Source organism: Zalophus californianus, chromosome 12, assembly GCF_009762305.2.
Source record: "Zalophus californianus isolate mZalCal1 chromosome 12, mZalCal1.pri.v2, whole genome shotgun sequence".
NCBI classification, from domain to species: domain Eukaryota; kingdom Metazoa; phylum Chordata; class Mammalia; order Carnivora; family Otariidae; genus Zalophus; species Zalophus californianus.
Genome location: NC_045606.1, coordinates 83888291 through 84109522, shown reverse-complemented (window position 1 = coordinate 84109522; position 221232 = coordinate 83888291). Strand labels below are relative to the sequence as shown.

Here is a 221232-nt window from a genome sequence, read left to right as displayed (position 1 = left end):
AGAAGGAAGAAGGCTCACATTTACTGATCACCTTTTGTGAACTAGGCACTTTTATGTATATCATCTTTATTAATAGAAAGATTAACCTACCATAGTATTTTGAAACATTAAGTCATGAAATCAGTTCAATGGGACATGACCAGTATTTCCTGGAAGAAGAATAAAAGTATAAGAGTGCAAGAGAAAAAGGGGTGGGGGGACAAAGTTGGAAGGGCCTGCTCTGAAGGGTTATACAAACCTTAAGTCCTTTTCTCACAGTGTTTAGGCAGGCATTTGATCCACGTAAGGGTAGGTGACCAAGTGTTTACCAAAGTTTTAGGTTCTCAGAAGCCCAGTAACTTCAGCCTTGTCTAAGAAATTGATATGGAAATTCTGAAGGCAACTCTTTGCCCTACCCCACCCCCATTTAAACACACACACACCCCCCACTAATTTCAAAGCTTCCATGTTTCTTTGTGTAGCTCTAAATATAAAAGGTTGAGTCTCTCTCTCTCTCCCTCTACCCCTCCCCACCACTCTTCTCTCTCTCTCTCTCTCAAATGAGTGGATGAAATCTTAAAAAAAAAAACCCAAATAAATAAATAAATAAATAAAATATAAAAGGTTGAATTTGCCTTTGATATTTGGAAAAAAGACCTTGGGCTTTACAAATGTAAAACCAAGATTTCATTCTGGAATAGGGAAGGAGTGAAACAATTCTGCTTGAGATGACACTGGAAAGGCAAACCTCATTAAGGAGCTTAGACTGAATCCTAATGGAGTGAGGAGCCATTGAAGTCTTTAAGAGGTGACATGATCAGATTAATGTTTTCAAAGATCACTCCAGTGAATTGAGTTGAGGATTTCTTTTTTGTAAGATTTATTTACTTAGAGAGAGAGAGAGTGTGTGTGCACACGTGTGTGCGCACACGAGCACGCATACACACACACACACACACACACACACACACACACACACACACGAGCGGTAGGGAGGGGCAGAGGGAGAACCAGACTCCCCAATGAGCAGGAAGCCTGATGGATCATGACCTGAGCCAAAGGCAGATGCTTAACTGACTGAGCCACCGAGGCACCCCAGGTTGAGGATTTCTATGGGAGGCTATCCATTGCCATGGGTGAACCTGCCTATAGGCAGCAGCCTCAGGAAAAAGACCTCTGCTCCCAGGTTATCTTCTACCTGCCACACTAAAGAGCTATCATGTCACATTATGCATATTTGAGAGCAATATCACAAAAGATTGGAATTCTCATTTAGGCTATGATTTAAATGTAATATTGTTCTAGCACGAAACCATGTAGTCTTAGAATCATCAATTATAAAGACAATGCTCTTGGGGCATCTGGCTAGCTCAGTCAACTCTTGATCTTGGGGTCGTGAGTTCAAGCCCCATGTTGGGTGTAGCACTTACGTTAAAAAGTACAAATAAATAAATAAACCTTAAAAAAAAAAGACAATGATCTTGTAGCAGTGTTTTATAACTGAAAGACTGAAACAATTAAAATTTATTGTTATTTAATAAGTTTAATTTTACACTTGACATCAGGAAAATGTCATAATGAGATGCAGTGATATGTTAGTTTTTGTAGGCTAATGAGAAGAGGACAAGGGCTGACATGTGAATATGCATTTGTGTCAAATGAAGGCTGCGTGATGTCACAGCAGACAATGCAAAAGCAAGTTTCACAGTGGTCCTCATGTTCCAAGTCCAATAAAAAAATGGAAGTTTCTAAAGAAAACTGAATAATGGTCAATCATTTTTATTTTTATTTATTTTGGCAGGGGAAGGGGCAGAGGGAGAGGGAGAGAGAGAATCTTTTTTTTTTTTTTTTGAGAGAGAGAGAATCTTAAGCAGGCTTCAAAGGGGCTCGATCTCAGGACTCTGAGATCATGAGCTGAACTGAAATCAAGAGTCAGATGCTTAACCAACTGAGCCACCCTGACATTGCCCCCCACCTTTTTTATGGTCATTCATTTTTAAAGTTATGTGAATGAGTCATTTGAACGTTTACTTATTTCCTTTAATAATCTAATAGAAAGTTCTGGGCTAAAATTAGACATTTTTTCCCAACATCTGCGACATTGAACTTGAAGTCCAGATATGATTTCCTGCTACCAATTCTAGCAATAATTGTCATATATATACATTTGATTCAGGTTAAAGTGACACTAAGTTAACTATAAGGGAACAAGACAGTTTTATGAAAATATTAAGTAACATCTCATTAAATTGACTTTAGGAGAACACTCTCTGGCAAAGATTTGTAAAGTATTAAGTCTGATTATCACAAACAAGTAAACAAATATTGAAACTATTAATATCATTTTGTATTTTTGGTGTGGTAAGCTTATATGAACAGGCACTGTCTGCATGTGTTAATACTATTGAAAATAAATTACACTAGGAGATTAATTAAAGAACCTAAACTGGGCCATATTTTTCTACTTTTCTCCAACATTGGTGACTGTAGCTCAGCAAACATCATTCATTAATGTGAACTGTTTTGAGTTTACAGTTATTTAATTTATAAGTTTATTCTGATTTTGTCTTATAAGCACTACAAGCATAAGAAGGTTATAAATAATCTATGCATTGAAGTAATCTGATAAAAATAACATGTCAACATTGAGGAGGAGGCTCTTTTCTGTGTAAAACAGAATGAACAAAATCAAAAGGTGGAACGAACATTAATCATTTTAAGAAATACTGTTCTACCAAATGCTCCTTCTTGCTTAAAATAGATTAAATTGGGGTTGTCACCCAAATCCAGTAAAATCTTAATCAATATACTACCTCTAGAGTTGTAAGAAACAGATGCAAACCATACAGTTATGGTCTCAATACAAATGTGAGATATTGCCTACACAAAATAGAAGCTTAAGAAGAGCTTTCTAAATAGCTGTGAGACGTGAAATAAAATAATACATAACATTGTAATAGTCCCAAGATTGGCCCAATAGCCAGATGAGTAATGATTGAATCTTTAAATCAAATTCTAATTTTTAAAATGATGAATACATCCTTATTGTATAATCTTCTGTAAATAGAAGAATATATAGGGGCGCCTGGGTGGCTCAGTTGGTTAAGCAACTGCCTTCAGCTCAGGTCATGATCCTGGAGTCCCGGGATCGAGTCCCGTATCGGGCTCCTTGCTCAGAGGGGAGTCTGCTTCTCCCTCTGACCCTCTTCCCTCTTGTGCTCTCTGTCTCTCATTCTCTCTCTCTCAAATAAATAAATAAAATCTTTAAAAAAATAGAAGAATATATAGAAAAAGTGAAACTCTCCCCTTCCCTCGCCTCCCAATCCTACTCTCCAGCCCAAAAGACTGTTAATGGTTTGACGTCTATTCTTCCAGATCTTTTTCTATGTATTTAGATGCAGGGCCCTATCCCAGGGCCCTGGGATCATGACCTGAGCCAATGGCAGATGACCTGAGCCGATGACAGACGCTTAACCAACTGAGCCACCCAAGCACCCTACTGTTACTATTTTTTAACAGGATTTTGTTATTCTTTTTTTTTTTTTTCAACCTGCAGCCATTCTTCTGTCCTTTGGTGGAAACAGTAAGAGTGAAGATCTCTTAGTCCCAAAGCAGTACATTGTCTTTTAGGATGTAAGTTTACAAACAGCAAAAAAACAAACAAAAATATTGATGGAAATGCTAAATTTCAGTTAGGGGATTGTGAAAATAATGGTACTTTTTTCCCTATCTATATTAGTTTCCTTGGTGTATTAGTTTTCTAGGGTTGCCAAAATACCACATACTGGGTAGCTTAAACAAAAGAAATGTATTTTCTGGGGCACCTGGGTGGCTCAGTCGGTGAAGCGTCTATCTTCGGCTCGGGTCATGATCCCAGGGTCCTGGGATCTAGTCCTGCGTCAGGCTCCCTGCTCAGCGGGGAACCTGTTTCTCCCTCTCCCTCTGTTGCTCCCTCTGCTTGTGCTCTCTCTCTGTCAAATAAATAAAATCTTTAAAAAAAAAGAAATTAATTTTCTTACAGTTCTGGAGGCTAGAAGTCTGAGATCAAGATGTCAGCAGGACTGGTTCCTTCTGGAGGTTCTGGGTGAGAATCTGTTCCATGTCCCTTTCCTAGTTTCTGGTGGTTGCTCCCAATCCTTGGCTTCCAGCTGCATCACTCCAATCTTATCACGTGATGCTTTCCCTGTGCATCTCTGTGCCCAAATTTCCCTCTATGTATAAGGACACCAGTCATATTGGATTTAGGGCACACTCAAATCCAGTATGACCTCAACTGAATAACATCTGCAAAGACCTCATTTCCAAATTCATAGGTTCTAGGTAGACATGAATTTTGGTGGGGGGAGACACTATTCAACCCAATATACTATCTAAGTTCACAAACTCCTGGTTTAATGGAGTCTGTACTAAGTCTAAAAGAGAGAAATGATGAAAAATGCTAATGGTTTCTGTGTGAAATTATGGATTTTTTCTTATCTCTATTTTCAGAATGTTCTAGAATATGATTTTATTACTTTTAGAATAAAAATAAAGAAATGATGATATATTATTGATTTTAACCATTGGCAACTTTTTAGGTAACAAAATTGCCTTTGAATTTGGCCTTGGATAATTTTATCGGCGTAAAGGCACAGGGACCTGGGCAGGTAAAAGGGGTCAGCCTCCTGGTTTATATATCTGTGAAATTACAGATTAACCTGAAAAGTCTCTCTCAAGGAAAAACGTACAGTCACATTTAATTCTTTTAGTGTAAAAAGAATACATACAAAGTCTCATAGACTTAAGGGATTCTTGGATAAATACAAACTACAAATGCCATATAACAATGAAATTTTAAAACACTAGTAAAGAGGGCGCCTGGGTGGCTCAGTTGGTTAAGCAACTGCCTTCGGCTCAGGTCATGATCCTGGAGTCCCAGGATCAAGTCCCACATCGGGCTCCCTGCTCAGCAGGGAGTCTGCTTCTCCCTCTGACCCTCTTCCCTCTCGTGCTCCCTATCTCTCATTCTCTCTCTCAAATAAATAAATAAAATCTTTAAAAAAAAAAACACTAGTAAAGATACCTCATTAAAAAGAGGTATGGACCCCTTTATTTGTGGCCATTGAATTTTTGACAAGGGTGTCAAGTACATTCAATGCAGAAACAGTCTTAACAAATGGTGCTTGGACAACTGGATTTCCACAAGCATAAGTAACAAAAGATAAAACAGATAAACTGGAGGTCATCAAAATTTAAAACATATGCATCCAGGAATGTTATCAAGAAAGTAAAAAGAAGGGGCGCCTGGGTGGCTCAGTCGGTTAGGCAGCTGCCTTCGGCTCAGGTCATGATCCCAGAGTCCTGGGATCTAGCCCTGCATCAGGCTCCCTGCTCAGCAGGGAGTCTGCTTCTCCCTCTCCCTCTGCTCCTCTCCCGACTTGTGCTCTCTCTCTCTCTCTTGCTCAATCTCTCAAATAAATAAACTCTTAAAAAAAAAAAAAGAGTAGGGCGCCTGGGTGGCTCAGTTGGTTAAGCGACTGCCTTCAGCTCAGGTCATGATCCTGGAGTCCCGGGATCGAGTCCCGCATCGGGCTCCCTGCTCAGCAGGGAGTCTGCTTCTCCCTCTGACCCTCTTCCCTCTCGTGCTCTCTATCTCTCATTCTCTCTCTCTCAAATAAATAAATAAAATCTTTAAAAAAAAAAAAAAAAAAAAAAAAAGAGTAAAAAGACAACCTACAGAATAGGAGAAAATATTTGCAAAGCATGTATCTGAGGAGGGTTTATTATGATGAATATATAAAGAACTCCTAAACTCAAAGAAAAGACAACCCAATTGAAAAATGGGCAAAGGATCTAAATAGACACTTCTCCAAAGAAGAATAGCCAATAAGCACATGAAAAGATGCTTGACAACACTATGATTAGGGAAATGCAAATCAAAACCACGTAAGATACCACTTCACATTCCCTAGGATAGCTAAAATAAAAAAGATAGACAATAGGGGCACCTGGATGGCTCAGTTAAGCAACCAACTCTTGGTTTCGGCCCAGGTCATGATCTCAGGGTCATGAGATCCAGCCCCACATCAGCTCCATGCTCAGTGGAGAGCCTGCTTGAGATTCTCTCTCCCTCTCCCTCCGCCCCTCCACTCTGCCCTGCGCAGTCTCTCTCTCAAATAAATAATCTTTTTTTTTTTTTCTTTACACGTAGACAGGGGCGCCTGGATGGCTCAGTCAGTTAAGCATCTGCCTTCAGCTCAGGTCATGATCTCAGGGTCCTAGGATCAAGCCCCAAGTCTTGATAAATATGTACCCACTTAAAAACCTATTAAAAGTCTGCTTCTCCCTCTCCCTCTGCTCCTCCCTGCCCCCAGATCATGATCTCTCTCTCTCAAATAAATAAATAAAATCTTTTTTTAAAGGTAGACAATAAAAAAAAAGGTAGACAATAATAAGTGTTGACAAGAACGTGGAGAGATTAGAACCCTGGTACACTGCTAGTAGGATTGTAAAATGGTACAGCCACCTTGGAAAGGTTTGAGAGTTTCTCCAAGTGTTAAACATAGAGTTACCAGATGACTCAAATCTTACTCCTTGATATAAACCTAAGAGAACTGAAAACATGTCCACACAAAAAAACTGGTACACAAATATCCATAACAGCATTATTCATAATAGCCAAAAAAAGGAACAACACAAATGTCCATCAGGGGATGAATGGAAAACCAAAATAAGGTATATCCATCAGTACAATGGAATATTATTCAGCCATTAATAAATGAAGTACTAATACATACTACATCATGAACGAACCTTGAAAGCATTATGTGAAGTTGAAAGAAGCCAGACACAAAAAGCCACATATTAGAGGCACCTGGCTGGCTCAGTCTGTGCAGCATGTGACTCTTGATCTTGTGGTTGTAGGTTCAAGTCCCACGTTGGGTATAGAGATTACTTAAAAATAAAATCTTAAAAAAAAAAAGCCACATACTGTATGACTCCATTTATATGAAATGTCCAAAACAGGCAAATCCATAGTGACCAAAAATAGATTAGTGGTTACCAGAGACTGGGGGAAGAAAGGAATGGGGAATAACTGTTAATAAGTATGGGTTTTCTCAATGGAGTGATGAAATGTTCTGGAATTAGATAGTGGTGATGACTGCATAACCCTATGAGTATACTAAAATCCACTTTATTAAAGGGTGATTTTTATGTTGTGTAAGTTACATATCAATAAAGAGCCCATAAGAAATCAAAATGTTTGATAAATGTGTACGCACTTAAAAATGTCACGTTTTATGGTAATTAAATTTTCACTAAAAATGTAAATTTAGCTGTTTGATACATTTTTGTACTTCATGAAAGAATTATACTAGCAAACATAGTATGTTTGACTCATTCTTAAGAGGTCCTACATAGCATAAAAAGCTTACCTACATAAATTTTCGTATATTCTCACATTAAAAAAACACACACAGGGGCACCTGGCTGGCTCAGTCAGAAGAGCATGGAACTCTTGATCTCAGGGGTCGTGAGTTGGAGCGCTACCCTGGGTGTAGAGGTTACTAGAAAAAACAAATTTAAAAAACCCCACATAGACAATAAAGACAGTCTGATAGCTGGAGCTTTCAGCAGAGCTGTCAGCTTCCCTGGGATAAACAAAATGGAAAAACTGACCCTGAGAGTGAGATTAGCATGCCAGAGGATTTGGAAAAGGGCACTTGGGATCAACAACATGGAGAGGAGGGGAAGGAAGCAGGATAGAGCAGGGGGAGAAGGTGGACTGTGATGAAGTCTCAAGGTTGGTCCCGGGGGACCCCATAGGAAACTCTAAAGCTGGATGGCCCTTCAGCATTGTCCTGGGTTGGGCCCTTTATATCTCCATCTTGATTAGTCCCTGGATGCAGGATGCGCTGGGGAAGGCAAATAGCTCTTTTCATTCAAGTAACTCCTAAAGGAACTGACAGCTGAGGGCTTCTTGCTGGTGGTACTCCCAATGACTATAGGATTTAGTTCATTCCTAAAGGGGGCCCTGGATGGTGTATCACTGCCTCCACAACCTATGCTAAAATGCTTAGGAAGAAAACTAGCACTTACCAAGAACTATGTACCAACCACTTTCATAGACATTATCCCATTCAATCTCATAACCAGTGGTTACTCAATCTCAAGGCCACATACTTAATGATGTTAGTGAGAGGAGGAGCCATATCTGACTCCAAAGCTCTTTCCTCCATATCACATTTGCCAAGGGACTCTGAAAATTGGATATTTCAGAAATATTTATTGATCCATGTCTTAAAATTGACATCTTCAGGGCACCTGGGTGGCTCAGTGGGTTAAGCATCTGCCTTAGGCTCAGGTCATGATCCCAGAGTCCTGGGATGGAGCCCCGCATCGGGCTCCCTGCTCAGCGGGAAGCCTGCTTCTCCCTCTCTCTGCCTGCTGCTCCCCCTGCTCGTGCTCTCTCTCTCTCTGTGTCAAATAAATAAAATCTTTTTTAAAAATTGACATCTTCTTGGGGTAACTGGCTGGCTCAGTGGGTGGAGTAGGTGACTCTTGCTCTCAGGGTTGTGAATTCGAGCCCCACGTTGGGTATAGAGTTTACCTAAAAATAGAATCTTAAAAAAAACTGACATCTTCTCAACATCTATTATGTACCAGGCGCTGGGAAATTATAGAAAATAAGACAAAATGTCTGCCACAGAATTAACAGGCCACATGAGGTCAAGAATATAGAGACAAATCAGCATGTCCTGCATTTTTCTTTAACTATATTCAGCTGACTGGGTGCAGGAGCAGAGTGGTGGAGAGTTGAACTCAACTGGGATTGAAGTTTTGCCAGATGAGTACTATAAGGCAAGACAGGTTCAAGGAAATTGAGAGAATATTCATGAAAATGTATTATTTTTAGCTTATTTACTTTGCTGTCAACTATATTCAATAGCAGAAAGAGGGCGCCTGGGTGGCTCAGTTGTTAAGCGTCCACCTTCAGCTCAGGTCATGATCCCAGGGTCCTGGGATCGAGTCCCGCATTGGGCTTCCTGCTCAGCGGGAAGCCTGCTTCTCCCTCTCCCACTCCCCCTGCTTGTGTTCCCTCTCTCGCTGTCTCTTTCTCTCTCTGTTGAAAAATAAATAAAAATCTTTTAAAAAAATAGTAGAAAGAATAATATAATGAACCCCCACGAGGCCACCACCCAAATCCAACAATAAAAAACGTTTTGCAACCTTCTTTCATCTATTCCTCCACACACTCTCTCTTCAAGAATTTTTTTAAAAGATTTTATTTTTAAGTAATTTCTACACCCAACATGGGGCTCAAACTCACAACCCTGAGATCCAGAGTCATATGCTCCACGGACTGAGCCAGCCAGGCACCCTTCTCTTTAAGAATTTTAAAGCAAATCCCAGACATCATACCAGTTCACCCATAAATACTTTGCGATGTATCTCTCATAAGTCCTTTTTTTTAAAGTAAGGACTTTTAAAAACCATAATCACAATGCCTTTCTCACATATGACTAACAATAATGCTTCAATCTTAACTAATTCTCAGTCCATATTCAAATTTTGCAAAGAAATGATGATAATGATCGGCAATGAACTTAAGCTGGCTAGGGAAAGAAGGATAAGGGAGGCTCTGGAGTTAGGGACCATGGAAATGTGGCTAGATCAATAGATTGAAGGTCCTGGCGGGTGGGCACATTATTGGAGTTAGAAGGCCACAGCGAGTGAACTGGAGGAATTGGGGGTGGTCCCACTTTCATTGGGTCTATGGCTCAATCACAACAGTCTTCTTTTCCAGTTGATTAGATGAGACAAACGCCTTCCAATCTGATCTCTTTCCCACAATCTCATCTATTTTATCGCCAGCACCTGTGCAGACTAAATTAGGTCCTCCTTGTATACACTTGGTACTTCTTCGGAGCACTTCTAATCATAATCTCAAAACTACAGGAACACGTATTTGAGGTCTAACTCCATTAAGACCTGTCTCCTTTGTTCACTGCTGTCACTGCCAACGCCTAGGACAGCGTCAGTAGGGCACACTCCACAAATTATTGTTGGACAAAGGAGGGAGGGTGTTCAATAATGCCAAATGCCAGACTTCTAAACCCACCTGTAACACGGTTTCTAAAAAAGCTTCTCAATTATTTACTCTTAAGTGACGGTCGCCATTTCTTCACTTCTAAAAGGATATAACTTAGGAGGGCCATATCAGTTAATTACTTTAAGACTAAATTTGGCCCTCATCCCTGTCGAGTTTGGAGAAACTGCGCTCTAAAAATCCCTTATCAGCCCAAATACGATAGTATGTAAAGAAAACGATTAACCTAGGTTTAAACACCAGGGCCTCCCGTGGTGGTTCGCCTCGTTCTAAAATGAGGGTTTACCTCGTTCTAAGATGGCCACGAAGGGTGGGCCCCGCGGTCAGATTCTCTGAGTCGCGTGGGCAAACTCGCGGGACCGCGACTCAGAGGAGGATCTTAACGGCGCAGAACGGAAGTTCCTGAGCCTTCAAACCCGCGGGGAAGCAACTCCGCAACGGACCAAGATGGCGGCGCCCAGTGAGGGGCAAGCGTTCGCTGCGGGGGTTGAAAAGAATTGGGGTGCGGTTGTTCGCTCCCCAGAAGGGACTCCCCAAAAAGTCCGGCAGCTGATAGATGAGGGGATTGCCCCGGAGGAGGGAGGCGCGGAAGCGTGAGTTCGCGAGTCCACCCTGGGTCCGGCGCGGGCGGATTGGGGAGGGTTTGGGGAACGCAGGCCTGGGGGGGAGGGGGATCCCCTGGGTCTGCAACTCGGTTGGTGGGGTTGGCTACGTCAGGGGTTGTGAAAGAGAATGGGTTTACTACGTTTACTCGGCTTTAATCTTATCGGGATGTACTGCATTCCGTACCACGGGCGGATTTTTGCCACGAGACAGGTTTTGGAGGGAAGGAAAAAAAAGACCGCTAACTGAATATGCACCTGACATCTTAGTTTGATTTCTTAACCTTTTTTTGAGCCTTAGACACCTTTGGCAGCCGGGTAAAGCTTATGAACCCCTTCTCAGAATATTTTTAAGTGCATGAAGTAAATTACATAGGATTATTTTAAAAAATTACGTTGGAATGCAGTTATCAAGAGAGTAAAATTTAAAAAGTGATGCAATGGGGTGCCTGGGTGGCTTAGTCGGTTAAGCGTCTGCCTTCCGCTGGGGTGGTGGTCCCAGGGTCTTGGGATCAAGCCCCGTATGGGGCTCCTTGTTCGGAGGGGAACCTGCTTCTCCCTCTTCCTCTGCCCCTCTCCCTGGTTGTGCGCTCTCTCCCTCTCAAATAAATAAATAAAGTCTTTTTTTAAAAGTGATGCAGTAACATGTGGTTCATTATTAAAGAGTTAATTAACATCTAGTAATGTCTGCTATCTACCATAATTCTGAAGCAATCATAAACATAAGTGATATTTCAAAACGTGCAACAACCATAATGTGGTGACAAAATATCTGATTTCCATTGGTGACAAATTCACAGGTACTGCTGATGCTACTATATTTTGTGGGTTTTTTTTTTTATTACCTTCATTCATAATTGAAGGAAATGCTAAATTTCAGTTAGAGGTTAGTAAAATGTCACTTTTTTCTCAGACAGGTTTGTGGATCCTCTCAATTTCTTTCAAGAACCACACTTCCCTGAGGCTCTCTGACTCTCTGAGAAAGTCTTTGAGTTTATTTCTTTTGAGTTATAATAGTTGGTGTAACCCTGTTTTTGTTAAAATGACTTTTTTCCTCAGCAGTTCCTCCCTCTACCCCTCCCACATGCTGCTGAAATACCTTTTGCTGAAAATAAGATAATTGTTTTGTTGGTTTTTTTCTCCCTGAATTTTTTTCATAAAATTGCCTGAAGATCTTTACTTTTTTTTTTTTTTAAGATTTTATTTAGTTATGTGACAGAGAGAGCACAAGCAGGGGGTGTGGCAGGGAGAGGGAGAAGCAGGCTCCCCTCAGAGCAGAGAGCCTGATCCGGGGGGATCCCATGATGCTTAACCAACTGAGCCACCCAGGCACCCCTGGAGATCTTTACTTTGATTTGAATTTTCAAATTAGTTCTTTTTTTGGGGGGTGGATATCAAGAGTCAACCCAGGTAGAAATATCAAAATTTTTTTCCCTGTGTTAAAAAGAGTTAAATTTCTAAGGTGGTTCAAATTGTCTAATGCATAGAAGCCTTGAGTCTAATTTTATGTTTACATAAGTTGTGTGAAATACTATTGGAGAATAGTGCGTGAGCTAGAACAGTTTGCCGGTATAGGATTAGTAGGTATGGCCAAACTGTAAAGAGGTTTGAACGCCAGACTGAAGAATTTGGATTCTATTTAGTAAGTATTGTGAAACCATTGATAATTTTAAGCAGAGGAATGACATAACAAATGATTTTTAGAAAGGTTAAAATCCAGCGTGGCATGATTGATGCTATGATGTGCTGAGAAGTGAGATGAAAAATGTTTGGGCAAAGTGATGCTGTGGAAGGATTATCAAGAGTTCTGCCACTTTATTTTAGGAAGGACACATCTGCCACATTCCAGTCAGTTAATGGGTCGCCCCAAGCAGAACAGCCGCCATTGGAATCTACAAGCAAAGAAGCCTTCTTTAGCAGAGTGGAAACATTTTCTATATCCTTTTTTATTAGCTCATGTGAGCTGCACTTTCTCCCTGCTCCTGGAACTGTTACTCCTCCACTTACTCTGATGTTTTAAATTTAAGAATTAAACTTGGTAAGGGGCGACTGGCTGGCCCAGTTGGTAGAGCATGTGACTCTTAATCTCAGGGTCGTGAGTTCAAGTCCCATGTTGGGCATGGAGCCTAGTTAAAATTTTTTTAAAAAGTAGATTTGGTAAGAAATTTTATAGGAAAATTAGCATCAGAGAATGTTGTTCCTCAAAGGGATGTTTGAGATGACCCGACATCGCTTCTTGGCCTTTTGGCTAAGATCAAGTGTTGAGATGACCTGACCTTTTTTTTTCCCCTGACCTTTTCTTTTCACAGAAGAAAACAGTAAGAGCTCGAGAGGAGAAGAAATAATAATTAACACTTGTATGTAGCGTATTTTCACATATATTATCACATTTGATCTTCACCTTAAACCTATGAAAACAGGTATTATTATTATTATTATACTCATTTACAGAAGAGGAAACAGTTTCAGGTAGATTATGTGACTTGCCTCTGGTCAACCTGCTAGCAAATGGCAGAGTCAGGAATACAGCATAAGGCTATTGGTACCCCAACCTAACGTTTTTTGAGACTGCCTACTACCCTTCCTGTCTCTTTCTAGATTTTCCCCTGTATATTATCTATTATTACATAATGAACTACACTATGACTTAATGGCTTAAAACAACCAACCACTTAGGTCACAATTTCTGTGGGTCAGGAATGTGGGCCCAGCTTGGTTGGGTCCTCTAGCTTAGGGTCTCTCGCAGGCTACAATCGAGGTGGCAGCTGACCTGCAAGTCATCTCCAGGCTCTCCTAGGAGAAGATGCACTTCCAAGCTCACCCACATGGCTATTGGATTGAGGGCTTCAAGTCTGTAGTGGCTGTTGGCTAGAGCCCTCCCTACATTCCTTGCAACATGGGCCTCTCCACACGGACAGTTCATAGCATGGCAGCTGGCTTCCATCAGAGTGAGCAAGTGAAAGAGAGCAAGAAAGAAGCTAGACTCTTTTTGTGACCTAATCTCAGAGGTGACATCCCATCACTTCTGCCCTTTTCTATTCACTAGAGTGATTTTTTATTTTTTATTTTTTTTTTTTAAAGATTTCATTTATTTATTTGAGAGATAGAGAGCATGAGAGGCAAGAGGTTCAGAGGGAGAAGCAGACTCCCTGCTCAGCAGGGAGCCCGATGTGGGACTCCATCCCGGGACTCCAGGATCATGACCTGAGCCGAAGGCAGTCAATTAACCAACTGAGCCACCCAGGCGCCCCTAGAGTGATTTTTTAAAAAATATAAAACATAAAACAATTATAGACTTGCAGACTTTGTTGCGCAGGTTATAAAGAACTTCCTTTCTGAGCTACATATAAGTAAGTTGCCAAAGTGATGATACTCGCTACCCCCAAATATTTCCTACATAGAAGGACTTTTTCCTACATAACTGCAATACAGCCATCAAAATCAGGAAATTTCACCTAATAAATTACTACCATCTAACCCTCAGACCCTAATCATTTCAACAGTTGTCCTAATAATATTCTTTTTTTTTTTTTTAAGATTTTATTTATTTATTTGACACAGAGAGACACAGCGAGAGCGGGAACACAAGCAGGGGGAGCAGGAGAGGGAGAAGCAGGCTCCCCGCGAAGCAGGGAGCCCGATGCGGGGCTCGATCCCAGGACCCTGGGATCATGACCTGAGCCAAAGGCAGACGCCCAACGACTGAGCCACCCAGGCGCCCCCTAATAATACTCTTTATAACAAAAGGAGCCAGTTGAGATTCCTGTTTTTCCTGGAATTTCGTGATCGTGATACGTTCGAAGGTGACAGGCCAGTTGTTTTTCGGAGTGTACCTCAATTCGCATCTGTCTGCTGTTTCCTTTCAGTTCGATGCAGCTGGTGGAGGAGCCTCCCAGGACGGTGCTGTGTGCTCACTGCGTCCTGCCAGGTGGCAGATTTAGGTGTATCCCTTTCCTGGTGATTCCTTTCCTCCCTTGAGTCAGGGAGTGTCTGCCCATCTTTTCCATTGTAAAGTAACTCTCTTCTTTCTTTGTAGTTAAAGTGTTTTGGGCAGAGGTGCTTTGAAACTATGCAAATATAGGGCGCCTGGGTGGCTCAGTTGGTTAAGCGACTGCCTTCGGCTCAGGTCATGGTCCTGGAGTCCCGGGATCGAGTCCCGCATCGGGCTCCCTGCTCAGCAGGGAGTCTGCTTCTCCCTCTGACCCTCTTCCCTCTCGTGCTCTCTATCTCTCATTCTCTCTCTCTCAAATAAATAAATAAAATCTTTAAAAAAAAAAAAACTATGCAAATATCCCATTCCTCATCAAACTTCATTAAGTAGTAATTTACTCAGAGCAGCCTGGGCTGCCTTTTTTATTCAGTGGGTTATAATCCATTACTATCATGATATATTTTGATACTCCGGTTATCCCTGATTTGGTGATCGGGGACCCCATGGAGATTTCTTTACACCCTACTTGGCTTCAGCACCTCAAGGTGAGCAGCCCCTTTTTACCCACTTTGGCTTCTGACACCTGGCACTGAGCTGCCTCCCCTCACCTTCCTGGCTGTCCTCCTTGCTCACCATCTGATAGCTTTAGGAATAAATTGCTCAGGAAGAGGAAGGTATTTTAATCCTTCTGCTGCTCCTTGGACTAATTCCTGATTTTGCTGCAGTATTTAGAACCGTTTTCTTTGGGTCTTTTTTGTTTTCATGGATATGAATTGATCACCACTTAGGATATGACAATTGTTTATTTAACACAGCTAGTTAAGTAATTCTAGTACTTTTATTTACTTATTTACTTACTATTTTTTTAAATAGACTCCATGCCCAGCTTGGAGCCCTTTAACATTTATATCTAAATTCTGTTTTCTAGGGCGCCTGAGTGGCTCAGTTGGTGAAGCGACTGCCTTCGGCTCAGGTCATGATCCTGGAGTCCCAGGATCGAGTCCCGCATCGGGCTCCCTGCTCAGCGGGGAGTCTGCTTCTCCCTCTGACCCTACCCCCTCTTGTGCTCTCTCTCTCTCTCAAATAAATAAAAAAAGAACTGCTTTAAAAAAAATAAATAAATTTCTGTTTTCTAGCCTTTAGGCCCTCTTTTGCTGATTTAGAATATTTTCAAATTCCCATATTTTAAGCATAAAATACACAGGGCTCTGTAGAGAAAAAGTTAATAATTTTTGCCCCTCTGGTTATTATTCAAATGACTTTCATTATTCTGTGAAGTATGTGTGCTTTAAAAATAGTTTTTTCAAACTTTTCTTATGGCTTTTCCTCTCAATCTGTTTATTCCTGTATATATAAAAGAATGAGTTCAAGTTTTAATTTTTGACTTACTCATTTTAATATACTTGCAGTGTTGTTTTTCTTAATGTGAATACTCTCTGAAATGGGCAGGTAAGCCCTCCGAGCTGTCTCCACTTGTCTGTGCAAAATACGGCTGGGTCACAGTTGAATGTGATATGCTCAAGTGCTCCAGCTGCCAGGCTTTTCTCTGTGCCAGTTTACAACCAGCTTTTGATTTTGACCGATGTAAGTATAAAGTACAAATTACATTTTCCTCCATGTTCACAGATATATTAGACCAGTTTTTCTAAAAAGACCAGTCACCTGTGTTTGATCAAAGAATGTGTACTATTACATGGAGCAAAGTGAATTTGTGATCGTCTTCATCTTAATGATTAGCTTCAGTTACTACTTTTTTAAAAAACTGAGCTATTTTAAAGTGAACCTGACTTTATGCATTCTGGAAAACTAACAGCAGGGTATGTTTACTTTATGGTTCCAAAATGTATACTTAGACAAAGAGACAAGGCACTTTGATGAAGCCTGGTGCTTCAGAATGCCTGCCTTGTAAGACACATATTATCTCCTTTGTTATTGAGCTTAGGATCTTGATTTAGAACTTGTTTTGTGAAAAATATTAAGATGATATAGTTGCTAATATTTTCATGGCTTTTAAAATTATCTTAGTCATTTTTATTTTTAATTCTGTCTATACTCTTAAAGGTTCTTGGCCATTCGATTTTGAATCTATCTAGTGTTTTCTAAGGCATTACTCCCTATGTGGGTTTCAGATAAGGACCGATGTGCTGAGCTGAAGAAAGCCTTGTGCACTGCCCACGAGAAGTTCTGTTTCTGGCCAGACAGCCCCTCCCCAGGTACTCATTTCCAAGATCTCCCATTTACCATCTCTTCTAGTATTGTCTATTTCTTTGCGAAAATCTAGTCTTGGAGGTTTCTTTTCTTCCTTTCTACTTGTGCTTTTCAAGAAGAACTTACATTCATCCACTTGTTAGGTTCTTACTTAACTTTATTATGGCATTCAGCATGCCAACAGCTTAGCCATGTATACATTATCCCACTTAATTCTCACAGGGGCCCTGGGAGCTAGATTCTCAACCCATTTTTGGGGTGAGGAAACAGAGTCAGAGATCTTAAAACCAAGTGGTGAGGAGGCAAAACTATGGTTTTATCTGATTTCAAACTCTGCTTTTCCCACCATAGCAAACAGTCCCATGTTCTCCCCTGGCTTCCTTTGGTGCACTAACGGTGGCAGTTAAATGGGGTTCGGTTGCTAAAGCAGACTCACAGGAAGCCAGATGAGAGTGATTACAAATATAGAGTTTATCACAGTGAAATGACACAATATAACAGAGCATTGAAGCCAAAGACTGCCTGTATAAGGGCCTTGGCAGGGCGCACTCTCTTGCATCAGGTGACTTTGTGATTGTCTTCACTCTAATTATTAACTTCAGTCTTTAGTTTTTTTTTAGAACTAAGCTACTTTAGAGTGAACCTGACTATGTATTCTAGGAAACTAACATCAGGGTATGTTTTCTTTATGGTTCCGAAATTTATACTTAGGCTAAGAGACACAGGAGTTTTATGAAGCCTCACACTGCAGAATGCCCTGCCTTATAAGATACATGATAGCTCCTTTGTTATTGATCTTAGAATCTTGATTTAGAGCTTGTTCTGTGAAAAATATTAAGATGATGCAGTTGCTAATATTCTCCTATCTTTTAAAGTTGTTTTAGTTATTTTTAATCGTATCTGTACCCTTGAAGGCTCTTGGCCTTTAAGTGTTTCTATGCACAAAAAGCCCAAAATGTAGTAACAAGTGGGATTTTTTTTTAAAGATTTATTTACCCATTTTAGAGAGAGAGAGAGAGCATGCGTCCATGAGTGGGGAGGGGGACAGAGGGAGAGAATCTTCAATCAGACTCCCGCTGAGTATGGAGCGTGATGCAGGCCTCAATCCCATGACCCTAAGATCATGACCTGAGCTGAAATCAAGAGTCAGACACTTAACTGAGTCACCCAGCACCCCAGCAAGTGGGATTTTTAAATATTTTACTGGTTGGGGCACCTGAGTGGCATAGTCAGTTGGGTGTTGGACTCTTGGTTTTGGCTCAGATTGTGATCTCAGGGTTGTGAGATTGAGCCCTGCATCAGGCTTAGCACTCAGCACAGAGTATGCTTGAGATTCTCTCTCCCTCTGCCCATCCCCACCCCGCTCTCTCTCTCCCTCTCTCAAATAAATAAATCTTTTTATAAATAGATAGATAGATATTTTACTGGTCACATAGGCATATTCTTGCTGGGTAACCAGCCTCCACAGCAGAGCCTTCCAGAAGGCTCACCAAGACCAGTTGCAAAACTTCATGCCTGACCAGACATTCGTGCCATGCAGGTCTAACTTTTATTTCAGTAGGACAGCTCAAGCCAATTCCAGGGTCACTGATGCCTGGAAATACTCAGTCACTTGGGCATCTGCCTTTGGCTCAGGTCATGATCTCAGGGTCCTGGGATCGAACACCACCTGAGCAGGGAGTCTGCTTCTCCCTCTCCCTCTGCCCCTGCTCGTGCTCCCTCTCTTGCTCACTCTCAAATAAATAAATAAAATCTTTAAAAAAGAGAGAGAAAGATTGAAAGTGTCTATAGAGTGCCATTTACTGATAAGGGGAGATAGAAGGGACTATTAAGGAATAACATTTTTAAAGTGAAGATGATGTGTAACAAGGAGTTGCTGCTGTTGGCCTAGCTATTTCACTGTGTAGTACAACTGAACTCAGTCCCACGAGGATGTGACTCCTTCTCCCAGTGTACCCAGTCCAGGTTTTTAGGATCTGCCCAGGACCCTGTTGGTGGTTCCCAACTCTTATTATTATACACTCTGCTTTCTTGTTCCACCTACTTGCAGACCTCTAACTCCTATCCCAACTTTTCTTTTGAGCTTGACTCATTTTCAACTACCTTCTAAACATTTTTATGTAATGTCTTATAGGTACCTGGAATTCAATATGTGCAAAACTGAAGTCTTCATTTTGTACCTAAACTTTACTTCTCTTATATTTTCTCCATCTTAAATGGTACTGACCTCCCCCCTAGTTGTCCTAGCCAGAAACCTGGATGTCACTTTAGATGCCCTTCCCTATCTATCATCACCACCTGGTCCTGTCCATTCTACCTTCTAAACAGATCTCAAATGTGACCTTTCAATTATACCACCCTTGGTTTGGTTCTTTCACATTCCAGAGACTTTAGTGTGAAGAGAGGAAGACCTACAACTATTTATGCTTTAATGCTTACATTTATTAAGCATATCTGAGAAATATAATTTTGAAGGTAATTTTTTTCTAACGTTTACCAACTAAATTAAATCCCCTTAAATATTTTAATTTATAATTATAATTTATAATTACTAATTGACTAGACTGATTATTTTGAACATATCAAACACTGAAGTAGACAAAATACTCACATATGTTAATATAAAACATAAAGTTTAACTTATGTTAAAACATTTTCATGGTGGGTTTAATTTCTTCTGTTTGCTCTTTTGCCTTCATCAGTTTTTACTAGTATTTTCTTAGGATTGTAGGAATCAGACCAAACCCTAAATCAGACCAAAGTGACCAGTCTCCTAAGTTTTGTCAAACCTGAGCCACTGGTCATCAGAACATGTTTCCTTCTTAGTGTTAAACCTCACTTGATTTTTTGTTTTATTTTTAATTTTTTATTTCTTAAAGGATTTTACTTACTTATTTTTAGAGAGAGGGCAGAGAGCAGGGGGAGGAGCAAAGGGAGAGGGAGAAAAAGGGGGAAAGAATCTCAAGTGCACTCCCCGCCGAGCCCAACTGGGACTTGATCTCACGACCCTGAGATCATGACCTGAGCCGAAACCAAGATTTGGACACTCAACCCACTAAGCCACCCTGGCGCCCCTTCACTTGATTTTTTAAAATCCATACCTTTTTTGTTGATTGTAGTTTTTTTATAATTGGACTTTTCTAGTAAAATGATACATCTTTTTAAATTGATGGCATATGTCTTGACATATTTGGTTACTTGCAACAACTTTTAATAGTTTGAGAATATTTAATAACATTAGGGACCAAAATCTGGTTGCTGATGATACAATAAGTGGTGAACAAAGTGCTATTTTTACTTTTGTACCTCTTAATAACAAAACTAGAAAAGAGATTTTTTCTTTTTCTTTTTTTTTTTTTAAGCATCCTTATGATTGAGGGATAATTGACATAATAAACTGCACATGTTTAGGTGTACAGTCTGGTAGGCAGACACTTAACGACTGAGCCACCCAGGCACCCCCAAAAGCACATTTTAAAAGATTTTATTGGGGCGCCTGGATGGCTCAGATGGTTAAGTGTCTGCCTTCGGCTCAGGTCATGATCCCGGGGTCCTGGGATTGAGCCCCACATCAGGCTCCTGGCTCAGCGGGGAGTCTGCTTCTCCCTCTCCCTCTGCCTCTCCCACTGCTCATGCTCTCTCTCTCTCTGTATCTCTGTGTCTCAAATGAATAAATAAAAAAATCTTTAAAAAAAAAGATTTTATTTAGGGGTGCCTGGGTGGCTCATTCAGTTAAGCATCTGCCTTCGGCTCAGGTCATGATGCTGGAGTCCCAGGATCAAGCCCCACCTCGGCCTGCCTAGATATGCTAAGTGAACTCTTGCTCCTCCGCTCTCCAAGACTACCATTAAGAAAAGTGTGACTAGGGGCACCTGGGTGGCTCAGTCGTTAAGCGTCTGCCTTCGGCTCAGGTCACGATCCCAGGGTCCTGGGATCGAGCCCCACATCGGGCTCCCTGCTCCACGGGAAGCCTGCTTCTCCCTCTCCCACTCCTCCTGCTTGTGTTCCCTCTCTCGCTGTCTCTCTCTCTGTCAAATAAATAAGTAAATATTTTTTAAAAAAAAACATCTTTATTAACTAAAGTCCATAGTATATATTAGGGTTCACTGTGTTGTACATTCTATGGATTTTGACAAATATATAATGACCCGTATCCACCATGACATTATATAGAAGTGCCTCACAGCCCTGAAAATTCCCTGTGCTCTACCTTTTCATCATTCACTCCTTCCCTCCCCCAGAATCACTGGCAACCACTGATCATTTTTACTGTCTCCATAGTTTTACTGTTTCCGGAATGTCATATAGTTAGAATCCCACAGCATGCAGCTTTTCAGACTGGCTTCTCTCACATAGCACTATACATTTAAGGTTCCTCAGTGTCTTCTAGAGTTCATTTTTTTCATTGCCACAGTTTGATATATTATTGCATTCTATTTCATTAAAATAACTGGGTTGTAGGGCGCCTGGGTGGCTCAGTTGGTTAAGCGACTGCCTTCGGCTCAGGTCATGATCCTGGAGTCCCGGGATCGAGTCCTGCATCAGGCTCCCTGCTCAGCAGGGAGTCTGCTTCTCCCTCTGACCCTCCCCCACCATGTGCGCTCGCTCTCTCTCTCTCTCTCATTCTCTCTCTCAAATGAATAAATAAAATCTTTAAAAAAAAATAACTGGGTTGTAAATTAGGTAAATGATAAACTGATTTCAGAACCTAAGAAGGGGTAATAGCTGTAGTTTTAAAAACTATTGCCTAAAATACGATGTTAGGTTTTTGCTGGACACAAAGGGCCAGACAGCTTGATCCCTGTCTTAGGAGCTTAGGTATTGTTGGGAAAGAAAAGTCTACATACATGAGGTATTTAGTAACAAAAGGGTAACAACAAAACAAAGGTTAACAACAAAACAAAAGTAAAGGAGCTATAAGAAACTAGGAATTCCCTAGTACTGTTGAAGAATAGGAAGAAATTCCAAGTGCTGTAATAGAAACTCTATAAAAGCAGGAGCTTTTGTCACTCACTGATCATAAGACCTGGATATGTTACTTTTATATTCCTCAGATTCCTCATCTGTAAAATTTATACGATAATATCTATCGCACTGAGTACTTTTTTTTTACATTTAAATTCAGTTAATTAACATATAGTGTATTATTAGTTTCAGAGGTAGAGTTCAGTGATTCATTGGTTGCATGTAACACCCAGTGCTCATTACATCATGTGCCCTCCTTAATGCCCGTCACCCAGTTACCCCATCCCCCCACCCCCAGTCATTAAATGAATTTTATAACATTGATGTTCCTTCTCTCCATTCTTCTGCCACTGGTATTTTACAGGGATTATTACCTTAGATCACTTTAATGTCTGCTAAGCTTATTTTTTTGCATCCCAACTGACCCCTTACAATCTCTACTCTAAACTGTGCATGTTATCTATAATATCACTCTTTCAGTGTTCATGATCCCAGCATCCTGGGATCAAGTCCCACATCGGGCTTCTTGCTCAGTGGGGAGCCTACTTCTCCCTCAGCCTGCCGCTCCCCCCTGCTTGTGCACGCTCTCTCTCTCTGACAAATAAATAAAATCTTAAAAAAAAAATATGTGAAATTAAAAAAAAATCTTTAAGTAATTTCTCATCACATACATTAGTAAAGTCATGGTCTAGTTACTCTCTACACTTTAACCCCATCTCCTACTCCTTTCCCCATAGGCAGACTTTGTTCCAGTCCTGTGAAACTATTTAGAATTACCCATCTGTGCCATTCCTTTGGGCCTTTGCTTTTACACACTGTTGTTGGTCTTCTAATTCAGCTTAGACCGACTGCTTCTGAGAAACCCTTCTTGAGAATCTTCTTTTTTTGAATATTATCACAAAAATATCATTACAGCCCCATCAAAAAAAGTCAGTAATTCTTAATACCTTCAAATAGTTTATCAATTTTATCAGTACCTAATCCCCATTGTTTTACAGACATCTTTTATTTTTTAACAATTTGCACCACATGATCTTCCAGTGTACTTTGTCCACAGATCGATTTGGGATGTTGCCATTGGATGAACCTGCTGTTCTTGTTAGTGAATTCCTAGATCGTTTTCAAAGCCTTTGTCACTTGGACCTCCAGCTTCCTTCCCTGAGGCCAGAGGACTTGAAAACTATGGTGAGTTTTTCTTGGCTAGCCTACAGTGGCCTTCAGTTGTCACTACCATTTGTACATGAAGCATCTCTTTAAGTGACAGAGGATTCAGATTGCTATGAAGAGAACTAGTTGTCCCTCAACTGACCTTTTCTAATCTCCACCAGCTATTGAGAGTTTAAGTAAATGGGTCCCACTGAAACTTCTAGATAGGATTCTTTAAATGGCACACATTCAATTTTATCTTGATTTGTTACTTAAACTATTTAACAGAAGATACTGAAATGTGACTTCATATGGTTTATTGCATATCATTTCCCAAAGAAAATATTACAGAAGTTAGAAACTCCCTTCTCCCCTGTGAAGAGAAATTAGAAATGCTCTGAAACTGAATATCTGTACTTGGAAACTGAATATCTAGTGTCCCATTTCATCACCCTGTAGACACTCCAAAGACAAGCTTTACTGTAGGAAATAGAAGCTATTATTTTGTTTCTTCAAGTTGAGAGGCTCTTTGGATTTTAACCAAAGTTTAACTTCTGTGCCTATATTATTTTTTATTTATTTATTTAAGATTATTTATTTTAGAAAGAGCATGGGGGGAGGGGCAGAGGGAGAAGGAGAGAGAGATTCCCAAGCCTCATGACCCCAAGATCATGCCCCAAGCCAAAACCAAGAGTCGGACACTCAACCAACTGAGCCACCTAGGCACCCCAACTCTGTGCCTATTTTAAATGTCCCTTGTCCCTAGCCAAGGCAGCTTTTTTGTTCACCTTGTCAGCTCTTTATTATTCTTAGAACAAAAATAAAAACCTTGGCAAGCTCTCTTGGTCTGTCAAGAAGTAAATTCAGTGTCAGGTTAAGATATAAATAGGAATCTGTTTTCATTACTTGGGTTTTGAAGTTTGCAGGTTTCAGAGAAAATCTGCATTGGTAAATTGAAAACAAAGTAGAACTAAGAAAAGATCTGGTAGTTCTAGGAAAACTGCTACCTTTCTCAATCAACAGATGCAGGGCATTTCAGAAAGCTTCTGTCTGAAACCTTAGCCCTGTCCTAGAAGTGAGCCTTCCGTAATGAAGAGAATTGTCTTCATGTTTGGGATTTCTTTCATGATTTTTGCCTTGTACCCTCTAGATACATCCTCATATGTGATTTTTGTGGTTGGAAATTTCAGTCTGTGACCTTGGTTCCTTTGTAGTGCTTGACAGAAGACAAGATTAGTCTTCTTCTGCACCTGCTTGAAGATGAACTTGATCACCGAACTGATGAGAGAAAAACTGCAAGCAAATTAGGCTCAGACATCCAAGTCCATGTCACTGCCTGTGTTCTCTCTCTGTGCGGCTGGGCGTGTAGGTTAGTCAGTGAATTTGCAGGGGGACGTGAACTCTTACAACATCATACACTGGTATCCATCAGTCACTAATAGGATTGGAGATCCATGGTGTTTCCTGTCAGAAAAACAGACAAAACCTGAGGGAGTGGCAAGGGGATGGTAAGAATCACTAACAAAACCAGATTTGACCTCAGAAATTCTTGGACACACCTAAACTTTGTTTTTTGTTTTTTGTTTTTTTACTATCACTTCCCAGCTGAGAATCTGTGCTCTTGGAAACAGTGAAGTTCCTTTCTGTTTATAGAAAGGAAGAAAAATCAGTTGAATTCATAAAAACTACCAAAGGAAACGCCAGCTGGAGCCCTCAGGCCTCCATGTTGGTGTTTCCATTCTAGCTGCTCAATTTGGCATAGACTCCCTCTGAGATAGAAAACTGTTGGAACGGGGGCACATGGCTGGCTCAGTCGGTGGAGCACTGACTCTTATCTCAGGGTTGTGAGTTCAAGCCCCCGCTGGATGTAGAGATTACTTAAAAATAAAATCTTTTTTTTTTTTTTTAGAGTTTATTTATTTGACAGAGAGACACAGTGAGAGAGGGAACACAAGCAGGGGGAGTGGAAGAGGGAGAAGCAGGCCTCCCACCAAGCAGGGAGCCCGATGTGGGGCTCGATCCCAGGACCCTGGGACCATGATCCAAGCCAAAGGCAGACGCCCAATGACTGAGCCACCCAGGCGCCCCTAAAAATAAAATCTCAAAAAAAAAAAAGAAAACTGTTGGAACCAATCTAGATTTACTTTAAATACACTTTCTTTGATAGATTAAGGAATATTTTTCATTGAAAAGGAAAAAGTTTCAAAAAGAATAGGAGAATTTATAAAACATAACCTTTAAGATAGTCTTGCCTTAGAGGTTACACCAAGACCCTTAGATCTTTCTTTAGGAACTTTGTGAGAGACGATGGAGTTGGGGGCCTGAGATGACATGATTCCCAGTCCACTGGGCTGTTCCAAAGATTCGTTTGATGAGATAAAGCGTTCTCATGAATGATTACACTTAGTCCCTTGGAAATGTTACTCTTTGAGGAAACTTTCTTTTCTGTTCCTGCCTAGTTCTTCTTTGGAACCCATGCAGCTCTCCCTGATAACCTGTTCACAGTGTATGAGGAAAGTGGGGCTCTGGGGCTTCCAGCAGATTGAGTCATCCCTGACAGACCTGGATGCATCCTTTGGCCTGACCAGCTCCCCCATCCCAGGCGCTGAGGGGAAGCCAGAGCGCTTCCCTCTTGTGCCTGAGTCTCCTCGGAGGATGATGACCCGGAGCCAGGATGCTACATGTTCCCCTGGCTCAGAGCAGGTATGGACTTAATTGGCTTGCTTGGGGTGGCCTTTTTAAAAAGCAACATTCTTCCCAAAAGTGTTGTGATGGAAAAGTTGGAGATGACCTTAGGTGGGTAAGCTTCACTTCTGACCACATTGACCAGAATACCGCATTGTTTTTATTCACCAGTTGCAATGCAGAAGCTATATTCATGATTTTGTATAAAAATATATTATTTTTTTCAAGAGTTTAGTTTTGTCGATGGTTCAGAAAGTAAATTCTTAGAGTTTAAACTGTAAAGCATTAGCTTTCACCTGCTTCTAGAAAACTTTGTTCTGACCATTGTCCTTTATGTCATTGGTGTACTTCTGTTACCTCTTCTTTCCTTCAGGCTGAAAGGAGCCCAGGTCCCATTGTCTCCCGAACTCGGAGCTGGGACTCTTCCAGTCCCGTTGACCGTTCTGAGCCAGAGGCTGCTAGCCCCACGACCAGAACTCGGCCCGTGACCCGCAGTATGGGGACAGGAGACGGCACTGGCCTGGAGGTGCCATCTAGCCCTCTCCGGAAAGCCAAGCGAGCTCGCCTCTGCTCTTCCAGCAGCTCGGTGAGTCCACCTGTGTGTAGAAGTGCCTGAACACAACAGGCAGTGCAACACGCCAGGCCCTCACCGTGTAGCACAGGGAAGCAGGCATGAGCCCTTCCCGGGTCCTGTGACTCTAAGTAGATAATGTGAATAAGTTTCAAGATGGGACAGTTGGGTACCATATCTTTGCAGTGGATTCTGGAGAGATAGTAAATATTTCAGGCCCATGGGGATGGCAGTGAGATCAGGGGGACCGACCTGATCAGGTACTGTTGGTTTAACATGAAGGGAATGAAAGTATTTATAAAGAGAGTGGGCATGACGTAGACAGTGTTGAAAGGAGAACGTCAGACTGGAAACGTGGGCACTTGAGAGATTCTGGTTGGGACAGCTCCTAGCGGTGCCTCCCTGAATTGATGTGGCACCCGCCCTTCATCAGCACTATTTCTCTTCCCCCTCTCAGGACACATCTTCCCGAAGCTTCTTTGACCCTGCCTCTCAGCATAGAGACTGGTGCCCTTGGGTAAATGTCCCACTTGGCAAGGAAACCAGGGAGCATGGTGGAACGGAGGTAGACACCAGGGGCCCCGCAGAGCCAGGCTGGAAGGCCGTGCTGAACATCCTCTTGGCCCACAAGCAGTCCAGCCAGCCGGCCGAAACAGACCACACGGTGAGATAAGCCGCTGCCTGCGCGTGTGCGGCACTTGCTGTTCATGGGATGAGGAGCAGAGGCGGGTCCTATAATTAGCACCCTGCCTGCCCTCAGCGCTCGGAAGTCAAGTTAGACAGAGTCAGGTTTCGTCCCAGAGAATCGGCATGGAACTAATTCAGTCTTCCTGCAGTTGCTTAGCATTTGGCCTTCCCTCAAATTCTGGTAAATTGTTTGTCTTCTTAACTAAAATGACTCAAAGTAAAGAAGGAGTATCAAAACAGAAATAGAGGGGAGGCAGCTGCTCCAGCCCCATGTTGCGGAATGGCTGCTTTTTCTGTCAGTTGCTGTCACTTGCATTTGGAGCCTGGCCAGTTAACTTAGCTGTCTGGAGCCCTGTACTCTGACCCCCAGATGACAGTTTCATTCCGCACGGTGGGCATGTTACTTTGCTCTGTTCCACAGCCCCAGGCTTGGGCACTGAGCCTCAGCTGGCCGTTGGCAGTCATGATCTCTGCTGCTTGCAAAATGTGGGTAGATGCAAATCCACCTTGACAGCTGAGAAAACAAGTGTTTACTCTGTGTAAAGAGGGGAAGTGATAGGAGGGTGGGCAATAAGGAATCATGGAAACTGGGTTCTCTTTCCTTTGCTGGCTCCTTCCCAAATCTGCCTTACAGCATTTCATGAATAGAATAATGTCTGACCCCCATGCCCTCCAAGGACAAAGTAAAATAATACTTGCCAGTTGATGTTTACAAGAAGCACTCCCAGGTTTGTGGGATTCTGCTGGCGAGAACCATAGCATTGCGAAAAGCCCAAGAATGTACATTTGTACCCTTAGTAAACAATGCAAATGAAGGCTTCCCAAGTTTTTCCACAGGGAAAAAAAAAATCCTCATTTTTCCAGTTTAAAAACTTTTGAAAATATGTAAAGCTATCTGAGGACAACTGTCTCCACCTATATTCTCTGCCCAGATCTTCCTGAAATAGAGCCTTACTGACTGCCCTCTGTCACTGTCTTACTAACAAGAAATCCCACCAGGGTTCTTGTGGGGTTTTTTGTTTTGGTGGTTTTTTTGTTTTGTTTAGTTTTTGTTTTTGTAGTGGGAGAAGTTGACCTCCTAATTGGCCCTGGTTCCAGGACTTTTGAGACCCTTTTTGGTAGTTTGTCTTAACCTTCCCACAGCTGCTATGACTGGGAAGTTCAGAGCTTAATGAGGCTGGGTAAAGGATCTTGATGTTAGAAAAAAGTTTATGTTATTTTTTCAACCAGAGTTTCTTTTAACTTTGTCACTCTATTCACTAAATTCCCCTCCATCATTAGTAAGAGCTCAGAGTCTCCCCACCCCTGCCCCAGACTTTTATTTTATTGAGACACTCATCCACAAATAGGATAAGAAGACAGTGAAAATGTCTTCTGATGTCCGAAAGTGGAGGTAACTTTATGGATTATCTTGCTTGGTGATTATTTATATTCTCACTGCGACCCTGTGCTCTTCACTGTGACTCCCACAGAGAGAACCAAGTGTTCTGATTCCCTGAGAACTTTTATCTTTTAGTGAATTGCTTTGTCTCCCTGTCACACCATTTCTCAGAATCTCAGATCACTTCATAGGCACGACCAAGTGGCAGTGAGAGTCTTCCTATTATTAGCTCCGCTGGCTATAAATGAAGCTGAGAAGGCCAGGGTCATCATTTAGCTTCGTTTCACCCCTTCGTCGTGGGTTATACTGTTAACCCCAGCGAGGCATCACGTGAATGTGAATCCTTGTTCACAAGAAATAATGCACTGGGACCAATTCAGCATCACCAGTGGAAACCAGCGCAACACGTGTGCTGCGCTAATGGTGGGTCCCAAGTGTCCGCCTCACACACAAAGACTAAGATGGACGCAGGTGCTTGGGGGAGGACACAAGCCGTGTGTGACAGGCTCAGAGTGCATCAGCGGTCGTGTAACTGTAGAACGCGGGCAACGGTTGATTTTTAGTCCGGTATTTTTAGGTGTGTGTGATGTATACAATATAAAGTAATAATATAAAGTTAGCTTGTTTTTCTCAATCCTAGACCTATCTAGATCACCGTGGGAGAAATTCACAGACCAAGCCTTAAAGCTGTTACCCCACCCTTCGTCTTTATAAAAGAATTTAATCTCTAATAATGAGCTTTTCTACCTATAGAGTCTCTCTGAGAAATCAAGGAAGGTATTCCGAATATTCCGGCAGTGGGAATCTTTATGCTCATCCTGAAGATTTTCCAGCCCTTCCTGGAGAGAAGCAGAATGAAGGACTTTGAGAAATAAAGTCTGAAATCCTTTTTGGTCAGCAGATGCTAAGTTTTTCTCCGTTCTGGTTTAATCATAAGGAGCCCCTGTCCTTGCAAAAGGCAGTGAATGTCACTGTCTGTGTCTGACTGAGGGGGAGCCTGTTTCCATGCGGGGTGTGGGCAGGTGAGGTACAGCAAGCCTGCTTCTGTTAAAGGAGTGTGGGGTTTATTCAAACAGACGGAAGACCAAGGACTTGAGCACTTTTACTCTCTTTCAGTACGGGGCAGTGTTTTGAGGACTCTTACATCCCAGGAATATGAGAGTATGTATTAATAAAATATTTGTTAAATTTCTTACTGCTGGAGAACTACCTTCCTTCTTGCCTCCTGGGCTGATACAAACAAGGCAGACACTGAGAAAACTTGAGCGGAGCACTTAACAAAATCTAAATTTCAGTTTGCAGATTGGCTGCAAAGCCTGACATTTATTAATTTACTTGTGATTCTAGTCGAAGAGGTATTTCTTTTTTTGGAGGTGGGGGAAGGGCAGGGGGAAGGGGAGAGAGAGAATCTCAAGCAGACAACACGCTGACCATGGAGTCCTACGCAAGGCTCGATCTCACGACCCTGAGATCATGACCTGAGCCGAAATCAAGAGTCAGACGTTGGGCGCCTGGGTGGCTCAGTTGGTTAAGCAACTGCCTTCGGCTCAGGTCATGATCCTGGAGTCCTGGGATCGAGTCCCGCATCGGGCTCCCCGCTCAGCGAGGAACCTGCTTCTCCCTCTGACCCTCCCCCCTCTCATGTGCTCACTCTCTCTCTCTCTCTCTCAAAATAAAAAATAAATCTTTAAAAAAAAAAGTCAGACGTTTGACTGAGCCACCCAGGCGTCCCCCAAAGAGGTATTTGTGAACCAGAGGGTGTTCGTTATGTCACCAGGAGATGTGTGTTGTAGTGAATGGCAGGCTGATAATGTTCTCTTCACTTTGGCAATAACAGAATGAGAGGCTCTAATAAGGGAAGAAAGTCCTTGAGGAGAGACCCCTCTCCATGTGCCTTCTGTACACGGCTCCCCTGAGTGGGGCTCCCCAAAGCCCCTTGACTGCTGGTGGGGAGCATTAGTGTCTGTGGTAGAGAAGATGGACCCTGACCCGTCCCATCTAAATAAGACTGCCCACAGATAATAGGGCCAGAAAGGCTAGAAAGTACTGTCTGAAATGTCATATTTTCTTTTAGTAACTGTGTTTGGTTGGGTTTCTGATTCACTTTTATACTGAAATATTTTAAAGAAGATAATAGACATCATAATATTCTGCCCGTGCTAAACTTCAGTTTCCATCTCTTAACAAAATACATTTTTTCCTGTATTCTTCACCCAACAAAAATGAATGATCCCTTAACATCATCTAGTACCCGGTCCATAGACAAAATTCCTAAGTATTCCAAGATGTTCTCTACATTTGATTTGTCCAAACCAGGTCCAATTCAAGATCATGGGTTGCATAAATCCCTTTAGTCTGAAGGACGGTCCCTTTTTTTTATGCATATCAGATTTTTAAATTTGTCATTTTTCAGCCCTAACTTTTATTTTTTTTTTTTTTTTTTTTTTTTTTTTTTTTTATAAAGATTTTATTTATTTATTTGAGAGAGAGAATGAGATAGAGAGAGAGCATGAGATGGGGGAGGGTGAGAGGGAGAAGCAGACTCCCCGCTGAGCAGGGAGCCCGATGTGGGACTCGATCCCGGGACTCCAGGATCATGACCTGAGCCGAAGGCAGTCGCTTAACCGACTGAGCCACCCAGGCGCCCCTCAGCCCTAACTTTTAAAAGGGTAAATCATGGGCGCCTGGGTGGCTCAGTTGGTTAAGCGACTGCCTTCGGCTCAGGTCATGATCCTGGAGTACCAAGATCGAGTCCCGCATCGGGCTCCCTGCTCGGCAGGGAGTCTGCTTCTCCCTCTGACCCTATCCCCTCTGATGTGCTCTCTCTCTCTCATTCTCTCTCTCAAATAAATAAATAAAATCTTAAAAAAAAATAAATAAAATAAAAGGGTAAATCATGTTGATATCACTCCTAAATCAATCCTCTATCAGATGAGGCTGGTAGAGCTGTTCCCAGGTTATTTTTTTAGGGGTGCTCTTTTGCCTTTGGCATGAGTGTTCATTGTCAGTCTCCATGGTCCCCTTAGGGGTAGATTGGTGGGCAGCTCTCTGACATTCACAGAAATGAGACTTTGGGCCCAGGGTGGAAGCTTTTTGCTCACTGGTGACTAAGTGAGTTTGGAGTCTACCCTCTAGAAGCTCGTATCCTCTAGGTCACCACTTTAGGAATGGTGCAGAACCATTAACACAAGGTGCTCAAAAGGACTACCAGGTTATAATAATGTGGGTAGATTTTTTAAAGTCCACTGCAATTTTTAATTATATACCTCCCTCCAAGGAAAGTATTCACATTTCTTTAAAATAGGCTTGGGGTGCCTGGGTGGCTCAGTTGGTTAAGCGACTGCCTTCGGCTCAGGTCATGATCCCAGGGTCCTGGGATCGAGTCCCACATTGGGCTCCCTGCTCAGCAGGAAGCCTGCTTCTCCCTCTCCCACTCCCCCTGCTTGTGTTCCCTCTCTCGCTCTCTCTCTCTCTCTCTCTCTCTGTCAATTAAATAAATAAAATCTTTAAAAAAAAATTAAAAAATAAATAAAATAGGCAAAGCTCCACAAGCTTGTTTTGTGCATGTGTGTGTGTTTGTGCATGTGTTTGTGTTTAAAGTATAAATGGAAGCAGATTGCAATAGACTCGGGTGTAATTCAAGAAACAATCTCTTCCATGTGGGAGGCACTGTGTAAGCCCTTGTATAGTGCAAACATAATCACTTCCTGTTTCTGCCCTCCAGAAGTTTATCATCCAGGCTGGAAGACACATCTATACACAAATGTTGCACAAGAATGCTCAATACTCTGGGAGAAGCATAAAAGAATTGAGGGGCACCTGGCTGGCTCAGTTGGTAGAATGTGTGACTCTTGTTTTTTTTTTTAATATTTATTTGAGAGAGAGAGAGCATGAGTGGGAGGGGCAGAGAGAAGGGGAGAGAAAATCACAAGCACACTCCCTGCTGAGCGGGGGAGCCTGATGTGGGGCTGGATCTCACAACCCTGAGATCATGACCTGAGCTGAAACAAAGACGCTCAACCAACCAAGCCACCCAGGTGCCCCAAGTGTGCAACTCTTTTTTTTTTTAATATTTTATTTATTCATTCATGAGAGACGGAGAGAGAGAGAGAAGCAGAGGGAGAAGCAGGCTCCCAAGGAGCAGGGAGCCCAATGCGGGACTTGATCCCAGGACCCTGGGATCATGAGCTGAGCCGAAGGCAGACACTTAACCATCTGAGCCACCCAGGCACCCAAGCGTGCAACTCTTGATCTCAGGGTTGTGAGTGCAAGTCCCATATAGGGTGTAGAGCTTATTTAAAAAAATTTTAAAAAAAAGCAAATTATCATGTATGGAATTGGAGAGAACTTCCAGAAAGGTATAGATTTGAGCTGGACTTGGAGATGAGTAGGACATGTAGGCTCTGTGAAAACTGGGACCTTGTCCATCTTATCTTTTTTTTTAAGTAAACTCTACCCCCAACATGGGGCTCAAACTCATGACCCCAAAGTCAAGAGTCACATGTTCTACTTATTGAGCCAGCTAGGCGCCACATTATCTATCTTGTTTACAAGAGCAGTGCTCTAACCCCTGAGCTATGGAGCCAACCACCATTATCTATCTTGTTTAGACAGCACTTGAAACTGCCTGGCACACATCAGACAATGAAATAAGGATATTTGAGGCTGAAGGAATGTTGTGAGCAAATGAGCAGAATTTCCTATGTTCCTGAAAGAGCAGGTATTCTGCTGTGGCCTGTGCACTGTGGAATAGAATAGAAAGGGTAAGAGAACAGAAGTCAGGACAGATTGGAGTCTCTGTTCTGCTGAGGAGTGTGGTCTTGATTCTGTGGGAAAAGGGAAACTTGAATTTCAGCAGGGAAATGACATTTGTACTCAGGAAGATCATTGTGGTGTGTGTGGATAGCACATTAGGGGAGACAGGAAGGCTCTAAAGGAGGTGTGATGGCAGAGACAATGGATGACTTGACAGAAAAGTCATTGACAACTTCAACGTGAACAGTCTGGGCGTGAGGAAGGGGAAGGAATCAAGGGCGACTGTGAGGTCTGTGGCCAGCCATTCCAGATCAAGAGCCAGGAGAGGAGGGAACACAATAGTTGTATTTTTAACATTTTGAGTTCAGTATCTGTCTACAAATGATGTCCTAGAGGTCAGGAGAGGAGAATCCTTTAGGAGGACCCTAAAGTCGAGGGTCATTGTTTCAAATGCAATCTAGAGAACTGCATAAAATAAAGCCATCCACCTTATCGTCAGCCTATGTAACTATGTACCTATGTAACTATGTACCCAAGGCTTGAGGCTACCTGTCCCAAGTTTCTGGTGAATACACTACTAGGCTGGACTGAGTATACTTTCACATGATCTTAGCCAAAAGGCCGAGAAGTGATGGACTAAGTATACTTTCAAACAGCAGTGGGTGTTCTCAGACAGGGTGATGCTCAATTTTATATGTCAGCTTCACTGGGCTGAGGGATGTCCAGATAGCCGGTACAATGTTATTTCTAGATGTATCCATGAGGATGTTTCAGGAAGAGATGAGCTTTAAAATCGGTGAAGAAGTAAAGTAGATCACTCTCACCAATGCGAGTGGGGATCATCCAATCCATTGAGGGCCTGAATAAAACAAAAGGGGAAGGGTGAATGTGTTCTTTGCTTGAGCTTTGACATCTGTCTTCTATTCTTGGACCTCGGAGCTCCTGGTTCTTGGGCCTTCAAGCCTGGATTGGAACGGCACCACCAGCTTCCCTTGGCCTCCAGCTTGCATGAGACAGATTATGGGCCTCCTCAGCCTCTATGATTGTGTGGGCCAATTCCCACAGAAAATCTCTTTGTTTTTTTTTTAAAAAGATTTTATTTATTTATTTGAGAGAGCAAATGAGAGATACAGAGCACGAGAAGGAAGAGGGTCAGAGGGAGAAGCAGACTCCCCGCTGAGCGGGGAGCCCGATGCAGGACTCGATCCCGGGACTCCAGGACCATGACCTGAGCTGAAGGCAGTCGCTTAACCAACTAAGCCACCCAGGCGCCCCAGAAAATCTCTTTGTATGTATCTGTACATATCACACCGGTTCTGTTTCCCTGGAGAACTCCAACTGGTACAGATGGAATCGAGCTCATGAACTTCTTCCCAAAGCTGATGTTCGTGTCCACACGCTACGAGATCACTTCAACCCCAGGCTACTCGTTCTTCTTCTGAGTTGTTCCCATCAAAGCTCTTGGTGTGGCCTTTTCAGGAACCCACTTTTCCTGATTTGATTCTTTATTTGAAAATACAATTTTTCTTCTTTTGGCAGATCCTTCGGAAGAAAATAATTGGGACGCCTGGGTGGCTCAGTCGGTTAAGCAGCTGCCTTAGGCTCGGGGCATGATCCCAGGGTCCTGGGATCAAGTCCCGCATCGGGCTCCCTGCTCAGCAGGGAGCCTGCTTCTCCCTCTCCTTCTGCCCCTCCCCCTGCTTGTACCCTCTCTCTGGGACAAATAAAATCTTTAAAAAAAAAAAAGATAATTGCCTAAAATTTCATTTTTTGCTATTTTACCATCCTCAGAGTTGGCACTATAAATCATCATGGTCAGGAATTTTCCTGCTTTCCTGAGCCACAGTAGGTAGCTTACGAGGATGCGGTGTAATCTCTGTGTTAATCATCTGCTGGCAAATAGAACTTTCAACGCCTTCCTCTCTACTTCGCAGGTGAGAACCTTCTTTTGCAGTCTTGGTCCAGCATCAGGGTGAGCGGCGGTATCCTGGAGACTCCCTCGTTTGGCCAGTCCTCCCTGCCTTCCGACTCTCCTTTTCCTGTTTTTCTCCACTAAGGTCTCTAGGATCCTACGTATGGTTTTAACAAAGGTTGCACTTCCCATCCAAGGAGACTTTGTTTTTACACAAGGGAAAGACTGAAGTTCAATAGCCGTTAAAAACAAGCGCCCTCATACAGCTAGAACGTGGCAGAGCTGCCGCCAGACCCCTACTTCGCAGCCTTCTGATCTTTCCATTCTGATACAGCTGGGAATATCTTTCAGCGCAGTGATTCTGTGATCTTCCTTTTCCCAGCACAAAGCTGAGATCTGCATCTCACAGCTGAACAGACTCTCTTGAACTGCTCACGGGATTTGTAAATTGTAGCCAACTTTAACAGACTTAGCAGGTGCAACATGCTCTTTGGGGGCTTTCCTCTTTCACCCCTCAAACTCTCAGGCCCGTTGTGGCTGCCTCAGAGCCAGCTTGTAAACCCCTTCCACCCTGTTCCGACTTAGCAACAAAAAACGGCTGCATGTACAGCTTGACCAACAGCAAAAATACGAACACTTCCTCCTCAGTTTTCCTTGCTATTTATAGTTTTAGTCCTACTCTGGCTTTAAGTAGCTGTTATCTGGGTCAGCTGACCCGTGCCCTCTGACGTGAATCCCGCAGCTTTAATTAGAGACCGCTTGTTCCATCTTTGTCCCATGCTCTCTTTTCTCGCATTGCTTCTTGGCTGAAGTGTTGCCGGAGATTACTGTTCTCTTTCTAGAGTGCTGCTGTGCGCGAGTTGACAGAAGCCAACTAGGAAGAGGGGGATGGGGGGAACCAAGTCTGTATGAAGGTCTCTGGGGAGGAGGGGTAGGCCAGGGAGACTTGGTGGTTTATTCAGATTATCCAACGATTCAGGCCATTTTAATAATACACTTTTCAGCTTTCTGTCCTCACTATCACAGTAGGTAGATATGGGGGTGGGGGGAATGGGCTGTTTTCCACAGTAGGTCAGTAACAGCCCTCAAGAGAATGCAAGTAGGAACATGAAACATCCGACCAGGAAGGAATTCCAGGTTCACCTCCAGGACCCTCACAGTTCTCATGAGGAAACCAAGGTGCCCAGAGACAAAAAAAAAATCACTTTTAGCTTCCATGTCCATTTCCTAGCGAGTCTTATCCAGCCTAACTAGAACCAAGGGAGAAGAAGGAAATACACATGTGGGTGACTCCATGGCAGGGTGGGTTGCAAGCCATTTTGAGGTGATAGTGAAGCAAAGCCTGCAGCGGGGGCCTGCCCTTCTAGTGCGACCTGAACCAGGGGACAGGAACAGTCTTGAATAGGAGAAGCCCTGAAAATTGAATTTACTACGGCTACAAGTAGCTCTTGTTCCAAGTCAGCCCTATGTAAACACTACATATTTTAACCTCCCGCAAGCCTCAGAGCAAGGGAGGGAGACACTATCTCCATGTTACAAACGAGGAAATTAAAGCATAAGTTCATTGCTGTCCTAACATTCTGCCTCCTAACCAAGAATATAGTTCAAAAGAGGAAAAGTGATCTACAGGAAGACGTCCACGACATGATTACTTCTAAGAAGAAGAAGCTGAACATGACCTAAACATCTAACCGTTGAAGAGTGATTAGCTCCACAGAGTACAAATCAGTGGAATATGATTCGAACTATTAAAACGATCACTGTAATAAACCAGTGGCAGTGTGGAAAGTCGTTCGTGATATACGTGGGGAATGGTGCAAAGCTATGTACCTGTCTCTGCTGTGGTTTAGCCATTACTAGAAGAGAACGTGGGAGAATGGAAAGTTCATGTACTCAAATGGGACACGCGATGTCCTTTGGATTTTTTTTTTTGATCGTCACACTACTGCTTGTGCAATGAATGAAAACATTTTCTCCTTCATATTTATAATTCTATAACCAGTTGTCGGTGGCCTAGCAAAGATTTCTGATAACTTTATGTTCTCTCCACCCCCCAGGTACCTAAGATTTCCTACTTTATTGTTTCTCCTGTTTTGTAGGCCTTTGATATAAAGTAGGTGAGAAACAATAGAAGGAATAATAAGTGACCGTGTTCGGATAAAATAATAATAAAGCTTTATCTTGAAAGTTGCCAAGTAAGTTATTACCTAGTTCTGGTACATATTTGATATGCAAACAAATATACAGAAAACAAAATTTGTAGCTTACTAGCTCATACCACATACCCCTCTGCACAGCTGTGTTTTTAAGATTTTATTTATTTGTCAGAGCGAGAGAGTGCAAGCAGGGGGAGTGGCAGGCAGAGGGAGAAGCAGGCTCCCCACTGAGCAAGGAGTCTAATGCAGGACTCGATCCCAGGACCCTGGGATCACAACCTGAGCCTTAGGCAGACACTTAACCGACTGAGCCACCCAGGCGCCCCTTTTTTTCACAGTTTATAGACCGGACAGGAAGGTTACCTGTTCTAAATCATATGGGAAGGTGTGAATTCAAGATGGTGCAGCCACTCTGGAAAACAGTATGGAGGTTCCTCAAAAAGTTGCAAATAGAGCTACCCTACGACCCAGCAATTGCACTACCGGGTATTTACCCCAAAGATACAAAGATCGTGATCCAAAGGGGCACGTGCACCCCAATGTTTATAGCAGCAATGTCCACAATAGCTAAACTGTGGAAAGAGCCCAGATGTCCATCAGTAGATGAATGGATAAAGAAAATGTGGTGTATATACAATGGAATATTATGCAGCCATCAAAAAATGAAATCTTGCCATTTGCAGCAACGTGGATGGAACTGGAGGGTATTATGCTGAGGGAAATAAGTCAATCAGAGAAAGACAATAATCACATGATCTCACTGATATGTGGAATTTGAGAAACAAGGCAGAGGATCATAGGGGAAGGGAGGAAAAAATGAAACAAGACGAAACCAGAGAGGGAGACAAAATATAAGAGACTCTTATCTCAGGAAACAAACAGGGTTGCTGGAGTGGTGGGGGGTGGGAGGGATGGGGTGGCTGGGTGATGGACACTGGGGAGGGTATGTGCTATGGTGAGCGCTGTGAATTGTGCAAGACTGATGAGTCACAGACCTGTACCCCTGAAACAAATAATACATTATATGTTAATTAAAAAAATAAAATGAAAACTCAATCAATCAATCATACAGGAAGGGATATAGAGAGTGCTCTGCCCTCCTTCCCTTCCTTCCATTCACCTTCAACCTACCTTCACTCCTCTGTGGAATCTAGTTAATCCTTTTCTGAGCTGAGTTTCTTCTTAGCTGTTAGAAAAGGAATGGCTACACACCCATATTCACTGCAGCAGTTATTCACAATAGCCAGAGGTGGAAGCAAACTAAATGTCCATGGACAGATGAATGAATAAAGAAAACGTGGTATCTGCATACAATGGAATAGTATTCAGCCACTTAGAAAAAAAAAAAAAAAGGAAATCCTGTCAGACACTCAAACATGGGTGAACCTAGAGGGCATTTTGCCGAGCAAAATAAGCCAGTTACAAAAAGATAACTGTACGATTCCACTTCTCTCTAAAGGAGTCAGACTCATAAAAACAGAAAGTAGAATGTGGTTACCAGGTGGTGGGAGGAGGGGGAAATGGGGAGCTCAGTGGGTATAGGGTTTCAGTTGTGCAAGACAGAAAAGTTCTAGAGTTCTATGCACAACAATATGCATGTAGTTAATGGTACTTACTGTACTCTCAAATATGGTATGTTTTAGATGTGTTTTTATCACATTAAGAAGAAAAGAAATGGCCACTTCCGCAGAACCAAACCACCAATTGAATTCTATCCTTTTAATCCTTCCCATCGAGGTGTGGGCAGCATCGTCCATCATCCTTTTTCCTTCCATTGACATGTCTGGGTACATCTTTGCTCTGAGACCCTCCAGCTATGCCATGGTCTTGGTCTTCCATGAAGACTCCTTCTCTAATAGGGGAAGAAAATAGATGTGAAACCTTGCTTCTGTAGATCTAAGGAAATAATCTGTCAAGTGAAAGGCAACTTATCAGATATTAAGGAACTAGAAAATCTCCCTTCCTTAACCACCATGCCGCGGCCGGAAGAGCGGAAGTCCCTGTAGCCTACTTTGAGGGTCAAGATGAGGTGTGTGGCCTTAGTGCTGAGCGGTAATGCAGCAGTACCTTATATGGACACTAGATGGCGCCCCTGCTCCACACCTGACTTCCTTGCAGGCTTTCTGACTTCTAGCACGAATTGCGAAGACCAGACAAACCTGGCCTCACCACTTTGTATTAATTAATCACTAGCAGATCCACCGCGCGGCAGACATTACAGCTCTTCCTTTCTCACGTGGCTTATTCTCATTTTCAGCATCATTCTTATGTCGTTCTTTCTTTGCAACAGGTCTTGTCTCTTAACCAAACTGATGTTCCTTAAGGGCTGAAGCTGCCTTGCTTCTTCCACAGGCTTGTGCTGAGATGGGAAGAGAGATGGCCAGAGAGCACAAGATAGTCCGTAGGCAGAAGAGAAAAATGGAGACAATGGATGTTCACTGAGGCGCCAGAGAAGGAAAAAACTTAAGGTAGGTTTAGGACCCTGTGTGCAGGAATAGAGGCAAGAACAGCAAGGATGAGAAGCAGATTTGAGAGGGAATTCGGCTGCAAGAGGAAACCCAGGGCCCGAGAAGCTCTTGGCAGCTACAGCAGCACGCATGCGGTGGTCCTCCTGAGGTGTCTTCCTCGTGCCAGTCTCAGCACCAGCACTTGGAGCTGGGTCACCTCAGGGTCAACCCACAGAGCCACTAATGAAGCTCTGCGGACATGCTCATAGGGGCACGGGCCTGAATGGTGTGTCATCACGGCCACAGTCCAGCCTGGACCCAGCAGATGACCCTTTTCTTGTGAGGATTCCAAAGCCCGTGACTAATACTAATTAACCCTGACTCATTGTAACACTGAGCACAAAGAGGTCATTGTCTCCACTGAATCCAGCGTGGAAACTGACTTGTGGAGTGGGGAAGCAGCTTTGCTCCCTTAGTCAGTGGCACCAGGCCACGAGTTTATCACGGCCCTGCTCAAATGCCCTTGAAGCTGCCCTTGATAATCAGGAGCAAACACTTCCAATGGGCTGTCCAGACGAGGAGAGTGGGAACCTTTCCTCAGTGCTGTTTCCATGTGCACTAGAGCCACAGAACTAGAAACTCCCAGTTGCAAAGACTCCTTGGCCCAACACCCCTCCACCCCCTCTGCTTCTGTAGTGAGGAATCTGAAGGCCAGAGTGACAGCCAAGATCACACCGTGGGTGTTGTGAGCAGGCCAGGCCTAGAACCCTGAGGTTCTGCGTGCAGGCCTCCCTGTACAGCCCCAAAGACAGCAGAAGAGAGGCAGGATTGTGCGAGTTATAAGCATGGGCTTCAGCTCGGTGGCCTGGGTTCAAATTCTGAATTCACTGGTTACCAGTTGTGTGCTTCCAAGCCAGCTACTCCATGCCCCAGTTTCTCCATCTATAAAATGAGGCTAGTGTTGGTTGCTACGTCACAGGGATGTTTTGAGAAGCAAAGTAGATACGTAAAGTGCTCACTAAATAGTAGGGATTTTTTTTAAAGATTTTACTTATTTATTTGAGAGAGAGAAAGAGAGAGAGAGAGCACATGAGAGAGGGGAGGGTCAGAGGGAGAAGCAGACTCCCTGCCAAGCAGGGAACCCGATGCGGGACTCGATCCCGGGACTCCAGGACCATGACCTGAGCCGAAGGCAGTCGCTTAACCAACTGAGCCACCCAGGCGCCCATTAGTAGTAGGGATTTTTTAAAAAATATTATTTAAATAAGGCAGGTACCACAATCCTTAGCTGTACACCCAACCACTCAGCTACCCTACTGGCTTCAACCCAATTGTCCCTCTGGCCGTTTCTCCAGTCTGCCTGGTCTTCTGGGTCTCCTGAGGGAAGGGAGCACTGAAAGAACAGGTGTTGGGCTCAGGAGAAAGAGACACACCAGAATTTCTCCACATTATTCTTGCTCTGGGGAGGCTCTTTTCACCCAGCAGCCTCCGTGACATCATCTGATAATGCAGGTGCTGCTGGCTCAGCTCCAAGCCCAGTTCTAGAAGCAAAAAGAAGAATCTTGGGCAACAAGATACAGACCAAGATAACCACATTCCTGCCAATCTCCTCGGGCCCTGGCTCCAGGCCTGGCAAGCCCACCCTCAGAAGGTGGGGGTATAATGACGACAGGAAAGCTAATTACTGTCATCACCCTGCTGGGTTGAGAATACTGGCTTGTTTGTCCAGCACGGCTCACCTGAGTCATCCATCCTGTAGCCTAGAGCCACCTGGGCCTGGACCTGGACCAGCAGGCTGCCAGGAGTCTGGAACAGCTTCTCCCTGCCGAACCTGGCGAGTGCCCTCACTTCCTCCTTGTTCTCCCCTCGGAGAGCAAGTCGAGGTAGTTGGGCTCTGGAGACACAGCTCCAAACTGTGTGAGGGGCCTGGCCCAGGGCTCCTTCTGGGGTGAGTGGAACCAGAGTGGAGGCCTCACAGCCTTCGGAAAAGCACCTCCACGCGTCAGAGATGAAGCCAGGAGTTAGAGAACTGCCCCGGCACCAGCTTCCTCGCCGCCTCCGTGCCCCCCCCCGCCCCGTCAGCCTCACCGCTGAGGGGCCCTCTGTGCCCCACTCAGGGGGTCCCCCCAGCTCTCCCCAGGCCAGCCCTGCAGGCCAGCAAGCCATGGAGGCTCAACTCCCACTAGCTCAACCGGGGCTTTGTTCCAAAGTAAAACGAGGAAGAAGATAGGTGCTCTCTTTCACAAAAACACTTTAAAGTTAGAACTGGGAAATACTTTTTCAAAAAGTATCAAAAGTTAAGAACGTAAGTCCCCTACTCCCTGTCTGACTCACAGAGCCAGGGAAACAAGGATGGGGCAGAGAAGGGATGTGGGCCCTTCCCTGGGGCGGCAGGAAGAAGTTTACAGCCGTGAGGTGATTTCCACGGTAGGGACCAGCTGTGGCACCACTGGTAAGGGGAACCCGAGAAGGCCAGAGAGGGACACCCGTGGGTGGGGCAGGACACACAGGAAGCAGGCTTTTAAGGCAACAATCCCAGAGGCCTTGGCACGTGGCTCTCTCCTCCAAGAAAAAGAGCAAAAGAGCCCCATAAAACAAAGCACAGGCCCAGAGGCCAGCTTCCCCCACCCCGGGGAGCGGGGACCTGAGTGGTGGGGTTACCTCAGGCCCTGCCTCTCCACAGCTGTGGCTACTGCCCGGCTCCCTCTCTCCCTACAGCTCCCCAAGTAATTGGGGGCTTGGCAGGAGTACCTCCTGCGGTGCAGTCTGTTCCCCATTAAAACGTCAGCATTCCTGGTGCCACCCATCGCCGCTCATGCTTTCTAATTTGGCAGGACGGGAGGCTGATGACAGATTATCCCTGGAGGGAAGGGAGAGGCAAGTCAGGAGGGTGGAGGAAGACCTAGTTCTGTCCCTGCTCACTAGAACATGACCTCAGTGTCGTCACCGCGGGCTTTCTGGTGAACCTGCCCGCCGAGGCTGACTCCCAGCCCTGACCTCTCCGACGGCCTCATAAAGGGTATTGCGGCTCCTGGTTGTGGGCCTCACCTCACGGAGCTCAGCCAGGCACCGTCCCAGCTCCCAGCGCTCTGGACGCTGTGACTCCAGAAAACTCTTCCTCCTCACCGCATATTCTGAGGGAAAATTTGGGACGTGTGATCCAACAAGGAGGACCGAGTTCTTAAAAATACGGCAGTTTAGGGCGCCTGGGTAGCTCAGTTGGTTAAGCGACTGCCTTCGGCTCAGGTCATGATCCTGGAGTCCTGGGATCGAGTCCCACATCGGGCTCACTGCTCAGCAGGGGGTCTGCCTCTCCCTCTGACCCTCTTCCCTCTCATGCTCTCTGTCTCTCATTCTCTCTCTCACAAATAAATAAATAAAATCTTTAAAAAATAAAAATAAAAAAAAAAAATACGGCAGTTTAGAACTGCCCTAGGAGACATGAGACACATAATCTGTGTGTGCCCGGTGCTGTGCAGGCCCAAAGTACTGTGGTGCAGGAGGTGACGGGGCCGCAGTGGGGAGCTTGGCCCTCCCAGTGGCCCCAGCACTGCGTCACCCTGGAGACCTGGACCTAGTCAGTCTCCATTTCAGTCTGTCTGTCCAGCGGGGTAGTAATAAGTATCTGACTTGTTCAGAATTTCCTGATGATGCCAAGAAGCCTCTGGGAAAATTTGGAAGTGTCTCTCTGTCTCTGTCTCTGTCTCTCTCACAACCCTCCCCCCCCCCACCGCCAACAGGAGCTGCAAGGAGTTACAGAAGGACTTGATTTGGGGGTGAGAGGTGCTACCACAAGGATGGGGGTGGGGTGCAGGCAGCAGCTGGTGTCTAAGTCGAGAACAGGGAAAGAGCAGAAGTGAGAGATGACAGTGGAAAATCAAGGACCAAGGAAAAAACCCTGAGAAGTCAGGCCGAGAAGCTCTGGGGCTGTGGTTTGGAAGAAGGAGGGGTATCAGATGGTGCCCTGGGCAGAGGAACGTTCTTTCCCTCAGCAGCTGAGGATTCCCCTTCTGAGATGTGTGCAGACCTGACATTGGTGCCCAGCCTGCCCACTGAGGAACAGGATGTTCGGGTGCTGGGCTGTGCCCCGTCTCCGGGCACTGCCTGCTAAGCCAGAAACAAACAGCAGAAGCCTACAGACTGCTGGGCGCAATGTCAAAGCCGCTGCTAGCTCTGCAGGGTAGGTAAGTGGGCAAGTAAGACAATCCTTTGAGAATTCTGACTTTTCTTTTTTAAGATTTTATATATTTTTATTTTTAAAGATTTTATTTATTTGAGACAGAGAGAGAGCACAAGTCAGGGCAGGGGCAGAGGGAGAAGCAGACTCACCGTGGAGCAGAGAGCCCAATGCGGGGCTGGATCCCAGGACCCTGGGATCATGACCTGAGCCGAAGGCAGACGCTTAACTGACTGAGCCACCCAGGCGCCTCTTAAGATTTTGTTTTTAAGTAATCTCTACACCCAGTGTGGGGCCCGAGCCCACAGCCCTGAGATCAAGAGTCCATGCTCCACCGACTGAGCCCACCAGGTGCCCAGAGAATTTTGATTTCTGCCCCTTTGACTGCCCAGGTGGGAAACTAGTGCCATCCAGGGTCCCCAGATCTCTCAGGGAATCCCAAGAGGGTGCTTCCTGTGCATCCTCAAGCCAGTCCGTCAGGGGCAGCCAGCCTACATCAGGTTCTGTGTCTCTGGCTTCAGCTCCCACTGGCTGACCACACATACCCCTAAGCCACTTGAAAGAGCCCAAACCGCCATGCTTCTGGGTGCCCCGAGTAGTCGGGCTCTCTGTCTGTGTGGGGATAATGCCCCTCAGCCTGATTCAGTGCCACGCATTGTCAGTGTGCCCCAAAGCTGCAGGGCATGGTCCAAGTCTCCCAAAGCCATTTGTGAACAATTTGTTTAAGCTTCTGGCCCTTGTCCTCAAGCCACAGGGGCAGAAACCAAGACCAAGGATCTGCGGGGCAAGAGACATGACCTCTGCCCCTCAGAGGGCCCAGTCGTCCGCGCTTGTCCCTCAGGCCCCTAGGGCCAACTTAGCTTCTGGGAGTCAGGACACATCCAACATCTCCATTTCAGAAAAAAGCCCTTCCTTTCTATTTCCATGTCTACAAGACCCGATTTTAGGGCTCCCCCCCCCCCCGCCGAAACAAAGGAACTGGGTGCCCTGGAGGCATGCTGAAGTTTTGTACAGGAACAGCTTTCCAATGAGATGCTGATTTTGATTGTTCCCCAGGGCTTTGAGAATCTTAGGCTCGAGATTCTGCGGCACCCACAACATTACATAAGGCTGTGAGAAATGAAGAAGAGGAAGCATGCAACTGAGCCCTGAAAAATGTGAAATCACCGGTCAGCTGACTTTCAGCTCTTAGAACTTCTCAGCTACTTCATCTGCTCTGCGTTCCTGTATTCCCAGGGCTCAGCTCGGTGCCTGACCCAGAGAAAGTGCTTGGGAAGTATGTGCTTCATACATGAGCCACCAGACGTTGGTGGCTGCTACAGGAGTTTGGAGGCTGAGCTCACTTTGTCTTGCAGAATGGACAGCGGGCAGATGAGGGGTTTTGTTGTGGTCCCTTGAAGAACCTACTTTGACAGGGGTCTGGAAGGCATGCTTTGCCCTCCCCACCTTGATGAGAAGAGGGCAGACGAGGTGGGAGTTGGAGGGGGAAATTAGCGCAGGGCGAGAAAGGGGAAATGTGGGGCTATGTTTAGGCTGAGAAATGAAGAGCGGCCGAGTGCCCCTGCAGGTGCGTGGCCTGACTTGCAGAGCGTTAGGAAGCTTGTAACACGACACACACCTCTCTAGTTCCTCTCTAGCTCGATTGACGTTCTCAGCATGGGGTAGGTACAGGAGAGAGCTTCTGGGCAAGTACTTGGGTTTAGCTTTTGTTGTTGTTGTTATTGTTGTTTTAAGATTTTTTTTAAGTAATTCTCTACACCCAATGTGGGGCTCGAACTCACAACCCTGAGATCAAGAGTCACGTGCTCCACCCACTGAGCCAGCCAAGTGCCCCATTTAGTTTTTATTAAAATAAAGGTAACTAGCCTATCAAAGAGCTTTATCCTTCGCAAAACTCTCCGAAGTACATCATCTCACTGACCCTACAATAACTCCATAGAATTAGGTAAATGGACACTAGTATCCTTTCAGAGAAGAGAAAAGTGAGAATTGCAGAGTCAGTAAATTGAGTTTACTGACTCCATATCCAACGCCCACTTGGATACCTGGGTGTATCCAACTCAGGACCCTGGATTCTTTCTACTACAGTTTACTTTTTATTGATTGCATCACTACTGTTAAAACACTACAACAAGAAATTAAAGAAAAAAGTAGTTTCAAAAGCACCTTATAAAATGTAAAGCTTTATGTATACACAAAATACTTTTTTACATTGTGATACAGCATATGGTCAGGGTTACCGTGGGCCCACCCCATGAAGTCTTTCTAGCAGAGCATGGGCTGCTAGCATGGTGAACAGCCTGCCCAACTGTACATGGTGAATCTTTGAGGTATGGGGCAAGGTAACAACAGGTTTGAGGTCACGAAACCTGGGGTTTAGCTCCAGTTCTGCCCCTATTAGCTTTGCAGCATTAAGCACGTCATTTCACCTCTCTGAACTTTGATTTCTGCATCTGTGAAACTTAAATGTTAATTATGCTATTACCTTTATCACAGCATTATGAAATTTAAGTGAAGTAAGATGCTATATGTTATTTTACAGACGAAGATAGACGTGTGTGTGTGTGTGTGTGTGTGTGTGTGAACTATAAACTGTGACTGGTTTTTGCCTTTTGTTCTTATTTTCTTTTGGGGGGGGATGTTAGCAATGGGCACATTTCCCTTAGTTTTCTATTATAGGGGACCAGTCATCACCCACCTAGCACCCATTTCCCTTCTTCCTTTTCCTTCCCAGAGGGCCCTGCTTTTCTTGGGCCCAGGGGTAGGCTTGTGTACCTACCTCCCAGCACCAGAAGGTAAGGGTGCTACAGCCTCGTATCTACTGAGGTTGTATATAACCTGTGCGCAGACATGAATATGCAGCCCTTACCAGTTTCGGGACTGTGATTTTGCAGGGTAGATAACAGAGGATCTGCATAGTCTGGGCCTTGCTTGCCCTTCATTCAACAAAGAATGACAATCAGGGTCTGGGTGTGAGCTCATAGAAAGGAAAAGAGGGGCGCCTGGGTGGCTCAGTCGTTAAGCATCTTCCTTCGGCTCAGGTCATGATCCCAGGGTCACGGGATCGAGCCCCGCATCGGGCTCCCTGTTCCGCGGGAGGCCTGCTTCTCCCTCTCCCACTCCCCCTGCTTGTGTTCCCTCTCTCGCTGTGTCTCTCTCTGTCAAATAAATAAATAAAATCTTAAAAAAAAAAAAAGGAAAAGACCAAGAAAGGAGCGTATTTGAGGGGGTGTCAAGAATTTTAATCTGACCACAGTTAACTTTGAGATACTCATTTGAAATCCATGGAAAGACATCTCGAAAGCAGTTAAGACCATGGAGTTCATCCTTCTCTTCTCTTTATTTTCTATAGATTCGAATTTTTTCATAATAAAAGGAAAAAAGAAAGAAAAGAAAAGGAAAGGAAGAAAGAATTATGGTTATGAGCCTGGAACCCCAGGAAGAGGCTGGGTTAGAGGTGTAAACTTGGAGGCGGTCTGAGTACACTTGGGGTTAAAGTCATGGGCCTGGACGAAGTCCCCGGGGAGAATCAAGGAACCACGCTCTGGGAAACTTGATATTTAAAAGCCAAGAAGATGAGAGGTAGAGGGACAGAGGACATGAAAGGATGTGTCCTGAAGGACAGGTGATGAAGCATTTTTAAGGTGGGGATGATCAACGGCGTCCTTTGACGAAGATGAGGGCTGGGGATTGACGGTGACCTTGGTAAGCTGGAGGCTGTGGTTTCAGTGCAGTGGTGGGGGCAAAGTCTGGGTCGGATGCGGGTAAAGAGACCAATAGGGTGTGTGTGTGTGTGTGTGTGTGTGTGTGTGTGTGTGTGTGTGTGTGTGTGTGTGTGAAATGAAGAAGACAGATACAGTAACACCATTGATGGGCTTTTGCTCTGAAGAGAATGGGAGTGGTAGGTAGGAGAGCACTTTGCTTGTTTGTGTTCCAAGAGAAAAGATATTACTGAGTGTCTTTATGCTGATGGGAATGATGGGGGGGGCGGGGGGGCAAACATGATAAACAGTGCTGATAGGAGAAAGAGGGGTAACTGCAGGGGCAACGTAAGTAGAGAAGAGTATCCAGGCAGAAAAGAGCCAGAGGGGGAGACAGTCTCTCTCCCTTTGCACAGCTCATGTCTCTGTATGAGCCCGGGACCACCAGGGCCCTTTGCAGCCAGACTGAGCATGAAGTCTGTGCTAAACATGGTGAAATGAAGAGACAGAAAGAACCTAAATTCTCTGACACTGTGGGGTCGCTGGACCACTAACCTGCTGTAGCCTGTCCTGCCCCTGGACTTGTTCTTATGGTAGATAATAAACTCTCGCATTGTGTAAGCCTGTTCAAGTCAGGCAGTGGTGGTTGCTTTTAACTTCATTGTTAAATAATTTTACTTTCAGAAATTTTCAAGAATAGTGAAGAAGACACACGTAAGCTTTATCTAGAGTCCCCAGCTTCTAACACTTTGCCATGTTTGTTTTCTTTTAATCTTTTTAAAACAGATTTATTTATTTATTTATTTGAGAGCGACAGAGGAAGAGAGAGCAAAAGTGGGGTGAGTAGAGAGAGAAGGAGAGAGAATCTCAAGCAGACTCCCTGCTGAGTGTGGAGCCCAACACGGGGCTCAGTCTCATGACCCTGAGATCATGACCTGAGCTGAAACCGAGAGTGGGACGCTTAACCTACTGAGCCACTCAGGCGCCCCTGCTGCGCTTGTTTTCTAATCTTCCCTTTATACACACAAAATCTTTTTTTTGTCCTGATCCATTGAGAGTAGACTACACATCTCATGTCCCTTTTTTATCTATACTCCTTCAGTGCATTTCCTAAGAACAAGGATAGCCTCTTACACAATCACAGTCCAGTTATCAAATCCAGGAGAGTATACTGATACAATAATTTTATTTAATCCAGAGTCCATATTCTAATTTTGTCCACAATCTCAATGTTACTTGTTTTTCCCAGCACAGGATCTAATCCAGAATGACATATTACATTTCACTGTCATCACTATTCAGTCTCCTTTAATCTGTAACCACGTCTCATATTTTTGCTTTTTTTTTTTTAAGATTTTTATTTATTTATTTGACAGAGAGAGACACAGCGAGAGAGGGAACACAAGCAGGGGGAGTGGGAGAGGGAGAAGCAGGCTTCCCGCGGAGCAGAGAGCCCGATGTGGGACTCGATCCCAGGACCCTGGGATCATGACCTGAGCCGAAGGCAGACGCTTAATGACTGAGCCACCCAGGCGCCCCTTTTGGTGGGTTTTTTTGTTTTGTTTTGGTCTTTCATGATCTCATGACCCTTTTTAACAGGACATTTATTCAGTTATTTTACTTTAGAAAATGTTCCTCAACTTGGTTTGTTTGATGTTTCCTCATTATTAGTTTCAGGTTACACATTTTTTTTCTCAAACTAGATTTTTTTAGATTGATTGATTGATTGATTGATTGATTTATAAGTCATCTCTATACCCAGCATGGGCTTGAACTCACAACCCCGAGATCAAGAGTCACATGGTCTTCTGACCAAGCAGCCAGTTCACACATTTTTGACCTCAATATTACATAAATGACATGTTGTCCTTCTCAAGATACCACAATGGAAGATACATGGTATCTTTTCACCTCACAGTGAAATGTTAGTTTTGATCCCTTGGTGAGGGCGTTGTCTGGTTTCTCTACCATATGGTTATTAACCCTTCTGTAATTAATAAGTAATTTGTGAGGACATAGTTTGAGACTGCATAAATATCCTGTTCCCCTTATGAAGCCCCTCCCAGTTTAGCATCCACTGATCACTCTTGTCTGAACCAATTTTATTGTGATGGGGGGTGTTCTGGTTTCTTGTGGCCCAAAACCTTCTAGAGCTTAGAAAATGTTTGGTATGGGGGCGCCTGGGTGGCTCAGTCGTTAAGCGTCTGCCTTCAGCTCAGGTCATGATCCCGGGGTCCTGGGATCGAGCCCCGCATCGGGCTCCCTGCTCCGCGGGAAGCCTGCTTCTCCCTCTCCCACTCCCCCTGCTTGTGTTCCTTCTCTTGCTTTGTCTCTCCCTGTCCAATAAATAAATAAAATCTAAAAAAAAAAAAGAAAAGAAAAGAAAACGTTTGGTATGAAAAATACAACCTTGTCCTTTTGAAGTAAAGAGAAAGGACATGTTTGCACCATAAGTTGGGCTGGGGGTGGGGGGGCCAGCCCTCCACATAGGCAGCCGCAGGAAGGTGTCAGTTCCTCGGCAGGCCTGGGACCCTCTGGCGGATAGGACCCTTGCCAAGGTCTTTGTTTTCTTTATAAGATTTCTTGCAACTTTTCTTTCTCTAGCCCAGACTTTTTGCCCAGCTCTTTGTCTATGTTTCTAACACCCTCCTGGATGTTTCCATTTGGATGCCCTGTCGTCACCTCAAATTCAATGTGACCAAAAGTCACTTCTTGCCTTCCATCACTGTCATCATAATTATCCCAGTCGCCTGAGCTGGAGCCTCAGGGTGATCTTTGGTGTTTGATGTGTCCTTCTCCCTAGGCACTGTCCGTCCGTTGTCTCCTCCCTGTTGCCTGGTCCCTCCTGCATCTCTCGCAGCCTCGTGCACCCCCTTCCCACCTATACCGCCCTCCCTTGGCCCAGACCCTCTTGGTACCCCGTCTAAATTGCTGTCCAGATTGGCTCTGCCCCCAGATCTTGTAACCCATCCTGCACACACTTGTGCCAGATGAATCACTCCAAAATGCGCGTTCACACAGCCCCCGCCATTCTAAGAATCTTTCAACGATTCCCCATTACCTATGGAACTGGAGCTTTCCCAGTCTTATTTCAACCTTTGTAAATTTAAATTCCACAAGAAGAGTCTGCCTAGCCAGACTAGTCTACGTATAAATTTCCTGAACAAACCGCATTCAGGCCACCTCCATGCCCTTCCTCTCTCCCTATCCAGACTGTATCCGCCCTTTAAGATTCAGCTTTACTCCTTAGGCGTGCCTGGCTGGCTCAGTTGGGAGAGTATGTAACCTTTGATGGTGAGTTCAAGCCCCATGTTGGCTGTAGAGCCTACTTAAAATTGGAGAGGAAAAAAAGGATGCAGCATTAATCCCAACTTCACATCAGCTCACATGATTCTTTGCTCAGAACTCCTATACCGGGGTGCCTGGGTGGCTCAGTCGTTTAGCGTCTGCCTTCGGCTCGGGTCATGATCCCAGGGTCCTGGGATCGAGCCCCGCATCGGGCTCCCTGCTCAGCGGGAAGCCTGCTTCTCCCTCTCCCACTCCCCCTGCTTGTGTTCCCTCTCTCGCCGTGTCTCTCTCTGTCAAATAAATAAATAAAACCTTTAAAAAAATAAAAGAACTCCTATAGTGTCCGCTGCTTATAACACCCACATTTATTTATTGCTTACTTGTTAACTTGCAACATCTTTGCTCTACCATGGTGATTAAGAATGTGAGCTCTGGGGGCGCTTGGGTGGCTCAGTCAGTTAAGTGTCTGCCTTCAGCTCAGGTTGTGATCTCAGGGTCCTGGGATTGAGTCCCTCATCGAGCTCCCTGGTCAGCAGGGAGCCTGCTTCTCCCTCTCCCTCTGCTGCTGCCCCCCTGCTTGTGCTCTTTCTCTCTCTCTGTGTCAAATAAATAAAATCTTAAAAAAAAAAAAGGTTTGATGTGATGACTAAATGACTTATTACACAAAAATGCTTATAAACATAGAATTACCATATGATCCAGAAATTCTACTGCTAAGAATATGCCCCCAAAGAATTAAAAGCAGGGATTCAAACAGATACTTGCACATTGATGTCCATAGCAGCACTAGCCACAATGATCAAAAGTTGGGAACAACCCCAAATGTCCATCAACAGATGAACGGATAAACCAAATGTGGTGTTACATACACTGGAATACCTTTAAGAGGCCTGGAATTCTGACACCTGCTATAACATGGATGAACCTTGAGAATATTATGCTGAATGAACTAAGCCAGGCATAAAAGCACAAGGATCATATGATTCCTCTTATATGAGGTACCTAGAATAGGCCAGATCATAGAGACAGAGAATAGAATAGAGATTACAAGGGGCTGGGGGGAGGAGAAATGGGCAGTTACTGGGTTCAAGTCTCTGTTTGGGATGATAAAATAGACTTCGGGAAATGAATGGTGGTGATAGCTGCACAACATTGTGATTGTACTTCATGCCATTAATTGCACACTTAAAAATGGTTAAAATGGTACATTTTATGTTATGTGTATTTTACCACAATTTAGACCCTCCTTCCAGAAAAGTGCTTAGAACAATACTCGGCATACAGTAAGCGCTCAATAGTTGCTACTACTGTTATCCTCCCTCAAATTACCGTCTTCGCTAAAGCCTTACAGATGTTGAAGGCAGAATGTGGCAGTAATTTGGGGATCATTGTGGCTCTAGGCTGGACCACACAGATCCAGAAGCATGATTTGTCAGTGCATCTGGAGTTCACCAGGCTCAAGAGAATCCACTCACATTGACCTGTGCGAGTTAAATTCCCTGGAATTTGATCAACCAGGTCTCCAAACGCCCATTCTCAGAAAGCCTCCTGGAAAACAGACTGTTGTCAAGATTCCTTAGAGTGTGGAATCAGAGGCCAGGGGCCAGGGGATTTCAGCCACTGTTGGCGCTGGGGACTGGCCACTCAGGTTTCCCTCGCCTCTGTGGGGATGGCTTTTGCTGCCTGGCATACTGCTCAAGGCACCCTCTCCCTGGGATTTGTCACCAGAGGTCACACCAACTAGCGCTTGCTCTTCAACTTGCTCTTCAAAAGGTTTCCAAATTGCAGGTGGATTCCTCCATGCCCACACTCGAATAGGACATCCTGTCCTTAGCCAAGTTACAAACCCATTAACTCACTGATACGCCCTTTTAGTTCTAGATCTGACTGTACACCTTTGAATGGTTTGGAGGGTTTCCCCAATCTCCAATGGTGGCATATCCACAAACCTACTTCAAGGGGGAATACTTTGACCTCTAGCTGAATGGGTTGATTTTCATTTCTCTGGGAAGTTAACCATCTCTAAGTTCTGAGGGTACACCTCGGGCTGCCTACCACCTTCCTTTACTGGTCATAGCTCCTATTATTACCTGGTGTGTCATTTCATTCGTTCATTCATTCAACAAGCTTTATTGAGCAGCTACTGTGGGTCAGGCATTATGCTAGGCGTTGGGGATACAACAGTGGACAAAATGAAGAGCTGCCCTCCAGAGCGTACAACCTAGTGGACAGAAGACCATAAGGCAGTGAGATTATTTTTGTTTTGAGACTGGTATTTCTGACAATCATGCAGAACTGAGATTTCTAAAGGAGTCCTTTAAAAGGGTCATCACCACAGGAGATGACACCCCCTCCCACCCTTCTAACAAGGCTGCCACTGATTGGAACGTTTTGTTTGGAGGCTCCTGGGTGGCTCAGTCGGTTAAGTGGCTGACTCTTGGTTTTGGCTCAGGTCATGATTACAGGGTCCTGGGATTGAGCCCCATGTAGGACTCTGCGCTCAGCGGGGAGTCTGCCTGAGATTCTCTCTCTCTCTCTCCCTCTGCCCTACCCCTGTTCAAGCGCTCTCTCTCTCTCTCTCAAATAAATAAATAAGTGTTGTTTTTTTTTTCTAAAGAGGTTTTGTGTGGTTCGGCTTGGTTTTTCAGCTTTTCATAAGGAATAGCTTTTAGAGCCTTTGGAACATTCTTTGAATAACCTGAGTGGTGGCAAAGCCTTGAGTGATGTGCAGTGGATCTGACTTTCAGAAATAGTTAGAAGACATTCAGTGTGAAGTCTGGCAGATAATTGGTGTGATGAAGCTGGGTAATAACACTGTGGGTAGAAAAATAAAAAAATAAATGTGATTTTCTGGAGACTGCTTCTTGTCATGCTCAAAAACGGTCTCTGGAAGCCACTCCAAAACTGGAAAGCCGAGAACGTTTGGAACCACAGCAGCATCACTATAAGGTGAAAAGGGCGGGTGCCTGGGTGGCTCAGTTGGTTAAGCGACTGCCTTCGGCGCAGGTCATGATCCTGGAGTCCTGGGATAGAGTCCCGCCCTGCTCACCAGTGAGTGTGCTTCTCCCTCTGACCTCCTTCCCTCTCATGCTCTCACTCTACCATTATCTCTCTCTCAATAAATAAATAAAAATCTTTAAAAAAAAAGTTGAAAAGGGGCAACACTCACTTGGATGTGAAGTTGCAGAGAACGGCTGGGTTGTTGGACTCTACAACCTTTTTATTCCTTGTGAACTGGAGAGCCTCTGGTTTTTATTTTTGTATAAAATACAGTCTTATTTGTAGTTATGAACTCCCAAGAGGAGGAGGGGGCCTGAGGCAACATCTTGCCAACCCCCAGTCTGCAGGTCATGATCTCAGGGTCATGAGATCGAGCCCCATGTTGGGCTCCTAGCTCAGCATGGAGTCTGCTTGAGATTCTCTCTCTCCTTCTCCCTCTGCCCCTCCCCCCCCCACCAACCCCCAGTCTGTGCCAACCACCAAGGACAGTTTAGCCCCAGGATAATGGTCCAGCCAGATTCGAACCCCAGCTCTGTCCCTCACTAGCTGTGACCTAGGTCTCTCTCTGCCTCAGCGTCTTCATCTTTAGAATGGGAATAATAATTGTGACTACCTTGTAACTGCTGCAAAGGATAGCTGTGAAAATCAAATGAGTTAGGGCATTGGAAGGCCTTGAGAACAGGGCCCGGTACACGGTCAAGCTCAGTGAGTAACTTTCCCATGACATTGCCAGTTCTTCTGGAGCAGAGACCAGAGCTGCTCTTTTGTGCCTCACGGTTCCTAGCATGGATCTATCAACATCCTCAATTAGAATATTTGTTTTAGCGGTGCCTGGGTGGCTCCGTCGTTAAGCGTCTGCCTTTGGCTTGACTCATGATCCCAGGGTCCTGGGATTGAGCCCCGCATCGGGCTCCCTGCTCCGCAGGAAGCCTGCTTCTCCCTCTCCCACTCCGCCTGCTTGTGTTCCCTCTCTTGCTCTCTCTGTCAAATAAATAAATAAAATCTTTTAAAAATTTTTTGTTTTATTTAAAAAGCGTGTTAAAAATTTTTTCATCTGTATTGCTATATATCTAAGATTTTATTGATGTAAAAATCAAATTGTGTGTAATAAAAATCTCTCTGGATTTAAAAACCTTTTTTAAATTCTAGGATAAAGCACACCCACATATATGTCTAGGAGCTCCATGTCCCAACACACAGATCTGCTTCTACAGATACCAGCCCCTTGCCCACTCCATTCCTCCGAGTACTTTCATTGTGGTAAAATGTCTCCCCTTGGTGCCCTCTGGCATGAATGAATGGAGACTCAGAGGGCATTCTCTGCTCTCTGGGAAGCAGGGTGAGCCAAGGCTGGAGTGGGAGCAGGGAACAGAGGGCCCTCGATTTTAAGTACTTGCTTCGGCCCTTCCATGGGGACCATCCTGCCACAATTTAAAACAGAGCCCCTCCTTGGGGCACCTGGGTAGCTCAGTTGGTTGAGGGTCCGCCTCTTCAGCTCAGGTCTTGATCTCAGGGTCATGAGTTCAAGCCCCACATTGGGCTCCATGCTGGGTGTGGAGCCTGCTTATAAATAAGTAAATAAATAAAGATTAAATATTAAATAAAACAAAACAGAGTCCTCCTGGTGGCCAGGGCAGGCTCAAAAGGCCTACTGGGACCCATCTGACCCAACACGGCAGTGGAGCTGAGTCTGCAGCCTGCCTGCAAGGCTGACTGCTCCAGAGAAGAGTGGATTTGTTTCGGGGTCAAGTGGTAGCTGCCTGACATAGTGGAAGCTGCCAGGGGCTGTGCCGAAAAGGTCATGCCTTCCAGAGGGCTGCAATGCCTCAGAGGCCTCTCCATCACCCAAGAAGGTCTCAGGATCCCTAACCAGCTGGCTTCTTGGGGGCTTGGTTCTATTTTTAGACACCTGTGGCAGGTTGCATTATCTCCAGTCCTCGAAAACTCCCAGGCTTACCAGCAGCATTTTCAGCACCTCAGGCCAGCTCTGTTCCCTCCTTAGAACGGACCAGAAAGCAGAAAATGTGAAGGTCAACGTAAAGGGCAGAAGGTCAAAGGCCCAGCTGCCTGTTGGAGGGGCTAGGTCTGGGCCTGAGGTGATCACCTGCTCTCCAGGTTCCATGTGGTCTGAACACCTCCAGGCCCGACTGTACCTAAACAGATAGGTGGCCACAGTCTCGAAGCCGTCTGCCCCTCACAGCCCTGACTCGAGCTTCCCTCGTAGCCTGAGGCCTTAGAGCAGCTGAATCCCCTCCCTTTCCAGCCCTCCTCAGTTCAGACTCCTTCCTGGTCAGGCGGGTCTCAAAACAGGTGGCTTGTTAAAATCACCTGGATGGCTTGTTAAAAATACAGATGCCTGGGCCCCACTTTAAACTCATTAAATCAGAGTCCCTGTGGCGGAGCCAGGCGTCTGAATTATTTAAACAAGTGTCCAGATGATTCTGATTCACGCCAACCTCAGAGTCAATGCCCTTACCAGTCACATTCTCTTTGAAGCTCACTTCCTTGTTGGATTGAAACTGGAAATCCCCAAAGCGCAGATTGGAGCCAGACACCATTTCTGCCCCCTCTAAAAAGTAAAGTTTCTGTTGAAATTATGCAGACATCAGATCTCCAAAATAAAGAATTTCCTATTTGCCTAGGAAATCATGACCCGATCCAACATCAGACGCATAGCCAACTGAGCCAGCCAGGAGCCCCTGTAAGTCGGCTCTTGAAGTTCCAGTCATCCCACTCAGGACAAAATTCTCTAGAAGGAAAGAGGGACTGCTTCATGCCATGTTTCTCCTTTTCGGAAAATAAAAGAGGATTTCCCAGGAGCCCCCCCAAAGATTTCCCTCATATTTCATTGGTCAGGACGTCATACCATACCCAATCCCAAACTGGGCACTGGCAAACGGACTGGGAGCATCATAATTGGCTTAGACTGATTAGGATTCACTCCTGAGATGAGGCGGGGTGGGCACAGTCACCTGAACAAAATTGGAGTTCTGTCAGCAAGGCAGAAGGGGAATGGCCTTCAGGGAGGCAGGCAACAGTGTCTGCTATGAAGGCTCTGCAGAAAATAAAAGCACGTAGTAAAGAGTGATGGAGGTGGGGGTGAAGGCAACCGTGTTAGACCAGGAGGTTGGGAAGGCCTCTCTGAGAAGGTGACGTGTCAGCGGACCCCTGATCGATGGCAAGGAGACCAGGCAAAAAGCATTCCCTGCAGTGGTACTTCAAAGGCCCCCGAGGGCAGGAATAAGTTGGCCATATTCCAGCATCGGGAAGGTCTCGAACTGCACTACCTCTAGCCAAACCTGCCCTTAGCTCCTCTCTTTTCTCCTTTCTTCCTCTCCGCCCTCTCTGCCCTCAGTCTACCTACCTGGAAAATAAGGCTTAATGACAACTCAGTCACCTCCATGGGTGGACACCAGGCTGGCTGCTCGCAGAGCAGAAATCCCTAGAACAATCATATACCTGAGGCATATGCCTTCTTTGTAGCCTCCTCTTCTTCAGACTGTAAATTCTTCCCCAGTAGGAAAGTGCAAAGCTCCATGGTACTTGCTCACCAGGACACCTGGATGGGCTTCCATCTGGAGTTTTCCCATCCCTCTGGGTACTTTGAGAAATGGGTGCCTGGGCCTTCGGGGAAGGTAAGTTTCACCTGTCAGCTGTCCACACCTCTTGCTGTCTCATTCCCATCATTTCTGTCTGGGCAGGGTGGCAGGGGAAGTGTAGGGAGCAGACCCCGGTCTCTCAGGAGAACTCAGGAGTATGTGTCCAGCATCAAGGAAGAGGCATGGCCTCACCGAATGTCAGGCTGGAAAGTCGTCTGTCCCCCTGCTTCATCTATCATTTTTCTTTTTTCACTTAAAAATATTTCTTGAGGGGGTACCTGGGTGGCTCAGTCGTTAAGCGTCTGCCTTTGGCTCGGGTCATGATCCCAGGGTCCTGGGATCGAGCCCCACATCGGGCTCCCTGCTCAGCGGGAAGCCTGCTTCTCCCTCTCCCACTCCCCCTGCTTGTGTTCCCTCTCTCTGTCAAATAAATAAATAAGATCTTTAAAAATATATATTTCTTGATAGTCTCCTTATTAAAACATGAGCAGACAGCCGTCATGAATAGACCTGAAAAGGTGAAGTCCCATTGGTCACATTGGTACAGCCACTCTGGAAGGTAACCTTACCTCATCAAGGTGAACACGTCCATAGCCCATGGCCGGGCAATCCCACTCTGAGGTGTGTACCCAGAGAAAGCTTACACACTTGCACCAGAAGAGGCACGCAAGAATACTCATGGCAGCATTGTTCCAGGAGCATAAAACTGGCGACCATGAGAACACCATCAAAGATAGAGTACCTATGTGAATTGTCGTATATTTGCACAACGGATTCCTCTACAGCAATGAAGAAATGAATGATAGCCGCACTCACCAGCACTGGTGAACTTTACAATACACTACTGCGTGAGGAAGCCTGGCCAGAGAATACAGCACGATCCCAATGATATAAGGTTTAAAAAATAATCACATTATCAGTTTACGTGCATACATGCACAGGTGGGCAACTATAAAGACCGCGGAGGGAAGATGTTCCCACTGGGACCCACCTGAGAAGGGGCAGCCAGAGACACTGATGTGCTTTCTTAGGCTAAGCAGAAGGTAATTGGCGGTCATTTTGTAAAATTGCTCTTTGAAGGACCCCTGCTTCTCAGATGTAGACAAATTTTTCCCTGTTCTTCCCACTGCTATAACTAAAAGCCCCCGCCATTAAACATGAAATAAATATAAGAAGACTTTGAAAGGTGGGCAGAAGTCAAGCCAGGAAAGGATTTCAGGCCCCAAAGAACGACACTCTGGTGAGTTCCCTGGATCTTCTTTTTCCTCCTGTATCCCAGAGGCAGGGCTGAAGGAGCCAAAAACCAGAAAGGTGACTGGGCACAGATGAAAAATAAAGGTCCTCCCAAAAGCCTGCTCTCTCTGACCAAAAGACCAGAAAAGGGACCACCTCGTAAGACAGAAAACTTTCAGACCGTAAACACTAACTCCCGCACAACACTGAGGGGGAAAGCTGAAGGCCTCACACTCCAGGGGAGAGTAGTTCAGGCTCTTTTGGTTAAAGCGATAGATTCTTTCAAGAGAAAGGAAGGAGTGTTGCGGGAAGAGGAACCTAGGAGAAACCCAACAGAGGACAAAAGAAAGCCAGAAACTGGCTTTCCCATTTTGCCATCTCATTCCCATCATTTCTCATTTCAAATTCCCAACAAAGATATCTGATGGCCTTGGTTTATCTTCTTGAGGTGGCTGCAAGTCACAGGTTGATGGGCAGCCTAGAGATTGCCATACTTGGCTCAGGATCCAGCTCTGGCCCCATTAAAACTGTGGACATGGGCAGCAGAGTCTTGTCTGAAATATGGCTCCTTCAGTGCCACTAAGAGCACGTGTTGTTCTAAAAGGGGGCACAGAAGGGTGTGTCCTTAAAACACACCAACTTTAGAGGGAAACAAGCAAACACATAAATTTTGGTAGATATGGTTGGTGCCAAGGAGTCAAGGTCTAAGTGTGTCCAGCTCTGGGGGCTGGGGAAAGCTTCACAGAGGAAAAGGTCATTTGAAGGAGGAGCAGGTGTTTGCCCAGGAAATACAGAAAGGAAGGCATTCCAGGGGGAGGAACATATGGGCAAATGGAAGTTGTCATAGAAAGTCATGGGCTTGGGTGCCTGGGTGGTTCAGTTGGTTAAGAGACTGCCTTCGGCTCGGGTCATGATCCTGGAGTCTCGGGATCGAGTCCCACATCGGGCTCCCTGCTCAGCAGGGAGTCTGCTTCTCCCTCTGACCCTCCCCCCTCTCATGTGCTCTCTCTCTCTCTCTCTCTCTCATTCTCGCTCTCTCAGATAAATAAATAAAATCTTAAAAAAAAAAAAGTCATGGGCTGTTCCGAGCACAGAGAGAAGTTCAGGGAGGCTGGGATGAGACTGTTTGGGTGGCAGAGAGGAGGGGAAGCAGGGAAGAGAAAGTGAGATCAGATTGCAAATAACTTTGGTTTTTTTCTGTTTCTTTGTTTTAAGATTTTTTTTTAAATTTACTTATTTGAGAGAGAGAGATTGCAAATGACTTTTTTTTTTTAAGATTTTAAAAAATTTTCTTTATTTGGGAGAGAGCTAGAGAGCACAAGCAGGGTGAGAGGCAGAGGGAGAAGCAGACTCCCCGCCGAGCAGGGAGCCTGATGCTGGACTCGATCCTGGGACTCCGTGATCATGACCTGAGCTAAAGGCAGTCGCTTAACTGACTGAGCCACACAGGTGCCCCTGCAAATGACTTTGTATACTGAGCAAGGGAGTTGGGGTCTTACCCCATAGGCAGTGGAGGCCAGCCTATGTTTATTAAGCAAGGAGGTGATGTTTTCTAGAATCAGCCTCCACATTGCACTTCCTGCCACGGCTGGGCTCTGCTACCATATCACAGCTACCACACTGGGCTTTTTTTTTTTTTTTTTTAAAGATTTTATTTATTTATTTGAGAGAGAGAGAGAATGAGAGATAGAGAGCACGAGAGGGAAGAGGGTCAGAGGGAGAAGCAGACTCCCTGCTGAGCAGGAGGCCCGATGTGGGACTCGATCCTGGGACTCCAGGATCATGACCTGAGCCGAAGGCAGTCGCTTAACCAACTGAGCCACCCAGGCGCCCCACACTGGGCTTTTTATCCTATAAGGGAATGGTCTTTCTTTTGGGATGGGGGCCTCCCTCCTCCTCCCCCCAAGCCCATCAGAAATACCCATCTATGTCTTCAATTGTGGACAAGTTTCTGGTAGATACCCAGAAGGAGAGTTTCACAGGACTTTAGACCCGAGGGCTAGGCACCCATCTTCAGGAAGCCAGTGAGCTTGGCAGCATGCAAAGGGTGAATCAGAAGGGGGTGTGGCAGAAGAGGGGTCAGGCAGCTGCTATAATGGGTGAGCTCGGGGCAGGAGGTAAAGACTTGGCTCAGGCCAGCCGGAGAGAGAGCTAAGAAGACCTTCTCCAGGTGGAATCCATGGCACTTGATAACAGATGGGGTGAGGGTGAAGCAGGGGGAGGAGGCCTCTAAGCCAGTGAGTAGGAAGATAAGAGTGCTGTGCTGTGAATACACATCGGGGGCACTAGAGAAGGAGCAGGATGGGTGCACCTGGGGTCATTAAGCGTCTGCCTTCGGCTCAGGTCACGCTCCCGGGGTCCTGGGATCGAGCCCCGCATCGGGCTCCCTGCTCAGCGGGGAGCCTGCTTCTCCCTCTCCCCCTCCCCCTGCTTGTGTTCCCTCTCTCGCTGTGTCTCTCTGTCAAATAAATAAAATCTTCAAATAAATAAATAAATAAATAAGAAGGAGCCGGGTTGAGAGGAAAGACATTGGATAGGGTTTTGAGCGTGTTATTTGGAGATTTCCAACAGGCAGTTGGAAATGTGCAGCTGGGGCTCGTGAGAGAAGCCTCCTCTTTCACCTCCATTTCAATCTACTCTACATGGTCAGCAAAGATGTTATCATTCATGTGCTCTGTGTGGATAACCCTGGCTAGCCACCGCAAGGCCTTCCAGGCTTTGACATTGCTTTAGATCGTTCACTCAAGCTGATGTCTGGTCCTGGAACTGTGGTCTCTGCCCAGGCTGGTGGCAGTTCTGTATTTTTTTTTAAAGATTTTTAAATTTGGGGTGCATGGGTGGCTCAGATGGTAAAGCATCTGCCTTCCGCTCAGGTCATGATCTCTGGGTCCTGGGATCCATATATTGACTTGCTTTTGTTTTTTCATTACTAGATTGAAAAGTCTTTAAGCACAGGTAATATATCTAAATTAAATACATTTGAAGAGCCTGGCACATAGTCATCTCTCTATGGGAATCTCAACATCTAAGTGGATGGAGATCTGGGCCGTGACCTCGCTTGCCCTTGCAGCACCAAGTGTGGCCCAGAGAAGGTCAAGCCTCAGCCCTGAGCAGCATTGCTACCCACAGGATGTGGTGGGCAATCCAATGTCTCTCCTCATCTAAAAAATTTGGATAAATAACACCTGTACTGCCTTTTTCACAGGATTCCTGTGAAAATTAAATATGGAAACATTTGTAAAAACCCTTTGTAAAGTGTGTAAAATTATAACAATGTGAGACACTGTGATCATTATCTGGGGCACCAGCCTTGGAAAGTAAGGGTTCTACAGTCTCTTATCTATTTAAGACTGTATGCCTACTCTGTGTGACTTAGCTCCTGAATATGTCCAGAGTGTCCATTTTCTCAGCTTGCTAATGAGTCCAAAGCAGTACCAGCTGGAGCCTGAGAGAGTCGGAGAGAGACAGACAAGAGAGACAGGGAGAATAAGAGACAGAAATAAAAATAAAAGGACAGATTCCACCTAATTTCAGGGCTGAGATTTTGCAGGGTGGATATCAGCATGCTCTGGGACTTGCTTATTCTTTGTTCAACAAAGAACAACCGTCATGGTTTGGGTCTGAGCTCATAGAGAGAGCGCATAGTTAACTCTAAGATACTCATTAGAAGTCCATGGCAAGGTATCACAAAAGTACTTAGGACCATGGGGTTCATCATTCTATTCTCTTGATTTTCTATAGATTTGAAAGAAAGAAAGGAAGAAAGAATTATGGTTATGAGCCTGGAACCCCAGGAAGAGGCTGGGTTAGAGGTGTAAACTTGGAGGCGGTCTGAGTACACTTGGGGTTAAAGTCATGGGCCTGGACGAAGTCCCCGGGGAGAATCAAGGAACCACGCTCCGGGAACCCTGATATTTAAAAGCCAAGAAGATGAGAGGTAGAGGGACAGAGGACATGAAAGGATGTGTCCTGAAGGACAGGTGATGAAGCATTTTTAAGGTGGGGATGATCAACGGCGTCCTTTGACGAAGATGAAGGCTGGGGATTGACGGTGACCTTGGTAAGCTGGAGGCTGTGGTTTCAGTGCAGTGGTGGGGGCAAAGTCTGGGTCGGATGTGGGTAAAGAGACCAATAGGGTGTGTGTGTGTGTGTGTGTGTGTGTGTGTGTGTGTGTGTGTGTGTGTGTGAAATGAAGACAGATACAGTAACACCATTGATGGGCTTTTGTTCTGAAGAGAATGGGAGTGGTAGGTAGGAGAGCACTTTGCCTGTTTGTGTTCCAAGAGAAAAGATATTACTGAGTGTCTTTATGCTGATGGGAATGATGGGGGGGCGGGGGGGGGGCAAACAGATGAAGAGCACCGACAGGAGAAAGAGGGGTAACTGCAGGGACAACGTGTTTGAGTAGAAAGAGGGGGAATGATATCAAGGGCAAAGATGTTGGCGATGGTCCTAGGAACAAAGGTGATTCCTCCGTCGTTCAGGAGGGAAGACAAAATACATGTATCAGTCAGGGTTTAGTTTCAGGAAACAGAAGTCACTAAAGCAGTTTTCAGCAGAATATGATTTAGCATGGAGACCTGAAGGCTTATGAACTCATTGACATGTTTCTGAACGGCTTCCAGGTAGACATCAAAGAGATGATCTGCCAGGGTGGCTTCGGTCTCTGCTATGATCAGGAGAAGTAGGAGACATGTGAGTTCAACAATATGCCATGTAGTTAGGCAAAGATGTCTTACATATTAGATCAAAAGCACAATCCACAGAAGAAAAAAATGAATAATCCCATCAAGAAGCCATGTGTAGGCACTCTGGTGGCAGTCCTCATTTCTGAGTCATTGTCCTCCTAGCCCTTGCTCAGACATGCAAGGCAAAGGAAGGATTCCAGCTCCTACTAAGCTCTCAATTCACTCCTAACCTCTGGGTCTTTCTAGCTCTGTCTACAGACTTCATGGAGCAGAGACAACCATCCTCACCTGGCCTGAACTCCTGACCCATCGAATCCATCCAAACAAGAAAATGTTGGAAGGAAGGAAGGAAATTAGTTCAGTATATGAGTCTGTGCCTCCAGGAAGGAAGAGGTTGGGTCAGAGATATCAACCTGAAGTTTGTCTGAGTACACTGGATGGTTTTATTTTTTTTTTTAAGATTTTATTTATTTGTTTGAGAGAGAGAGAATGAGAGATAGAGAGCACGAGAGGGAAGAGGGTCAGAGGGAGAAGCAGACTCCCTGCCGAGCAGGGAGCCCAATGTGGGACTCGATCCTGGGACTCCAGGATCATGACCTGAGCCGAAGGCAGTTGCTTAACCAACTGAGCCACCCAGGCGCCCCTACACTGGATGGTTTTAAACCAGTAAATTTTAGATTAATTAGTTATGTAGCACTAGGGACCATGACAGAACATGATCAACGTTCTCAGACGGAGTGGGAGGGTAAACATACTGCCTGGGTAATACTGATGGCACACTGAAATTGTCAAAAATTTAAAACGAATCTTATCAGCATGATTTTGTGTTTTGCTTCAATGACACCAGACTGAGCATATGCAGAGTCACTGGACAGTCGGTGTGCTCATTTCCTAGAACTGCTATAACAAGTTATTGCAAACCAAGTGGCTTAAAATAACAGAAATGTATTCCCTCATAGTGCTAGAAGCTAGAGGTCTGAATAGGTATCGGCAGGGCTCTGCGGTCTCGAAAGCTCCAGGGAAAGATACTTCCTTGCTTCTCCCTAGCTTCTGGCGGTTGCTGGCCATCCTCGGCATTGCTTGGCTGGGAAGTACTCACTCCAGTCTCTGTCTCTGTGGTCACATGGCATTCTCCCCTCCTGTGTCTGCGTCCAAATTTCTCTGTTTTCATCAGGATATTGGTCATTGGATTAGGACCCATACTAATCTAGTATCACTTCTTAATTTGAATATACGTACAAAGACCCTATTTTCAAATAAGGTCACATCCGAGAATTCACTTCAATGTATCTTTTAGTGGGACAGAGTTCAGCCCATGACAATTGGATTCGAACCAGAGTTGGGTTTTGCCAAGTGAACACCATGGTGGAAAAGACAACAACAGCATCTGCTGTGTGGTGCACATTAGAGTCCCCATAGGGGCACTGGAGTGGCTCAGTCATTAGGCATTGGCTCAGGTCATGATCCCAGGGTCCTGGGATCGAGCCCCACATCGGGCTCCCTGCTCCACGGGAAGCCTGCTTCTCCCTCTCCCACTCCCCCTGCTTGTGTTCCCTCTCTCGCTGTGTCTCTGTCAAATAAATAAGTAAAATCTAAAAAAAGCGTCCCCATAGTGATTGCTATGGGCTGAATTATGTTCCCCAAATCCATTTAAAAAAAAAAAACTATTTATTTAAGTAATTTCTACACCCAATATGGGGCTGGGACTCAGAACCCCGGGATCAAGTCACATGCTTTTCTGACTGAGCTAGCCAGGCACCATCCCCCCAAAATCCATACTTTGAAGTACTAATCCCCAGTCCCTCAAAATGTAACTGTATTCGGGGCTAACATCTTTAAAGAGGTGATTAAGTTAACATGAGACCATTAGGATGGAGCCCTAATCCAATCCCACTGGTGTTTGTATAAGAGGAGGACACACAAAGGCCACAGAGAGATGACTGTGAGGAAGTAGCAAGAGGGTGACCCTCTACAAGCCAAGGAGAGAGGCCTCAGAAGAAGCCAACCATGCTGACACCTTGATCGTGGGCTTCTAGCCTCCAGAACCATGAGAAAATAAATGTCTGTTGTTTAAGCTACCCAGTCTGTGATATCTTGTTATGGTGGCCCTAGCAAGCAAATACAGCGATGGACCATGGGATCTAAGCGGCTAAGAAGACAGAAAGACCCGAAGAGGGTGTGAACGGTGACACTGTAGTGTTGTTCTGATGAGGGTGAACAATCAGTGGAGTGGAAGGTCCCTGGGCGAGTGAGGTAGCAGAGTAGGAAGTGATGGTCAGAGTGACGGAAACTTGGATCCTCAATGTGTCAAGCCACCTCTTCGCTGGCTTCTCAAAGGGCCCCGAAGATGGCTGACCCAGCTCCAGAGTCATATGCAGACCAGCCAACATTTCACAAAAGAGGAGGCACTATTTCTTCCACTGTGTTTTAGGAACCAAGAAATCTTTCCTAGAAGGCCTGTACTTGTCTCCCCTTTATGTCTCAGAGGCCAGAAATTGTATCACATTCCATTCTGAAATCTCTCGCATGGGAAGAATATGATTATTGTTGGTTTGGTGAAGCATATATCTGTGTGAAGGAAGATGGAGTTCCCAAACAAAATTGGAGTTACCCTAGCTAGAAGGAAAGAGAGACTGCATGCTCGGTACTTTCTGCTGCTGTCATTGGCGGTTGGCTTATGCTTTGAGGACATGGGGGTTCTGAGCAAGAAGAGAGGAGTGGTTTGGGAGCAATCCTGAGGTTACCTGGCCTACTTCTAGACCCTGTGGTAGAGAGAATATGGAACCTCTTTCTCTGTCTCCTCCCTTCCTGCTCTCCAGCCACCCTGAATCACAGGAGCCCAGGTCACACGTCTCTAAGTACACTATTGTGTCCCCTCGTGTCCTTTCATCATGCTTCTTCTTCTTCCCTAAATACCTCTTTTTCCCCCTACCCCAAATCCCTCCTTAGCCTAGCTCATTTAGATGTTCTGGCTGGCTCTCAGCTAAAGGATCACCTCCTCCAGGAAGCCCTCCCTGAATTCCTCACTTTGGGCTACATGTCCAGACTGAACATCCCACACATGTAGCAGGTATGAACTGTTCAGTAACAGTGAGGGTGTCAGTTATGTTGTTTTTCTTTTAAATGGTTTTGGCATTAGTTAGAACCACCCCCAGCCCATCCACTTGGATTGGAGAGAAGTCTGATATCAATTGTTCCAGAGATGGGTTCCACTCTTTTGGATCATCATTCAACCCTGGAGTGCTTAGGAGTCCCCCAGACTCCTGGTCCTCCAGCAGAAAGAGGCCCTGGTGTTTCTGCTGAAGTGCTCTGCTGTTTCTGTTATGTTTGTCATTGACCTTCCATGGGATCCTGCTGCATCCTGGTTCAGCTCCCTGCTCAGAGTTTGAGCATCTCCACCCCTCCTCCAGGCCCCACAGCCTTAATCAACCTAATTCTTCGTCCCAGTCCTTGAGACTCTCCTGGAATCTAGCTTCAGCCCCTTTCCAACTCCCTGAATATCCCACCCCTTTCTTAGACAATAAATTCTAATCTCACTGATAGGAGATTAGACCACCTCCCATTATCACTTCCTGAAGGTAAAGATTTCCCAGGAATCTCAAAAGAGGCCTGCTTTGCCATACTGGGAGGGGTAAATGCCTTTCATTCCCTCTAAGGCATCCAGAGCAGCAAAAGGAAACACAAGTTGACTTGTAGTAGATGACTGCTACATATATCATGCATTTACATCTCATCCTAACCAAAAAAGAGAAAAAAAAAGAAAAAAATTTACCCGTACTCTAATTATGTATGTTTCAGTCTCCCTAATAGCCTTAGAAATATCTTGAGGACAGATATCTCATATTACAAATCTTAGAACTCCCCAAATGAGTGCTTAATAAATGTTGGATGAATGAAGAATACATTGCCCGTGGAATTCAGGACTCTCAGGAAAATATTGTACTTACTGGCCGTGTTGCAAGGCATAAATAGCAAGGTTTCTGTTTGGCATTCTCTTTTACCAACAGAGAGCTCCTGATTTGCACAGCGTGAGAGCAGCTTATCTTCCTAGACTGGGGACAGGTTTGTATAAGGCTGCAAGTTTGTCCTGGAATTTTCTATCATATGTGGCCAAATCTTTGCCAGCTTATGAAGATCAGTTCCATGTCTAGTCAGTAGACTTGATGTTCCTGATTCCAGGCAGTTAACGGTCAATGTGTTAATAATTTAGCAAATACAGTCTCGTTTGAGGAAATTTTCACCCAAGGAAAACACTGGAAGACCATTTACGTGATTGGACAGGTTTTTGTTTGTTTGTTTCCTTGTGTATATGGAGAGTAATTGTCTTGTTTTTGTTTTGTTTGGGGCTTATTCCATCAAAACCTTGGCTTCGAGGTATTAATAAAACTGACCAAATAATAAACAGCTGAATCGGCACTGCCCCAGAAACCAAGGTACCAGGGGATGAAGTGTTTCCACCCGTGCTGAAAATGAACATTATTGGCACAACTGACCACTGCAAGTAGGGTTATTTCATTCCAGAAGGCAGCCAGCCAAAGGAAAGCTCCTTGGCATAATCTTCTGACTCAATATCTCCTTCCTTTCCCCTAGAAACAGAGGAGGGCTTGGAAATGCACTCAGTTATCTCAAGAGCAGACACATTGTTATCCCTCAGTGAGAGAAATTTAATTCCAGCGATCTGTGTGTGGGAGCTCAAGGGACACCGATCAAAACCCCGCAGGGTTTGAAAGAAAAGTATCTAATAACAAACAAACACTTATTTCTCCAAAACAAGTCGTACCAAGCACATTTACAGATTCTTTTCTTTTCTCTCCCTGACTGAATTGCTGATCTGGTAGATAGCTGGAATGCAGTGGGAAGCAAACTCGAGCAGAGCACTGGTATTCTCCTCCCCATGACAGCACGCTCACGCTCAGGTTAGACGTGAGGTCATCCTACTTGGGTGACGGGGGAGGGTGAGCTCCTGGCAGCGGAGGCCTCCTCATGGAAGGATGTGATGTGAGAAACTGGTGCCTGGTGGGGACGCTGTGTGTCTGGCACAGAGAGAAGGCAGCGGTGAGGGAAGGGAGCAGAAGAGGGAGAGGCGAGAGGCTGGCAACAATATTGTTGGATCGGATGCCTCTGTGCCACGGGAGTTCTCAGGGCCTTCTTCCTTAGATGGCAAGGAAGTCTGGCAGAGAAATTCTCCATAGAAATGGGCCATGGCCACCTGAGATAGAAATCTAGAAAGGGGCTTTAGTGGAATGAAAAGGGAGGTGAGGAACTCCATCTAAGTGTTTATGTAATAAGTCCTTATTGAGCACTTGACTATGTACACCAGTTGACTCTGCTGGGCACTGGGAATCTATCAGAGGAGAGACCGGTTTTCACCCTCGTGGAGCTTCTAGCATTGCGAGAGAAATGGAGATGATCAATCAGGTCCACAAAAACAATCATGACCATTGATATTCCACAAATATTCTAGTCTCCTGTACTGGCCACGGCCATGCCTCAGGCCACACGGAGTGTGGCCTCCAGTTGTGGCCAAAGACGAATTCAGCTCTGACACAACATTCTGAAGATCTCAGAGGACAGCTCCTTTTCCTTCCTCAGCATCCCAGAAAGGCTAACTTGTTAATGAACCAAGTAAAGTTCATTTTGAGGGGGAAAGGTGTGTCGTGATTTATTACTGATAGAGACTGTACAACCTTCTGAAAAATCCAGTTCACGCCTTTTGCCCAGGAGTTCCACTTTATTTGCAATCTATCCTACAAATTTTTTTTTAAAGATTTTATTTATTTATTTGAGAGGGAGAGCCGAGCAGGGGGGAGGGGCAGAGGCAGAGGGAGAAGGAGACTCCCCGGTGAGCTGGGAGCCTGGATCGTGACCTGAGCTAAAGGCAGATGCTTAACCGACTGAGCCACCCAGGCGCCCTATCCTATGAAATTTTTAAAAATTAGAATGTGATACACAAGCACATGGTATTAATTATAACAAGAAAAAAGGGGAGGCAGCAAGTATCCATAGATCGATCAACAGTTAAATACATGATGGTACATCCACGTGACGGAATAATTTGCAACAGCTAAACACAATGATAGGAGCAGGTGCACATGATTTAGTAAGTGAGAAAAATTGATACAAATTCAAATATACAGTATACGTCAATTATGTAAAATCATGTAAACATAAAAATGAAAATATGCCAAACATGGAGGCATTTTTCTCTGGGATGTGGAATCATGGATGACTGTTACTTTCTTTAAATGTTGTTAAGTTTTCCCTGCTGGGAAGATATTACATTTATCTATCTATCATCTATCTATCTATCTATCTACTTTTATTTTTTTTTAAGTTTTTTAAAGATTTTATTTATTTGTCAGAGAAAGAGAGAGAGAGAGCACAAGCAGGGGGAGCGGCAGGCAGAGGGAGAAGCAGGCTCCCCGCTGAGCAAGGAGCCCCACGTGAGACTCGATCCCGGGACTCTGGGATCATGACCTGAGCCGAAGGCAGACCCTTAACCAACTGAGCTGCCCAGGTGTCCCTCTATCTGTTTTTATTTTTATCTTATTTTAATTTTTAAAAAGATTTTATTTATTTATTTGACAGACACAGCGAGAGAGGGAACACAAGCTGGGGGAGTGGGAGAGGGAGAAGCAGGCTTCCCGCGGAGCAGGGAGCCCAATGTACGTCCAACATGGGGCTAGAACTCATGACCCCGAGATCAAGAGTCACATGCTCTCCCAACTGAGCCAGCCAGGCACCCCAGAAGATACTACTTTTAAAATCAGAAAAGGATAATTACAAATAAAAAATAATAATTTCAGGTGTCTGAGTAGCTATGGCTGAGTTTTGAATTCTAAATTTTTCTTCCATTTTCCTGCCTGGCTCCTTTTCTCTTTGTTCCCATTTGAGGAACTGTGGGCCTGCAAGGTAGGGGTGGGTATTTGGTTAACTAAGCTTTGCGGGGCCTCCTGGCACCTGGTGAAAATAACTGCTCCCCTCGCCCTTGGTCTCCCTCGCCCTCCCTCTGAGGGTTAGGGTAGGCGCCAGGTGAACACAACCACGCAGACCTAGCAGGAGACCTTGTTTCGGGGCCTCAGGAGGAAGCAAATAACTCTGAGATGAGCTGGGAAGTGGGGGAGGGAGGCTGCGCTGGGGGAATGAAGTGTCGGGCCAGAGCAAGCAGGAAGGCCTCTGGGGACTTTGGCAACTTCCCTGCGCTAAGATGGGCATTCCCAGCAGCTGCTGCACACCTTTCCTCCTTGTCAAGGTGAGGGAGGAAAATTTGAGATATATGGGATAATCTAGATGTCAGGAGTATAAAAAAGGAATGCGGATGATAGACTGGTCCTGGCTGGGTCTGGACTGGGTGACATGTTGTACCCAACTGGTAACCCGTCTTGTTTGTAGGAAGAGGCCAGGCCAGTGGGTCTGAGCCCCTTAGTGGGTTTCAGAAGCTCGGTGGTGGGGGTGGGGGTGGTGTAGAGGATGTTAGAGGTTTATCCCCTCTTTGTGCACTGGTCAAAAATCCTGGGCAAGGAGGTAGTTTGGACAATGTGACAATGCATCACATACTGGGATGCTTGCTCCTCTGCAAGAGTGTTTCCTGTCTTTATTCAGTGACAATGAATACCGAAAAGAGTTTCCTTTTCAGGAGTTCAAAATTCAGACAGCCCAGAGGTGAACACAGCCGCAAACAAAGGCATAGGCCCCTGTGTGCCCTGCGCAGCCACTATTTGAGGGGAGGAGGAGAGGGGCTCTGGGGGCCTCATGCGGAAGCCAGGGTAATCTATTTAGAGGTGGGAGGAGAAGGAAAATGGCCTCACGGGACCAGAAACTCTACCACGAACTTCAGAGGAGGCAAAGCCAGAGCTTACGTGTCACTTCTGGGGCAGGAGATACAAATGATGAAGGAAAGGAGGAAAGATCTTTCAGGGACTGGAGTGGCAAGGTCTGAGGGAAAAACGCGGGATATTCGCTTGTCCTTCCTCTGGCGTGGCCTCTCATTCTCCCTTGTCGCCCTGTTCCAAATGATCTCTCTACTCAGATAAATCAGATTTATTTCCCACCTATTTCTCCACTAAGAGAGCACAGGAAGACCCAGGTTGTGGGATGCCTGGGTGGCTTAGTCGGTTGAGTGACTGCCTTCAGCTCAGGTCATGATCCCAGGGTCCTGGGATCGAGCCCCGCGTAGGGCTGCCTGCTTGGCAGGAAGCCTGCTTCTCCCTCTCCCATTCCGCCTGCTTGTGTTCTCTCTCTCTCTCTCTCTCTGTCAAATAAATAAATAAAATCTTTAAAAAAAAAAAAGAAGACACAGGTTGTCTTCAGTTCATTTCACTGATTCACTAATTCATTCAACAAATATTCCTCTGACCTGCTTCTTACATCAGTAAGTCCCAAACATTTTTGATTAGTGGGCCACTTCAGGGGGAGCAAACTATTCCTTATTAAAAGCATGATTTCGGACACCTGGGTGGCTCAGTTTGTTACGTGACTGCCTTCAGCTCAGGTCATGATCCCAGCGTCCTGGGATCGAGTCCTGCATCGGGTTCCTTGCTCAGCAGGAAGCCTGCTTCTCCCTCTCTCACTCCCCCTGCTTGTGCTCTCTCTCCCTCTCTCTCTCTCCCTCTCTGACAAATAAATTAAATATACATATAATTTTTTAAGATTTTACTTATTTATTTGACAGAGAGAGACACAGTGAGAGAGGGATGCAGTCACCAGGAGCCTGCTTCTCCAGGGCTGTGGGGGGCCGGCTTTCCTCCACACACCTATAACCCACATCTTGGCACACCATTGGGGATCTCCAATCTGACACTCAGAGCCTAGCCACTAAAAAATTACAATAATAGGGCGCCTGGGTAGCTCAGTTGGTTGAGCGACTGCCTTCGGCTCAGGTCATGATCCTGGAGTCCCGGGATCGAGTCCCACATCAGGCTCCCTGCTCAGCAGGGAGTCTGCCTCTCCCTCTGACCCTCCCCCCTCTCGTGCTCTCTATTTCTCATTCTCTCTCTCTCAAATAAATAAATAAAAAATCTTTAAAAAAAAATTACAATAATAGGGGCGCCTGTGTGGCTCAGTCGTTAAGCATCTGCCTTCGGCTCAGGTCATAATCCCAGGGTCCTGGGATCAAGCCCCGCATCGGGCTCCCTGCTCCGCGGGAAGCCTGCTTCTCCCTCTCCCGCTCCCCCTGCTTGTATTCCCTCTCTCGTTGTGTGTGTGTGTCTCTCTCTCTGTCAAATAAATAAATAAATAAATAAATAAATAAATCTAAAAAATAAATAAATAAAAAATTACAATAATAATAATAAAAAAATCCCTAGAACTAATCAATGGAAGGCATGCCTGTCAGTGACACAATGATGACTTAAACTATGTATCTTAAATACTGGGAACACATTTTAAATTTATGCCCCAGGGCGCCTGGGTGGCTCAGATGGTTGAGCGTCTACCTTCGGCTCAGGTCATGATACCGGGGTCTTGGGATCGAGCCCCGCATCGGGCTCCCTGCTCCTTGGGACCCTGCTTCTCCCTCTGCCTCTCTCTCTCTCTCTATCTCATGAATAAATAAATAAAATCTTTAAAAAAAATAAGTTTATTCCCCAAACAAAATATGGACATTTTATTTAATTTTAAGGATTTTATTTATTTGAGAGAGAGAGTGTGCACATGGGTGGGTACAAGCAGGGGGAGGGGCAGAGGGCGAAGCCGACTCCCCGCTGAGCAGGGAGCCCGATGTGGGGCTCCATTCCAGGACCCTGGGATCGTGACCTGAGCCGCAGGCAGGCACTTAACCAACTGAGCCACCCAGGTGCCCCAAATACGGACATTTTAATATGACACTTTCGTCCCTATTACCAGTGTCATTCCTACGGAAGTCCCCACCTGCCTGCTAAAATAGGACTACACTGGGAGAGCCATTGGCGAGAGAGAGCCTGCTTGGGGCCCATAGAAGACTTGGTGTTCTTTAGATACTGATTCTTGCCAGTGAGGGGTATGAGGGCTCTTTGTCATTATAGTGATACTCCTAACAACAGCCTCCCCAGCTACCACAGGTTCTGAACCAAATGAGAACAGGGTGTGGGAATCAGATAAATTGAGATGAAAATATAGCTTTAGGGGCAGCTGGGTGGCTCCGTCTGTTGAGTGACCGACCCTTGATCTCAGCTCAGGTCTTGATCTCAGGGTCGTGAGTTCAAGCCCCGTGTTGGGCTCCATGATGACCATGGAGCCTACCTAAAAGAGAGAGAGAGAGAGAGAAAGAAGGAAGGAAATAAAGAAAGCTGGTATCTACATCCAAACAGGCTTCCTATTTTTATCTTATTTTTTTTAAAGATTTTTATTTATTCATGAGAGAGAGAGAGAGAGAGAGAGAGGCAGAGGGAGAAGCAGGCTCCCAAGGAGCAGGGAGCCTGATGTGGGACTCCATCCCAGGACGCTGGGATCATGACCTGAGCCGAAGGCAGACGCTTAACCATCTGAGCCACCCAGGCGGCCCAGGCTTCCTATTTTTAATTCCCTGAACTAAGCTGACATAGTCTTTAGCAAAGCAGCTGGATAACTATGGGGCACCCCCATCCTTCCTGCCAAGGACTGGTGGCTCACCCCATGGAGTGCCAGAGATCAAGAGAGGGATTAATGTTATTTTCCCAGTACCATTCCCTCCCAGAGAAGCAACCAGAAGTCTCCATGGGTGCAAGGTAGGATGCAAAGTGATGAAAATGGCTTTTATAAACCCTTCACTCTCAAGTAAATGCATAGTTTATCTGTCTTGGCTTTCCGGAAAACAAAGCTTGAGGCAAAGCTTAAGGGTTAATGTTTCACTAGGGAGATTGCAAGCCCAGGGCAGCAAGAGGGAGGAAGAGAGATGAAGTAAGGAAAGAAGGGAAGCAAATAATGAGGTCACGCATTATCAAGTGGCTAGGGCCTCCCAAGAAAATACACGTGGTTGTCGCTTACTTGGGATATCTCCAAAGACTGGAAGAGTCTGTTGGGGAGAAAGAAGCAAGCAACCGGGGCGGGGGGGGGTGTCTCCTGGTCTCCCCTCCCTTTTTGGTCAAAGTTTTCTCCATAGGGGTTAACTTCCTGTGTCTGGGTTGTGTGGGCCCTTCTGAGCAGCTGCTGGGAAACCAGAAGCTCCTTGAGTCCAGCTGGGTTAGCCTTGGGTGCTGGAGCTGCTGTGCCCTCGCTCTCGCGGGGGGGGGGGGGTACTGATACGATGCCTGAGCCAAATAGAGCAATGGCAGTGGCTGGGACCCTAGAGCCACAGAGAGAAGTCAGTGCTACAGCCTCTCCAGCTGGGAAGCAGGGCAAGATGTGGCAAGACGGCTTGGGAAGGGGTGGGGCTTGGCCGATCTAGGAAGATGTATAAACTGGGCCCAGAACACGAACTTACAAAAAAAACCCGTCTTGGTTCCGAATTTGCTTAGGACCGTGATGCACAGAGCGGTCAGATGTCTCGTGACTGCAACTTTGATAAGCACTGGTTAAGGCAAAAAAAAAAAAGGATGTGCATTGAGAGATTTCTTGTGCTCTCTCCTCATGATGAAATAATCCAACTGTCTGCAAGGGCCCGGAGGCCTTGCAGTCTGAGCAGGGCCGGCAAAGGTACAGAAGGCCTGGGTCACTGGACCTACCACTAGCCAGGTAACCCAAAAACATGGCAGTGGAAGGGCATCATTTTCATGCTTTTTTCAAGCTGCATATGATATTTTTATTTGTTGAGATCAATTTCACATATCCCGAGATTCACTCTTCTAAAATGTACAGTTCAGTGGTTTTAGAATACTCACAAGGTTGTGCAACGAGCAGCACAATAAATTTTATTTATTTACTTATTTATTTACTTTTAAGATTTTATCTATCCATTTGACACACAGAGAGGGAGAGAGTGCACAAGCAGGGGGAGTGGCAGAGAGAGAGGGAGAAGTAGGGAGCCAGACGCGGGACTCGATCCCAGGACCCTGGGATCATGACCTGAGCCGAAGGCAGACACTTAACCGACTGAGCCACCCAGGTGCCCCAGCACAATAAATTTTAGAACATCATTACCCCCAAAAGAAATCCCATTACCCATTAGCAATCACTTCCCATTTCCCCCTCCCCCAGCCCAGGAAACAATGAATCTACTTTCTGCCTCTGTAATATTCTGGACCTTTCAGATAAGTAGGATCAGACAATATGCGGCACAGTGTGGCTGGCTTCTTTCACTTAGCCTGTGTTCAGGGCTCATCCATGTTGTTGCATGTGTTAGAATTTCATTCCTTTTTTATGGCTGATTAATATTCCATTGTATGGATATAGCACATTAATTTTTCCATTCATCAGTTAATGGACATTTGGGTTGTTTCAACTTTTTGGCTATTAAGAATAATGCTCCTATGAACATGCATGTACAGGTTTTATGTTTTCATTCCTCCTGGATACATATGTAGGAATAGAACTGCTGTGTCATATATTAACTCTATGTTTAACATTTTGAGGAACTGCCAGACTGTTTTCCAAAGTGGCTGCACCATTTACTTCCCCACTAGCTATGAAGGAGGATTCTAATTTCTACATATCCTCACCAACCCTTATTGTCTGTCTTTTTGATTATAGCCAACTTAGTGGGTAAGAAGTGATAGGTGCCTCAGCATGACTTTGATGCGCATTTCCCTTATGACAAATGATGTTGAGCATCTTTTCATGGGCTTATTGGCCATGGTGAAATTTCTCTTCAAATCCTCTGCCCGTTTTTAAAATTGGGTTATTTCTGTCTTTATTATTGAATTGTAAGAATTCTTTACATATTCTGGGTAGTAGAACCATATCAGATATGTGTTTGCAAATACTTTCTGCATTCTGCACCTTGTCTTTTCAATTTCTTGCTGTGTCGTTTCAAGTACAAAGCTTTTCAGTCAAAAAAAATTTTTTTTAGGGTGCCTGGATGGCTCAATTGGTTGAGCGACTGCCTTTGGCTCAGGTCATGATCCTGGAGTCCCGGGATCGAGTCCGGCATCGGGCTCCCTGCTCAGCAGGGAGTCTGCTTCTCCCTCTGACCCTCCCCCCTCTCATGCTCTATTTCATTCTCTCTCTCAAATAAATAAATAAATAAAATATTTTTAAAAAATTTTTTTAACTTTTCAACTTTTTAAAAAGATTTATTTATTTCAGAGAGAGAGAGAGAGAGAGCGCACAAGTGGGAGGGGCAGGAAGGAGAGGGAGAGAGAGAATCTCAAGAAGACTCTGCGCTGAGTGCAGAGCCCACCTCAGGGCTCGCTCTCACCACCATGAGATCACGACCTGAGCCAAAACCAAGAGTTGGATGCTCAACCAACTGCGCCACCCAGGTGCCCCTAAACTTTTCAATTTTTTAAAAATATGTATCTGATGCAAATCTTTTTATCATTTTATGCATGCATGTATTGATGTGTACTTTTTTGAGATATAATTGATGTATATAACATTATATCAATTTCAGATGTACAACATAGTGATTTGATATATGTACAAACTGCAAAATGGTCATTTTTAACCAAGTAGAAGGTGACTGAATCACACCTATCATGGTATAGCTTTTCTTACAGATTTATTTATTTATTTTAGAGAGAGAGGGAGAGCATGCATGGAGGGGGAGAAGGAACAGCAGAGAATCTTGAGCAGACTCCCTGCTGAGCGTAGGCCCACCACAGGGCCGACAGGGGGCCAACAAGGGACTAGAGCCGACAACCCTGAGATCATGACCCAAAATCAAAAGTTGGATGCTTGACTGAGCCACCCAGGCACCTGAATCATGGTATAGTTTGGTAACAATCCTCTCTCCTTCCCCTGCCTGCCATCACAGGCCGGTCAGCTGAGGGCACATTTCCGGGACCCTTTGCCCTGTGACCACTGGAGGAAGGCCAGGGTAGCCAATATGCCCTGAGAGAAACCTAACTGCCTCATAAGACATTGGAAGTCAGAGAAGACAAATTCATAGAGGAAAAGGGACCAGGAGTCCCAGTTTCTCATGTTAGCTTTCTTTTTCTTTGGTCAACTGAGCCAATTCATACATCTCATTTTCCCCCAATGCTCCACTTCTCCTGCAGCAAAATTAGCAGAAGATACCTGGCCAGCATTGAGAGGACTAAGAATTAACCAAAAATTTCTTTTTTTTTTAAGATTTTATTTATTTATTTGAGAGAGAGAGAATGAGAGATAGAGAGCACGAGAGGGAAGAGGGTCAGAGGGAGAAGCAGACTCCCTGCTGAGCAGGGAGCCCGATGTGGGACTCGATCCCGGGACTCCAGGATCATGACCTGAGCCGAAGGCAGTCGCTTAACCAACTGAGCCACCCAGGCGCCCCAACCAAAAATTTTCTTTTAAGTCCCTGGTTCAATGTAAACTATCGTGAGTGTAACCTTCCTGGTATTAGCCAGTTCCCTCTGCCCGCCCCCTTCCCCCAGTCTCTCAGGGGTAAGCAGATGAATTCCCCAGGTGCCTGTGACAGCTGGGATTGGAATTCAGACCCCCAGATTTTGAGGCCATTTCCTTCAGGGCCAGTGCCTTCCCATTCCTTCCCAGAGAGCCAGATTGGAGCAGTGGGTGTGGAAACCCTGACTCCACACTTCTGCCTTTTAAATGCAAACGTCCGTTTTAGGCACAGAAAATACAAAGATGAACAAGACCGTTCCTGTGCACAGGGCAGTAGGGAACCTGGACTGGAAGTGAATAGCCACTCCAACCACATGACACCCACAAAACAGAAGTGCTATGTAACGTGGAACCTGGCAAGGGTGACCCGGACTCCAGTACATGGTCTCAGATGGGCAGCCATGTTTGCCCTGGACCTGCAATAGCCAAACAGGCTGGAGGAAGGGGCTAGTCCCACATCTGGTGGGACAAAACGGGACTCTCTCTCTCTCTCTCATAGCACCTTTAGTGTAAAGAAAAGTTGAAGTTCTTCTCAGTCAACAGACTAGAAGATAAAGGACCCTTCCACCAAAGCAGGTGAAGCTTCCATTTCTCCATTCCTCCACACCTCTGCCATGTTCAAAGGGAAGGAGAGTCCGGAGGAGGGCAAACGGGAGAGGAGGAAAGAGGATGTTTGGTCACCATCTGTTCCCGCGGTGATCCGGAGCAACATGGAAGAATAGGACTGATTTGTTTCGTTTTTGTTTTTTAAATAATACCTTTATTTTTAGATTTTATTTATTTATTTATTTTGAGAGAGAGGTGGGGAGCATGAGCAGGGGGTGGGGCAGAGGAAGAGGGAGAGAATCCCAAGCGGACTCCGCACCAAGGGCAGAGCCTGACGCGGGGCTCGATCCCACGACCCTGAGATCATGACCTGAGCTGAAATCAAGAGTCGGACGCTTAACTGACCGAGCCCCCCAGGCACCCCTAAATAATACCTTGACTGAGCTAAGTCACTTACCATACAATTCACTTGAAGTGTATAATTTAATGGTTTTTAGTATAGTCACGGGGTGGTGCAATCATCACCACAATCAATTTTAGAACATTTTCATCACCCCCAAAAGAAACGCTTGCACCCCTTAGCGGTCACCCTCATTCTTCTATTCTCCCCCAGCCCTAGGCAACCATCAGTGTATTTTCTTTCTCTACAGACAGGCCTATTGTAGACATTTGGTGTAAAAGGAATCATACAACATGGGGTCCTTTGTGACTGGCTGCTCTTTGCAAAATACCTTCCAGGCTCATCCACGGCAGAGCATGTAGCAGGTTTAATTTCGCTTTATGGCCGAATAATATTCCATATTCCATTGTGTAGACAGATCCCATTTTGTTTATCCGTTTATCAGCTGATGGACGTTTGGGTTATTTCCACTTCTTGGTATTATGAATAATGCTGCTTATAAACATGCACATACAAGTTTTTGTATGGAGGAGTAGGACTTTTCAGCTAATCATTATCAGTCATTTATTAACTGCCTGTTGTGTCTATAGCATGGAGATGGGAGTAGGAATGAGAGCGGGGATAGAGGAAGGGCTGAGGCCCGAAAGAGCTATAAATGTAAAACATAATTCCCCAACTGTCCTCTGGCTAAAGAGATATAAAATCAAAATATATTATATGAATCTTCAAGGATTCCAGCTCAAAAAGAAGACCTGGCATAGAGGGGGCAGTGAAGAACATCTGATTATCAGATGGTCATTACCTTTGTCATGGTAAGCATTTCATAATGTATGTAATTGTTGAATCACTATGTTGCATACTTTTTTAAAAAAAGATTTTATTTATTTATTTGACAGAGAGAGAGAGACAGCAAGACAGGGAACACAAGCAGGGGGAGTGGGAGAGGGAGAAGCAGGCTCCCCACTGAGCAGGGAGCCCGATGTGGGGCTCGATCCCAGGATCCTGGGATCATGACCTGAGCCGGAGGCAGACGCTTAACGACTGAGCCGCCCCAGTGCCCCCATGTTGCATACTTGACACTAATATAATACTGTATGTCAACTATACTTCAATTAAAAAAGAGATTTATTTTTTAAAGATCTGATTATGGACTGGAAACTAGATGATATTAGGGAATCACTGCTCATTTTCTTTTCTTTTTTTAATTTTTATTTATTTATTTGAGAGAGAGAGAGCACAGCAGGGGGAGCGGCAGGCAGAGAGAGAAGCAGGCTCCCCGCCGAGCAAGGAGCCCAATGTGGGGCTCGATCCCAGGACCCCGAGATCATGACCCGAGCCGAAGGCAGCCGCTTAACTGACTGAGCCACCCAGGCACCCCTCACTGCTCATTTTCTTAATGTGTGATAATGATATGGTTATCAGGGAAAATGTCATTATTTGTAGGGTATGCATGTTGAAGTATATAGGGCTGAAGTGTCATAGTGTCTGAAGGTTATTTTCAGAAGGTTTAGCAAGAAAAAAAAAAGTAGACACATTTCACACACACATGCCTGTAGGCAGATGAAGCAAATATAGCAAAATGTGAACAGTTGTTAAATCTGGATGGTGGGTATTTGGGTGATCATTGTATTATTCCCTCAAATTTTCAGCATCTTTGAACATTTTGCAAACTGCAAAAAAAAAAAGATTACCAAAAAGCTAAAGCAAGGTAGGGAGATAAAAGTAAGGGGTGTACCTTTTAACACAGGGTGGTCAGGGAAGGGCTTCTTTTGAAGACAGGACATCTGAATAAAGACCTCATGCAGAAAGGAGGGAGTTGGTCCTGAGGATGTAGGGGAAGAGCATTCCAGGAAATGGGAATAGCAGGTCAGAGGCCCTGAAGTGGAAATGAGCTTGGTGTGTCCATGATTTCAAGCAACTAGAATGGCTGAGGGGATATGGGGGAGGTAGGAAATGAGGTTGAGAATGTAGCCTAAACCTAGACTATACAGCATCACAGAGGCTACAGAATTAAGATTCTATTCTGTGTTTAAGGATGACCTACTGAAGAACTTCAGTGAGTGGGGAGCGATCTGGGCTGAATTATACATATATATTTTTTAAATAAAGATTTTATTGGGGCGCCTGGGTGGCTCAGTTGGTTAAGCGACTGCCTTCGGCTCAGGTCATGATCCTGGAGTCCCGGAATCGAGTCCCGCATCGGGCTCCCTGCTCGGCAGGGAGCCTGCTTCCCCCTCTGACCCTCTTCCCTCTCACACTCTCTATCTCTCATTCTCTCTCTCTCAAATAAATAAATAAAATCTTAAAAAAAATAAATAAAGATTTTATTTATTTATTTAATAGAGAGACACAGCGAGAGAGGGAACACAAGGAGGGTCAGAGGGAGAGGCGGGCCTCCCGCGGAGCAGGGAGCCGGATGCGGGACTCGATCTCAGGACCCCGGGATCATGACCTGAGCCGAAGGCAGACGCTTAACCACTGAGCCACCCAAGCGCCCCCTGAATTATATTTTAAAACCCCTGCCTGGGGTGCCTGGGTGGCTCAGTTGGTTGGGCGACTGCCTTCGGCTCAGGTCATGATCCTGGAGTCCCAGGATCGAGTCCCACATCGGGCTCCCTGCTCAGCGGGGAGTCTGCTTCTCCCTCTGACCCTCTTTCCTCTCGTGCTCTCTGTCTCTCATTCTCTCTCTCTCAAATAAATAAATAAAATCTTAAAAAAAAAATAAAAAAATAAAACCCCTGTCTGGCTCCTGGGTAGAGGATAGACTGTGATGTGAGGGTGGGGGTCCTGGGGGGTAAGAGTGGCCAATAAATGGATTTATTGCAGAGAAGGTGGTACCTTCAGTGAGGGGATGTACACAGAGAGAAGGGGTTGGGTTTGGCAGACATGTGGAAGTGAGCGCTCATGGAGTTTCCTCATGGACTGGGTGTAAGCATGAGGAATAGAACAGTCAAGGGACACTTCAAGGACAGTCAGCAACTGGCCGAATGGTAGTACCATCTGCAGAAATGGGGAATACTGGAGACTTTTTCTTTTCAGAGTAACATTAATTTGGTTTAGAATGGCCTGGAAGTCTTCACGGTCACAAAGGAGGTGGAATTTGGGTTGGACCTTCAAAGGAATGAGTTCATCAGTGTCAACAAATTACATTTTTCATTTGAATTAACTAACAGGGTGGCAGGGCCGATTGCAAATGTCATGGGCTTTGAAGTTGAGGACCTGGATTTGAATCCCAATACTGTCATTTACTGGCTAGGTGACTGTAGGCAAAGTACTTAACTTCCTTGAGCCTGAGGTTCTTCTTCCGTAAAATAGGCAGATAACGTCAGTCCTGCCAGGTTGTTAGGTTCTAAGTAACATACCTTGGTGCAGTGCCTGGCACAGAGTAGGTGCTCAATTTATAAGGTTTCCTGCACCTCTTCAGAGACCATAAGGAAGAACTAATTTTGTGGGGCACCTGGGTGGCTCAGTCCGTCAAGTGCCTGCCTTCGGCTTAGGTCATGATCTCCGGGTCGTGGGATGGAGCCCTGCGTTGGGCTCCCTGCTGAGAGGGGAGTCTGCTTCTCCCTTTCCCTCTGCACCCCCCACCTGTTCTTCTCTCTCTCTCACATAAATAAAAAAAAAATTTTTTTAAAGGAGAACTAACTTTGTGAGCTTCCAAGGGACTGCTTTAAGCTGTTTATGTTTTGTTGCCTTCTCAGCTAGAGCCTTCCTTTTTTCCTTTTATTCATTCCATACTGTGTACCACATGCTCTTGTAGGCATCGGCCATAGAGCAGTAAGTGCAACAGACAAAATCCTTGTCTTCACAGAGCTTACGTTCCGGTGGGGAGAGAAGATACACCACGAGCTAAGTAAAATACGGTAGGTCGTATGTGAGATATTGGTAAGTCCTAGGGAGAAAAGCTAAACAGAGAAGAAGAGGTGCTGGCATGGAGTTGGGACTGCAGTTTGAAATACGGTGCTCGGGGAAGGCTCTACAGAGAAGGTGACATTTCTGCAGAGACCTAAAGGGGATGAGGGAGTAAGCCCTGTGTTAGTATCTAAGTGGAGACTGTTTTAGATTAGAAGAGTGGCAAGGGCAAAGGCCCTGGGGCAGGAGCATGCTTGATGTATTTGAGGAACAGCAAGAAAGCCATCGTGGCTAGACAGAAGTGAAGGAAAAGGGTAGGGGCAGCTCCTGTCAGGCCTGGGAAGCCTGTGATGGCTTTGTCTTTGACACAGAGTGAAATGGGAGTCTCTGAACAGTGAGGAGACAAGATTTGATTCATGGTTTAAAAGGATCACTTGCTTCTGTATAAATGAATTTGGGGGTTGAAGAGAGGAGGTCAGCTGGGAAACGATTACAGTAATGATGATGACTTGGTAGAGATGGTGGGAAAGAGATTCTGGATATACTTCATAGTGGAGCCAACAGAATTTCCTGATAGTTTGGATGTAGGGTGTTAGAGAAAGAGAGGGGTCGAGAATGATAACCCCAACTCTGACCTGAGCCACTGGCAGGATGTATTAGGTCGAACCGAAGTGGCCAATATTTGACTGTTCTTAACTTTAGAAATGGCAGTTTCTTATATTTCAATTTAATAGCTGCCATTTACTGACTGGGGAAAACTATATGAGGAAGAGGTGGGGATGGTGTCAGAAGTTTATTTTGGGACTTCGGGAGATGTCGGAGAGGTAACTGTATGTATGTGTCTGGAGTTCAGGGGCAAGGCTCCAATCAGAAATGTACATTGGGGAGTCAGAGTGTGCATGGCAATTTAGTCTGAGACTGGATGAGGTCACCCAGGGATTAAAAGCAGATAAAGAAGAACAGAGACTGAGAGGGCTGAGTCTGGGGCCTCCAGCATTTCCAGATCAGGGAGATACGGAAGCAGCAAAGGAAGCACAGGAGGCTACAGGTGGCAGAACAAAGGCTCCCCACAGGGCGGCTGGCCCAGGTGAGCAGTTCCGTGGATGGAGCTGTCAATAGTTTGATTCTTGCTCCCTCGAGCCTTGGCATTGGGGTGTGCATGCGTGCGTGCGTGCATGTGTATGGGGGGGCGTGATAATATTTTATATATGACTCGCACTTTAGAGGATGGAACATCTCTTCCATTTGCTCTAGGCAAGGGGAGTGCCAGAATCTCGTCCCATTTTACAGATGAGTACACTGAAGCGCAGAGGTTAGGTTACTTGCCCAAATGATATCAATAATAGGCAGCAGGCCTGGGACTGGAAGGGGTTGTCTGTCCCTAAGTTCTATGCTCTCTCTGAATCATGCCACTTTTGGGGGATTGCTGTTTGTCCAAGGAGCCCGTTGCCACAGGTAGCAAGAAAAACAACCTGTGCAGGAGATGAAATCTTTCTGTCCTTGCTGCTGTCTGACCTGCGTGTGCCTGAGCTCCCCCTGACTGCTTCTGCGGGGACAAATTGTAACAGGGTTACACGGAGATGGCTTGAAATGATTACATTTCTTTCTTTCTTTCTTTTTAAGTTATCTCTACACCCAGTGTGGGGCTCGAACTCACAATCCTGAGATCAAGAGACTGAGCCAGCCAGGTGCCCCTTGAAGTGATTTTTAAGGTTTTATTTCCAAAGCAGCAAGGAAACGGCTGTTATTTTGCTGTCTAGAGGGGTCTGGACCTGTGATCTCAGATGCTGAGAGTACCCGCTCAAAATGAACCCATTTCCCAATAGAAATGGTCGAGTGGAATCAGGAGGCTTTATTTGAGGGATCTTCACATTTGCTGGGCACAGTGATAAATTCACTTTGGCTTTAGAGCTCTTGTGTTAACAGGTGCCTTCAGTGAGAGAAAGAGAGCCGTTTTTAGGCTGTATGGGCTGGGGTCCTCCACTCACTCCATCAAATGATGGCTTTCCTCTTGTTCCCTCTTAGTGTATTGCTCAAAGCATTATATTCTCTCCAAACTTGTTTGCTTGCCTTTGGGAAGCAGCTCCTGAGATCGGAGGCTCCATTGGTCAAGCTTGGCCCTGCCCTGGGGAGAGATAAACAGGCCCAAATACATTTCCCAGATTGCAACACTGGTGACTCAGGCAGGGTGGACAGCTGTTCCTTCACGGTACCCTGCTTGTACCTGATAAGGAAAAACATGGTTCATTCCAGCACATTGCCATGTGTGTGCATACATATAAACAGACACTCCCAGGTCCCAGTGTTGTCTTAGAGTAAATTATTGACATTCTGAATGGCTAAAACATTGCATAAAAAAGGTGAATGCAAAAAAAAAAAAAAAGAAAAAGAAAAAGAAAAAAAAGAAAAAAGTAAAGGAAAAGGTGAGCACATGCTTACATTGTTCAAGAGGAACTCCAGGTTTTGTAAGCCAAAAAACTGAGTCAAACAAACGCTGTCATTTGGCACCACTTTGGGGCCACCTTTTGAACCTACCTGGTCAAGGACAGATTCAGGAGTCTCCTGAGGCTCTAGAGAGTTGAGGGGAGGGGTTGCAATGGAGGAAAGGGGACAAAGTCAGAATAGAGGAAATGGATTTACGAAGGAGCAAATGGCAAAGCGCCCAGAGAGAAAAGGCGTGTCATAAAAGTGTGAACACACAAAGAGAAAGAATTGACACTATGACATCTTAAAAAAACAAACAAACATAAAAACCCTACCGGAAGGCCGTTCTCCTTCAATGATAGTGCATAAGGAGTGGGGCAAACGGGGTTTGAGATTAATAATATAATAATACCACAACCAATAATATATTTATTTCATCTTGTAATCAACACTTCATGTTACCTTTATGAAAAGCAATTTATAATTTACAAGGGGCTTTCACATTCATCCTTTCCATTTATTCCATCAACCCACTCAAGTGGGTAGGGCATTATGGGCCCCATTTTACAGATGAGAACACTGAGGCTCTGGGAGGATATCTGCAATTAGCTGAGGCATAATTAAGGGCTAGGGAAAGGCAGGTTTGTCCTGAGTAACCCAGAGCTAAGATACTTACTAGACAATAACTCTTCTCTAGGTGATTGCTTTTCAGTGACTTCTCAGAGGGCTAAATCTCCATTGCATTTCTAGGTAGAGCAGCCCCACCTTCTTGTTGTTTGGAACAAGTTTCTCTAGACACCTCTCTGAAATTTTTCCTTAGTGCTTAGATCACAGCAGCATGGCATCTGTAAAAATTAAAGCCCACCAGGGATAATTTCTAGATCCACCCCATGCCCTTTTTTTCTCAAGAGTCCCATCCTTGACTTGTTCTTTCTGTTCTGGAAAAAACATCTTTGGGTCCTCTGAGCCGGCCTCCTTGCTCTCAGGTTGGGAAGAAACATCCTTATTTGCATAGGATATTATGGAAGCACAGGACTCACCTGGAGGGGTCAGGCAGATGTTTGGAAAGTGCTGATGTCTATTGGAATCTTCAAACAATGGTTCTCAAACTATGGCCTGCATCAGAATCATCTGGGGAACTTGTTAAAAAACATGGATGTCCAAGCCTCACCCCAGACCTTCTGAATCAAAATCCCCAGCGGCAGGGCCTGGACATTTGTGAGCTTAACAAGCTCCCCAGATGATTCTGAAGTACACCAAAGGTTGAGAATCACTGTCTTAGCGCGTGAATGTGGGTTACTCAGGTGAAGGAGAGTGAGGAGCCGTGCTGGGAGAGGAAGTAGTAACAATAGGAGCCTGGAGAGCCTAGAGGAGACAGTCAGGAAGGATTTTCTGCTCCATCCTTATCTCTCTTTAACAAAGTAGTCACATAAAAGGGGTTAGAAATCTCCTCAAGTCCTCCTTCTGACAGAATTGCTATGTGCAATAGGAAAGACCAATGTACCCCTTTTAGAAGCAGTTAAAATAGTCTGTCCTTCTCAGAAAGTGGAGTAAAGGTTATCAGGGACTTGGGGGGCGGGAGTGGAGGATGAATGAGGAATTATTGTCTAACGGGTATGGAGTTTCTGCTTGGGATGATGAAAAAGTTCTGGAAATGGAGGGTAGTGATGGTTGTACAACATTGTGAATGTATTTAATACAGTGAATTGTGCACTTAAAGTGGTTGAAATGGCAAATTTTATTTTATGTATATTAATCACACACAATTAACTAGTCCTTTGGAGGGATGGAACGATAGGAGTAAAGAATGCTCAATTTTAGTTGATTGCTGCTGCCCCAGATGTGTGTGTGTGTGTGTGTGTGTGTGTGTGTGTGTGTGTGTGTGTGTGTCTACGGGAGGTTATATAAGGGGGCCCATCTCACAGCACACGGTCTGACAAAGTACAAGTGTATTCATGGGAAAGAGGGAATAGATAAAAATTTTGGCAGCAAAAATGTGATATAAACATCAGGAGATGCCTAGATCACTCTTTCCTGCCCCCTTTGCCTGGTTGACTCCTGGGTCCTATACCACTTCTTATGGGGTGCTTTGTAGAGCAGTGACCCTCAAACTTCACATAAGAACCACCTGGGGACCTTGTTAAACTGCAAATTCTGATGCAATAGGGCTGTGGTGAAGCTCTAACCTGCATTTCTAACAAGTTCTCAGGTGATGCTGACACTCTATACCCACAGACCACATTGGGAGGGCTGTGTAAATTTAAAGTCTTTCTTAGTTCACCATAGCCTCATGTCCAGCAGAGTGATTTGCACACAGTAGGCGCTCAATAATTATTTATGGAATTAATGATGGAGTATATAGCATTGGTACAGGAGTGTGGAGGGCAGAACAATCTTTGTCCTTTGAACGACAGCATATTTTGGGTGTTTCTGCTTCTATCAGTCATTCACTTTTTTAAATTACCTCATACTCTGTGGGATAAGGATGCTAGTACCAAATTATTTCTGGTCTTTCCAACTTGCTGCCTCAAGTCTAATCCTTGAAAGAGTGGCCCGCTCTACATCAAGGGTAATGAACCCTGGTTTGCAAGCTCTGGGGAAGCCTTGCTGTAGTCTACAATCGCTGGAAACAGATTCTCTCCATCCAAGGACGGGGCAGGATGCAGGGAACCTGCTGGTGTGGGAATTAGATTTGGTGCCTATCCTAGTAATTGCCACCTCAAATCAAATGAACAGCATTTTTAACAGTGTATATGAGAAGGAGGTTCATCACCCTAAAAGATACAAATGTCATAATATTGCCATTATTTACTATTATCGTTTATGATGATGATAACGACACTGGCAGTTAAGCGATTAAGTGTGTGGGGGAGTTGGGGGAGGGGGCACAGGGCTGGGAGGGCAAGAGAAAAAGGAACTACATCTCCCAGAACCACCCGGGAAAGTCCACGCCGCGGCGGCGGCGCCCCACCCCTTTCGCCAGCTGGGCCCGCCCCTCCGATGACGTCACAGAGGTGACGTCACGGCGCCCAGAGCGAGGCTGGGGTAGAGAGGCCGACTGAGCAGGAGTCGTCCGCTTGTCGTGGAGGCTGCTAGGGACCCGGCGAGAGGGTGAGCGGGCGAGCAGTCGAGCGAGCTAGAGCAGGCAGGAGGGAGCGACGCGCGGCGCAGAGTAGCGCCGGGGCCAGGCCGCGGAGGAACCCACAGCCGGAGAGGGGCAGCCCGAGCCGGGCGCCGCGGGGTCCCCACCCCCACTCGGCCGGACAGTGCCCGGTGTTCCCCCGTGCGGGGGGCGGCGGCGGCGGCGGCGGCTGACGGGACCGGACAGGACCGCGGGGGTGTTGCCACCTCCACCGAGAAGCCGGCGCGGCCGCGGGCTCCTCAGAGCCGGGGCCCGGGGCCCGTGATAGACGGGCCGAGGAAAGGAGAGAGGCGGCGGCGCAGGCGACGGGGAGGCAGCGGCGACACCATGTCATCCCCCAGTCCGGGCAAGAGGCGGATGGACACGGACGTGGTCAAGCTGTATCCTTCGTGGAGGGGGGATTCGGGCTGTCGAGTGGGGGCGGTGTGGGGATGCCCAGGGCGCCCCTGAAACCCAAGCAGGGGCCCTGGGGTACTCCAGGCCACTGTCCGAGGCTCCCTTCCTCTACTCCCTCCCCCCAGTGCCTACGGCGGCTCCTTGGCACCTCCCAGGAGCCAAGAGCCTTTTCAGCTCCCCCCTTTATCTGCAGCACCTCGAAATGTGCGTTGTTCCTCGCTCTTCTGCACCCCCATTGCCCGTGACTTTCCTCCACGACGTTTTGGATTCCCAAGACGGCCTTTTTTTTTTTTTTTTTTTTGCAGGACCATCCACCTCTCTTGACCGCCGTGCCCACCTCAGGGTCTCTCCTGTTTGCTCGCCCTGGATTTAGGGACTCGTGATAGAAATTCCCGAGAGTGAAGCCTTTCTTCCTTTCTTGAGATGCCTCCATTCCCTACATTCACTATGCTTCTTGAACTGGGGTAACTCAAGTGACCTCCTTTATCCCTAATTCCTTTCTATATTAGGAAGAGTAGTCTGCTCAGTGCCCCCTGTTGTAATAAAGAGCTCTGAGTGTTTTAAATCGGAGACCCTCGTTAAGCTTTCTGGTCCCTAGAAGAACCCCACCGTTTTTCTTTTCAGTGACAAAGCCTGTCCCACCCATAGTTGGATGTGGTGAGGACCCCCAGGCCCTCCAGCAAGCCACCCTCCATATTGTGGATATGACAGCTGGGGGAGGGAGAGACAGAGGATCTCTCCTTGACAAAATAGCCCCTATACTAGCCACTTAAGCAAACTCCCTCTATGAGGGTAAGGTTCTTGGGGGAATAACTGCCCTGATTTTACCAAGTGACACCCTTTATTTCCACCCCCCCAACTTTATGTACTCTGGAGGTAGCCTTGGGAAAGCTGTAACTGATAAGGGGCCTTCAGGCAGTGGTTTTGGTTGGAGTCCAGACTGATTATTTCATGACCAGCTAGAGAAATTCGCGAAGGTTCCTGTGACAAATCTAGAAAATTTTTGAGGGGTAATTTAGAGGGTTGAGGGGGAGAGGAAATGAGCCCAGTGTTCTGAACAACTAATCCCTGGGGAGAAGGGGAAATGGGGATGGGGAGTGGTGGTGTGTGAAACGCAGTTAAAAAGTCCTGTCTCCTGCTTCTCTTTCTCCCTCACCCCCATCCCCCCACCATTTCCCCCTGTTGCAGGGTTTTGTTTATATAACTCAAGTTGTTTGGCTAGATTCTTCAGGTGAATTCCTTCTTTCTTCCATTTATTTGTTACTCTTTTTGATTGGGCGGTTTTTCTCCTTTTTAGAGATTGATGATTATTATTAAATACTCAGTTATGGAATTCTCCGAAGTTTTAAAAAAAGTAGTGTTTGTATTTGGTTTGGAAGTGGGGGATGGGTCGGAAGTTGCCCGGGTAAGAGATTTTTTTTTTTTTTTTCATAATCTTTTCAGGAATAAGGTCCTTTTCTCCTCAGGAAAACTTAGCTAGAAATTAGGAACAGTAGATAGACTTCTAAGTTTTAGGGTTTGAAGTTTACAATTTTTGGGAGGTGGAAGGGGGGATTACAGAGAGGAGCAAATAATGAAATACATGTTCCAAATATATGTCTAGGCACAAGCGAAATTGACTATGAGCTGTTTGTGACTGTGATTGAGTTTTGTAAATGTGTGAGTGATACCAGTAATGTTGGATTTTCATAAGGTTGCAGGAAAACTTGTAGCTATGGCTGTGTACATTTTACACAAAGCAGTTTCGGGTTTTATTTTTGTTTAGAAACTAGGAAATGACATGGTGGCAGAATCTGAGTTATTTTTACCCTGAATTGAGAGTTACTGTCAACCTAATGCAATTTTCTGCCTAATGTTTAATTGGGATGGAGGTGGAGAGAGAATTCCAGCTGTTTTTGATCAATGTCAGAGTCTCGAATTATATGCATACATATTTTTTAGAAGATTGAGGATAAAGGGTGAGGCCTAACTTGACCTGATGCCTTTTCTATACAGTGCCTTTTGTTCATTTAGTAGTTGTGGCATCTAGAATGATTACCGCATTTAGGAGTCGGGGTGTGGGGGGTGGAGAGGGAGAGGAAAACAGACAAAGAACAGCAGGGTGTCTTTCTCTTTTTTCTTCCCCTAAGTGGCTTATTTCATAGCTTATTTTTAGTAGAAGATGAAGAAAGGCAAAGATGCATTGGCCTTCTGTTCTTTCCCCACCTTCCTCCTTTCTGACAAAAGAAAGCAGAGGCGCTTTAAAATCATAGATCTCTGAGATAGGAGGACAACAGTCTCAGGACTTAAAAGCCAGAGGTTATCTTTGTTTCATATTTGTTATTTTCTGGTCTCATGTACTTGGAAGTTAAAATTTTTGTATTTCCTTTTGTGTTTGCATGTGTGTTGTGGGGATGAGAGATTTTGTGGCCTCTTTTCTCTGTTGAATTCGTATTAGTAGGCCCAAATGGAGCCACTAATTTTTGAGCAAGGTATATTTAGCAAAAAATTGAAGGAAGAATTTTCCAACCCACTATTAAAATTAGTACAATTGTGTGAAAGGGCCGGGGGTTGAAAATGAAAGATGGTGGAGAGGAAGTAGAGAAGGTCTGAAGGAATGTACTTGCTTTTTGCCCCTCAGTGCCCCTTGATGATTTCTTTGGTTTGGAGGCCGATAGCTGGTTTCATTGCAATCTCCTGTTTCAGCCCATTTTTGGTTGTCTCCTGAGTGTAATTATGCCACCACGATTTACAGCTTGGCAGGGAACCTATATAGTAGGAAAGTAGCGGTGTGGGGGTAGGGAGAGAAGGGGATGTGTAACTAATTGGCCACTGCTTTCCACCAGCTCGCGAGATTCTTTCGGAGACACTGTCTCTGGTTGTTGTTTGGAGTCGGTGATATTTCTTTTGTGACGGGTTGGTAGGAGGAGAGCTGACTCTCAAGTTATGCAGGGAGTGAGTGTTTTGCACCGATGCACTTAATAATCTGCTGGGCGATTATGTTCTGAAACTCTGACTCATTCATTGTTTCTGTTCTGATCCTTTCCTGAGGGTTGTGCAAACCTCTCCAGGAGCCTAGAGACTGATGTACTGACTTTTGGGCCCTGTAGGAATGTGTCCCAGTCAAAAAACTTACAGTCAGCCCAAATCCTGTGCAATGGTCGTGAATAGTGTGGCCATTTGTTTGCAAAGTCAGGTAGATTGGTTATACTGTGCTGTTCCCAGCCTGGCAAGCATTGAGGTTTCCATCTCTTGATTATTTAGATTGTCTGAGAACTGGGACTCTGGTGACCTTAAAGCGTGATTTGCCCTAAAGGAATATCGGTTTAAATTCTCCCTGGTGGAGGAACAAACAGCTCAGATTACACGGGTTTCCTTGTTGGTGGGGGTTACTCGTCTCACCCTGTTGCACAGCCTGGTGATCCTTTTATCTGTGAACCAGTGGCCCCTGCTGAAGGCTGGAGCTGCTTGTTTTGGAAAAGCGTATGCAGGCAAAAGGCCTCAGGCACAGCTCCTCCCAGCTCATTGGCTGCTCTGTTACTACCCGGAAAAGGAGGAGGGGCGGAGCTAACAAACAGCTGATGGAGTGTGTGACCAGAGTGTGTTTATATACAAAAGAAGTAGGGGCTGGGGAGGCCTTGTGAGTAGTGTTACAGGATCAAGTGTATTTTCAAGGGATAAAAAGAGGAAAACCTGACCTTTTAGAGTACAAGAAATAAATGTTCAAGGTTAAATCAGAAACGTGAACCTGGTAATAATGGGAACTTGGCATACGCTGTATTTGTTATTGGTGAGATTTTGGAACTTCATAATAAGTTTTCAGAGGGAGTTGCAGTAACTTAAAATAGGATATGCCACCACTTTAAATGTACTTATATGACTCACGCAGGGATTCAAAAGGGTGGTAGAAATGTAAATTTTCCCTGCAAAAGCTTGAAGAGTGCTAGAAAGGGGCAGTGACTTTTACTAAATTCATTAACGGCATTAGTGAAGTCTTAGAGAATCCTGGGTGTCTGCTTTAGGGTTTCAGATGGTTTCAATAATAAGTTCATCCCCCTAAAACATTTGAGCACCGTCTTTATGCCAGGCTTGGTGCTAGGTGCTGGGGGTTTAGTAGTGAAAAATTTCAGTGTGGGTGGTCATGATGCTTATGTAACCAGTTAAAACAAAACAAGAAATCAAAGTAGAAGCTGTTTATAGTAGGTCAACACTCTATGTAGCAGCTTTTTGAATAACTTGTATTTACTTTCAGAGTTGACTTTTCAAGGAGTAGAAAGGTTAAAAAGTGAATTTTATGCCATGGGATATATGGGGATATGTATTCCTAGTATTTTAAAGATAGATGTTAAAAAGTGGAAACAAAAACTTTAAAACGCTTAGCTGTTTCTTTCATATCAACTTTGGTATTTTGTTGTTAATCAGTAGTTATTCTATCCCTAAATCAGTAGTCTTTGTTACTCTTTAATTTGTGCAAAGTGTAGATAATTCTGTAATCTTTTAACTAGCTCCAGTGTCAGAGAACCGGTGTTTTGCTTTTAAAAATGCCTGTGACCTCTGTTTTTGTGAGATGATGAGGTGGAAGGTGGATCTTCAAGCTAAAAGTTAAAGCTGGCAGCTCCCAGTGTTCTGAATTTGTCTTCTCTGCATAGATTTTGGTGACAAATATAACGCACTGGTACTTATTTTTGTTAAGCAGGAACCTACATGAGTAAGCATTCACAGCTTCAGAATATCAGTCCTGCAGTGCAGTTCTAGTAAATTACACACAAGCCTAAAAATTCATCTTTTAGGGGAAAAAATATTTTGCAAATGTGACCCTTAAAAGTCACTTAACACTGTGTGCATGTATTAGAAAAAACCTGGATTTGTTGGTTTCCTAGTGTTGTGCAATTTCCCTAGCACCTTGACCTGTTTTATATGTGTGTGTACACATGGATTTATGTGCGTGTATACACACACAACTATGTAATAGTATCTTGTTTACTTTTTTTTTTTAAGATTTTATTTATTTGAGAGAGAACCAGAGCACAAGCAGGGGGAGTGGGAGAAGCAGGCTCCCCGCTGAGCAGGGAGCCGGACAGGAGGCCGGACAGGAGGCCGGACAGGAGGCCGGACAGGAGGCCGGACAGGAGGCCGGATAGGAGGCCGGATAGGAGGCCATTCCCAGGGCCCTAGGATCATGACCTGAGCAGAAGGCAGATGCTTAACCGATTGAGCCACCCAGGTGCCCCTATCTTGTTCACTATTAATAGATTTGATGATTCCGAGAATCGTTGCATTTTTAGGCATGCAGTTCAGACTGGTAAAAGTGCTTATGGTATAATAGCTTCTTGACTATAGACCCATAGTTTATGTTTTAGTAAAATACTTTAATGAAAAAACTTAATTGGATTATGCAAATAGTAAGATAATTGAGGAAAGTATAGGTTACAAAAAGGAAAGAAAAGAGTCACCCATAATCCTATCCTTTAAACAGTGGTTCTCAAACTTTAGTGTGATCTTAATTACCTGGAGGGTTTGTTAAAACAGGTTGCTGGGGTACCAGCTCCGGAATTGTCTGATTCAGTGGGTCTAGAGAGCTTTAAAAAAAAAAAAAATTTTTTTTTTTTTTAACAGGTTCCTGGATGATACTGAAAGGTTTGTCCAGGGACTACAGTTTAAGAACCACTGTCCTCAAATATTAACATTATAGTGTTTTTTCTTATCAGTCTCCTACACCCCATATATTATTTTCATACTATATGTTGATCATACTGTATGTGCCCTGTTTTTGCTGACTACTTACAGCTTATTTTCCTGATGAAAAGTATGAAACATAATGAAGAGGTCATGTAATATGTCATTCTATGCCCATGCCATTGATTTAATTCTTGGCCATTTTTCTGTGATAAGATTGAAATTAACATCTTGCACATAAGGCTTTTCTTGTCTTTTTGGATTATTTCTGTTTTTTACTAGATCAAAGAAGGTAATGATTTGAATTAAAATATTTCTTTTTTCTGTTCTAGATCAAAGAAAGTAACCATTTGAATTAAAATATTTAAAAATCGTGGGTCCCCATACTCTGTGCTCTCATTTTGTTCTGTTGTGTTTTAGTTGGTGTGATTTCAGCAGTGAAGCAATCAACCTGTCATAGTGATGACAAATGAGTTCTGAGCTCTCTGTTTTAAACTGCGTGTGTGTGTGTGTGTGTGTGTGTGTGTGTGTGTGTGTGTGTGAGATAATGGTGATCCTTAAATTAAGGACACTTTTGTACTTCTCAAAGTGCCTACTGTGAGTTGGTAGGTTAAATATATTACATTCGTGATTAGATCTGACTGGCAAGAGCTATAGAATTAGTTTTGGTATCTGGAATTTTTTTTTCCTTTTGTTTTTTACTGAGGTATAATTGACATAACTATATTTAAAGTGATAAATTAGGTAAGTTTTGCATAAATATCACCCATGAAGTCTGTCAACATAATCAACCATTGATCTGATTTCTGTCACTATAGATTATTTTGCATTTTCTTTGTTCTTTTTTTTAAAGATTTTATTTATTTGAGAGAGAGAGAATGAGAGCACCAGAGGGAAGAGGGTCAGAGGGAGAAGCAGACTCCCTGCTGAGCAGGGAGCCCGATGTGGGACTCGATTCCGGGACTCCAGGATCATGACCTGAGCTGAAGGCAGTCGCTTAACCAACTGAGCCACCCAGGCGCCCTAGATTATTTTGCATTTTCTAGAATTTTATATAAATGTTATTATACAGTATGTACTTTTTATGTGAATTCTTTCATCATATTTTGAGATTCACCCTGTTCTTTTTACTGCTGAGTAATATGTCATTGTGTAGCTATACCACAGTTTGTTTATGCATTTACTTCTTTATGGGCGTTTGGGTTATTTCTCATTTGGAGCTATTACAAATGAAGCTGCTTGGATGGATATTTTCTTTTCTCTTAGGTAAATATATAGGGATGGAATAGCTGAATCATGGGGTAGGTATAAGCTTAACCTTTTAACAGGTGGCCTGAATTTAATTTTGACTGATGATTGTATTTCACACACAATTAAATTGTGACATTGACCTTTTGTTTGTTTTGTATTTTAAGGGAATCCCATTAAATAACATTCTAAAGCACTAATTTTTTTTTTTAAGATTATTTGCGAGAGAGAGAATGAGAGACGGAGAGCTGGAGAGGGAGGAGGGTCAGAGGGAGAAGCAGACTCCCTGCTGAGCAGGGAGCCCGATGTGGGACTCGATCCCAGGACTCCAGGATCATGACCTGGAGTTGCTTAACCAGCTGAGCCACCCAGGCACCCTAAAGCACTGATTTCTAGTCTCAGTCAAAGCTAGTTTTGTAACTGTTTTTCTCTCTCCTCCATTCAAAATTAGTGAACGAGATTTTCATTGTAAAATATTTTTTGTTTTATGGCCCTTTGACATGATACTTTCAGGAGTTATGGTCACAAAAAACTTATTTTTGCATTTGTTAGTAAGACTATTACCGTTTTCTGAGAAGATAAACACACCATTTGTTGATGGTTCCCTTTCTTTTTGATATTGATAAGAATTTTTTTTGTTAGTTTTACTTAGCACCTCCAATTACATTTATAGCAGTTTATAAATATTGATGTAGAACTCGAGGTCTGAATAGTATCTTAATTTTCATATGGACTAAATTCAGGAACCAATGGCAACTCAGGCAGAACCGGAAACAGATCATATGTTTCCTTAATATGTTTCTTTAATAGTTTCCTTAATATGTTTCCCTGGAATTTTTTTAAAGTTAATTTTTAACAAAATAGGATTTTTTTTTCTTTTCTACTTTTTGGCGTTACATGATGTAATTTATTTGATAGATTGATAGACATTGCCATAAGAAAAAAAAGACATTGCTTTGTAGTAGTTGCTATTGTCACATTCTTATAAATGACAAGCATTTGAATTTATATGTAGGTGTTTGCCTGCCTGTTGCTTTAACAATTAACATACTACTGGCAGCTGGAACTTTTAACTTGGCTAACAAGAAAAAAGACAACTTCCTCGTTTATGCCTGTTTCAGATTGCAGTCACCGACTATTTGGTGGGGAGACTTTGGGTTCAGTCATCAGACACAAGGATGGCGCTCTGAGCATGTTTATTAAGAGTGTGTTATTTTCAGATTGCCAAAATGTAATTAAAGTGCAATATAGGAACCTTTTGAAAACACAGAAAAGTCAGTGTGTACTTTTGAGAGACTGTTGTTACATTAGTAATTCTCGGGTGGGGGTATCGTGATTTTTTTTTTTAATTTTTTTAAAGATTTTATTTATTTATTTGACAGAGAGAGACACAGCGAGAGAGGGAACACAAGCAGGGGGAGAGGGAGAGGGAGAAGCAGGCTCCCCGCCGAGCAGGGACCCCGATGTGGGGCTCGATCCCAGGACCCTGGGATCATGACCTGAGCCGAAGGCAGATGCTTAACGACTGAGCCACCCAGGTGCCCCGGGGGTATCGTGATTTAGAAGAACTATTTTTATGTGTAGGTACTATTGTAGTTTCTTCTCTGTACCTCACCAGATGCTTGCAGAGGGTGTCTGGTTGTTTGCAGGCTGGTGCTTGTGCTGGCTGCTATGCCTGGCAGAAGCCAACCTCAAGAGCCAGGTGGTGGAAAGCCCCACAGGGAAGCTGTATGCGGGTGAAGGATCCTTCTGCCTTCCCCCACTTTTTAGGCATCCAGGGCATAAGATTGGAGGTGTATATAGGTGCTGCTGATCTTTTGACCTGGCCCTGCAGAGAAGTCAGAGAGGAGTAGGAAACCCATGTGAAGGGGAGAGGCTTGGCTGAACTTAGTCATCCTCTGGAAGACAGTCATGGCTGGTGGGTCTGCTTCTGGGCCCACAACAGGTACCACTTGGAGGGACCATATTTAGGGATATAGAATGTTGCTTAATTGGGAATGGAATCTTATCTCTTCAACTTCTTGGTCTCTAACTTTTAGACATTTTTAGGGAGGTATTATGTATAAAGATATTCCCTATGTGTGAAATTGTTATTAATATTGTAAGTTATGAGTTTTCTGTTTAACATTAAGCAAAATGTTTCTTTTTCCATGTATCATGTTTTTATCATGTACACTTTTCAAGGTTTCTTGGAGTCTAAAATCTTAGTTGAGGTAACATAAATAGAAAAGTAGATACAGAGTGTGCCTGGTTCGTGTTACCTCAGAAGCAGTTGGGTTACTACTCAGCTTAGTGAAAATAAATGTAGTTGTTTTGTCCAAATGGTGCCATTATAACTCTGTTACCTGGATATTGCTTTTCAATCAGTTGACTTTATGATGCTTAGTTTCAGAAATGTTGATTAATTTAAAAATTAAAAAAATGGGGTAAACCTTTCCATTGTGGTTACCTATAGGAAGTTGATTCAGTTAGAATTGTGTTCGTAAGAGATCATTGGGTGTAATATAGTTGATTATATTGTTTTATGATCTTACAGACTACTGAATGTTTAGTACCCTTTTGCTAATCTATGTAAATCTGTGTATAAATTAGTTAAGTCTCCTTGGGAACACAGCCTGAAACTATATAACCCTTTTTGTTTCACTCCAAAGGAAAGAAACAATTTACTTTTTTTTCATTAACAGTCACTTTTGTATGGCCTTTATATGTGGTACCATAGCTGTGAATTAGTACTTGGTCAGACCGCTAATTTAAACTAAGGCTTTTATAATGAAATCATCCCATGATGTAGATCTTGGAGATTTGGGGTTTTTATTGCACATTACATTCATGTTCACATATTCAAAGTACATTAAAATGTAGAACATGATACATGTTTGATAACAGAAATCACTGATCTTGGCAACAGCATTTGACATACTAACATCTGTTAATTTTACCAACTAATTCATTCAATTAGCTACAGCCACCATCTTCATAATGAATAAAGGGGGGAAAAAACTGTTTCTTGCTCCTTTATTCATTTGTATCCTTAGAGATTAGAAACAAAAACAAAAACAAAATACTTTTAAGTCAGATTTGTTTTATGGGTGGAGGAAAGAGAGGAAGTAGACCTTTGAGTGTGTTCTTTAGTCTGATTGTCTGGATTGCTGCCCATTTCTCCTGGCAGTTAAGAAAGGCAGGTCTTGAATGCTGTCATTGATGATCAAATGACATATATTTTGAGTATACCTGTATTGAATCATTTATATACTTGAGAACACCTTACTTTGCTTCTGTCTTGTCATTCTGTAGGCTCTTGGGTCAGAATAGTTAGGTACCAGATTCTATCTTTGAGTAATTAGTGTGGCATTTCCTTTGAGATTTAGCTGAGTTTTATAACCTATAAACCATGATATATCAAGAAGACTATTGGTGGCTCATCAAGACTATCATTTCATTTCATATATTTCCATTTGTATGTCTCTTTTCTTTTTCTGTTGGTGTTCCTAACTTAAACTTTGACTAATTTCTCAAAATCGAGCAAAAGTTAAATACACTGGCAGGAAAGTACACAAATAAACCTTTGAAGATAAGGTATTTCCAGATCCTTCACGTTATCTTACATTCAAGCTTAACCAGAAGTAGTAGTAAAGCCAGATCCTTTTTTCTAGGAGTTTGGAAATCAGTATACTTGGCCTAGTTCACTTTGTGCGGTCTGGCAATTATTTATCAAACTAGAACTTATGCTAAAAATACACAGTAGTATACAACTTTGCTGTGTGTCCTCTGAATGTAAAAATAGGCTATGCCTTAGATTTGCCTTAACTCTGTTCAGTGAAGTCAGACACAATGGAATGTGACACCTGAATTTTGTGTTCCTATACTTTAAAGGTCCTGGTCTCTCCTTGTCTCTGAACAATTTGGTGTTTCTAAGCTAGTTTTATATTATCTGGTCAGTGTTTCTGAGATTCAGAAACTGCTGACTCTGCTTTCTTTGAATAAGTCTCAAGGTAGGAAGTCTAGAGGTCTTTATCATCCAGCATCCATCTGCCTGTGTTCTTAAGGCAGGGTAAATGGGAACAGTCCCCTACTCGTGTGGGAGCTTATTCCCAGGATTAAGTTCTAGGCCCTTTGCATCTTGTAATTCAAAGAATGACAAATGAAATTCCATGTTTACTTGTGCTTATTTTCCGTTTTGGGGGGTGATCTGGTATGTATGCACAAGCCTTGGAACTGGATTATCTTAATTGACACAGATACAGGTCTTATCTTTCCATTGCTTAATGGGTAATAGAATTAGAAATTCTGTTTTTTATAGAATCAGAAATTAGTGTATGATTTGTATGCTTTTAAATTGGGGCTTACTGAATTGGATAAAACATAAGGATTTTAGTCTGTCAGTTCTGGTTGTTTTATTTCTTAAATGTCATTCCTACAGTGTTTTGTCAGCTCTGATGAAGTTCTGATGACAATTTCGTAGATATTACACTTAATAGATTTTAGCATGGTTTTCTACTTGGCGAAAACCTGGAATGCAAATAATAGTATTACAAAGCAGTGGTTGCTTTCTGAATATAACGGCTCTTTGAGTTGAGATTAATAATTGTATTATTTCTGGGCAATATCCTTTGTGGCTTTAAAAAAAACAGATTGTATTTATTTCAGAGAGAGAAAGAGTGCATGAGCGGGGGGAGGGGGGAGGGGGAGGGAGAAGCAGACTCCCTGCTGAGCAGGGAGCCCAATGGGGGACTCAATCCCAGGACCCTGGGATCAGGACCTGAGCCGAAGGCAGATGAAGGCAGATGTTTACCCGACTGAGCCACCCAGGCATGCTGCCCCCTCTTCGTGGCTTTAAGTAATAGTTTGAGAAATACTAATTCTTGGTTGTACTGACTGCTTCAGATTAGGAGAGTAAACTCTGGTAACTTTAATTATTGATACCAAAAATAGAAGCCAAAGTTGAAATAAGGAGTCTATTTTTCATTTCTGACTTATAAAATCAGTTTTGCTATTTAGTAGTCACATTTGTTATATTAAAAATAGAATTAAAAATAGTATAGCCTAATGCCTTTGTTAATCTTATTTATGAATGTAAGAGTCAGAGAATGAAAAATGACACTAAGTAGGTCTTAATATAAATGTTCTGGTGTCTCTTTGTAGATTAGCTGGCATTGTGTTTGTATTTTTGAGGTGTCTGAGTTTTATGTGACCTGTCAATAATTAAAAAAAATATATATAAGCCCTGTAATAGTGCCTGACTTACGGAAGTTTTTATCCGCATAGAATGACATCATGCTATTCCTTTCAAAACTTTGTATTTATCTAAATCATATTTTGGTTTTTAAAAGGTAAATTTAGGGAATGGGAATACAGGTGAGTAAAAGGTATGTCCAGAGCCCAAATAGGATCCCGTCAAAGTTTAAAACAGTTCAGTAGTTAATATTTTACATATCTTTTAATACTCTCTAGGTATTTTGAAGATATCTTCTGTAGAAAATTTAATTGCTAACTTTTTTTTTTTTTTAAGTAATCTCTACATCCAACATGGGGCTCAAACTCATGACCCTGAGGTTCATGCTGTATGGACGGAGCCAGCCAGGCGCCCCAGTTGCCAACATTTTCATTGATATTTAAACTCTGGGTGTCTTTAATAGATCAGTTTTGCTCCATGTTACAGTAATTTCAGTTATTAGTCTTAACACAGCTAAGCGTGTATAAAGACTTGGGATGCATTTTTATTTTATTTTATTTTTTAATTTTTTATTTTTTAAGTAGGCTTCACACCCAGTGTGGGGCCTGAAGTCATGACCCTGAGATCGAGTCGCATGCTCTACTATCTGAGCCAGCCAGGCGCCCCGGGATGCTTAATTTTTTATAAAAGTTGAGATGAAGGCTTGGGAAGTAAGCAGCCTTTCTCATTTTCTACTGTTTTTGCCTTAATGTTTGATAGCTTTTTACTTTTTTTAGATAAGCTTTTAATTTTGGTTTTATAGAAAAGCTGCAAAGATCGTACAGAGAGTTTCTGTACCTCACTCAGTTCTGGTTACCCCTATGTTAGGTTACAGAGACACATTGGTCAAAACTAAGAACAACCAACAATGGTTGTTTGGTATGTTACCGTAAACTAAACTTCAGGCTTTATTCATATTTTACCAGTTTTTCCATGAATGTTCTTTTCGGTTCCAGGGTTAAATCCAGGATACCACATTACAGGTAGTGGTCATGTCTCAGTATTCTCTAGTCTGTGACAGTTGCTCTCTTTCTTGTTTGACAGAACATTGACAGTTTTGAAGTACTGGTCGGGTGTTTTTTGGAGTATTCCTCAATTTTGGTTTATTTGATTTTTATTATTTTTTTTTTTTACTACTCATGATTAGACCTTATAATAGTAAAGGTATTAAAATTGGCCAAACTCATTGTGGGATTTTGGAAAGAATACCACAGAGGTGAAGTGCCCTTCTCATCACAAATGGGCGGTATGAGGGGCATACCTGCGTCCTTAGGACATCACAGGTGATGTTAACCTTGGTCCACTGGGCCTTAGTGGTGCTTGCCAGGTTTTTCCTGTAACATTACTATTTTTCCTTCAGTATTCAATTCTTTGGAAGATAGTCACTAAGTGTAGCTGACACTCAGGAAGCCCAGGGGAATTAGGTTCTAGTCCTGGAAGGAGTTACTGTTTTTGACTTTTGTGTGTGTGTCCGTTTGTTTTGTTGTTTCTGTTTTTGACTTTAAAAATTTTTTTAAATTTAAATTCCTTCTTTGATGTGGCCTCTTCTCTCCCTTTAGTTGTAGAGTTTGTTCGTCAGTCTTCAGGTTGATTTCTGGGGATATTTAGGATGATTTGATAAGTAATCTAATTGTGTTCGTGGGCTGAGGTGAACTTGTGGTCTTACTATGCTGCCATCTTCCTGCTCCTTGCTTTTGACTCTTAACTTGTAATGTATTAGTGCATTAATCTAAGTTGTTAGCTTTTGTTCAGAAGTTGCACTTGAATGAAGTATAGATTGGTACGGCCTTATGGAAACAAAATGGGATGTAAATATATGAGGATGTGGTCTGGGAGCACACAGATTTGTTGGACATGTTTATTTAGCAATCTGCAAATGGCAAATTTAACTTTCTACATTTGGCTGTTTTTAGTGTAATAACGTGAAAATGAAGATAAACTTAGGATGAGCTGCAAAGGTATTAGTTAAAGCTTCATAAGTCAAGGAATTCTATAATCTTAGAGTTTTAGGGTGGGGTACCGATAAAATACTATTCTGCATGGCTTCTTGTTATTAACCAGTTACATAATTAGCTCATAAGAGAGAAGAATATATTCTTATCCACTGCTAATTTGAGCAGAGGATCATTATTTTGGCCCATAGAAACATTTTATTCCAAAAGGAATGCATTTTTCACCATTTTGCTATGTTTTTTTTAAGATTTTATTTTTTTTATTTGACAGAGACAACACGAGAGAGGGAATACAAGCAGGGGGAGAGGGAGAGGGAAAAGCAGACTCCCTACTGAGCAGGGAGCCCGGTGCGGGGCTTGATCCCAGGACACTGAGATCATGACCTGAGCCGAAGTCAGACGCTTAACGACTGAGCCACCCAGGTGCCCCACCATTTGGATATCTTTTTCCTTTTTAGCAGTTCTGTTTATAGTTTCACTGAAAATCTTGACATAATTGTAGTTGTCAGTTTTAACCAGAAATTTTTTTTTAAAGATTTTAATTTAGTTGACAGAGTGCAAGCAAGCCCAAGCAGGGGGAGTGGCAGGCAGAGGGAGGGGGAGAAGCACCCAGGACCCTGGGATCATGACCTGAGCCAGTCAGATGCTTAACCCACTGAGCCACCCAGACGCCCCCAGAAATTCAATTATTACGGGAACAATAGTTGTGTACAACTTCACTTTTTCTTTACTTCAGAATCTCCTAAGCAACTGAAGCCTTTTTTTTTTTTTAAAGATTTTTATTTATTTATTCGACAGAGAGATAGCAAGAGCAGGAACACAAGCAGGGGGAGTGGGAGAGGGAGAAGCAGGCTTCCTGCCCAGCAGGGAGCCCGATGCCGGGCTCAATCCCAGGACCCTGGGATCATGACCTGAGCTGAAGGCAGACGCTTAATGACTGAGCCACTCAGGCGCCCGGAAGCTTACTTCTTTAAATGAGAAAATTCATTTTACTTTGACAGTTTTTGGTGTATTTTTATTTTGGCTGATGTTTTTGCCATTTTCTCCTTTCTTCCTTGGAATAACAATAACTGATGATGAAAGTCATAAAAGTATATACAATACATTGTTTTCTTTTTAAGATTTTATTTGTTTTTAATTTTTTTTTAAGATTTATTTGTTGGAGAGAGGGAGAGAGAGAGCACAAGCAGGGGGAGCGGCAGGCAGAGGGAGAGGCAGGCTCCCTGCTGGGCAAGGAGCCCTGTGCAGGACTCCATCCCAGGACGCTGTGATCATGACCTGAGCCAAAGACAGATGCTTAACTGACTGAGCCACCCAGGTGTCCCAGATTTTATTTTATTTTATTTTATTTTATTTTATTTTATTTTTTTCAAAGATTTTATTTATTTATTTGACAGAGAGAGACACAGCGAGAGAGGGAACACAAGCAGGGAGAGTGGGAGAGGGAGAAGCAGGCTTCCCGCGGAGCAGAGAGCCTGATGCTGGGCTCGATTCCAGGACCCTGGGATCATGACCCGAGCTGAAGGCAGGCGCTTAACGACTGAGCCACCCAGGCGCCCGATTTTATTTCTTTTAGAGAAGAAAGGGAGTGTAAGTGACGGGGTGGCAGTGAAAGGGGTGGAGGGAGAGGGAGAGAAAATCTGAAGCAGACTCTGCACTGAGTGCAGAGCTGGACACAGGGCCATGAGATCAAGCTCTGAGCTGAAACCAAGTCGGAGGCTTAACTGACTGAGCCACCCAGGTGCCCCAGTACATTGTTTGCTTGAACAGAGTATATTTATAGTTGAGGCTATTAGATAAGTGACCTTTGGAAAAATAATATTGAAATTTGGCCAAACCCATTTGGTTTCTAGGCTAAAATGTTAAGCTAAAGTATCTCTCCTAGGAGCTTCCTTGAAAATAGGAAGAAAGGTAGAAATTGAATATTAATGGTAATTTATCTTGCTGGTTATAAACATAGTAATAAATAGTAATACATTCTTTGAGGTTGTAGAGGATAGTTCAGAAATTGTGTATCAACTCATGGGGACACCTGGGCTTTTGCGTGATATAGGTCAGAAGTGTTTATAACCAGCTGTTTATTGGTTTAGTAACCGGAGTGGTGCACTTTTAGACCTTTGGCCTTAAATAATACTAACACCTGGATGTCATGTAGATGCTGAGAGTCAGGAGTGTGGCACTTAGAGCCATCTTACTGGCTTGATGACTCCGTGTCAGATGTTGAACTGGTTCTTTTGTGTTTGTTTCTTTTGCTCATTTTAAGTCCTTCAAAAGAAAAGAAACAAGGCTTTTTTTTTTTTTTAAAAGATTTTATTTATTTATTTGACAGAGAGACAGCGAGAGAGGGAACACAAGCAGGGGGAGTGGGAGAGGAAGAAGCAGGCTTCCCGCCGAGCAGGGAGCCCGATGCGGGGCTTTATCCCTGGACCCTGGGATCATGACCTGAGCTGAAGGGAGATGCTTAACCGACTGAGCCACCCAGGTGCCGCAAGACTTAAATTTTAAAAGAGCAGATTTAGGCTTATAGCAAAATTGAGAAGGTACAGAGAATTTCCCATATCCTACTGGCCCCACTCATGCACAGCCTCCCCCATTATCAGCATCCCTTACCAGAGTGGTGCATTTGTTACAACTGATGAATCTGCATTGACACATCATTATCACCCAAAGGCTGTAGTTTGCATTAGAGTTCATTCTTAGTGTTGTAGATCAGTGTGTCCAGACAAATATATAATGACATATGTCCATCATTATGGTATCCTACATAGTATTTTCACTGCCCTAAAAATTCTCTGTACTCCGCCTATTCATTCCCCTCTCCCCCAACCCCTGGCAAATAGTTATCTTTTTATGCCTTTATAATTTTGCCTTTTCCAGGATGTCCTATAGTTGGAATTTTATAGGATGTAGCCATTTCAGATTGGCTTCTTTCATTTAGTAATAATGGACTTAAGTTTCCATTATGACATTTCATGGCTCGATAGCTCATTTCTTTTTAGTGCCAAATAATACTGCATTGCCTGGATGTACCACAGTTACTTTGTCCATTCAGCTTGGTGAGCTGTTTTTAGTGAATAGAGCTAATATTTTTCTAATGGTTCCTCATTTTTCCAGATTCACTTTTATACTTAAAAAAAAATATCTCTTAGTAGCAAGTAATTACATTTTATACTGCTGGCTCATTCTGCCCTCAGTTCTACCTTTCTTGACCCTTAATACTTGGCCTATAATGTGCTGCTTCTTATTCTGGTATATTTCAGTTTATTCTTATGGCATCTTTGAGGTGTTATGGCCCACTTTTCATGGCTTAAAAACCTGGGTTGCACAGGTTGGCTGAATGTTCTGAGATTGTAGAGGAAGTCTTTCTGGAGAGGAGTCTGAAGCCAATGAGAGTTTGTCATGCTTTTGTCCCTTTGGCACACATTTAACTTTGCATATGAAGTAGGTGCTCAGAAAATATCTGTTAAGTGAATTTTGATCCTAATATCCTATAGGTTTTTGCGAAGTCCTTGGGTCAGTTTTATTTTTATTTATTTATTTATTTATTGAGATTTTATTTATTGATTTGACAGAGAGAGCACAAGTAGGCAGAGCAGCAGGCAGAGGGAGAGGGAGAAGCAGGCTCCCCACTGAGCCAGGAGCCTGACGTGGGGCTCGATCCCAGGACCCTGGGATCATGACCTGAGCTGAAGGCAGTCGCTTAACCATCTGAGCCACCCAGGCACCCCATTTGGGTCAGTTTTAGATTGAACTTTGGCGCCTGTATGGAAAATTAGAAACCTATATACAGAAATCATGCTGGGAGAGGCAAATCTTCCTCAAATGATGACTTCAGTTCCTTCTGTACAGATGCCATTTGCCATTTCACATACACTGCTCATTTTTCCACGTGTGATGTGAGCTATTTGTGTTCTGAAATTGTCCTAAATGCTAAAACTTTATTTTATCTTTTAATATTTTATTTATTTGACAGAACACAAGCAGGGGGAGCGGCAGGCAGAGGGAGAGGGAGAAGCAGACCCCCCCACTGAGCAAGGAGCCTGATGTGGGGCTTAATCCCAGGACTCCGAGATCATGACCTGAGCCAAAGGCAGATGCTTAACCGATTGAGCCACCCAGGTGCCCCACTTTAGTTTATTAATAGTCATTTTCAGATGAGTTCCCTTTTAAGATTCTTTGCTGGTTTTATTTAAGATCAAAACTACTAGGATTGTGGGGGCGCCTGGGTGGCTCAGTTGGTTAAGCGACTGCCTTCGGCTCAGGTCATGATCCTGGAGTACCGGGATCGAGTCCCACATCGGGCTCCCTGCTCGGCAGGGAGTCTGCCTCTCCCTCTGACCCTCCTCCCTCTCGTGCTCTCTATCGCTCTCATTCTCTCTCTCTCAAATAAATAAATAAATCTTAAAAAAAAAAAAAAAAAAAAAAAAAAACTACTAGGATTGTGGATTGGGGAAAGAAACAGTTGGAACTTCTGTTACTTTGTAAAATAGAACACCTTAAACTCATCAAATCATATAGCTTATTAATATCTGTACTTTGTGAAGTGTCTCAAGTTGCCCTTTTATAAAAATTATATGTGGCCTGTTTTTAGTTATTCAAAATAATGGGGAAAATAGCAAGATGTTTAAAATCTCAGGTGCAAAACTTGAGATTCAGTGATACATTTAATGTACATATAAATACAACTTTCTTCTTTGTGCATGGGCTGTTAGGAAAAGATTTTTACTCAAATTATTGGTAAGTTCTTTAATCACTTGAGTTCTCAAAACAGATTCCAAAGTGTTGCCTGCAGACTCCTTGGGATCCTGGAGACACTTTCAGGGGCACTGTAAGGTCAAAACTTGTTTCATAGCGGGGCACCTGGGTGGCTCAGTTGGTTAAGCAACTGCCTTCGGCTCAGGTCATGATCCTGGAGTCCTGGGATCGAGTCCCACATCGGGCTCCCTGCTCAGCAGGGAGTCTGCTTCTCCCTCTGGCCCTCTTCCCTCTCATGCTCTCTATCTCTCATTCTCTCTCTCTCTCAAATAAATAAAATCTTTAAAAAAAAAAAAAACTTGTTTCATAGCTACGTTATTTCTTTTCCTGCTCCTCCTCCCTTTTTTTTTTTTTTTTTTTTTTTGCCTTTTTTGCTATATTGACATTTACTCTGATGGTGCAGACCCAATGGTGGATAAAACTGTTGATGCCTTACCACGCCAGAACTGTGGTCATATTCAACATACTCTTCACCAGCATATACCTACAGTTAAAAAAGGGCAGTTTCATTTGAACATGTCCTTGATGAGGAGTAAAGATAATTAGTAAACTTTGGCCTTCAATTATGTGTCTTTATTTATTTTTTATTTTTTAATTTTTATTAATTTTTAAGATTTTATTTATTTGAGAGCGAGAATGAGAGAGAGAGAGAGAGCATGAGTGGGGGGAGGGTCAAAGGGAGAAGCAGACTCTCTGCCGAGCAGGGAGCCCGATACAGGACTCGATCCCGGGACTCCGGGATCATGACCTGAGCCGAAGGCAGTCGCTTAACCAACTGAGCCACCCAGGCGCCCTTTATTTATTTTTTAAAGATTTTATTTATTTATTTATTTGAGAGGGAGAGAACAGAATGAGAAGGGAGAGGGTCAGAGGGAGAAATAGGCTCCCCGCTGAGCTGGGAGCCCGATGTGGGACTTGATCCCAGGACCCTGGGATCATGACCCGAGCTGAAGGCAGTCACCCAACCAACTGAGCCACCCAGGCGCCCTTATGTGTCTTTTAATATTCTGTGTGATGAAATGGGAAAACCTCTCCTGCACGTCGAAAGTATGGTAATGTTTTCTAGAAGAAACAACTTAGCCGATTTTGAATTGCCAACTGAACTGTTTTTCTAGGGAATGCCATTTGAACTTGAAAGTATGTACTTGAAACAATTGTATGTTGGAAGAGAAGTTGTCATGTTGTACAAAGGCTAGGACATGCTTTATTTGTACCTAATGCATAGTGTTGGCAAAATAGTAGATGCTTTTTTTTCTTTTTTTCCAAATTTTTATTTGAATTCTAGTTAGTTGACATATAGTGTAATACTGGTTTCAGGAGTAGAATTCAGTGATTCATCACTTACATATAACACCCAGTGCTCATCATAATAAGTGCCCTCCTTAATACTCATCCCCCATCTAGCCCGTCCCCCACCCCCTCCCTCCATCAACCCTCAGTGCTCTATGGTTAGGAGTAGTTTTTTTTTTTTTTTTTAAAGATTTAAAGTTCTTTTAAAAAGATTTATTTATTTTAGAAAGTGTGCATGAGTGGGGGAAGGGGCAGAGGGAGAGGGGGAGAGAGAATCTCAAGCAGACTCCTTGCTGAGCCTGGATCATGACCTGAGCTGAAATCAAGATTTGGATGCTTAAGTGACTAAGCCACCCAGATGCCCCAAGAGTAGTTTTTTTTTTTTTAATTTTTTTTTTTTAAAGATTTTATTTATTTATTTGAGACAGAATGAGAGAGAGAGAGCACATGAGAGGGGGGAGGGTCAGAGGGAGAAGCAGACTCCCCGCCGAGCAGGGAGCCCGATGCGGGACTCGATCCCGGGACTCCAGGATCATGACCTGAGCCAAAGGCAGTCGCTTAACCAACTGAGCCACCCAGGCGCCCTTTTTTTAAATTTTTTATTATGTTAATCACCATACATTACATCATTAGTTTTTGATGTAGTGTTCCATGATTCATTGTTTGTGCATAACACCCAGTGCTCCACGCAGAACGTGCCCTCTTTAATACCCATCACCAGGCTAATCCATCCCCCCACCCCCCTCCCCTCTAGAACCCTCAGTTTGTTTTCCAGAGTCCATCATCTCTCATGGTTCGTCTCCCCCTCCGATTTCCCCCCCAGATTTTTTTTTTTAGGATTTTTTATTAAGAGAGTGAGATAGAGAGCATGAGCAGGGGGAAGGGTAGAGAGAGAAGTGGACTCCCCACTGAGCAGGGAGCCCAATGTGGGACTCAATCCTAAGACCCTGGTATCATGACCTGAGCTGAAGGCAGATGCTTAACTGACTGAGCCACCCAGGCACCCAAGAGTAGATTCTTTAATAAAATATTCAAACCAGGTTGAATTGTATAATTCACATTTAGCCGTGAAGGGAAATTGGTGTAATGTGAAGATGGGAAGTGTTTTCATGTCAGTAAAGAGTGTTAGAGTTTATACTGTGTTTTATAGATTCTAACACCTTTTTTTCCATATCTCAACATCTTTGAAATTGAGATGTCTTACAGTTGGTGGTGAATCAGTTTGTCAGCTTCTTTGTTTCTTGATGTCATAAAATAATGTAGATACGCTGAAATAAGGTGGCTTTTTTTTCCCCATGTTTTTGTTTGAAGCTGAGGAGGAAACATTGAATAGCAGTTTACTTCTTGGGCTATAGGATATGTTACCTTAAATTTTATTCTGTCAGACCCTGAGTTGACTGGGCAGTTGACAACAGGTCCATTGTTAGAATATTCCATTCATAAAGCTTGTATCTTCATTCCAAGGGAGAAGACTAGATTCTGCTGCCAGAATTCAGGCTTTTAAAATAAAATGTAAAATGTGATGTAAACTTTTTATATGCAAAACTTTTTTGTTTTTCTATTTAATCATTATTGTTGCTGGGAACATAATGGTGAGTATTGAGTTATTTCCATTTCTGTTGTAAAGCAGGCCATGGGAGATTTTACTGTGTAGCTCTTACAAAATGAAGAACAGTGGGGTGCCTGGGTGGCTCAGTTGGTTAAACATCTGCCTTTGGCTCAGGTCATGATCTCAGGATTCTGGGATCGAGTCCCTTGTCCAGCTTCCTGCTCAGTGGGGAGTCTGCTTCTCCCTCTCCCTCTCCCTCTCCCCCTCCCCCTGCTCGTGCACGTGCTTTCTCTTTCTCTCTCAAAGAAACACAATCTTTAAAAAAAAATAAGTAGCAGAATTGGAAGACTTTAAAAATTCTCTTTTAAAGATTTATTTTCAGGGGTGCCTGGGTGGCTCAGTCGTTATCTGCCTTTGGCTCAGGTCATGATCCCGGGGTCCTGGGATCGAGCCCCACATCGGGCTCCCTGCTGGGTGGGAAGCCTGCTTCTCCCTCTCCCACTCCCCCTGCTTGTGTTCCTTCTCTAGCTGTGTCTATTTCTGTCAAATAAATAAATAAAACCTTTTTGGAAAAAAAGATGTATTTTCAACAGTGTGCGCACGAGCTGGGGGAGGGGCAGAGGGAGAGGAAGAGAATTCTCAGATTCCCCGCTTGAGCATGGAACCCAATGCAGGGCTCCATCCCATGTCTCTGAGATAATGACCTGAGCCACTCAGGTACCCCTAAAAATTTCTTTTAATTAAAAAAATTCAATATTTACTAATACTGCATTGGAGCTTGAAGAAGTTGTACGTGTACTTTTGGCTTCTGTTATTCTGAACCTGAGTACTGTTAATACTTACTCTGTGTGGTCTTAAGAGGACCTGGGAGATACAGATGCTCATTTGTGTATCTTTAGAGCAATTTCTGTTCTCTTGAAAAGGTCTATTAAAAGATGAGTTATTGGATTCTATTATTAACCTTGTGCCTCTGCTTAATTCTGTATAAAAACAAAAAGGACCAGAACATGGAGATATAAAGATACTATACAAGTAAATACCATAAGCATCCTTAATAATAAATTTAGAAAGAGGGTAGGACCTTGGAAAAAGTACTGAGTCAAGTCTATGAGAGAATGCTTCCTGGAGGAAGATTGACTGTCCTAGAGATAAGAGGTAAATAAACAAGAGGGCACATGTGGGGATGTGAGGTGGTTGGTGGCTTAACTCGATTAGAAGATCAGAGGTTGTAAACTAGTCACTGTAAGTATGTATGTGCGAGAGCTCATTACGTGTGACCAAGATGTGCGTTGCTGTACAAGGAATAAGCTGAGCTTTTTGCCTTTTATGATCTAATAGACACTGGAACCAGTAGAACCACACCTGATACTTTGCTGGAGGTATGATTTCTCATCTTTCAGCTAAAAGAGGATTCTTTGTAAAGAATTTATCCATAGAAATTGAAATCTGATATGGGTTGGCAGGGTTCTACTGGTGTTAATAGAATGCATGGGTTTGTGGCACATTATATGAGAACGATTAAGGTAATATTTGGAAAGGTATATACCTTTTCAGGTGTATACTGCATTAGAATAATAAGATATAGTGGAATGACATAGGTTTTGGATTTGCAGCTGCATTTGGTTTCTTCAACCAAAAAATGAAGAAAATACTACATTATAGGATTGTTGGAAGGATATGAAATAATGTGACTGCATTTAGTACATAGTTGCCTAGTGAATAACTGAGGAATTGTAGTTGGCTGTTAGTACTAAGATCTGAAATAATGTAGCTGATATGTGGAGTTAGCAGGTAAGCAGATAAGGGCAAGATTGAGGTTGTCAAGGACCCAGATTCCTTCTGCTTTCTTCTACCCCGCCATCTTTACTGTCCTAAAAGGGTTGCTCCTACCATCACATTAATGTTATATGCAGGAGGAGGAAGAAAGGGGTGATTAAGACAAACTTAAAATAAGTAGCTAAGACTGCCTCCCCCCACCCCCAGCTTTTAAGGAGCTTTTTGAGTGTCCCTCCCTACAGATGGCACTTATATTCTGGGCCAGAAATGTCAGCTGACCAACCCTAACTGCAAGAGAGGCTGGGAAATGTCACTTTTTTGACTGCCCTTAATAAAATTAGTTTTATTAGTAAGGGGAGGTGTGCCTGACTGACTCAGTTGGAAGAGCATGCGACTCTTCATCTCAGGGTCATGAATTTGAGCCCCATGTTGGGTGTAGAAATTACTAAAAAAAAATGAAAAGGGAAGAATAGATACTGGGTTGGGTAACCAGCAGTATTTGCCACAATGAATGTTTTTTTTTCTTTCATTTACATATTTGGGGGTATTATCATTCAGGCTTGGCTTCCCATGCCTTGAATTTTGGTTTATAAATCTTATTTATTTTTTATTTTTAACAATTTTATTTATTTGACAGAGAGAGACACAGTGAGAGAGGGAACACAAGCAGGGGGACTGGGAGAGGGAGAAGCAGGCTTCCCGCTGAGCAGGGAGCCCAATGTGGGGCTCGATCCCAGGACCCTGGGATCATGACCTGAGTTGAAGGCAGACACTTAGACTGAGCCACCCAGGCAACCCTATAAATTTTATTTCTTGCCTTTATCCCATGTCTTCTAGATTCTGCTTTGCTGGAGGACTGGGTTTTACCTGATAAAATTATTTATTCGGGGGCATTAAGGGAGAAGACAAACCATTACCTTGTCTCTTTTCACTTTAGTTTATCTTCAAACTTTTAACTCAGGACCTAATTTGGAAGGTTGGGAGAGGAGGGGCAGCATGTCAGTATGAAAGAAGACTGCCTGGCAGACCATCCAGTGTTCTTGCCCTTAACTCTGCCGCTCAGTGCTGTGAGACCTTGTGCCTTTCACTTCCTTCTTGGTTATCCCTTTCCTTACATATCGAATAAGGAGGTGGCTTAAATGATCCTAAGTCTTTGCAACTTGAATACTATGATTTTTATCTGCGGACAATTTGCATATAACTCTTAACTGTGTATGTATATGTATGTAAAATGTGAAAGATCTTCAAAGCCATGTGTGTACCTGGCATTGTCTTCTAGGGAATAGAGAATTGAAAATAGCTTTATGACAAATTTTTTTTTTAATTTTATTATGTTAGTCACCGTATATTACATCATTAGTTTTTGATGTAGTGTTCCATGATTCATTGTTTGCGTCTAACACCCAGTGCTCCATTCAATATGTGCCCTCCTTAATACCCATCACCAGGCTAGCCCATCCCCCCCTCCCCCTCCCCTCTTAAACCCTCAGTTTGTTTCTCAAAGTCTACAGTCTCTTCATGGTTCGTCTCCCCCTCCGATTCCCCCCTTCATTTTTCCCTTCCTACTATCTTTTTTTTTTTTAACATATATAATGTATTATTTTTGTTTCAGAGGTACAGGTCTTTTTTTTTTTTTAAAGATTTTATTTATTTGACAGAGAGAGACACAGCGAGAGAGGGAACACAAGCAGGGGGAGCGGGAGAGGGAGAAGCAGGCTTCCCGCGGAGCGGGGAGCCCGATGCGGGGCTTGATCCCAGGACCCTGGGATCATGACCTGAGCCAAAGGCAGACGCTTAACGACTGAGCCACCCAGGTGCCCCTGTGATTCATCAGTCTTAACACAATTCACAGCGCTCACCATAGCACATACCCTCCCCAATCACCCAGCCACCCCGTCCTTCCCACCGCCCCCACCACTCCAGCAACCCTCAGTTTGTTTCCTGAGATTAAGTATTCCTCATATCAGTGAGATCATATGATACTTGTCTTTCTCTGATTGACTTATTTCGTTTAGCTTAATACCCTCTAGTTCCATCCGTGTTGTTGCAAATGTCAAGATTTATTTATTTATTTGACAGAGAGAGAGGTAGTGAGAGCAGGAACACAAGCAGTGGGAGCGGGAGAGGGAGAAGCAGGCTTCCTGCTGAGCAGGGAGCCCGATGTGGGGCTCAGTCCCAGGACTCTGGGATCATGACCTGAGCCGAAGGCAGATGCTTAACGACTGAGCCACCCAGGCAACCTGGCAAGATTTTTTTTTTTTTTTTGATGGCTGCATAATATTCCATTGTATATATACATTGTATATCTTTATCAATTCATCTGTTGATGGACTTCTTGGCTCTTTTCATAGTTCGGCTATTGTGGACATTGCTGCTATAAACATTTGGGTGCATGTACCCCTTCAGATCACTACATTTGTATCTTTGGGGTAAATACCCAGTAGTTCAATTGCTGGGTTGTAGGGTAGCTCTATTTTCTTCCGTACTGTTCTCCAGAGTGGCTGCACCAGCTTGCATTCCCACCAACAGTGTAGGAGGGTTCCCCTTTCTCTGCATCCTTGCCAACATCTGTTGTTTCCTGACTTGTTAATTTTAGCCATTCTGTCTGGTGTGAGGTGGTATCTCATTGAGGTTTTGATTTGGATTTCCCTGATGCCAAGTGATGTTGAGTACTTTTTCATGTGTCTGTTGGCCATTTGGATGTCTTCTTTGAAAAGATGTCTGTTCATGTCTTCTGCCCATTTCTTGATTGGATTATTTGTTCTTTGGGGGGTGAGTTTGAAAAGTTCTTTATAGATTTTGGATACTAGCCCTTTATCTGATATGTCATTTGCAGATACCATCTCCCATTCTGTGGGCTGTCTTTTGGTTTTGTTGACTGTTTCCTTTGCTGTGCAAAAGCTTTTTATCTTGATGAAGTCCCAATAGTTCATTTTTGCCTTTGTTTCCCTTGCCTTTGGTGATGTTTCTAGGAAGAAGTTGTTGCCTGTGTTCTCCTCTAGGATTTTGATGGATTCCTGTCTCAAATTTAGGTCTTTCATCCATTTTGAGGCTTTATGACAAATTTTAAATCTTACTTTGAATCTTACTATCTTTGCAGATATGTTTTGTAAAAATAAGTTCTGCAACTTAAGATTTTCTTGGTTTGAATTTTTCCTGAGGCTTTTAGAAGCCCCTGACATCTTTATTTCTGACTTCCTGAGATAAAATTTTGCTTCATGTTTAGAAACCTGTGTTAATGTTAAGTTTGAGAAGGAAAAGCCTCTGTCTTAGGCCAGTAACAGTTGTTGCACTTTCATTTCTAGAAATGGATCCCTGGAGGTCATCTGGGTGCTTCAGTAGGCTAGGTGTCAGACTCTTGGTTTTGGTTCAGGTCATGATGTCAGGCTCCACGCTCAGCCCTTTCCTCTGCCCCTCCCTCTGCTCTGTCTGTCTCTGTCTCTCTCTCAAATAAATCTTTTTTAAAAAATGAAGGGATGGCTGGGTGGCTCAGTTGGTTGGCAGCTGCCTTCGGCTCAGGTCATGATCCCAGGGTCCTGGGATCAAGTCCTGCATTGGGCTCCCTGCTCAGCGGGAAGCCTGCTTCTCCCTCTGCCTGCCACTCCTCCTGCTTGTGCTCTCTCTCTCTGACAAATAAAAAAAATTTTTTTAAGATTTTATTTGAGAGAGAGAATGAGAGAGAGACAGAGCATGACGGGGGGAGGGTCAGAGGGAGAAGCAGACTCCCTGCTGATCAGGGAGCTCAATGTGGGACTCGATCCTGGGACTCCAGGATCATGACCTGAGCCAAAGGCAGTCGCCCAACCAACTGAGCCACCCAGGCACCCATAAATAAAATCTATAAATGAATAAATAAATAAATAAATAAATAAGAAGTATAATTTAAAAAAAAAATGGATCCCTGGAATTATTTGAAGTATTATGAAAGTACAGTTATTAAAACACTATTCAGTGTTTTGTTTTGTTTTAAAAGATTTTATTTATTTGACAGAGACAGTGAGAGAGGGAACACAAGCAGGGGGAGTGGGAGAGGGAGAAGCAGGCCTCCCGCAGAGCAGGGATCCCGATGGCGGGGCTTGATCCCAGGACCCTGGGATCACAACCTGAGCCGAAGGCAGATGCCTAATGACTGAGCCACTCAGGGGCCCCAAAACACTATTCAGTGTTAACTGATCACCTGCTCATCTGAGAATTCAGATGCTTTGTTTATCATGTTTAAGTCAAACTTTGGCTAACTATGAATAAATCGGTTGTTAACCATTATTACAGATGGTGGAATTAAAGCAAGATGTTAACATTCCTTGTCTGGTAATGGGGAGCTGCCAAGTTAAGAATGCCTTCTGATTTTGTCCGGTGGGGCGAGTGTATCTGTTCCTTGTATGTTTTAGTATGTTTTAGGAGAGGGGGACTTGTGGTTCACCCATGTCATGTTTCAGTTTTGTTTTTCATGTAGAGTATGTAATGAGAGGCAGTATGGTTTAGTAAGTTGGACAAGGCCCGTGTTAGAATTCTCTGAAACGGCCCCCCGGGTGGCTCAGTTGGTTGAGCATCCTACATTTAATTTCAACTCAGGTCACGGTCTCAGGGTCCTGAGATGGAGCCCTCCATGGGGCTCCCCACTAAGTGGGGAGTCTGCTTCTTTCCTTCTCCCTCTCCCCCTCCGCCTGCTCTCCCTCTCTCTCAAAATATAAATAAATCCTTAAAAAAAGAAAAAGGAATTCTCTGAAACAATGTAATTTCAAGCTAGTATATTTCTCTTTCATCTTTGTTCCCTGACCTCTGGTATTATGAATAGATTTCAGATTGCTTTCATGTTTTATTTAATTAATTTTTAAGATTTTTAAAAATTTATTTGAGAGTAGAGTGAGCAAGGGAGAACAGGACGGCAGGGAGGGCCAGAGGGAGAGGGAGAAGCACACTCCCCACTGAGCAGGGAGCCTGATGTGGGATGCGATCCCAGGACCTCTGTATGTATGTATGTATTTATATTTATATTTATTTAATTTTAAAGATTTTGAGAGCACGAGTCAGAAAGAGAGAACACGGTGGGGGAGGGGCAGACGGAGAAGCAGACTCCCCGCTGAGCAGGGAGTCCAACGGAGGGCTGGATCCCAGGACCCCAGGATCCCAGGATCATGACCTGCACCAAAGGCACATGGTTAACCAACTGAGCCACCCAGGTGCCCCAGTTACAGATCCTTTTACTGCAGTTTGGTTTATTAGTTAGAAATGCTATGATTCAGGAAATTGGTATCAGTTTTATGATTTTTCTGAATTACTACATAACTTCTAATCACATAAAAAGAGTCTAGTCTAAGCTTGTCCAAGCTACTTTAAATTATGATAATAATGCAGAACCGATTTTAGGTTGGCAGTAATATTTACTGGTTAAAAAGTAGTGGTAGGCCTTTAACTTGGCCATATTATAGATCTTTTTCTTTTTAGCTGCCACATTTTTATGAGTAAAACTACAAAAGCAGAGAAAAGTTCATTTTCTGGAAATTGGTTGATGAGGGTAATTTAGATAGAATTGCATAATGTTGGCATTAAGTTTTTTGTTCAACAGATACTGACTGGAAAATTTTCTTCATAGTTTATGAAAAATTTCAGATACATAAAAGTGGAAAGAATAAAATAAATGAATACTTACCTATCTTCCCACCGTGTAGACTCAATAAATATTTTGCTATATTTGCTTTATCATACATATTTTTAGTTGAGCCTTTTCCAAGTAAGTTGCAAATATCATATTTCTGCGTAAATACTTCAACATACATCTTCAAAGAGTCAGGACTTTTCCTATGTAAGCCCAGTACACTATCACACTAGAGGATATTAATAGTAATTCCACTGGTATCATGTAATTTTTCCATAGAGGAAATATTCAACTGATGAGATTAATTTATCCATTTTCAGTATAAGTAAAGCATATACTTTTACTCTAAACTTTTTTTTTTTAAAGATTTTATTTATTTATTTGAGAGAGAATGAGAGATAGCATGAGAGGGAAGAGGGTCAGAGGGAGAAGCAGACTCCCCACCGAGCAGGGAGCCCGATGTGGGACTCGATCCCGGGACTCCAGGATCATGACCCGAGCCGAAGGCAGTCGCTCAACCAACTGAGCCACCCAGGCGCCCTTACTCTAAACTCTTATCTAAACAGTATTAGAAAGGCAAGGTTATGCTGAAAAGATTGCTTTAAAACTCATGTTATCCTAGTAGGGAAAATATTTTTCATACATTCTGGTAATTTATATAGTACATGTGCATTCTGGTCATTTATAAACTAAGCTTTTAGAGTTTAACTGTTAATAGCTGCCCATTTTATTTAAAGATTTTATTTATTAGATCATGTGCACCTGCTCGGGCAGGCATGCCTGGGGGTGGGGTGGGGAGAGGGGGAGAGAATTTCAAGCAGACTCCCTGCTGAGCGTTGAGCCTGAGAGCCCTCTGGGGCTTGATCTCACAACCCTGAGATCATGACCTGAGCTGAAATCAAAGAGTTGGATGCTTAACCGACTGAGCCACCCCAGTGCCCCAATAGCTTCCCCTTAAAAATAAAAAGGGCAATTTATGTAGATTGTATTTGAAGTGGACCCATATTCATTGAGTTGGTTTTTTTTTTTTTTTTTTAAAGCAAAGTGGAGGCTAGAGTAGCTTTTGTTGTATATGTATAAATTTTGCACAAACTGAAGGGTAGGGTGCATTTAGTAAAATTTCATTTGTGTGAAACTTTGGAATAGATTCTTCAGATTCACAGAGGTGAGCAGAAGAAACTCTCTTGATTTGAATCCACATTAAAATCTTTTGGAAATAGATTAACCCATTTTTCTGCCCTCAGAAAATGTGGAATGGTGAGTATAATTGGACCCTTAGGATTAAAGACCAGAGACAGTGATGCAGTAAGCCTAACCGAAAAATAGTAGTACACAGAGGGCATGGTGCCCGTGAAGTGAGATTGTGTACTGAGGGCTTAGCACAAGGTCTACACATAAGCACTCAAATGCTAACTCAAGAAAAAAGAAAATAATGTGGAATACATATGGATTTAGAACTATAGACACCAGGACATTTTCATGGTTGAGTTTTATTTATTTATTTTGGATGTGTTCTAGTTATTTGCTCATTTAAAAATATTTTTTAAATGATGAAATAATATTGAGCACACACAACCAATATGATGTGGAAATAAGATGAGGATGATAGAAGAGGATGCATCATTCACTTTTGTCAGATCATAACATTTTGCCATATCTGAAGAGATAAGACCTGTAGTTACATTGATGCCCCCTGTGTAGTCCTCTCTGATTCCACTCCCTCCCTCTCTTCATGAAATAATAGTAGCCACTTTCTGGGATTCTCTTTCTGGTCTTTTTTTTTTTTTTTAACTTTATATGTGTGTATCCATAAGTAACATGTATCATTGTTTTGCATGTTTAAATACATGGTATCCTACACTTTAGGTCAGTATTACTTCTGAGATTTATCGATACTGACAGAAGTAGCTCTACTTCATTTATACAAGTTACATGCTGTACCATATTTTACTTACTCATCTTGTTAATGTACATTTAGGTTACTTCCAGTTTTTCACCATTATATATAGTACCATAAAGAACATTTATGTCATTTTGAGCACATGTGTGTTTCTGTAGGGCAGTGTTTTTCAGGCTTCTTTGTTCATTAGACACCATAAGAAATGTATTTTACATTGAGACCCAGCGCACACACACGTGTGTGTGTGTGTGTGCGTGCATAATGGAAACTATAGTTTCATAAAAATAAAATAATTAGCTGAAAAAATTAGCCATAAAATGTGAGCATAAAATACCTCATCCTTGAGGTATATATGTATCCTCTCATTTTTTTTTTTTTTTTTTTTTTTTTTTTTTAAAGATTTTATTTATTTATTTGAGAGAGAATGAGAGATGAGAGCACGAGAGGGAAGAGGGTCAGAGGGAGAAGCAGACTCCCCGCTAAGCAGGGAGCCCGATGCGGGACTCGATCCCGGGACTCCAGGATCATGACCTGAGCCGAAGGCAGTCGCTTAACCAACTGAGCCACCCAGGCGCCCATGTATCCTCTCATTTTAAAAAAAGTGCTAATTGGGGCCCACATTTGACAAATAATGACCTCATGTGGATACCCTAGAGCAGAATTGCTAGTCTTAATGGTGCACATCTTCAGCTTTGCTAGAGATAAAAAAATTACTCTTTAAAGTGGTTATACCAAACAACTTGGGTTTTGTTGAGACCTCCTGTTTGTTCATATCTACACCAACACTTACTTGTCTAGCTTTCTAATAATTTGCTAATCTGATGGATGTGAAATGGTACCCCAACGTTTTTTCATTCTATTTTGAGTGCCTTTTCTCTGTCAGACCCTGGCAAATGAGGGAAGTTGCTACCAAGAAAAGTAAGACATGGCTCATGTATTCTAGGACAGAGAGGTGAACTTCGTCAGCCTATGAGTGGCAGAGGGACACAGAAGAGGGAGTAATGTGCAGCCCACTTGGAAACGTGGCTCTTGTGAGAGATCAAAGTTGACCTTGGTCCTGAAAGATGAGTCGGCATTTTCAGACAGCACACAAAGTTGAAGGACATTCCAGGTGGAGAGGAGGGAACTAGGCAAAGGCATAGAGCTGTAAAACCACATCATTCAAAGAACTTACTGAGTATTACTGAATGTATCGGAGTCCCTGGATTGGGAAGGCTGGGGGAGAAGCAGACGAGAGTCTGCAGATGTGTGGGCAGGCTGAGGGAAGTTTGTTCTGCATGCACTGAGAGTCATTGGTGAAGGTTTTAAGCAGGGTATTAACAGGAATTTTTTTTTTTTTTTTAGTCTAGAAATGGATTTTGGTATTTTAAAGATTATGTTCAGTCAAGTTTTTGTTTTAATTTCAGTTTCAAATTCATTAGTTTGTCTCTTATTTATTATTGCCCTTTTGAAACAAGTAGATAATAGAAATTGCTGTTTTTCTTTTGAACTGGAGTTGGTCATTTGTTTTCCAAAGCAGAAATAATTGTAGCCTAGCATGTGATGCATTTGCTCTCATCTGTAATCCTTGATTTGAGGTGGGACAGCAGATGGTCTTCTTGGTATTTTCTATCATCAAATTGAGATAGGTGTGTGTAGGTTTGGTAATTTTTTTTTTTTAAAGATTTTATTTAATTTATTTGACACACAGAGAGAGCGAGAGAGAGAGAGGGAGAGAGCACAAGCAGGGGGAGCGGCAGGCAGAGGGAGAAGCAGCCTTCCTGCATGAGCAGGGAGCCCGATGTGGGGCTTGATCCCAGGACCCTGGGATCATGACCTGAGCTGAAGGCAGTGGTCTAACCAACTGAGCCACCCAGGCGCCCCGGTTTGGTAATTTTTAAAAGAAATTTATTCATATGAGACACAGATAGAGAGCGTGAGTAGGCATCGAGGCAGAGGGAGAGGGAGAAGCAGGCTTCCCGCTGAGCCAGGAGCCCGATGTGGGGCTCCATCCCAGGACCCTGGGATCACGACCTGAGCTGAAGGCAGACGCTTAACCATCTGAGCCACCCAGGTGCTCTAGGTTTGGTAATTTTAAGAATTTCGTTTTTTGGACATCTTTCATGAGGGTATTTTTGATCTTTGCATCTCTTGGTACATCATAGCAAATAAATATAGTTGTAAGAAATTCCTGTAGAAAGCTCGAGTGCCTGTTGTTTATCAACTGTGTGTGTGTGTATAGGTGATATGAGTCGTCTCTTTGGAGTCCTTGCCGCTTTTGGCATGCCTGAGCTGCCAGTCCTTTCTTTCTTTCTTAAAGTAATCTCTGTGCCCAATGTGGGGCTTGAACTCACCACCCTGAGATCAAGGGTTGCATGGTCTACCAACTGAGCCAGCCAGGCGTCCTTCTGCCAGTCCTTTTTTTTTTTCTTTTAAGAGAATACTTTGTTTCTGTTACCAGACCCATGTAGATAAGACCTTACATATTTAATACAGTGCATTACCCCTGTACACACGGAAAAAATTATGTTTAACATTTTTAGACCAATAAGGCTGTTAATTTCTGTACAATGCCAACCCAACACAGTACAACTGGGATACTTTGTCCAAAGTTGACAGCACAGCTAAAGTTTCCAAAAATTCAAATTATTCTCATATATATATGTGTGTGTATATATATATAAATTTATTTATTTATATGAAAAGACCAATAGCAGTATGTTATGCATCAGTAGCAGCAACAGCTTTTCCAGGTTCTGCAGTCATCTGAACAAAATATTATAGAGTGCCAGTCCTTTTTAATAGGAGCATTTGTCTTGCTTTAAGGCATGAAAGTTGAGGCCTGCCAGCACCTAACGTAAGAGAAGCTTTTTTTTTTTTTTTTAAGATTTTATTTATTAGAGAGAGACAGCCAGCGAGGGAACACAAGCAGGGGGAGCGGGAGAGGGAGAAGCAGGCTTCCTGTGGAACAGGGAGCCCGGTGGCGGGGCTTGATCCCAGGACCCCGGGATCATGACCTGAGCCAAAACCAGATGCTTAACTGACTGAGCCACCCAGGCGCCCAATGTTATTTTTAATTTAGGAGAATCACATGCAGGTAGATTTTAAGAACTCTAGATTCTAAACCTTACCATTCAAAGTTGTAGTTGTCTTTCCTAGTTACTTGATGCTTTTAAAAATACCCACATCCCGGGGCGGCTGGGTGGCTCAGTGACAGAGCGTGCGCACGAGCAGGGGGAGCAGCAGGCAGAGGGAGAAGTAGACCTCCTGCTGAGCAGGGACCACCCCCCCACCCCCACCCCCTGTCAACTGGGGGCTCGATCCCAGGACTCTGGGATCATGACCTGAGCCAAAGGCAGATGCTTAACCAACTGAGCCACCCAGGTGTCCCCTAAATAAAGAAATCTTAAAAAAAAAAAATACCCACGTCCCTCCATGATAATCTCTAAAAGGCTTTTCATTAGTTTAGGACTTAATCCAGGGAGAACACTTTCTGAGAACACCATGCCTGGGATTAAGAGAATTGGACAAATTTGTATTTCCCAATATTTCTGCCTGTGGCCTTTCCTCTCAGAATTCTTCCTCCTCCCCAGTGTTGGTTCTCTCAGCCTTGTCTTCTGTCAGCCACCCAGCCTCCAACACACATACAGTTCAGCAGTAGGGGAAGGAATTAGGGCTATGAAGGGTCTGTCCTCAGGGTAGGGGCTGGAACTGTTGTATTTACTTCCTGCTTTTAACAAATGTAATACATGTTAACAACTTGGCAGCAGAAGTGGGCTGGATCAGGTAGATACAAGGTGACCATTCTAAAATAAACAAAGTGAAACAGCATAATCTTGAATTTGTGGGCAATGTGTGGGACTGAGCAAATGAGACTTGTGCTGGTGGTTTGGCCATTAGCTGTGAGCGTGCTAGCAGTGTACTAGACAAGTGGACAGGATGTTCTCTCTGTGCACTGTATAACCTTGAAGCCTTGCGTGTACTTCATTTCCCCAGGAATGAAAGCTGAAACAGAAAAGCTCCATTCCTTCCCCTTAGCTTGCAAAACCAAAGTAAGGCTTGCAAATCTGAACCTGGACTGTTGCATGGTGCTGGAGAGGAGAGGATGGTTCTTGTCCTGAATTTGATTTTCGGTGGGGCTTGCTTTCTTTTTTTAGAAAAAAAAAAAATTCTGGGGGTGCCTGGGTGGCTCAGTTGTTGAGCGTCTGTCTGCCTTCGGCTCAGGTGGTGATCTCAGGGTCCTGGGATCGAGCCCCACATCGGGCTTCCTGCTCGGCGGGAAGCCTGCTTCTCCCTCTCCCACTCCCCTGCTTATGTTCCTTTCTTGATGTGTCTCTCTGTCAAATAAATAAATCTTAAAAAAATTGTTAGAACTTCAGAGCATAGATGGTTTTTAAAAAGCGAGAAGCACAGGGCGCCTGGGTGGCTCAGTTGGTTAAGCGACTGCCTTCGGCTCAGGTCATGATCCTGGAGTCCCGGGATCGAGTCCCACATCGGGCTCCCTGCTCAGCAGGGAGTCTGCTTCTCCCTCTGACCCTCTTCCCTCTCGTGCTCTTTATCTCATTCTCTCTCTCTCAAATAAATAAATAAAATCTTTAAAAAAAAAAAATAAAAAAAATAAAAAGCAAGAAGCACAGAACATTAATCACTTGTGATTCTGTAGCAAATGACTGAGAAATTCAAAGCAAATCTGTTACACAGGTCTATATAAGCTAAGCATGTTGGTTTCTGTGGTAGGTAAAGCTAGTTTTTCTTATATCCCCCTTGAACTGGGTATGTTTAATGGCAGAGAACTTCCATGTTAAGCCAGTTATAGTGCCCGTTAAAGTTTGTTTAGAGTCCTGGACTAAATAAATGTGATTATCTGCCTGTAACAAAGAAAAAAAGATGAAGTCATTTGAAGAAAAATTAACAGGTGCAGGAATACAAACTGAAAACATGCATCAGGAAACCTTCTGGGAGTCAGAGGGTTTTAGGAATTTCTTCTGTCATGACATTAATAGTTGAACTTGGTGTGAAAGGCATATTTTACCTGGATGAACTTAGGAGGCTGGCAAAAGACAAGAATTTTTTTTATTATAGATTGTCTTTGCATTGCCTTTGATCTATTTCTAAATCCAGAACTAATGATTGAAAGAAAACTCTGGAACTCAATATTTTTTTTTTTTTAAAGATTTTATTTATTTATTTGAGAGAGAGAATGAGATAGAGAGCATGAGAGGGGAAAGGGTCAGAGGGAGAAGCAGACTCCCTGCTGAGCAGGGAGCCCGATGTGGGACTCGATCCCAGGACTCCAGGATCATGACCTGAGCTGAAGGCAGTCGCTTAACCAACTGAGCCACCCAGGTGCCCCTGGAACTCAATATTTTTATGGCTTTGGAGGTGGTAGGTGAATTTGTGGGCATCATGTGGGACTGAGCAAATGAGGCTCAAAGGTGACTGTATGTTGGGGGTTGGGGAGTTCTTTTGAAAGACAAGCAGACTGGGGTTTGGGTCACTTAGCCTGTTGGCTTGGGCTTTGGCCACAGGTGCAGGCAGGCTGCTTTACAAAGAGTTAAAGTTCTGCTTCTCAGCAGATGCCTTTTCTGTGTTTCTCCCGGTGCTCTGAAAACCATATGTGGGGCCGAATAGTCTTGTTCTGTTTGGAGGTTAAGGGCATTGCCTGCCTGAAAACACCAGTAGTAGTATTTAATATTTATTTTAAAGTTAGATGAAGAAAATTTCCCACCATTTAACAAAATAGAGCCAAGCCACCTTTGTTTTGTCTTGTTTTGTTTTTGGAAATGTGTTTCTACCGCTCCTTTAAAGCTATAAAAGTTAAACTCTTTCATAGCCTCAGGGAAAGATGCTGCTTCCCCTAAAAATTAGTTCTAGGAGGGTTGGAAGTTGAGTTGTCAGTGGTCTATAACTTAAACTGATAATAAGCCTCTTCCAGTGCTTACTGTGTGTGCCAAGCACTGTGCTTTTAGCACTTAAGATACCTTCTCAATCCTCAAAATAACCCCCAGAGGTAGACCCCGTTGTCATTTTTCCTGTTTTATAGATGAGAAACCTGAGGCTTAGGCCCCGGTCTCATGCCAAGTAAGTTGCAGGGCTGGGTGATAAACTTGGGCTTTTTGACTCTGAACCCACTAAAGTACACAATAGTACTGATACTTTGCCAGACCATGTGGAAAGGAGGGTGGTCTCATTTCCCCAAGGGAGAGGTCTCCCAGAAGATAAGTTACTGCCTTAGGCTGGTGTTAAAAGCAGAATTCAAACCTGGGTCAGGTTTGAAGTGAAAGCCTGTGTTCTTTCTACTGAGTGAGTGTATTGTATTACCTCTTAGAGTACATTACTCTAATATCTGATTTACTAAGATCTTTTTATTTCTGGTGCTGGCTGCTCTCAGTTTATAGATAGGGTTGTTTAAAAAGTTCATTTGTGAGGTAGTGGCTTGGAAACCAGAATACACTGTCCGCTGGCAACGGGTGCTTGTACCTGGTGGTGCTTCTGGGGCCAGAGCCCACTGGTACATGATGCTTCCCCTTCTTGTGCCTGTGATAGCAAAGCCAGTTCTAAGGACCTACTCTTGAGTTCTGAGGAGCAAGAGAAGCAGGTATGTGTTCCTAGTTGTTTCCAGATTCCATGTGTCTTTGCGGATGTTCTTTCCCTTGGTGCAAGTAACAACCAATAAAGTATGGGGTTGAGGGTGAGCACAGAGCCTCTGAGGTCAGATTTGGTTCTGACTGTGGCTGGACGAGCTATCGGTTCTCCCATTTACTCTCTACCAGATGATGTGAGATAAAGCTCTTAACTTCTCGAAGGCTGTTTCCTCATCTGTACAATGTGTGGGTGCCCTTTTTGTAGGGCTTAAATAAGACAAATGGGTATTAGGTGCTCAGCATAGTTATCTGGATGTGGTAGGTGTTCAAGAAATGATGGCAGTGATTTAAAGTGCTTTATGGTCCATCTCTTCTCCAAGTCTTTGTAGAGGTGAATGCTTATTGGAGTAGACTGTGGTGTAACATTCTGAATTGGATTTAAGGTTAAGATTGGGATTCCCTTTATTTTGTAGTCACATGTGAATCAGTAAATTGCCTTGTAATTTCAATAGTGTGTCTTCAAAGTATATGTTGTAAAATTTTATATACCTGAAAACCTTGACTTAAATTGGAAATACAGTTGGTTGTATTGCACAACACTTTTAAAGAGTTGAACCTAAATTTCGATGAATGACTTTGATATGAATAGTCTTCATGAGCCTTCTAAGTTCTCGCTGCATTTATTTATTGTTTGTTTTTAAAATATTTATTTGAGAGAGCGTGCGCACATGAGTGGAGGGAAGAGGCGGAAAGAGAGAGAGAGAGAGAGGGAGAAGCAGGCTCCCCTGCTGAGCAGGGAGCCCAATGCAGGGCTCCATCCCAGGACCCTGGGATCATGACCTGAGCTGAAGGCAGACGCTTAACGACTGAGCCACCCAGGTGCCCCTTGCTGCATTTAAATATCATGTACTTTTTGTTTCTCAAATGAAGAAACTGAGGTAGGAAGTGGGGATGGGCTTTGCCCAAGGGTTATTGATTAAAGGAGGGGTGGGCCAAAAATACTGTATAAAGGGCCAAATAGTAAATATTTTAGGCTTTGTGGCCATTACGGTCTTTTTTGCGACTACTCAACTCGGCTGTTGCAGCATAGAGGCAGCTATCAATAATCTGTAAATGGATGGGCTTGGCATGGTACAGTAAAACTTGATTTACAAAAACCCACAATGCCATAATTGGTGGACCCATGGACTAAAGAAACATTTCGCTGGAAAGCTTTACCTTGGTCCCACATCTCTCTCTGTTCCTCATGAGGATCACTCAAGACTGACCTCTGGGATCCTTTCCTGAGACACTCAATCCCTCCTGTGCATCCCTGTCACAGTCTTGAATCAGTGAGCAAAACGTCTGAATGCAATGTCCCATCTGTATGTTGATGTAGATTTATTAAAGGTTGGTTTTCCCACAGGCTTCATCCTCAGTCTTCTTTTCAGGTAACATGATTTACCGTAAAATGATTCAGATGTTTACATCTTCAGTTGAGTTGTTTCCCAAACTCTAGATTGGTGTAGCTTCCTGTCTTTCAAACTTCACTCCAGAAATATCCCAACTGATCCCTAAAACTTTAACATGTCTGATGTTGATTTCTATATTATATCCTCCAAAGTCCGACTGTGGTGGGTGGGTGTGTGTGGCGCACGTGCACTCACCCGTTACCCAGGTGGGAAACCTGAATGATCCCTTAACTCCTCCTTCATCCTTTTTATTCTCCCTCCTTGAGATCTTTACTCTCCCCCCTTCTCCACCCCTAGCACTACTGCTTTATTCAGGCCCTTGTGATCTACTGGACTGTTGCAAATCATCTCACAGCTTCAGGGCTCCCTGTGGCTAGTCTCTGTCTCCTTCCAGCCTACCTTTCATTTTGCTGCTAGACTGATCCTGTTTTTAGAATACATCTGATCATGCCACCTCCTGCTTAAAACCCCTTAGTTGCTCTTCAGTGCCTGTAGTTTAAAGCCCAACCTGGGTATAGACGGTGGTCCTTTTCATAGAGAGGGGAGGGGTAGTGCCTCCGATGGTGAAGGTCCAAGATAAGGAGCTGCACCCACCCTGCAGGTGACCAGCCTTCTCAGAGGACAGTGGCTGACTGTTTTGCATGGCCCCCTTTCTTCTTCTGGCTAACTTGCCTTTATTCTTTAGTAGTCACCTCAAGCTTTGCATTTTCCTTAAGAGTCTTCCTGGAACTCCCACGCTTATCTCCATATCTGCCACAGGTGCTTTTCCTCTCTTGTGTGTGCTCCAGTAGCATTCTTAGTTTCCCCCATGAGCAGTTACACTTTATAATCAGCTGTGTCATTGTGGCTTCAGCTCCTTCCCACCCCCCCTTGTCAGGCTGCTCCTTGGAGGGTAGATCCTGTGTCTTTTATACCTTTGTCCTCAGCTCTTAGAACTGTACGTTGTACATGAGCTTGGACATTTTGAAGATTTTATTAATTTATTTGACAGAGACACAGAGAGGGAACACAAAGCAGGGGGAGTGGGAGAGGGAGAAGCAGACTTCCTGATGAGCAGGGAGCCCAATGTGGGGCTCGATCCCAGGACCCTGAGGTCAAAACCTGAGCTGAAGACAGACGCTTAACAACTGAGCCACCCAGGTGCCCCTGAGCTTGGACATTTTGAAGATGGTAAATTAGTAAAGAGATAGGGCCACAGGTATATTTTTCTTTTCCTTTTTGGGGGGTTCTACTTTCTACTCTTCCAGGGGAATTAAAAGCCTAAGGAAAGTGGCAAAAGGAAAAGATCCTTGGGCCAGGGTCTGTGGTGCAAAACGTGCTCAGTGGACAGGCCTGGGGCTTGGAACTGATCCATGTATGCTCTTCATGGCCTGGCAGCTGACTCCCTAAAGCTGCAGCTCTTCATTTGGAATGTTGGTCGGAACTCATGGGGTGCTTCGTCAAAGTGTACATGTCTGATGAATACCTACCGCTCTCCCCACACCCCCAGTTCTCTGTGGGGCAGGGGATGTTAATACCCTGGTGATTCTTACATATTTTTTCTCACATTAACAGTCACTTCTTTCCTGCCCCATCCCCAACATTTTCTTCCTGCTCCTTATATTTCAGAATTCTTCATGATAATTCTTACGTCACCTTATTTCCCTTCTTCAGAGATAGGGGCTTTAGGTGCCGTGAAGTTCACATGATGAAGATGTTGGCATCTCAGTTTAGAACTCTGAATGCAGGGACGCCTGGGTGGCTCAGCCAGTTGGGCCTCTGCCTTCTGCTCAGGTCATGATCTCAGGGTCCTTGGATTGAGCCCTACATCAGGCTCCCTGCTGAGTAGGGAGCCTGCTTCTCCCTCTTCCTCTGCTGCTCCCCTTGCTTGTGCTCCCTCGCTCGCTCTCAAATAAGTAAAATCTTAAAAAAAAGAACCCTGAATGCATTTGCATTTTCTAGTAGAAACTTGGTATAGGTGGGGATTAGCGTCCAAAGTAAAATAGTATACTTCAGATACAGGTGAGTTAAATTGGCTTTTATGCATGAGGAATTAAACTACTTTTGAAACAAAACTTAAGTCTGATAACTGAGTAAGGACTCACGGAATCAGACATGCTGCAGTGATCAGCACACTGTACCTCTTGCTGTACCCGCCTCCTATTCCCTGATTTCATACCTCTGCAGATAGATGCCAAAGAGCTCTAAAAGGCAGCCTTTCTTGGGAGGAACCCCAGGTTGGCTCCTGGAAGGCAGGGTGGAAAATAGGAAGGAGGTGCATGTTTGTATTTCTCTGTAGTTAAGTCACAAAGGTTCCAACAGTTATTTGCTGTCCTATTTAGAAGTATACTTGGCTGGTTTTGAGATTGAGCCTGTGCCGGCAGATAGCTGGAGCCTCTCTCTAAAGAAGAAACCTCTTTATTCTTAACTGATTGCTTAGTAATCTACATAACAAATGAGCTATTTTGCTTCAGAGATGTGAAATAGGCATCTATAAGTGAATAGTTTTTGAAGTTGTTAAGACAAAAGTTCATCTTTTCACAGTAGGGTTTCTCTAGAACATGCTCTTCACTCTATTGAAATGCAACTAGTTTAAATGAGGAAAGCATATTCCAATAATAGGCCCATGCAATTAGTCTTTCGTATAATGGAGTGAATGCTGGAATTTTTTGTGCATTATCATCATCAATTGGTGTTAGTCGCAGGGGAACCACATAATAGCTAGGAAACCTTGATTGAGAGACGCAAACAAAGGTTTCTGTCTTAATTCATAGGCATGCTTTGGTTCTTCAAACTAATAAAATGTTAGGCTCTTAAGCTAATACTTTTTTGGTAAACATCTGCTGAGGATAAAATTAAGAAATGGTGCTTTAGAACTATGTCATTATTTCGAATTAGAAGAAAATGTTGAGGTACTCTGCATTTAGTGCCGTATTCATTCTAGACCTTGTATAGATATGACACGGTGTGCTGGTGAATGTTGAACTGCCCTGGGGGAATTAAGCCTTGATTTGTAGCATTTGCTGATTTCTGAAGTGTAAATACTCCACCACGGCTGGTTTCAGAGTACGGATGTGATGTCACTGAACTTGAAGTTGGGAAGAATGTACAGAGTCAGCTGGCTTCAGCACACTGCCGAATTAACCTCAACTATCAAATACTCAGAATTTTATAGCCTATATATTTTTTACAGCCTGTATTTTTTAATACTTAATCTTATCCCTGTCTTTACCTTCGTTCGTTCGTTCTTTCTTTCTTTAAGATTTTATTTATTTATTTGAGAGAGAGAGAATGAGAGATAGCACGAGAGGGAAGAGGGTCAGAGGGAGAAGCAGACTCCCTGCTGGGCAGGGAGCCTGACGCGGGCCTTGATCCCGGGCCTCAATCCTGGGACTCCAGGATCATGACCTGAGCCGAAGGCAGTCGCCCAACCAACTGAGCCACCCAGGCGCCCTGTTCTTTGTTTTTTTAAATTGGCCTTACTGAGGGGCACCTGGGTGGCTCAGTTGTTTGGCGTCTGCCTTCGGCTCAGGTCATGATCCCAGGGTCCTGGGATCGAGCCCCGCATCGGGCTCCCTGCTTAGCGGGAAGCCTGCTTCCCCCTCTGCTTCTCCCTCTCTACCTGCTTGTGTTCCCTCTCTCGCTGTGTCTCTCTCTGTCGAATAAATAAATAAAATCTTTTATAAAAAAATAAATAAAATAAATCGGCCTTACTGATGTATGATTTATGTGCAGTAAAATTCAGCAATTTCAAGTGTACAGTTTGATGAGTTTTGACATGTGTACCCCCACAATCATTACCTCTTCTGCACACTGTTGCAAGATTAATCTTTCCAAAATCTTGCTTTTCCAGAATCTTCCACCACCCATCTGTGTATAAAACCATCATTGGCTGTCTACTGTCCATAAGATAAAGTACAAAACTTTGTGGCCTGGCTCTCTGTGGTCTAATACAGCCTGCTTCTCTGGCCTTAATTGACTATTGCCTGGCTACATGAATCTCTTATTCCAAAAACATTGATCAGCTGGGTCCTGCATCTGTGCCTCTGCTCATATCTCTGTCCTGCTTGCAGTAGTCCTGTTCCCTCACATTGCTGCTTATCTTGACTGTCTTGCCTTTCTTTAAAAGTCTGGTTCCCACCCCATTTTCTTATGCAATCCAGTCTTTAGTAATGACTCACTCATTTGACTTATCTTACTGCTATTTTTATTTGCTTATTTATTTAAGACAGAGCAAGCATGCACATGAGCAGGGGGAAGGGGCAGAAGCAGGCTCCCCGCTGAGCAGGGAGCATGTCTGGATCCCAGGACCCTGAGATCATGACCTGAGCCAAAGGCAGCTTCTTAACCCACTGAGCCACCTAGGCACCTCCATATCCTACCACTGTTTGGCACCTCACTTTGCAACTTGTATTGAAATCTCAGGTGTTTTGTGGAGTAGTTTGGTCTTTTCCAGCAAAACTGTCAGCTGTATGGTAGGTTAGGAAATGTGTCACAGTTCAGTTTTCAGCCCTTGGCATTGCTATAAATAAATAAATAGTTATTTTTTTTTAAACTTTTTATTTATTTATTCATGAGAGACAGAGAGAAAGAGAGAGAGGCAGAGGGAGAAGCAGGCTCCCAAGGAGCAGGGAGCCCGATGCGGGACTCGATCCCAGGACCCTGGGATCATGACCTGAGCCGAAGGCAGATGCTTAACCATCTGAGCCACCCAGGCGCCCGATAAATAAATAGTTCTTGATGACAAAGTTTTCAACTCAGTAAGTCCAAACCCAGTGACACTGTTGGGGAGATACTACTGTGCCATATCCTAGACCTCTTAGAGGATGAAGGTTTGGCTTGTTCTAGAATATAAGCGTGTAGTTATGTCTCTCAAAACCCATGTTAGTCCTTAAAATACACATTGGAACTTTTATCTCTGCCTTGGAAATTCATCCAGAGGTGGTTGGTTAGCATCATGGACTTTGAACTCTTGGCAAGATTTAAACATTTTAAAAGTAGGTCCCAAAAAAACATTCTTTGTTCCTTTCAACAAACTTTATTTAACTTTTTGAACTACTGGTAAGAAGTCAGGAGGGTGTATCTCATTGATTTCCTTCCTGTCCCAGGAAGCCATATTACAGTTTTCTGAAAGAACTTCTGTGTCTTTTTCAGTAACTTTAAGGAAATTGTTTTTGTTTTAAAACTTGTACTTTCTCTGTTAAAAAAAAATGCAGATGTAGATGTATTGTTGAAATCTGACATTGAATCACCACGTAACAAGTGTTTAGAACAATTCTAGATGCCTGTCTCTGTTTCACAGACTACCCTGCAGGTTCCTCTTCTCTGTCCTTTAAATACTGGGTTTGCTCAGGTTCCACAGTTGGTCTTCATCTCTTGTTAGGTGATACACTTTTCTTGGGTGATTTCATCTATTGCCCTAATAGAAGTGTCTCCAAAATTTAAAAATTCCTTATCTTTTGAGTTCCAGTCTTGGATGGCCAAATGGTTACTGGACATATCCACTAAGCTGTATTAGACTGCAGATTTAACATGTCCTAAATAGCACATCTCTTTTAAGTCTTTGTGTCCCTCTGATTGTTCTTGCTCTCTTTCTGAATGGTATTGCCATCCCCAGATAACTCATTTCTAAAATATTAGAATTATCCTTGGCTCAGCCCTCTTCCTTTACCTTCTGTATCTGTCAGATCCACCTCAAGTGTTTTTCTTAAATCCTAAATATTTTTCTTTGAAATCAGGCTAACCTCTTCCTTTGTTGGGAGAGAGACTCCCCACCTCCAAGTATATAATTGGTGAAATAAGGTCAGACCCCCCTCCCTGGCCTCATATTAACCAAGCTCCTGAGTCTGAAAGGTAAAATTGGAAAGCCTGTATTTTATGTACAGCATGTACCATTGTGCTGTCTCCTTATAGGCGGACATCTCAGGCAGCCCATACCATAACTAGAAGGTTATCTGAGAAGGAATCAGAACAAAAAGAGATGAATTAAATGTTTAATGGCTTGTCATAATCTGATGATGCCATCATCTCGTAATGGAGAGATCCCTCGTGACCAGAAAGCTGTTTTATGAGCAAAGGCTCCTTGTCCCCCGTTCAGTTTCTTCAGTGGCCCCTGCCAACCTTTTTCTCTAACTTTTCCTTCAGTGCTTGCAGGGCTGACCCTTTCTGTTGCTACCTTTTTCTTTACATATATAAATACATTCAGTTTGGCTTCTTCAGATGGCTTGCACACTTTTCTTCTTGGTTATTATGTGCTGATACTGAGTTGAGCTTTGGGGGGGTCATCTTCATGTATTTTATTAGAGATAGGTAGAGCACGAGCAGGGGGGAGGGGGGAGGGAGAAGCGCCACAGGATGCAGGGCTCAATCCCAGGATCCCCCATCATGACCTGAGCCAAAGGCAGCCACACAACCCAACTGAGCCCCGCCAGGTGCCCCCCTCTGGGTAACTCTTATAACACTCACTGATAATTGCTTGTCATTTTCCCACTAGAACTTGAGCTGAGGGTGGGTACTCTCTTATTTCCAGATCCCACTGTCTAATGGAGTGCCTGGCACCCATTCACATTATTAATTTTATTTTTTCACATTATTCATGTAGCAGTATTTGTTGAGCACTCATTGTAATCCAGGCAAAGAACAAGTCAGATAAGGTTCCTGTGCTCTTGGAACTTGAATTTTGTTGGAGGTGAGGGAGGATGTAAAGACAAAATAGTACTTCTGGTAAGACCTACGTAGAAAGAAACGGATGTAGGTAGAGAATAACTGGAGGTCAGTTGGGGTGTGTGCTTCAGGTGATCAGAAAGGTATCTGAGGAAGTGACATTTGAGACACACCGTAAAGGATAAGAGGAATCAAGCTCTCTGTAGAACAGGGAAGTCAGAGCTAGCCAGAAGAAGTAGCCCATTGCAAAGTCCCTGAGGAGGCTGAGAGCTGCTTGTGTTTCAGGAAATGAAAGACCAGCGTGGCTGGAAAGGCAGAGAGGAAGAACATGGTATGAATCTGTCTTTGTAATAGTAACTTGTCTCCCTGGCTGATGTGAGGGTTAAGAGTTAGTCAAAAGGCTTAGAACAGTACTCATCCCATTGAGTGCTAACAGGGGGGGTAGCTGTTAATATTTGTGACTAAAAAGGGTAAGTAGCAATTTAAAAAATTGGAAAGGGACTTCACCAGCATAGAAGTTGGGCAGAATGCCATTTTGGGAACAAGTCATAGGTTAATAATCCCCTCGTTAGTAATTGCTAACATCAATATAATAAGGATCTAAGCAGGGGTGCCTGGGTGGCTCAGTCGGTTAAGCATCCAACTCTTGATTTTGGTTTGGTTCATGATCTCAGGGTTGTGGAATTGAGCTGCGCGTCGGGCTCCACGCTGGGGGTGGAGCTTGCTTGGGATTCTCTCTGTCCCTCTTCCTCTGCACCCCCCTTTAAAAAAAAAAAATCTAAGCATATTAAAGGTAAAAAGTCACTCGTATACATAACTCTTAACAATTTAAGAGATGTAATTTCAGTTTTGTATGTTAGTAACCAAGGCAGATTAGAATGATAGATGTAACCTGTTAAAGCTGCAGATGCGGTTTTTGGAGTATTAATAATAGCGAATACTCAGCCTTTCCTTAATCTTGTATTTACTGTACTGCTCCTTTATATTGAGAAAAACAAAGGCACACAGAGGTTCCAGTGACCTGCCCAAGACCATATGGCAAGTAAATGATCAAGCTGAGATTCACATTAATGAGTCCGTCCACTCCTCTAACCACTAGAATTCTGAACTCATTTTCTTGTAAACTCTGTGTTCTTGGAAAACTCCCTTCTTTTGAGGTAGGGAAACTTTGAAACCAGGTGATTTTGTGAAACCGAGTGGCAGAGAGGTGGCTGGGCACTACCGTTGGTGTCCTGTCAGTCTCCAACATGTGACTGCGGTCTGAGATTTCATCATCTCGAGAGTGGAGATGTTGAATATTTTCTATTTGTTTTAAAGTGACGTTAGTGGATCCTTTTTAACAAAAAAAATTCTTAATTACTCTCGGGCACATTGCAGCCAGGGATCAATCTCTTTCTGGCTTCCTTCTGCTAGCATATTCGTGAGTCCCCTTCTTTGCCATCCAGCCAGCATATACTTAAGGAGTGGATTGCATGCTACCTGATCAAGCCAAAGAATGAGAAAGGTAAATTTTTGAGGGAAAACATTCAAATACAAATACTCGTCTTGATGTGTTTAAGCATGTTGAGACAGTTCTATCCGAGTTGAGGGACAGATTAATGATAGATACATTGGTTTCTTGTTTGCTTAGTTTAAGGCAGTGATTATTTCTTTGGGGGAAAAATACTGAAAAGAAAAAACTAGGTCATATAGTATATGTCTGTATGTCTCAGCAGTGAGTAATATTTACATGGTCATTAGGAATATAATCTCTGAATATCAATTTGATCAACACTGGTGCAAAACCTATGTTCCATGGATAGGGAGAGGGAATGTGGGGGTAAAGTGAAAATCCTGATATTCCATAATGAGAAAGTCAGTTGATAATATTTGTATCTAGAAAACCAAATAGTATATAAATAGATAATGGAAAGTAAGTACCTTTTTCTGTGTTTGAATTATTTCCTACAAGATCTCTTGTTTTAAGTACTCAAGAGTAAACTATGGCTTTTAGTAAATTGGAGACTAACATTTCTTAAAATGTTAAATATCTGTTATTGAGATATTTTGTGTAAATCTGTGTAAATCTTTTGTGAGTATTCATTATTTTGTATGCTTTAATAGCAAAAGTAGTTTGGTATAAGGAGCTATTTAAAATATCAGGTCTACCCAAGAAATAAGAAATTAACCTCACATCCTCTTCGGGGCAGAGATACAGAAGTTTACGTATTTAGAGAGGTAGGTAAAATACAAGTCCTGTCATTTAATTAAATGATGCCATGTCAGACTAAACTCTTGCTTTTTTTCACCGTTTTCTGCCCAGGTCCTGGAGTTAACCTGTCTTATAGGTTACGTGAGATTTAATTGGCTAGTCTTGTCTTTAAATAGCTAACGAAAGGTGCTTCATATCTTCGGGATTTTTTTGTTAATGAATCCCGAAGGGTCACCTTCACATGCAGGTGCTGTGTTAGAGAGGCAAGAGGAAGGTCAGTAGAGTGGATTCTTTTCCCTTGGGGGACCCAGCCAGGGCTGCAGTTGAATTGGTGAACAGCAATTTGAGATGCAGATGGCAATTGCAGTGGTGTTTAAAGATGAACTTTGTTTCACTGTAAAAGCTTTAATACCAGTATTGGTGAGGGTGTGAGGAAAACACGTTGGCTCATGTAATGGTGGTTAGAAAGTAACTGGATGCAATCTTTTTGAAGGACATTTATCAGAATATATCCCTTTGACCCAGAAGTTCCACTTCTAGAAATTGAAAACATAAACTTGAAAAGGTATAGCGATAGGGATGTGCTGGAGTGTTCATTGTGACATTGCAATTAGCCAAAAAAAACTGACAATGAACTACCAGTTCACTAATGGCTGCTTAAGTTATGGTTCTTTGATATTGTGCAAGCATTAAGTGGCGGGGGGGAGGGGCGCGCTTAGCTCTGTATGTACTGATAAAGATGTTCTCCATGTGTTACTTGAAGAAAGGTGTTTACAGAACACTTTACACTTGTGTGTATGTGACGATGTGAATGTGTGTATGTATAAACATTTCTATATAAAATAAACTGGTGGTATCTGGGCAGTGAGACTAGAGGGTTAGGGGATGGGAAGGCCGCTTTAGGCCCCACTCACATTTTAAAAGACAATTTAGGAAAAAAGCCTAAAACTCCGTACTTCACCAGTGGAGGTTATTTAGTTGTATCGAAAGGTGTTCTCAGAACAGCACTCTGCCCTTTGGTGGTGGCACCAGCCAACTGTTTGTCTCACTTAGTGGCATCTGAACCTATCAGTCCTACTTGACCCCGTGGTACAAACATGAGAGAAGGAAACCTAATAGTTTTGTCACCTTTTCAATGCCAAATTTTCTTACTATATATATACACCCACTGTTGTGTGTGTCTAGGTTTGTTTTCTCTTGTTTTGCTAAAAAAAAAAAAAACAAAAAAACTTTTTTTTCCCCTCCACATTGTTTAATTATTCAGGAAGCACTCCTTGTGAGAAACTTGATTTTTAATTTCCTTCCTGTACCTCATAACAATATTGCCTTTATTTCTTACTGTTTGTGTACTTAAACCTCAGACTTTTTACTTTAAACTATTAGCCTAGCTAGCTTCCCTATCACTATTTATCACTTGCCATACTTCTTTTGTTTTTTAAGATTGTATTTATTTAATTGATGGAGAGAGACAGCAAGAGAGGGAACACAAGCAGGGGGAGTGGGAGAGGGAGAAGCAGGCTTCCCGCTGAGCAGGGAGCCCAATGCGGGGCTCCATCCCAGGCATGACCTGAGCTGAAGGCAGTCGCTTAACGACTGAGCCACCCAGGCGCCCCTCATTTGCATACTTCTTAATTGTACCTGACAACCCGTTTCTTACTGCATGTTAATCATTTCTGTGGGTCTTGACCGATCAGTCTTGCTAGCATGGCAAGAAAGCGTCCTCTCTCAGTGCTGTCACCTGTTAGTTTGATGCTTAAAACAGCTCTGGCCACGCTTGCTATATCACATTGCACGCCTAGTGTGCCGTCCCTTTTTCACCTCCCAGCTCTTGGCTTTCAAGGGTTTTCTGCTTATCTAATCATTCTGGGGTTATTTTCTTATTATGGTAGGGTGTTTTCTTTAAAAGCACTTTTTCCATTTTAATATTTCATTTCTTTTGCTTATTTTCACTATGGACTCTTGAAAAAGGCAACATTCCAGTTTCTCTTGAAAGTTGTCATCCAAGTTCTTTCATCCTAATTACTCATGAAGATGATAAAGATAGCTTATAATAGCTACTTGAACGTATCAAGGGTATTTGCCTACTAACTACCCTTTTATAAAGTTTTTAGCAGAATTTCAATCAAAAACATGCTGTTTTCCGTATTACATTATATTTACATTTTAATCCCCCCTCTTTTTTTTTTTTTTTTTTTAACATTGTTAAGGCCTTTATTAAACTTCCAACATGGGGAGCCTGGGTGGCTTAGTCGGTTAAGCATGTGTCTTCAGCTCAGGTCATGATCCCAGGATCCTGGGCTCCATCCTGGGGTCGATCCCCGCATCGGGCTCCCTGCTCAGCAGAGAGCCTGCTTCTCCCTCTCACTCTGCTGCTCCCCCTGCTTGTGCTCGTTCTCTCTGTCAAATAAGTAAGATCTTTAAAAAATAAACTTCCAACACATAACTGCTGCTACCTCTGATAAGTCTTACAAATGGGTAATAGAAACTAGGCTCAGTTGAATACATATTCATTTGTTTTGGAATGCAGCATTTTCTGCATTGGTGGACCTTGCTTTAACTTAGCATTCTATACCATATATGCATCTGTAGTTCTGCTTTATTCAGTATAAAATCATGACAATGATCTTGAACCTGTTACTTAGTCTTTTGCATGTTTTGTTTTAAGAAGCCCGAGTCTGTGCTGCGCTCTTCCCTTAATTTTTATGAAATCGAGGTTAAGGTGTTACTAATATTTGGCATCTGCTATGCCTAATGAACATGGAGTGGTAAAGGGAACAGCAGGTTTTGGTCCTTCATGTTCTGGAAAAAACTAGGGCATGAGGAGGTACTTGTGACCAGAGCTTTAGTGCAGTGATTTGTAAGGGCAAACTAATGGTTTGTAATGCATGTGTGTTCTCTTTTCCCTTTCCTCTGGGTTTACAGGCATTTATATTTGAATTTTAACGAACTTGCTTGCTTTACGAAATTATTGAGATTATTGGAGTTAATAAAATTACTGTGGGGAATTCTTAGTGTCTAGAGACACAAACTCATAATTAGTATGGAGAAGGAAAGGAGAAAGAGTCATGCCCTGGGTTATGGACCTGAATCTCTCCATAGTAGCTCCATGACTTTGAGATTTGTCGACTATTTTATAAATAAAAAGAAACAGATAACCACATACCTAAGATCTCCTCTTGCTCATTTTCTGTGATCCGTTGTTTTTCACTTTACTGTAATCTTCATCTGTAGAGTGGGTACTACTGCTTGTATTTATTAATTTTTACACAACACTTCACAGTTGTAATAATATATGTTACTTGGAGAGTGGCAAAGAAAATATTTCCTTTAAAAATGTTACTGCTGGGGTTCCTGGCTGGCTCAGTCAGCAGAGCATGGGACTCCTGATCTCAGGGTCATGTTGGCCATAGAGCTTACTTAGAAAGAAAAAATAAGAAAAAAAGTCACTGCTTACTGTAAATGATTCACATATGCCTTGATTTGAATGTGGGTAGGGATTATTAAACGCTTCACTTAACTGTTTTCATTGAGTGACATTGCAATCTACATGTCAAAGTGTTAGGATGAAAATTGGTCTACTGTATTTTAAAACAAAGGAAGTAAAGTTTTCAAAGATTATTAGAGAAGAGAAGAACATTGGAAGCATGGATACCAAATATCCTGCATAGGTATTCCATAAAGCTGTATTAAATTTAGTTTACTGAGGAGCTGCTTCATGATGCACTTTGTCCTGGAACTGTGAATAGCACAGAGAAGAAGCATACAGCCCAGAAGGGGAGATAGGGTCTATTTTATTTTATATTTATATATATATATTTTTAAGATTTTATTTATTTGAGAGAGAATGAGAGATAGCACGAGAGGGAAGAGGGTCAGAGGGAGAAGCAGACTCCCTGCTGAGCAGGGAGCCCGATGTGGGACTCGATCCCGGGACTCCAGGATCATGACCTGAGCCGAAGGCAGTCGCTTAACCAACTGAGCCACCCAGGCGCCCGATAGGGTCTATTTTAAATAGATGTTTCCATTAGGATTTTGCAGAGGGCCAGTGGACTTACTTGCGTGTTTCTGTATCATTTATGGGGAAATTATATGTTGCCTTTGACTTCAAAGTTCTCAAGTTCAGGTGCAGTTGTCATCCTTAAGGTTGTGATTCATTTGTTTTTCTTCTCCAACCTACTGTGATTAGGTAGTCTGCCTCTGGAATGACAGGGTTCTTTTTATTTCTCTGACATGTGGACGGTGGTTTCATCTACCTCCATACTGAGAACAGGAAAACTGGAAGTTGTAATTAGGTACCAGTATCTTTTAATGTGTCCTACTTCTTAAAATTACCCTCCCCCCAATTTTTTTTTTTTTAGAGAGTGGGGAGGGGCAGAGGGAGAGGAATAGAATCTTAAGCGGGCTCCACTCCCAGCACAGAGCCCGATGCGGGGCTCAATCTCATGACCCTGAGATCGTGACCTGAGCTGAAATCGAGTCAGACACTTAACCTACTGAGCCACCCACATGGGCCCCACCCCCAAAATTTAAAAAAAAAATTTTTTTTCTAGATCATTTGTTTAGAATTTCGTTGTGAACTTGATGTCTCTGGGGTGTCTTGTGTCTTGAGAATCTTTTAAGTCTTTATTTTTTCTTTGCAGTTCAAAGCTGTATTCTCATCTGTAGATTTTAAACTGGATGCTTGACTAGTTCCTTGACAATGAGTGTCACCTTCCATAGAAGCAGAGTGTAGTTGTATATATACAACCTTCTGATTTAAAAAAAAAAAAAAAAAGACATGATAGGTATTGGAAATTAAATAATTTATTTTTATTATGAAATTTTCCAACTGTACAGTTAATCTCTGTCACTTAAAACTTTGCAATTATCAGGACTTTCCCACACATCTCTTTGTTTCTTCTCTGGAATATTTTAGGGCGAATCCCAGACGTCATTTAACAACTACATAAATCAGTTGGCCCCTCTTAAAAATAAGGACATTTACATAAATAGCTATAATGTCATTATCATGCTTAAGATTATAAGCAATTCTTTGGGGGTGCCTGGGTGGCTCAGTCATTAAGTGTATGCCTTTGACTCAGGTCATGATCCCAGGGTCCTGGGATCAAGCCCTACGTTGGGCTCCCTGCTCGGCGGGAAGCCTGCTTCTCCCTCTCCCACTCCCCCTGCTTGTGTTCCCTCTCTCACTGTCTCACAGGCTCTCTCTGTCAAAAAGTAAATAAAATCTTAAAAAAAAAAGCAGTTCTTCGGATAGATGATTTTTTTTGTTTGTTTTTGTTTTTTTAAAGATTTCATTTATTCATTTGACACACAGAGACACGGCAAGAGAGGGAACACAAGCAGGGGGAGTGGGAGAGGGAGAAGCAGGCTTCCCGCGGAGGAGGGAGCCCAATGCGGGGCTCGATCCCAGAACCCTGGGATTATGACCTGAGCCGAAGGCAGATGCTCAACGACTGAGCCACCCGGGCACCCCTAGATGATTTGTTTTCTTACATTCTATTTAATTATTTGAGAGAGAGAGAGAGAGAGCATGAGAGAGGGGAGGTCAGAGGGAGAAGCAGACTCCCTGCTGAGCAGGGAGCCCAATGTGGGACTCGATCCCAGGACTCGAAGGCAGTCACTTAACCAACTGAGCCACCCAGGTGCCCAGATGATTGTTTTTTTAACGTAGTGTTTTTTTACCTCTGAATCAAGCTATAACATCGTGAAAGGCTTTTTTGTTTGGTTTTTATTTATTTTTATTTTTATTTTATTTTTTTAAAGATTTTATTTGAGAGAGAGAATGAGAGAGAGCATGAGGAGGAGGAGGGTCAGAGGGAGAAGCATACTCCCTGCAGGGAGCCCGATGTGGGACTCGATCCCAGGATTCCAGGATCATGACCTGAGCCAAAGGCAGTCGCTTAATCCAACTGAGCCACCCAGGCTCCCCCCCCCCTTTTTTTTTAAGATTTTTAAAGATTTTATTTATTTACTTGACAAGAGAGAGCACACGCAGGGGAAGTGGCAGATAGAGGGAGAAGCGGGCTCCCCACTGAGTAGGGAGCCCGATGTGGAGCTCTATCCCAGGACCCTGGGACCGTGACCTGAGCTGAAGGCCAATGCTTAACTGACTGAGCCACCCAGGCACCCCTTAAGATTATTTTTAAGTAATTTCTACACCTAATTTGGGGCTCGAACTTAACCCTAAGATCGAGTCACATGCTCTGACTGAGCCAGCAGCCACCCCTAAAATTAAGCTTTTGATTAACCTTTCATGAGTTATTGAAGACTAATTAAATGTAACATACTGTTAATTTATATACATGGATTTGTACATTTTTAGTTAAAAGTAAATGCACAGTTGCCATAAAATAGCAAAGCAGTGAAGCTTATTAAAGAGCTATTTATGTTTAATTGATAGTCTAAATATTTTGAAGTATTTAACTGTAATATGAACTTAAATTTTCTGTTTGACTTTTTTTTGGTCTCAAAATGGCATCATTTTCCCATATTTCCCTTTGCTTTATTTTTTTCTGCAACTGGGTCATCTCTGACTATTGGACTTTCTAAGTCTGCTTTATAAAACATTTTGTTGGGGGTGGAGTGGGGCTTAGATTTTCTGTATCTTTCTGATACACTTTTTCTAAAATCTATTTGAAAAAATTATTTTCCGTGACTTTTATGACTCTTAATTTTTCTTTTGAATTTTTTACTTTATTATTTGGGAATCTGGTAGCAGAATAATGCATCTGAGAAGAGCAAAGTTTATGATGATTTTCCCATTTAAAAAAAATTTACTTAGATCTTGCCAGTGTTTACTTTTATTTCTAACATGGAAGCTTTAAATGAAAACATAACACTTCAGGGGAAAAAGATCTCTTCTGGGCTAGTGTGATTTATAGCCTGTTAGGTGGTAATGAACATGCTTGCTGTTTAACCTTATTCTTCCCTGTTTAAATTTTTTGACTTTGTAAAACTTTACATGCTATCTAAGAAAATAATAACACATGCTACCTTTTATCCCTTAGGTAATGAGTCTTTAAGTGTTCAGTATATTGGACAATACACAATTATTTTGAAAAGACCATTCTTATTTTTTTATTTTTATTTATTTTTTTAAAGATTTTATTTATTCAGTGAGAGAGAGAGAGAACGCAAGCAGGGGGAGTGGGAGAGGGAGAAGCAGGCTTCCCGCGGTGCAGGGAGCCCGAAGTGGGGCTCGATCCCAGGACCCTGGGATCATGACCTGAGCCGAAGGCAGATGCCTAATGACTGAGCCACCCAGGCGCCCCTGAAAAGACCATTTTTAAATAAGTGATACCTCCATCACTCAGGTTATGGGCAGCTACAGCCAACTAATTTGGTTGTAAACCTGCAAACAGCTAAAAAAAAAAAAAAAAAAAAGTTTTATTTATTGGAGAATGTATTTTTTTTAATTAATGAACTTTGGTTACCTGATTTTTATAACCCACTGTGGATAACATTTTATTTTATTTTTATTTATTTTTTAAAGATTTTATTTATTTGAGAGAGAATAAGAGAGAGAGCACATGAGAAGGGGGAGGATCAGAGGGAGAAGCAGACTCCCTGCTGAGCAGGGAGCCCGATGTGGGACTCGATCCAGGGACTCCAGGATCATGACCTGAGCCAAAGGCAGTCGCTTAACCAACTGAGCTACCCAGGCGCCCTAACATTTTTTTAAAGATTTTATTTATTTATTAGAGAGCAGGGGGAGGGGCAGAGGGAGAGAATCCCCAAGCAGACTCCCCACTGAGTGGAGTCCCACATAGGGCTCGACCCCACAACCCATGAGATCATGACCTGAACCGAAACCAAGAGTTGGACACTTAACCAACTGAGCCCTCCCCGCCCCCCCGATAACATTTTAAAGGATGGTAGTCCAGTGACAGCTCTCAAATCTAGCTTAAAAAAACAACTAGGGGCGCCTGGGTGGCTCAGTTGGTTGGGCGACTGCCTCCGGCTAAGGTCATGATCTCCAGGGTCCTGGGATCGAGCCCTGCATCGGGCTCCCTGCTTGGCGGGAAGCCTGCTTCTCCCTTGCCCACTCCCCCCTGCTTGTGTTCCCTCTCTCGCTGTCTCTGTCAAATAAATAAATAAATAAAATCTTTAAAAACAAAAAACCCCAAACAACTAGGGGGGTGCCTGGCTGGCTCAGTCAACGGAGCATGGGGCTCTTGATCTTGGGGTCATGAATTCAAGCCACATGTTAGGTGTAGAGATTATTTTAAAACTAATAATAAAAACAACAACTAGGAAAGAACCTACCAGTGCCTTCACCATACAGTATGGGAAGTTTTATTTCAGAAAACAAGTGTAGGTCTTGTTAGTTCCTCATGGCATCATTGTATTTTGTGGTTCTGTACAGCTACCATTATTCATAATAATAACACTAAGAAAGCTTGTTATTTTGGGGGGGGGAGTCTCTAGAATGTAGAAGAAAACAATTTTTTAGATATTAAAAAAAATGTTGCTTAAGTCAATTTTAGTCCTGTGAAAACTAGTCAGTTTTGTATATTTTTTACATTAAAAATATTGAATTCCTGTTGTGTCCAGTGCTGGGCCAGGTGCCTTTCTTTGTTGGTGTTTTCATCTTCAGCATCTGTGGGAATGAGGTGGTAATCCTTCCTCAATCCCCTCCCCCCTCCTTTTTAGAGATTGGGAAACAAGCTGAGAGTTAAGTGATTTACAAGATGACTCCTTTTAAATCACCAGTTTTCCAGCTGCTTGTAGTATATCGCCACTTGGTTTATCCATTTATACTTTACATGTTTTTGTGTTCAAAGCCAAACTTAGCATCTTCCATAAAAAACTTGTTCCTTCTGTCCTGTGTTCCTCTTTGCTGTTAATAGTATCACCTTCCCTGTCTGACAGGGCTAAAACTATACTTAGATCTCAGACTGGGTTTCAGGCCGTGCCTGTCTTGCATCTTTCATTCATGTGTTCATTTAATTTAGTAGTAATTGAGTGCCTACTATGTGTCACGTACTCTTCTAGACTCCAGGAACGCAGCAGTGAACAAACCCGACAATCCTTGCCCTTAGGAAGCTTGCATTGTAGTAGTAGGAGACAAGTGATAAAATACATAGTATATTAGTTGGTGACAGTGTAGCAGTATGTGGTTGTAAGTGTAAGTAGGATGGTCCCAGAAGGCTTCACTGAGAGACATTGGAGCACGTGTGCTCTGTTTGCGTTTAGAAATTAGGATATTGGCTTAGAAATCTAGTTTTTTGATCTCTCATGAAAATGAGGTATTCTAGCAACACTGGAGCTGGAGTTTTCTATAGCTGTGCTGTGTCTGGTCAGTTGCAAAGCCTATGAAGTTTCGTTTTTTTTTTTTTTTTTTTTTTTAAGATTTCAGCGTGAGTGCGAGAGAGAGAGAGAGAGAGAGAGCGCGAGCAAAAGCAGGGGGAGTGGCAGGTAGAGGGAGAAGCAGGCTCCCAACTGAGCAGGTAGCCGAATGCGGGGCTCTGTCCCAGGAATCTGAGATCATGACCTGAGCCAAAGGCAGACACTTAACTGACTGAGCCACCCAGGCGCCCCTCCCCTGCTGTTCTTAAGGCCTGTGTAAATCCATCTCTTTACCCACAAACTGAAAGAAATCTATTCCTACTCTAAACCCTAGTAGCAAACTGTTTTTGCATTTACTCTTTAATGTACAGATGTCATGTTCCCTTGCTCAACTTTAAGCTTCTTAGAGGCAGGCATTTAAGAGTAGTTTTTGTTTGCCTTATTGGCTCTTGTGTGGGGGAGGTTTGTAGAATATTTAGTAAACCAACTATTAATAAAGACTGATCTTTCGTGGATTTAATAGATGCTAACACTATATTCTCTGTAGCTCAGCTTAATATTAATAGATTTCTGTCACTTCATGTGGAAAGCTTAAAATATTTTGTGGGGGGATATAGGTAATAAAATTGCTTGAGTTTAGGAGTTATGACACCTGTATATTGTTTTGTTGATTGCTCTTGACATTGTATTATTGCCACCCAGATTGAGATAAATGATAAAAATATGCTCTTACTTATTTCATCACTAGTAGAAGGCTTTTTCCTTCCCTCTTACTGCTTTGCATCCTTTTCCCTATGCTTATTTTCTCGGTAGCTTTTATTTCTGCTGTTTTCATTATTTTTTGTCTTTTGTGTAACAGTCTTCCCCTCTCCTAATACAAAGAATACAAACCTTTCAAAACCTTATTTATTTATTTATTTTTAAAAGATTTTATTTATTTGACAGAGACACAGCGAGAGAGGGAACACAAGCAGGGGGAGTGGGAGAGGGAGAAGCAGGCTTCCCACCGAGCAGGGAGCCCTTTATGGGGCTCGATCCCGGAACCCTGGGATCATGACCTGAGCCAAAGGCAGACGCTTAACGACTGAGCCACCTAGGTGCCCCAAAACCTTTTTTTTTTTTTCAATTTAAACTTTCATCTCACTCAGGAGCCTCTGTTATTGTACATGACCATTTTTCTTTACAGATGTACTTACGTTTAAATTACAATTATTGGGGCGCCTGGCTGGCTCAGTCGGTAGAGTGTGCAACTCTTGATCTTGGGGTGGTGAGTTAGAGTCCCACGTTGGGTGTATTATTTTGCCCAGAGGTTATTTGTTATAGATATCCAAAAGCCATGCTCATCTTCCTTCAGGGTGGTTGGATTTTTCTTAGATATCCTTTTGAATCCAATTTGACTCATTTAGAATGTCACTTGTTGATTTGCTGTCTTGGCAGAGTATTCTTCTCTTTTAATAAGAAGTCTTTGTTCTCTTACATACTGAATCACTTGCTATTTTTTTTCTTCCTCAGTCTTTTAAGTATTGGACCTCAGGAAAAAAGTGGATCATTTTATAAGTTTTTATTTATTTTAAATATTTTATTCATTTATTAGAGAGAGTGCACAAGTCGGGGGAAAGTACAGAGGCAGAGGGAGAAGCAGAGGGGCACCTGGGTGGCTCAGTTAAGTGTCTGTCTTTGGCTCAGGTCATGATCCCAGGGACCTGGGATCGAGCCCAGCATTGGGCTCCCTGCTCAGTGGGGAGTCTGCTCTCTGCTCCTCTTCCCCTCTCCCTGCTCGTGCTCTCTCTCAAATAAATAAATCTTAAAAAAAAAACAAAACAAAAAAACAGCTGTGGGGTGCCTGGGTCACTTGGTCAATTGGGTGTCTGACTCTTGGTTTCATCTCAGGTCATGATCTGATGGGTTGTGCAGTGGAGCCTTGTGTGGGCCTCCACACTCAGTGGGGGGTCTGCTTGAGTTTCTCTCCCTTTGCCCCTCTCCACATGCATGTGCACTCTCTCTCTCTAAATAAACCTATAAAAAAGAGTTATGGTAGTTTAGTTCTGCACTGTTAATGCTTGTTGAATGCTAAAGTTCCAATAACTGACTACATTCTTAATTTTTTTTTTTTTTTAGAACTTTTCCTATGGAAAATTTCAAACGTAAAAGAACAATGTGATGTGATGACCTCCCCCCCCCCCCCAGGCACCCATCATTCAGATTCAGTAATTCCCATCTCAAAGCTTATACCATTTCTTCTATACCTCTCTTTTAACCCCTCCCACACTGGTTTATTTTGAGGCAAATTCTAGACATCATATAGTTTAATTAGTAAATATTTCAGTGTATGTCTCTAAAGGAGAAGGATTCCTTACATATGTAACCCCAAAAGTATTATTTTTGTGATATTTTGCACATTAATGGTTTATAGACATGCCATGTTTTTATCAAGAATACTAGGTTGTAAATAAAGGTTGGCAAGTTTCTTCAACGTTTGTGGTATGATTCATCTCAAGGAGAGTTGGAAACAGACTGGTCTGAACGTATATAGAGAAAGCCACGCAAATTGCTTTTACCTTCTGCACAGAAGTGCATTCTTCACGACCAGTCCCTTACTTCCATGGACACAGCTCAGGGAGGCCACCCTTCATTTATTTTATAAGCTCATTATCAGTAAACTTAGGAAACAATGTTGTCTGATTCCTAGGTCTTTGACCTGTTAACGTCACAGACTTTTAGGCCTTGGCTCCCTTTCTGGAAAATTCCAGAAGTATGTAAAAATCATTTCTAAAAATCCCGATAGACACGTTTTGCCAAGAATGTCAGTTATCTCTTGACAGTTTGGCATTAACCTTTAAATATTAGATTGTGTAATCATAATGCCATTCAGGAAAAATAAGGTGGTGGGTGGCTGGCATTTTAAAAAATGAAATGAACTTGGGCTCCTGGGAATGTTAATCATTATTCTACTGAAAATGCTGATAGTCCTTAATAGTGAAATGCTAAAAAGGTAAAAAGCAGTATTGTGGGAGTAACTTAGATCACAGGTGAGTAAAATGTGGTTTTATGGGTTTATTTAACATATATTTATCAGGACAGTATCTGAATATATTTTCTGTGTTCAAGCTTTGAAACTGAGAAAGTAATCAAGACACCTTCTAGTGACTTCCCGCCAGTCTACTAGCCTGACCAGCACGTCTCAGAAATAGATCATTATTTTTGTCATTGTAACCTGCCTTCTCATTTGCCTTCCTTCCTCATTTGCCCTTGACTTTGCAGCAGAGAGGAGAAAGAAACTCGTGGCCTCTACCATAAATACACGTGGTGACAGTAGTCAAGTAATTTTATATTTTTTGTGGGCAAGTCATTCATTCGTGGTGATGAAATGGCTTATTTTTAATGCAGTGTTTTTCTTTCAACTAAACTTAAATTCTTTTTTTCCATCTGATTTAGTTGTCTGTACCATTCTAAGGCAACAAATTTAGCACAGCTTCTTCATTTTACCAACTTGGTAGGAGTTTTAAAGGTTTCATTCAGTTTACTTTTAGTTTTTCATATGAAATGGGCTATAAGAACTCTTTAATTTATAGTATAATGTGTAATTAAAGACAGACCCAGTATATCTGACAGGAAGATTGTACCAGGGATCGTGGGAAAGGGGAGGTTTGGAGCATTGACTTCTAATCTCATTTGAACATGACTGTTGGGAAAGGAGAATTTTCTTTGGAAAGTAGATAAAAGCATGGACTAACTCTCAGATCACAAAATGGAGGAAACCCAGATTTATTGCATCCATGTAAAGGATAGAAATATCTTCAGTTTTCTGGAAAAGATAGCCATGTGGATAACTCGTAATTTTAAATGCGTAATTGCTATCCATCAATGCTGTTCATAGCGAATTAGTTCTGACTAATGGGGAATGCCGCTTCTCCAGATTTTTAGATTATAAAATTAGTTTATGACTTCTTTTTGTTAAACTCTTTGAATCTTCTACCTTACTCTCTTCTTTCATTATCCTTGTGAATTTATTTGGTTTTGTCTAATGAATGGGGTGTCTTTACCTGTATTACTTTATTCGGTTGCCTACTTCTGGATACCTCAAGTTGAGCAGAAACGTACATTGGAGGAGCTCTGGGTGTGGAGAGGGCACCAGTAAACACTAGTGGACTTAGTGGCAGCCTGTTGTATAAAATGGTTTATAACCCATTTAATCAGTTCCTTTTGATACTTAATTTTCATTTTTAAATTTCACATATTCCAGTAAACATATTTGCACGTTTCAGATACACTTTTTGCTGAACAAGAGCATGTATGTGAAAAGTCCACAAATCTGTGTAGCTCAGTGATAAATGGAACAAATAAATGTTTAATCGACACCCTAGAAGTCCCCCTCCAACCACTTCACAGTGATCACAGTCCCCACTAGGGTAACTCATCCTAATTTCTAACACCATTGATTCATTTAGCCTGTGTGAAATGTGTATAGATGGAATCATATCATGTGTGCTCTTTGGTACCTGGTTTCTTTCACTGTAATAGCTGGGGGACTCATACACTTAAGTGTTGCAATTCATTTTTTATTGCTGTGCAGTATTCTGTTGGGTGACAACCATAGTTTATCCTTTTTATTGGTGATGAGCCTTGGGTAGTAACCTCAGTTCTGGATACTGTAAGTAGTGCTGTGAGCACTCTTAAACCTGTGCTTGGTGGTCATAGTTATGCCTACCTAGTGGGAGTAGTGCTCTTGGGCAGAGGGTGTGCATGTGTGTAGCGTTCTACACCAGCAGTTTTCCAGAGTGGTGGAAACTGTATCACACTCCCACCAGCAGCGTCTGGTTATTTTCTTAAAAAATAACTACTTCATACGGGTGCTTGGGTGGCTCAGTTGGTTAAGCGACTGCCTTCGGCTCAGGTCATGATCCTGGAGTCCCGGGATCGAGTCCCACATCAGGCTCCCTGCTAAGCAGGGAGTCTGCCTCTCCCTCTGACCTTCCTCCTTCTCATGCTCTCTCTCTACCATTCTCTCTCTCAATAAATAAATAAAAATCTTAAAAAAAAATAACTTCATAAAAGTGAAATTTGAATAAAAATAAATTTATTTTGAGTTTTGGAACACAGTGCTAAATTTATCCTCAGGAATAGGAATTTATACTCCACTGAACACTAGGTTTTCATCAGCTCTTTCATCTTTATCAATTTATGGTGAACAATGTCTTTTTAAACTAATGAGTTAAACTTCAGCTTAATTGTGTTCATTTTGTTTTCTTGGCCGTTCTGGTCTTTTCTTTGTCAAGGTGTTTCTAATTTTTCTTTTTTCTTTCTTTTTTTCAAAGGAAGGGAGGAGCAGAGCAGGGAGAGAAAAGAGATGGGCGGGGAGAGAGAGATTCTTAAGCAGGCTCCCTGCCCAGTGCAGAGCCCAACTCGGGGCTCCATCTCACAACCCTGAGATCATGACCTCAGCTGAAATCAAGAGTCAGACACTTAACTGACTGAGCCACCCAGGGGCCCCTTTAATTTTTCTTACTGCTTTGTAATAACCTTTTATGTTTTAATTCACATTCTTTGGAATGTCATATGCTATAATTTTATTCTTCTTAGTTTGTTTTAATTTTGTCTTTTACAATATAAAAGTTTTAAGTGTGTGTGTGCTTGTATCTGCTCATCTTTTCCTTTCTGGCTTCTGGCTTCTATAAACCATTTTATACAAGCCTATCACTCTTAGGAAAGGCTTTTCACCCCAAGATTATTTTTTAAAGTCTGTTTTCTTCAAGGGCTTTATTATTTGTATTTAATTTTGTTCATTGTAACTAGATTTAACTTCTAACTCAAGGTGCTTTTTTTGTTTCTTGTTTTAAAACAAATTTTAACCTGTTATACTTTTATTTATTACATTAGCATTAGCTTTGGAATATTTTGCTGGGTGTCAGAGGGTGACCGGTCAAGAAGAATTTAAATTGTACAACATGCATGTATGTGTCATTTGACCAAGTGAGAAATGAAGCCTGTTTTCCAGCATGGATACTATTTGAGTCCTTTCAGTGTGTGTACTATTAAAACAGCTTTCATTTAGAAAAGAATGAGATCAGATTAGCATAAGACTAAATTGTCTTAATTAAATATCTCTAGTGGAGATTGTTCAAGGCTTTTTTTTTTTTTAAGATTTTATTTATTCATTGAGACACAGAGATAGAGACAGCATGAGCAGGGGGAGAGGCAGAGGGAGAAGCAGGCTCCCTGCTGAGCCAGGAGCCTGATGTGGGGCTCAATCCCAGGACCCTGGGATCATGACCTGAGCCGAAGGCAGACGCTTAACGACTGAGCCACCTAGGTGTCCCTGTTCAAGGCTTTTGAGTAAGGACTTTGCCAAAAGTACACCCAGCCCCTCTGTTCTGTGGCCTGTAGGACAGAAGATAGGGAGAGCCAAATATGTAATTTCATATCTTTAAAAATATTTCTCTATGTAAGAGAACATTTAAAAATTTCTTTGGCTTCTTTGTCTTTGGTATAATAGTACTTGTAGTTAAAATGTGATTTGTACTGCTGATGGAGAAAGGTGAGACCAGTTTATCATACCTGGTTGTTTGGGGTTTTCTTGTTTAATTTCATTGTGAGATTTGAGGGCCCCCCAAAGCCCCGCACCTAAAATTCCCAAGTTGTTATTTGTTTAGACCACAAAGAAGAAATCTAAAACAGGTACATATTAGACCAGTAGCCCTCTTCTCTACTGATAAGCGTTGGTTTGGCTTTTAGAGTTGAATCTTAGTAGTTAAACATGTAAGAGTCTCAGGGACGGATAAGTTTCTGAGGAAGAGAATACACGAGTGTTACTCCTGTGATTAGAGCCCCAGAACATGCCAGAAACTAGAGGCCAGTCTAAGTAGGAGAGAGGTTTGGAAAGGAGGGAAAGAGAGGTGAAAATAAAGACTACAGACAAGGTTGATTGATTGGTTTTGTTGCTCTTCTGCAATTAACAGTACCTGTAGCAAGGTGGTATCATTAATTATTTGATTATTCTCTAAGCCAGGGGGAAAACATGTGGGGACTTCGCTTAAGTAAATCCATAATCTTAGGAGCATAATATTTCTAATTTAGGAGAATCAGTATTTTGCTAAGTTTTTGAATTTGACTAAAGGGAATAATGGAGTTTATGTTAAAAGGTTCACTAGCGGTAGATGGGGAGGAGAGACTACAGAGGGGAGAAAAAACTAAGTGCCTATTTTTGACTTACATTATCTATAAAATGCAGTTTACATGTTTTACATACTTAACCCATTTAATCCTCACAGAAATCGTATGAAGTGGTGTTTCCTGATGGACAAAGATAACAAAGGCTTGGGGAGTGAGCTTACATTATTATGTTGTGTAGGCTCACAAACCCAGTACATCTTGCTGCTTGCTAAGTCCTGGGATTTGAACACCAGTCTCTGATTCTAAAGTTCATTCACATTCTTTTCATAAGAGTGTATATTCCCTTCTAAATGACCAGAATGACTATGTATATTTCATATTTTATCAGTTTCATATCAAATGTTGGTAACACTTTACATAGCATATCTTGGGGATATCATCTTTAGTTCTTCCAGGTAATATAGAGCCTGTGTACTTTCCTTTACCTTCCACCTTAGCATTGAGAGTAAGCATGAGGTTACGATCCTGGGAGGACTCAATGAATTTGTAGTGAAGTTTTATGGACCACAAGGAAGTAAGTACACGTGTTCATATGCGTTCTTCTTTTTCAGTTTCTTTTTTTCTCTACTCATTAATAGGTAATGAGAATATCAGTGGAGGTATGTGTAGTAGTTGAACAATAAATTTAATGGAACTCTAGAACCAGTAAGGAAATCTTGCTCTTACCATAATTACTTCATATGCTTTTCTCTTTTATCTCTGTGTGACAGTATTAAACACAAATTGTGAGTACTGTTTTCTTTTTTGTTTTATTAATGAGTGGCAACATGGTTGGTTTTGGGGAAATTGTTTTTGGTGGGGGGGGTGGGTCAACGGGGCAGATTGAAATAGGAGGCTGTTAATTACCAACTAATTGAGTAGTGTTTAATACTTAAAAAAATCAGGTAAACATAGGGGAGAAATGAATCTTTGCTTATTTTCGAACTCTACATCTTTTAAAGTAAAGTACTTTAATCTGAACATAGAATACCTACTGATTATGAGGTCCCTGACTCTGAAGGAATTAATTTGCAAGGTTTTCAAAAGATACTAGGATTTAATGTTTCACTTATGCTCGGGTTTATGTTTTAATGTGGAGGCACAGTTCTAATGTTTAACATTTTTACTTTTATTTCAGCACCATACGAAGGCGGAGTATGGAAAGTTAGAGTGGATCTTCCTGATAAATACCCTTTCAAATCTCCATCTATAGGTATGTAATACCCAGGTTCTCCCATTAGAGAGTCTTGAAAGCAAAGAGAAAAGGAAAAAAAAATCCTGCATTTTGTGGGAGATAACTTCAGAAATGGTTTCCTAACCAAAGCCTAAAAAGGAAAAACTCAGTTAATCAGTGACTTTTTGTGGGACTTCACGGTGTGACAGATGATGAAATATACCCTTTGCATGATTGTAATGATTATAACTAGATTTTCCTGTCAGGGTCAGATTAAACGATTTTAAGGCCCACTGTCTATTCAGGCTAAGCAGTAAAATAATAAACATATCATAAATCTCATTTTAATTTCTAGATTGTTAGAATGAACACTATGTAACATTAATTCCAATTCTGTCATTTAAAAATCCTCTCTAGATCCTCCTTTGCTTTTGTTCGCTTCAACGGTGGGTACCTAGCAGTGAAATCACCCTTTCCCGCTCTCTCTACTCTTCATCCTTTTAACCCCCTGAACAGCTGAAGAAAGTAGAGTAGGAGCCTCAGTGGGATTGTATAAAGAGGTACTTTTTTTTTCTCCTTCATCTTCTCTCTGCGCTAATTGGCGATATTATTAACCCACCACCCCCATTAGGGCACTTAGTGACAGTTCAGGCGTTTCAGCAGCAGATGCTATCTAGGTACATCCGATCGAAGGTTGACACGTTTTTAAAGGTTTTGAGGTGGTGGAATGGTAGTAACTCAGCTAACTTAAGCCAGGTTTTAAAATTTTCATTCTAAAGATGAGTCTGAACTATAATAAAATATTGACTAGTTTTAAGAAAGAAGAAAAAAATGAAATTGGAATATATTATGCCTTCTCAGACAGTCACACTGGACCTTGTGGTCAGAATTGCCAGGGTCCATACGTCTTGCTGCTGCTACGGGCTTGTCTTTGGAACTAATGCCAGGTTCTCTTGGTGTTTAGACACCACCCACCCCACCCACCCTCCAACAAAAAGGTTTTTTGTTTTATTGTTTTGTTTTTTAAGGAGATGGTCCTCCGCTTTATATTTTGATTCTAGGCCTCCACATTTCTAAGATAAGTAATGTGGAAAAGGTAGGATCATCCTCAAATGAAGCAGGTTCTCTTCCACTATCTGGCTACCCTGCTGCTCTCAAGCTTTGCGCTATACAGAGATTCCTTCTTAACGCCAAGAACTCTTGGTGTACATTTTAAGAATAACTTGATTTCCTTTTAAGGTCCCTTGGATGATTTTTCTAAGCTCAGGAATGGAGAAGATTTCTTTCTGAATGATTGAATTGGAAATTTCCCCCTTGCTGCAAGGGTCTCTGAGGTGTAGGGTTATCAGCTGGTGAAATAGGAAGGGAGCTGTGAGATAATCCCCAAGTATATCTGACTTAATACCTGTAGGGTTGGAGCAGCAGTCCTTCCCAGTTCATTCCAGAGTGATGGAATGTGGTGTTACTCAGCTGGGGGCGGGGGGGGGGGGGTACTTTTCTGTTACATTGTGGTCGCCTGTCCCCCATTGTTCCATTCTTTCTATACAGGCATTTGAACTTTTGTGTAGTTGAGTGGTCTGATCTTTAAATCTTTACAGATGGGATGTATAAACCATATAAATTCATTCAGATATATTTCTTATTATGTCTGTTTGATTAGAGACTAAAAATTGGCATGCTGAATCTAGTTTTGAGCCCTAAATTCCTAGTCAGAAAGAAAACAATATAGCTGTTTAACAGTGATCTATGTAGAAAAGCAATTACATATCCTATAGAAACGGATTTATTTCTCAAGCCTTATTAACAGATTTTTTTTTCCAGACAATGTAATTATTTCATCATAACTTTCAAAGTAAACATGTCTAAACTTTAGGCATTGTTTATTTATTCACTAATGACACAACAGATGCCTTTGTACTTTCTTAAATTAATGATGTAATATGAAATTGCTTCGGACAAATGACTAGGCTGATTTAACTTCTTCCTGATTTTGCTCTTGCCTTTCTGTGTGCTTTCAGAACTTGGTTATACGTACAGATGTGTGCCATCTTCTCATAGGGAAGTAGGTCTGGTTTGTACAAGCTCTGCTTGTTTCCTCCAAAGGAACATTGCATAAGACGGTTATAATCAGTTGTGGGGGGTGACCCATTTTCAGGTCATCAACAATGTAATACTGTTGAATTTGCTTTAAACATTTTGAGAGAGGTAGTGGCTCATTTAGAATAGGCAAGGTTTCCTTTCTGAGTTGTATGGGTAGTGGTAGAATTATATAGAAGGGCAAGGAGATGAGATAAACCCAGCCTTAAGATTCTTTTTAAATTCTGCCTCTCTAGTATCTAGGCATACCCTTCTTCCTGAGCCAAATTTTGAGCTCTTAAATATTAAGATGTGCAAATTTAGATTAAGCTTCCTTACTGCTTAGACCTTGGAATGTTAATGTGTGTGTGTGTATATGTTTGATCTTTATTTATTGTATAAATGCTCCATATTCTTAGTAGGAATGTAAGAAGGTCCAGGTGACCAAAAATAAAGAAAAATTAAAGTTGTCTCATAATCCTGTCCCTCAATGGATATCATCATTTACATTCTGGTATATGTACTTTAAAGCAATTTTCTATGCATATTTCAGTGTATATTCAATGCTATTTGACATGCTCATCTTTTGGGGTATCCTCTAAATAAGTTTTAGAGTTTTCAGTAGTTACATGATTGCCTGAGTTATAACTAAAAATAATCCTTTAAAAACAATTGATATACAAGTTTTTTTTTCTTTCAAAATAGATAATTTGAGTTATCTTTGGGAAGAGAAGGAATATAAACAGACTATTTGCAGAAGGAATACAAAGAGATTATGAACTTTCTAAATGCCATCATTATTTCAAACATCTTAAGCTGATCTTTTGGAATGTTATATTCTCTTTGAGTATCATTAGTGATAATGTTTATGAAATCATCTTGATGCTTTGAAGCTGGATATAAGTTTTTGAAATGGCTAGAGGTCATTTAATTTCACAGAATAAGATGAATGGAAAAACTGAGTGACATCAGTTGGAGTGTAAAATGATATATGATTATTAAATTGGCTTAAGTTTAAGGATTAATGATTTTCTGGGGAACTGACCCTAACGGCTCTTTCAAAGAGAAATTATAAAACTTCTCTAATCAGTTGTACCATCAGTGAGATATTTGCATAGCTTTTCAGAGAGACTGCTTTGAAATAAATCATATTTGAATCTTTAAGTTCTGATTTATTCAAAAGTTCAGACTTTTATCTTTTTCATTTAGAAGGATTCCTGGAATGCTAGTGCTGTGCTGCTGGTGTGACCAGCTGTGTAGTTCGGAGAGTGTGCTTGTATCAGGAAAGAATGCTTCTGGCCCTGGTTTTCCTTGACCAAGAAAATGATACTCACCTGAACCATTGTTTCCTTTTCTAGAAAATGAGATATTAGAATTAAGTAACACTGCATGTTTGATATTGACCAGTGTATTAGATACTCAGGATAGATGGCGTTCTTCCTAGTAATTAGGAAGGTCACAGGAAGCTCTCACTAGTTAGGAGAGAAGACCAACATAAATAAAATATTGCATGGGCTGTAGTGACAAGATTTCATTGCTTTGGAGGAGAGGTGTGAGTTAGTGCCTCAGTTGGTGAAGAGAGTGTATGGAAGGAGATAGGCTTTTACAAGAAAGATTTTGTTTCATGTTTTGAGAACATAGTTTTTAGAAAGCTTTCAGAGATGTGAAGATGCGCATAAGGACTTTAGAAATAACACTTTTTGAAAATCCCAAGTAATCCCCAGTCCGTGAAGATTCTGTTTTATGCAGGGAAGTTGCTCCAGAGACCACCATATGCCATACTTCCCCAGATTGTCTCTAGCATGCGCTCATCTATTAAGAGAATGCTTTTACCAGTAAGAGAAAACACAGACTTGCCGTTGCTGTCGGGGTGAAATACAGATGAGTGATCCCATATACAAAGAGGGTAAATTAGATCAGTTTTGAATAAAAACTTAAAAGTAACTGATAAGCATAGGATACAGAATGGTTTTATGTCTATTCCAAAGAATGCATGTTTTAAAAAGTGTGGGAGATACAGGATTTGTCACATTGGCAGGGAAGATGTAGCCAACTTAGCAGTATATGTTGATCGATGAAGATTTTATATCCTTTTAGTCGTTTTACTTAAATTCTCTTAAGATTCAGAGATGTGCGCTAAGATTAATGTACAGGAGTATGCAAATTGCAGTGTTATTCTTAAGACTTTTATTTTTAAAACTTGAAACAAACTAAGTGACCCAATAGATAGTAAAGTAGTTAAATTATGGTGTATCTTAATGGACAAAATGCCTTACAATCATTAAAGGAACACACAGGGATGCCTGGGTGGCTCAGTCAGTTGAGGGTCTGCCTTTGGCTCAGGTCATGATCCCAGGGTCATGGGATCGAGTCCCACCTTGGGCTCCTTGCTTAGCGGGGAGCCTGCTTCTCCCTCTGCCTGCTGCTCCCTCTGCTTGTGCTCTCTTTCTCTCTGACAAAATCTTTAAAAAAAAAAATAAAAATAAAGGAACACACAGGAACATGGTAACCTTCTATAGTGTAACTTGTAATTATTTCCATGAAATTCCAGATCTGAATGCCAAAACATTGATACAGTTATCCATGGCTGTTAAGGGGATTAAAAACAGTTTTCTATAATTTCTAAATACTCTACAATAAGTTTCTTTATAGAAGGATATATTTTTAAACATATGGCAAAGGCATAACTTTTGAACGTCCCGTCTACATCTTTGTCTGGGTCTACGCTTTTCCTGTCCTTTGTTCTAGAAAGCCATTAAGCTTCTCCTTGGCCAGGATTCTCACCTGGTAGCTTGCTAAGGGCCTGCTGGCCCTCGTGTTTCCCACCAGTTTCCTTTCTTTTTCCTTTCAGATTTAATGACGTGTGTGTGTAAGGGTACAGACTGCTCTCTTTCCTTTGTTTTTCTGCTTGCGATTTAGTTTGCCCCATCTTGGGCACTGTCTCTACACCTTCACATGTAACTGTTCTTCACTCCTTTTCTTCAGACCTCTTGTCCCTTCTCTTGGGTTGCTGCCCCCGGCAGTTCTTACCCACTCCTCTTTTCAGTCTGACTCTTCCATTCGCGTTCCCCCTTGCTCCATTTTTCTCTTCATATGAACCAAAAAAGGTCCTTGTTCATAGCTAATAAGTAATAATAATACTTTCAACAAACCTAAGCCCAGGGGGCAAATTATGTCTTCTAATAAAATACAGACATAAAATACTAGATTTAAGGCTTCCAGCCTCTAAAGGTCTTGAAAATTCCTTGAAGTCGCCCTTCGGGATCTACAGTGGTCTCCATCACACCATAGCTACTTTACTTAAACACTAGCATTCAAGAGAAAATTAAGAATTTGTCATTTTATCTTATTTTAAATGATTACTGGGTGGTTAGTATATTAATAGAACTGCATTTGACTAATTTCAGATAGAACTATAGAGTATTTTAGAATCTTTTGTAAATAACCTTAACCTTCCCTTAGTGTGGGAACTGTGTCACCACTTACACTTATTTTCATTTATACTTCTTAAAAATGGAAAGATCCAGCTAACAAGTCTAGAAACTAACTTCTGAAATACTGCCTATGTACATCTCCACGTTAACAGTGAGGAAGACTCTCTCCCAGGAGCAGGCTGCATGCATTGTGCGTCTGGATGGAAATGTGATGATAGAGCAGAGTAAGAGGAATGGTTGGTTGAGAACAAGATTCTGGAGGGACTGTTTAATAGTTTGCTTAATGTTGATAAAATGGCCAGGGGGAAAAACCACACTCATTCTGCAATGGAATTTGATGCCAATGGCATATAGCAAGAGTTACCAAACCATATGAGTAAATGAAGACAAAATGGAAAGGTCATGGACAATAACAATAGCTGGAATACTATGCTGAGCTCTGCCAGTGGCCTCTATGGTTAGGTCAGCTGTCCTCTTAATAGAATAGTTTAGATCTTCCTGTTTCAAGGAAACTGGATTAGATCATTTGTCAGAGTACCTTCTGAATCTCCCAATCTGTCAGAGGTTCTTAATTAGAAGATACTCTGATAATCAGTGCACCTTACTCTTTTTATTTGTGCCAGCAATTAAGGAAGGTGATTTAACCTTTTTCATTGTCAGAATAGCAGACACGTCTAGCATTATAAATTTTTAATTCACTATTGCCAGAAATTACCTCACAATATTTTTGGAATGGAATTTTATGGTATGACTAAACTATAGAGTATAGAATGTTTACCATTTGACTTTGTGTCTTCCTAGATGGAAACATTGTACAATTATCTCCTCAGGTGTGTTGTCAGGGGTGGACCAGGATTTGGAGTAGGGTATGTCATTTCTGAAAGGTTTGGGGTTAGTCATTTAAGAGAGGCCTGTTTGGACCATTATAGTTCCACAAATAGAATGAATTCTTAGACTGAGGAAGCAAAATTCCATTCAGATCACCTCTATACTTCTCTAGTTTCGTGACCTTGGTTTTGAATTTAGTTTCTGTCTCAGTTATATAATTGCTACTTTGTAGTGATCTATAGCTTTTGAATTCCAGTAGAGAGAAACAAGGTTCTAGTAGGAAAGTTTTGTAAAAGTTTTTGTTGTTGTTGTTGTTTAGATAATGCTATGAGAATGTAAGCCATTGTTAAAAGCTCCCTTTTTACTGCTGTTCTGAAAATGAAATTTTTCAAGATAGTTTTGTTTTTTTTTTTAGAGTGTATCTGGCAGCTGAAGCAGAACCTACTTTCTCAGAATATGGATACATTTTACACCATTTCTACTAGTCAGCCTCACAAATTTATTAGATACCAGCTGTGTGCAGGACATTATTCTAGGTGCTAGAGATACAGAGGTGAACACATTGCTCTCTTGACCCTTATATTCTTTGAGGAAAAAAGATAAAGCAAAAATTTAAAATGTCCGATAGCTTTATAGAGAATTGATGTGATGAAATTGACATAATAGCTACCTTAGATTAGGTGTTCAGGGAGGGCTTCTCTGACAAAGTAAATTTAAGCTTGAGGTTTAAGTGAAAAGGGAAAAAAAAATAAGCCAGCCCTGATCTTTAAGATCAGGGAAGAGAGCATTCCAAGCAGAAGAAATTGTGAGGACAAAGGCCCTGAGGCACATAGGAGCTTAGAATGCACAAGGAAGAAAGAAGGATGGGGAAACAGTGAAATAGGAGAGAGGGTCCAAGAGGCAGGCAGGGTGAGCTCCTGTAGGGCTTTGTAGGCCAGGTGAAAGGCTTGCATTTTATTTTTAATGCAATGGAAAAATCATTGAAAGGTTTTAAGCAGGTTTTAATGATCACTCTGTTATTGTGTGAAAAGAGTAGAAATACTGGTGGCTTGGATCAGGGTGTCAACAGTGAGAAACTGGTGTCTGGAATACATTGCCTTGAAGAAGTTTGGCTGTATGAAGGAAAGCACACAAAATGGGGGCAGATAAAAGGAAGGTTTTATTTTTTACCTCTGAAATGGGAAATTCTGAAGGATGTTGATGTGCTTGTTGTAGGGAGTTGTCTAGGAAAGAGGGAAATCTTGGTGATTGCTGGGGATCAGGAGGAGGACTGCAGGTCCAGTGCCTTCGAGATGTTAGAGGGGACCAGATCAGGACAGAAGTGGAGGACCTGTGTTTGGGAAGACCTGAAGCATGTGAGTAAACTCTTGAGGCAGGAAGAATGAGCACTGTGCCGGGGGGATTTTGATGGGAGCAATGAGGAATCCTCTCCATTGGCTCCCGTTTTCTCAAAGAAGATGGGCAGGGTGTTTAAGTCCAAGTGAGAAATGGAGGAGCAAAGGGAACGGGAGATTTGCAGAATAATGATAAAATGCACAAGTCATTGGAGAATGGGGACCAGGCAACTAGTGAAGGGAGAAAGGAAAATTACTGGTGATGTTGAATCCACAAAAGGTAATTGAGCATACTTTTTAAAGTTGGTGTGTACGCTGTGTCTCTCCTCCCTGCTAGCCCAGTAGATAGAAGCTCTGTGAAGGCAGTCCCTGGGTTTGTTCTAATACTCGTTCTCCTCACCTCAGGGTCTGATAACATTGCCTGCTCTGTACTGAGGTGAGGGCGTGAGCAAGTGAACGAAGGAGTGTTCAGTGGCGCCTTCAAGTCCAAGTACAGCGGATGTGAATGATGGGTTTCCTCCTGTTGTAGATGGGCATTTGGGGAGGGGAGAGGGCACGGGATTTGCAGAGGCTTGTTCAAAAGCGATGATGGCGATAGCTCTTAAATCTTAAACTAAGCAAGGAGAGGGGTGAAGATAGGAGGACTGGTAGGCGGGAAGAAAAGGGAGGGTCAGGAGTGTGGTGGGCAGGAGGTGCTGTGATTTTGGAGGTGAAGCTGTTTGTAAGACGACAACGTTCAAGGTATGTCCTGGCAGTGTGAGTGAGATGGGATAGAGGAAAGGTACACGGAGGAGAAGCTTCAGGAGCGGAGAGGACGGGGTGTGAGGAGTGTGGTCTGCATGGCTGATATCTCTGAAAATGACAGAGAGACTTGGGTGCCAGGTGCTGAAGTACTCAGTGATGGAAGAAGCTAGTGGTTAAATTGGCCCTATTAACAGAAAAACCCGCGAGCGTCTGTAACATATAAATTCATTCACCTTCATCTTGCTCTTAAGCCAGAATAAAAACGGTAGTGCACTTTCCCTCCCCCAGGCCACCTCTAAGGAGGGCCTTGCCTCTGTACAAGCTTGCTTCTGTCAGATTTGTCCACTTCCCTCTTGAAGCTGGCTTATGTCAGTTTTAATTCTGCCTTTGGCGATTCATTATTATATAATCTTTCCATTTGCTATATAAAAATTCCACCTAACTTGCTCTTTAGATTAGTTCCTACTTTAATTATAGTAGGTGACCTCTAGCTTTTGAGCTGGTTATTAATTTTGACATCTTTTTGGCATTAACTCCATTCCTTCTTTTTTTGGATTGTTATCATAATGAAAACATGTATTCTTGGCTTCCTCTTTCTTTAGTTAAACTGTGATTCTTCTAAAAACAATTAAGAGTGATGTCTTAGTTCCTTTGAAAAGCTTGTTCACCACAATTTAAGATTTGTTTCATATTTCTGGTGTTGTGAAAACCATATTGCTAGAAGGAACGTCACAGATTATATCACCCAGTTGCCTTATTTTAAGGATAGTAAAAATGAGGCTCCCTAAGGTGGAGATAAATCACTACTAACTAGTTGCAGAATCTGCCTTCTGGTTTCCAGTCTAGTGTTTTGCCCCCATCCCAAATGCAATTAGAACGGTCTTTTTAGTACTAAATGTTACAGTAACTGTATTTGCTATTTCCAGTGTGATGGGGTTATAGGAAGCCTAATATCCAGTAATCAACACAGCCTCTAATGCTCTGGACAGTTGGCTAAAGGTCTCAGAGAGGAGTATAGGTAGGGGCAGATATTTTCATTCTTAGGAAGAGGAAGGTGAGATGAAGTTGCTTGCCTGAGCTCATGAAGCTAATAGTAACCTTGAGTGCTTACTGTGGGCCGGTTGCTGGTCAGATGCAGTACATAGATTCATTTACTCTTCATAACAGCCCTGTGATGTATAGATACCAATATTAACCTAGATGAACCTAGCTTTATGAAGGAAGAAGCAAAGGCAAAGAGATTCAGTAACTCTTAACTTTCCCAAGGCTCACAGAGTAGATCTTAGGCAGTCTGACTGGAGCCTTATCTTTTAACCACGACTTTGTTTACTAAGAGTGGCCACGTGTGTTCTATACTGCCTCTGACCATGAGAATAAATACTGCCTGATTCAGACAGTGGTTTTAAGAATGATCAGAAGAGTGAAAGATAAATTGTGGAGAAAGGACAGAGATTACCATCTGTCAAAAATGAAACTACGGGAGAGTAGAGTTAAGGCTGCAGGTTTTGGTAATCTGCGAGGTTGGTAGCAGGGTTAGGCTGTTGAAGGATAACACTTCACCTTTTCTTAGTTATAAATGAACTTTTCTTATCCATCCAGCCCATTCCTCAGATTCCATATTATCAGAGAGAAAGGAAGAAACAGAAAAGAAGGACCCCTTGTTGAGTTTAGATCTCCTGAACACACACAGGATCAGTTCAGAAGTTCCCATGACACAGGGCATTGAGAGTGAGCTCCTTGCTTGGTTCCTCACCCAAGAAGAGACCGGCCCAGGTCCATCTCTCCTGAGTAGGAAAGGCTCAGCTCTCGGAAGAGACTTCTGCCCAGGTGCAGGCTGCCACGGGCTGGGCCTAGCTGTCTGAGGTAAGATGAAAATCTCTCTGAGCGTGTGTTCATGCACAAAGCTGACAGGATGGCTGTCGCTGGTGAAGCTGGCGGCATCCCCACCCCCTTTTTAGCCGAAACATCCCAACCCTGGTCACCTCCTGCATGCTAGGAATGGAGATTCAAGTTATTACCCTTAAAAAACATATAGTCCGAGATACTACTGCTAGGGGCGATAAGATTCAATCTTTAATAAGTATATTTTTAACAATTATATCGACTTTAAAAAAATAGAATTAATCAGTTTGCTTCTGAATAGTCTACTTTATGTGGGCATCTATCGTGAAGATGGAATATCAGAATAATTGAATGTATTCACTTACCATTTTCTCACAGGAATTCATAAACTTATAATTAAATTGCATCAGCCACAACTGCCTCAACCATCTGCAGTCCAAGCTCATTTTACCCCTGGGATAGAGCTAACCATTTTTGCTTTTGGTGTTTTTCACCTACTTACCTTAGGGTAGATTTACCTTGTTTCATGAGTCACTTGTTTAACCTTTCATTTCACAAGATTATTCTGAAGGAAATTTCTGTATTGATAACTGGCCCTAGGTATTTCATTCTGTCCACAAATTTGATCATTAAAAATATCCTCAGAAGTAAAGATTTTTTGCCACTTTTATTTACATATTGACCCCAATATCAGAAGTTACTCGAAAGTGCGTACAACTTTGTACAGATCTCTTCCTGCGATTAGACGCAGAAACAGGCTGAAATAAAAACCAGTTTTCTGCATGACTCGGCATGATGTTACTTTTCTCTATTAGCCTATGGGTCAAAAGATTTGTTATTCTAGAACAGTTGAGTATTGGAGTGTAACAAGCAAAAGCATGGCACATTTTTCTATTTTAATAATCTGTTCTTTTTTTTTTAAGATAAGTAGTTTTTTTTTAAACCTCAACTAAGCATGATTTGGATTCCTCCTCCAGGGTTATGTATCACCTGATTCCCTTCTGCTGAAAGATAGAGAACAGAGGTGGTGAACTTGTTAGCTAAACCTTTGTTCCTAATGTCCTCCCTTTTATAAGTGCCTGAGTCATGCCAGAGAATAATTGTCTAAAAGAGTCGAAGGAGTTCTGAATTTTATCTGGTCAAATCACTGAAATATATATATGATTAGAAAATGTCTGGTAGTGAATAAAATCTTAAATCATGTATATTAAAAATGACTTGCTGCTTCCACTTATCGTGTTTTCATAAAAGCAGTTTTCAAAATATGTTTTCTTAAAATAACTTCAAAATAGTTCGTGGTTGAATGGAAATGAGTGTTGGGAAAATTCTCTTGTTGCAGACGTATTCATTAGTGTGGTGATAGCATTGCCAAAAGGAAGGAAAACATGCCAGGGCAAACACGCTCAGTCCTGAGAATGTTCCCTCTCTGAATTCCTGGCCTGTTCTTTCTCCGTCTCCTCCCGTCCTTGTCCAGAAGTGCCATTGTTGCCATCGTTATCCAGAATGTAAGTGGCTTTGCCAGAAACGCTCCCCACAGCTTATTCAAGAGCAAATGTAAAGGAGATACACTCCTTTCTGTTTATGTGCTTTGGGTATTTTTCTAACAGTTGAAAAAGCCTGGTATAAGAAGAGATCATTGTAGTTTGGAGATGGTTTTTTGGGTAGAATTGGTGTGGCTGAATTTGTTCCTCAAAGGCAAGGTTATAAACTCTCTGCCAACTCTGGAATAGTCTGTGGATTTTGTGTCTCGTCGTGGTATTTTAGCATGTTGTTAGCTTTGTATTATATGCTCCCGAATATTTCTGTGCCTAAAAATAATGCCTTGCAGAATTAATTTCCTTTATGGACTTAACTATTGGACATTTCCCCTAAAGTCCTCTGTTGTCAGAGCTCTGGCCATTGTTATCAAATCCTGGATTGTTACAGCTAATAGTCCCTTTATTAAAGGAATAAGAGTGGAGATTTTGGAGATCATACAGTCCAGCTATTTTCATGTAAAGACAAAGGCCCACAGAAGTGAAGTGATCTAGCCAAGGCCTGCACTTAATAGCAGGGTTGGGACCAAAACTCAAGTCCCTTTTAAGACTTTTCTCTTTCCTGTTTGATTTTGCCCTCTGTCCCAGAGCTCAGATGATGTTTTATACTTAGCAGGGGCACTGGGGACTGGGCGCCAACCCATTTGTTGCTAAGACTGTGTTTACCTAGAGTTCTTTTTGGCGCTCTCTATTATGTACTCTTGGATTCAACCAAGCCAAAATCTTGACTTAATTGAAAACAGTGTGGAAACTGTATTGATTCCAAATGTAATCTCCAGGCCTTGTACCAGGAGGGAGGCACCTTAATCTTTCAGAGACCGTTTTGGTAAGCATTTAAAGCTCTTATGACCCTAGCTGTTTTCTTGACTTAACACCTTTGAGGTTCCCTGTGACATCAGATTGTTGAAGATCCATTCTTACCATAGGAGAGACAGCCCACTCCATTTTGCTCCAGATCTTTGTTTTGTCCCCAGCACTGAAGTGCTGTGACCTGATTGAGCTGTTTCATCTTCACCTTTTTTTTTTTTTAAAGGAGATAAGGCTTTTGTTAAAACAAAAATCTTAAAGAGGGACTGTATGTATCATTGCTCTAGCTAAGTCTCTGGCTTCCCACCTCAGAATGATTTAAAATCCATATCCTTAGAAGGGCCCACAAATGCTCATCACCTCTCTGACCTCACTTCTAGGCTTCTCCTTATTCACTGTGCTTCAGCCTCACCAGGCTCTCTGCTGGTCTTCAAACATTTCAAGCAAACTCCTGATACATTTTGAACTTGGCTGTTCATGTTGTATAGACACTCTTCCCCTGGATACTGAATGATTCCTCCCTTGCCTCCTTCGAATCGACACCTTCTCCATAAGGCCCTCCCTGACCATCCCATTTAAAACTGCAGCCCCCACCCCAGCATTCCTATCCCAGTCCCCTTTGCTGTGTTTTTCTCCGTAACACTTGGCACCTTCTAGCATAGCACTTCTGTCTTCAAAGAGCTCTCCAGGCGCTTCTTAAGTTTTGGCATTGGGGACCTCTGCCATAGATGTTGCTTGACTAGGTGTTAACGCTTGAGACATCTAGCAGAAGCAGGATTTTAAGCATCAAGAATGAATTTTAAGTTCTTGTGTCCTCAAGCCAAAGTACTCTCCATATAATAGAATGAGTCTCTTGAATTAAACCATCTAGTGGCTAAACATTGGTGTTTCCCACTCATCAGGAAGTTTCTTGGCAGTTGTGATTAGCAGTATATTCCTATATGTAACTGATCTTGAAGATCACATGCCTTACAACCTGAAGATCTTTTGATTTTTTTTTTTTTTGTAATGAATTTACTTATACAGGAGTGAGATTTGAGATCAGATAAAATAGTTGATTTTCCTTAAAATAGTTCAGCATTAGATAGCCTATGTATAATTAGGTCTGTTGTAGAATGTTTGCTACTGTTTATAATTTTTTAACTTACACAATGTAGAAATTTTGAGAAGTCAGAGTAATATTAATGCGGGAGTCTCTCAAAGTTGACTACTGTTGACACTTGGTTGTTTCCTTCTAGCTTTTTTACATTGCTGTGATCCCACTTCTGGTACGGGATTTGGGGGATGGGGTGGTGATGTGATTTGAAAAGAGTAATGGAGAAAATATTCCCACCATGTAGAATTAACCACTGTTAACAGTTGTATATGTTTGCTATCTATGTGCACACTTAAAAAGAGCAAATAATATACAAGCACATTACCTCTTTTTAAAAGGAATATAGTGTTATAGATTCTTCTTTAATCACCATTCCCATTCTGTTCCTCATTCCCACCATGACCTTGACCCTGCACCCTCACTGAAATAATTACTTCGGTAAGTTTGGTATATGTTGGTCCAGTACACTTTTCTGTACTTTTGTTGCCACAGAGATAGGTAGTGTTGCTTTTAGTTTATCTAAATGGTATCATACTGTAAATATCATTCTGCAACTTTTTTTTTTCTCCCTTTCAGCTATGGGTCTATCCAAATTGATACTTACCTACCTAGTTCATTACTTTGGCTGTATAGGACTCCCAGTATATGGATGTACTATAGTTTCTCCAGTGCCTTTTGATAGGATTGCATTTGGTTCTTGACTTTTATAAATAATGCTGGAACAAATATCCTCATGGTTCTTCCTGATACATTTATTAGTGTTTTTCTAAGGTCATGTAGAATTGTTATCCTCTTAACATTTATATTGGCTTAGTTAAATCTCTTCAATAAACACTATACTTCATAAATCCAGACTTGGAAGCATCTTATTTCCTTAATGAAAAATTAATATGAAATAGTAATTGGACACAAGGCATTTCTTTTTGCATCAGAGTAATTTAAACATTGCATGGGCTCTCTTGATAGGAATAGAGAAAACATGAGGCTATTTCAACACAAAAGATTAAAGAACAAAAATTAGAAGCATAGTTAGTGTTGGAGTGACTGGAGCAAACAAAGATTAGAATACCCGGGATTTTGTATTCTTAAATCTGTTTCCTAAGTCTAGAGAAGTTTCTTAGATTGTCCGAGATGACCTTTGTCGAAACTCATCCTTGAGGACCCTCCTCCAATGCCCCTTCTCTGCATTTTTCCGATACCTTCCTCTTCCCCTTCTCATGCCCTCCATTATGTCAGTTCTTTGTGCTCACTGCACTTACTGCCTTGTGTCTTGTCCTGCTGCTGCCGTGACCTCCTGGAGAATAACGTACTGCCTGACTTACCTTGTGCCCTGAGCAAGCACAGTGCCTGGCAAACAGGTGTTGACCAAGTATATTTTGAGTGAAGGAAAGAGAAACGTGAGGTGGGGGCAGAGACGTAAGAGAGGGTGGGATTGGGGGGGACATAGGGTCACTTCAGTAGGGAACTTAAATTTACTAAAAGTATGAAACAGAATAAGGAAGTCTTGAAATGAGATAAGGATGATAAAATGACATCTCTGACAGTGGACCTCTGCTTTAGCATATTGTCATTTGCATATATACAAACTGATTAAATCCCTGATTCTAATTGAAGAAAAAATTAGTTTCTCTTTGGAATTTAAATGTCAGTTATGTTTGTTAAAGTCTAGGGATGCCTGGCTGGCTCAGTCAGTAGAGCATGCGACCCTTGATCTCAGGGTTGTGAGTTCAAGCACCACGTTGGGTGTGGAGAGATTATACTTAAAAACAAAATCTTTAGGGGCGCCTGGGTGGCTCAGTCGTTAAGCGTCTGCCTTCGGCTCAGGTCATGATCCCAGGGTCCTGAGATCGATCGGGCTCCCTGCTCTGTGGGAAGCCTGCTTCTCCCTCTCTCACTCCCCCTGCTTGTGTTCCCTCTCTCGCTGTCTCTGTCAAATAAATAAATAAAATCTTTAAAAATAAATAAAATCTTTATATATATATATATATATATATATATATATATATATATATATATATATATATTCTCTCTATATAGTCTCTCTTTATTTTTCTAGGAATAAATCAAAAAACTTGAATCCCTGACAGATACAGCCATCTGACAGATTTTTTTTTTTTAACTCCTTGCCTCATTTCTTGGTTGCCCCAATTTTAATCAAAACTAGGTTTCCTGGAATGAGTAGACTAAAGTTAAAGGAAATATTTTGGTCACTATTCTTATGAAATCCTTTGTGGTTTGGAAGCGGTGCTCCTTTAGTGTTTCAACAGCTTCATTCATGTTCCGCACACAGTGTAGCAGTATGATACCAGTAACTGAGCTTCAGAAGGAGAAGTTCAAATGCAGAACCTCTAAATTTAGAGATTGAACAATAAAACCTTTGGGAGGGAAGTCAGAGTAGCTTTCTTAACTTTCGGATGAAAGTAATCGGCACTAGTTATAACCCATTTAGTACTACAAATTTTCTTGGCAAGTACCTTCATAGCTCCGAAAAGATTCTCTTGATTATTTTGTATATAAGAAGCTACATTGCTCTCAAAGTTTGCTTATTTTTTAAATAGAACTCTTGATGTGTTTTAAGTGATTGACACTGTCAGGAGAATATATAGTCTTAACCAGTAACCAAACATCTAAGATTAAAAATAATGAGTTATGGGTATCATCAACTTTTTCCAATACTGAAATTGTTTCCAGTACTGAAATACTTAAACGAATTGTTCTCTGGACACTTTTTTGCTGCTAATTAACATTTCTTTTTACAGGATTCATGAATAAAATTTTCCATCCCAACATTGATGAAGCGTAAGTAACTATTTAAAAATGTTAAATCTTAGCAGCAACTGCTCTTATTAGCGTTCATCTCTCTCTCTCCATTATTAAAAAAAGCCTCAATTATCTTTTTGGATTTTATCAACAGAGAGGACTGTGTGGTCACTTAAACTATGGAGTTCCAGGGTTATTGATACTCTAAACCACTTAGCGCAAACCCTGCTGTTGGGTTGCTTAGTTTTTCCACTGTCGTGAGTGGGTCCTTCATTTCCTGCGATACCTAACTAGCATTTGTATTACTCCACATCTCCGTTCTCTTCATGTGGACGCAATTCAGAGATCAGTTTTCTGTATACAGAATTACTATTTTCAGCCCTTAAAGTGTTTCTTAGTTCTTAAGAGTAAAGCAAACATGAATGGCTGTAGTTTTATTTCAGTTAATCTACCCTTTCTTTCCTTCTAATATTTTATTAGTGATACTTGAAGATGTGCCTCCTATTACATACTTTCGATGCTGTTTGCAATACATGATTTTTTCCTGCGGTTTTTCCTCGTCACGGCACTAAGTTCTGCTGTTACACACATACACATGAGGTATTCTGAACTCTGTGAGTGGGTTGTACACACATACCATGCCCTGTTGTCCTTTTATACTTCTTTGTATCGGTCATCCTAACAACAAGGATGTTCTGTTACGTAACCACAGTATAGTCGTCAGGTTCACGAACTGAATATCAATACAGTACTTTTTAATCTGCCACATTACAGCAGTGTACCTTTTTGGCACTTTTTTTCCCCCCTCAGTGAAGGATCAGCCCAGGACCATGTATTGCATTTACTTGTCATGTTTCTTTAAACTACTTTAATCTGGAATAGTTCCTCAGCTTTTTTAACGTTGACATTTTTAAAAGAATATGGATCAGTTATTTTAAAGACCGTCCCTCAGTTTCGGGTTGTCTGGTGTTTCCTCATTAGATCCAGAGGATGCACTTCAGGCCAGAAAACCACAAAGTGTGATTGTGCCCTCAGGGTCCTGGGGAGACACACAGGTGTGTCTGCGCGTGCACGGCCCCCCCCCCCCCCCCCATGTGAATTTTCATGAAGGTGTTGTCTGGTCTCTTCATTGTATAGTTGTGGGTTTTTCCTTTCAGTCTCTAAGGAAACACTAATACTGTAAATATTCTGCTCCTCATACTTTTCCTTTCCTAATTGGGCTTCTTTCTATTCTTTCTTTTCTTCTCTTCCTTTCTCTTTTTTTCTTTCTCTCTCTCTCTCTCTTTCTTTCTTTCTTTCTTTCTTTCTTTTTAATGATCTGTTAAAGGTGCTTTTCTTGATAAATAAAATTAGTTGCCAGATACATGCGACTAGCTTTCTTAATTTTTTAAAAAATGCCATTCTTTCCATCTGTTTCAGGTCAGGAACTGTGTGTCTAGATGTAATTAATCAAACTTGGACAGCTCTTTATGGTGAGTTTGGCCATGGAATATTTTTTAGAGATGTTGAGACACTGCCTAAAAAATGTTGTTTGGCTTTTCTTCTCTGGTTTAAGATTTTTTGTTGGGAATGGGAAGGGATGATGAGGGCCTGGATGGGAAAGTTTGATCAGTGAAAAAAGTATTTTCTCTGAAGTACAAACTTTGATTTAGCAGTGGAAGTTTAAGATAATCTTGTGACATTCTGAACTTAAGGTATAGTGATGTACAATACACATGTAAACATTGTATATGTGTATGTATTCAGAAGCACACTATATACCTGTTTACTTGTAATAACTTTGAATTTTGGAAAAACTCCTAGGAATGTCCCTGTTAAATGAGATGGTGTATTAAGAGGTTTGGGGAGTCTTCTGCTTTTGAAGCCCAAAGAATAATTTAGCCTTGCCTCAGTGCTGAAATCAACATCTCCTCTCTTATGATGAATCACAATACATCACGATACAATGCTAAGTATCACAGAGAAATATAAGGAATATATCAGGCCTTCTCTCCCTGAGCTTGTAACTTGGTTGGGGAGCTAAAATATTTTGAAATATACTGAATTCGGGATACAACAAACTAATCTGTATTCCCCCACATGTCCAAGTTCTCAGGCATCACAGACTCTTTGCTCTCATGCCCCCACCCCATGAGGCTTCCCCTGATGCTCCAGCTGCAAGCGATCTCCGCACACGCCTACATTTTATTTCCCTTTTCTGTGGCCCACTTATACTTTGTACCTGTGTGTGTTGTTCATGCCAACCTTTTTGTGCCACTAGATGATTTCCTGCCTTAGGGGTCACTGGGGTGCATGTCTCTATGTCCCAGCACTTCCTTATACAGCACCTTGTACCCATGTGTGGTGGAAGAATGGGAGGTGCACATAATAAACGGCTGCCAAGAGGTCCAAGAAGATTACTTGAGGCAGGGCTTAACCAGAGGTGACCTTTCTTACTGAACAATTGTGAGAAATCTTATTCCAGCCATAATCTGCAAGCCACCTTGCCAGACATGCCTGTACTAGGTGCAGGAGACTCACGGTGGAATGCTGGTCACCGGCAGTGCACGGTTAATCCTGTTTTTGTTTTGTTTTTTTCCTCCTGATTATCCCATTCAAAAATTATTTCCTCTGCCTGGAGTTACCTTCCTTGGTCTTTGTATGGCTGGGCACCTTCTTTTCTCACCTCAGACTTCTCTCAGAGAAGCCTCCTTTCCTAGATACTCCATGTAAAACAACATTCCTCCACACCATAGCACCCTGTTTAAAAACCTGTCTTTAAAACCAGCATTTATTGTTTATCTTGTCTTACTAGATTGTAAGCTCCACCAGAGCAGGGACTCGTGTGTGTGTGTGTGTGTGTGTGTGTGTGTGTGTGTGTGTGTGTGTACGTACATACACAGGTATACAAGTGCCTACAACAGTGCATGGTGTACAATAAGGGTTCAGATATTTGTTGAATTAATGACTGAATTAATGATGCCTAGTATTGTTAAACATGAGAATTTTAGGGATATGACAGCTTATAAGGAGATGGGGCAACAAGAAAGAACATATACTCTGAGGTTGGTTAAATGGATTCCTTTTAAGATTTTTTTTTGGTAAAAATGTCTCATGGCAGGCTGCCTGGAATAGCTGATGTAATGATTAATGATGTATTTTCTTAAACTGCATTCACATTTTAGAAATGTACATAACAAAATACTGTGAGCTCGTTGCAGTTACAGTAAATTGGACTTCAACTAATTCTTTTACTGTTGACCAGAAAAGCTTTGTGGAAGAGATTTTTGCTGATTCTCAAGTACTTCACATCTCAGAAACAGATTTTTAAAAATAACAGCTTATTGAATTATAATTCATATACATGAAATTCACCCATTTAAGGCATGTAATTTGATGGTTTTTAAAAGCAAACTGAGTTGTGTACAACCATTACCACATTTTCATCATAGAAGATTTTCTTCACCTAAAAAAAAAATCCCTTAGTTATCACCCCCTCATCCCCAACCCTAGGCAATGACTGATCTACTTTTTGTCTCTACAGATTTGCCTATTCTGGAATTTTCAATGATGGACTATATAATATGTGGTCTGTTGTGACTTGGTTTTTTTCAGTTCCTGTCATGTTTTCAAGATTCATCACGTTGTAGCATGAATCAGTACTTCATAACTTGTATGGCCAGATAATAGCGCATTTTACAGCTATCACATTTTTATCCATTCGTCAGTTGATGGACAGTTGGGTTGTTTCTACCTTTTGGCTGTTTTGAATAGTTTCTATGTGGACATATTTCATTTCTCTTGGGTGTCTACATAGGGGTAGAATTGCTGGGTGACATGGTAACTTTCTGGCCCACCATTTGAGGAACTGACAGACTTGTTTTCCAAAGTGGTTGTACCATTTTACTTTCCTACCAGTGGGTATATGAGGTTCAGAACAGACTTGAAAGCAGAAGCCCACATGACTTAAGATTTCTTAATTTTTAATTTTTTATTTTTTTAAAATAGATTGCATTTATTTATTTGACTAGAGAATCACATAGTGAGAGAGGGAACAGAAGCAGGGGGAGTGGGAGAGGGAGAAGCAGGCTTTCCGAGGAGCAGGGAGCCAGACACAGGGCTTGATCCCAGGATCCTGGGATCATGACCTGAGCTGAAGGCAGATGCTTAACAGCTGAGCCATCCAGGCGCCCCGACTAGATTTCTTAAGATTTCATCACATCTAGGGGCAGCTGAGTGGCTCAGTCATTAAGCCTTGGCTCAGGTCATGATCCTGGGGTCCTGGGATCGAGCCCTGCATCAGGGGCTCCCTGCCTAGCTGGAAGCCTGCTTCTCCCTCTCCCACTCCCCCTGCTTCTGTTCCCTCTCTCGTTTGTCTCTCTCTCTCTCTGTCAAATAAAAAATCTTAAAAGATTTCATCAAATCAATAAAATGTTAGGAAAGCATTGCTTTGTAAAGCACTTAGTATAACAAGGATTAAATCACATTGGTTAAAGTGAACTTTTATTTCCCTATTACATGTGTAGGAGTTATCATTCAGTGTTCCATAATATGTAAACATGGACAGCACTAACATTGTAGGTAAGTGCAGGAACCCAAGAAGTATTTTGAGAGTGTAGTCAGAAATATACTCATGGGCCACCTGGGCGGCTCAGTCAGTTAAGCGGCTGACTGTTGATCTCAGGGTCATGAGTTCAAGCCCTATATCCACGCTAAGTGTGGAGCCTACTTAAAATACACTCAGCATGGGAGAACTGTTTTTGACATTTTGCTGAAACCCAAACTCTACTACTAAAGAATATTCATTTTTTTCATGGAAAGTTTTAGAACAGGTAATTGATATAAAAGTACACAAATGGTTGGTACAGATGACCTTGAAGTTTCTTTTTTTCTTTTTTTAAATATTTTTATTTATTTGAGAGAGAGAGAACAGAGGGAGAGTAGCGGGGAGAAGCAGACTCCCGTGGAGCAGGGAGCCCAATGTGGGACTCGATCCTAGGACCCAGCCATCATGACCTGAGCCCAGAGGCAGTCTCTGAACAGACTGAGCCACCCAGGTGCCCCTGACATTGGAGTTTCTTTTGGACTTCCCTGATCCTGAGATCAAAACTGAATTTTTATTGCAAACTGCTAAAGCCTCTGGCATTGAAGGTTAATCTATAATTGGTGAATTTATTGGAGTCATTCAGTTACCTGCTGTGATTCTTGAGAATCTTAGTTCAGAGGACAAAAAACCTAATTTAATATAAAACAACTATTAGGAGAAAGTTGACGTGTTAACGCAAATACTCAACTGAAAACCAAAAGGCTTAGCCTGACAACCAAAACTTGTTTCAACACCTCTACTATATAATATAGTAAGGAGCAGGGAGTTACTTGTGAAATTTCCTGCAATTAACTTTGCCCCAAGGCATGTACTGTGCAATGGATATACATAGTTTTAGTATAGCAGCAATTCCCAGTTGAAACTTCAGATTTATACTTACATAACCTGCTATTGATCAGTGTTCCTGTGCTGAGCAGCTTTAGTCCTCTAGTCCCCTGACTCATTGCTTCTATTCTCATTTTGTTTTCCTTTGCCAAGTGTCCATGTAGTTTGTTCATTTAGAAACTTAGAATTGGTATGATTGTAGTGTAGTCACCCAGTAATTTTCAGTTTTTTATTATTTAACCTTGCAAGAGAGCTAATTATAGTCGGTAATATGGTTAGTTTTATAAAGATGCTTGTCGTCATATGAAATTACTGAGTTTGAAGTTGTTACTCTTGTGACATTAAAAGGAAAGTAGCAGATGCCATCTCAAAATTGATTTATTTTCATTTCCTGTATGATAGCATCTTTTTCTTTCTTTTCTCTCCTCTTCTTTTCTTTCTCTTTTTTAGCATCCCTTCCTGCTCTTCCCAGACAGCAATGATAAAAGCTCTGGAAAACTTAAAATGCAGCCAAGGGGATTAGTTTCAGAAACAACTGTAATTTTAAAGATTGATGGAAGGAAAGTTCATTAATCCACAGGTAGCTTTTTAAGCGCCCTTACTGTTTTCCAGTTTCCCTTTTTACTTCCACATATATTTTACCCACACTTGGCCTCTCTCCCTACCCCTCTCGGAAGCTCTGGTACTTCCACTGCAATACAGCTTTCGTTTCTCTCCCACCCTTCTGGGCCATGCATCCTTGACCTTGACCCTATAAATTGTGTTTTTTTCCAATTTAATTTTACTCATTTTTCAACTGACTTGGTAGATCACTTACTTTGTGAATTAAGTTGTGGACAAGTAAGGTTGAAAACAATTTTCTTATAAAATTGGGCAGTTTACACTTTTATTCTTTCTTACCATTAGGGTTGCTAGCCAATGGACTGGATACTCCTTTTATTTTGCTGGTGAGAAAAATCAACATTTGGGAAATTGCTGCCCCTCGAATGAAGTTGACTACAACAAAAGGAGAATGCTTCAGGGACTAGGCATTTAGAAAAATTTTAAACCATAAATTTATTTAATAGTACTATATTGTGGGCCTAATGAATTTAAGCTTTCTCATGTTGGAAATCATTTACTCCATCCCTCTTTTCAGTCAGGTAGCCTGTGAATCTTTCCAAACAATTAAAATTCTGGCTGAAGGTAACCCTGTCTTAAAATAATGCTCTATGTTCCCCTAGAGTTTGCTAACTATATTCCTAACCATTCTAGTGTAGTTACACAGACAAGAGATACATGTATCTATCTGCATGGATGATTGATCCACCAACAACTACCATCTGAGAACAGGCTTAAGAATTCAGTATCGATCCATGCATGTTGGAATCATAAACGTCATCTTGCCTTTGGAAAAGCTGGATGTCATTATGAGTCTCCTAGACAGAGGCCAGGTGGAGCAGTTTCTCTTCAGCACTGGGGGAAATGTCAGCTGTAGGAAATAAAGATAACATGCTGAGTTTGGGATTTGGTGGCTTCCACAGTATTTAGCTAGCTCCATGGTCCACCTCCTCTGTCCGTCGGCTTGGAGATCTGCAGATGTGGTGTTGGTATGTGGCCCAAGAGTTTAATTAACTGTACACAGAAAAACAGGGTCGTCTTAGGTTAAACAACTTAATGGAAACTCATTAAAGACACCACATTCACGTTCACTGGTGGTCAGCATGATGATCCCAGAGCAGTACGGGCTTTGTTGATGGTGGGATGTGAGCCAGGCTGTGGCCTGGAAAGACAGCCACAGCTGTGTTCTACCTTCTTTGCACTGTAGTTTCAGGGCTCAGTTGTGAGGGTATGGATGTGTTTTTCTCTTCACTTGCTTGTGATCACTGTGTATAGGCGAAGTCTTTGCCAGGTGTGGCCACTTACTTGTAATTGCATGAAGTATCTTTTTTCTAATGTTAAAGACAAACTAAATTATTGTCTAGTAATTAAAGACTTTAGAGTACCAGCTAGCTCATTGTACATTAACTGCCCTTATTTCTGGAAAGTTAATAACAAATCCTATTCCTGTGTTTTAGCTGGCAGTCTTTGGAGGTAAGCAGGGTCATACCAGGTCTGAATTACAATGAACGGCCTCTAAAGAGCATCTGAGTGAGGCAGGGGTGTGTGAGACCAGCAAGGCAACAAGGGAATGGCTTTCGGGGGAACAGGAGCCTGTTTTCTTCCTTCTCATCTCTGTGCAGCATTCATTCTGCTCTGCAGACCTCTACAGGTGAAGTATTTCAGGGGAGGGACCTGCAGTGCATGGGAGAAGTTTTCTAAGTCTGGCGGAGTGCTTTAACATGTTCCATGTTCTGTAACTACACACCTCTGATTGGTGGCGTGGTGATCTGGCACTTAGCGGAATGGATCTGGTATTCCTCCAGGTTTTAGTGCCCTGTGTCTTTGACCTTGCCCTTTCCGACATAGAACAAAAATGCCTGTGTTTACCTTGTAATGCTACCCCTAGTGAGGTTAAGTCTATCAGTCATACTGCAAAAATTCTTTGAGTGTTTACTAATTCTTATTAATTCCTCCTAATTGCACTCCATTTTTTTTTAAAGGTGTGAGGAGGGAGTTGTGTTTGTTTTTTGCTTGCACGACCCCCTTCATAAGATCTTACTCTGTCTTTTAAAAGATACCCATGGGGGATGCTTGGGTGTCTCAGTCAATTAAGCATTTGACTCTTGATCGCGGCTTAGGTCTTGATTCAGGGTTGCGAGTTCAAGCCCCACGTTGGTCTCCACACTGGGCATGGAGCCTCTCATCGACTAACCTGAGAACATTTATGAATCTGATGAATTCAGACCTCTTACATATTTTTTCCACACAGAAACAACAGAAGACCCTCTCAAGCAGTTGGATACATTCTTGAATTTATCCTCCAGCAGATTGGTGGCTTGATATATTATTCCATTAGCAGTGTGTCAGCCTTCAGTAAACTAAATATGGTGTGGCAAGCCCTGTGGCCAGCTGCTTCTGTGCCACAGGACCACAGGAAGTCTTTGTGGGGGTCTGCTATGGGATTAAGCTTTCCTCATTGAAGTTGGATTCCAGTTAGTTTAGAGAATGTTATTTTTAAATTTCAAAGCCATTTCTTCTTGCAAGTCCACCTACCTATATGAGGGCATTCCTCCTGACCAGCTCTTTTGAAGTTTTCTGCAAGAAGTCTGTCACCTTTTAGGGCCCCTGCTTACCAAGTCCTTCACACAGAACGACTGCTTGGTCACATGAAATGCCATTCCTCAGGTTGAAGAAATAAAGGTTTCTGACTCCTCCTCGTTTGTGAGGGTAGAATTTCACTTTTTTTTAGTGTTCACAGACTGTAAACAGGAGAAATTGAAAAATCCATTATTATTCCAACTTCTGAGGAGCTAGTAAAAGAGTGGAAAAGTAAACATCTGTTAGTTAACCGAAATTATTAACTGAAGGAAATCTGGAAAATTTATTTGCCATTTCAATCTTACAAAAATTTGACTACATGTATATTCACATGTATTTTTTAATATATCTAATAGATACCTCCTCCCCCTCCCAAAAAGAAAAAGTTGAATGAAAAGGAATTTTATGGTTGGTTTTATTTTGAATACATATTGTAAATGTATGACTTCGCATTTCATGATGGATTAATTACAGTTGCGGGTTTTGAAAGGTCAACAGCTGATTTTTCTCTCCTAAATCAAGGATATGAATAACATGGTTGAAATTCTCAAGTGATCCCAACTATTTAGCCATTAGCTTCAACCATAATGGCCGGAAGTCCACAGAGAAGATCTGTGTAAGTCCTAGAGAATCATTAGTTCTAGTCCACTAGAATAAAAAATTTGTGATTTTTTTTTTCTCTATCTTTTTACCTAATTATGAGTAGTAGGACTTTTATTTTCTTCCTCTCAGCCCTGCTCCCTGTTGGATTATGGAACAGGTAAATACCTTGAGTTGTGGCTGGCACAGTGAATCTCAACTTGAGAAGCCAGGGGTCCTCCATCATAGGGGAGCGGGCCAGTGAACTCTAAGTTTGTTTGGGTAGCATGCTTCTGGAATATGAAGAGTTTTGAAGGAAAACAAGAGGAACTTGCTCTTGATGGGAAATGACCTGAGCAATTGTTTAAGGAAGCTTTATCTGATTGCAGAGGCAAGAGTGTGGAGCCTGGAAGTCCAGGCCCTGATCTGAGGTGGAATGGTACATTGGGCTTGGTGTAGTTACATGCCAGGGAAGACAGAAAAGGAACTAGAGACGTTTTGTTAGGACAAGTAGTGAGTCTGGGGGCGCCTGAGTGGCTCAGTTAGTTAGGCGGCTGCCTTCGGCTCAGGTCGTGGTCCCAGGGTCCTGGGATCGAGTCCCGCGTCGGCCTCCTGCTCGGCGGGGAGTCTGCTTCTCCCTCTCCCACTCCCCCAGCTTGTGTTCGCTCTCTCGCTGTGTCTCTCTGTCAAATAAGGAAATAAAATCTTAAAAAAACAAAAGAAAACCAAGTAGTGAGTCTGGAAAACCAACGGAGTACATGGAATAAAGGAGAAAGCCTAATCAAAGTCCTTCCAGAGCTTTGAAGCCTAGGGACAAGGATGTTGGAGTCTACCTAGATATTAGGAGAAAAGATCAGGTTTTCAGGGAAATAATATGTCAAATTCGGTAAGACCAGAAATACAGAGGACCAATTAGAAAGATTTGGTAGTTATCAACATAGACTTGGTTCTTTTAAAATTGCAAATGAGCTTCCCAGAGTAAGAGTAAATGAAGCTCCTGCTTACATTATGAACACCACAGAATTCACACTGCTGTGCAGGTGAATGTCTTGCCAAGCAAGTTTTTCTGTATGTTATTTGGCTTTAAAAGGAAGGAACCCAGGGCATTGGGGCATTTGGGGGAGTGGGATAGGTGGCCTTTGAGGAGAGGAGCAGTGGCTTTGATGACTCAGCCCCTAGCCATGACTGTACTGTGTGATGGTGGTAGTTTCTAAGTTACAGCATTTTGGGTGTTAAATCTGAAAAACAGATAAATATTATGCAAGTTAAAGTCTCTGGGGTGACTGCCTGCCTGGTAATTACAGTTCTTGGTGGGGCAGGCCACGTCAGGCTCTGGGCATCCATAGGGCTTTAACCTGAAGGTAACAGCATGCTTTACCAAAATTCCCACTTAAACGTTCACAGGAAACAGAGGAAGAAGAAATAACTTATGGTCAGTGGTTTGTAAACAGCCAAGAATAAACCACGATCTGTGATTCATCCCCTCCTGTGTTTTTTCCTTTAAGCCATGTACCATCTTTTTGTGAGTCACCTGGAGTAGTTGGTGCTTTTTTTTTTTCCCCAGTGTGACTCATTTTAATTAACATGTGTTCTTTGAGGTATACAGGTAGCTGAAATTTCTACTCGAAGAAGGTGGCATTTTTTTTTGAATATTTGAGTCTAGTCCTTTGCCATATGAAGCCTATTTTATAGTCCTTTTTAGTAATGTGTAAATTCTTCCTTGTAAGGAACTGCAGTATTATACTTCTCTTTTTTGCAGATGAAGAAATTGAGACGTAGAGAGGAAGAGACCTGCCCAAGGTCAAAGAGCAAGTCAGTGGAAGGCCTGAGATTAGACTTGTGGTCTTCTAGGTTTCCCATCTGTTGTTTACCACTTTTGCTGGAAACCGTTCAGTCTAATGGAATTTGCTCTGCCCAATGTCTACAACAGTGTGTTAGGTGATATCTCCCACTGCCTCCTACACTCTAAAGCAGCCTGATAATGCCCCTTGAAAATGGATCCACTTTCTCCTACCTTTAGTTTGCAATACCTCCAACCTGGAGGAAGTGAGGGTGACAGCAGAGTGCAGGAAGGCATGCTGAAGGGCTCGGGGAGTGGCTCCACTACACACTCCTGGCAGCTTAGTTGAGAGCCCTGAGCATTTTCAGAGAACCCGCAGGCAAGTAGCCCTCTTCCCGTTTGTTCTGGGGGTAGGGGTGTATAGGGTAGGTAGCATTTCCTGGCTGTGCAGTTCTACACACACATGGGTGCCTGGGTGCCAGTCTGTCCTAAGCCAGAGTCCATGGGGTAGGTAATGAGGCCTCAGCATGCAGGGTTTGAAAAAACTCCACAGGTAATTCTGATGGACAAACAGTGAGGATCTAGACTTGCTAAGAACCATTGCTCTGGACTGAAGGGGGTAAATGGTGCTGCTTTTGATGAGAGATCACTATGATTTTGAGTGTTCTAAAAATTAAATATGAATATAAATTATTAGTTTAAGTGCCTAAACTGAGGAATGAGTGTTGTAATGTTGTTAATATTAATATTGTAAGATCAGGCTGAAGAATCAGGCTTAATGGACTGCATTTTTGTAAGTGCTGATTTAGTCCAAAGCAAAAGTAAGAGCTGTTTGCTCATCATAAACCATACTTCTCAGGGATCTTTGGACTTCCTTTAAAAATTAAGGCAGTCAGTAATGGAACCAGCTGACTATAATCTCGAGATTGGGTTATTCTGTGTGTCTGGTTCTCCCTTTCAAAAAGTGGAAGATTAATATTTTTTAAGACTTTTGAACTGAGATGTTGATATTTTATTACTATTATTAATAATTCTAGGAGAAATTATGCCATTTCATAATGGATTTTTCCAAAGGCGAATATCTATTTCACTTCCGGTTTACAGTTTAGGTTTCTTCTTCTTTTTTGTTTTATTTATTTATTTATTTGAGAGAGAGAGAGAGTGTGGGAGCATGAGTAGGGGAAGGGGCACAGGAAGAGGGAGAATCAGACTCCCCGCTGAGGGGGGAGCCCAACATGGGGCTCTGATCCCAGGACCCTGAGATCATGACGTGAGCCGAAGGCAGATGCTTAACTGAGTGAGCCACCCAGGTGCCCAGTTTAAGTTTCTTCTGTCAACATTTATCTTGAAAGAAGATTTTTATCTGCAACTTTTTTTTTTAAGCATTTTTTTTTAAGATTTTATTTATTTGACAGATAGCAGATAGAGCAGGAACACAAGCAGGGGGAGTGGGAGAGGGAGAAGCAGGCTTTCCGCTGAGCAGGGAGCCCAATGCGGGGCTCGATCCCAGGATCCTGGGATCATGACCCGAGCTGAAGGTGGATGTTTAACGACTGAGCCACCCAGGCGCCCCTTATCTGCAACTTTTGAGAGATGTTTCCTTGGAGAGGACCCTCTCAGTAGTAATCACTCTGTTAGCCACTCTCAGGGCTGTAAGTTAACCGCTTTACAGATGGCCATAGCAGGGGCACCTGGCTGGCTCAGTTAGTTAAGCATCTGCCTTCTGCTCAGGTCATGATCTCAGGGTCCTGGGATCAAGCCCTACGTTGGGCTCCCTGCTCGGCGGGGAGTCTGCCTCTCCCTCCCCCACCCCCCCGCTCATTCTCTGTCTCTCTTTCAAATAAATAAAATCTAAAAATAAAAAATAAAATAAAATGGCCATAGCCACGACATCCTGGTCTTCAAATGCTACCTTCTTTGCCCAGAACTGGGCTGTGTACTTTTCCTTTTCTGCTCTTCTGTTTTACAGGTGTGACTCAGCACATGCATAACATGGATCAGAAGTGTGTTAATGCAAGAAGAGAGACATAGGAAGGTAGAACAAATTATTGAGGGTTCTTTTACTTGTTGGGAACGAATACCTAGACAGAGCCACTTATTGGCAGCTTAAAAACTTAAAAGTAGTGGGGAAAGGGTATAAAAATCCCTCTTTGGAATACAGAAAACACCTGCTTATAAAACATCTCATCTGCCATATTTCTCAGGTCCTGAAGCACTTATTCACATTACTTAAAGAGACTAAAATCTATACTTTGGGGTGTGTGTGTGTGTGTGTGTGTGTGTGTGTGTGTGTGTGTGTGTGTGTGTTTTAAAGGTTTTTGTTGCTTGATAGGAATATTCCTCTGCTAATGTTTTTGAGTAGCACCTGGAATGCTGAAATGACAGGAGAACTCCAGGTCACTACGTGTGGGTATCTGTGAACAGCCATGGGCTACTTTTCTGTGGTTTAGCTACTTGAAAGCAACACATAGTCTCTGCGAAGTATCAGACAGTTCAGCCACAGAAATCCCTTAACATTCTCTGCTTAGAGATCATTCTATTGGCCTTAAACTTGTGAGAAAGGAAGACTTTTGGGGGGCGGGGGAGGTGGCCATCTCTGAAGATAATGCAATTTCAATGCCAAGATGTAGGTAGCTTGTGCCTTCATGAAAATTTAGACAGTGCTCATTTCATCTGTTGACAGAGGCAGCATGGTGGATAAGCCCAGGATTGAAACCCAGCTCCTTGGACGAGTTACCTAACCTCTCTGTGCCTCAGTTTCCCCCATATGCCAAATGGAGATGGTAATGGTACCTAGCTCGTTGGCTGTAGTGAAACTGAGTGTACATGTAAAGTGCTTACAGGGGCCTGGCTTGTAGTGAGGGCTTTGTAAGCGTACACTGTCACTGCTCTATTCCTGTTGCTGTAATTATTAGTGTTAATTAACTCTTGTTAACTCTTCTCTGCTCCCGGATCAGGTTGAGTTTGTAAAACTTCCACATCCTTGTTTTTTTTCTTCTGAATTTATTTACCTTGATTTTTTAGACTTAGGTTTTATGTAAATATTTCAAACATGGGAAACTAGAAAGGACATATTCATAGGAAAATGCTATTTTTAAAGGTAAAAAAAAGCGAAGTGTCCTTTGGTGTGTGAAAAGTAGAAATCACAAGCATATTACCTTGAGATAATATGGATCATCTTATGTGCATGTACTGTACATAGTTGTAATTCTAGAGAACATACCATTTTGTAGACTTTATCCCCCAACATTAGAGTATAAGTATTTTAACTATTCTTTAGCCTTTGAGTAGTTTTAAGTTGTTTTTACCATGAATAATTACTGGTTTGTTGAATATGTTGCTTCCTTCCTGGGATCGAGCCCCGCATCGGGCTCTCTGCTCGGCGGGAAGCCTGCTTCTCCCTCTCCCACTCGCCCTGCTTGTGTTCCCTCTCTCGCTGTCTGTCAAATAAATGAATAAAATCTTAAAAAAAAAAAAACTGTAAGTAAAACAGCAGTGAAAATCTTACAGCAGGTGATTGGGGTTATCTTGGAAGATTATTTTTGTTTCGCTTTTTTGATTAGGAATCTCTGCATTTATTTCCTGGTACATGGGAATCTTAATATAGCATGATTCTTTGGGAAGTTAGCCTTATGAAGGTGAAATGGCTCCTATCCATGTAATACCACCAAGTCTCCATTACCTGGGGCTCAAGGTAGACCTCCTCTGCGTCAGGACCTGGTGCGTGGGAACAGGACTGAGCCAGCTGTCCTGTGATTCTCCGTGACATTACTGGCTAGACCTGAGCTGTCCAATACGAGATCTAGCCATGTGTCCTTATTTAAATGTAAATTAGAATTAAACATATTTCAGTTCTTCAGTCACACCAGCCCTCATGCATCCATCCATAGCCACATGTGGCCAGCAGCTACCATCCTGGACAGTGCAGATACAGAACACTTTCATCATGCAGAAAGTTCTGGCTTACTCTCCCGCTGCTCACCCCAACCATTAAGGAAGCCGTACTCTGACAGGGAAGAGCTGACGGTTACTCGTTGGGTTTTCCAAAGCAGAGGGTGACAAACATTGTTTGCCTGGTTTTGTATATAAAGTTTGATTGGAACACAGCCACACCCATTTGTTTACCCATTATCTGGGAGTGCTTCTGTGCTAGGTGGCGGAGCTAAGGGTTGCGTTGTTAGGCCAGGGTCCACACGGGGCCCACAAGGTCTAAAGTATTTATTCTGTCCCTTTATGAAAAAGTTTGTCAACCCCTTTTACCTAGACCAGGATTTCTCAACCTCAGCACTGTTGAATTTTGGCCCAGATAATTACTTGTTGCAAAGGGCTGTCCTGTGCATTGTAGGATGTTCAGCAGCAGCATCCCTGCCTCTATCCACCTGTCCCCCTCCCCCATCCAGGTGTGACAACCAAAAATTTCTCCAGACATCACAAGATGTCTGCTGGGGAACAAATCACCCCTGGCTGAGAACCACTAATCTAAAATGCTGTGGCTTGACCAAACATTCATTTATAATACTGCCTAAGAGTGCTCACTGTAACAGGGAAAAAATACATTAAAAGAGCAAAATAAATGAAAGAGTAGTTCTTAATGCTGCTATACTTTAGCATTCCCTACAGAAACAAATTTTTCTATAAAACATGATAGAGTAACTGAAGTAAGGAGCCTGGAGGCACTAAGATTGCACAGTTCACTGCTGAGAAGCAAATAGAATGGAAGTTATCCCATCTCTGAAGTGATGGGAACATGGAGTTTATTTTACAGGTTTGCAAGGCCTGTTTCCTATAAAACACTACGTGACTGCAAAGTTCTTATTGACTTTGCTATGTGTGTAAATGTTATCTCTGTATACCCAGCACCTTGTGCTGCTTCTGGCAAGAAGGGAGTTGATAAATGTGTATGAAAATGATTGTTAATAAATTCAGTAAATCTTACGATTATCTGTGATCTTAAGTGGCCCACGTAGGTTCCTACCTTCATTAGCCAGAGTTAAAAGACTGGTTATATTTACCTGCAGTCAAGGTGATGAGAATTGAATTAAGCATCAAGGCGTATAAAACTGTGTTCTTCTTGAGATCTGGCGCTTGAATACTTTTCAGAGTGGGGATTTTCAAAGCTGTAGAAAAAGGCAATACTAAGAGATAACTAATAAGAATGTAGAGTGCTGTAGAGTTTGGGGGCACACATTTTAATTCAACAATGTATGTACTATGTCTGAATTCTTGGTTTAGAACATGGAATGAATTAGAATTGGGACAATTGCCTTTGAAAGCCAATATCAGGTATACCTTTATCTGATTCTTCAAAGTAAAATGAAGTTTTAAATATTATTTTTTAAGTTTTAAATTTTAAAACTGGTATTGAAAATAATATGTAATCGAGATCATATGTAACGGAGCACTTTTATGGAAAACTTCATGTGGTTGATTATTTTGGAAGATAAGCAGTTTTGACTACTGAATTCAAGTGAATTTTAGGTGAACTTGTTTTTTTCCATGCATGACGTATTTCTGTTTGTTTTTTCAGATCTTACCAATATATTTGAGTCCTTCCTGCCCCAGTTGTTGGCCTATCCCAACCCCATAGATCCTCTCAATGGTGATGCTGCGGCCATGTACCTCCACCGACCAGAAGAATACAAGCAGAAAATTAAAGGTAAGAAGGCAAATAGTTTAACCTAGAGACAGAATACGTGTATTGGGCTTTGATCATTAAAAGCCCTTCTTAGTTAATAATAATTTTTCTCAGGCCTTAAAACAGACCGCTGTCTGTGGGCTGGAGTAGAACTCACTAGCCCCTGTAGTTCCACGGGGTCATTGACACCTTGGGAAGGCTGAAGGTCCCAGCAAGGAAGATGAGAAGGAGTGAGAAAGAGCAAAAGGAAAGATGAGAAAGTGGGGGGCACCTGTTAGGTGGTGGTGGATGTGACCCTCCCAGAAATCCCCGTGGATCCCTCTCCAAAAGAACCTTAGCCTTCATTTGCTTCCTCTTGTCTTGTAAAACTAGAAAACTGGGGCTGGGGAGTGAGGTATTAAATGAAAGACCTAATCTCCCATTTGTTTACAGACGGTATCATCCTGGCCCGTCAGGAAAGCTGTTAACTTTGGAAGTTGGGAAATGCCAAATTCTTATACTTTTTCTAGTGTATCATTTTACCTGTTGAATTAAGAATACCCAACTGGCTTCACTTCTTGGCCCCATACTGATTTACTTTGGAAAGTTAACATCTGGGCGCATTTCTTGTCTGCTGCAGATATCTGGCCCCAGGGCCCAGTTTTCTAGTAAAACTTGAAATGTGCTGTACTAGGTAGAAGTGTGCTTGTGGTAGGAGAGCTAGTTTTCTCATCCTTTACGATTTAGAATCCTCCTTTCTCACTCTGAAACCGTTGACCTGCTAATGGGACACGAAGTTCATTAACATGAACTTGTGGTTTCAAAAGAACATCTATAACTTCACACCGGTTTACTGGTGTTCATTTTTACCTCTCTGTGTGCTTGAGAACCTTTGTAGTGAAAAGTCTAGATAAAATTCCACCAGAAAGTAAAGGAATTCAAAGTCATGAAAGTAGGCCTACTCTCCTTACCAAATGGCAGGCATCCATATTTACCTAATTGTTAGCATGACTTGCCCGTCTGTGTAGCAGTTCAGATTGTCAACTTATGCCTCATCTTCTGAGGTCCATCTGCAAGAGGTGGCAGTAGAAATAGTTTACGGGAGCCTGGAATATATAGGTCTTCACTCTTTTAACTGTCCAAGTATGAGACAGGCGCATCTGAGGCTTTCCTTTGGTTTTCTCATTCTTCTCTGATCTCTGTAGGGTACTGTTTGGTACTTTTGTTGAGATAAAATAGAAATAAATCTACTCCAATTAATTTACTTAGGTCTCAGGTGTTTTTGCAAATTAATCTAACTTATGTAGCAGAATATCTGTATAGCCAAACATGTATTTCAAGGGGGAAAAATACAGTCCATTTCAACCAGATAAAATTCTGTTATGAGACTGTATTAAAATTGTGACACAGGAATCACTTAACAGTGTCTGCAGCCCACAGATCTCTCAGTGTGGAGCATATTTCTGTAGTTCTTAGATTCATTATGCCTCAGCAATTTAACACTATTCCTGTTTTAGAACATATCTGCTATAGTACCAGTTACAAAAGGAATCCAATCTACATTTTTATTTTAGAATGGCAAGCTCTAGCTTAGGGAATTGAGCTTTCTGAAATGTCAATGTTGGCTATCATTTTGTCTTCCTGAGCAGTGTGAAAATCAGGGCTGTAAGAACTATCCTGATGGTTTAGATGCGCTCCCCTGGCCCCCAGCTCCCCCCGCCTCCCAGCACTGGGTTCTCCCCTGCACCCAGCCTGTCGGAGGCTTCCTCCTTTCAGAAGCCTCTGTCTGCTCCTGAGGACCTCTTTGTCCTGCTCTTGATTTCCTGTCATTTTCAGACTTCTCACTTCCTTGCCCTAAACCCCTGCTAGTTTGTTTTCCCTCTTCTACTGATAATCTGTTACCCCATTTCTTCCTAATCGTGTGCACCCTGCTCAAGACCCATTTTCCTGACTTCTCTGCGGCTCTCGTATTTTGCCCCTTCCCTTCCTGAAAACCTTTCTCATTCCATTCCCAAACGTGGTCATTCTCTCAAGAGTCTCAGTCATTCAGCCCTCCCTCACCCGCCCTCACCACTTGGGGAGCTGATACACCCCTCACTGCTTTAGGTAATTCCCTCCAGGCAGGCGATTTCCAAAAACCTCTCTCCCAAGCTGCTACCAGACATTTCTGTGGCTAGCCTCACAGGACAGCGTATGTAACCTTTCTTACCATGGATTTTCGTCAGCATTCCCATTTCTTTGATGTTTTTTTATCATGTAGATAGGAGCTGCCTGTGGGATGGGCACCAGTGAGCTGTCTAAAGATACAACACTTCCTTGCTTAAAAAACCTTCGATGGGGCGGCATCGTACCTGCCGTTCGTGGCTTTCTCTCGCTCTGTGTGAGCTCCATCCTTGCCTTTACTCCTAGATGTAGCAATATGTGACCATCACATTGGACGAGTTTCAGATACCCAACCGTATTCCCTTCCTTAGGGAAAGTTTCAACCTAGAGAATAACTTAACCGTATACTCATTGTCCAACTACGGCAAGACCTGTACGTTTTTTGCTTTATTTGCTTCAGATACAAATGTAGTTCTCGGCCTTGTGTTTTGACATACTGGCCACGTCCTTCTCACCTGTGCATTTTTTTTTTAAGATTTTTTTATTTATTTGAGAGAACAAAGCAGGGAGAGTGGCTGGCAGAGGGAGAGGGAGAAGCAGACTCCCCCTGAGCAGGGAGCCCGATGTGGGGCTTGATCCCAGGACCCTGGGATCATGACCTGAGCCAAAGGCAGCTGCTTGACTGACTGAGCCACCCAGGCACCCCCTCCTGTGTGCTTTTGGTGAGGCTGTGCCTTTCGCCTGGAATGGCATGTCCTATGCTGCAGCTGAGAATCCTTCAAGGGTCAGCGCAGATGTGCCTGCCTTCCTGGCTCTCAGAAGCCAGAGGCCCTTCCTCCATGCTTCCCTCCGATGGCACTTGGCAGCTAACTGCCTTTATCTGCATCTGTCTCCTGCTCATAAATGACCTTGTTCTTCATTTTTCTGTCTCCTGAAAGGTCTTGTCCTAGTAAGCTAAGCAGTTAAAACTATTTCCTCGAATATACTAAAGAGGACTAATAGTATCACCTTACAGTGTCAGAGAGAAATGTCAAAGTGCAGCAACTTCTTTCTACAAATGCAGCGAAGTAGCTGACCCATTAGAGGGTAAAAATAGCATTTCTGGGACTGTAATAAACATTTCTCTCCAAAAGGTAAATTCAGGTTAAGTTCTTAACTAATCAGGAGCTTTTGGAGTCTCATCTCCGCCTAAAACTTCATTATAATGAATTTGTAGGGTTCTAAGTCAGAAGTCTGTAAACTTTTTCTGTAAAGGGCCAGATTCGGCCACATGTAGTCTCTGTCACATATTCTTTCTCTTTGTTCCCTTTTTTTTTTCCCCCCTTTTAAAACAACCGTTTGGGGGGGGGGGGCGCCTGGGTGGCTCAGTCATTAAGCGTCTGCCTTCAGCTCAGGTCATGATCCCAGGATCCTGGGATTGAGCCCCGCATCGGGCTCCCTGCTCAGTGGGAAGCCTGCTTCTCCCTCTCCTACTCCCCCTGCTTGTGTTCCCTCTCTCGCTGTCTCTATCTCTCTGTCAAATAAATAAAATCTTAAAAAAAGAAAGAAAGAAAGAAAAGCTGGGCCTAAGAATGCCCAAAAGACTTAAAAAAAAAAAAAACAAACCCTTTAGGGATGCCTGGGTAGCTGAGTCAGTTGAGCATCTGCCTTCAGCTCGGGTCATGATCCCAGGGTCCTGGGATCAAGCCCTGCATCGAGCTCTGCATCGAGCTCCCTGCTCAGTGGAGAGTCTGCTTCTCCCTCTGCCCCTCTCCTCCATTTGTGCTCCTCTCAAATAAAATCTTTTTAAATAAATAAACAACCCTTTAAGTATATCAAAAATATTCTTCGCTAGGCCCCTGTGTTATATTATTCCAATTTGGCAGGCTCATTTGGTCATTTTCCTCCTCTTACTCTCAGACTCAGTCCCTGTGACTCCATAGGAGGAGAAACAAAGCATAAGGACGTGAGGATGTGTTTCTCTCCTGCTGGCACTCTGAATAGGTTTCTGTCTTGTCTCTTGGCTATTTACTGAAAAACAGTATGCGCTTAGAGTTTTAAGAATAAGTTTGTTTGTTGAGCAGTTCTTAAAATTTTCTTCCAGCCAGCAGATTCAGCCTAGGCTGTAGCTGCATAAATCTTCAGGTAAATAATAGATGGTAAAGTGACTCAGGCTCACTGTGTCTCCAGATAGCAGTTCATTCCTGAGCAGATTGAGAGACTGTTTTCACCAGCTGCTTCAAAAACCTGACAGGCAGGATCTGTTTAGACTAAAATCTATTCCTAAAATAATAGATCTGGGTTGACTGTAATTACATAACTGCAAGTCTGAAAATGATGGGGGATTTCCTTATAAATTACTATGGAATCATAACTAGTCCTGTTCTACCTGGGAGGGTGAATAGTTTTATTAACATAGAGATAAGAAGAAAGTACAGGGTTCACACTACCCAGTCCTGTGAGTTTGGAGGAGTGTGGCCATATGGATGAGCCACCAAGGCAAGAGTGAGGGTGGCTTGGCGGCTGAACTGGAGGCCGGTTCACACCAGTCACTGTCCTGGACGCCTGCCGGCTTCCCCATGTCTCAAAGCCAAGGCCCAGGGTGGCCGGCTGCCTCGTACACATCCACCTGGGAGGTGATGGCCCAAGGGAGTTCTGGGCTAGAGGTGCAATATGTATCTGCACCCCTGCAGATCAGATGTTCTGCTTTGCCTCTTACTAAGGGGGCAAAATGCATGAACTCCAGAGACGTCTTCCGTGGGGTTTTCCCCTTAGCTTCTGTGACCACACCCCGGCGGGTAAGGAAGGCTCGAGCTTCCCTGGGCCTTTGCCGGCTTTGGGGGTCACTGAAGCCCATGCTTGCCTGCTCACAGCCTCTGTGGTTTTTTTTTTTATCCCTGCCCCCTGTGCAGAGTACATCCAGAAATACGCAACGGAGGAGGCACTGAAAGAGCAGGAAGAGGGCACCGGTGACAGCTCGTCGGAGAGTTCTATGTCTGACTTTTCGGAAGATGAGGCCCAGGATATGGAGTTGTAGTAGAAAAAGCACCTGCTTTTCAGAAAGACTATTATTTCCTAACCATGAGAAGCAGACTATAATATTCATATTTAAACAAAGCAATTTTTTTTATTACTAAACAAGGTTTTTATGAATAATAGCATTGATATATATATATTATATATCACCCTTTAGATCTTGATTTCTTGGTCATTTCTCAACCTGAGGTGCATAGCATATTCCCACATTCCATTTTGGTAGCAATATGCGGTCGGAATGCATGCATTCATAAGTCCATTTGGCCAAGTCAGCCTGTGTGCTACTGAACTGTCAAAAGAAATAGCCGCTCTGATAGATAGACATGAGTAAAAATAACAGGAAAAAAGTTGCTTCTTTTATTGATGGTTCCAAAGAAACAAACCAAACCAACCAGCTCTTGGATGTGAAGCTAGAATAGTGCTTTTTCAGAATGGATGGGAGGAGCTGGGGGAGGACCAGGCCTGCTGTGGGAGCGTGGAGAGCCAGCCACCTCAGAGCCCGAGCTGCTCCTCCCTGTGAATCCCAGGTGGCCCCGTGTCTGGAGTAACAGCATCAAGCAGGGAGCTAATTGGAGTATTGAAACGTAAAACAATTTTTGACTCTGGATTTTAAGTACATTTTTATATGTAGATTCCTGCCTGTCTCACAACCAGGCCCTGCAGCCACAAGTGTTTTGCTTTGAAGAACCTTTTGGAAGTGTTTTCTGAACCTGATTCTTTTTCTTGGGCTAGAGCTTGTAATCCATACCTTTTTGAGGGGACAGGACAGGAGGAGTGAAGTGACTGGGGAGGTGCTCGTCTCATCCAGCACGTGCAGAGTCACACCCTCGCCCTGTTGGCCACTTTGAGACTGCTGCCCTGGACTAAGAGCTTTAAATTTGAGGGTGGTTGTGGGTGTTTTTGTTCGGGTTAGAGCTCCCCCCACTTCCTTTCCTTTCCAGTTTTTTGTTTTGTTTTGTTTTTAATGGTGTGTGTGTGTGTGTGAATTGTGCTTAGACAGGTTGCAAATTTAATCTTCACCTCCCAAGAGATGGCCTCCTTGGACAGCCGCTCGGTGGACCATTAGACCCGGCAAGAAGACCCGTCTGGTGGCCCGGGTACTCTCATTCATGTTTTTGGTTTTGTTTTCCCTTCTGCTGCTCTTGGCAGGCAGCAGCCCGGTCATCATCTGCTTGTGGGAGTGGGAAATGGGTATTTCAGACCCAACACACATTCTAAATTTAAAATGAGTAATAATTGGAACAAATAAAGGTCCTTGTGCCCAAAGTGACTACATGGGAAAAACAAACCACTTTCTTCAGAGCGTGACTGAATAGGAGGAAAGAGTTCAGAAATACGATGCAGTAGAACAGGTTTTGAAGGAAGAACATATTCTCTCCTGTATGTGTTAAGAGGAAATCAGACAGTTTAAAATGCCTGCTAATCAAACGTTTATTCAGCTCACCATATGTCCAGGTTGCCGGCAGAGTTTCTTTTCAGGTATGAGTGTGTTACCTACTGAATCTGGAGAACCTTAGACAGCAAGTCTGTATCCCTTTTTTGCCACAACCAATAGGACAATAGCAGAATTAGCCAATTCTGAAACCTTCTAAAAGACAATTTTTGAGCGTCCCACTAGGATAATTGAATTTTTCTTTCTGATGTGTGTTTTTAGTTTAGAAGTGCTATCTATTCCACAAGATTGGAGTCAATGAGGTTGGAAGATATCCTATCTTTTTTTATTCAAAAAGCACAATCAATCTTTTCTTTGAAAATCTATATATAGTACAACTTGCTTTTAGCATGATTATTTTCCTAAATAAGAGACAAAGAATTTACTTATTTTATGTTAATTACGGGCATGAAGCAAAAGGTTTTCTTTAAAAAAAAAAAATAAAGTGCAGTTAGTAGGGCTGTGGTTAGTTAACTGTACTGAGTTATCTATCTAGCATTTGTGGCTTGTTGGAGGGGTAGTGTTAACTATTTAACATGGAATGGTGTGCTTTAACTTTTCTAGTGCGTTGTCTTCTCATTACTTTGGGGGAGGGAGGGTCTCTGCTGGCCTTGTCTAACCTGCTTACCTGCCGAAGTAGCAGTTGCTTGTGCTATAACCGTTTAAATTGTAGGTGCGACTTAGGGTAGGCTTTAAAGTGCTGGGTGGTGGTTTGAGTTCAAACAATAAAAAATTGTATTTTTTCAATATTATATAAACAATAGTGTTCTAATTACCTTTCAAAAAAAAATAATGTCCAAATAATAATTGCTTATCTTGACAAAACCAACAAAACAAGTAGAGCCAAGTTTTGGGGAATGTACGTGAGCCATGGCTCTGCTCCCCAACTGAATACCTTTTTCTCAAAAAAGACATCTGCTCACCGCGGAGTGAACGTCCTGGCACTGGGAGTCTGGTGGTGCGGAATTTCCAAATGAAGATGTGTCGGGGGAGGTCACAGGGGTTAAGAAGCAGATCTGAGTATGGCTGCAGCATGTGTGCGTGTGTGTCTGTCCAAGTCTGCCTGATGAAGGTGTAATGAGGCTTCCGTATTAGCACAGGAAGCTCCTGGAATTGCTACCCAGATCACTCTGTACCCTCTCATTCTGTGCAAATCTGTCCTTTCTGGGCACTAACCTTGGTCCCATGCATGCTTTTGGCTGTGTGTGGGGCTTTTCCTCTCCTCTGAGAAATTGGTTTTTGATGAGTTGAACAGAATCCCTTTTTATGCTTTTTGTCCCTTCCTGTACCTGGGAGAGGTAGGTAGGAGAAGGAGACCATGCTTCTAGGTACAGAGGGAGCTGGAAGAAAGCCTGGCAATGAATCAGAGGACTCTGGTCCCCCAGTGATCGATGATACAGTAAGGCTAGAAGCGGGGGTGTGACAGCACCAAAAGCTTTTCCAGATTTCCTGTCATAACACTCAGAAAAGCATCCAGAGCCCCTCAGAAGGGCTGAACATTATTGCTTTTAAAGGTGGTGGTAGCAGGTCCCAGAGTTGCTTCTGGCAGTTTCCCTCCCTTTCTTAGTGTACCATCGTTTTTGAAGTTTTTGTGGTTGACCAGCGCAAGCCATCCTTTGCCCCCTGTTGAAATGACCCTGAGCTCAAGCTCTCGCCAAAACTTGAGAAGCAAGGCAGCCGCAGCCCGGAGCCTGGAGCCCGCTGCCCTCCGGCAGCCCCAGCACCGGGGCCTGGGGGTTGTATTTTGTGGTAGCCAAGCGAGACGCTGGCATTTTGCTCTTTTGTCTTCGATCTTGTCGCCCTCCTTGAGGTGACTGTGCAGTTTCAACCAGCATTTTATACTAGTAAGGTAGTTCTCAGAAGTTGCCATATGTCTCTCCAGTACCTAACGCTGTTCTTCCACTTCAGAAGCTGTTCTTGTTGCCAACTGGCTGATCTAAGCTCCTGAGGAGGGTCTCCCCTCGAAGGAATTTTTTTCTCCTCAAAATGCTCCCTGAAGCCCTCGTTGGCCTTGGCCTGACACTTGCTTTTCATTAGGCCTCCTGTTATGGCTGAGAATCCTGAAAGATCCTCTGCTAGCCTTCATGGGTGAAGTTTCTAGACACCGTTTCTGGGAACTGGTGTTTGATTTTAAATGGCCCTTCTACGTTCTAGGGACTCAATCAGAAAAAGTGAAAGCCATTAACAAGAGTTAGAGTTCCATTTCCTTTTACCAACTTCGTAACCGGGTTCACGGCCTTCTTGACTAAAATCAAATCATTTCTGATGGAGCGCAAAGACCTGCGTTTTCTTTGGACTTCTGAATCCATGTTCATATTTTCTCTGGCCACTGACCACCTTGGCAGTTCCATCCACGATTGGGGTGGAGGCCCCTGGGGGAAGGGGGAGCTCACCGTTGTTGGGCAGGCAGGGTCTCCACCCACCTGAGGAAGGGCCAGGACTTTCACTTCAGCAAATACTCGTCTTGGCTGTGGGCTTGGGAAGAAATGGCCATTATTTACTGATTGTATTTGGTACATATTGTGTGATACTTGAAGAGAAAAGGGACTTACCAGCCCTTAATTGAAATCTAAGCTTTTTATCGCTTATTTTTTCCTTGCCCTATCTCCTCCCTTCCACCATTTTCCTTGCATTGTGATGATCTAGTGGGCACTTCTGTCAACAGGACAAATGCCTCCTCTGACTATAACCTCTTAATAGTTGTGTATAATGAAAACTGTAAACTTTTTTAAATAAAATGTGTATATACCTTGGCAAATGGCTGGACCTTGATCAATAAGATGATAGCCTCATTGATTACTTAGCCCTTTCTTAAAAACAACTCCCTCTTTATTCATCTGACTCCTCTCAGCAGCAGACGTTGGCTTATTTTTGTTTTTGAGTGAGAAGCTCTTACAGAGGCAGATGACTGGGTTAGTTTGGGAAGGGTGACACTCCCTTTAGAGGTAGTAACTAAGAGGCCCCACCTCCAGAGTCCCGTCTCTGCACCTGGAATGGCAGGTGACTGCTGACTATAAACAAGGCTGGCTGTGAGGCTTCTCCACAACCTTGAAGGCCTTAAAAGGCCTTCTCTTCTGTGAAGTCCTATAGCTCGAAGGACCCCACCTGCCTTCATGTGGATCAGAAGGAATGGCTTCCATGTTGCAGGTCAGCCCAAATCTAGACCCTGTCAGCTAATGCCGAGCGAAGGATACCTGCTTGGCCTGGAGTTCACAGGCGGTGCAGCTTCCTGCCGGGCCTCGCTGCGCCAAATGCCAGCCTCAACCTGGAGGGTTGGGGTTTGAAACAGCAGGAGGGTATCACTGGGTTGATTAGCTCAGCGTTTCAATTCCTTTCTAAAGCATGTGCCCTCGATGGCCACCAGATGGCGGTGTTGCCTCACCTACTGGAAAATCCCACTTGGGTTCGATTTTTGTGAGAAGGCCCTTAAGACAAAGGGAAAACTTGGTCACATGCTTTCATTCCCCCAAACACTCTTCCACTGTTTTCTTCTCCTTACTCACTTTTCCCAGATTTCTTTTATTCCTCACTGCATCCTAACGTATTCTCCGGTAAGGCCCAGCTTTGTATCTACCAGGGAGAGGGAGAGTAAGGCCACCTAGGAGTGGTGCTCTGCTGGGAATGAGCACCTTAAGGTGTTCCTGGGGCAAGAGAGCCCTCGGCCACCCAGGCTCTCTCCAGTGCTCAGAAGCAAAACATTCAGTAGGTTCTTTGCAAATGGTGCTCACTGACCGCTCAACTTGGAATAGTGGCTCAGCCAGCACTGTCAGTTCCAGTCCCATCTCTTTGTTAGCTGTGTGGCCTCGGGTTCATTTTTTAAATGAGGTCCCTCAACTGGTAGTTTCTGACTCTGACACTCTGTGACTCCGAACTCCATCCGGTCTCTGAAACAATACCATATCACAGGATATAGTGTCCTGAGAGGATATTCCAGCAAGCTGTGAAACTGCAGTTTCTAGATCAGACGTTTAGAGTTTTGGGACCCAAACAGCTTCGGGACTTCAGAGCATCCACTTTCCAGCTGAAAGAACTGAGAGATGTATGGGTCATAGGAGTCTACCCTACTGATCTCACAGGAGGGAGCTGCTTTTAAAACTCCATGAGTCTCGGGGCACTCACTGGGGCTTGGGATCCCCCCCGGTCCCCAGTAATCTCACCCAGTGTCACTCTTGCCTCAGCCTCAGTCCAGCTGCTTCCCCGGCAGCAGGTGACTTTCCAGTGCCTGCCTAAGGCAGGAAGCACCCCTTTCCTGGGAAGGGACCCAGGGTTTCTGAGCTATGTTGTCCTGGAAAAGACTTGGGGACCCTGGAGCTTTTGTCACCTTAAATTCTCTTGCCATCTCTGAAGCCTGCTATCTCGGGATGGGTTCCTGTGACACTAGACCCTGGTGTTTCCTGCTCCCCACCCGGAAACCAGGGCAAAGAGGGTTTCAGGGTTCCCACAATCCCTGGCTCTGCAGAGGTCCTGGAGCCGCCTGACAGACGGAGCAGCCTCGTTTATGAGGAGCGCACAGGCTTCTCAGAGACCCGGATCCTCAGATGAACCCAGGATGATCCACCTTGGGTCAACCCTGCTCCCCCCGTGCCTCATGCTGTAGGGTTTGTGCACCCAGAATTTCTTGGAACTGAAGAGTTACCCAGACAAGGGATTTAATATTAGGTTAAAAATACAGGGATATTTCCCTTCTGGCTCTGTGTGTGGGGTGTGAGTGTACGTGTGTATGTCTATAATGGTTTTTTCTTTAAAGGCTGGACACTTCTGTGGAGCTGGGTTCCTCAGAACCCTTTGGGCCTCAGACTTGGCTCCTAGGACCTGGTGTCAAGCAGTCAGGGGTGGCAGGGACAGACTTGGGCTCCCTAAGAGAAAAACGGCCCTCCTGGCTGTTCCTTCATTGATGATTAACTAGGAGAGGGGCTGCTGCAGGAGCAGTGGGGTTTAACCTTCAGGTCTCTCTCAGCTTCACTTCCTGTGACCCCTACCTGCTAAGAGCAGAACAAGCAGCTCCCCTGAAAAAGCTTCAGCCTAGATTCTGTTCTCTTTGGTTATATAAACAGTGACTCGGGTGCCTGCTCCAGTCCACTAATATGCACTTAAAATGTGTGGAACAAAGCTTTTAAAGATGCACCTCTAAATATTTCAAAAGAAATACATACTGGTAACAAATCATTCCAAACATATGTGAAAGTCTTCTATAAAGCCTTCCAGAGAGGATTCAGAGATAATGGTGACATAAGCAGTGGCTGAAGAGGGCTTTCCCTTATCCGCACACTGGCCCTGAGAGCCCCTGGGGAAGGAAACCTGGACTTGGCCCCATTTCACATTAACTGCTTTGTGAGGCACCAAGAGACGAGCACAGAGCAAGTGGCACAACCAATGCTGGCCAAGCCTTCAGGTCATAGGTGAGTGTTCTTTCCATGAGTTCATGCTGTGCCAAGCCTTGTGCCCATCCCCAACACTTGGGACTGTGGGCACCAGTGTCTGTGTGAGCCTCATCCTGCTGTCTGGGGCCCCTAGGAGATGCCTCTGGGTTCACCCTGTGAGCCTGACCCTGTGACTTCTGTCAAGGGATCACTCCATGGGCTTGGTCCCTGAGGGTCAGGTCTTTGCCCACGCACATCCCCATGTTCACTGATAACCATGTCATCAACCTCTGGGGCCTGCAGTGGAGTCGGAATATAAAACTCAGATTTAGCACAACCCACCCCCTAGAGCAAACAGAATGCTATCCACACATTTTACACAACTTTCTAGTAGCCATGTTCTTTTAGAACAAAGCAAACTTTTTTTTTACCTCAACATATCCAAAATGTTTCAGTGTATAATTACTATTTAAAAATGAGCATTCTATTTTTGTACTAACTCTGAAGTCCAGTATGTGTTTTACCGAGCACATCTCAATTTGGACACTACATTTTCAATGTTTAAAGTGGCACCTCGTCCTAGCAAGGCAGAGTTGTGTTAGGGAAAATTTTGCACTGCTTGTTCTTAAATTTAATTACAAATAAGACGAAAAATTCGGTTCCTCGGTTGCCACCCTTCAAGTGCTCAATGGCCACAGGTGGCTTGTGGCTCCCTACTGGACAGTGCCGCCCTGGAGGCCTCCAGGTACAGCAGGAATTTCTTGGAGAAGCAAATAAATCCCCAGAGCGACAGTTCCTGGGAATGTGGACAGAACCCAGAAGCTCCCACTCCGCAGAGGCTGTTCCGGGCCCACGCGGGCTTGGAGGGGCGGGAAAGCGGACCCGGTGTGTCGGGTGCAGCGGGGCTGTTGGGGTGGGGGCGGCCCCCCGGGGCCCCGCCGCGCGTGCAGCCCGGAGCCCGCGAGCCACCGTCCCCCCGCCCCAGCCGCGGGCACTCCGGGGTTCCTGGCCGTCGTCTGCGGAAGCGGAAGTGGCCCACCCACGAGCCGGAGGGGCTCGTCCTCGAGTGGGTTGGGCGAAGGGGGCGCCGAGAGGCGGGCGCCGAGAGGCGCGGCCCACCCCCGGCCATCTTGCGCGGCGGAGCGGGCCCGGTCCGGCCCTGCCTCGGACACCAGGGGGCGCCCGGGCCCGCTCCGCCGCTCGGCCCCCGAGCCCGCAGAGCCGGGCGGGGCTGGACCCGAGGGCCCCAGGGGGTCCTTCCCGCCGGAGACCCTCTGCCCCGCCGGCGGGGCCCGGCAGCTGTGGGAAAAAGAAAACAGCGACGCCACCGAACACTGAGGCCGGGGAAGCGGCCCCACCCGCAGTCACCCGGCCTTGACCCTCCGCGCCGCTTGCTCCCTCGGCCGGGCTCCTGGTGGCGGGCGACAAATGTGGCTGCTTAAGCAAGCAAGGGCGGGTTGGAAGGTCAAGGCGGGGCCCCAGAATTCCGGGGAGGCTGTACGACAAGATTTGGGAAACGAGAGGAGCTGAGGGACTCCGGAGACCCGGCATGAGCAAGGCCACTCGAGGCGTCTCACCATCCCTTCCTCCCTGCCTCACGTGCGCACGATGGAAAAGCCCCAGCAGGGGCCAGGGCCCCCTACAGGGGGTGGGAAACCAGAGAGGAGGGCGGTAGACCTCTTCCGTGTGGTCACGCGGGGGGAAGAGCCCCCTTCAGCGCAGAGGTGCCAGAGCCTACGCGCTCACTACCTCTGTGCCAGGCCACCGCAAAGTCCCGGGCAGGGGGGAGGCGGCTCACTCCGCCTCCCCCGCCTTCCCAACCCACCTTTCAGGCAAGGAGCACTACGTGTCACGAAAGCGCCACAAACCACAAAGAGGGCCTTCCTATAAGATGGGGCTTGATCAGGGCCCCTGGCTGGATGGGAAGGAATTGGATCAAGGCTGAGGGGAGCAGGGCAGCCCAGGTAGGGGAGTGGCGGGGGAGAAGGGGACGGAGGAGCGGCTCTGAGGGGAAGGTGAAGGGTTCAGGCTGGCCTGGAGGTCCTGATGGCGGGAGAGGTTGAATGGTGGCTTGGGGCCATGTCAAGCATCGGAGGCATGAAGCACGGGTTCGGAGGAGAGAGAGAGAAGTAGGGTGGGAAATTCAGTTCCTACTCTCTGCCATCCTAGCTTGAGCTTACATTTGCAAGGTCACTTCATGGTCCAACATAGCTGCTAGAGCTCCGGAAATCATATCCCAAGTTCTAAGGCAGCAGAAAGAAGGAAGGAAGGAAAAATAAAAGGTCCTCGTCTCCCACATGACAGCTCCTTTTCAGGAGGCTTTTTGGATGCCTCCTCTACACTTCCACCTCCTTGGCCAAACTGAGACACATGGGCACACGTTGGTTCGAGAAGTGGGGAAATGAAATGTACTGAATGCATTGTCCCGTTGAATAAAATTGGGGTTCTACTAATGCAATATGTGGATCTTATATTTTTAGAAAGTGTTGGAATGAGTCAGCTCTTAAAACATTAGGAAACGGGGCGCCTGGGTGGCTCAGTCGGTTAAGCGTCTGCTTTCGGCTGAGATCATGATCCCAGGGTGCTGGGATCGAGCCCCGCATCCAGCTCCCTGCTCAGCGGGAAGCCTGCTTCTCCCTCTCCCACTCCCCCCGCTTGTGTTCCCTCTCTCGCTATGTCTCTGTCAAATAAATAAAATCTTTTTTAAAAAAATTAGGAAACAATTGGAGAAATTTGAAAAATGGCAATATGACGATATTAAGAAATCATCATGAAGTTGATGCTTTTTATGGGTGACATAGGGATTGTGTTTTATATCCTCGTGTGTGTGTGTTCAAAGACTACCTTTACATACTGAATTCATGGATGAAATTGCATGAGGTCTGGACTTGTTTCAAAATAATCCAAGGGTGGGAGGAGTGGTGATCGATGAAACTAGATTAGCCATGTGTTCTTTGTTGAAGCTGAATGATGGGTACATGGGAGTTCATTATACCATTTTCTCTACTTTTGAATAGGTCATAACATTTTCCTCAAAGTCCTACTATTAAGTAAAAGTATTGAGATTCGTATTTTAAAAATTGGGGTTCTAAAACACTGGAGGTCTATTATGAAGGAATCGTGGAGGTTGGCTTTGGGGATGCTCAGAGCAGTCTCTGCCAGTCGCTGGCAGCTGAGCTCAATTCCTAATGGACAGAGATTGTCTGAACGTTCCATGATCTGTATCCTCCAACAGGCCTGGACGCTGTCCTCCTGGCCATGGTACCAGCTAGATTCCTCAGTTGCCTGCCACTTACTGGATCCTGCTGTATGTCCAGATTGGCATCATAGGCCTGAGAGGAAGGGGGTTTAACTGAAGGCATTGAGACCCAGGCCCAGGTCCCAAGCAGTTTATGGTTTATTTGAGCAGACAGTGTGAATTCAAGGACACCCACACTCCACGCAGTCATGCCAAGAGAACAGGTGGCAGGTTGTTTCGGGTGTGTTCCTTCAGCAAGAAGGTTGAGGCCATGGTGATCAGGAAGGGGGCATGCAGGAGGCAAGGATGAACAGGGCCTGGACTTGACCTGATCTGGAGACGAGGCGCCTCTGTCTGGCGAGGGGGGCAGGATTGGGCAGCTGTACTGAGGGGCATGTCTCAGGGGCTGGGGGAAATCTACAGCTCTGTGCCTGTTCCTGGCCCTGGCCAAGGAATTCAGTCTTCAGGGTAAAAAGGCAAGCCACAGGGTCTCCCCGTGGATAACGACAATGATAACAGCAGCAACAACAGCTAATGTTTTAGGGTTCTGGGCCTCGAGCTGTGGGCTTCATTTACAGCAAGGCTGAGAGGCCGCTGTGATCTCCCTGCAGTGCACACCTGTTGCAGGTGCCTGCCCAGCATCTGTTCCTTCTCCTTCTGGGATCAGTCCTGCCATGCTGTTTGGGGGACCTATCCCTCCTCACTCTCCTCCATGTGGGTTTTGGAGGCTAACTCCCTCTTCCCCCTCCTTGCAGTGTGGGCCCCCTTGACCCTGCTGGCCCATCAGGCATCCTGCTCTGAGTTCAGAGAGGACCCATAGCTGGGATTTCTGCTGAGACCACTGATAAAGAGATCCTTTTCTCTCTGGGGTTGCTGAGCTGCTGGAGGGGAGCCTGGAGCCAGGCTGGACAGCCTGCCTGAGAACCTCCTCCCTGGACTTTTTCTTCAAATGAGAACATGAAGCCCCTTTATTGTTGAAGCCAAGTCACACTGGCTTTCTGTCATTTGCCATCAAGAATCCCTGGGCACCTGGCCCCAGTCACTGAGTTGCCGCTGGGGACTCAGCAGCCTCCCCTTGAGCCCCCCTCGCTTCCCGACGCTCTGGCCGCCCCCCGCCTGCCTTCTCCCGCTGCCGCCTTCTGCAGGCCGTTTCCACTGAGGAAAAGGAATCGTATCGTATGTCTGCTATCCAGAACCTCCACTCTTTCGACCCCTTTGCTGATGCAAGTAAGGGTGATGATCTGCTTCCTGCTGGCACTGAAGATTATATCCATAGAAGAAAGAATTCAACAGAGAAAAATCAGGAAGACCCTTACTACTGTCCAAGGGATTGCTGATGATTATGATAAAAAGAAGCTAGTGAAGGCGTTTAAGAAGAAATTTGCCTGCAATGGTACTGTAATTGAGCATCCAGAATATGGAGAAGTAATTCAGCTACAGGGTGACAAGCGCAAGAACATATGCCAGTTCCTGGTAGAGATTGGACTGGCTAAGGACGACCAGCTGAAGGTTCATGGGTTTTAAGTGCTTTTGGCTCTCTGAAGCTTAAGTGAGGATTTCCTTGCAATGAGTAGAAGTTCCCTTCTGTCCCTTGTCACAAGTTTAAAAACCTCACAGCTTGTATAATGTAACCATTTGGGGTCTGCTTTTAACTTGGACTAGTGTAACTCCTTCATGCAATAAACTGAAAAGAGCCATGCTGTCTAGTTTTGAAGTCCCTCATTTAAACAGAAGTCAAGCCGTAGGCGCCTGACAGTGTCCGGCCTGAAACCAAGCAGTAATGTGATGTTTTGGTCCAGCACAGAGCCCCAAGATCACAGATGGCTACATCTGGCCAGAAGCTCCTCGGCTCTCCCTCTTCAGAGTTCCCTGCCCTAAGAGAATGTCACCACCTGAACAGCCCACGGTGAAGCTGAGAGGTCAGGATGGGGTAAGGCAACCGCAGCTCTGCTGCTACAGGGAGTCATTGGTAGCCCAGAAAAGATCCCTGGTGTCTCCAACCTGACCAGGTGGCCAGACTTTCGAGCGGCCACCTTCCCTCTAGTAAGGCGTGATAGGACATCTGACTTGCCACCAAGGTCTTTTTGACCAGACCTGTCCTAGCTAATCGATGTCCAAACACCAGAATGTGAGGCCAGCCTTCATAGGAGTTAAACTTTTGACAAGGGAACAAACTTCACACTGATGTATCAGTCATGTAGTTTTAGCTGTAGAGTTTGCAACTTCCTGGCAGCAGCTGCCCAGTGCCGTGTGAAGTAACAGACTGGTTTTGGTTTATTTTTTCCTTCAGTTTTAATGTTATGTAATGTATTTAAACCCTTATTTAAATAAAACTTGTTTTCAGAAACAAAACAAAACCAAAAAAAGAATCCCTGTGTGCCTGGGTGGCTCAGTCGGTTGAGCATCTGCCTTCGGCTCAGGTCATGATCCCAGGGTCCTGGAATTGAGTCCTGCATCATTGGGGCTCCCTGCTCCGTGGGAAGCCTGCTTCCCCCTCTGCCCCTCCTCCCACTCATTCTCTCTCTCTCTCTCAAATAATAAGTAAATAAAGTCTTAAAAAAATAAAATAAATAAATTTAAAAAAAGGGAATCCTAACTAATATGCACCTCCATCATTCAAGTGAGGAAACTGGAAGGTGCAGTTACAAGCCTGAAGTTATTGGATCTGCTTAGAATCTATAACAGCCATTCCCTGGAGCCTTAGAAGACAGAATTCCAAAAATGCAGAAAAAAAGGTTAGGTTTAAGCCAAAGCCTTATATAGAAGATGATGGCCTCCAATGAAGATAACCAAGTGACTCTACAAATTAACTCCACTCCCTACCAAAACCCCCAAAGTGACAATAAAGGTTCACAGAAGGGGCAGGAGCTATAAGCCCCGGAACAAAGGGAAGGAAAAGTAGACAACAACAAACAAGAACACAAAAGCATTGCTGGAGCCTGGGGAAGAGGTGCAGTAACCAATATGATAATTAAAAGCAAAACAAAACAACAAAACTCTTCTCATCAAAACCCTATTCCTAAGCCAGAAGGGAAGGAAATGAAAATGAAAAAAGCGACCCAATTTCCTACCCTACCCCCTCCCCATGGCTGGTGGCCCCAGGTTCCTTTGATCCTGGGGGGTGACTGAAGGATATAAAAGGAGGAGGGGTTGAATTCGCTTTTTCATTTCCCTCCCTTCTGGCTTAGGAATAGACTTTATTATTTTTTTTTAAGATTTTATTTATTTATTTGACAGAGAGAGACACAGCGAGACAGGGAACACAAGCAGAGGGAGGGGGAGAGGGAGAAGCAGGCCCCCCACTGAGCAGGGAGCCTGATGCAGGGCTCAATCCCCGGACCCTGGGATCATGACCTGAGGTGAAGGCAGATGCTTAAGGCAGACTGAGCCACCCAGGGGCCCCCCAAAAATAGACTTTAAAACAAAATATGTTACTAAAGATAATGAGGGACATTTTGTAACGATAAAAGGGTCAAGCCATGAGAAGGCATGAAGGGAAAGAACAGACAGAATCGAAGGCAGAAAATAGACGATTCAACAGTGACAGTTGGTGACTTTAATACGCCGCTTTCAATAGTGGATAGAACAACTAGGCAAAAGATCCACAAGGAAGTAGAAGACTAGAACAACCCTATAAACCAACTACAGCTATCAGGCATCAATAGAGCCCCCCAGCCAACAACAGCAAAATACATACTCTTCTCAAATGTACATGGAACATTTTCAAGGGTAGCCCACAGAAGAGGCCATAAAGCAGCCTTAACAAATTAAAAGGATTTAAAAAAAACATAAAATAAAAAAATAAATTTAAAAGGATTGAAATTGTACAAAGTATGCCCTCTGATCACAATATAGTGAATTTAAAAATTAATAATGGAAAGAAATTTGGGAAATTAACGAATCTGTGAAAATTAAAAAATACTGTCCTAAATAACCAATGGGTCAAAGAATAAATCACAAAGGAAATTAGGCAATTCTTTAAGATGAATGAGCATGAAGATAGGACATGCTGGAACTCATGGGATGCAGTAAAGCTGTACTCAGAGGAAAAATTATAGCTGTAAATATCTACATTAAAAAGGAAGAAAGATCTCAACCCAATAATCTAAGCTTCCGCCATAAGATGCTGAAAAAAGGAAGAGCAAGCTAAACTCTAAGCATTCAGGCAGAAATTAATGAAATAGAGAATAGAAAAATAGAGAAAATCACCCACACCAAAAGTTGGTTCTTTGAAAAGATCAACAAACTTGACACACTTTTAGCTAGATTAACTAAGCAAAGTTGAGAGAGGAGTCAAATAACTTTTTAAAATCAGGAATGAAAGAGGGGCATTACAATTGACTTGAGAGACATAAAAATGATGCACAGGGGATACTGTGAACACAACTTAGATAAGTGGATGAAATGGAGAAATTCCTGAAAAGACACAGACCACTGACCCAGGAAGAAATACAGAATCTGAATAGACCTGTAACAAAGTGCCTCAATTGGTAATTTTAAAACCACCCACCAGGGCGCCTGGGTGGCTCAGTTTGTTAAGCAACTGCTTTCGGCTCAGGTGATGATCCTGGAGTCCCGGGATCGAGTCCCGCATCGAGTCCCGCATCGGGCTCCCTGCTGGGCAGGGAGTCTGCTTCTCCCTCTGACTCTCCCCCCTCATGGGCTCTCTTTCTCTTTCTCATTCTTTCTCTTCCAAATAAGTAAATAAAATCTTAAAAAAAAAAAAAAACACGCACAAAGTAAAGCTCAGGTCCAACCAGCTTCACCGGTGAATCCTGTGAAGCATTTAAAGAGAAATTAATACCAATTTTTTAAATTCTTACCAAAAAATAGTAAAGAAGGGAACACTTTTCAACTCATTCGAGGAAGCCAATATTATCATGATACCAAAACTGGACAAAGATATCACAAGAAAAGAAAATGACACTTTATACAATTTTACATGTCAATTATAACCCAATAAAACTTTTTTTTTTTTTTACAAAAGTGAAAGAAATGGGGTGCCTGGGTGGCTCAGTTGGTTAAGCAGCTGCCTTCGGCTCAGGTCATGATCCCAGGGTCCTGGGATCGAGCCCCGCATCGGGCTCCCTGCTCAGGGGGGAGCCTGCTTCTCCCTCTCCCTCTGCCGCTCCCCCTGCTTGTGCTCTCTCTGTCAAAAAAAAAAAAAAAAAGAAACTTCCTTTAAAAAAGTGAAAGGAATACTCACCGAATGAGAGGATTATTTGCAAATCATTTATCTGATAGGGGTTTAGTGCTCAGAATATATAAAGAACTATTATAGCTCAACAATAAAAAGACAAATAACCCAGAAGTGCCTGGCTGGCTCAGTCGGTAGAGCATGCAACTCTTGATCTCAGGGGACTGAGTTTGAGCCCCATGGTGGGTGTGGAGATTACTTTAAAAAAAAAATCTTAAAGCAAAAACAAAAAGACAAAGCAATTTTCAAAATGGGCAAAGACTTGAATAGACATTTCTCCAAAGAAGACATGCAAATGACCAATAAGCATATGAAAACAGGCTCAAAATCATGAGTCATTAGAGAAATGCAAATCAAAACCATCAGGAGATACCACTTCTCGTTACTAGAAGGAGAAAGGCCGAAGGGCCTCTAATAGAAAAGGTGGGCAAGAACCAGTGCTGCCAGCATGTGGAGAAGAGAGAGCCCTCATACACTGGCTGGTGGGAATGTAAAATGGCATAACCGCTTTGGAAAACAGGCTGGCAGTTCCTCAAAAGGGTAAGCATAGAATTACCATACATTCCAGCAAGTCCATGCCTAGGTGTATACCCAGGAGAATTGAAAACATGTAAACATGTGTTCACATAAAAACTTGTAAGAAGTGTTCACAGCAGCATTATTTATAATAGCACGTAAGTGGAAATAACTCAAATGTCCATCAGCTGAGGAAAGGAAGAACAAAATGTGATATATATCATATATATGATATTGGTATGGTATTGTATGATATACATATATATATCTCCATGCAATGGAATGTTATTCATTTCATATTCATATTCACTGAAAAAAATGAACTACTAACATGCTGTAACATGGATGAAGCTTGCAAACACTGTGCTGAGTAAAAGAAGACAGACAAAGAAGGCCACATATTGTAGTGAAATGTGCAGAATAGGCAAACCCATAGAGACTTTGGTAGATTGGTGGCTGCTGGAGCCGGGTGGAGGGAGCAGTGGGAAATGACTACCAATGGGTAACAGGTGTTTGGGGGGGGTTATGAAAATGTTCCAAAACTAGATACTGTCATAATTGCATGACTTTGTGAATATACTAAAAATCACTGAATTGTTGGCTATAAAAGAGTGAATTTTATAGGATGGGAATTATATCTCAAAAAACGTTATAAAATGTAAGTAGAAATAGCTCTCTTGATGAGATGAATGGGCTGTTTTTTTGCAATTATTTTTTATAGCTATGGTGTTAGGACAGAATTCAGGAATAATTTTAATCCTGTTTTTCATCTTTAGCGATGTAAGCACCAACAAACATAAATAAGAAGATGGTGGGAATGGAAAGGATTTAGATATAGCAATTTCAATCGATTCTTTGAATTCTTTCTGAATTCTAGGCAAAATTGTAATCTATCATCACAAATTGGTTTTAATGGTCTATCTGCTGACAAATCAGTTCTCTAGTTTGCTGAAAGCAATGAACTGGAAGTTACCTGAGTTACAAAAAAACGTTTTTTAACTCAATTGCTAAAGTTATTCTGTTTATCAATTGTGGCAAGTATACTAAGAAAACTTTGCCAAGACGTAGAGAATAACTTATCAAATATATCAAAGACTTATCAAATATGTTAATTATAACTTTTTTTTCACTTTTAAGAACTTGCTTAACTGATCATGTTCAGAAGGCTTGGGAAAGTGAAAACATTTTAATGATTTTATTAACACAACTTTTTAGAAAATGCCTTATATGTCACACATTATATATTTATACACACACACACCATATGTGTAACACACGCACATGCACACATGCATAATTTCTTTGTCAAAACCTTGAAACAACAGATTTGACTATTCAATTTATGGAAAATATTTACTATATAGCCCAATTCTGTCCTCGAATCAATCAACCAAATCAGACTTACTTTTTGTCTGAAAAAGCCTGATGTCACATTTCAATTCAAATAAAGGCTTTCATATGCGTTTGGGGAGGGCACGCCTGTGTGGCTCAGTCGGTTAAGCGGTTAAGCGTCTGTTGATTGGGGTTGTTGGTAATAAGGGAGGATGTGGAGGGGGAGGAGCCATATGGGAAATCTCTGCACCAACCCCTCAGTTTTGCTGTGAACCTAAAACTGCTCTAAAAAATAGTCATAATTTTTTTAAGAATTGTCATAGTTTTTAAAAATTAATAATTTAAAAATTTAAGGTAAATCCTTTGGTCCTTCCTACTTTTCCCTACTCTGTTTCCTTTCCCAGAGTACAGCCATTATTTGGAGCCTCATGAGTGCTGTCCCAGAGAGGGGTCCTGGGTATGTAAGCATAAAGTAGCAGATTCTTTATATACAAATGGAAACAAATTCTACGCACTGCTCTACATCTTGCTTTGTTTTCTGTAGTAATAATTCCGCATCAGTATAGAGAGAGTGGCTTTGTTCTTTTTAAGAGCTATATCATATTCTATTGCATTGAGCTATATATATATTTTTTTAAGATTTTATTTATTTGACACAGAGAGACACAGCGAGAGCAGGAACACAAGCAGGGGGAGTGGGAGAGGGAGAAGGGAGCTGAGCAGGGAGCCCGATGCGGGGCTCGATCCCAGGACCCTGGGATCATGACCCGAGCCGAAGGCAGACGCTTAACTGACTGAGCCACCCAGGCGCCCCTGCCTTGAGCTATATTTAACCAATTCTTTATTGTGTCAAAGTTCTAGAAGTTCTAGTTGGTTCTTTTTCATATCTACCATGTCTATATATGTATATAGAACACCTGATAAATGCATAATAAAAAGTAAAAAAAAAAAAAAAGAGATACATATCTTGGTGGGAAAGACAGACCCAGGACTGGATAATTGACTTTGCAGACAGGGCAAAGTGGAGACACAGGCAGGGCAGAGTGGGCCCCTGGTGCTCAGAGAAGGCTCCTGGGAGGAGGGAGGCCTGGGCTGAGTCTTACAAGGGAGCCACAGCTGGGGAGGGGGAGGGCATGTGGGGAGGGGTGACATCTCAGGCTGAGGAAGAGGCCTGAGCGAAAGCAGAGAGGTTAGGACAGTGTGGGGGGAACCACACAGCGTGACTTTCCCAATCCTGCAGTGGGGGGGGGGGCACACAGGGCCGGGGACTCGACCCTGAGACACGGTGACCACGAGTGAGACTGAAACTGGGTTCGATATGTCATGTGCAGGACAAACGGGGGCTACTGTGCAAGCAGGGAGCCCAGCCAGGGGCTGCCCTATCGTCTGGGAGAGGGGGGTGTTGGCTTGGACCAGGCCAGAGGCCAGGCAGACAGATGCAAGGGGTCTACGTACCGGGTGGAATTGGAGAGGCTTCGTGATGGGGGACGTGCGGGGTGGGGGGCTGGCTCTGGCAGGGGCACAACTGGAGGGCAAGCAAGCGTTGGGGGCGCAGGTTTGAGCCTGGTGAGGGGGCCTGTGAGACCCTCTGGGGTGTGGGGAAGCCTTGGGGGTCCTGGGGAATCTGCCTGACTGCCCAGGTGGAAGACTGGGGCCTGCGGTTGGCCTCCCAGCAGGAGTCAAGATACCCAGCTCTGCTGAATTATTTAGCCACTGCCTGTCAGCTGTGACTGCATTAGCAGGGCCTTAGAAGGGTGCTAGAAACCCTGGCTGCCTGGGGACGAGGGGCAGGGGAGCCCTGAACCTCTGGGGAGAGAGCCCTCCCTCACTTGCCCCTGAGCTGGGCTGGATGACACTCTCCCTGACACCCTCCCTCCTGCCTACTTCCAGGAGGCCTGAAGCCCGGCTCGGTTTGGTGGGGCCTGGCACCCTGGGGGGGCTGATGAGAATGAAGCTCCAAAGGCCGTTTGTGTCCTCACTCCAGTGCAGGGTCTCGACTCCCACCATCGTCTGCTTGTCACCCTGGAAAACAGTTCCCCCACCAGGCCCACGGTGGTGGCACTGGGCAGGCCCAGGGCAAGGTGAGCAGTGGAGGCAGGCCAGCCAGGTGCAGGAGCCTCTGGTCCTGAGCCCTGGGGCCCAGAGTTGAGCAATCGATGGAAGCTCTAGACCTTAGTGAAAGCCTCAGCCAGGGAAGACCACTCTGGTCATACAGCCCCTGAGACCCCATCTCTGCTCCCACCCTGGCCTATATCCATCGTGAGCCCAGAAATCAGTCACGACAGGTGTCAGGAGCTCCGTTCAGAGCAATCTTGGGGCACACTCAGGGCCATAGTCGGGGGAGCAGGAAGTGGGCTGAGCTATTGTCTTTCCTGAGGGTCGTGGCTTCTTTGAGGTCACATGGCTGGTCACCTACAGAGCCTGGCCTGGCCCCCTTCCCTTTAGTATCACACTTCCTCAGTGTCCTCGAGCTACTCAAACTCCAACTTGCCCCACCTGAGATGTGCTCCCCCACTGAAGTCTCCCTTCCCACACAGGCCTATCCGTCCTCCTGCTGGTGGCCTGATTCCTGGAGGGCTCTTATCTCTGGTGTGATGTGTGTTTAGGTGACAATGCCTTCTCTCTCATGGCGAGAATTACAAGGTTCCTAGGAGAGGCATTTTGGGGCAGCCAGGAGCTTCCCATTCAAGGGCAGCCGCTGGAGACAGGTCATAGGCCCCAGGACAGAGCCTGAGTTTCTCGGGGACATCCCAGAGCTGCAGGGGGAGTGAAGGGACTCGGGTGGCACAGAGGGGAGGCAGGGCCTGCACCTCTGCCCTTGGAAATGGAAGAGCCGCTGGCTGCCTATAGTCCCAGGGTGAGATGAGCTGCCCGTGGCCTACTCCCTCCCTCCACCTGGGCCTGAGGAGAATAGCTGGGGTGTGAGCAATGCCCCCTGCCCCCCTCCCCCGCCTGCCCCCTGCCCTGTTCTCCTCAAATCTTACAATCATTCAGGCCTACGTGGTTCCAGGTCATGTGCTCAGGAGCCTCCACAGCTGGGCCACTGAGTTCTTCACTGAGTCTAGCCCGCCAGGGTCTGACAGTGGCCCTGCTGTGTCCCCCACCACCAGGTGCAGCCCCCACTGGGGCAGAGGCCAAGTCCCGGGGCCCCAGAACGCCAGGGCCAGAGGTAGCCTCAGAACGGACCCGCTCACTGCAGATGAGGAAACAGGCCCAGCCCAGAGAGGCCTTGTCCCCGAGCGAACTGGTCCTTAGAGGCTCCCCGGGTCATTTCCTAGCACTGCCATGTTGGGGAATCCTCAGAAAGAAGAGACAACATGAACAACTGAACACTCGGGATGTCAGAAGAGAAATAACTTGTTTGAATTTCTCTTCGATTTGAGGGAGCGACTAAGGACCAGGAAAAGAGGAGGGGTCCAATGGCTCCACCACAGGGTGGAGTCTAGAGGGCAGGGGCCCCCAGGCTCGGGTTACTGTCCCACTCTGGAAACAGGGCGCAGGGCCAGCCGGATCGGTGGCCATTACTAATGCATGTGCCGGCTGTGGCCATGTCAGCCTCCCCAGCTGGGTCCCAGCGGGGGCCGGGGTGGCTGGGGGTGGGGAGGGTGCTGGGGCCTGCATTCACCCCGGCCCTGGCCCCAGCGACAGCCCTGGGGAAATGCCAAGACCCGCCTGAGAGGACCACCAGCCCCCACGGTCTGAGAGCTCAGACCAGCCGAAGAGGGGTCAGGCGGAATCATGGTCCAGGGCTCTCGGTGATGCCATCCCCTGACCCTCAGAGCCTCTGTGCCCAGCTGCCTGCCCTAGCCCTGATACCTTCTCAGATTTGAATTTCATGTTTGCAAGGGAAATGACCTGTTCTCCTGTCAGGGCCTCTGCCCTGGCCCGTCTCCTTGCTCTTCCAGAGGAGTCCCTCTAGGGCCAGGGGCAGGATGCTCCCTGGATCCTGAGCACGTGGCTTTCCTGGGCTGGGCCTCGGTGTCCTCACCTGGATCCTGAGGCCTTCGGTGCGATTGGTACATCTGTCTCTCTGTTTATACCCCGCCCTATTGCAGAAAGGATTTGGGGCATTCCAGTTTTGCATCTAGTAACCCACCTGGTCCTGCGAGATGCAGACAGTGGGTTACTGTGCTGTCCCAGGGGCTTTGGCACAGAGTTTAAGCGACTTGTTCAAGCCAAACAGAACTCATCCAAGGTCACACACCAGCCTCCTTATCGCCAGCGCAGGGTTCTTTCCCCCGGACTCCTATCCTCGCTATGAATAATTTGCACCGGCCTGGCAGGGCGGTCACTGACCACATCGCTCTTCTCGCTTTTCTGGAACATCAGTGCCAGCCTCTCTGCTCTCCCTCGGCCAGCTCTGCCACCCACCCGCTCTGGCAAGCTGGAGGACCCGTGTGTTCTAAGTTCTCGGTCAGTTCTTTCCCCTCCTGGAAGGAAGACGGCCAGATAATGTCTCTGTCCTTGTCAGGTGGGCATCTCATGCTCCCCACGCTGCCTTGTGTCATCCTGATCAGAGTCACATTCAAATAGTCATTCTTTCGGGTCTGGCCCACAGGTAAACATGAGGCATTCACACACACACACACACACACACACACACACACACACACACAAACACACACTCATTCACCAATGATAAAACATCTTTAATTCATAATTTGACATTTGTGATAGCAATGGTAGGAGGAAACGCACCTTTGCACCCTATATGCAAAAAGAAAAGTGTAAGTAAATAAACAGCATGTTTGAGAAAATAAACCTTAATTGATATCCTACAAAAGTCATATTCAAGGTTGCCTTCAGAGCTATGGCAGGGAGACCTGACAAGAGAAATTTGCCTCCCCCTCAGCTGAACTCTGGGTCCTGAGTCTCCTCTGAGGGAACTGATCTCAGAGCCATTTGGGTACAGTTGGAGCTCTTGTGACCTTCCTCCATTTACGCTAAAGGAAATCATATCTCCTAAAACAGAGGCTCTGATCTGATCCTTTGTCTCCTTCCAATATGGAGAGCCCCAATGGGCAGTTTGTCGTCAAACCTCCTCACACGCTGTTGGCCTCCCTGAGGTTCAGTCTGTGGTTCAATGTCTGGCTCAAGCATCAATCCTTGGTGCAGTTGGCCACTGACAGACTGGTGGCCAGGATTTTCTGAAATCCAGGGCATGTTCTGAAAGGAGCATCTGGCGGCTTATATAGAACAGGGCTGTGGGTACACAGTCTCTAAAATACCAGACTCGATCGTTTCCAGGTGCTTCAGAAATATACCTGACAACTATTTGAAATAGCAAAACATTAGAAGCAAACAAATGGCCCCTGAATACACTGTGATATATTTACATCATGCAATCCTCTGCAGCTGTTAAAAAAAGAAAAGAAATGAAGAATTTCTCTACCTCCTTCTATGGAATGACCTTCCAGATATATTAAATAAAACTTAAAAATTTTAAGGCGGAGCTCTCTCTCTTCCTCTTCTTTCTTTTCCCTTCCCCTCCCGGAACAGCCCGTGAAGTGGGCTGAGCAAGGTAAGTGTGCAGGTAAGGAGGGCACTGGTGCAGGAGGGCGGTGGCTTGGGGTGTCAGAGCAGGAACGGGGAAGGAGGGCCTCCGCAGAACGGGTCCTTTCACCCGCTTAGGTGTCAGAGCCTGAACCGGATGAGATGGGCATTGCCAAGGGAGGCCCACCTATTACGGAGTGTCAGAGGCCAGACACAGTAGGAGGGCACTCACATGGGAGGGCGGACTAGAATGCAATGTTGGAGCCCAGTAGAGGGGAGAGAGCTTCTGTTCCATTGAGGCAGCCCTTGGGGGAGGGGAGGCTGCCATGTGAGATTAGTTATGTACAGGGATTCACCAAGTAAGTCAATATTTCAAGAGTAACAGGAACTGGACTTCTCACTGTTGGGCGAGGGAGGTACAAATACGTCAAGAGGGAAAACTAGAAAAAACTGTGAAGTCGGAAAGCTTGTGGTTTTTTGGCATGTATACATAACTATAGAAATAAATGTGGTTCAGGGTGCCTGGGTGGCTCAGTCGGTTAAGCATCCAACTCTTTTTTTTTCCCCAAGATTTTATTTATTTATTTGTCAGAAAGAGAGAGGAGAGAGAGAGAGAGAGAGAGAGAGCATGGGCACAAACAGGGGGAGCGGCAGGCAGAGGGAGAGGGAGAAGCAGGTTCCCCGCTGAGCGGGGAGCCCGATGCGGGGCTCGATCCCAAGACCCCAGGATCATGACCTGAGCCGAAGGCAGATGCTTAACCGACTGAGCCACCCAGGCATCCCAAGCACCTGACTTGATTTCAGCTCAGGTCATGATCTCCGGGTCACGAGTTCAAGCCCCGCGTTGGGCTCCAGGCTGGGGGTGGAGCCTACTTAAAAAAAAAATAACATAAAAAGATAAATGTAGCGCTACATATATACATGTTTCATCTACAGATTCGTGCCTGCTATGCTCCATCCCACTGAGTCCGGTCTGTGCGGGGGATGATGACAGCCAGGTCCATAGCGGGTCACTGTCACACGTCCATGTGACATCTGGCTGTTCGTACAGAACCTTCAGACAGCATGGCAAGAGTTTCTGGTGGCATGCTGACAACGGCGCTGAGGATCCCAACCTTCAGGACAAGTGACGTGGGGTTTTTAGAATGATGTAAAATAATGCTGCTGGAGTGACATATTAGGGGACTAGAGACTTGAACAAGCCCCTTCAGGGTTTCGTGTAGAACCGCATCTGGGACGGGCTGACTACCCCAACTGGAACATGTTCCCCCAGAGCCAGGGAGGGGGCCCAGAGGAGCCACATCCCTCCAGCAGAAATCCTCTGGAATCTTTGGCAGAAGATGCATCCTTCCCGCTGGACACCGTAACTCGCATGAGAAAGCAGTGTCTGGGTGGTGACGGGTTCACAAATCCTCAGTATCACAGGGCTCACTGGAAAGGGTGGAGTGTAAAGGGAGAGGGAGCTGGGTGGTTTTTCCCGAGAGAACCGAGGGCGACCTGCTCCAAGGTGCGGTCCGGGCAGGTGGGGCTGGGGGAGATCTCTGCTGACTGAGTGCCTCCCAGGTGACCTCCCAGTGAGGGTGAGGTGTCCCATTCAGAGCGAGGGGTACGACGGGACAAGGAGCAGCTTATGGCTTTTTTGACATGGTGGCTTTAGGGTGCCCATTGGGACAGGCAAGTGAAGATGTCCGTGAACCCGTGGGAAGCGGGGATCTGAACCTCAGGGTGGAGGTCTGCCTGGAGCCACAGTTAACCGTCCACAGTTTATGGTGCTAGTGGAAGTTGGGGCTGTAGGTTACACCTCAGAACACCAGCTGTATTTGTTTCCTGAGGTTGCCATAACAAATGACCAGAAGCAGACAGTTTAAAACAATTCTCTCAGCGACACCTGGGGGGCTCAGTCTGGTGAGCGTCCGACTCTTCGTTTCAACTCAGGTCCTGATCTCAGGGCTGTGGGCTCAGGGCCCACGTCAGGCTCCGCACTCAGGGTGGAGTCTGCTCGAGGATTCTCTCCCTCTCCCTCTGGCCCTACCCACTCCCCCCTGCACGTCTCTCTCTCTCTTTCTCTCAAATAAATAAATAAATCTTAAAAAGATATGTAAAACAGGTCGCCTGGGTGGCTCAGTTGGTTAAGCGACTGCCTTCGGCTCAGGTCATGATCCTGGAGTCCCGGGATCGAGTCCCGCATCGGGCTCCCTGCTCGGCGGGGAGTCTGCTTCTCCCTCTGACCGCCCCCCCACCATGTGCTCTCTCTCTCTCTCAAAATAAATAAATAAAATCTTAAAAAAAAAAAGCAGTTTATAAAAAAAAAAGATATGTAAAACTGTTCTCTCAGTTGTGGAGCGAGAAGTCCAAAATCAGGCTGTGGGCCGGGTGCTTGCTCCTGAGATTCAGGGAGAGACACTGTTCCATGCTTCTCTCCTGGCTCGCGGGGGCTGTCGGCCACCCTTGGTGCTCCTTGGCTTGTACAAAGTCGCTCCAATCCCTGCCTCCTCTGTCACATTGCCTCCTCCTCCACTGGGTCTGTCTCCTCTGTGTGTCTCTTGTAAGGACACTTGTCACTGGATTTAGGACCCACCCGGATAATCCAGGATGATCTTCTTGTCTCAAAATCCTTAACTTGATTGCATCTGCAAAGACCCTTTTTCCAAATAAGGTAACATTCACAGGTTCTGGGGATCAGGATGTGCACATATCTTTTGGGGGCGGGCACCATTCAACCCACTCCCCCAGGCTTTAAGAAGAAACAGTCAAGGACCCTGAGAATAGGAGTCAGGCCCCCGTGGGGCTGGGCCGCTGATGCCAGGGGGCTGCAGACAGCCCCGCTCGGGGAGGAGAGAAGATGGGAGCGCGGATTTCTACTTTGTTTGAGCGCTACTTCTACTCCTCGGGTTTCCTTCTCTGTGATTCCACAAAGTCTGTTCTGAAAGTTCTAGTCGGTCTTGGCTGTGCTGCCGAGAACCTGGTTCTTGGGCCAGAGTAACAGAGGGGGTTCAGCTCACCTGGGGCCCAGGCAGAGGCAGCAGCCTTCTAAGCGAGAGACCGGGGGAAGGGGAGTCGGGAACACAGTGCGGTGGGGCAGGGGGTCCCACCTCCCGGATGCCTTCTCCCAGGCCAGGGTTCTGTTCCAGCAAGGAGGGTGCTGTCCTTTACACCAGGCTCCCAGCCTGGGCCGCCTCTGGAAGCTGGTGGTGCTGACACAGACGTAAAGAAGGCAGAGGAGAGACGGCAGTGGGGCTGGGCTGGGGTGGGGTGGACAGGGCGGAGAGACGGAGTCCAGACCCTGCTAGTTCTGGGTGCCTCCTGAAGGCTGGGAGCAGCCCCTCCCCCCACCTCTGCAGCCCCGGGGGCTCCTGGGGCGCCGGGCAGATGTGGGCTGGTGCAGTGAAAGAACAGGTCCAGGGGCGTCCAGTTGCCTCAGTCGGTGGAGCCCGCAACTCTTAATCTCAGGGTCGTGAGTTCAAGCCCCATGTTGGGCATGGAGCCTACTTAAATTAAAAAAAAAAAAAAAAAAAGGGAAAGAACTGGTCCAGGTGGTGCTGAGGGAGGAGGAGATGCCAGGGCCAGACCGAGCTGAGCTAACTCTCTCTCTCAGCTGGGGGCTGCAGGCAGGACAGGAGCTGATACCCCGAGAACCTGGACAGAGCGGGCAGACCACCTTCCAGAATGGCCTCCAGAACCGCAGCTCCCTAATAAAAGAAGATGATAAGAGTGCCCACCTTCAGGACAAGCGTGTGGGGAGGAAAGTGGGCTATTACTGTGAGGGTTTTAGCACCCACATATTAAGTGGTCACTAGTGATAGTAACCATTATAAGCACTAGAAGTTGGAAGTAGATTGATGTGGTCAGCAAGGAAAGTCTAGCACCCCTGCAGACAATTGCCCACCCTATGGCCTGGGGTGATAGGAGCAAGGGTTTGGGGAGTGGCACCAGGAGGTATTGGGCCGATGATCCATCTCCTGGGGTCTCCCCACCTAGGAAAGTGGGAGCTCAGCAGGGCAGCCCCTTGAAGGACTATCTTAGTGAATCTCACTACTCAGGTCAAGGGCGGCATCAGGCAGACCTGTGGGTGCCCTAGCCAGGAAGGCCCCCTTGTTCAATTCTGATTCCCCAGGCCTGAGGGTGCTTTCCCAAAGAACTCAGGCAGGAGATGCCACACCCTTCCTCATGCTCAAGATGCCCGACTCCTCCCTGCCTGCTCCTTGCAGGAGGCCAGCGGGCAGAACTTCAGGAAGTTCTGCTTGGTACCTCTCCTAATGCTCTCATGCTGGAGGCCTGGCAGATGGCCTGGTGTTGGGCTGGGAGACACAGGCAGAGGGTCTTTTGGTAAAAAAACAAAAAAACATATCGGGATTGAAGGTCCCTGTCCAGCTCCATGGTGACAACTACAAGCCCTTGATTTTGGGGGGTCAGGCGGCAGGGGAGGGACCCAGCTGCCACCTGGAAGAAGATAGGGCTGGTCTTAGAGCTCCATTCTCAGCCTCTGTCAACTTCAAAAGCAATTTCCTTTATTGCTGGCGCCATCGGCTGGAACCCTGGATGAGCAAATTAATGTTGGAAGCAGGTGGGCAGTTAATACCCGCGGATGGCTTTGTGTTCTCTCAGCGGTAAACAGAGATAACCTGAACTCTAAACAGTCAGCTCCAGGTTGCTGCCCACATGCCCCCCCCCCCGCCAGCTCCTCTCATTCAGCAGGTGACATGGTGATGGGCCTGCTGCTTCCAAACACCCCAGACTTTCCTTGACTCTGCTGAGATGCAGGGCATCCCACACGGAGCCGATCAGGACGCTCCCAGGACAGCTCCGCTGTGGGGGCGGGGCTCCTCCCTGCTGTTCTCCCAGCCCCTCCCCTGCTCCCAGCTCTCACCGCCCCCTGCACAGGATGTCTGTAGTGCTGCAATTGTCGTGAGGAGCTTGTGACGCGAGGCCTCCAGGCCAGGCTGCAGGACGGAGACCCTTGGGTGCCCCAGCTCTGGCCCCCTCCACCCCCCCCCCATCCACCTGGCTGCTCCTCCCTCCTGCTGGGCCCTGACTGGCTGCGTGGGGCTGTGTGAGGCCTTTGTGCAGGCTCCTGAGGCGGCTTAGCCCACCTTCCCCCTGCACCAGCCCCAGCCCTCTCCCGGACCCAGCCCGTGCCCATGGCCCTGAGGGCAGGACACTGTCATCCCTCAGCAGGCCCTTCCAGGGCCCCTGCTCCCACCTCCCAGGGTGCCCCGCGTCATCCGAGGCTAACCACATGGAGGCCCCAGGACAGGCCCTACTGGTGCCTGGAAGTCCGAGGACCACTTACTATGCTTTTGAACCCCTACTACGTGTGTGCTGATGCCCCACATACCCGGGCTGGTGTCACTGTCCCAGCAACAGCCTGGCCAGGTGCACACTGCTGTCCCCAGGTACCTCGGGTAAGGAAACAGGGATGTAGGGAGAACTGGGGTGAGCTCACAGGCACTGAGGGGTTCCCTGCATTTCCTCCCCTTTGCTCCATCTAGCCTCTTAAACTCATGTCCCGCCAGGTGTAGGTCAGGAAATAGGGCACCTTGCAGGAGGCCAGCCGGCAGGACGTGGGCTAGTTTGAAGTGGAGCAGTCTGAGCCCTGAGCTGGCGCTTGTCCTCACCATAGTGTCACGCTGCCTGGCCCCCGGACCTGCGGCCAGTCATGGAAGAGCCACACTGTGTTCAGTCTGGGACACGTGAACACGGACCCTGTGTCTGGAAGGCCTCCTTCCACAAAGCCCTGGGTGCTCCCTCCTCCCGCGCCCGCAGCCAGCAACCTCTGGGGCCTTCGTGAGCAGTTCCTGGGGATTTCTAGCCGACTCCTCCCTGCCTGCTCTCTCTGCTCCAGTCCATCCTCCACCTCCTGCCAGGGCAGCTGCTCTCTCTATGCCAAGGCCCTTCACTGCTGACAGAATCAAATGGAAAGTTCCCAACCTCCAAGACCCACCATGGCTTTATTTCACTCCCACCCGGACAAGTGAGGCTCCCACCAGACAGGCTTCAGGCCCCAGACCCAGACTCCTGGAAAGAGGGGCCTCTTCCAGCCTCAGGAGAGTGCTCTGCGCCTCCCCGCCGCCGCCCCCCCCCCCCCTGCTGCTGCAGGAGGGAGAAAGCACTTCCAGCTGGGGGAGTCAGGGAAGGCTTCCAGGAGGAGGCAGCTTTTTAAGGTGGGTCCTAAAGGATGGCAGAGCTGGGGGTGGGTCAGGAGGCATGGGGGCAGAGGAGTTAGCATGGGCAAAACCGAGGCAGGAAGCCTGGGTCTCAGGGCTGCTGCCCAGGAGGGGAGGCAGTCATTCAGAACAGCCCCTCAGAGCACAGGAATGGGCACTGCCAATCCCTAAAACTTTCGGGAGAGGCCCGGAAGGCCTGGCATGAGAAGTAGGGGGCTGATTGAAGGACTGCAGAGCTAACACCTTCCTAAAGGTGGGGGTGTCAAAACACCTGGAGAGTGACGGCACCTGGAGTCTCGTTCCATCACTGCATGTTACTAACCTGGTGTTACCTTGGCCAAGTCACTCCTGACACCTAGTCCCAGTGTCCTGATCTGTAAATGGGGGCAAGGGGAGGGTGCAAATCAAACCCGCAGTCATTTTTCCCACGTTTTTCTTAGCATTAGAGCCTGGAAACTTTTCCTTCAAGGAGATCTTTCTTGGAAGTCCTAAGGACTATGGGTGAAAATGGAGCCATGCACATAGATAGAGGGAGAGAAGGAGCCCAGAGGCATATCAGCCTCCCCGCCTTGTGTCTGCGGTAAGACCGGTTGACAATCACTGGGTTTGGAATCTGTCTTGACAGTGACCCCTAG

General features: G+C 43.7%; 2 protein-coding genes and 1 pseudogene across 7 annotated transcripts; all 3 read left to right on the top strand.

Moving 5' to 3' along the window:
* Positions 1 to 10474: 10474 nt before the first annotated feature.
* Positions 10475 to 34651, top strand: ZC3HC1 (zinc finger C3HC-type containing 1). Of its 4 annotated transcripts, none has more exons than XM_027574663.2 (10): positions 10475 to 10662; positions 12496 to 12607; positions 16036 to 16186; positions 16732 to 16815; positions 22833 to 22960; positions 24136 to 24290; positions 25381 to 25624; positions 25980 to 26192; positions 26635 to 26841; positions 34540 to 34651. In XM_027574663.2, the coding sequence occupies exons 1-10, from the start codon at positions 10517 to 10519 to the stop codon at positions 34612 to 34614; spliced, it is 1515 nt and encodes a 504-aa protein (XP_027430464.1). In that variant the 5' UTR covers positions 10475 to 10516; the 3' UTR covers positions 34615 to 34651. The 4 variants fall into 4 exon arrangements, with proteins under 4 accessions (XP_027430464.1, XP_027430466.1, XP_027430468.1 ...); XM_027574664.2 differs by lacking the exon at positions 34540 to 34651 and adding an exon at positions 28999 to 29437 and having other exon boundaries at positions 10477 to 10662; XM_027574665.2 differs by lacking the exon at positions 16732 to 16815.
* A 53176-nt stretch (positions 34652 to 87827) lies between these two features.
* UBE2H (ubiquitin conjugating enzyme E2 H) lies at positions 87828 to 196055 on the top strand. Of its 3 annotated transcripts, XM_027573203.2 has the most exons (7): positions 87828 to 88321; positions 153013 to 153089; positions 153693 to 153767; positions 170184 to 170223; positions 171604 to 171656; positions 186661 to 186789; positions 191742 to 196055. In XM_027573203.2, exons 1-7 carry the CDS (start codon positions 88269 to 88271, stop codon positions 191864 to 191866), a joined length of 552 nt encoding a protein of 183 aa, XP_027429004.1. In that variant the 5' UTR covers positions 87828 to 88268; the 3' UTR covers positions 191867 to 196055. The 3 variants fall into 3 exon arrangements, with proteins under 3 accessions (XP_027429004.1, XP_027429007.1, XP_027429005.1); XM_027573204.2 differs by lacking the exons at positions 87828 to 88321; positions 153013 to 153089 and adding an exon at positions 111135 to 111153; XM_027573206.2 differs by lacking the exons at positions 170184 to 170223; positions 171604 to 171656.
* A 7018-nt stretch (positions 196056 to 203073) lies between these two features.
* On the top strand, positions 203074 to 203596 carry LOC113911320 (annotated as a pseudogene).
* The last annotated feature ends 17636 nt before the right edge of the window (positions 203597 to 221232 follow it).

Coding starts and splice junctions, on each gene's coding strand:
- ZC3HC1 (XM_027574663.2), top strand. CDS start 10,517: ATGGCGGCGCCCAGTGAGGGGCAAGCGTTCGCTGCGGGGGTTGAAAAG. Junction 16,816..22,832: donor GCCAGACAGCCCCTCCCCAG/GTACTCATTTCC, acceptor CTTTGTCCACAG/ATCGATTTGGGATGTTGCCA. Junction 22,961..24,135: donor CAGAGGACTTGAAAACTATG/GTGAGTTTTTCT, acceptor GTTCCTTTGTAG/TGCTTGACAGAAGACAAGAT.
- UBE2H (XM_027573203.2), top strand. CDS start 88,269: ATGTCATCCCCCAGTCCGGGCAAGAGGCGGATGGACACGGACGTGGTC. Junction 153,768..170,183: donor TTTCAAATCTCCATCTATAG/GTATGTAATACC, acceptor TTCTTTTTACAG/GATTCATGAATAAAATTTTC. Junction 186,790..191,741: donor ATACAAGCAGAAAATTAAAG/GTAAGAAGGCAA, acceptor CCCCCTGTGCAG/AGTACATCCAGAAATACGCA.